At 39.7% G+C, this 220,678-nt stretch overlaps 1 protein-coding gene across 1 annotated transcript; it reads left to right on the top strand.

Annotated features, from left to right (window-relative positions):
* The first annotated feature begins 16,801 nt into the window (after positions 1-16,801).
* On the top strand, positions 16,802-205,600 carry VWA3B (von Willebrand factor A domain containing 3B). Its single transcript, XM_069494458.1, is given in 28 exon segments — positions 16,802-16,997; positions 25,493-25,587; positions 27,370-27,620; positions 29,212-29,371; positions 35,933-36,102; positions 40,450-40,565; positions 71,116-71,241; positions 96,456-96,652; positions 108,955-109,109; positions 112,801-112,939; positions 114,354-114,485; positions 130,161-130,259; positions 134,149-134,331; positions 136,894-137,024; positions 139,340-139,497; positions 144,568-144,687; positions 146,328-146,412; positions 146,498-146,654; positions 160,092-160,210; positions 165,043-165,093; positions 178,342-178,543; positions 186,199-186,310; positions 192,493-192,617; positions 193,892-194,029; positions 197,004-197,104; positions 205,069-205,302; positions 205,417-205,474; positions 205,476-205,600. Coding segments are annotated over 28 exon segments (3,915 nt in total). The 3' UTR covers positions 205,581-205,600.
* The last annotated feature ends 15,078 nt before the right edge of the window (positions 205,601-220,678 follow it).

Raw genomic sequence — 220,678 nt, 5'->3', positions numbered from 1 at the left:
GACTTGTGCATGTGAAAAGAAGTCTCCTGCAAATCTTTGACTTTGAATGCATTTATATAGAGAGAAGAAAAACAGTCAGGTTTCTTTCTTCACTGGAAAGTAGACTTTTGACTAGTATCTGTAGAAGGAAGCTCTTTCTTAGGTTTATCCTTCCCTGAATGTACAAAAAATACTTCTACTTGTTAGGAAGATTTTCCTTAAGATGCTAGTGGAGGAAGTTCCAATACCCTCAAAATGATACTTTCACCACTAACTTGGCCCACATTTGCTCCACGATGCATCAGACCTCACAATGGACCCAACATCGCAGAGAACTACATTTCTGCCTCTGTTAGGAATGAGATGCAATCAGCAAAAGTTCATCGTGTCAGGCCGGATATGGTGGCTCATGCCTGTAATCCTAGCACTTGGAGAGGCCAAGGCCAGCGGATGGTTTGAGCTCGGGAGTTCAAGACCAGCCTGAGCAAGAGCGAGACCCTGTCTCTACTAAAAATAGAAAGAAATGATCTGGACAGCTAAAAATATATATAGAAAAAAAATTAGTCGGGCATGGTGGCACATGCCTGTAATCCCAGCTACTCAGGAGGCTGAGGCAGGAGGATTGCTTGAGCCCCGGAGTTTGAGGTTGCTGTGAGCTAGGCTGATGCCACTGCACTCTAGCCCGGGTGACAGAGTGAGACTCTGTCTCAAAAAAAAAAAAAAAAAAAAAAAAGTTCATCGAGTTAGCTATATAAACTTTAAAACATATACCACTGTTCTTTTTTTGTTAACTTTTATTTTTAAATAAGCGTAGATGCAACTATTTACATTGGTGTGTATATGTTACAGAAATTCCCCTAAACTCTTTCCCCTGTTTCCAGTGGTTAACACCATATATAACTGTAGTACACTATCAAAGCCAGGAAATTGGCATGACGTTGGTGCTATTGCCACTGTTCTTTTTGACATCTGACAGTACAAAAACTGAAAATTGAAAGTCCTAAAATCTAAGAAGAGGAATGACTTCCATCTCCTGCTAAGGTCTGCTACCACCAGGTAGTAGTTCTCCGTGTTTCACCCTGCTCAGGCTGTTTTGGTTTTGTAACAGCCATGCCTTCTTTGGGCAGAAAAATGCTGTCTCCTATAAGATTTGCTAATCCTAGTCTTAAATACAGAGAGGAGCCTCCTTTGTCCCTTGCTCCCCATCCCAGACAACTTTCCATTTTTCTACGAGAAAGAGAAGGTAGCAGCTTTGGGGGGCTCTACTGGCGGTGTACTTTAATGCTCTTTTTTAAAAACAAGTTTTTATTTTTAAATAATTATAGATTCACAGGAAATTTCACAAAAATAATGCAGGGAAGTCCTGGGTACCCTTCACCCAGTTTCTCCCAAAGGTTGCATATTTAATACTCATTTTTTCAAATTACTGCATTTAGAAAAGATATCAATTCCTATGTTGTTTTGTTTTATTTTAAACTCAGAAACATCAGACCTTTTCTTTAACTACTCCTTTTGCCCAGTGAAAGAAAATATTTTACAGCTGAGACTCTCTTATTCAAGAGATTGGGGCTAATTATTAACCAGTTAATTGAAAATGTAGAAATCATACAAAATGATACACAGATATTATATACTTGATCTAACTTGGCTCATATAAATGTGTTCATTCTCCAATCTTCTGATACAGGGCTGTAGAAAAAAAATTGTACTTCAGTGGAAAACTATGCATTGGCTGTAGCATACCCTTCTGCCTTCTCAGATTAATTCTTGGGAGCTATTTCACAAATCTGTATATTGTAGGTAACTAATGGACATGCAATTTATGTCCCGTCTGCTAGAGATTGGTTTCCTTCTCCCCTGTGGGAAAGCCAGTCTGTGTCTATTTGCACCTTTAATTAAACATTACTCCTTACAAATTTGTTCTTTTTTGACTTTTCCTTTGAAGGATTATAACATTTGCCTTGTTCCTTCATCTGATGAGTTTAATAAAATCTAAAGCATGTGTTCATTTTTATATTTGCATGAGAGTCATGATTTTATCTTTTTCTGAAAATTATCTAACGGAGTCAAGATATTTTCTCTGAGTATTTGTTCATTGGTTAGAGTTTCTTCTTTCTTTCAAAAATTATAATACATCACAGACAATAGTGATTTCCAGTTCTACTCTCTATACAGTGGAGGTAGAGCTTAAAGATAGGTGCAAGACAATTGGAGAGCTGAATACTTCTGGATTTGTTGGACTCCTTTTTCCCTGCCCCGAGTCCTCTACTGGGGTCTCACCCACTCCTAACACAATAGCAGTTTTATTTAGCGATTCACCTCCATCTGATATTCCCAAAGCATCCATTCAACTTTAAGTATCACAGATGTAAGAACTTTTCCTCTTTTAATACTTATATTAACTAATTAATAACATTTAGTTAAATTACCTAAGAGTCTAATCAGCATAAATAGATTTGAGAACAAGCATATCTGACAAGATAAAAGTAAACTCAACTGGTAGGAGCTGCTAGTGCCTGCGCACGGCTGACTTGCTGGTGCTGGGTGCTGGGAGCTGTGGTCAGTCTGCGCGTTCCATGTCCCTTAACCATGGAGTGCACAGTGCATTGAGGGAGGCCAGTTAAGAGGGTGTGTGGCAGAGACTGGCTACTTGTTCACCACAGTTCTTTCTCTTCCTAGGCACACGGCTAGACCACGTAGCCCAGCTTCCCTTGCAGTTGGCATGGCTGTGGGACCAAATTCCAGCCAGTGGAATTTAAGTGAAAGTGAAAACTGACTGGACTAGGTCTGCCCCATACCAACGTCCCACCTGCCACTCTCCAGCTTTCTTTCCCCTTCTGCTGGCTTGATGGAAACATACACCTTAAAGTTATTGATGAAGATGGTGGAGCCAGAAGACACAAGGATCCTGGGTCCCTAGATCACTGCTTGGAGGGCTTGCTGATGAGAAATATCATTTTTGAATGTTATGTGAGCAAGAGATTAACTTCTATTGTGTTTGAGCCAGTGTTATTTCTGGATTTGCTTGTTACCACAGATAGCATCATTATCCCCTGTCTAGAGCTTCCATTGTATCCCCACAGTTGACCCTGTTTCTATCAAGAGGATTATCAGTCTTTCAACGTGCATTCTCTGACAAAAACAAATCAATTAGCATAACTCACATGAAGTGGTTACCCTGTTGAAACACCCTTTAAAAAGAAAGCAATTGGATTTAGGTTTCTCATATCTTTATTCACTCCACAAAAATGCATTGAGGACCTATTGTGTGCCAGGCACTGTTCCAGGCCCTGCAAATATACAATGAACAAAGTAGACAAAGATTCTTTGAACATGAGGGTGCAGATATCTTTATGAGGTAGTGATTTCATTTCCTTTGGGTATGTGCCCAGAAGAGAGATTGCTGGGCATATACTCAAAGGAAAGTCATTCTAATTTTAGTTTCTTTCAAAATCTCTATACTGTTTTACATACTTGTTGTATCAATCTACATTCCCATCACCAGTGTGCAAGAGTTCTCTTTTTTCTACAACCTCACCAATACTTGTTATTTTCTGATTTTTTGATAACAGCAATCCTAACAGGTGTGAGGTGGTATCTCATTGTGGTTTTTATTTGCATTTCCCTGATGATTAGTGACATTGAGCACCTTTTTATATACCTGTTGATGATTTTTATGTCTTTTTATGAGAAATGTCTACTCAGGTCTTTTGCCTATTTTAAATGAGGTTATTTGGTTTTTTACTATTAAGTTATATGAGTTCTTTGTATATTTTGGTGATTGACTTCTTATCAGATGTATGGTTTGCAAATATTTTTCCCCAATCCATAGGCCGCTATTTCATTTTGTTAATTATTTTCTTTGATGTGCAGAAACTTTTAGTTTTATGTAGTCCCATTTATTTACTTTTGCTTTTGTGGTTTGGGCTTTTCATGTGATATCCAAAAATATCACGGCCCAGGATTTTTCCCCCTACATTCTCTTCTAAGAGTTTTAAAGTTTCTAGTCTTACATTTAGGTATTTTATCCATCGTATTCACGTATTTGGGGTTGATATTTGTGTATGGTATAAGATAAGGGTCTAATTTCATTCATTAGCATGTGGAAATTCAGTTTTTCCAGTACCATATATTGAAGAGGCTATACTTTCCCCATTGTGTCCTTTTGACGCTCTTGCCAAAAATGTGTTGACCACATATGTTTGGACTTATTTCTAGGCTCTCTATTCTGTTCCACTGCACTGTGTCTGTTTTTATGCCAGTACCATGCTATTTTGATTACTATAGCTTTATAATATAATTTAAAATCAGGAAGTGTGATGCCTCCAGCTTTGCACTTTGCTTAAGATTGTTTTGGCTATTTGGGTTCTTTTATGCTTCCATATAAATTTCAGGATTCTTTTTTTTTTGTTTGTTTTGAGACAGAGTCTCACTTTGTTGCCTGGGCTAGAGTGAGTGCCATGGCGTCAGCCTAGCTCACAGCAACCTCAAACTCCTGGGCTCAAGCAATCCTACTGCCTCAGCCTCCCGAGTAGCTGGGACTACAGGCATGTGCCACCATGCCCGGCTAATTTTTTCTATATATATTTTTAGTTGTCCATATAATTTCTTTCTATTTTTTAGTAGAGACGGGGTCTCGCTCTTGCTCAGGCTGGTCTCAAACTCCTGACCTTGAGCGATCCACCCGCCTCGGCCTCCCAGAGTGCTAGGATTACAGGCGTGAGCCACCACGCCCAGCCAGGATTCTTTTTTTCTGTATCTGTGAAGAATGTCATTGGGATTTTGTTAGGAATTGTGTTTAATCTACATATTGCTTTGAGAAATATGGATATTTTAACAATATTAATTCTTCTGATCCATAAGCATGCATTAGCTTTCCATTTATTTGTGTTCAATTTCTTTCATTAATGCTTTATATTTTTAGTGTACAGATCTTTCATCTCCTTGGTTAGATTTATTCCTAGGTATTTTTTTTTAATGCTATCATAAATGGGATTGTGTTCTTGATTTCTTTTCCAGTTAGGTCTTTATTTGTGAATTAAAATGCTCCTGATTTTTGTATGTTGATTCTGTATACTGCAACTTCACCAAATTCATTTTTTCCTTCTAACAGTTTTTTTTGGTGGGATCTTTGGGGTCTTTTTGTATGTAGAATCCTGTCATTTGCAAATGGAGATAATTTTATTTCTTCCTTTCCTATTTGGATGCCTTTTCCATGTGTATTTAAATAGGTCAGTGAACAAAGAACAATATGCACTGTCTTAGTCAGTTTGGGCTGATATAACAAAGTACCATAAACTGGGTGGTCTATAAACAACAGAAATCTTCTTTTCACAGCTCTGGAGGCTAGAAGTCTGAGATCAGGGGCCAGCATAGTTAGGTTCCAGTGAGGGCTCACGTCCTGGTTGGATACTGCACCTTCTTATTGTGTCCTTACATGGCAGAAAGAGAGTGAGAGAGCTCTCTGGCCTCTTCTTATAAGGACACTAATCCCATCATGAAGGCTCTACTCTCATGGTCTAATTATCTCCCAAAGGCCCATCTTCAAATACCATGATATTGGGGATTAGATTTCAACATATGAATTTTCAGGGACACATTCAGTTCATAACATGCCTTGTATACTGAGCACTTAATTCTATACAGCCAATTAACAGATTCATTTTGGTAAATGGAGACACAGTTATTTTTGCTTCTCTTATTTAAATGAATTTATTCTTTCATGGCATGGCTCTATGGAACACCTTTTTCACATAATTTGCTCCTTATCCTGTTCTTTTAGGAAATGCAGTTGGGGTCTTAGAGGCTGAGGCTTGCAGCCTTGCAAGGGATTAGAGCTCAGTATTCATCAGGAAGCTGGAAAAGCTTTCCATGGAGGGAAGAGGACCACTACTTACATCATCTTTTGAAACCATCTTCTCAGTTAAAGAGGACTTCAAAAGACAAAAAAACAAAACAAAACAAAACAAAAACCAAGCAAACAAAAAGACATTTCAATAATGACTTAATGGAAATTTTGTTTAAACTTTTGCTACAGTTAAAAATCAATAATTTATCTTTCCATGATCTGGTAATGATGTAAGAACCTGGCTTATTCATTAATTGGGAAGGACAAATGTGAAGCTGGGCAAAATGACTGGACTCTGGGGCCAGGAGAGTGGAGGCCAATTCCTGCCAACTTAAGTGAGGAGATGGGGTCAGAGGCTCCCTCCCGTGGAGAGCTCTGAGTGAGTGGGGCCCAAGGGGGCTCAGCTTGCCCCGTGGTGGTCTCAGCCACTGTGAGACTTTTCACCAACCTCAAGGAGCCTTAAAAGAAGAAGAAAGCAGAGTCCTTTCTCCCCTGAATTACCATACTCTGAAACATGTGTGACCACTGGCCCATTCCTGGAGGTGGAATGGTCACTGCACACCCCCTTATCACCTAGTTCTTGCTCACCCCTCCCAATGACAGGGCAGGCTTTGGAGGACACTGTACAAAGATGCTTCTGATTTTCTGTTTGGGATTTTATTTATGCCTGTCTTCGTCTATTTCATGTTGCTATAACAGAATATATGAGGCTGGATAATTTATAAATAAAAGAGGTTTATTTAGCTCACAATTCTGGTGACAAACGTATGGCCCCCAACATCTGCTTGGCTTCTGGTGAGGGCTTGTGCTGTGTCAAGACATGGTGGAGAAGCAGAAAGGCCAGCAAGCGTGTGCAGAGGGACCAAACAGGAAGAGGAAACTTGCTGTACAGCACCCCGTTCTCACAGGAACTAATCTATTCCCTGGAGAGTGAGAACTCACACACTCCCTCGTGATGGCATTATTCTACCCATGAAGGATCTGCTATGGTGGCCCAAACACCACCCAATATGCCCCACCTCCCAACACTGCTGCCCTGGCAGTTAAACTTTAATGTGAGTTTTGTGGGAATAAACCACATCCAAGCCATAGCAATGCCCTACTCATTTCTTGCAAGGCACTGAGGTACAATTAAAGGCCCATGATGTACAAACCCACAGAAATGTTCAGACCGGAGTAGAATAATACTAATTGAGAGCTGAAAGAGTTCAGAGAGGCTAATGATACCAGAAAGTTATCAAAGGCATACAATCCATAACACTAAACTCCAAGAAATGTGAAGGGCATTTGCATCACGACTTATGACAACACAATGGTGTCTTGAATAGATGCTTTTAGAATGTGTAGAGATAATCTTCAAATGATCATTATTACATTCACGTTTTACGAAAGACTTTGGCATAAAATATTGTAAACCCTAACTCTGTGACAGCATTTCTAGTTGAGAAAGAGAATCTTAGTATTTGACTTTAAATGCAGCCCAACTCTGTGTGTGTGCATGTGTGTGTGTGCACACATGTGTATTTCTCACTCTGTGCATTCCACTTGCCCTTGCCACGGCATTCAGCCAGGAAGCCTGTTCTCTACTTCATTTCCTCAGGGCGTGTATGTAGCACAATGGAAAGCAGAGTGCGCCTACAACTCCTTCAGGCTGTTGTTTTCCAAAAGCCTACACATGGATTAATACAGCAGAGAAAAATTTTCACTGCCCAGGGACTAGCCCATGCTCCCCATATTTCCCATCTCCTAGTCATGAGGTGTGAGGCATGTGACTTGCTCTGGCCAATGGGCTATGAGTAGAAGCAAACATATGACTACATCCATATAATAATTGTGTGTGTGTTTTAATACAACACTGTACTGCATGTATGTTCTGCAACTTTGGTTTTTAAAAAAGTATCTTGGAGGTTTTTCTATATTATTATAAATAAATGTGCCTTATTCTTTTAAATTGTTATCAGATCACAATGCAAATATACCATAATTTCAACCATTTCCATATTGATGGACATTTAGATCATTTCCATTATGTTGTTCTTATAAAAATGGGAAACCTTAGAAGTGGAATTGCTTGGCAGAAAGGTATGTACTTTTACAAATTTTAAAGACCATTATTAAAAATTATTTTATTGAGTTCAACTTGCTGGCATTTTTACCTGAGATTTATGCAATTAGATTCATCAATGACAATGTTCTGATTCTTCTAATGTTATACTCTTTCTTTCCTCTCCTTCACTGCTCCAGAAGAGGAGATACTGATGTAATTGGACCAGATTCCAGGATGTTGATGGAGCCAAGTTTATGAGTTATGAACCCCAGAGTGGTTCTCCCTATGGTGCTTTGCTCTTTCTCAAGAGAAAAAAAGAGGACAAACCAGACCTTACCTCTTCTGGTGGGCAGCCCCTCTCGTCTCTCTCCCTCCCACATGGGCAGTGTAGCACATTCAGCCCTCAAGCCTCAGCTGGTGAAAAGATCTGAGTTTAGAAGGAAGAAAAGCTCTACCCCTGTACCCAAGTCCTGTGCCCACACAGGGTTGCCAGGTTACCTTGCACTAAGGTCAGAGGCACCTAAAATAAGGAAATGCTTTATTGCCCTCTGCCATTGTCCGTCATGTGTACCCATCTCCCAGGAACTGTAGGAACAGGGTGACCTGGCCAAGGCAAGATTCAGCCCATTCCCGAATATCATTTTCATATGATCAAAATCTCATCCCAAGAGTATTTTCTTTGCCAGGTTTTAGTATCAGCATCTGTTTCAAAGAATGGTTTGAAATATCCAAGTGTTTGGGATTTTTGCTTATATATATTAATAAAATATTGTTATTCAGTTCTTCTTAATGTGCTGTTGGGATGTGGATGCTATCGGGATGCTACACGGCATCCAGTTCATTTAAAAGGATGCCACATTGCAAAGGTGTTGGTTAACAAGAATGTGAGAGGGAAAGGTAATTTAAAAATACGGCTTTATGCCATTTAAAATTGAAATGTGTCCTGTTAAAAACCCATTCAAATCCAGTGAGGTTTTCACTGTTTCATTAAAATTCAACTCTGGGTGAACACAATAGTACTGGGATGACAGAAATTTTCTTTTGGAGAAAACTAAAGCCAACCATTGGTCAATATAGCATATATTAATAATTAACAGGGCAGGGTGTGGAGTCAGGTTGCCTGGGTTCAAATTCTGGAGCCACTAGCTGAGTGGCCTTGGAGTAGTTGCTTAATCTTATGTCTCAGTTTATGTATCTATTAAAATTGGGATCATTATGGTATCTTCCTCATGGAACTTTTCTAAATATTAAATGAGGTAATATATTTAACTTAGAATATTGTCTGACATTCAATCAACTCTAGCTATTATTTTAAAGTCTTAATTCAGTCTGGTAAAAGTACATATAGTAATTGCAGAGTGTGGTAGAACAAAAAGCTCTGTTCCTCATGAAAGATGTTAAATTGAGAGCCACAAGCCTGCATTCACTCCTCAAACAATGCACACTGAACTTAACAGTATATATAAATTTCTGTTTGTACTCTACCTTCTCCCACCCCCACCCACCTTTCCCAAGGCTGCCTCTGACAGCCAAATCTCCCTTCACCAGAAGTGCCAACCAAGGTTCCACAGGGAATGCTGCCTGATTTAGGCACTCCCCACATTCCTCCTTCCTCTTCTGAGGGAGTGCCTCTGTTTTAATTCCACCTCAGAGTCTTTCTCACACATATGTACTATTCCCTTGAATTGCCATTCTCCTTTCCCTCTGGTTCCAGTTTTTGTGGTGGGCTTAGGAAAATGGCTTTTCTTTCCTTCATTTCATTTATCACTCTCCCTCCCCAGTCAAAGATTCTAATCATGGTCATAAGCCCAAGCAGTGTTAGTGAGAGACTTGTATAAAGACAAAGAAAAACTATTCAACCCGAAAAGTAAACAGCACAAAGGTCAAATAACAATGAAAGTCTTGTCACGGGGCAGTACGGAGTTGCCAAGTGTATGGTACTCACAAGTGATGCTTTGAGGCTGGACAGGTGAAGAGAAATTGTTGGGGCTGGAGCACCTGTGGGAAGACTTTGGGAAGAGAGAAGAGCTTGGCCTGCCCCTGAAGGGGCGGTAGTTAGTCTCTCTGCTAGAGAGTTTGTGTTGGGGGCAGTGGGCAAAGAGGCTGAGAGTATAATCTGAGCCCTGAATGACAAGTCAGGAGGTTAGACATTAAGGACGTCAATTACTGAGGTTGAAGGTATGATACAAATTATCTGTAAAAATGTAAATTCAAAACAAATTTGTCACAAGTTCAGTACAATGGTGTATCACCACTGCACTAAAGGTATTTTTATTACAAATCACTGAATAAACAAAAAATAAGGCAAATCTACCTGTGGCTAGCTGAAGTCCATATCAATTGTGTAGTACTTCAAAATGAACTTAAACTTCAGCTCACTTATCTTTTTACAATTTAAGCAATGTTTAGCATTTTCATAAGAATGTATGCTTACAGGTATATAAACATAATATGCAGAAACAGAGTCATCTGTAGAGACTTACAAATATGTGGCAAGTGTCCCAGGGAAAGGAGCAGCATGGGGTGAAGGCGGGGACAGGAGTGCCTGGTGTGACCGCATGTGGCAGTGTGATGCTGTGTACTCTGTCTCACCTAAGTGACCCCAGAATATTAGTTTGGCAGGGTGTGGACAGGAGGAATTAATGTGTCTGGCACTGGTAACTGTGGGTGAGGCTGGTATACTGTTCTGCTTCTGAACAGAATCTTCAGTACTGTCAGGTTTTTGTTTGTTTTTGGTGGTGCAGATGGCAGGTGTCATTTGCAGGGCCAAAAGTATACAATCTAACAACTGTCAGGAATGTTTTGCGATAGAGGCTCAAACCTTTCAGTAGTTTTAAAATTATAAATGCATTAAAAGAGTGAAGGAAAAATAAACCCTTGTGGATGAAGTAGACTTTTCTGTTGGGGTGAGAATTATTCAGTTCTAATATTAACTATGTTTTATTAGATTTTCGACTCAAAAACCTACAAATCCATCTGCTAAGTTCTTCAATTTTAAAATCTAAAACACAATTTAATATCCCAATATTCTAAAAACAATACTTGCTGTGGGATCTTTTATTAAGAACTTAAAGATATTTTTTCATAAGCACAATTTTATTTCCTAATGACTGAAAAAACAGGAATATATTTTGAACCTTTTGCTTACTAGATAAGGTAAAACTAAAAACTAAATTAAGGGTTAAAAATAAAGCTGAATGGAGAAAATAATGCCTGTAAGAATATTCATATCTAATAGATAAGAATATTCTTGGTAACTGCAGCCCCCACCTCCAAAATTGCTAATTTGCAAAATTGCAGCTCACTGTCCCTCCTAGTTGTCTCAGCTCTATGTGCCATGGCTAAGCTTTTACAACTAACTGCCCCACCTCTTTAAGTTTCTTTCTCTCAACTGTACAACGAAGAGAACATTCCCTCATTGCGTTCAGGTGAAAATTAAACAAAATCACGCAGAGGTAAATGCTCTGCACTCTGGAAGGACGCACAGAAGTTCGTTTGTAACGTTTCCTGCAGTCCACTGCCCTCCCCGAAGCCACTGGCGGCTTTTTCCACAGTCTGCTGGCACCCTGGCTCCCTACCCAGGCGCATCTGTGTATTTATTTGTTTGTTAATCTAATTCATTAATATTTTCCATTGTTGTTCATTTTCCCGGTGACGGCAGGCGCAGGGAGGCGAGGCCCCCTGCTAGGACGGCCTGAGCGGAGGTCGACCCAACCCTGGTGGTCCTGGACACCCGCGGTCCGCGCCTAGCCCGGTAACAGGCCTCGCAGCCCCGCCCGCTGGACCCCGACCTTCCCAGCCCCCTTTGCGGGCGCGCGCCGTGGGCGGGGCCGGCGCGGAGAGCCGCGCCGCGATTGGCCGTGTCCGAGCAACCGCGGAGACTCCGTCGTCAACAGCCGCGTGGGCCGCCTCCCGAACCAGCGGCGGCTCGCGTCACAGAGAAATAGAACCGCTGGAGTCCTTCGCGCGGAGCCTGTGCCCACCTGTGGGATGCTTGTCTCGCCCGGCCTTTCGGGTCTGACGGCTCCCGGAGGGTGGGAGGGCGGCTGCTGAACTGGAGCCGCCTCGTCTTCCACCCGACAGTTTGCCTAGTAAGTGTGGGTTACGACCCCGGCCACGCCACAACCGCTGAGGTGCTGAGCTGCCTAGGGAAGGCTCGGAAGTGTCCAGTTTCCGAGCTGGACTACACTGCAACTTTACACATGTGGAAACAGTACCAGGAAAGCTTAGTGACTTGCCCACACCCATTTAACTATTTGGTACCAGCTCAACCTGAGCGACAAGGTACCGACCTCTCCTCCTCTGGAGGTCTTTCCGCCGAACCTCACTCCCAGCAAAAGCTCAGCCGCCGCTGGTGGACGACCAGCTTTCCTAGTTTGTGTCTATGCCGTAGGCCAACAGTAATAAGATGAGGAGGTCTACTTGGGCTTTCTTTGGAGGTAACACAGAACCAGAAGAAATTTATTCCCAATAAATAATGATAAATATGAATAGCCCAAAACCAAAAGAGATCTTCTAGCAATAAAACTTTGCACAACTTTCTATCCTGGAAAAGCCTCTGGCTCCCTCCCATTCCACATATACATGGTTTCACAATCACATCACCTTCTTATGTGGGCATAAAACCTAATAACTAGGTTTAGATTCTACTTGGTAGAGTTTTCCCTTTCATTTTCTTGGGAGCTATAGGTTTCTTTCATCTCAGCAATTCTCTTCCCCCTAAAGCACTCCAATTATTCTCAGATTTTCTTTTCTTGATCCTATTTTCTCAACTGTGGGACAGTCCATTGCAATCTCCTTGCCTCTGCCCACATTATTTGAGCGGATGATCACAGTCTAGCCTTGCCCCTCAAGGGCAGAAAAATATGGAGGGGTTAAGTGTTTCTGGGGAAGAATTCCAGCAAGATATATCATAGAGCTTCATCCCAGCTTCCTTTCTTCTTGGAACAATCATAGTTCAAAACTCACATAAATTACAAGTTATAGCCTTTTAGCCCAGACTTCTTTTTCAGAAACTGACAGGAATATAGGAAGTTTGGAGTGTTGATAAGAAAGCAGGTGGAATCTTACTGAATGTTTAAACTGAATTAATGGACGCTAACTCTTGCACTGTCCCTCAACCTCTGACCACCTCAGCCTCTCTCAGGACATGCCAACTTCCAGACTCTCACCCAGGGCAGCTGAGGAGCATCTCTCTGCTGCATAATGGAGTCCCTACTTTCTTTAGTTGGGGCCTTTGGATTTGTGCCAGCTTAACCTTTCTATTTGTCCCCAAAGCTTTGCTTGCCCATGCCTTCAGCTCAGACTTTCACTTCCTTTTTTTCCTCTTTACTCTTCCTCCTTCTACTAAGGAAATCCCTTCCTATTTCCCCAAATTCTGTGGCTGTTAGGAGCCACTCTTGTGGCTTTTAAAACTTAGGGAAATGTTCAACTGGGGTATGTTGTTGTTTCTGACTTCTGGGTTTCTCAGTCTCCCAATTTGTAGTAATCTCAGATGAGGAAACTCTAAGTAATAGTAAACAAACAAATAAATGAATAGCATTTTTATATCCAGAAAAAATGTCTCTTTTAAAAGAGAGAGTTTTTTTCCTGGTAGTAGCTTTGTTAGAACTTTGAAGTGAGTCTTTTGTCTTTTTGAAAAAAATCAAGGTTATCTCAGTAATTCTGAGTGATAAGTTTTATTCATCTCAATCCTCATATAAACTACCTGCTGTACATAAGGCACTGTGCTGAGAACCTTCATATAGTTTTGTCCCTGAAGCCACTGAACCTTCTTTAAGCCTAGAAAGGGCAAAACTGAATGCCGAAGGCCATAGTGATGAAATATCAAAGCAAAAGTTAGGGCTTTCCCAGGAGAGGCTGCAGAATGTTGTTGAGGGAATCTGGAGAGGCTTAATGGAGGAGGCAGCGTTTGATATGGGCCCTGCAGGCTGAGAGTCTACACAGGAGGAGTGCCTGAGGCCAGCCTGGAGATGGGAAGGCAGATAGGCTGTGTGTGTGTGTGTGTGTGTGTGTGTGTGTGGGCTGGGGAGCCTGGAGGGCAAAGGTGGTTACTTGGTTAGGTCCTTACCCCAAGCAGCCTTCCTTACTCTAACAGAGTAGTTCCCATTTCATTCGAATAGAAAGATTTCTTGTTAGGAGATGCCTTGTCTCCCTTTCCCTCCTTGTTTTCTGCAATTGCTTTCTTTCATTTCTGACAATACAGGTATTCTTGGACTATAAAACCCTAGAGTTAAAGTCTGAATCAGAATGAACTTACAGGTTCTCAGAATCAATATAGGCAGTCACAGTTTATTTTACATTAATTTTTTTTTAAGAAAAATCATGTAAGTGCAGAAGGGACTGGGACATGCACCTTAAATAGGTGGGAGAATTTTTGATTGACTTTTGTTTGGAATAAAAAATGTCCCTTTGGCTTAGAAACAAAACCTATGACTCTCTTTTGAACCCCTCTTTAAGGTTCTAAAATCTACTTTAGAAAATCTTACTAAGGCAGTTTATGGAAAAGTGCTCCCTTTTAAACCTAGGACTTGTAGCTCCCTCCAGCAAGAAGATTGTAGGAGGGGGGTGTGTTTCAGGGAAGACAAAGATTAACTGGAAATGATGAAATAGTCAAACTCATTCTTCTGAGCTTCCCTTTCTTGTTTCTATAGGAACAGTTGACCAAATTTAAAAGACCTCCAGCTTCTGTCTTTGTGGAAAGATACCCTAAAGAAAGTTGAAACATATTAGTCTGCCCTTGTTTTCATGTTCTGTGATTCATAGCTTCGTAGCTCAGTATGACTGGAGACTTAGGGATAAAAGAGTACGTGAAGTGAAAGTGAGTATCATGAAACAAAACACAATTACTAAAGGACACGGACTTTTAGCTTATTTATCTGTACATAGCTCTTTCCAATATATGAAGTGTGTATCCACACATAACTCATACATTGTCACGTTTGTCCTGTCCAGTAGCCCTGGGTGTTAGGGCAAGCAGGCGTTGGTTAAGGTAGAAAGATGGAAGCATTTGCCTAAAGTGGCAGAATGGGCTTATACTGAGGTTTGAGTCTAAACTTTTCTACTTCTGTATGATGCTTTCCAAATACTGTATTATTCTCATCAAATCGAGCCCCTTGTAGAAAGAAAGCAAGGTCTTCATCAATAATATGAATTTGTATGATTTTGGAATTTAACATATGTGAATAATGCAAATTCACATAAAACTTTGAAATGGAAATCATTATCTTTAAAAGCTTGAAAGTGACAAGCTAGGAAGTTTATGGAGTCTGAGCTCTGGGAATAAAGATTAGTGCTCTTTGTCTTCCATGAGGACCCGGGAGCCCTACTAGGATGCAGTGTTACTGGAACACAGCTGTAGGCTTGTCCCATAGGACCATGCTGGAGGAGGTTAGTTGTAAAGACAGCAGAGTGGTTCAGAAATGGCTTTGACTCCTGCTTCTCTCACTTACTGGCTGTGGCAGAACGTCTTTAAATTCTCAAAGCTTCCAATTCCTCAAATATAAGCAGAGTGTTAACAGTGAGTAACTGATATGGTTATGAAGAATCTGTGAGATAGTGCATATAAAAAGATAGTCCAGTTTGTGGCCAACAAGTGGAAGTTGCTGCAGTTGTTTCTATTACAATAAAGGCCACAGAACACAGACTTTGGAGCTGGATGACTGGGTTAGAATCTCAATTCCACCCCTTTCCCTCTGTGAGATTGTGGCCAAGTTAACCCTTCTTTGTGTTGGTTTCCTTATTTGTAAAATGGGAATAAAAGTAGTATGTACCTTATAAGGTTATTATAAGGATTAAATTTATATTACATATAACATAATGTTAAATTAGTGTTTGTTAATAATAATGCTTCGAACTTCTTTTCACAAAGCCTTCCTGGCTTGAGTACAACTGATTTTTGTGTTTGACTGAATTTCCATGTCATAACACTTAGACCTTCAGGAAATACAGTTAGAGTTTTTGAAATGGGTAAAGGGAGTATTTTCATTGTTAAAAAGTTTTACCATTCCGGGGATCAATTTACATGTATTGCACACTCTGGATACAGATGTAAGCAGAGCTTTCTACACTTCCCCCAAGTTACCAGGCCTTACCCAATTGTGGTGAGTGGGTTAGGATTGCATTACAATTTAGCCATTCCTTTCCTCTTGTGTACACTAGCTATATTTAGGAAGGTCTAGATAAGCCTGATATATTGCATATTGTGTTGAGTCCAGTAGATCCCAGAACAGCTGGCTACATGAACCAGAATGTTTAAGTCCAATATTAGAGCAAGGTCCCAGAAAGTAAAACGTTCAGAAAGTGGGTACATGTGTTTCAGCTGTGCTGAGCTGTGGTCTGGTTCTCACCCTGCCACCAGCTCCCAGTTAGCTACTGCAACTGTAGAACAAGTATATTTCCTCTCCAGTTTTATCCTCTTTATCCTCATTGGAAGCAAAATGTCAGGTGTGATTGTAATTGAAATACAGATATGTAGTGAAGGTTCTGAGGAGAGTGTTTATTTTTCCAAAATGGAAGAGTTTTGTATTTTTCTGACTATAGAAGTAAATCCTATTTTAGAAATGTTTAAATAATGCAAAAGTCTAAACTATAAAAAAGGCAAACACCACACTTCAACTACACAGAGAAAACTACAGTAAACCTGTTAGTGTACATCTTTCTAGATATTTTTCTGTGTATCTATGTGTATATGGATATTGAATTGTTTGGATACCTCTTAGCAATACATGTGGTTATCTCCTTTTCCAACAAATACACATCTGTATTATAATTTTAATGGATAAATAGAATTCCACTTCATGGGTTGTACCATAGTTTATATTTAGCCAATCCTCTGTTGATGTAAGATTATTTCTGAGTTTTCAGGAAGTCTGAGTTTGACAATTGTCCTTGCAGGGAGTCCCTGTGACTTAGATCCTGATTCTGAGATGGAGAAATCAGGCTCATCTTCTACCATCTCTGAGCAGCAGCTGCAGAGGCAGGAGGGTCTGAGCAGCACCAAAGCAGACTTGGCTGAACAGAGTCTCATTTCATCAGAGAAATGGCTTCAACTCTATGGGCTTAAGAGCAAAAAGTTGACCTTGAAACAGATTTTGTCACAGATTGGATTCCCACATTGTGAAGGTATAGTACTCACAAAACCCCAGCATGCTGCTGTTTAGCCTTTGAAGAAGCTGCATCAGCTCTGAAGGCCCCTCAAAAACCACAGGTCTCTGAGCTTGCTGTGATCTCATGTCCCTATCAGTAGAAAATGCCTGTGCATGCACCCCCAATATGTGTATATCATATACATGCATAATTGTCAAACCACATATTTAGTATTAATAATGCTTAATTTTATCCTTTATTTTTTAAATTGACAGATAAAATTGTACGTATTTATCCCCACAAAGATCTCCTTTGTGCTACCCCTCCTATTTTTTTTTTCTAAACGTTTTATAGTTTTACTTTTTACATTTAGCTTATAATCTGTTTTGAGTTAGTTTCTATATAAGGTTCATTTTTGACTATGGATGTTCAGTTACTCCAGCATTTTTTATTTGAAGGACTATCCTTCCTCCTTTGAATTGCTTATGCATCTTTGTCAAAAATTAGTTGGTTGTACTTATATTTCTGGGTTCTCTATTCTATTCATCTGTGACTATCTCTCCATCAATACCACACAGTCTTGATTACTATAATTAAATAATATCTTGAAATTGGGCAGACTGATTCTTCCTACTTCATTTTTCTTTGAAATTGTTTTAGCTACTGTAGTTCATTTGCTTTTCCAAATAAATTTTAGAATAACTGTGTCCATGTCTATGAAAATATTGCTGGGATTTTGATTGGGATTATATTAAATCTGTATATAAATTAAGGGATAATTGACATCTTTACTATGCCGAGTCTTCTAGTCCATTAACATGGACTATTTTTCATTTCATGTATTTATATCTTCTTTGATTTCTTTCATCACCTGTCTTATAATTTTCATTGTACAAGTCCTGTGCATGTTTGGTTAGATTTATACCTAGGTATTTAATTTTTTTGAGCAGTTGTAAATGGCATTTTATTTTAAATTTTGGTTTCCACATATTTATTGCTAGTATGTAGAAATATGATCATTTTTGCATGTTAATCTTCTATAATCATGCTGAACTCACTTATTAGTTCCAAGAGGGTTTTTTTTTTTTTTTTTTTTGGCGGGGGATAGACTCCAAGGAATTTCTAGGTAGACCATCATGTCATCTGCAAATAGAGGAAGTTTATTTTTTCCTTTCCAATCTATATGCCTAGTATTTCCTTTTCTTGCCTTGTGTTGGCTAGAACTTCTGGTAATATGTTGAATAGAAATGGTAAGAGTGGATGTCCTTGCACTTAGGGGAGAGCTTTCAGTCTTTCACCACTAAGTGTGATGTTAACTGTAGGTTTTCTATAGATTTTTTAAAAAATCAAATTGAGAGAGGTCCCCTATATTTTTATTAATCTGAGATATTTTATAATTATTGGGTGTTGAATTTTGTCAATTTTTTCTCCATCAATTGATAAGATCCTGTGATTTTTCTTTGTCTGTTAATTTGATGGATTACATTGATTGATTTTTGAATATTGATCCAGCCTTGCATCCCTGGAATAAACTGGGTCATTTTTCAAAATTCCTTTTTTATTAGATATTGCTGAATTCTATTTGCTAGTATCGTGTTAAGAATTTTTGCATCTGTATTCATGAGGGACATCGGTCTGTAGTTTTCTCTTTTTTTTGAATACTGGTTTTGTCTGGTTTTGGTATCAGAGGAATACTGGCTTCATAAACTGAGTTGGGAAGTGTTCTTTCCTCTTCTGTTTTCTAGAAGATGTTGTATAGAATTAATATTACTTATTCTTTAAATGTTTGGTAAAATTCTCCAGTGAACTCCTATAGGCCTAGAGATTTCTTTTTGAAGAATTTTTAAATTACAAATTCAATTTCCCTAGTAGATACAGGACTATCCAAATTACCTATTTTATATTGTGGTAGTTTGTATTTTCTGTGGATTTGATTCATTTCATCCAAGTTGTCCAATTTATGTGTGTAGAGTTTTTGTAGTATTCCCTTATTAGTCTTTTGATGTCTATAGGGTCTTTAGTAATATATCCTGTTCTTTCTTTTGGGGATTTTTTTTTTTTTTTTTGGTGGAGACAGGGTCTCACTCTGTCACCCAGGCCTAGAGTGCAGTGGTGCACTCATCATAGCTCACTGCAATCTCAAACTACTGGGCTTAAGTGATCCTTCTGCCACAGCCTCCTGAGTAGCTGGGGCTACAGGTGTGTGCCACCATGCTGGCTAATTTTTCTATTTTTGTAGAGACAGGGTCTCCCTCAGGCTAGTCTTGAACTCCTGGCCTCAAGCAATCCTCCTGCCTCAGCCTCCCAAAGTTCTAGGATTACAAGTGTGAGCCACCGTGCCTGGCCTTATTTTTGATGTTAGTAATTTATACCTTCTCTTTATATTTGTCAGTCTTGCTAGAAGTTTGTCAATTTTATTGATCTTTTAAAAATACTAGCTTTTTGATTAATTGATTTTCTTTATTGTTTTTCTGTTTTCAATGTCATTGATTTCTACCTTGATCTTTATTCTTTATTTCCTTCTGTTTGTTTTGGCATTATTTTCCTTTTCTAATTTCTTCAGGTGAGAGCTTAGATTATTGATCTGAGATTTCATCTCTTCTTATGTAAGCATTTAGGGTTATAAATTTCCCTCTAAGCATTGCTTTAGCTGTGTCCCACAAATTTTTATATGTTGTATTACCATTTCCATTTAGTTTAAAGTCATTTTTATTTTTGTTGAAACTTCCTCTTTGACTCATGGATTTTTTAGAAGCATATTATTTAGTTTCTAAGTATTCGGAGATTTTCATGTTATTTTATTATTGATTTCTAGTTTTTCTCCATTTTGGACAGAGGATATACTTTGGTTTCAGTTGTTTTAAAATTTTTTGAGGTTTGTTTTATAGCCAAGAATAATATTTGTCTTGGTATATGTTTCCTGGGTACTTGAAAAGAATGTGTACTCTGCTGTCATTGTATAGAACTTTCTATAAATGTCAATTATATCCTGTTCATTGATGGTGGTGTTGAATATCCTTGCTGATTTTCTGCCTGTTGCTCTATTAATTGTTGAGAAAGCAGTATTAAAGTTTCCAACTATAATTGTGGATTTGTCTATTTCTTCTTTCAGTTCTATTGGTTTGTGCTTCACATATTTTGCACTTCTATTGTTTGGTACCTACATATTTAGGATTACTGTCTCCTTCTAGTGGATCAACACTTTCATCATTGTGTAATGTCCTGCTCTGTCCCTAGTCATGTTCTGTGCTCTGAAGTTTACTTTTCTGATATAGTCAATTCTGATTTCTTTTATTATTAATGTTTATATGACATATCTTTTTCCATCCTTTTATTTTTAATATATGTATATATTTATATTTGAAGCAAATTTCGTGCAAGCACCATATTGTTGGGTCTTTAAAAAATCCTCTATGTCAACCTCTGCCTTTTATTTTGTATATTTAGACTATTTACATTTGATATAATTATTCATATATTAGGGCTTATCTGCTATTTTATTTTTTTCTGTCTTTTTCTCTGTTTTGGCTTATTTGTTTTTTCCTGCCTATCTTTGGGTTACTTAAACCTTTTTAGAATTCTATTTTTATTTATCTATAGTGTTTTCTAGTATATGTCTTCATATGGCTTTTTTAGTGGCTGTGCTAGGTATGACGGTATGAATACATAAATCATCAAAGTCTACTGATATCAACATTTTACCAGTTTGAGTTATGAGTGGAAACCTTATTTCCCTCTATGTCCCTTTACCCTTCCCATTTATAATAAAATGTATTATTTACTCTTTGTACATTGAGAGTCACATTAGACTGTGCTATAATTTTTGATTCAACCATCAAACATAATTTATAAAACTCAAGAAGAAAAGGAAAGCCTATTTTATTTGCCCAGGGTTTTGCTTATTGTGTTCTTTTGTCCTGATGTTCTAATGTTCCTTTTCTTGTCATTTTATTTCTGCTTACAGAACTTCTTTTATTCATTCTTTGAGAGTAACTCTGCTAGCAACAAATTCTTTCAGCTTCTTTGTCTGAGAATCTCTTTATTTCTTCTCTATTCCTCAAGAATAATTTTGCCAGATATGAGATTGGGGGTTGATAGTTTTTTCTTTTAGTACTTAAAAAGTATTGTGCCACTTCCTTCTGGCCTCCATGGTTTTTGATGAGAAAATTACTGTCATTAGAATAGATTTTTATTTTTTTCTGGCTGCTTTCAAGATTTTTTCTATGTCTTTAGTTTTCAGAGGTTTAGATCATGATGTGCCTTGGTGTGGATTTTTTTGGGTTTATTCTCTTCGAATTTTACTCAGCTTCTTGAATCTGTTACTTTATTTTTTTTCTCCCACCACATTTGAAGAATTTTCAGCCCTTATTTCTTTGAATACTTTTTTCAGCTGTGCCTTCTTTCTCTTCTCCTTCTGGCACCCCAATGACTTAAATAGTAGATCTTTTGAAAAATAATCTCACATGTCTCTGAGACTGTGTTCATATTTTTCAGCCTATTGTTTCTGTGTTGTTTAGATTGGGTAATTCCATTGTTCTGTCTTCAGGTTTACTCATTCTTTCTTCTTGCTTATTCACTTTGCTATTGCATTCATCTATTAATTTTTTTTTACTTTGGTTACTCTATTCTTTTTGTTCTAATATTTCCATTTGATTCTTCTTTATATCTTCTATTTCTTTGCTGAGACCGCCTATGTTTTTATTCACTTAAAGCATGTTTATAATTGCTTGTTAAAGTATTTTTATGATTGTTGCTTTAAAACCCTTATCAGCTCACTCTAGCATCTGTGTCATCTTGGTGTTGATACTGTTAGTTGTCTTTTTCCAGTAAGTTTGGGATCTTCCTGGGTTTTGGGATGAAAAGTGATTTTCTATTAAAACTGGGACATTTGGGGTATGATGTAATAAGACTCTGGATCTAATTTAACTCTGTATCCTAGCAGATATTCTCTGACACTACTCCAGTAGGGATAGAAGCCTAGTGTCTCCCCTCAGCCTCTATTGACATCCATAGGAAGAGGGGTTCCTTGTTAAGGATGGGCAATGGTGGTAGTTCAGTCTTCCCTCTAGGTCTTCATTGATACGACCCTGGCTGGAGGGGACAAATGTATTTTATTATTCTCCATGTGGCCTTCATTGATGATGTAGATGAGTGATTTTGTTACCTTTGTGTGGTGGTGAAAGTCCTGACTCTTTACTAGGCCTGCTCTGATATCACTCCAGTGGGGGGGGGGGGGCGGATTCCTCATTAATGCCAGATGGGGCAGGAGTCCAGGCCACCTATATGGTCCTCCCTGACACTCTGGTGTGGAGGCTTGTTAATGGCTGGCAAGAATGAAAGTCCTGGCTCCTCATTGTGCCTCTTTTGATACTTACCTAGCAGGGGTTTAGGGTACTTATTATACCCTGGCAAGGCTTTAATTCTAATTTCTAAAGTCAGCCTTTGCTAGTAGAAATGGAGGTGGTGCTGCAGATTTTTCTGTAGTATTTAGCTGGAGTAGAGTGCCTTTCTTTGGGTCCCAAGATCTCTAGCCAACCTGCCTCCTTCTTTCCATGTTTTAGACTATTATTATATATACTATTTTGTATATAATGTCTATGGTTTTTGGTTGTATTTAGTCAAGGAAGGAATAGGAAAAAGTACATTTTCTCATCTTCCCAGAGACAGAAGCCCTTACCTTCACTCTTGAAGAATGTTTTTGTTGGGTATAGAATTATTGGTTCAAATTTGTTTTCTTTTTGACCTTTAAACATGTCAGTCCTCTGGTTTTTACCTCAATTTATTCCTCTGAGAAATAAGCCATAATCTATTACATTTTCCCTCTGTATGATGTATGATGTATGATGTATATAATGTATCTTTTTTCCTGTGGCAGCTTTTAAGATTTTTCTCTTTATTCTTGGGTTTCAGCTATTGTACTATTCTTTGTAGTATGGTATGCCCTGGTTTGTTTTCCTCGTATTTACATTGGATGTGATTTGCTGAATTTCTTGGATCTATAGGCTTATTTTTAACCAAATCTTGAAATTTTTCATATATTGTTTCCTCTAATCTATTTTTATGTCCTATTTGTTCTCTCCATTTCTGCTGAGATTCCCAATTACAATTATGATAAACATCTTGATATTCTACCACAGGTCACTGAAACTCTGTTTATTTATGTGAAAAAATTTTATCTTTGTTCTTTATATTGAGTAATTTCTTTTGACAGATTTTCAAGGTTTCTGAAGCTTCATTCTGGTACCTCCAATCTGCTAAGTCCATACAGATACTGTACTTTTTGTTCTAAAATTTCCTTTTGTTTTTTTCAATTTCTTTGCTAAGATCCCCAGTTGTTCACTTATTATGACCATATTTTTCTTTCCCTTCAATATAAGTATGGTGTTTATAATATAAATATTTATTTATATATGTATAAAACATTTATAATATAAATATGTTAAGGCCCCTTTTTTGCTAATCTCATCTGGTCCATCTCAGGGTGTGTTTTATTGACTGCTTTTTCTTTTGACTGTTGGTCACATTTTCCTGTTCCTTTGTATATCTGATTGTTTTTTATTTTGTGCTGGACAATGTGGATGGTTGTAGAGACTTTGCATTGTAGTATCTTTTTGCAAGGAGAAATGATTTTTTTAATTCTTTAAAAAATTTAATATATTTCTATAATAGCTTTGTTGAGCTATAATTTGTATACCATACCATTCACCAATTTGAAGTATGTACAATTCAGTAGTTTTCAGTATATTCACAGATATGTGCAACCATCACCACAGTCAAATTTAGAACATTTTCATTACCTCAGAAATAAACCTTGTATTCCTAAGCTCTCCACTTTCCCATCCCATGTGCTATAAGCAATCTACTTTCTGCCTTTAGAGATTTGCTTGTTCTGGACATTTCATATTAATGGAATTTATAATATGTGATCTTTAGTGACTGGCTTTTTTCACTTAGAATAATGTTTTTAAGGCTTATCCATGTTGTAGCATGTACCAGTATTTTATTCCTTTTTATGATCATATAATATTCCATTGTAGGATATGCCACAGTTTTCTTATCCATTTCTCAGTTGATGGATGGACAGCTGATTTTTATTCTGGTAGTCAGTTAACTTGGCTGTACTCATACTCTAAACTCTCTTTCTATCCTGCTAAATAAATACAAATCTCACCAGTCAGTGTCTTCCTTTCGAGGATGAATGCCACTCCAGTTTCTGCCTCTTCTTGATTGCTCTCTAATGCCTTCAAATAGCTATTTTTATATTTTGTGAAGAATTTATCATTGTTTTCTGTATAAAAGTTAGCCAATAAAGTCTACTCCACCATCATTGGATGCAGAACTCACAATGCCTTGCATTTCAATTGGCAATACAGTTTATGGAGCCTTCTATAAACTTATTTCCCTCAAGCCTCAAAAAACAGCTCCCTCTCCTGTCTCTCGATAAATGTCTCAGATAAACAGAGAATGCTGCTGGGGAGTGGAAGTCACTCCATCAATGTCAGTTAAAAAGTTGAAATCTTAAAAATAAAGAGAAGATTATTGCTGATGGAATTTAAGTATCCATTCTTTACTGTTTACTGTTATGAAAGTTGCACCTCATAACTTACAAATTTTATTACCCCTTGTGATTTGGGGGACCAAGCCTGGCCAGGGAGGCTGTAAAATTCAGCCTTGCCCTTTTTGCCTTTCCAAAGTAAGCCTCCCTAGAAAAGCAGTGGTAATGTAGTATAAAAACCATGAGTGCCACCATTTTCTCTCCCACCTGTGAAGCTTAGTAATAATTATAATAATAACCACAATAAAATAGTCATGACAATAAAAACATTTCTGCAAAGTCTTAACTCGTCTCTGTCCTACTAAGTCCTACTTAATCCTAGAAGCTTCTCTGTAGCCTTCTACAGAGTAGTTCCATGAAAGAGTAGGAGTATGTTTTAGGCAACATTGTATTCCCATCTTATGAGCACTGTGCTAGCACATAGTGGGTACTCGATAAGGGTTTGTGCCATGGATGTTTGAATAGCTGAACATACAATCTGGTAAGAAGAAAATCTTGTGGTTTTGATATTCTGTATGACTATTCTGAATCTATTGCTTGCTTTATTTTAATGATTTATTTATTAACCTTCACTTGAGAGTACAGTAAATAATATCTAAGTTGAATTTTTAAAATTCTGAAAACTAGGTCTAAGTCCTGAATAAAAGTTTTCAGGAATTAAACACAAATTCTTTGTTGTCTTTTTTTTTTTTTTTTTCCACTTCTGCCTTAATCATTCTGGACAAAAGAACACGAAACCAAGAACAAACTCCGTTTTTCCTATTCATTCATGCATTAAAATTGCACTTTCCATAAACAATTACCTTTATTGTAGCACCTAGAAATACTTCATGATTCAGAACAGAATAGAAAGCATTACAAATTGTTGCTGTTGCTGGGCATATAATTTGGATGGCATCAGAGAAAAACATTTCGAAATATAAATAAGAAGCTTTGCTAATACACTTTTTGATTGTTTTTCTTTATAAAAATGCAGATTACGTGACTTCTCTGGGGAGACTTGTGGCTTCTCGGTATGCCAATGGCCTGTTTCCACAGTTCTACAGAGCAGAAGATGGCAGAGTGTACAATGTAAGTCAGAGTCCCCTCGATGCACAGGTCCGGTGACATGATGCTGAGCACATCAGGGAGTGGGCTATTGGGAGAGGCTCGTGCTGCTTGGCTGAACTGAGGCATTATTAGGCTGGGGTTTTCTTCTGGCAGTGGTAGAGTGATGAAAGTCATAGCCAAGGAGCTGGGGAAGGAAACCCTTGACCCATTAGGGATAAGCCCAGAAAGTTCTTGACCAGAGTTGAAAACCTTTGTATATCAACACTTTGTTTTGCCTTGAAGATAAGAGAAAAAGGAAATATGACAGAGATTAGCTGAAAGCCAAGAGCTAGCTACCATTATCTGAGAGAAGTACTGGGAACAGGGGGCAGCTTTTGCAGGGAGAAGAGGAGAGAGGATGAGCGGCACCTCGGACTGGAGTCCTTTGTTCCCAGCAATTCAGCACTTGACTCTCATGGCCACCCCCCTGTCCGGCCCTGTGCAGACCCTGGCCCACCACATGGAGCTCATAATCTGTTGGAGATACACATCCCATCATGTCCTTTTATGGATATTTGTTCATGTCAATGTACATCCATGTACCACCTGGACTGTTGTCTCTTAATGTTAAAAAAAAAAAATTACTTTTTAAACTAAGCCTGGTCCTAAGCAACAGTATCTGTGGAATCTTGAAGTTTGGTGTGTAGATATTTTTCATCTGAACCACATTAAAATCAGAACTATTAAAAATATTCGTCCCTTTACCAGCTAAGTCCATCTCCACATCCCCTGTGGTCTGGTCCCACCCTGGTTTCTGTGTTGACATAGTAGCTGTGAACACTGGAGAGGGAGTTAGGAATTCTGTCCTAAGGCCATGAGAAGTGATGCTGGAGCTTGAGGAATTGAGCTTGAAGAGATATACGTGAAGGGGAGGGAAAGAGTTTAAGGAGCCAGAGCACAAAAATGGACAATTTCACAGTGCTTCTGAAAGCACATTTTTCTTAACATTTTGAGTGTCTGGGTGTTAAAGTTTAACAAAAAAGTACCAGATCCTCTTTTAAAATCTGATCATCACAGAATAGTTCACAATATTTTCTTATCCCATTTTCTATGTCTTCTACCTCCCTTTCCCCAAAAGGCCTCGCATGGTTGTGCCTGATCTATATGTAGGATAGTTTATTTGTGCCCACAAGAAATTGCCTGCAAGTCCCTGTCACCTTTCAGGGGCAGCCCTTAGAGGTGCTGGTGGCAGCTATGGGTGATCAGGTGATCCAGGTACAGGGGAGCTTGGCCTGAGAGAGGAGGAGGACACAAGGACAAAGGTCATGAGCAGGAGGATGAGTAGCTGGGACAGCATCCCTGAGAAGAAGCCAGGCAGATGTGCTGGCATGCTTAGAAACATTTTCAGAAATGTTTTTGGCATGTTGTACTTAGGAAAACATTTTAGTGAGACTTACTTTTTCCATCTGCCTTTGATGGTCTCTCTTTTCTTATGCCTAATTTCTTAAAAGTGCCCCTGGGCATTTTTTTGATAAAGATAATCTGTAACTGGAAAGATAAAACACAATCTGGAAACTTTTTTTTTTTTTTAAAGAGTTCTATATTTTGAATAGATCACATCATCATCTTTTCTTCTGTTAGGGAATCATTCAACAGGTTTTTCATTTGAAAGACTGGAACACTTCCTCCTGGATTATACAGGGTTTAGGAGATCATTTACAAAATTGTTATTAATGCTTAGTTCTTTTTGACAGCACTATGGTTCAGATGACGTATTTTGGTGCTGTTTTATTGTTTTTGTTTTTTACTTTTATTTTCATTAAGCTGACAGCTAAATCAGAACTGATCTATCAGTTTGTGGAATATTTAACACAAGCTGTGGAAAGCTACAAGCAGCGGATGGACTGGCTCACCAGCAGAAGCCGGCAGATTTTTGGTGTCATCTTGGAGCAGTGCATCACCATAGTGTTAGATTTTGGTGGAATTCTGGAGGGAGAGCTTGATCTGTGTCGAGATGCTTTAATAATGATCCTCCAGGAGCAGGTGGCTCACATAACCAAGTTCAATATCATACGGTAAGTTCCCACAGGAAAGGGGCATTTCAGTGAAACTTCATAGTAATTTGCACATATTTGGAGTTAAGCAGCATAGCTAACATAGTTAGCTGTATGATGAGGGGAGGGGGTATTATTTTGTAATTTCCTAGAATGTGTAATTTTAGCAGAAATCCTATAATAAATAAATCCTAAGAAACTTTTATCTGCTTTGTACAGGGCATCTTAGTTTTCACATTAAAAGAGATTTAGAAACATACTTTTCTTCAATCCATGGGAAAGTTAAAATATAAGAATATGAATTATGTTGAATATATATTTAAAGCCATAAATTTCTTCACTTATTTTAGATTTTAGCTTGGGTAATGAATTCAAAGGTCACAAATTTAACAGACTGAATTTGTAACTCTAGTTGACTTCCCCTGTAAGTTGACCCCTTTAACCAGAACAACAGGTGGCTGGCTTTTTAGAATTTCCCATATTTCAGAGTTTTTACAATCAATTATTTATGGATTCTTGGATTCAAGAGGATTTGGACCTCAACACTGACTTCTCATCTGGAACAGTGGTTGCATGTCCCTGACAAGAAACATCTGAATGTGTGGGAAGGATTTACCTAATTGAGTTTTTCTTTAAAAAAAAAAAATTTTTTTTTCTTTGCTGTCCAGCCATCTTTGGGGAAAGTGTTTTTCTTTTTTAAATCAAATACTTTCAACTAAATAGAGGACATCTTTGGGGGCAATGCCTAATTGTATTCTATCCCACATTCCTATTTCTGCCACAGGTATATTATTGAAGGAATTTAAGTGCTTAAATCTGCAAAGCTTTTTGCTTTCTTAGAAATGTTTGCTATAATATATATCTCTTGGCCAGATCCCTACCCAGAGAAGCCACACAGAGGGACACAAGTATGAGCCAGCTTTACTTCTGGAGGTGGACTATGAGGGCAGACAAGCTGATTTATTTGCAATTGTCAACACAAGGATTAATTCAAATGGCTCTTCTTTTTTGAAATTGGGGGTTTCCATCATTCATTTCCAAGCCAAACTAAATAACCAGATTTTCTCAGGATTTAAATAATAATGCTCTGCTGAACTCAAAACAACGCCATCTTTGATCCAAAAAAAAAAAAAAAAAAAAAAGATAACTGGTGGGATTCTTTCAGGACAATGAAAACAATGTCATGAAAGCATTAGAAATAAAATTTTAGAGTAATCAAACTGCTGGTGATTTGCAAATCTTAATACTGTGAATTCTTATAAATTTGCTATTAATAGAAGGCAGTTACATATAAGCCTGCCTGTTTATGAAAATAACTTTCCTTAATATTTTTAAAGCACTTGTTTATATTTTTGAGATTTTTGTTTCTCATGTAAATATTATTTTTCCTAGTCAGTACAGCTTAAGGAAGATAATGGTGCTTTGGGAACCTGTCTTAAACAGCTCACCCATTTTGTTGGCAATTTCAGAGGGCTGGGAGCTGTTTCCTTTCTGTCTCGGTTCAGGAGATGGGCATTGGGCAGCTTGTTGCTTATGGCTGTGAGATCAAGGGCTGACAATCCCCAGTAGCATTGATCACCACCCAGTGACTGCTCCATGTGATTCCTTTCAGGGTTTCTCAGGAGCCTGTGAAATGGCAAGAAAATGCTACTCCTGTGACAGAACAATCCATAGCTGCTGCCATCAGCTGGGTTGAGAAACTGACTGCTAAGCTGACTTTGAGCAATGTTAGCCGCCTGGATGCTCTGCTGGAAGCTGGGAAGGACAAAACTGTAAGTGTGTGTCCATGCCTGCTCCAACGTCATGGAGGTGGCTTCAGGCTTAGCTCTTCACACTTGCTATCTTCATACTGCCTTTCCCCTGATCCCACAGGGATCCCATCATTGGCCTTGAAGACCCCATTTTAAGTCATAGTCCTGTTCACCTCTGAATTTGGAACCTCAAATTGAGAAATGGTTACAAGCCTCAGATGGGGATGAAAGTAGCAGCTTTGGTGATGGCAGAGCTGGACCAATGAAAATGAGACTCCCAAATACCTGTCCCCTGAGCCTGGCTAGGCTCCCTCTGTGGGGCGATGGGGATCACAGGGAAGACCCTCATTTAGCTTGTGCCAGGAGAGCCAAGTGCTACTCACACCCACTGAGCACGGAGAAAGGACAGGGAATGGGGCCATAGTTGTGCATCTCCGTCACATTCATTCCACTCTCACTCTCCTGCCAATTAGATAAATCCATCCTTCTCTTGTGGGGAGGAGAGAGAGGTTGGAAGATCCCTCATAGAATGTTAAGGATGAGGAAATAGGGTTCCCCAAGATCCATGTTCTGGATCTTTCCAAGTTCCTCTTCACAGATGGATCTATCATGTGCTTTCCAAGGTGAAGTATGTCCAAGCTGATGAGCCTGTCCATGTTGGAATGTTGATGTATTGACATATGCCTTTTGATAGGGACCTTTTGGAAATAAAGTTTTCTTGGAAGAAGCAATTAAATGGTGGTGTTTTATATCTCTTTCAGCCACAGGGTCTGTGTTTCTGTGTGTGGCTCTAGTGATGGGGCAGTGGCAAGCGAGTGGAGAAGTACTCTGGGCAGATGGGGTCATTTGGCCAGCCTCGCATCCCCAGGTGGGAGCAGATCTGTTTGCCTTTGGATACAGATACTTAGTACTTATTTGCTTCCTCCACTCTGGAAGCCTGAGGCTTTTCTAGGTTTCAAGCTTTACCTGGATGTATTTAGAAGTCTTTTCTTGGGGAAAGAGGCCATGTGCTGGCACCTTGAAAGACAGCCCCCAGTGGTCACCGGCCTGTGTTTATCAATACTGAGGGTCACAGTCTGAAATTGGAAACACACAGTTTTTCCTCCTGAAGCCAAAGGAACAAATGTTTTCCATCAAAGAAGAACCTAATACAAGCTACTCTGTTCTTTGGCCCTTCAAGTTTGTTTTAAAATCTGTAAAATTTCAAGTGTCTGGACACCTTAATAAGCACTCAAGAAATGGAACATTTCCCAGCCTCTTGAATGTGTGTGCATGTGCGTGTGACACGGCTGTTTTCTTTCTCTGTCTGTTAACCTGGCTATTGTGGTCATAACTGACTCTGGCCACCTGATGTGACTGCAAGATCTTCCTGTGACCTTGCTTTTCTATTTCCCTTCCCTTTGGTTTGGGCTTTTTCTTTCTCTGGGGTTCATCCTTTCATCCCTAGCCCGGGAAGTAAGGAACAATTCAGTGAGTCCCAGGGAAGTTCTATAGAAGAGGACAGACCAAGAAAGAAGTTCCCAGGTACTGATCATCAAATGCGACCTTGAGAAAAGACTGAAAAGCTTTTGAGAAGAGACCATGGGGTATACACAGAGACTGCAAAGCATGCACAGACCGCTGCGTCCCTCCCCCTACAGTCTGTATCTGGGGGTCTCCCAAGGAGAATTCCAGTAAATGCAATTGTCTCGTATACAAAAATACCATGCCCTGTGTTTTATGAGGAGTAAAAAAAGAGCACCCATGTGTGTGTGTGTGTGTGTGTGTGTGTATGTGTGTGTGTGTTGGTGTTCTGGGGTGGAGGGGTGAGGGCGGAGATGGGTTCCCATAAAGCCTGCTTCTCTGCTCTGTATCATCTTACTGGTGATAATCTGCCTTGGGTTAGCATCTCCCTCTATGAGTGGGTCCTGAGAGGAGCCAAGAAAGTGGGTATTGTCTTGTGTCCAAAAATTAACATTCAAGTCTGGTTTTGTACCAAGTCCACACAAGGAATAAGGGATGAATGCTGTGCTTGATTGTGGTGACAGAGGATGCCCAGAGGCCACTGGCCTCCTCCAAGACTGGGCTTTATCTCCGTGGTAGGCCAGGAAGGGATCCAGGACAAAGGTGAGCCTTTGAGTCTGAGAGGAGCCTGAGAAGAGTGTGATGTCTGTTTACACCCTGGCTCTACTCATAGCACTTGAAGAGCACTATTGATGGATGAACCATTGTTGTATTCTGTGAAAAAGGACCTGGCTCATGAAAGGACAGCATGGGGTGTACGAGGAAGTGTTTGGCGGCTGCGAGGGGTTGCCATCTGCAGAGCCCAGGCGTGTTGCAGCAGAGGGTTTCTGCTCTTCAGTGTTCTCTGGTCCCAGGCCATATGTCTTTTGGAAGTTAGTAGCTTCCTGGGCTTTACAAGGAGATGTGGTGTGCCAGGAGGCCCCAGGAGTCCTGCCGATGTGGATGACAGAGAAGACTGTTTATCCAAAGCCCTGGGTCTAAGCTGCCTGAGAAGACTACCTGAGGTGCTTCCCTCCCCGCCGCAGGACAAGGCCACCTGCCCAAAAGACACCTGCATTTCTGTTTTCATTCTCTCAGCCTCTCATCCATCCACTTGACAGGCATGCATCCATTTAGTTTCTTGTTTCTTTTAGTCATATTCACTGGGAGACCAAGTTGGTGAATTGAAGACAGACCCATATGATTTCATAAGGAGCCTTCACTGCTGGGCTGTAAAGCCTGGCATGTCAGTCCATGAAACTGGAAGCTCATTTATTTCCTTGTGATGGTTCAGACAGGCATCAGATATTTTTATTTTTATGTTTCTGATGCTTAACAAGGACTCTATAAATGTTTGTTGAACACTGAAGAAATGGAAAGAAAATAGTGTTGATATTCTTGAGTTTGGGGGCTAGATGTGGGTCCAATGGATTTCCATCCCCAAATTATTGCACAGATTTGACTGAAGGGAGGTGGCCTATGTGGGACCAGCAGGTGAGTTTGCAGAGGCGTGTTGGACTCTGGCAGGGATGGTGGATGGGGACGGGAACCCTGAAGCCTGGGAGGCCAGAAAGTCGGTGGTGGTCAAGAGTGTTAAGAAGTATTTGAGAAGTGAACTAGGTCGATACCATGGGGAACGATCACCACCAAGGAGGATATCTGAAAGTCAAATCAGGCTGCGCCAGGTGAGGGCTCCCACGGGCACAAGGAGGACCTGGAGATTAGATCCCAAGGTCTCGAGTTGGTAAAAAATGTTGCAATATTCAAAGTTGTATGAAGAAAAAGACAATTTTTTTCTAGAGCCTTTGCTACCATTCTGGGTGACTTTCATTTTTGCTCCTTGAAGAGTGGAGACTGTTATGTCTAGAAGCCTTGGGGATGAGAACACAGACTTCTGACAAGTGGGTGCAGAGGGCAGCCAGAGTAGAAACAGCCACTCCTGCTCTGTTTCTTTTTTTGCCCCCAGAGCAGCAGCTGGGAAGACGTCAAGGACTCCTTGGCTGGGCAGAATGCAGGTTACCATGTGAAGCTGCAGAATAAATGGCCCAGGTAGAATAAGATATTTTATGTGAAAACATAAAGGCTCCACCCTACTTTATGTAGTGTGAAGTGTCAAGATCTTTTGACTCACTCTAAAAAAGCTGAGTGGAACCCATGTGTTGTTCTATCAAAGTTAGTGCAAATCAGCATGTGGACAAATGCTGGTTGGTAAGGAAACTGCTTTTGGTCTGGATGCTGCTATTGACCCTCCACACTGGTCTGTGCCCCTATGCAGCTCCAAGGTACTGGCCAAGGGGTGAGGATTCCCATGAGGATATTCCCTTAAGCCGAGTAACCTCATGGACCCAACTTTTGGTCAGCAGTGCTGATATCAGGAGTAGAGGACAGAACCCTTGGGTGGCAGGGGAGCTACAGAAGTACAAACAGTGCCTGCCTGTGGCCACCTTCTCTGCCCCATGATCTTGCTTTTCCAGTTCTAGGACTTATGTTGTCTCCAGCAATGAATCAGCCCTGCCATGAGTCACACAGCGTAGCGGTGGAGAGAGCACGGGCAGTCTTGGGGTCAGGCAGCCTGGGCTTAGTAGCGCTAAGATGAAGTCAGTTATCCTTTCCAAGCCTCAGTTTCTTCATCTGTATACTGGGCATAATAACAATAATTCATATGCTACAGGATTGTTGTGAATATTGAATAAAATAATTCATTTTAGCTTATCCCAAATAGCTGAAAATCCTAAAGCCATTTTGTTTTAAGAAGCATTTTGCCAATTTGAGGGGAGATAGGAAGAGGTAGCATATTTATTCTTCCTCTCTGTTTTCCTAAGTGTCATTACGTGAGCAGACAGGAGAAGCAGAAATGCTGTGCGCGGGAGAGTGAGGGATATCTGTGCTCTCAATATGAAGCATGTCTCAGGAAATCTACAGCATGGATAACCTAGAATTGACTGGAAACATATGCAATTAAGAAGCTGAGTAATGAACTTAATGAATAGTGAGTAACACCACAGCCTTTGTAAAGGAAAGGAAATCCTGACTCACTGTTGGCTACAGCAATTTTCAGTTTGATGAAATCGTGAGGGAAAAACATTTCTTCACAAGGATTTCAGATTCTTGGGTTATTCCCAGAGCAAAGAAGCTGAGTTTACATGATGTCCAATGGAGATGTGGTGGTGTCAGGAGCTGCCAGCAACTACCTGGAGATGTGTGTCCTCACCTCCCTGTTGGTCTAACGAATTGCAAAAAATATGCCGTGTCCTCTGTCTTGGGCCATGTGTCATTTTAGATCCTTATAACAGGATGAACTTGTCCCCATGCTAAACTTGGGCACTGACACAACTGGAAAACTCTAGTAAATAACTGTGCAGCTAAGAAGGAATCTTTTTAATAAATCTTACACAAAGAATGTACAATACCAGGAAAAGAATGAAACATAATGCATTTGCTGGAAGAAAAATATTAGTTGCCCAATAAGTAATCCGGATTACACTGTTTCTCCTTTTTTTTTTTTTTTTCGGTGTTTCCTCATTCCCAGGTTACTGACTGAAAGACGTTTTCAACATTCCTCAGTCTTTACTTCCCAATAGGTACTTTTTACAATTATGGAGCTGGTGTCTAAAGATCTGAAAGAAAGAGACCTGGTGGTGTGTAGCGGGGTGGAGGGGGGTGCCTAGTTGGAGGAGGATGTTGCTGAAGAGGTCTGGTCTCAGCCCTCACTCTGGTCTTCTCCTAACACCCATCTTAGGCCCTCAGCCCGTGCCCCCACCTGCCCCCCTTGGCCACACAGCCTGCCCATGTGCTGGTCAGGCAGAGCCCCTTGACCAACTGGGAAGCACGCATGGGGCCACCTCTCTCAGACAGCTTAAGGCCCAGGTTTGGTGTTGAGATGAGGCCATTTATTGACTATATTTAGCTAGCACAGGTTTGGGATTAGAGCAGGGGAAGAGTCATGAATCCCAAATGGAGGGTGACATCTATATATCCCCTAAAACACAGTATGTTTGCTGGGGTTTCTTCCCCAGTTATCTGTGGAGACAATCCATCAGGACATTTTTAGGGGCAGGTTGAGAAAATATGTATTCCTGGCTCTCCTTGGGATTTTTACATTCCAAGATTTATATAAATACATGCACAAGTGTAAGTCATCTTGTTTAAACTCCGTTATGAAGAATAAACTGCATTATCTGCCATGAAGAAACTGCCGTTCCATCACTTGCCTGAGGTTACAGAGCTCATTAGTGGCAAGGAGACAGACTCCGTGGAAGCACAGTCCTGGGGAAGGGCCGGAGCAGTGGAGTCGAGGTTGGGGAGAGGCAGATAGTTGTCACAGGGCTCCCTTGGGTGGGTTTTACATCTCTCTAAATTAAGCAGGTAGCACTTCTTTGGGACTGTCTTCTACGTGGGTGAGGTATGCATCTCCCAGAATCAATCACTGGTTTAAGATTGGGGTATGTGTGTGTGTGTGTGTGTGTGTGTGTGTATCCTGACACAGGGGATGGTGTGGTTCTTCGGTTCATGGTTCTCCCATTCTTCTCGTGGCCTAACATGGCCGTGAGAGCCAGGCCCAGTAGGAGGCCTGGCTTCTGACCAGCTGTGTGAAGTCAGGACAGCCTCACCAACCTGGGCATGTGATTCCCTAGTGAGATGAGACCAGAGGATGAACCAGCTGAGAATATGCCCTCCTTTCCACATTCTGTCTCAGACTGAGGATGGATGAGTTTGCACTGTAGAATTCTGTCACTGTCACAGGAAATGGCTAATAAGCTTCCTGCCCACAGTGGCAGTGCCAATAGTTCCTTCATTTCTTGACTTGAAAATAACTGCTCCTAACCTGTGTAATGTATTTGTGGGCCCAGAGGAAGCTTCTCCAAATCTGCCAACCATATTCTTCTCATGTGGTATCTGAGACTACAGCCACTGCCAGGAGACCTTCTTGGCACCAGGCCCTGAATATCTCACTCTCTGACTTGGGTTCTGACTTCCTTACAAAATTCTGAGCTGGGCTGCTATTCCTTCTGCTCATTTTTTTTTTTTTTTTTTTTTAAAGAGGCAGTACAAGGTGAGGGCATGTCAGGGAGATAAACCATTGATCCCACTCTTTTGCAGATCGAATCCATTTACTACTTTGTGGTGGGGGACGTTCCTGAGGAATCCAAGGAGCTTCTCCTCCAAGGGGCTTTGGAGATCCCATATCCAGTCTACACAGTGTCCTTCAATGCCAGAGGAGAAGGCACTATAGCTTTCCTAAAGGAGCTGAGTGCCAAGACCCACAGCAGGTAGGCAGAAAATATGTTCTTGAGTGACAGCGAGTGAGTCACCTGCTTCTACAGGATCAACAGTGGGTCTTGGATTCTTTGTGGTCTTCTTAACCAATCTGTTGCTGGGTTCCTCCTCTCTTTCCAGTATAGTGTTTAGTCTTTATGGACCTTTTATTCTCTATCCTGTATTAGTCAGGCCTCTTTATTTTCTGTAATTCTGATGCTTTGCTGACCCAGGAGACACTGCCCCTCCCAGGGCTAGCTATTCCTAGAAATAGCAAATGACTCACCTGGGGTGCACTTTCATATGCAAACCAACCAATCCAGAGTCTACACTCCCAATCCAGGCTCTCATACTCAGAACCACTACCCTGGCCCTAATCACCCTGGAGCACTGACATTGTTCAAATTAGCCAATCCTAAACCTGTTTACCCCTGCCTCCCCTCTTCCTTCCCTTGGAAACCACCTTTTCCCCTCACTCCCTCTGCCTCCTGGCTGGCCCTGCATGGCATAACATGCCCCTCCTCTTGGAAACTTTCTTAGTCTGCTTGGGCTGCCCTTAACAAATCATCACAGGCTAGTTGGCTTAAACAACAGATATTTATTTCTTGCAGTTCTAGAGGCTGGGAAGCACAAGGTCAAAGCCAATTTGATTGCTGGTGAGGGTACTCTTCCTACCTTGTAGGCAGCTGTGTTCTCATTGTGTCCTCACTTGTTGAGGGGTGAGAAAGAAAGAGAGAGAGAGAGAGGGCGAGCTAGCATGTGTGAGTGTGCACATGTGAGACAGAGAGCTCTGGTGCTTCTTTCTCCTTCCTCTTCTTACAAGGTCACCACTAATCCTGTCAGATCAGAGCCCCACCCTATGATCTCATTTAATCTTTATTACCTCCCTATAGGCTCTATCTCCAAGTACAGTCACACAGGGAATTTGGGCTTCAATACAGAAATATTTCAGCAGGGTGTGTGCAATTCTTTCCATAGCAGGAACTGTGAATAATAAAATATCTTTTCAGTGGCAATAGTCACCTGATCTGTTGGCCTCACCATACCTGAATAATAATAAAACCTACATTTAAAACATACACTCCTCCCTTGGTTTGTGTGTGTGTAAGTTTATGTCCCTTATGGAGAGAGACCAGCTACTTCTGTGGTTACAAGGAGATTTATGAAGTCCTTTCTTAAGTTAGCCTGTGTGAAATGGGTACAATGCCTGCCCAGAGCACTTGTTCTTTTTTAAAAAAATGTTTTATTGATATATGATATTTGTACATGTGATATTTTGCTACATGCATAGTATGTATAATGATCAAGTCAGTCTATTTAGGGTATCCATCATCTTGAGCATTTATTGTTTCTATGTGCTGAGAACATTTTAAGTCCTCTCTTCTACCTATTTTGAAATATACAATACATTGTTAACTACATCAGTCACCCTATTCTGCTATTGAACATTAGAACTTATTCCTTCTATCTAACTGTATGTTTGTGCCCATCACCCAACTGCTCTTCATCCCTCATCATCCCCCACCCCCACACCCTTCCCAGCCTCTGGTATTTTTCATTCTACTCTCTCCCTCCATGAGGTCAACTTTTTTATTTCCTGCATATGAGTGAGAATATAAAATATTTATCTTTCTGTGCCTGGTTTATTTCACTTAACACAGTGACCTCCAGTTCCATTCATGTTGCTGCAAATGACAGGATTTCATTCTTTTTGTGGCTGAATAGTATTCCATTGTGTGTATATATACACCACATTTTCTTTATTCATCCATTGAGGGACACTTAGGTTGATTCCACATCTTCGCTATTGTGAATAGTGCTGCAATGAACGTAGGGGTACAAATGGGCCTTTGATGTACTGATTTCCTTTCCTTTGTATAGATACCCAGTAGTAGGATTACTAGATTGTATGGTAGTTCTATTTGTAGTTTTTTGAGAAATTTCCCTACTGTTTTCCATAATGGCTGTACTAATTTATGTTCTCACTAACAGTGTATGAATTCCCTTTCCTCTGCATCCTTGCCAGCATTTGTTGTTTTATGTCTTTTTGATAGTAACTGTGCTGACTGGGGTAAGATATTATCTTGGCCTTAAATGTAGGTGCCCATCACAATCACCTGGGGAACTTATTAATGATGCAGAGGCAGGGTTTCACCTGGAAGGCTGATTCCACATGATAGAGGGAGCCTGAGAATATGCATTTTTCCCCATCACTTTGCAAAACTGCTAGAGAGCTTGATTGACATGCAGATTCTAAGGCCACAGCCACAGAGATTCTGATTTTCAGGGTCTGAGTAGGGCCAGGAAGGTGGTGGTGTTTTTGAGACAGAGTTTCACTGTGTTGCAGTGGCATCATTGTAGCTCACTGCAACCTAGGAATTTTCATTGTTAAAAGGTGCTCAGGATTCTGAGGACCACTCCTCTGGTTTCTCTTAAAACACTTTGAAATCTTTTAACATCAGGTACTTGACTTCCATTCTGGGTTCCTGAGGCCCTCCAAAATATAGAAGGGGGCTCCCTGCCCAGCCTTCACTAGTGGAGAGAGAAAAGAGTAATTGGCTGGGTCACCTCTCTTGCTTGTTCTGTGCTGAGCTCATTTGGGGCATGCTAGAGCCCAGGGAATAACTTATAATGAGAGAAGCTACAGTTCAGCTACTGACTTTTATGCTGTGCCCTGCATGAAGGTGGGTTTTTCAGAAAAGGATGATGTGTAGATGTGCCCTCTTGTCCATGCTCTGGGCTCTGGCAGGTAAACCCAACCCATAACCAGTGGTGCTCCGGCCCCTCGACTCCTTGCCCAGACACTCCATGGCTCCTGGTTGGCCTCTTGGTGCCCCTTCAGCTGCGGACCCCTGCTAGAGGGCAGTTATTAACCACTGGAAGTGACGAGTCCTAAGTGTCTCAGTGGGCAGGAGGCTGCCTCAGCCTAGTGACCTTCCACTTGGAACCTGGCTTCCCCATGCTTGAGGCTGTGTCTAGGTGGATCCACCAGTCCAGACACAGTGGTATACTCTCAGGACTCTTCTAACAGCCTATCCTAATGGTGAGTTGCTTCTGCACAAGAGAGGCTGTATCAGCCAGAGGAAACTTCTGTCCTGCTCTCTTTTCTAATCTGGAGAACAAATCAGAGACTGGGAAGTCCTGGGCACTAAAGGCTTTGGCACTCAGGGCATGGTGCTTTCCAGAACAAACTTCAACCAACTCCCCTCCTTGCCCGGCAAGGAGGTTATGAGGGAAGGAAGCTGGCCATTTCTGCTCTGGCCTAAGCTCCTACAGGAGGCAGGCACAACCAAGCTAAGAGTCCATTGGCCTTAGAAGGAACTGCTGGAACGAGGCTGACTTGTCCATTGCCATCAAGTCATTATCACAGTCTTACCTGAAACCCTTTAGAAATAGGACTGAGGCTCTCCATAGCCCAGGTGAGGCCCCCAGACTTCTCCCACCATTTGTTTGTCCACCTTTCCATCCCAAGCAGTGCTTCAGGGTTTTCTTTGAATTGAGGGTGAGGCAACAGGCAGAAGTGGAACTCTTGCAGTGCTGGAGGAGCCTTACTTAAGACCTCTATCAATCTGAAAGAAACATCCTGCTATTACTGACCTTTCGGATTCCCGTTAAGGGGATTCCAGGGTGTGACTTAGCCCATCACCCTGTGCACTACACCAGTGCTTGTCAAACTTTCATGTGCCTGTGAGTCCCCTGGGAATCTCGTTAAAATGCATGCTCTGACTCCGCAGGTCTGGATGGGGGCTGGGAGTGTGTGTTCCTAACCTGCTCCCAGGTGCTGCCACTATTGCTCCTTGGACCCTACTTTGAGAAGGCAGGCCCCAGAAACTTGCCCACACAGGAATTCTTTTCATTAACACTTAAGCTTCGATCCTGGGGAAGTGTGTGTTTGCTGAGTTAAGGCTGACTGAAGCCCGTCAGCAACAGGCAGATGAGCCAAGCTGCCTGTGTCAGGGCTTGCAACACTGAGTCTGCAGAGCTGATGTCACTGTTGGGGCCCTTCGTTAAATGCCTGGCTTGTCAAAACTGCATTGACATGATGGAACACTGGGAACAAAAGAATGAATATAAGCCTAGAGTATCAGTTTCCCAGGTTCAAAAAATACCACTTGGTTGAGCTAATTAATCTCTAATGAAAAGACAAATTATCAGTTAAAATCCCAAACCATTCACAATTCTCGATCCTCTTCTGCCTCCCTATCGTTTGCTTGTGGGAACTGACACGGTACAGGGAAAACGATGAACATGTCTAAGATACTCTGCACTGCAGAAGAGTAAATTCACAATCTGAGGAGAACAAACAGAGCACACAATTCCCTCCGTACTAGCCTAATGTTGAATACATCTTCATGTTTCAGGTTCCATGCATTCGCTGAAAGAACAGAGTGTGTGTTATTTCCTGCATTCCCCACAAAGGATGGTGACAGTGTGATGACTTGGAATTCAAGGAAACTGAAAGGAAAACTCCCTCCAGGTACCTGGAATCCAAAAGAAGCAGTGTAGTTTTATCCTTAATAACCTCAGATGATCTGCCTTATTAGGAAAGAAAGTACTAGGTAGGGACTACTTGTGTCTTTTGTATTATTAATGTGGTACAAAGGCAGAGTTAATGGATATTAATGGTGAATCTCCCAACCTGAAAACAAGGCATAAGTTTATTACCCAGGGAAATGGCCTAAGTGATATGTGGTTACTACCTTGGGAACCTTCTGGAGATACGGCCTTGGGCATGTCAACGCTGAGTTAGTTCCTGGCAAGGCAGAGCTGCTCTGCTATACAGGTTAGCTACGAGGCTGCTGTGAGGGCACCTGTGGTTCTTGGCCAGGTTCTGCTGTCCTACCTGTGATGAAAGCATTACTTGTGGATGTGGTGTGTGGGACTGATCTGCCTCTTGTGAGGACTGGGGCTGCATAGGAACCTTTATGGAGGCTGAATGAACTTCCCCTTTCACTCAAGGAATGTGATCAGAGGGCTTAACAAGCACAGGGAATGAAATCACAAAACCAGCAAGAAATAAGGTTGTGATTCAGAAAATGGTAGAAGGTTACTCAGAAAGCCAAAGGATGGGAGTTTTTTCTGGGTTGATGAAATTGCAAAGTGCCAATGATGCTGAATAAACACCCCTGAGAAAAGGAGGGAAGGAAACTCCTGTTGGATCGTTGGATGACGTGGCTCAGTGGGTAGTTAGAAGTTTAAGAAAGCTCACCCCCACCTCCACCCTCTTTTGTAGTTATTAAACAGATTTCTAGCTTCATTGTAAGATAAGGACTACGCTTTGGGGATAGGGGAGAAGCCACAGCATACAGCTGCTTGAAAGATTCCTCTGTTTACATAATCGCATTGGAAAGGCTCCCAGGAGAGGGTGCTGGGACTTTAAGTAGCAGGCAGTTGCATTGCCAGGCTGGGGTGTCAGATGGAGATAAAGGCAGGGGATGGGTCACAAGCCTGTTCCTGACACAGACTTTTTAGATTCAAATTCTTAGTGCCTGGCTGGGCGCCGTGGTCACGCCTATAATCCTAGCACTCTGGGAGGCCAAGACGGGTGGATCGCTCGAGGTCAGGAGTTCGAGACCAGCCTGAGCAAGAGCGAGACCCTGTCTCTACTAAAAATAGAAAGAAATTATCTGGCCAACTAAAAATATATATAGAAAAAAATTAATCGGGCATGGTGGCACATGCCTGTAGTCCCAGCTACTTGGGCAGGCTGAGGCAGTAGGATTGCTTAAGCCCAGGAGTTTGAGGTTGCTGTGAGCTAAGCTGACGCCACGGCACTCACTCTAGCCCAGGCAACAGAGCAAGACTCTGTCTCAAAAAATAAATAAATAAATAAAAAAGAATTCTTAGTGCCCAAAGCAGCGCAGGGGAGAGATTCCATTAGAGCTCACTGAGGGCACTGCTTCAGGTCGCTGACACCTTTGTTGTGTTCATGAAGTGGATATCTGAGAGAATTTGGGAAAATACCAGTTGATAAGCAAGATTAATGCTGATCTAAGAAAAAAATTAATGCAGGATGTATGCCATGCCTAGTGAAAGTAGTGAAATTTACAAGATTTAGCTTAGTGGGCAATGATTTAATCAGGGTAAAGAATATGAGATGTCACCAGCTCCCCATGGTATGCCAATTATGGTAAATGGGATTTAATTTTGGCCTCTGTATTCCTTGGCAACTTAGTTATAAAGGGAAATATAAACTGCATAGCATACATTTTCAACAACTACCATCTTCCCAACCCTGTGATACATATAAATTAAATTATGGATAAAAACATTTTCTTAGAATAAAATGCTCAGTGTGGCTTTCCATTCTAAATCCATTTCAGTGATCACATATTCTGAATTTGAGGGGAGAGTCCCAAATCCTAAATATGTGATCTTATCTCTTTTATCCACCACAATGTCCCAGAAATGCCAACATTTCAAAGCCTACCTCTCCCACTCAAAAACTGCCCAGAAATCTTGACATGCTATTTTGGTTTGGAAAATGTGTGATTTCCAATGTCACCTGGGCCTCAGGGGCAGTTGTCTTACTTTTTCCTGATCAGTTCTCTCTCCTCATTACCACATCAACTGTTTACAGCACTTATTATTATCAGCTTCCTCAGGCTGCCCTCTAGTTTTGGGGGTGTACTTCCTTCTGAGATTATTTTGCCTCCTGTTGTATAGAAAACAGAGACACTCTGAGTAGGATTGGAAAAGCATAGCTGAGAGAACTTACCTGGCAACCTGAAAGGAATTTTCTACTATTATTGATTTTTCGGATTTCAGATAATTGGCTTTCAGAGTATGACTTAACATTACCCCATGCTCTGTACTGTTGCAAAAAAACTCTATAGTCAAGATAAAGAATAATTTTAAAAATTGCAGTAAATTATGTATACACAACCTAAAGTTTATCATCTTAACCATTTTTAAGTGTACAGTTTAGAAGTATTAATCATATTCACATCATTGTGCAACCATCACCACCATCCATCACCAGAACTCTTTTCATCTTCCCAAACTGCAACTCTGTACCAATTAAACAATAACTCCCCATTTCAGTCTGTTCATGCTGCTATAGCAAAATACCCACCACTGGGTAATTTGTAAAGACAAACATTTCTAACAGTTGTGGAGGTTGGGAAGTCCAAGAGCAAGGCACCAGCTGATTTGGTGTTTGGCGAAGGCTCACTTTCTGCTTCCAAGATGGCACCTTGTTGCCGCATTCTCTGAAGGGGAAAAATGGTGTGTGCTCACATGGCAGAAGGGATGGAAAGGCAAAAAAGGGCAAACTGAGCAACTTCTTTTATAAGAGCACTAACTAATCCATTCATGAAGGCAGAGCCCTCATGACTTACTTACTTCTCAAAAGGCCCAAGCTCTTACAAGACGAAAGATTTATATGATCTGAAGGGAAACCAGAGTACGAGGCCCAACCTCTTAAGTATTAGGTTCTAACATATGAATTTTGGGGGAGGCACATATGTTCAAATCATAGGACCCTATTTCCCTTTCCCCCAGCCTCTGGCAATCCCCATTATATTTTCTGTATCTTTGCATTTGACTACTCTAGGTACCTCATAAACAAGTGGAATTATACAGTATTTGTCCTTCTGTAACTGGCTTATTTCACTTAGCATAATGTCCTCCATGTTTACCCATGTTGTAGCTTGTATTAGAATTTCCTTCCTTTTTCAGGCTGAATAATATTCCATTGTATGAGTAGACCACATTTTGTTTATTCATTCATCCACTAGTGAACACTTGGGTTCCTTACACCTTTAGCTATTGTGAATAATGTTATGAACATGGGTGTGCAAATATCTCTTCAAGACCCTGCTTTCCATTCTTTTGGGTATAAACCCAGAGTAGAATCTGGATCATATTTGGTGATTCTATTTTTAATTTTTTTAAGGAACCTCCATACTGTTTTCCATAGTGGCTACACTGTTTTACATTTCTACAGACAGTGCACAATTGTTCCATAGCTAGGCCAAAACTTATTTTCTATATTTTTGATAGTAGCCATCCTAATGGGTATGAGGTGGTATATCATTGTGGTTTTAATTTGCATTTTCCTAAGATATGGAGCATCTTTTCATGTGCTTATTGAAATAATATTTTGATGCAATATTTTTATTTAAAAATGTTTTTAATATCATTTTTCAAAATTTCAGAATATTATGGGGGTACAAAGGTTTAGGTTACATTTATTGCCTTTGCACCGCCTGAGTCAGAGCTATAAGCGTGGCCATCCCCCAGAGAGTGTACACCACACCCATTAGGTGTGAATATACCCATCACCTCCTCCCCATTCTCACCTGCCCGATACCCAATAAATATTGCTTCCATATGTGCACATAGTGTTGATCCATTAGTACCAATTTGATGGTGAATATATGTGGTGCTTGTTGTTCCATTCTTGTGATACTTCACTTAGTAGAATGGATTACAGCTCCATCCAGGATAATACAAGAAGTGCTAGTTCACCATTGTTTTTTGTGGCTGAGTAGTACTCCATGGTATACATATACCACACTTTATTAATCCACTCATGGATTGATGGGCACTTGGGTTGTTTCCACATCTTTGCAATTGTGAATTGTGCTGCTATAAACATTCAAGTGCAGATGTCTTTATCATAGAATGCCTTTTTTCACTTTGGATAGATGCCCAGTAGTGGATTGCTGGATCAAATGGTAGTTCTACTTTTAGTTCTTTGAGGTATCTCCATGTTACTTTCCATAGAGGTTGTACTAGTTTGCAGTCCCACCAGCAGTGTATGAGTGTTCCTATCTCTCCACATCCCTGCCAACATTTGTTGTTTTGGGACTTTTTAATAAAAGCTATTCTCACTGGAGTTAAGTGATACCTCATTGTGGTTTTTATTTGCATTTCCCTGAGGATTAGAGATGTTGAGCATTTTTTCATGTTTCTTGACCATTAGTCTATCTTCTTTTTAAAAGTTTCTATTCATGTCCTTTGCCCACTTTTTAATGGAGTGGTTTGATTTTTTTCTTGCTGATTTTCCTGAGTTCTATATAGCTTCCGGTTATCAGCCCTTTATCAGATGTATAGCATGTAAATATTTTCTCCCATCTGTAAATTGTCTGTTCGCTCTAATGATAGTTTTGTTGGCTGTACAGAAGCTTTTTAATTTGATTAAGTCCCATTTATTTATTTTTGTCGTTGCTGTGATTGCTTTTGGGGTCTTCTTCATAAATTATTTGCCTAGGCCAATGTCTGTTAGAGTTTTTCCAACATTTTCTTCTCGAATTCTTATGGGTTCATGCCTTAGGTTTAAGCCTGTTATCCATCGTAAGTTCATTTTTGTGAGAGGTGAGAGGTATGGATCCTGTTTCAGTCTTCTACATGTGGCTATCCAATATTCCCAGCACCATTTATTGAATAGGGATTCTTTTCTCCAGTATATGTTTTTGTCTGCTTTGTCAAAGATCAGATGGCTGTATGAGGGTGGTTTTATATCTGGGTTCTCAGTCCTGTTCCACTGGTTTATGTCTCTGTTCTTGTGCCAGTACCATGCTGTTTTAGTTACTATAGCCTTGTAGTATAGCTTGAAGTCTGGTAAATTGATGCCTCTCAATTTGTTCTTTTTGCTTAAGGTTGCTTTAGCTATACAGGGTCTTCTCTGGTTCCGTATGAAGCATGGAATTATTTTTTATAGATCTGCAAAAAATGATGTAATATTTTAAAAATCAAAATGAATGTAAAAAATGCATGATGATCAAAATATCACAATTTTAAATGAAGACAGGCTCCAGCAGTGCTGTGTGAATCTATATCGTAACCTGAGGCAAGAGGAAAAATGTATGCCTCTATATACATGTTTTTATTTATTTTTAATAACTAACTTGTTTTTAAATAGCTAAAAATATTGAAAAATTAAAACAAAGTATATTAAAACACATTATTTTAAGTTTAAATATTTTGGGAGTATACTTGTATCTCTTGCTAAAGTTTTTAATTCATCAAACATACTTTCAAAGTGTCCTCTCATTTGTTATAACTTAAAATTCTCAATTGAAAATGAGATAGGAAAAGATTTTGAATATACTTTTTAATTGTTGAATTTGCTTTCATTAAATTGGGAAATTATGATTACAATAAATTCTGTTTTGGTATAAATACAATATTTAAACTTAAAACTAATGCTGTAAATTTTAATATTCCTAGTTTTCCATATTTTTCAACTATTTTAATATTCTGGAAAAAATTAACCATTAAAAGTACATGAAATTGTGTACATAGGAGTGTATATTTTTCCCTTTGCTCCAATATGGCTCTGCATGTCACTGCTCACGTGGTCCTTCCCCACCTTCCTGACCTCATCTGCATCACTTCACATTCACCTTACTTTCTAGCTCTGCCTAAATGTCTGCCATCTACTGAGGGCAACATTCCCTTGTTCTCATTTGAGCTCTTGAAGATACCGCTCCCTGTCCCTCTGCCTGCATGTCTCCCCCACTCTGTATAAACATCACCTTTCTGGTAAGCCCTCCCTGACCAACCTCTCCCCTTTGCTTTTCTAAACTGCTTGTTGAGGCATCTGCTGTAGCATATGAGCCACAGACAGGACAATATCTTTCAGTGGTAATTTGGAAAGGGTCCAGAGACCAGAGCAGACAAGAATCTCTATTCACAAACTCCAATATGCTAGACAGATCCACTAAAAGTTTCATAATTATATTAATATTTTCTCATGACCCCACCCCCATTTTCTTATACACTGGGGGGAAATGTACAGATTACCTTTGTTTTCCCCTCTGTGTATTTCCCCTGAGCCCAGAGTAAAGGGAAAGCGTGTGTATGTGTGGGACAGGGGGACATATCTCATATATCTCATGACATCGTCTCGGCCATCCACATCTCCTGAAACAAATCTATATGTTTCTAGAAAGGAATAATTTCTCACCTGCAAGAGGGTGGGGCTAGGTTGCTGGCCTGCACTGGGTTCCTTGGCACACCTGCCTGGCTGGGTGGGTCATGATCCCAGGGCCCCAGCAGTTGAGTGCCTGAAGCTGGGCACTTGGTGGTCTTCTTGCCTTTCACTTCCAAGAATGACTTCCTGCCTTAGAGATTCTGCTTCCTCCCAGCACAGGGCCATCCCATCTGGGAATGCTCCATCAGCCTGGGATGGGGCTCCATCAGCCTGGGGCTGGGGATCCTCCTCACTGGGGAGAGCAGGATCTCTGGTTTAGATTTAGAGAGTGAGGGAGGTTTAATCTGTGCTTCTCCTTCTCATAGCCATCCTTCCTTGGCTTTTAGCCTGCAGTTGGCTGGGGCTGTGCTCTTGTTCACTCTCCTGGGGCGTTAAGCAGAGGAGTCACTTCTCTATTGAGTGGCCAGCCCTTCCACTCCCATGCTTCTCTCCATGAGGGTGTCCCCGACTCTTTCTCTCTTTGTGATGGGCTTGGTTGTGTGCTGGAAATGGGAAGGGGCACCAGCAGAGCCTGGATTCCTAAAGGACCAGAGTGATGTTCCCTTCTGGTGCTCCTCCGAGACACTCAGCTCCCTGCAGCTTGTCTTCCCTTCCCTGTTAGTGAGTGTGGATTCTCTTCATGGCCTCTGTCTACCATGAAATAGTCACCTTAGCAATAGGCAAAATAAGATAGAGGCATGTTGAGCTTCCCTGAACTCTAGGCATTTTCCTCAGAAAAGATTCCTCTCCAATTCTGGGAAACACTTTCCGCAGTAAGTAATGGGGTCTCAGTTCCCCCATCCACAGTTTTTTGGCAGGTGCCCCATGCCCCCTCACTGATGGCAAGTTCAGAGGTGGACCTGATGGGCAGGTAGCAGGGTCTCCTTGCCTTGGCACCAGCCCTTAGGGAGTCCATGGACATCCTTCCTGCCTAGCTTCTGAAAGCCTTTAACGATGGCTGCCACGGCTCCACTGCAGTGATCGGGTGAGGGCCTTCGTCTGCCCTGGCTGGCAGGGCTTTTGCTGGTGCTGCTGAAATTGACCTTCTTTCTTCACAATCTGGAATAGAGGCCTGAAAAATCAGCTTCCACATTCCTCTATTTCTGGGCATTCTCAGGAAGTCAAAGAATCTCATCTTTTAAGGAAACTCCAAAGGTCTTTCTTCTGATCACTTTATACCTGACCCAGGACTTAAAAGTATTCTGTGGTGTTCTTTGAAACTCAGTCTCATCCCAGGCCACTGGTGTTCCCCAAGTCAGGCCACTGGTATGACCTGTTCTGAGAGGTCACACTATTCTCTGTCCACCAGTTCCCTTAGTTACAGCCATCTACTCCAGCAGAATTGGCTTCGGTGTATCAGTTGTATAGGGGACACTGCCTAAGGCAGTGCTGGCAGACTCAAGTGAGCCCCGCTAAGCGGCAGATGTGAATCTCTGGTCACCAAAATAGGGCCAATCACTTTCTTTGATTTCTAGGGTTCAGTTTCATTTTTGATTCCAGTCCTCTTCTATTCTACTGGAGAGGTGGGAAATTAACCTCAGTCATTGTCAGGGTCCCCCTCCTAAATTTTAACCACAGTTTGGAGATCCTAGGCAGTGCTTAGGCTTCAGGAGGGGGCTGTAGACATTGGACATCTATTCTGGCAGATCACCCCATAAGTACCCATTGTCCCTGTCTTACAGGCACTTCAGGACAAGCAGCTCTCTGCTGTTCCCATGCTGGGCTTTGGATGTGGAAGTCTTTTGTAGACTCTGCCCCACTTCCCTGGATTCACCACTTCATCCCAAAGTGCTGCAAAGAACTGGAGCCAGGTCCCGTCTCCTCCCTGACCTCTCTCCTCTCCTCCCCCAAGCCAAGGCCAATCTCTTTTTAATCTGGGGAAAAAAACCTCTCTCCCTCCTGCTCCTTCAAAGCTACCTGCTTTGTAAACCCTAACACCTCTTCTAGGGGTTTAGGCTTTAAAACAGCCAGAATGTCTTGCAGGCTACTTCATTTTCCTACTGTGTTATAGGCCTCCTTTGGGGCAAGTTTGCAATGAGCCTGGTATCTGCTTTAGTGTGGAGGATGGGACAGAGAAGGGAAGGCACAGGCAAAACATGGATTAATTACCATCACAAAATATGATCCAACCACATCTATAAATGTGACCTTCTGTAAATGCCAGGGGAATGTTGTTAAATCCTAACGCAGATGGCTCTTCCATGGAGGTGGAGACCTCTGAGCTAATATAATCGGTTACTTTGTTTTTTGATGTTCTAAAATAACACTTTGGGAATAGATACTGGAGAATGAAAAATGAAAGTTTGCATGCTATTACAATGAAGCATGCAGCTCTAGAGTACAGTTTGGAAGCCACTGGCCATATGTCCCTGTAGAACACTTGGAATGGAGCAAGCCCAAATTGAGATGTGCTGTGAGAATAAAACACACACTGGATTTCAAGGATGCAGTGTAAAGAAAGGTAAACCATTACGCTAGTAGTTTTAAATATAGATTCTATGTCAAAATCATATTACGTATATATTGGATTATATCAAGTATATTAATGAAATTAAGTTCATCTGTTTCTTTTTACTTTCTAAAATGTTGGTACTAGAAAATTTTAAATGATGTATATGGTTCACATCATATGTCTGTTGAATAGCACTCTCTAGAGGTAAACTGGCTGGCCCTATCACTTAAATAGCTGTGCAACCTTGGGCACAGTATTTAAGCTTTTTGCCTCCTTTTCCTCATCTATAAAATGGGAATAATAGATTGTCATATATTATATTATATTAGCTGTGTTACATGATGGGGAGGCAGAGAGGAGTAAGGCACTGTCCTGTGTTCAGAGAACTCAAATGTAGTAAAATCAAGATCCCAGGCTTTGTAGTCAGACCTGAATTTGGATTTGTCACTTATTAACTGTGTGATTTTGATCAAGCTGCCTAACTAACCTGAGCTTCTGCTTTCTTATTTATAAATGAGGTAATGATGTTTACCTTATGTGTTGTTAAAAACACATATGTATCTGCATATATGTGAATATATAGGTATGTATGTATATATATATACATGAAAAATGTCTTCTTTTTTATTTGTATGAATTTATGGGGTACAAGTGCAGTTTTCTTACATGCATAGATTGTGTAGTGGTGAAGTCAGGGCTTCTAGGGTATCCATCATTCAAATAACGTATATCGTACCCATTAAGTAATTTCTCATCTTCCACCCCCCCATCATTCCTCACCCTTCTGAGTCTCAACTATCTATCATTCCACTCTCTGTGTCTGTGTGTACACAGTATTTAGCTCTCACCTATGAGTAAGAACATGCAGTATTTGTCTTTCTGTGCCTGACCTGTTTCACTTAAGATAATGGTCTCCAGTTCCATCCATGTTGCTGCAAAAGACATGATTTCATTCTTTTTATGGTTGAATAGTATTATGTATATGAAAAATCTTTTCCATAGTACCTAGCACATAAACAGTCAATATGTTATAGCTGTTATTATTGCCACAGCCACCATGATTCTGTGGGTTACCTTGCTAATGTTATTACCGCTAGGTAAACGACTTAAAGATTGAGTCTCTCTTTACTTCTCTTCCACAGTCCTAATTCCCACATTTGTTTTAGTTCTATCATTAAATATACTGGACTCAATTCTTGCTTCCTGTCCATTTATTTTAGTTTCCCAACTTATTTCTTGGTTGGCTGCAGTTCATCTTCTGGTAGTTTCCTCAAGAAGGGCTCACAGGAACAATATTCTTGGAGTTTTCAAATGTTCTTTTCTGCAGTCTTTATATACGTAAAGGACAACTTGGCTGAAAATAATGTGCTTGGCTCACTTTTTTTTTTTTCACAATTTATTTTTATTTTTATTTCAGGATATTATGAGGGTACAATTGGCTCACTCTTTTCCCTTGAGTGTCTTGTGGATTGTGCCCCAGTGTTTTCTCAGGTTGCATGCTGCTCGGGAGAAATCTGAGGCTGGCTTGATTTTTTCTTTTTTCTTTTGTAAGTGATTTTATCTTTTTGCCTGGTTGCCCAAAGAATTTTTCTTTTTCTTTTTTTTTTTGTCTTTAAAGTCCATTAAGTTTTAGGATATATCTCAATTTGACTGCTGTGGTTGATTTTCCCTGGCATAAATGTGCCTTTTCCATGTGTATATTCGAAACTTCTATTTCAGGCAAATTTCCTTGGATTATATCTTTAAATATTTGTCCTGTTCCATTGTTTTACTATTATTTTAAAATGTAAAAAACACATTACATATTGCTTGGTATGTGCCAGGCACTGTTCCAGACTCTTATCAAAGTTTAGCTCACTTAATCTTCATAACAACCATATGGAGTAGGTACTATTATTAATATTATCTTCATTTTAGTAATGGGGAAACCAAAGCAGAAAATGGTTAAGAAACTTGTCCAAATTCACATAACTAGTATGGGGCAGAGTCAGGATTCAAACTCAAGACTGTTTGTTCTCAGAACCATTGCATTATGCTGGTTTTCTTCTTCAGAGACATGCTGTATGTGTCTGATGTATCTCCTTTAATAGTTTTCTATAGCTATTATTTTTCCTCAAATATTTTAAAATACTTTATTTCTGCTTCTGCTCACGTAGTATCTTTTCTTCATTGAGCTTCTGCCAATTTCACCTTCTGTGTTTTTTTTCTTCTTTCCTAAATTTTTTATATTTCTTTTCCTGTTGCCTTGCCATCTCATTCTTTTTTTTTATTTCAAAATATTATGGGGGTTAAAAACGTTTTGGTTATATAATTTGCTTTTGTACAGTTTGAATCAAAATTATAAGTGTATCCATCACCTGGATGGTGTATGCTGTGCCCATTAGGTGTGAATTTACACATCACCTCCTCCCCCCCCTGCTTGATTTCCAATGAATGTTATTTCCATCTGTGCACTTGTGTTGATCAATTATTTCCAATTTAGTAGTGAGTACATGTGGTGTTTGTTTTTTCATTCTTGTGATACTTCACTTAGAAGAATGGTCTCCAGTTCCATCCAGGTTGTTACAAAAGGTATTAGTTCACCGTATTTTTTTATGGCTGAGTAGTACTCCATGGTATCCATATACCACATTGTATTAATCCACTCATGTATTGATAGGCACTTGAGTTCTTTCCACATCTTTGCAATTGTGAATTGTGTTGCTATAAACATTCAAGTGGAAGTGTCTTTTTTTAATAAAATGTCTTTTTATCCTTTGGGTAAATACCCAGTAGTGGATCAAATGGGTATGTCTACTTTTAGTTCTTTGAGGTATCTTCATATTACTTTCCATAGAGGTTGTACTAGTTTGCAGGCCCACCAACAGTGCATGAGCGTTCCTTTTTCTCCACATCTATGCCAACATGTGTTGTTTTGGGGCTTTTTGATAAGAGCCATACTCACTGGAGTTTGGTGATATTTCATTGTGGTTTTGATTTTGCATTTCCCTGATGATTGAGCATTTTTTTCATATGTTTTTTGGCCCTTAGTCTATCTTCATTTGAAAGGTTTCTGTTCATGTCTTTTGCCCTCTTTTAATGGGGTTGTTTGATTTTTTCTTGCTGATTTGCTTTGGTTCTTTGTAGATTCTGGTTCTTAGCCCTTTATCGGATGAGTAGCATGCAAATATTTTCTCCCATTCTGTAGGTTTTCTATTCGCTCTATTGATTGTTTCCTTGGCTGTGCAGAAGCTTTTTAATTTAATCTGGTCCTATTTATTTATTTTTGTTGTTGGTGTGATTGCTCTTGGGGTCTTGTTCATAAATTCTTTCCACCGTCTCATTCTTGAGTTCTTAAAATTTCTGCTTTATGTTCTTCTATCATGGAGATGATGGCTTCAAATATATATATATATATATATATATATGAATGATAATTCACAGAGAAATAAGGGATCATTTTTCTTTATCCACTCATGAATTAATGGTCACACTTAGGTTGATTTCATATCTTTGTTATTATGAATTGTGCTACAATGAACATTCAGGTGCAGGTGTCTTTTTGATATAATGACTTCTTTTCCTTTGAACAGATACCCAATAATGAGATTGCTGGATCAAATGGTAGGTCTACTTTTAGTTCTTTGAGGAATCTCCATACTGTTTTCCACAGAAGTTGTACTATTTTATAGTCCCACCACCAGTATATAAACATTCCATATTCACCACATCCATGCCAACATATATTATTTTATGATTTTTTAATAATGGCCGTTCTGACAGGGCTAAGGTGGTATCTCATTGTGGTTTTAATTTGCATTTCCCTGATGATTAGTGATGTTGAGCATTTTTTCATGTTTGTTTCCATTGTGTATCTTCTTTTGAAAAAGCTCTTTCCTGTCTTTTGCCCACTTTTTTATGGGGCTATTTGGTTTTTTTCTTGCTGATTTGTTTGATTTCTCTGTAGATTCCGGATATAGTTCTTTGTCAGATATATAGTTTGCAAATATTTTCTCCCATTCTGTAGGTTGTCTGTTTACTCTGTTGATTATTTCCTTTGCTGTGCAGAAAATTTTAATTTCATTAAGTTCCATTTATTTATTTTTGTTGTTGTTGTATTTACTTTTGGGGTCTTAGTCATAAATTCTTTTCCTAGGCCAATGTCTAGAAGAGTTTTTCCTAAGTTTTCTTTTAGAATTTTTATGATTTCAGGTCTTACATTTGAAATATTTGTATATGGAGAGAGAGGGATCCAGTTTCATTTTTCTGCATGTGGCTCTCCAATTTTCCCTGCACCATTTATTGGATAGGGGTTCCTTTCCCCAGTGTTGGCTATTTAGGCTCTTTTTTGGTTCCATATGAAGTTTAGGATTATTTTTTTTCTGGATCTGTGAAATATGACATCAGTATTTTGATGGGAATTGTATTGAATCTATAATGTTGATTGTTCCAATCCATGAACATGGGATGTTTTTCCATTTGTGTCATCTATGATTTCTTTGAGCAGTGTTTTGTAGTTCTCCTTATAGAGATCTGTCACCTCCTTGGTTAAGTATACTCCTAGGTATTTTATTTTCTTTGCATCTTGTTGTATGTGGTATTGAGTTCTTGATTTGAGTCTCAGCTTGACTATTATAGAAATGCTACTGATTTGTGTACATTGATTTTGTAACCTGAGACTTTGTTGAATTTATTTATCAGTTCTTGGAGTCTTTTGGTGGAGTGTTTGGGGTTTTCTAGATACAAGATCATATCATTGATAAACAGGGATAGTTTGTCCTCCTCTTTCCCAATTTGGATGCCCTTTATTTCTTTCTCTTGCCTGTACTATGTTGAATAGAAGTGGTGACAGTGGAAACTCTTATATTGTTCCAGTTCTTAGGGGGCATGCTTTCAACTTTTCCTCATTCAATATGATGTTGGTTATGGGTTTGTCATATATGGCTTTTATTATTTTGAGGTATGTTCCTTCTATGTCCAGTTTATTGAGAGTTTTTATTATGAAGGGCTGCTGGATTTTATCAAATGCTTTTTCTGCATATGTTGAGATAATTATTTGGTCTTTGTTTTTTCTTCTGTTTATATAGTGAATCAAATTTATTGATTTCCATGTATTAAACCATCCCTGTATCCCTGGATGAAACTCACTTGATCATAGTGAATTATCTTCCTTATGTACTGTTGAATTCAGTTTGCTAGTATTTTGTTTAGGATTTTTGCATCTGTGTTTATAAGAGATATCAGTCTATAATTTCTTTTTTGTGTTGTGTCCTTTCCCTTTCTATGATACAAGATTCATAGAATGAGTTAGGGAGGATTCCATCCTTCTTGATGTTATGGAACATTTTTAATAGCATAGGTTCTCTGTAGGTTTGGTAGAATTTGTGAATCCATCTGGTCTGGGGCTTTTTTGTTGTTGTTGGGAATTTTTTTTATTACTTTTTAAAATCTTGCTACTGATTATTGGTCTATTCAGGATTTCTATTTCTTCCTGATTCAGTTTGGGAGGTAGTATGTTTCAAAAAATTTATCCATTTCCTCTAGGTTTTCTAGTTTGTGTACATAGAGGTTTTCATAGTAGTCACGGATGACATTTTGTGTTTCTGTGATATTAGTTGTAATGTCTCCTTCTTCATTTCTTCTCTTTTATTTCTGGTTAATCTAGCCAATGGTCTATCAATTTTCTTAATCTTTCAAAGAACCAACTTTTTGTTTCATTGTATTATTTTTTGGTTTCCATTTCATTTAGTTCTGCTCTGAGCTTTGCTATTTATTTTCTTCTGCTAGCTTTGGGTTTGGTTTGTTCTTCTTTTGCTAGTTCCTTGAGGTGTGACATTAGGTTGTTAATTTGTGATCTGTCTTTTTGATGTAGGCATTTAAGGCTATAAACTTCCCTCTTAGTACTGCTTTTTCTGTATTCCATAGATTTTTGGAAGTTTATGTCCTCTTTCATTGATTTCAAAAAAATCTTTTGATGTCTGTCTTAATTTTGTCATTGACCCAAGGATCATTCAATAGAAGGTTGTTTAATTTTCATGCATTTGTGTAGATTTAAGAGTTCTTCTTGGAATTGATTTCTAGTTTTATTCCATTGTGATCTGAGAATATACATGGCATTATTTGGATTTTTCTGAATTTTCTGAGACTTGTTTTGTGGCCTAACGTATGCACTATCTTGGAAGATGTGCCATGTGCTGATGAGAAGAATGTATATTCTATAGTTTTGGGGTAGAAATTTCTGTAAATGTCTTTTAGGTCAATTTGTTCTAAAGTCCTTGTTAATTCCAGTTTTCTTTGTTGATTTTCTGTGTCAATGATCTGTCCAGTCCTATCAGTGTTGAGTCCCCAGCTATTATTATGCTGTTGTTCATTTCTTTGTAAAGATATACCAGAATTCGTTTTGTGAATCTGGGAGCTCCTGTCTTAGGTGCATATATATTTAGGATTGTTATATCTTCTTGCTGAATTGCTCCCTTTATCATTATATAATAATCATCTTTGTCCTTTTTAACCATTGTTGATTTAAAGTCTATGTTATCTGATGTGAGAATAGCTACTCCTGCTCACTTTTTGTTTCCATTTGCATGGAATATTTTTTCCATCCCTTTACCTTGAGTCTGTGAGAGTCCTCCTGAGTTAGATGGGGTTTTTGGAGACAGCATATGCTTGGGTTGTGTTTTTTCATCTGTTCAGCCAATCTCTATTTTTTAAGTGGAGCGTTAAGACTATTTACATTCAATGTTAGTATTGATATGTGAGATACTATTCTATTCAAAATATTGTTCTTTCATTTCTCCCCTTATGCTACTGTTGTATAAGAGCTATGAGCTTTAATTTTTGGGTATTTTTATACTGGTGGGTATCAATTGTTCAGTTTCATATATAGGGTACTTTTGAGCATCTCCTGTAGGGCAGGTCTATTGGTGACAAATTCCTTTAGTGTTTGCTTGTGTGGAAAAGACTTTATTTCTCCTTCATTTATGAAACTTAGTTTTGCAGGCTATAAAATTCTTGGCTGGCAGGTATTCCTTTTAAGAAGACTAAAAATGGGACCCCAATCCCTTCTGGCTTGTAAGGTCTCTGCTGAGAAGTCTGTTGTTAGTCTGATGGGTTTTCCTTTGTAAGTTAGTTGTTGCTTTCATCTTGCAGCTCATAGGATTTTCTCCTTCACTTTGATTTTGGCCAAACTAATGATTGTGTGTCTTGGTGATGTCTTATTTGCTATGAATCTTCCAGGTGTTTGATGACCATCCTGCATCTGGATATCTAAATCTCTGGCAATACTAGGGAGGTTTTCCTCAATTATTCACTCAAATAGGTTTTCCATGCTTTCTGCTTTTTCTTCTTCTCCATCAGGGATGCCTATGATTCTTATGTTAGCTCATTATACATTATCCCATAATTATCTGGGTGATTGTTCATTCCTCTTTATTATTTTTTTCTAAATTTTTGACTGAGTGGGTTAATTTGACAGCCTTGTCTTCAAGCTCTGAAATTCTTTTTTCTGCCTGGTCTAGTGTGTTGTTAAAGCTTTCTGCCATATTTTGAAATTCCCTAAATGACTTTTTCATTTCTTAAAGTTCTCTTATATCTTGTGTTATCTATCTTTTTAGAGAATTTTTCATTCATGATCTGAATTTCTTTTTTTGGTTTCTTTGCATTGTTTTTCAACTTTCTCATCAATCCCATTCATTTTATTTGCCATCCATATTCTGAATTCCATATCTGACATTTTGACAATTTCCTTTTGGTTGGGGTCTATTGCTGAAGATCTATTTTGATCCTTTGGAGATGTCGAAACAGCTTGTTTTTTCATATTTCCAGAGTTCTTATGCTGGCTCCTTCTCATCTGAAACCTCTTCTGTTAGCCCAGGACAGATAAGGTTGCAATGCACCTGTTCTCCTCTGCTGGGAACTCTCCTACTTAGTGAAAAGGAGAGGTTCCTGGATGGTGTGCTTGTGTCATACTCTGGAAGACTGTCCCAGCAGGAGACAGGAAGATGCACTTAAAGCCTGTAACACAGCTGTTCTCTTGCATCATCCCATTCCCGTGTGGTTTTTACAGTCCATGCTGGTGCTGAGAGACATTCATGCAGAGTTGTGGGTTGGTCCCCAGGCCATTGTTGGAAACTCAGGTGGGTGGCTGGGCATGTTCCCTCCACAGAGGAGGGTGGCATGGGAGTTTGTTCTGTCTGGGTCTTCTTGCAGTGATGGCTGGGTAAGGCTATTTAGATGGTGGTTGTGGGTGCCAGGGCTGTTCAGCTCTAGGTGCAGCGGTGACTGAGTGGTGGGGGGTGAGCAGGGCCACAGCAGTGGGTGGGGCCATGGAGGCATGGGGTACCAAATATATTTTGTATGCTCTGAATATTGCTTTTCCTTCTTAATATTTTCTGATGTTACTATAGGTAGTTGACTAAATGTTAGCCTTCATAATGGTAGAAACACACACAATGCAGCTTTAATTGTTCTGGGAAAAATGCTTTGAAATAACAAGAGTTAAACATTTAGAGGGTTTATATACTTTGTCTCTCTTGTCCAATAATTAGAAATAATATCATAGTTTCTAGGAGATAACTGATGTGATACTAAGAGAACAAAACAAATGATAAAAATTATTTTCTAATATGTACAAATTATATAACATATTTTCCAAAGTTACTATAAAACTTTTATAGTTGACATTAAAAATGTCTAATACTTCATTAAAGTTATATAATATAGTTTTGTCAATTATTTCCTATTGGCTATGTGGGTAAGTTCTAATTTTTTTTTTTTTTGCTGGTAGAGTTTATATTGTTATACTACACTTATCTTTTGTGCGGTATATTTACTCCTATAGTTTAGTTTTCAAAAAGATTTCTAGTAGTGAAAATACTAGATCAAAGTGTTGGAACAGTTTGGGGGAATCTCTCACATTGAATTGCTCTCCAAAAAATGTTTTAAGACAATCCAATTTATACTAACAGTGTATGAGGTATATTCATTTCATGGAACCTGAATTAATATAAAAATAGTATCTCATAGTTTCCATCTGAATTTCTTTGATGAAGAAATTAATGTCAATTAGTAGTGAATAGTAGTGAAGTTGAACATGTCTGGATTTGTTAACTTCTTTTGTTACCCTTTTACCTGCTGGGGTCTTGTGTTTCTTATCATATTGTGTGAACTCTTTGTATATTAATGACATTAAGTCTTTGGTGTATTCCTTATGGATAATTTTTCCTAGTTATTATGTTCCTTTTCATTGCAGCTATTTTTTTTATAGGCAACCTTAAAATTTGCACAGCAAATCTAATCCATAAATCCTATAGCTCCTTTGTGATTGTATTTCTCTTCCTTTTGGTTCTTTATGGCCTAAGTTTAAAACAAAAGCAAAAATATTATTGGTTATTCTAGATTTACTTTGAAGTATGGTGTGATGTGATGGTGTGAATGGATTTTCCCCAAAATATGTAACAATTGTCTTCACAGTACTCACTTAACCTTTCTTCCTCCACTGACCTACATGGACATCCTCTGTAATATATTATTCTTGCTCCTGCACCATCTACTCTGCTTCATGGCTCTTTTCCATTCTAGTCTAATGGTGGTCTTGACCTTTTCATATTAATTTGTTTTCGTATGTGCCCTGTATATTTATTGCAGATGTGAAAAATGAGTTTGATGTTAATCTGAATAAACCTTCGTTTTGTATATTGTTGGACTGAATCTTCTAAGGTGAGAGTACATGTATGCTTGGTTTCTGTGCTGTCTTATTCAGTGCATGCTATTCTTCTTACAGGATCCATTGATCCTTTCTTTCTCATTTTTCTTCTATCTTCCCCAGTTTATTAACATAATTTGGGTAGCTCCGGTGGTACAATTTGTTTGGGGTTTTTTTTTTGTTTGTTTTCTTGTTTTGTTTTGTTTTGTTTTGTTGAGACAGGGACTTTCTCTGTTCCCCAGGCTAGAGTGCAATGGCATCGTTATATCTCACTGCTAAACTCCTGGGCTCAAGTGATCCTCCTGCTTCAGCCTCCAAGTAGGTGGGACTACAGGAACATGCCACCACACCTGGCTAATTTTTTACTTTTTTGTAGAGATAGAGTCTCCCTATTGCCCAGGCTGGTCTTGAACTCTTGACCTCAAGCAATCCTCCCACCAAAGCCTCCCAAAGTGCTAGGATTACAGGCATAAACCCCCATTCCCGGCCCAGTGGTACTTGAAAGGAAAACAAGAGATTGAGTTGTATCAGCAGTTTGCTTACTTTAGCTTTGTTGGTATATCAATGGCTTTAAAATTTTGAAACAGTAACATTGCATTTGTACCCATTATCAACTGGAGATTTAAAAAGCCACAAATACTCTCTAAGGTTTCCAAAGGACTTTGGACTGCTCCAACCTAAATTAGTAGGGCCTGGATAAATTAGATAAATGTGTTGCTGCAAATTCTGGTTTTATTTAATTTTGATGTTTAGTACTTGTTGGTAAGTAGATATTTGTGGGAATCTGCATTTTTTGGAATGGTTGTTATAAATTATAATAATATCTGAAAATAAAGTAATTATATATTAACTATTATCAACTTTTAGGCCTTGTATTTTGGGGTGATTCCTTGTATCAGCCATTTCCTCTGAATAGGACAAAAAGTAGTTGTAGGCTGAGAGCAATTTTGTCTTGTGTCCTGTTTCACTGCAAAGGCAAAAATAGATACATCATATAAAATCATTTATTCTGTGCTTGCTTTGGATTCTTCTAGGTACATTAATTCTTTAGGGAATTTCTGCCCAAATTTCATTTTTTTCTGTTTGTTTGTTTTTCCAGGATGCTCTTTTCAGTTGATGGAAAGCTTTTCCAGTGTTTTCACACAGACATATGTGCTGCTTAGGATGGTACCTTAAGTAGTACATTACATTTTAAGTTTTTCTTACATTACACCTCCCCCCACCCCCACTCCAAGACTTCATGATCAATCTTCTTTGACTGTCAAGAATATGAAGATAGAGGACAGGAAGGGTACTAAGGTTCATTGTACTTACTGAGTCAGGAGCCCTTCTAAGCACGGGTGCAGTTGCGACTCAGATGTGATGTTGGTGCCTGGCCCCCTCAGGGATCAAGAGAAATTGCCTCTAACCCTGCTTCTGAGGCATAATGTTGTCTACAGACCCTTTCTCCAATTTCTGAGAACTTCTAGGGGAGGAGGCACACCCTCCATTCCCATTACCCTCTGGAATCCTCCATTTGCCCATGCTGTGTCTGGTTCCCTCATGTTAGTCTGGAAGAAAATTCAGCTTCTCTGTTCCTCTTATCACCAACCTGTCACATTCATTAGAGGTGATTTTAAGAGTTGATACTGACTCTTTGGAGATTGAGGAAATACTGACATGCATCCTCCCTGGCTCCTCCCTTCTATTTCTGTCTTTGGCTTCTGTAGCTTCAAGAACAAAACATACCACTGAGTCTTCCCTACACCCCAATAACACGTATCTTGTACTTGAGTTTGTTGGACTTCTTGGACCTATTCATTTATAATTTTCATCAAATCTGGAAAATTTTCAGCCATTGTTTCTTGATCACAGGTCTCGAGGTTAACTGTAGTTTGATTAATCTAGAATGGACTTGCTCTCCTTTAATTAGTGCTATCCAGGATGTATTCTTATTGTGGTGAATAGTATAAGCACAAGAGCCAAGGCTAGCTATGTAGCCACGTTTAAGTGCCCTGTTCATGTCATATCCACTAACATCCTGTTGGCCACAGCAAATCATATGACTACATCCAGCTTCAGTGGTATGAGGAGGTCTACTCCATCTCACACTGAGATGGAGAGGGAAGTGAATATTTAATGAACAATAATGCAAGCTGTCACAATGTTTTGTTCGTGTGTGACTTTTTTTTCCACCTGCTCTGGGAGACAGTGTTTGCTGGAAAGTGAATTTGAAATCAGACCTGTATTCAAATCCTAGTTTTGCCACTAACTACTTGTGTGACCTTAGGCAAGTTGCCTAACCTTTCTGAACTATGTTTTCTCATTCTAAAAATGGTAATAATAACATCTATCTCATATGTTTATTGGGAGAATTAAAGCATATGACACACATTGAAATGGTTAGCACAAAACTGACATTCAATTAATGGTAGTTTCTTTTTTCTTTCTTGGGATTCTAAGTGGACTTTTATTGTAGAAATTAGTTCTAGGAAAGTGAAATAATCCAAAAGAATCTGGAAGCCTCTGTCATAAAGAGCATTTTTAGAATGGTCATGATACTAACCAGTTTATTTGCATGCATTATGATGGGTGAATTGGAATTTGGAAAAAGGAAGTGAATACTGTGCTGTTAAATTTTGTCCTTATGGGAAATGGGTCCATTTGTCAAGGTTGATACTAGGATTAGGCTGATGGGGCCTTTCTACTGGGAAATGGAATCCAGCTTAATGGTAAGTAGGATTATACTGTGGTGCCCTTTCTGGGCGTGACTTTTACTCCCTTCTCTGTTGTCAGACTAAGCTCGGTGAGAGGCTGAAATTGCAAGAATATTTATAAATTGGATGTGGTAATTTTCAATTCTCAGAAGCTTTCATGTAACGGTGGGTTGTCCTAGGTGGGCTTATTGCTATTTTAGGAAGGAACTTTAACTACTTGTGCTTTTCAACAGCTCAGAACACTCTCATGGTTCCAGCAGACCACGGCTGGACAACACAGCATATCTTTCACTGCTAGGCACCCTCGACCCAGGCAGGCATCATGAGTCAGTCCATCATCCCTCCTTCCACCGAGCCTGTGCTCACTCAGGTCCACTCAGCACAGCAGTCTGGCCAACCCCTGCTCGTTGATCAGAACTGGTTAATAGGATTTACTGTGCTCACCACCATATTTTGCTTATGGGGCAAGGGAAAGACTATGCATAAATAAATTAAAAGGAATAATAAGTACTAGGTAATTGCAAAATGCAATATTTTTTCGGGAATATTTTTGTTTGTGTCCAGTACTCTTGGCAATATGGTATTAGAAAAGCTACTATGCTCTACCAGTATTATTCTTAAGTCCAGAAATGTTGTAGCTGTAAAAATTTGGTTGATTCTACTTTTGGAAACCACATTTTTTGTGTTGAGGATGAAAATGCATGAACTAAGACTAAATATTATGAGACTAAATTTTATTTACTTGAGTATACATTCAGGTTGCTATGCTAAAAAAAAAAAAAAAACAACAAGTCTGGTCTTGGCATACACCTGTGACCTCTAATTAGATATTTAGAGTTTACTAGACTATCACTCAGGCTTGGCATTGCTTCTTGGTTTCTAATCTCCAGTTTAATTTAGAAGCACTGATTGGTGCCTGTTTATAGCTTACTGGTGGCAGGAGCTTTTCTCAGAAGTCTCCTTCCTTCTCCCTAGAACTTAGTTGAATTCAATGGATGGAGCCATAGCAGCTGCACTTCCAAAATTGTTGCCACATTGCAGTTTGCAAGGCTGAGAGACTTTAATTACTTCCACAGTCCTGCTCCTCCTAACAATGTGGTATCTTGGATTTCTTATTGGTGCAGAGACAGTCCTTTTGGTTGGTTTAAAAGCATTTATTGGCTGGGCACTGTGGCTCGCAATGTAATGCTAGCACTTTGGGAGGCCAAGGTGGAGGGATCACTTGAGGCCAGGAGTTTGAGATCAGCCTGGGCAACAGCAAGACCCCGTCTCTACAAAAAGTAAAAAATTAGCCAGATGCGGTGGCACATGCCTATAGTCCCAGCTACTTGGGAGGCTGAGGCAAGAGGATCGCTTGAGCGAGGAGTTTGAAGATGCAGTGAGATAGGATCAGGATGCCATTGGACTCCAGCCTGGGTGACAGAGCAAGACCCTGTTTCATTTAAAAAAAAAAATAAGCATTTATTAATCACCTTCTGTGTGCTTTAGAGTCTCACAAGGCGTAAGGAGGGGATTCAAAAGGAATAAAAGACAAAGATCACAGTGGGGGAACCCCAGACTCATAATGTCAATGTTGCTTCTACTTTGTGATTTAGGAATTGCTCCATCCCACCGTAACTGCAGGATCCTGGTTGCCTTACGAACTGCCCCCCGTACCTCACCCTCTTATTCCCTTAGTTTACACCTCCATTTGTTGTGTATGTAGATCTAGTTTTTCTACCTAAAGAAAGTAAGCTCCTAAGCACAGGAAGCCCTGTATTGCTGCCCCCATCTTGGGCTTGTGTCCTGGGTCCTTTGTTTTATTCTAAGCTCCCAGCTGCAGGATGGCTTGCTCACTGTAGCCTTCTCTGGATATGGGAAGGGGTGGGCTCAGCCCAGGTCGTGGGTCAGTCAGTGAAATCCACTCCTTAGAATTGTGCTGAATTCATCAAGTGGATCCAGGCATCCTGCATCACCTAGTAACACATGAGGCATAAAGAAACCCCTTAAAGATCCTACAAAAACTAAATTGAATTGCCAAAGAAAAAGAGAGCCAGTGTAGATTTCTGGTTGCCTTTGAGTAAACTTACTCTGATTTCAGGGTGATAGATCCACTCTACATTTGTTATTTGAAAGTCCTGTGCCATGCTGGGCTCTGGGGATTCAATGGTGAAAAAAGGGGGGCCCTCTCCTCAAGATGTTCATGTTCTAGAATAGCCAATTTGGAAGTCTTGACAAAGTGTTAGGGAGGTACCAGGGAGAGTGGTTATAAAAACAGATCAACATAGTTCTGTTCTCAAGGAGCTCACGGTTCAATGAGGAAGATGAAGATCGTGGAAGCCCAGCCCTTGAGAGCCCTGTAGATGATGCTGATCCCAGTGCAGGCAGATTACACACTGAGCCAGCAGATGCTTGTCACTGCTCTTCAGAATGCCATGTGAGGCCCTGGCCTTGGGGACACAACTCACGAAGCATCATCACCTATATCAGAATGACTCACTGGGTGGTTTCCTCCTAGGAAAAGATGAGTCAATAAAGCCCCTTTAGGGAAACTAAAAATGATCAGTACCTAACCAGATGGGTTTGATTACATAGATCTTGCATCGTGAGAATTTTCAAGGATATCCAAGGACAGTGTTCCAGTGTGAAAAGGTATGGGGGTCTTTGGAGACAGACCTGAGATTGCATCCTCACTTTACCACTTATTAGTTGTGTGGCCTTGGGCAAATGCCTTAATTTCTCTGAACCACAGTGTGCTCATCTGTGAAATGGGGATGATGATCTCGACTCATGCAATTGTTGTGAGTCGATGGGGTACTGTGTCTACGTGCCTGGCACTGTGGCTACATAGTACATTTCAGTTTTTCCCTCTTTCTGCTTCATCAGATGTCAGTGGGAAGCAACCATTATAAATTATATCTAAAATAAATGGCATTTAGAAACAGTAGGTTGTTATGAAGCATATTGATGAGAGGTGGCCTAGAATGGGTATGTCAGGGAGTCCCCAGTGCTTTACAGACTTCTTTTGCGAGTGCTCCTGTAGGGAAGAAATAGGGACATCAGGTCATGAAAATATTATTCCTGGAAATGACTCAACTTTTTTTTTTCTCCAAGAATATCTTGGATAGTAATAATTTGTTTACATGCCTATCTCATCTGTTAGACTAAAGCTCCATGAACTCTTGTTGCAAAAGAATCACTGGAATGTTCTTAATAGTATAGTTTCCTGGAGCCCCACCCTCAGAATGAGTCTGGGGCAGGGCCTAGGAATCTGCATTGACATTTCAGGGGCTTCTGGCACAGGTTCTGAGGACCACACTCTGGGAAGACCACACTGGAGTGAGAGCCTCTTCAGAGCCAGGACTGTTTCTAGTTCACTCTGTGTACCCAGGGCTGGATATAATAGGAACTGATGGAGTTTTGTTGAATCAGTAAACGGATGGTGATTCTCCAAGTAGATTGCCCTGTTGAGAATGTTGGCTTAAAATGTTGGCTTCCTGGCTTCTAAGTCAGTCTTCTGTGAATTTGAAGACAATAATTAGTCTCCCAGAATTTGCTCATTCCTGAACAACCTGGCAGAGCTGGGAAGAGACCTGTCTGTGTGAGTGAGACCACCCCCGGGTGGACCATCCACACAACCACCCCCAAGGACAGGCACTGATGAGGACAGAGGCCAAGTGACACCAGAGCCGGGTCGCTCCTCAGGAACAACAGTCCTGGCCAAGCTCTCTCTCTGTTGGTTCAGAGTTGGTTGATGAGAAACTGGGGAGCAAGTCTGTGACCATCTTTTGTTCTGTTTGTGCACTGTAGGTCCTCTATAACTTAAAGAAGTTCAGGCCTTTTTTCAGTAGAAAATCAGGAAAAAAATTTTTTTTGTAAATTTGCTCTACAGGAAACTCACAAAGTTTCCCTGAATTTACCATGTCATTAAAATACTTACCTCTTGAGTTGGTGTCTTATAAATGGTATCACCTATTCTAAATAAAATAGATTTATTAAACTATACTTATTGCACATTTTTTGCATTTGTTCTTTAGATGTTGCTTGTCTGTTTATTTGCCCTGATCTTTGTCAGCTGCTTGCCCAGGAGCACCCCAGAGTCTGGGGTCATGTTTTTACTGAGTTCAGGGAAACACCTACTCTTTACCATGGGGAGAAGAGTGATGATTTATTTCTAGGTTTTCTAAGTGAATTTTAGACAATTAGACTGCATCATATTTGCATTTTATAGTGTTCTACTTAGAAGAAGAGAAAGGGCCCAGAAGAGAATACCACACTCACATATTAGATTATACCTTGAGTTGCCCATACTTCATATTTGAAGTTGCTTCTGAGGTAACATAACGGCCCTTGTGAAACATTTTCATTGCCCCAAGAAAATATTAGACATTTATCCAGATGGCAAGGTGACTGTATTTGCTCTAAATTAATTAATGGCTAGTTTCCATAGGGTGGGACTGAGTGCAGCACCACACTGTGCCTCTGGTTAGAGCCATGGGGCCAGATCAAGCCAGCAGGTGTTTCATTACCTCTCGACAACAAAACATCTTAATATGTAATTTAACACAAGTAACTGGGAATTTTTTCATCACAACAAAAACTACTGATTTCACCACTCTCAATCCCTTTATGGATAGAATGCGCCCCGGTCACCAGATGCTCATGACAATGTTAGGTCTCTGGGAATTTTTAACACCTCACAGTTTATTATTTTTTAAATATCATATTGTTTTCTGAAAATAGAAGTAAGTGCTACTTTTTCCTGATAATATTGCCTTTTTATATTAATAGATATTAATATATTCAGGTCTTTCAGATCTGCACAACTGAACAGGAGTTGAGGGCTTGGGCAGGCAGCAAGCCCTCCACCTGATGGGGCCGGTTCTTCCCCTGGGAGCCCTGGGCGTGAGGAGGGGCCCCAAGCAAATGAGCCACAGTGGGACGGATGGGCTGGTCTAGGACTCAAGGGTCACCAAGGGGGTTTTGTTTCTGGGCTGCCCTCTTGTAGGGTGGCTTTAAATTATCCCTCAGACCAGTGCCACACCTGCCTTTCTAATTGCTTTTCTCCTCCTGCCCTGGGGATGGTAGTATTTTAGGTGCTTGTGGGGAGGCTTGCCTCACTGTGGCATGAGGACCTAGAAAGAAACGACATAGTGCTTTAGGACATGTCATTGTCAATGTCTGGAGTACCTTGGCATAGCTGTGTGCTCAAGTGACCTGAGCCTGTCACATACCCCTTAGAGGAGTGTCTTGCATTAATGGGGCTGCACATTACAAGGCAGGGCAGTTCCATGAGGAAAGAATACACTGGGTGCTCAATAACTGTTTCTTTGTAATAAGGGAAGATAAAAACAAGGAAGGATAGGAATTCTCCCAGAAAACACCGGATCCTGGGCTGAGTGCTGTGGAGGATACAAAGAGAGAAAAGATGTTGTTCCTATACTCAAGACATTTACCATTCTGTGGGGGCAGAGTCAGCCCGTGCAAACATAAACAGCAACCCCAGGCTGCATGTTCAGTGCCCGAGGAGGGCGGGTGGGCCATGCACACATTGCTGAGTGCTGAGCTGTGTTGTAGGCAGCTGCCTACTAAAAATAAGCATCGTGTTTGTGAAGGGCTGGATTCAAGGTCATGCATAGAATGATGTCACCATCACTGGCTCCTGCTTCTCTGTGTTCTTTTGACTGAGAGGCTGGAGTGACAGGCAGCCAGGAACTGCGGATACAGATAGCCTCACTGACTGCATGGCCTGGGGGTGTCCTGGCTGCAAGAGTATGGAGACCCGTGGTGACTGGTTCATTCCTCTGGAGTGGAGAGTGGGGAGCAAGAGGCAATTCTCCATTCCCTGGGTGGCCAGGCAAAGCTTGATGGTGGAGTTAGGATCATGCCTTGAGTGAAGGGTGGGATAGGTAAGTGCAGTGGACGGCTCAGTCTCCTAACAGGGGACTGGGAGGACAGAGCTCTGTGTTCATGGGGGCAGAGTGTTAGAGAAGTGTCATGGGGCCTTGAGCTCTAGACTCAGTGCCACCTCGGGGAGTAGGATCCTGGTCCCCACTGTAGTCCTAGCACTGACTGCACCCACCCACTGCATAGTAGATGCTCAACGCATATTTGCCAAATGAGTATACTAATGAACAGGATAGTGACACCTGGACTTTAGCCTGTAGGTGAGAGGCAGAAGATGTGACAGGAAGGTGGTGTTTGGTAGCAGATACTCAGTGGACTCTTCCCCTCCCACGCTGAAACTTACCTGTCCTGGGTCTCATTCCTTTTGTCAAACTAGCCAGTCTGAGCAGTTAATACCAGGTGCTAATGAAAAATCACAGTTTACTGTAGCATCTCTCCCAGGTGATGTTAGCATTTTAACATGAGTCTTCAAGTTGTTGCCCCAGGGCATAGGGGAAGGCAGTGGTCTGTTGGGAGCATTTTGGTTGGAGAATCCTTAGGTCTCCTGGATGTCTGCGTGAGGAGCCACATGCAGCTTCTGTGTAAGGCAGGCCTTTGCTGGCTTATACCTCGATGGTAAAGATACACAAGGCTCCATGTTTCCTTTCCCCTCTGGTTTAGCCTGGAGAATTTCAAATTCACCAAGCTCTCTGAACACTGCGGTTTCCTGGGCATCATCTTCCATCCTCTTCCATCTCCCTGGGGCTCCCTCCTTTGGCCGAGCTCTGATATCCCAGCAAAGTCCCTTGGAAGTGACTTTGATGAAACTGGCAGCCCTCCTTCCTGCCTGTGGAGTGATTTGAAACAGAACCTGTGTGTTCTAAGTGATGCTCTTACTGCCCTGTGTTTTTGCTTTTTCATTGTTTTTTTTTTTTTTTTAAGCAAAGCTAATCAAACAGATAGTTTTGATTTGTTTTGCTTTCTGATCACCAGTGTAGCAATCTGTAGCTGCCTCCTTACAGTTACAAAAGCAGCGTGGTGATAATCCTAGTTACTGCCTGCCCAGGGAGCATGTCCTGGTCACTGCCATCCCAGAGACATTTCCCTAGCCAGATCAAGAGACAGCTGGGTTTCCCTGGAACTTTCTTCTTTGCCGCTGACTGGTGGTATACTCCCTCTTAAGATATTATTGACAAGTCTAAAGGAAAGCCTTGACTCATTTGAAACTTTTTAAGAGAAAATCCTGCTACTTAACACCTCCACGCTGAAGCAAGCAGCTGGAAGTCAGTCTTGGTTTTACAGCAGTCAGGAGGCCTGTGGGCTTAAGGTTCACATTGGCAGCGGCATGCGATATTTTTGAAGTTCCAACATGGAGCTCAGTTCACATCATGTTTCACTCCTTGGGCTATTGGTGGCTGCAAAGCTGAGGTGGCCATCCATCTCTGTCAGGGCTTGTCACTTACATCTTTATGAGCACAGCTATTAATACTCTCTCACTTGATCACTTGATCTGGCCAACTTGGGGAGGCCAGAGCTCTGATGTCCCCTTTCTTCTGTGCTTTTTTTTTTTTTTTCCTGAGACAGGATCTCATCTCATCACCCCGGGTAGAGTGCAGTGGTGTTATCATAGCTCACTGCAACCTCAAACTTCTGGGCTCAAGCAATCCTCCTGCCTCCGCCTCCCGAGTAGCTGGAACTACTGGCTGGGGCCACTAGGCCTGGCTAATTTTTTTCTATTTTTTAGAGAGCTGGGGTCTTGCTCTTACTCAGGCTGGTCTAGAACACCTGACCTCAACTGATCCTCATGCCTCGGCCTCCCAGAGTGCTAGGATTACAGGCTTGAGCTGCCATGCCTGGCCCGCCCTGCCCTTCTTGACTACATTTTAAAATTGAGAAACATCGACTCTGGCCTGCCCCAGTCTGTTTTGGTGGTGGCTTAGGGTCAGTCCTTTGGCCCTCGGTGCGTGAATCTCCTAGGGTGGCCCCTGGAGCAGACGGTGGTCTCTCCCTCACTATGCTTGTGGGATCTTAGGCAGCTGTGAACTATCATGCAGACTTGGTAAGGGCGGGGAGGGGGTGCTGGGTGCATCTGGCAGGAGAACAGGTCTCTGCGATGAGGCAGGAACTGCCAGTTGCCACTGAGATCCACTCCCTCCTTAGGACATAGCCCTAATTTTACTGTTTAGTGCACCTTGCTTAAAAGCTATACTTCCCAGTTTCCCTTGCAGCCACGTGGGGCCTGTGAGGAAATTCTGGCTGTGGTTAAGTAAGGAAGCTGTTGTGTGGGGCTTCTGGGAAGGGTACTTAAAAGGGACTGACCCTACCAGGGGCTGTGCTTATTTGCCCTGCCAGCATCCTGCCTCTGCACCACAGCCTGGACGAATTGCTTGGCACTGCAGAAGCTGTCTTGAATCGTAAGGTGACTCTGAGGACAGAAGGATGTGCTGGGATGATGGAGCAACAAGATAGAAAGAGCCTGGATCTTTTTTTAAGTTTTTTGTTTGTTTGTTTTTTACTTTTTAAAATTAAACATTTTGAGATAATTGTAGATTCACATACAGTTGTAAGAAATGCTACAGAGATATCTGTGTACCCTCCACCCAGTTTCCCCTGTGGTAACATAGTACCACAGCACAGCCAGCAACCCCACTTCCATATAGTTAAGATATTACCACAAGAGCCCTTTTGTTGCGCGTTTATCATCATACTTGTTTCCCTTCTGCCCCTACGTCCTCCTTAACCTCTGGAAACAGCTATCTGTTAGAGCCTGGATCTCGATGAAGGCAGCACCTCTGTCCCAGCCCTGGACCACTTACCTGTGGACTGAAATTTGACTGATTGAATATCTAAATTAATGAAGCCAAATATTACTTTTTAAAAATGTCATACAGCCAAAATTAACCCTTAACTGAGACAGCTGAGGTCCAGAAAAGGAGGCCAGACTACCATTATTACATGAGGGGAAAGTACAGACTTGTGAAGGTGGTTTCAAAGAAGCAGGAAATTGCAGCTAAATCAAGAAAAGACTAGGGGCTGTTGCTTTCATGTACCAATGAATTTCCCTTTCTCACAGCGCTGACCCTGGCTTCTATAAGGTGCTTTTGAATGTTTTTATTCCTGTCTTATTTGAGTATCATAAATAATTGATCTTAAAATATCCTGGCTGCTACAAATATGTAGTTTACAAGGATTTATTGCATCCTAACATCTGCAGTTATGATTTCTTGAGGTGATAATGCTTCCTTGGGGATTTCAGTTATGATTCTCAGAAAGAGATTAGTGGAGAAAGTAGAATTTGATGTTAAGAAATGTTCTAGAAACTTGGCTGCAATGTTCCAGGCCTTGCTAGGACTGCCAGAGAGTTCTGGGGCCTGTCTCAGCTGGCCACTCACGCTGTGTCTCCCTTTCCAGGAGCCGGAGTCAGAGAGGACGTGTTTCTCATCTGGAAGGAGCTGAAGGAAGCCTGCAGCACCCTGGCCCAGATCCAGAGGCTGGTGGCTGAGCCGCCCGAGTCCAGCGTGGCCACAGTAGACTGCGGTTGGTGCTATTTATGGTCACTAGTGTAAAAGGGTCGTAAATGTGACTAGTAGGGGACCAGGGGCTGTTTCCATCTTCCTAATCAGGAGAGCTCCATAGCCCAGATGCGAGGAGGTGCTGAGGAGAACTTCCAGAACTGTGCTGTGGTGTGTGTGGGTGTAGATTGTCAAAGAAGAACCAGAGTTGGATAGTAGTTAAAGCAGTAGAAAAAGATTCTTCACAAACTATTGCAATAGGGGAAAGCAGACCTCAGTATAGAACTGGGCTCAAATATGAATACAACATGAACAAATGGGGATTCACAGCCAAGGAGCAAGGTGGGGTCAGTGGATGGAAAACTACTAAGAAGAGACAGCAGGGGTAAAGGTTAAACCAACTTGACAGGATTCTGGCTGAAGACAGGCCAGGGTGATCAGACATCACCTGGGGGATGGTGGAGGATGAGGAACCTCATCAGATATCAAGGTGATCAGATACTGAGGGTGAGGGATTCTGGCAAAACTGACTTAGCAGGATTTTTGCTAAAATCAGGCGATATAAAGGTGAATGTAAAAGTCCAAAGGTTGAGACCTACTTGAGGATTCAGAGGAGCCTGACAAAAGTTTGGTCAGGGGAAGACTTTGTCAGGATGCATGTGCTCTTGCAAGGAGAAAGAGCAGGAAGAGACCTCAGTGATGGGGTCAGCTGACCTTGGCCCTTTCCTGCAGACTAAATTACATCCAGACTATCTCTGGCGGGCAACGATCCTACTCACCCTCGGATACCTACAGGAAAGGCTTAATCACTTTCCTTTGAGCAGGGTCTGGGACCTTGCTGCAGAAAGGTGGCACAGGAGTATGGAATGTTTATCTAGAAGGGAGAGGGTGAATGTGGGTTTGAATTATATTTATATTAAAAAGAAATCATTAAAATACAGTTATATTTCTGGCCTTTAGCTTAGAGCTTCTTCATCTAAATTGCAATCTTAGAGTTTGGAAGACTCATTCGCTCTCTCTAAATGTAATGACAAGAATGATGACAACCATTTGGTGGGCACTTACTATGTGTTGAGTGCTACTGTAAGGGCTGGGCTTATATTTATCTCATTTAATCCTCCTAATTCTATGAGGCAGTGGGCATTATCCCCATTTGACAGGTGAGCAAACTGAGGCACAGAGGGATTAAGTAATTGGCCATGGTCACATGGCTAGCAAATGTGAGTCTGGTTTTGAACCCAAAATGCAGAGTGGAGGCTTTCTTGCCTAGTTAAACTTTTTAAAAAGTTAGCAGTGATGCTGTATTCATCTTAGCATTACTTTCCATTATTTAATTAGCACCTTTCCTGACCTGAAAAATGAAAACACTTCCCTGATGTTCAGTGGGCTCCAGCCCTCCCCACCATTGCACCATAGAAACAAAATCATTACATTTTGTTAGTGAAAGACACTGAGTCTACAGGAAGTATTTTTCCCCTTTTTTCTTTTCAGCCAAAACATTTTTCACAACAAAGGGCATGAGTTTTGAAGTGAGAAAGACCTGGTTATAGATATCAACTCCATCATTAGATTAACCTGAATTAATCTCTTTCAGCCTTAGTTTATTCTTTTGTAAAACGATTATAATAACATCAATGTTGATGAATTATTTAAAGATTAAATAAAATAATGCATGCTTTGCACCAAGCAGGAACTTGATAAATGTCAGCTCACTCTTTTTCCTTTCACATTTAGGGGAGTTGGTATACTGATTCTCCTACGTGAATTCTTGAGCTAGTAGAGGATTTTCCTCTATAAGGCACTGGTTTCCTTTAGGGCACACCTGGTAGTAATCGCAGTTACCACTGAAAGCACATACCTTACATGCCAGGCACTGTTCTAAGCTTTGTCACCAGTAAGTGATTCAAAACCTAGTCCTTCCGTAAAAATACTGATGTCTGCCTCCCACCCCTAGACATTGCGATTTAACCCCTATGGGATGACACTGGGGTTTTTGAAAGCTCCCAAGCTGATTCTAATGTGCAGCCAAATTTGGACCCACTGCCAGGCTGTGGTACCTCCTGGTATTGCCTATATTATAGAGGTGCAGTAGGGCAGAGAGTAAGGAGGACAGGCTAGAAACAGGGATGCACTTGAAGAAGAGAAATGAGGATGGGACCTGTGTGAAGAAGGGGAGAGGTTTAGGCATGGGCAAGCCTGCCCTGTGTGAGTTGATAAATTTCTGGTGACAGTGGCCTTTTCCTGTGACTGGGTGTCCTGACTTGGGCCTGGGGAACTAGCATCTGTGGTTGGGTTGCCAGGACCAGCTCCCTGGGGGTTCCTAAGGAAAAGCCCAATCAGGCTGTCTGGAGGAGCTGTCACTTGTAGTGACACCCTATTTGAGAACCCAGACAGTCCTGTCATCCCATGAGAATGAACATGAAACGGAAGACCCAGGCTAAAGCCAACATCTATGCCAGGCAAAGAGAATGGGGATCTTGCCACTAAGTTGTTTCTTTGGGGGAGTGTATGGACTGAATTGTGTCCCCCAAAATTCAAATGATGAAGCCCCAACCCCGCCATGTGATTGTATTTAGAGTAAGGCCTTTAAGGAGTTAAGGTTAAATGAGATCATAAGGTGGGGCCCTAATCTGATAGGATTGGTGTCTTTATAAGAAGAGGGAGAGACACCAGAGAGCTCTCTCTCTCGCCACAAGCACACAGAGGAAAGGCCGTGTGAGGACACTGGGAGAAGGCGGCCATCTGCAAGCCAGAATAGCCTCGCCAGAAACCAATGCTACTGGCACTTTCATCTTGGACTTCCACCTTCCAAAACTGTGAGAAAATAAATTTCTGTTATTTAAGCCGCCCAGCCTGTGTTATTTTGTTATGGCAGCCCAAGCAGACTAATATAGGGAGTATTTAAGTTTGCTGTAGTTACTCTTAAGAGTTAACAGAAGATTTCGATGTTATTCCTAAAGGAAACAGAAGAGCTACAGGCATCAGATATTAGACAGTGATCCGTCATTATCCCTTTATTTCAATCTAATATACACACACAGAGACACCTCAAAAGCTAAAAACCAAAATAACTCCAAGCAGAAATTTTCAAAAAATTCTTCGAAATATCATTTTTATTTAAAAAGGAAAATCTGGTCAGGACCTTTCCTCTGTTGGATAGCCATCTAAACTTTTAGAAACTTTATTGGCCCCAGAGGCCACATGTAGAGTATCTGACCTGCTCCTGTCCCCATCCACTGCCCAGTGATACTGAAGCAAAGCCTGTATCAGTCCAAGATGCTGCCTGGACTGCTTGGGGCAGAAGCAGTGACCATTCCCCCCAGCTGGCTACTCAGAGCCTACAGGCCAGAGGAGAGAGGGTGGCTGGCTAGAGAGAGGAAGGGGCAGATTGGAGGAAATCAGGTGGGCTACCATTCCATCTGGAACTTTCCAGTAAATTAGACAAAGACTGCCCTCCTTGAGGATAGCAGCTCCCACGTGCCCCCTGGGCTGGGCGCACCAGTCAGTGGCCAGCCAACACACACAACCATAGGTCCAGGTGGGCAGTTTCTGGAAGGGATGATTCATCAGCCTAATGCCTGGATGAGAAGATGGTGAGGCCAGACATTCTTGCCAGTGGTAATTTTGACCTCTTTAATTACCAAGAGCAGGACATCAGAATTCCCTGGAATGAAAAAACTGACAAAAATAAATGAATCAATAGTTTTTAAGACATAAATACTAAGCAATGAAGGCCAGTGATCCCTGAGATAGGGCAACTAAAAAAAAAAAAAAGTGAGCTCTAGATTTTCCCAGCTTACTGCCTTGACGGAGTTTCCAGCCAACAGTACATGGGAGGAGGAACCCAGGTGGAGCCCAGCAAACTTCCTGAGTTTGGGAAGCAGAACTGAGAGTCTGGAGAGACCAAGGCAACTAGAATTCACAGGACAAAGTGCCAGAGGGGAGAAAGGTACACAAAAAGAGAAGTCTAGAAATCTGCAGAGGGTCCCTCTCAGGAATTCATTTGAATACTGATCAGCTCCTTCACGTGAGAAAATTACCTGAGTCTGGGGATAGAGCCATTGGAAAGAATTAGAAGAAAAGAGCTTGGATTTCACACACAGCCAGGTACAGTGCCTGTTCTCACCAGCCTGAACACTTTACAATTCATGGGCCCCAGGTAGACTACTTGGGAAGGTCCTGCCTCAGTTATGAGAATGATTGGCTTTAAACTGAGTACTGCACTGGGCCCTCCTAAGAAATCATTAAAACAAGACATGAAAAGAACAAACTATTGCTAGGTAACATAACTGCATCTCAGAACAAAGCTCAAGAATATTTAAAAGAATACAAAAACAGTACCCAACAGGGTAAAATTCACAACGATTGGCATCCAATAAAGATTACTAGGCATGAAAATAAGCAGGAAAATGTGACCCTTAATAAAAGAAAAATCAATCAAAACAGAGAACTGACACAGACAGAATTGTCAGAAAAGGCACTCAAAGTTATAACTGTATTTCATATGTTCAAAAAGTTAAGTAGAGACAGGGAAGGTATAAAATAAGATACATATTGAGCTTTTAGAGATGAACCTTTTAGAGAAGAAAATATTTTAGATGAAAAACATACTGAATGGGATCAATGGCAGATTGGACATTGCAGGAAAAAAGATTAGTGACCTTGAAGACAGCAATGGAAACTATCCAAAAAAAAGAATAAAAAATTTAAAAAACATAAAAGAGCATCTGTGAGTTGTGGGACAACTTTAAGTGGCCAAATATACATGTAGGTGGAATTCCTAAGGCAAGGAAAGCAAAAAAGGTAGTTGAGAACAGAAAAGTATTTAAAGAAATAAATGTTGAAAAAAGTGTTCAAATTTGATTAAAACTACAAACCCAGAGATCCAAGAAGTTCAATAAACTCCAAGTACAAGAAAATGAAGAAAACTATACCATGGGACGTCTTAATTACTTTGCTTAAAACCAGTAACACAGAGGAAATCTTAAAAGCAATCAAAGAAAAAAAGATATGTTATACACAAAGGAAGAGACATAAGATTGATAACAGATTACTAGTTCAGATGAAAACATGGTGTAGCAGCATCTTTTCTTTCAGTACTTTAAACTTTCAACCTAGAATTCTATATTCAGATAAAATATCTTTCAAAAACAAAGGCAAAATAAAGACATTTCAAATAGACAAAAGCTGAATTTATCATTAACGTGTATTATATGGGAATTGATATAATATTACTTAAAATTAGACCATGATAAGTTGAAGATGTGTACTATAAACCTAAAACAGCCACAAAAATAACAAAACAAGCTAACAAAGGAGATAAAATGGAATTTAAAATGCTCAATCCAAAAGCTATCAGGAAAAAAAAAAGAGAACAAAGAATAGATGGGGCCAATAGAAAACACATAGCAAGGTGATGGACATAAACCTAAACATATATATGTCAAAACTTACCAGTTTGTACATTTTAAATGTGGGTGCGTTCTTGCATGTCAGTTATACCTTAATACAGCTGTTTATAAAGTAAAAGATGAGGACATGGGTCATTCTTAAGGCACTAAGCTGTTCATAGGCATTGGTGTTGATATATCTGAGCATTCTGTGTGTGTGCGTGTATGTGTGTGTGCGTGTCAGTGTGTGTGATCCAGTCATGACTCTCAAACAAGAAGATGGCTTTTCTTGAAAAATGTTAAAGAATTTGTCCAAAGAGAAACGTTACCCTTCTTTGGATGATGCTGCAGCTCTGAACATTTCAGGAACTCCTTATTTGGAATAACCTTCACAGCCATTTTGTAACCCGGTAGAGATAATTAGTCTAATCGTAATGAGTAGTCATGCTTTAATCATGAACACAGACAGTCTCAAAGATTCCATCTGAGACTCAAGAATTGACTCAGAATACTTAGTTATTTTAAAATATCAAAAGAAAAGGAAGTGGCTAGAGGTTCATTTAAGCTCTGCAGGCAGTTCCAACCAGTAGCACTACAGGAGTTTTGAGCACATGTTTTTTTTAAACAAATAAAGAGGGGGATGATACTCTTTTTTATTGGCATTGTATTAAATAACCAGCAAGATTTCTCTGTAGTCCTGGGTGGTGGTGAAGTACACAGATTCAGGGTTAGAAAAATATTAAACCTGGCTCTGCCCACTCCTGCTGCTTCTGCTGTGTGACTGTTGGAAAGACATTTATTATCCGTGCCTCAGTTTCCTTATTTTCGAAATGTGGGTGATAATATCTCCCCCAAAATGTGGATGGTAGTACCTACCCCCATGGAGCTGTCATGAAAATTAAATGAGAACATACATGTAAAACATTTAGAACTGTGCTGGCACAGAGTTAGACTGTAATGATGGCTCAAGAAAAGGTTAATCCATTTATTTGTTTTTTTATTTATTGAGTGCTTACTATATGTAGCTCTCTCTGTGCTAGATGATAAGCATAATGGTGAATAATACAGACATGGAACGGGCCCTCATAAATCAGGACCTACAAGGATCATTTGTTGCTCGGTGAAAGTAGAAAATCAGATGAATGTGAAAGTATAATTACCAACTTGGGTATTATGATCACAGAAAAGTGGGGGCTCTTGAGGTATTCTCTAGGATTAAGGAACAGTTTACTGAGGAAATAACTTTGGAACTGATATTTGAGGGTTGAGGAGGTAAGTTAATTAGGTGAAGGGACAGAAGAGAGGGGGAGGGGGAGTGTCTTCCAGGCAGAAGTACAGCATATGCAAAGGCCCTGAGGCAATGAAGAATATGGTACTTTAGAAGAACTGGAAAAGATGAGTGTGGCTGCAGCTCAGAGTTCAGTTATGAATCTGGGGAGATAGTCAGGGACCAGATGGTGCTGCCTCTAGAGAGGCCATGGTACAAGTGTCAGCCCTTAATTTTATACTAATAGTCAGCCACTAGAGGATTTTAAACAGGAGAATGTTAAGATTTGCATTTAGAAAAAAATCACTTTAGCCACTGGGTGGGAAACAGTTTGGAGAGGACGGATCACACAGGGGGTGAGGGAAGAAAGTAAAGGCATTAATACAGATAAGAGATGGTGGCATCTTGGACTAGGGTGGTAGTATGTGAAGAAGATGATAAATGGTCAGATATGAGGGAGAGTTCAATTGTTGCATTGACAGGACTTGGGGATGAGTGAGATAGAGGTATCAAAAATAAGCTTCTACCTAGATGTATATGGTGCCATCCACTAAGCATAGAGAATGCTGAAGGAGAACCAGGTTTGGGGGTAGGAGATGATGAATTTGGACCTGTTGAGACTGAAGTGTCCTTGAGAGACTCAGTAGAGAAGTAAACAAGGCAATTGTCTATGTAGGTCTGGAATTCAGGTAACTGTGAGTAACACATACTGTTGGGGTGAAGTGAACATTCTTGGTATAAAGATAAATATGGACATACTGAGTGGGAATTCCATGTTTCTGAATCTTTGACCCCATGTTCTTTGGATTCTGATATCCACAGAGAAGAACATATCATCTGAGTTTTCTGTTCTGCAAATGGTAGATGTGTCTAATCAGTGTACTATATGAAGACTATTTTAGCAACATGATGACTTGTAATTTGAGAGCAGAATAAATTAATTTAAAGAGCACTTGCACATGTTCTTCTTCTCAAGAATGTCTTCCCCTTTTGCTCAGATAGAGTTGCAGAAGAGATTTTAGGCATGACATGGCTGGTTTCTTATGCAACTAGAAGCAAATGGAATACTTGTTGAAGTGTTTACACTTCAGGCAAGGCAAGGGATAAAATATTTCTTCCCAGAACTCACATTTTCTCCAACATACCTTTATACCTTTAAAGCTCTCTGTAGAGTCAAATGAACCGGCTGATTGATAAGCAGCAAGTGAAAATGCTAGAAAGAACCAAAACTATGTTTACTCAAACATCTATTTTTTCTCATGGGTAGTGAGCTCTGTATTTTTCAAACAAAAACATACACAGCAAAACATCTGCATCAGAATACCGTGTAATGTTCCCACAACTCAGAATTAATGCTCAAAAATTTCCCCTAAAATGTGAGAGAAGAATGGTCAATTAGAATTCTGTAGATGTGATGTGTTTAATTTAGGAAAGATATTGAAATATGATACACGTATGATGAAATATCAAAGTTAAAATTATGTTTTTAAAAAGTGACTGTGGAAAGGCACAAGTCCATTAAGTAATTATATTCAGAATATTTGAACCCTTTAATTATGAAAAGACTAAAAATACCTGGGCAAAAATGGCAGAGTTAAGGACCTTCAAAAATTTTCTCGTGTATAAAAGCAATAAGGACACTGTCAGAATCAACTTTTTTCAGGACTCTAGAAATTAACCAAAGGTGTGCAGCAATCTGGGGAGCACTTATTCAAGAAAAGTGACCGAATCTCAGTAAGAACAGTGAGCTTGTGGCATTTTAACTTGCCCTGTTCACATTTCCCCTCTCCAGCTCCTCACTAACCTTGAAAACCAACACTCTTCAGTTACAATGGAAGCCAGCAGCCTGGCAGCCAGCCACTGGAGGGAGCAGAATGTGGTTAGAGTTCCTTCAAAGCCTCATGTCTAGAGAATTCTCCTTATTTGCCCTGTGTACTGGTTCTCTGGAAGACCTTACTTGCAAAGTTTTTTTTTTGCCCTATTTGAAAAGCCCTTTCTCTGGGGACAATTGTCAGAACAATGAGAGGTAATTAATTAACTTTGTGGCTGCCTGAGGTTGTGGATAACAGTCAGGACAGACAATAGGTATACCAAAAAGCTTAAGAGGAAATCTGGGGAATGAGATGTCCATTGGTATTTGAAAAGCTCTGATATATTCCTAGCAAACTAGAAGACCATGCACATGCATAGGGCTGTGAGCATGCCTAGGCTGTGCATATGCTCAGAAAAAGACTCAAGAAGCCCCTAAACTCTCATCTTGGGCTGACCTTGAGGCTCTGTATAGCAGGAAGTGAAGGCTGAGGCAGAGTTGTAAACTGTGACAGCATTGAAAGCATGGCCCAATACACACACACAGCTCCTCAGCAAAGGGTAGTCCAAAGCATGTAAGGAACTCTCTATTTAATTGTTAGCTAACCATTAAGTTCAATGAACAGAGACTCCAGTGGCTACATATGACAAAGAATACAGATTTTACAGAATTCAGAAGTCACCAAACAAACAGATTCACGACAAACCCTGGGGAGGTGGGAGAATCTGATTTCTGGAGTTGCTACATTTTATTTAAAATTTTCAGTGGTCAACAAAAATTATGAGACATGCAAAGAAACAAGAAATATGGCTCATACACAGAAAAAAAATGCAATTAATAGAAACTGTCCTTGAGGAAGCCTAGACATTGACTTTACTAGATAAAGATGTTAAATAAGCTATTGAAAGAACTAAAGTAGGCTGGGCGCAGTGGCTCACACCTGTAATCCTAGCACTCTGGGAGGCCGAGGTGGGCAGATCATCTGAGCTCAGGAGTTCGAGACCAGCCTGAGCAAGAGCGAGACCCCATCTCTACTAAAAAATAGGAAGAAATTAGCTGGACAATTAAAAATATATATATATAAAAAATTAGCCAGGCACGGTGGTACATGCCTGTAGTCCCAGCTACTTGGGAGGCTGAGGCAGTAGGACTGCTTCAGCCCAGGAGTTTGAAGTTGCTGTGAGCTAGGCTGATGCCATGGCACTCTAGCCTGGGCAACAGAGTGAGACTCTGTCTCAAAAAAAAAAAAAAAACCTAAAGTAAACTATGTCTAAAAGAACTAAAGGAGAAAGAATGATGTCTCACCAAATAGAGATTAATAAAGAGAGAGAAATGTTTATTTCTTTAAAAAAGAACCAGATAGAAATTTTGGAGTTGAAAAAATTCTGGAGTATAAAAATTGAAGAGCTCACTAGAGGGGTTCAACACCAGATTTGAGCAAGCAGAAGAACAAACCAATGAACTTTTAGATAGGTCAACTGAGATTACCCAGTCTGAAGAACAAAATGAATAAAGAGTGAACAAAAATAAATAGAGCCTCAGAGACCTGTAGGATACCATATACATACCAACATATGAACAATGGGGGTCCCAGAAGGATAGGGGAGAGAATAGCAGAAAGAATAGTTGAATAAATAATGGCTGGAAACTACCCACATTTGCTGAAAACATTAATTTACCCATCCAAGAAGCTCAATGGATTGTAAGTAGGATGGACTCAAAGAGATACACACCTAGTCAACCTATCATAAGCCAAAAACAAAAAGAGAATTTTGAAAACAACAAGAGAGAAGTGACTCATCACTTAAAAGGCATACTTGATAAGATTAACAACTGATTTTTGCACCAGAAACCAAGGGGACCAGAAAGCAGTGGGATGAAATTGTCAAAAGTGCTGAAAGACAAAGACGGTCAACTATGTCCACAAAAAGTATTCTTCAAAAAGGGAGGAATTAATATAAATAAAACTGAAGAGAATTGATTTCTAGCAAACTTGCCCTACAAGAAATACTAAATGATAAAATGAAAGGATATTAGAGAATAACTTGAATCCACATGAAGAAATAACGAACACCAGTAAAGAGAACTACATGAGCACATGGGTAAATACAAAAGATGGTATAAATGTATTCTTTTGTTTTCAACTCCTTTTTCTCCTATCTGATTTAAAAGACAAATTCATAATGCAATCATTTAAATCTGTGCTGATGCAATCATTTAAATCACATGTGTAAAGATATAATTTATATGAGAATAACAGTACAATGGAGAGGGGAGGGAATGGAGCTATATAGATTTAACACTTTTGTATATTATTGAAATTAATTGGTATTAATCTGAACTAGATTGTGATAAATTAAATGTGAGTTATAATCCCAAGGCAGCCACTAAGAAAAAGGAAAAGAAATGCCAAGGAAATTAAAATGGAACACTAGAAAATATCTATTTAACACAAAAGGTGGTAATACTGGAATAGAACAAAAAAGATATGACATGTAGAAAACAAATAACAAAATGACAGCTATAAATCCTATCATACCATTTATTATATTAAGTGTAAATGGATTAGTTGGGCACAGCTGCATGAACCTGTAGTACCAACTACTTGGAAGGCTGAGGTGTGAAAGGATTGCTTGAGTCAAGGAGGTCAAGGCTACAGTGTGCTATGATCACACCTGTGAATAGAATAGCAATTGCACTCCAGCCTATGCAACATATCGAGACCCCATCTCCAAAAAAAAAAAAAGTATAAATGGATTAAACACTTCACTTGAATGGCAAAGATAGGGCAAATGAGTAAAAAAAAACCAAAACCCCAAAAGGGTCAATTTACCAAGAAGATATAACAATTATAATATAGGCATCTAACAACAGACTCCTAAAATACAAGAAACAAAAACTGACAGACCTGAAAGATTTCCTATGGTTCACAATAGTAGTTAAAGACTTCATTATCCCACTTCCAACAATGGATGGAATAATTAGGCAGAAGATCAACAAGGAAATAGAAAACTGAACAACACTATAAACCAACTAAACCTAATAAACATCTATAGAACACTATGTGCAACAATAGTGCATGTTCTTAAGTTTACATGTATCATTCTCCAGGATAGGCCATGCTAGACCATAAAACAACTGCCAATAAACTTAAAAGGACTGAAATCATACAGTGTCTCCTCCGACCACAAAGGATGAAGTTAAAATCAATAAGAGAAGGAAATTTTGAATATTGACAAATATGTGAATATTAACATAGTCCTAAATAACCAGTGGGTAAAATACATCTAACAGGCAACTAGAGAATACTTTGAGATGAATGAAAACAAAAAATTCAACATTCCAAAACTTATAGAATGCAGCTAAAGCAGTGCTTAGCTATAAACACCTATATTAAAAAAGAAGAAAGATTACATATCAATAATCTAATCTTCTTCCTGAAGAAATTAGAAGAAGAGCAAAATAAAGTGGAAACAAGCAGAAGGAAGGAAATAATGAAGAATAGAGATGATAGAAATGAAATAGAAAATAGAAAAACAATAGATAAAATCAAAACATCGAATGTTGGTTCTTTTAAAAAATCAATAAAATTGACAAATCCTTGGCTAGCCTAACAAAGAAAGAAGAGAGGGATGGGGAGGAGAAAAGACTCATATTATTAAAATCAGCCTCTCAGAAATAAAAATGATTACAAGAGACTACTATGAACAATTGTATGTCAACCAGTAAGATAACCTAGATGAAATAGACAAATTCCTAGAAAGATACAAACTAGCGAAACTGACTCAAGAAGAAATGGAAATTCTGCATAAATCTCATATTTGGGACTGAGTTAGTAGTAATAACAATACTATTGCTACTACTGCTACTACTACTAATAATAAAACCTCTACATAAAGAGAAGCCTAGACCAGATGGCTTTGCTTATAACTTCTTTCAGTGCTTAAAGAAGCTTTTTAAAAATATATATTTTTAAACATTCAACAGATAGCATTGTATGTATTTATCATGTAAAACATGATGTTTTGAAGTATATGTACATTGTTGAATGCTTAAATATAGCTAAATAACAATTGCATTACCTCACATAGTTAACATTTTTGTGGTGAGAACACTTAACATCTGCTCTGTTTGCTTTTTTTAAAGAATAAATCGTCATTAACTAATCTTCACCTTGCTGTACAACAGATCTCTTGAATTTATTCTGCCTGTTATTATGTATTCCTTTGACCAGCTTCTCCCCATTACCCCTTCCCTCTCCCCTACCTAGCCACTGGTAACCACTATTCTATTCTCTACTTCTATGAGATAATTTTTTTTTTCAGGTCCCACATGAGTGAGATGATGTGGTATTTGTCTTTCCATGCTTGGCATATTTCATTTATCATAATGTATTCCAGGTTCATCCATGTGCAAATTTCAGGATTTTTTAATGGCTTTTTTCTTTTGTATGGCTGAATAGTATTCTATTGTGTATGTATACCAGATTTTCTTTATCAATTCATCCATTGATTGGAATTTAGGTTGATTTCATATCTTGGCTGTTGTGAATAGTGTTGCATAATTAACTCCAATTCTTCATAAGCTCTTTCAAGACATAGAAGAGAAGGGGACACTTTCTAAATCAATCTGTGAGACCTGTATTATCCTGATACCAAAGTCAGATGAAGACATTACAAGAAAAATACAGTATTTCCTATGAATATAGATGCAAAAATCCTCAACACAATTCTAGCAAACTATTAGTAAATCCAGCAACATATAAAAAAATTATACAACTTGACCAAGTAGAATTTATCCCAGGAACACCAGGTTGGTTCAATATATGAAAATCAATTAATATCATATACCATATTCATAGACTAAAGAACAGAAACCATACAATTGTCTCAACAGATGCAGAGAAATTATTTGACAAAATTCAACAGCCTATCATGATGAAAACACTCAACAAACTGGGAATATAAGGGAACCTCTTTAATCTAAAAAAGAACATCTATTAAATACCTAAAGCAAACATCATACTTACAATGAAAGACTGAAAGCTTTCCCCCTAATATCAGGAACAAGACAACAATGTCTGCTCTCACTATTTCTGTTAAACATTGTATTGGAGATTCTAGCTAGTGCAACTAGTCAAGAAAAAGAAGTAAAAGTGTCTAGATTGAAAAGTAAGAAGTAAAACTATCTTTATTTGCAGATAACATGATCACGTATGTAGAAACCCTAAGGAATTCACAAAGAAACTATTAGAGCTAATATATGAGTTCAGCATGGTTGCAGGGTAGAAGGTTAGAAGATCAATACACAGGGTTAATTGTATTTTTATATACTAGCAGTGAATAATTTGAAAAATGAAAGTAAAAAACAATTCCATTTATAGTAGCATCAAAAAGATTAAAATAAAAAATATTATGAGTAATTTAACAAAAGAAGTATAAGACTTGTACACTGAAAAAAACTTACAGAACATCAGTGAAAGAAATTAATAAGACCTAAATAAATTGAAAGACATCATGTTAGTAAATTGGAAGACCTGATATTGTTAAGATTGCCATACTTCCAAAATTGATCTACAGATTCAACACAATCCCTACAAAATCCTAGCTGGCTTTTTGGCAGAAATTGACAAGCTGATCCTAAATGCATATGGAAATGCAAGGGACACAGAATAACCAAAAACAGTCTTGAAAAAGAAAAACAAAGTTGGAAACTATACACTTCTCATTTTCAAAACCTACTACAAAGCTATAATAATGAGGACAGTGAAGTACTGGCATAAAGATAGACATATAGATCAATGAAATAGAATTGAGGGCTCAGAAGTAACCTCAATAAATGATTTATTGTCAATTGACAAAGGTGCTGAAACATTTCAATGGGGAAAGAATAATCTTTCAATGCATAGTGCTGGAAAAACTGGATATTCACATGCAAAAGAATGTAGTTGCACTCTGATTTCACACCATAGATAAAAATTTAACTCAAAATGGATTGAAACAAAATGGATCAATGTAAGAGCTAAAACTATAAAACTTTCAGAAGAAAAGAAAAAAATAGATAAATTGTACTTAAAAAAATTTACAAAGTTTTATGCTTTTAATGGGCAGACATTATCAAGAAAGTGAAAAGACAACCCACAGAATGGAAGTATTTGCAAATTATATGTGTGGTAAGGCTCTAGATCCAGGAAATATGAAAAACTCTGACAACAATAAAAAGACCAATGCCTAATAAAAAATAAACAAAGGATTTGAATAGTCATTTCTCCACAGAAGATATACAAATAGCCAATGAGTACATAAAAGATGTTCACCATTTCATTAGAGAAATGCAAATGAAAGCCACAAGATACTGTTTCACATATACTTGGATGGCTATAATTAAAAAGGCAGGCTGGATGTGGTGGTTCACGCCTATAATCCCAACACTTCGGTAGGTTGAGCTGGGAGGATTGCTTGAGGCCAGGAGTTTGAGACCAGCCTGGGCAACATAGTGAGACTTTACAAAAAATTTAAAAATTAGCTGGCTGTGGTGGCATGCATCTAAGTCCTAGCTATTTGGGAGGCTGAAATGGGAGGATCAATTGAGCCCAGGAGTTTGAGGCCACAGTGAGCTATGATCACACCACTGTACTCCAGCCTGAGCGACAGAGCAAGACCCTGTCTCTGGGAAAAAAAAAACAAAACAGACAATAAGAAGTGTTGGAAAGATATGGAGAAACTGGAACCATCACACATTGCTGGTGGGAATGTAAATGGTGTAGCTGTAGCTGCTTTGAAAATAGTCTGACAGTTCTTCAAAATGCTAAACACAGAAGTAGCGTATGACTCAGCAGTCCCATACCTAGGTATATATCCCAAAGAATTGAGAACATATGTTCACACAAAAACTTGTACACTAATGTTCATAGCAGCATTATTCATAAGAGCCAAAAAGTGGAAATAACCCAATGTCCATCAACTGATGATAAACAAAATGCAGTATGGCCCTAAAATGGAATATGATGTAGCCATAATAAGTAATTTGGTATTGATAACCTGCTACAACATGGATTAACTTCGAAAGCATTATGCTAAATGAAAGAAGCCAGATATAAAAGACCACATATTGTATGATTCCATTTACACAAAATGTCCAGAATAGGCAAATCCATAGAATAGAATAGTGGGATGAGAAGGGAAATGAGGAGAGACTTCTAAGAGGTATGGGATTTTTGGGGAGGTTGATGAAAATGTGCTAGAATTAAATAGTGGCCATGTTCCCACAACCTTGTGAATGTACCAAAAACCACTGAATTGTGTACTTTTAAAAGATTGAATTTTATGGTATGTGAATTATATTTTTTAAAAGTTTTAAAGGATACATGCAATAAATATGACTAAAGATTTTTCTTAAAAAAACCTTCACAACGATGATGCAAGATCAAAAAGGTGTCAAATATTTTAATTTTCCAAGGGAAACAGATGCAGCTTTCTGTCTTGGTTTGATTGCAGCATTCCTGTTCTGTTTCAGAGTTCTCATCCTCACTACTTACCACATGGATTTCAGGTCTCTCAGTCTAACATTCCCAAACTGTCAATCCTTTTCTCACTTCTTAATCCCAATTGTTCCATATTGCACAAAATATCTTGATCTGGTCTGTGTTTATCTTGTGATGCCACAGCTATTTTTAAAGAATTATTTGCCCAAGGTACAATTTCATGCCTGATCCTCAACTTTTTAATTTATTTTCAATGGGCATTTAGATGTAGACACATTAAAACATGGCTTTTGTAATTCGTCTCTTGCAGTCTGTGTTCCCTTTAGCTGTTTCTTCTCAGTCTTCATGCAGGTTTGTCACTAAATTGACTGCTACTCCTTATATCTTAGTAGCCAGCTGCAGGTGTTGTAGTTAAAAATTCTTCCTGCAGCTGCCTTATTCACAGCCTACATCTAAAGTAATTCTTTTTAAACTTCCTTCTTTCAGAATTATAAGGCAGAAGGGAATGTGAGAGAAAAGTAGAACCATGTCTTTGGGAGGGCGTTAGCACCTCTTCCATGTTCTTTCTATTATTGGTGCTTGTGCTCTTTATGTCTGCTTCTTTTTTGCCTCTTTGTTTTTTATTTCCTTCCTCTCCCTCCCACCTCCACCCCTGAAGGATTATAGGAATTAGGAGCACTCGGGGTTGGAGTCATTTATAAATCCACTGATTTATAAACAAGTTGGGTAAGCCATGGAGTTCATTTTACAACAGAGATTTTACTTTGATTTTACAAGTATTAAAAGAAGGAAGTAAAAATCATTTTATAACGTTCCAGGGGAGAAAGACCCTAAAGTTCATGAGGACTCTTTCCCCTGCTCCCATGAACTTAATATTATAATTACACACTCTAATAGACCTCCCCAAGGTTATATGTCAGTCTGCTCAAGAACAGACTCTAAAACTGCCCATTTGGACTCATATATTAGATATGTATGTGACATCAGTGCATCTCTTTGGGGCTCAGCCCTCATGTGTTTAGCCCTTGGTGCACTCCAAAGAACATTTACTGGGTCTCTGCAGTGAGTCAGTTTTGTGGAGTAGTGGTGGGTTACCATCCTCTGTCTCCTTTGTCCCTCCTCCCTCTCTCTTGGCTCCCCTGCAGTGCCAGGCAAGTGTGCTCAGTGCATGGTGCTTCAGCAAGTATAATTATCAGAAAATATTGGTTAGCAAGTACAGCAAAGGGTATAAACTGCCCAGAGATGGACTGCCCTCTGGTGCTGCACTATCACCACTTGCCTCCTGCTTCTCGGGCTGGGACAGGCTTCATCTCACCTTCAGAGAACCTGCAGCCCTTGAAGCTGTTGTCTGCTGAGCCAGCTCACCGGGCAGAAACCTCACCAATCTCACCAGCAGGCGGGACCCAGACTGGATTCCTTTTCCTGACAGTTGCTGCCTTTCTCCCTCCCTTCCTTCCTTCCATCCTTCCTTCCGCTTTCCTTTTCAACTAGTTCACAGCATTCTTTTCCTGTACCATTTTCCATGTGGTGGCCAAAGGTTTGTTCAGTGTCTTATGGCCCTTGTGATAACAGAGATATTGGATGGTATGTACCAAGCTGTGGTCTATCAAATACAAGTTCTCTAAAATGTTCTGTGCAGGAAAACTCTGGGGCTAAATATTAATAGCTTTGGATTCCCAAATAGCTTTGGGAAGTGGTGAGCCCCTTTTCCATAAGAAAGTCTTAGAGAAGTCCTAAGAACTTTGGACTTCTCTAAAGATTGAGAAACCCTTGAAACTTTCTTTGTTCAAGCTCCCCAAACTTTTCCCTAAGGAACCCTCTTTCTGAGTAGCAGCCCCTGGGTTTTTGTGGAACCCACTGTTGGAAACATCACACTTGACGCTCTCTGAGGCTGGTTGCAGATCTAGAGCTCTAGTTCATTCATTCACTGACAGTTCCCTTGAAAGGCACATGGACCTAGCATGGCCAGAATGAGGTGCCAGAAAAGCAACTTTCAGTGGAGGAGGATGGGGGATGGCACTAATGGTGGTGACAAATCCTTGATGGCTGCAAACCCCTGGGGAGCTAAGCCTTGAAGGCCAGTGGATGAGGGACAGGGGAGGGAGTGGGCATTGACAAACTATGCCCAATTGATCTTTTTGCCTGTGGCCCTGGCTCTAGTAGTGATGGCTTTCAAAAAGCATTATCCAGCAGGCCTTACTCATTGAAAAATGTATTCTGAGATTAATAAGCAGGATGGAGAGGACCAGGCAAGTTAATTCTGTGGCACAGACGTGCTCTGCCATTTGCTTTCCTCTCGCATAACTGAAAGAAAATCTTTAGCAATCTGTCCAGTGGAATAGGAAAGCCATGTAATCAGGATTAGCTTTGAGCTCACACCTGTATAATAAATGAAGGCTCTGTAGGTGAGAATTCATGTAACACTTTTAATTAAGATAGCTGCAGGGAAATGGAAAGGACCCCTTAGTAAGTGAGGTTAATGAGTGGATGACACCATTCTTCTTCCCTGCTGGGGAAAATGAGGCTCAGCTACTAATTGGTGTAATTAGCACTGAAAGTTAAAAGATATCCCCTTTTCTCTTTCTTCAGCTTTAGAACACCTGGGTTCTTTGTTTTTGATTAATTGGTGCCTCCTCTTTCTTTTATGAGTTGCTTTTGGGTCTTGCCTGAACCTCCTTTTCAGATGGAAATTGGGAGCCTAAGTCCTGCTCTCAAGGGCTGCACCACCTGGTCCTGGCTGAAGCTGCAAGTCAAGAATTATCTCTGGAAATAAATTTTCCTCTCAGGACTGCTTTAGCTGTGTCCCACAGATTTTGATAAGTTGTATCTCCTTTGTTATTTAATTCAAAGAATCTTTTGATTTCCGACTTGATTTCTTCGTTTATAAAATGATTGTTCAGGAGAAGGTTATTTAGCTTCCATGACTTTGAGTAGAAGTGAGGATTTCTGTTAGGGTTCATTGTTACTTTTATTCCACTGTGATCTGAGAAGATGCATGGTATAATTTCTATATTTTTAAATTTTTTAAGACATGCTTTATGTCCTAAGATATGGTCAATCTTGGAGAATGTCCCATGAGCTGATGAGAAGAAAGTATATTCAGTGGTTTTTGGGTAGAATGTCCTGTAGATGTCAGTAAGGCCCATTTGTTCTAGTATTCTATTTAAGTCCATTATGTCTTTGTTTATTTTCTGTTCAGAGGATCTGTCCTGTACTGTCAGTGGGGTGTTAAAGTCTCCAGCTATTACAGTGTTATTATCTATCATTTGGTTCAGATCAAGTAGGGTTTGCTTTATGAATCTGGGTGCACCTAGGTTGTGTGCATATATATTAAGTATAGTTATGTCTTCTTGTTGAATTGTACCCTTCACCAGTATATAGTGACCATCTTTGTCTTTCTTTACTTTTATTGATTTAAAAACTACGTTATCGGAGATTAGAACCGCCACGCCAGCTTTCTTTTGGGTTCCATTTGCTTGGAATATTGATTTCTACCCTTTTATTTTCAGTCTAAATGCATCCTTGCAGGTTAGATGAGTTTCCTGAAGACAGCAGATACTTGGCTTATATTTTTTTATCCATTGGGCCAGTCTATGTCTCTTGAATGGGGAATTCAATCCATTCACATTCAATGAGAGAACTGATAAGTGAGACAGATTGCTGTTCCACATGTTGGGTTGAATTTCATTGATCTGTTTTCTCTCTTGAGCCATTATGATATCTGGGTTTTTATATTTATCTCTTGATTAGTGTTACATTCGAGGAAAATTTATTTCCATAAATGCCTATACCAAAAAGACAGAAAACTTACAAATAGACAATCTAATGAATAGACTCAAAGAGCTGGAGAAGGAAGAACAGACCGATCCCAAACCCAGCAGAAAGAGAGAAATTATTAAGATTAAATCAGAACTAAATGAAAAGGACAACAATCAAACCATAAGGGAGATTGATAAAACCAAAAGTTGGTTCTTTGAAAAAATAAACAAAATTGACACACCTCTGGCTAGACTAACCAAGAGCAGAAAAGAAAAATCTCTTATAACCTCTATCAGGAACACGAAAGGAGTAATCACGACTGATGCCACAGAGATACATGATATCATCTATGAATTCTACAAAACTCTTTATGCACACAAATTAGAAAACCTGGAGGAAATGGACAAATTTTTAGAAACACACAGCCTTCCCAGGCTCAACCAGGAAGAAATAGAATTCCTGAATACACCGATATCTAGATCTGAAATCGAAACAGCAATAAAAAACCTTCCCAAAAAGAAAAGCCCTGGACCAGGTGGGTTCACACCTGAATTCTACCATACCTACAAAGAAGAACTGGTGCCCATCCTACATAAACTATTCTCCAATATACAGAAGGATGGGATTCTCCCCAACACTTTTTACCAAGCCAACATAATCCTGATACCAAAACCAGGAAAGTATGCAACTAAAACAGAGAACTATAGACCAATTTCTCTTATGAATATAGATGCAAAAATTCTCAATAAAATTCTAGAAAATCGAATCCAAGTGCTTATCAAAAAAATAATCCATCACGACCAAGTGGGCTTCATCCCAGAGATGCAGGGATGGTTTAACATACACAAATCTATAAATGTAATTCATCACATAAATAGAAGCAAAAATAAAGATCATATGATCCTCTCAATAGATGCAGAAAAAGCATTCGACAAAATTCAACACCCTTTTATGATAAGAACACTTAACAAAATAGGCATAGATGGGGCCTATCTAAAAATGATACAAGCCATATACGACAAACCCACAGCCAACATCATACTGAATGGGGAAAAACTGAAAGCATTCCCACTTCGAACTGGAACCAGACAAGGCTGCCCACTGTCCCCATTACTTTTCAACATAGTATTGGAAGTCCTTTCAAGAGCTATCAGGCAAGAGAGCAGAATCAAGGGAGTCCAAATGGGACAGAAGAGATCAAATTCTCACTCTTTGCTGATGATATGATATTATATCTAGAAAACCCCAAGGTTTCAACCAAGAGACTCCTGGAATTGATCAATGAATTCAGTAAAGTCTCAGGATACAAAATCAATACACACAAATCAGAGGCATTCATATACGCCAATAACAGTCAAATGGAGAACCAAATTAAGGACTCAATACCCTTCAAAATAGCAACAAAGAGAATAAAATACCTAGGAATATATTTAACTAAGGAGGTAAAGGACCTCTATAGGGAAAACTATGAAACACTGAGGAAGGAAATCGCAGAACATGTAAATAGGTGGAAAACCATACCATGCTCATGGATCAGTAAATTCAACATTGTTAAAATGTCTATACTGCCCAAAGTTATCTACAGATTCAATGGAATCCCTATTAAATTACCAACATCTTTTTTCACAGACATAGAAAAAATAATTTTATGCTTTGTATGGAACCAGAGAAGACCCCGTTTAGCAAAAGCAATCTTAAACAACAAAAACAAAATGGGGGGTATTAATTTGCCAGACTTCAAACTATACTACAAGGCTGTGGTTCTTAAAACAGCCTGGTACTGGCACAAGTGCAGGGACACAAACCAGTGGAATAGAACAGAAAATCCAAATATAAAACCATCCTCATATAGCCATCTAATCTTTGACAAAGCAGACAAAAACATACTCTGGGGAAAAGATTCCTTATTTAATAAATGGTGCTGGGAAAACTGGATATCCACATGTAGAATACTAAAACAGGACACACAGCTCTCACCCCTCACAAAAATCAAATCACAGTGGTTAACAGATTTAAACCTTAGGTCAGAAACTATTAGAATTCTAGAAGAAAACGTAGGAAAGACTCTTATAGACATTGGCCCAGGCAAAGAATTTATGAAGAAGACCCCTAAGGCAATTACAGCAACAACAAAAATAAATAAATGGGACCTGATCAAATTAAAAAGCTTCTGCACAGCCAAAGAAACAGTCACGAGAGTAAACAGACAACCTACAGAATGGGAAAAAATTTTCACATACTACACATCAGATAAAGGACTGATAACAAGAATCTATTTAGAACTCAGGAAAATCAGTAAGGAAAAATCGAACAACCCTATCAAAAAGTGGGCAAAGGACATGAATAGAAATTTTTCAAAAGAAGATATAAAAATGGCTAACAAACATATGAAAAAGTGTTCAACATCTCTAATCATCAGGGAAATGCAAATCAAAACCACAATGAGATATCACTTAACTCCAGTGAGAATGGCCTTTATCAAAAAGTCCCAAAACTATACATGTTGGCGTGGGTGTGAAGAGATAGGTACACTCATACACTGCTGGTGGGACTGTAAACTAGTACAGCCCTTGTGGAAAGCAATGTGGAGATACCTTAAACAGATTCAAGTAGACCTACCATTCGATCCAGCAATCCCATTATTGGGCATCTACCCAGAAGAACAAAAGTCATTCTATAAAAAAGACACCTGCACCCGAATGTTTATAGCAGCACAATTCACAATCGCAAAGATGTGGAAACAACCCAAATGCCCATCAATTCATGAATGGATTAGCAAAATGTGGTATATGTATACCATGGAATATTACTCAGCTATTAGAAATAATGGCGATATGGCATCTCTTTGGTTCTCCTGGAGAGAGCTGGAACCCATTCTATTAAGTGAAGTATCCCAAGAATGGAAAAATAAGCACCACATGTACTCACCAGCAAACTGGTTTCCCTGATGATCACCTAAGTGCACATTTGGGAATAACACCAATTGGGTATCGGACAGAGGTCGGGGCCGGGTGGAAGGGATGGGTGTATACCTACTTGTTGAGTGCGATGCGCACTGCCTGGGGAATGGACACGCTTGAAGTTCTGACTAGGGGGGATGGGGTGGGGGGAGGGGAGGGGTGCACACCTACATGATGAGTGTGATGTGCACTGTCTAGGGAATGGACACAACTGAAGCTCAGACTCGGGGGGATGGGGAGGCATGGGCAATGTATATAGCCTGATCTTTTGTACCCCCATAATGAGCTGAAAAACAAACAAACAACAAAAAAAAAGAATTATCTCTGGCTCTTTCAAATCGCTTGCTAGGATTGGTTTGAATGTGTTTTTAGGAAGTTCTCTCATCTTTTTAAAAGAAGGCAACTCAAAACAGAACAGACGGATAAGGAGTGTATCGCTATGGAAATAATTGAATGAAAATTTTATTTCCTATTATACTTACTGAGGGAGAAAAGCAAATATCCTCCCAAGTAGAAATAAAGATGAAACAAAGACTTAGAATGTAATTAAAAATAATTGAGGAAAAATAGTCACCCAGAGGGATTCTCCAAGAAGCTGATCTCCCTGACACAAATGGCTCCAAACTCTTCTTGCTGCTGCTTTGTGATGCAGGGAGAGTATGCAGGAAAACCACCTCAGAGGCTAGAAGCTTGGGGAAGCCTCTGGCTCAGCTCCCTGAGCAGCATGAGAAGATACTTTGTGATTCCTGTGGAAAGGTGCTCCAAGGGGCTTTACATGCCAGGTTGGTTTAAAGTTCAAAAGCTGAAACAAGCTTCTCTGAGAAGTTCCAACTCCATTAGATTTGAGAGTGAATTCTTTCAGAGGTGCTATATTAAAATTTGGGGACATGGATCACATGAAGCATTAATGGTCAGATCCTTTACATATTATTGAGAAGCAATTGGCTCCAGAGTTTTTTATTTCTTCAAATCTTATCCTAATTATATATCTCCTTAAATATGGTAATTGGTAAGTCTGGATAATATTTTTGTTTCCCTAATTTTGAGTGGTGCTTTTTAACTAATAGTATAATTTCACTTGCATCTGTGTCTGGTGGAAGCGTTAACTGATGGGGTTACGAAGTCATGATTGAGAAGGCTCTTTCCACCTTAAGCCAGCTGCAAACCTTGGCTGCATGATACAATCACCCGGGGAGCTTTGAAAAATTCCAATGTCTAGGCCACAATCCCAGGCCAGTTAAAACGGGACCCAGGCATCGGTATTTTTTAAAGCTCCTCAGGGGATTCCGGTGTGAAGGGTTGACAGACACTGACCTAAGTGGAAATAAACATACTCTGCAGGGCTGGTGGACCTCATATGTGATAATGTGCATTGTTAAAAAATCCTCTCTCTGCCCAACACCCTCTCCTGGTCCTCCTAGGGCTCCAATGGTCCCAAATGGGGCTAAAAGGTCAGGGTGCTTTCTGCCTTCCTCCCAGTGGTGTTTAGCGACCAGATGAATGTTTAGCGACCCACTTCCTGGAATTAAAAAAAGCCCTGGTTTGTAGCATATGCTGATTTCCAGACTCTGTAAAAATCCCACCCTGGTCAATTTCACCTACCGAGTTGCTATCACTGAGGTTGGAGTTGGGAGATGTGCACAGCCAGCTCCAGAGACCAGCGCCTCCTTCCCAGCTCCAGATTTTCTCACCTTTGCTCTGTGTCCACCCCCAAGTAGCTCATTCTCCCTTGGGGGGTGGTCTGGGTTTTGAGCCACCTAGAAAATACTTTTCTGCTTTTATGATACACTGGCTTATCCTGCTCAGGTAAGATCATACCTCCTCCTGGTTAAAGAGTATAGGTAACCTCTGGAAAACACCAGAGGAACGTGCCTAAGACTGGAGATACTTGGGCAATTGGAGTTCTGGGTTATACTTTAACCTGTGAACCTAAGGTGAGTTGTCCTAGATACAGCTCTGGGTGCCTGAGCTGGTATATGAGGTTTCTGAGCCTGCAGAGCTGAGGGCCAGGCTATGAATCAGGATAAATTCACTAAGGTAACACAGGGGGCTTCGTGGGAGGCCGCCTGCCAGCCTTACAGGCTGTGTGCCCCTATGTCTCTTTCCCCCTCATTACAAAGCACTTTCACTTGACTTTATATACGTAGGAAGACTGAGTGGTTACTATCTTCTGTGTGCCTAAGCTCAGAGAGGTCAATGGAGTGATTCACCCAAGTTTGAGCAACTCGCCCAAGCTAGTAGGTGAGGGAGCCAAGACTTGAACCCAGAGCTCTGACTTCAGCGTTACACATACAGCTCCCAACACACAGCCTTGGTCTATCAGCCAGCTGCACCCAGGTGTGGGACCAGTCAACTTGGAGGAAGTGAGATGAAAAGTAACAGATTTCCTGCTTTCCAGTCTTGTGAACTAGTTCCTTTCCAGTCTTGCTTTGGGAAGCATGTTTTCTGAAACAAACCATGGGTTCTGTGGTCTAACAAAGAACATATTCCAACTTGATAAATATGAAGTTGGATGAATATGAGTGGCTAATGCAATAAGAATGGCTGATGAGTTGTGATTCCAAAAACAGAGTCAGGAGCAACCTCTGTCAAGATCACATCAAATCCAGAAGACACCTGGGACTCTAAGAAGTGGCTGCAGAAATATGGCTTGAAGGCCCAGAAGCTGTCATGTTATGATGTCCTTGCAGACTGCTCCTTCCGCCACACCGATGGAGTCGTTGATATAAAAGCCAAACCAGAGAATGAGTCCGTGCAAACCAGTGCGGTAGGTGAAGTGAACTCCTGGAAAGGGCTGTGGCCTCCCCTTGAGCTCTGGTGGGTGAGGCCTCCCTCGGGTCAGAAGCCAAGGGCAGGACCACGATGGAGAAGCAGAAGGGAGGGAAACCAGCTTGAATTTCCGGGAAGAAAGGGGTCCCTTCTTCTTCCCATCTTTCCCTTCTCCAAAGGGCACATGTGGGAGTAGAGATCAAGGCTGGGAACGATTTCTAGATGTAAGTGAATTATACATGAGCCAGGGGCTGGGCTTTTAGAAATCAGGCATTTTGAGTTTTAGAATTATTCGACATTATGCAAACAGAGAAGCCTTTGTTCCCCAATAGTGAATGGAAGATATGCCCAAGGAGGCATTTCTGTGGTCCTCTTGTATTTACACAGCCTTAAAGATGCATTAGTCCAGTGACTACCAGTTAGTATATAGTGAATTCCCAGTAATTATAAAATCAGATTCTTTAATAGGGTTGTGGCACCAGGTGGTTGTCTATTGAAAACTTTGAAATCTGTATTTCCATTGTACCAAATGGGTTTCATGGGAATACAGCTTCTCATAGTGCCTGACTCTGGCCACTGATGGAAGGACAGTGCTCACTAGCAGTGGCTCCTAACCTCCAACCTCCAAACTCCTGCATAAGAGTGAGAAGGTCTGAGGTGCAGCACAAGAGTTTGCATCCATAACAATCCCCAGATGACGCTGAAGCTGCTGGTCTGGGGGCCACACTTTGAGAACCAGTGAGATGTAGAACAGGAACCAGAGGCTTGGTGTCAAAAGTTTAGAAGTGTAGAAAGACTAGGAAGTGTCACAATATGAAACAGAAAATTTGAATAAAATGAATATTGCAGATTTGTGAAAACAAAGGAAAGCTTTTTTAGGAGGTGGTAAGTCTCAGGTGCACTATGAAGTGAAAGCTAAAATGCAAGCCTCAGTCAGACAGGCAGGTAACCGAGGCCCAGTGGAGACACCTGTGAGAGGAATTCAAGGCCCTCCTCAAATACAAGGTCTCCTTATGTGTTCTTGAAGGCTCTGAGTCAATGACAAGATCATTATTGAGACATTTGTAGCTTCAGCAGTGGTGGGACTCCAGACCCTTTGACATTCGTCATTAGGCTGGTGACCAGTGAGCTCCACATGCCCTCCCCAGGAAGGGAGCTCCCCTTCGGGGCTGCGTTAGCCATGTTGTGTTGTTGCCCTCTTATTGCTGCATGTTTACGCTGAACTGCAAGGAGGAAAATATAAAAATTGAATTAGAACAATGCAGAATTGACGTAAGACTTGTTTCCGGGCTTATCCTAGGAAGCAGAGTAATTGCTACAGTGCAGGGAAAATCTCATTTGTGGGTTTCCTCCCCCACCACACTTCTCTGGTTGTGTAGACATTATTCGGTAATGTTCAGGAAATCATGCATAACTAAATTTTCATTTAAAAAAACATTAGACTCTGGATATTTAAAAATATGAATCCCTGTCAATTTGAACATAGCTTACCATAAGCTCATGACAATGTAATATGCTTAAGCTAGCTCTAATACTGATTTCTCCTTACTCTTTCTTGGAAATGTTATTAATAAATGAAATTTTACAGAGCCAGTTTGAAAAATTTGGCTTATAAAATGGGAATTTTACTTCAAATTTCTTGTGTTGACCAATAATAAAATGTTAAAGGTTGAGAATTATATAATATAGCTATCTTCTTTCACAAATATTGATGAAAAAGGGACAATTTTATTTTTAGTATTTGGGACTACATATCTGAAACTGGATTTACACCTAAAATTGTGATGTGTATAAAGTAGGGAGAAACTGAGGCTATAAAATAAGTAGATTATTTAGGGTTCTCTCAGCCTTCCACTGGGCAGGACCCCTAAGCATTTGACTATAAAAACCAGTTTATAGGTACAGATCCAGGAAACTCATTTACACTGAGAAATAAATGACAAAAAAGGCCTTGCTATATAGTGGTTCAAAGATAAATGAACAGGTGGGAGGAGACAAACATGTATTTCTAATTAGGGAATTTCAGTCAAAGTCCAGTAACTTGATATTTGAGGTACCTTTGAAGTCACATTGCATGCATGGTTGCTTGCTGCTTGTGCATTAAACCAGCCCTGATGTCCAAAAATCCATTTTGTCTCATCATTTATTCCTCTAACAAATACTTGTTGAGCTTATACTATGTACCAGGCAATGTGGTGTGGGAGAAGTTACACTGGATCTGGAGTGAGAAGACCTGGGTATATATGCTACTTCTACCAGTCACTAATTATGAGACATTGGACAAATAATGTCAACTCTTTGAGCCTCACTTTTCAGATCTGTAAAATGGGTGATATAAAGTGCAGATTTAAAAATGCATGTCTGAGTATTGTGCCTGCCACGTAGGGGATGCCCAATAGATGTTACCTTCCTTCTGTTCTGTGTTACAAACATTGTGAGTCAGAGACAACATTTATAGAATGTCTTTGTGCTTTATGTACAAGTTGAACATTTATGCTCTCATTTTACACAGAAGCAAACAGAGTCACAGGACCCTGGAGAGATTAGGTAACTCACTTGTGATTGATCTCATGGCAGGTGGAGATAGGGTTTGAATTCTGGTCCACCAGGCTCTCATTGCGCTTCTCCCATTGTAACACATTGCCACCTGACCCAAAGCCTGCCTTTATGTAGCTTGTGGTCTGGTGTTTTTCCATTTGGCTGTATGTAAGGTACCCACAGGAGATGCTGTGTGATGAGACTGAGAATAGGGAGAACCATTTTGGTGACAACCCTAGGAATGTGGTGAGAACGAGGGAGAAGACACCTTTCTCCTGTCCTTGCCCTGTGGAAGAGGTGTGCTTCCCTTCTCTGCCTGCCTTGGGAGCATAGGACTGATCTCATCCTGCCCTCTGACCCCATTCTCATTAGTCATCACCGGACTCCTGAATTCTCATCCCTGTGTGGCTCTGAGCATCCCTTCTCTGACCCTCATCCACTCCCCCCTGACTCCTAAAATCCCTCCATTCTGCCCTCTGGAGCTTGAAGTCATCGGCAAACCCCCTGATGGCTTTCAGTCCTCTAACGTCTTCCCTTTGCCTGCCCGTCTGGATTCCCTGTTTCCCTACAGCCCTCTGGAGTGGGGGGCTGGTTCTCCCCCTTTCCCCTTGTACCTCTGGGCCCAGGGTTGGGCAGTGGCCTCCTCTTTATTCCCAGGCCAGCAGACTGATCTCATTACACCTACTCATGGCTGTCACCTACCCAGCCCAGGATCTCCCCTGTCAGTCCTTGAAGATGACAGCTCTGCTCTTACAATCACTGGCTCCAACCTGTTTTAATTCTTAGATATTTGAATCTATGCAGATGACACTTCCAGTCCCTTGACCTTTCATTTCTTTGATCTCCTTTTTTCCTCCCCCACATCTCTGCCTCTCCTGCCTGAGGCATACCCTGACCTTGTCATTATAAATAACCATGTAATCATAAGCCACATCCTCAGTTCCCAATGTCCCCCTCTCCAACCACTTACTTGTAGGTCATTTCCTCTGCTGCCCTAACTCCACCAATCCATCCACCCCACTGGGATATGCACTTTACTGTTTCTACCACCTTTGCTCTGTCCTCTCCATCCATTTCTCCCTCCCATGCATCCTCAACCAATTTATACTATTGCATTCAGCTGGCAAAACTCCTGGTTTGCTGGATTTAACCCTGGTTAAATCCAACTTTCTGCCTTTCTGGCTTATACCTAAGCAGTTGACTGCACTGGTGGAAACTGAAGGAAGCACACAGCCCTGAGGCCTGGTTTCACTTTATTTTTTATATTTTTTTATTTCAGAATATTATGGGGGTACAAACATTTAGGTTATATATATTGCCTTTGCACTGCCTGAGTCAGAACTACAAGCATGCCATCCCCCAGACTGTGCACACCGCACTCAATAGGTGTGAATTTACCGATCCCATCCTCCCCCTCCCACTTGCCCAACACCCAATGAAAGTTACTACTATATGTGCACATAAGTGTTAATCAGTTAATACCAATTTGATGGTGAGTACATGTGGTGCTTGTTTTTCCATTCTTGTGATACTTCACTTAGTAGAATGGGCTCCAGCTCTATCCAGGATAATACAAGAGGTGCTGTATCACCATTTTTTTTTTTTTTTTGTGGCTGAGTAGAGCTCCATGGTATACATATACCACACTTTATTGATCCACTCATGTATTGATGGGCACTTGGGTTGTTTCCACATCTTTGCAATTGTGAATTGTGCTGCTATAAAAAACATTGGAGTGCAGATGTGTTTATTATATGATGTCTTTTTTCCTTTGGGTAGATGCCCAGTAGTGGGATTGCTTGATCAAATGGTAGGTAGTTCTACTTTTAGTTCTTTGAGGTGTCTCCATATTAGTTTCCACAGAGATTGTACTAGTTTGCATTCCCACCAGCAACATATGAGTGCTCCTATATCTCCACATCCATGCCAACATTTGTTGCTTTGGGACTTTTTGATAAAAGTGATTCTCACTAGAGTTAAATGTTATCTCATTGTAGTTTTGATTTGCATTTCCATGAGGATTAGAGATGTTGAGCATTTTTTTCATATATTTCTTGGCCGTTAGTCTATCTTCTTTTGAAAAGTTTCTGTTCATGTCTTTTGCCTACTTTTTAATGGGGTTGTTTGATTTTTTTCTTGCTGATTTTCCTGAGTTCTACATAGCTTACAGTTATCAGCCCTTTATCAGATGTATAGCATGTAAATATTTTCTCCCATCTGTAAATTGTCTGTTTGCTCTAATGATAGTTTTGTTGGCCGTACAGAAGCTTTTTAATTTGATCAAGTCCCATTATTTATTTTTGTTGTTGCTGTGATTGTTTTTGGGCTCTTCTTCATAAATTCTTTGCCTAGGCCAATGTCTGTTAGAGTTTTTCCAACATTTTCTTCTCGAATTCTTATGGTTTTATGCCTTAGGTTTAAGCCTGTTATCCATAATAAGTTCATTTTTGTGAAAGGTGAGAGGTATGGATCCTGTTTCAGTCTTTCTACATGTGGCTATCCTATTTTCCCAGCACCATTTATTGAATTTCCTCAATATATGTTTTTGTCTGCTTTGTCAAAGATCAGATGGCTACATGAGGATGGTTTTATATCTGGGTTCTCAGTGCTGTTCCATTAATCTATGTCTCTGTTCTTGTGCCAGTACCATGCTGTTTTGGTTACTATAGCCTTGTAGTATAGCTTGAAGTTTGGTAAATTGATGCCTCCCAATTTGTTTTTTTTTTTTTTTTTGCTTAAGGTTGCTTTGGCTATCTGGTTCCATACAAAGCATAGAATTATTTTTTCTAGATCTGTGAAAAATGATGTTGGTATTTTAATAGGGATTGCATTGAATCTGTGAATCACTTTGGGTGGTATAGACATTTTTAACAATCTTGATTCTGTCGATCCATGAACGTGGTATGGTTTTCCATCTGTTTGCTTACTCTGCTATTTCCTTCTTCAGTATTTCATAGTTCTCCCTGTGGAGGTCCTTCACCTCATTAGTTAAATATATTCCTAGGTATTTTATTTTCTTTGTTGTTATTGTGAGAGGTATTGAGTCTTTGATTTGGTTTTTAGTTTGACTGTTGTTGGCATAGATGAGTGTTACTGATTTGTACACATTGATTTTGTAACCTGAGACTTTACCAAATTTATTTATCAATTCCAGTAGTCTCTTGGAAGAATCTTTGGGGTAGTCTAGATATAAGATTATATAATCAGTAAAGAGTGATAGTTTAACCTCTTCTGCCCCCATTTGGATGCCCTTGATTTCCTTCTCTTATCTGATTGCTCTGGCTCGGACTTCCAGCACTATATTGAATAGAAGGATGATAGAGGGCAAACTTGTCTGGTACCAGTTTTAAGTGGGAATGCTTTCAGTTTTTCCCCATTCAGTATGATGTTGGCTGTGCATTTGTTATATATGGGTTTTATCATTTTGAGGTAAGCCCCATCTACGCCTATTTTGTTAAGCGTTCTTTCATAAAAGGGTGCTGAATTTTGTCAAATGCTTTTTCTGCATGTATTGAGAGGATCATATGGTCTTTGTTTTTACTTCTGTTTATGTGGTGAATCACATTTATGGATTTGTGTATGTTGAACCATCCCTGCATCTCTGGGATGAAGGCCACTTGGTTGTGTTGGATTATTTTTTTGATGAGCAGCTGAATTCAGTTTGCTAGGATTTTATTGAGAATTTTTACATCTATATTCATAAGGAATATTGTTCTGTAGTTTTCTGTTTTTGTTGGGTCTCTTCCTGGCTTTTGTATCAGGGTGATGTTGGCTTCATAAAACATGTTGGGGAGGATTCCTTCCTTCTTGATGTTGCGGAATAATTTCTGCAGGATAGGCATCAGTTCTTCTTTGTAGGTCTGGTAGAATTCAGGTGTGAAACCATATGGTCAGGTACTTTTATTTTTTTATGGAAGGTTTTTTTTAATTACTGCTTCAATTTTGGTACTTGACACTGGTCTGTTCAGGAATTCTGTATATTCCTGATTGAGCCTAGGGAGGCTGTGTGTTTCTATGAATTTGTCTATTTCCTCCATGTTTTCAAGTTTATATGCATAGAGATTTTTATAGTATTCAGAGGTGATATTTTGTATTTCTGTGGTATCAGTTGTAATTTATCCTTTTTCATTCTGAATTGAGCTTATTAGAGTCCTTTCTTTTCTGCTTTTGGTTAGTCTAGCAAGAGGCATGTCAATTTTGTTTATCTTTTCAAAGAAGCAACTTTTTGTTTTATTAATCTTTCGTTATACTTTTTTTATTATCAATTTCATTTAGTTCTGCTCTGATCTTGGTTATTTCTTTTCTTCTTGTGCACAGGTTGGGGATTGGTTTGCTCTTCTTTTTCCAGTTCTTTGAGTCTATTCATTAGATTGTTGATTTATGATCTTTCTGTCTTTTGGATGCAGGCATTTATGGCTATGAATTTTCCTCTCAGGACTGTTTTATCTGTATTCCACAAATTTTGATGACTTGTGTTTCCTTTATCATTAGTTCAAAGAATCTTTTGATTTCCATCTTAATTTCCTCCTTGACCTGACTATCATGCAGCAGTAGGTTGTTTAGTTTCTTTGATTTTGTGTAGAGATGAGTGTATCTGTTGGCGTTGCTTTCTAATTTTTTTCCACTGTGGTCTTGGAAAATGCATGATATAATTTCTATTTTTTTTAATTTTTTGAGACATTTTTTGTGGCCTAGGATATGGTCAATCTTAGAGAATGTCCCATGAGCTCATGAGAAGAATATATATTCAGTGGTTTTTGGATAGAATGTTCTGTAAATGTCTGTTAGGCCCATACATTCTAGAGTTCTATTTAAGTCCCTTGGTTTTTTGTTTATTTTCTGTTTGGAGGCTCTGTCAGTACTGTCAGCAGGGTGTTGAAGTCCCCATCTATCATAGTACTGCCATCTATCATTTTGTTTAGATCTAGTAGGATTTGCTTTATGAATCTGGGCACTCCTGTGTTAGGTGAGTAAATATTTAAGATTGTTATATCTTCTTGCTGAATTGTTCCCTTTACCATTGTATAATGACCATCTTTGTCTTTCATTACTTTTGTTGATTTGAAGACTAAGTTATCTGATAAGAGTATTGCCACACCAGCTTTCTTTTGGTTTCCATTAACATGGAATATTGTTTTCTATCCTTCACCTTGAGTCTTGATGCATCCTTTTGGGTTAGATGTGTTTCCTGAAGACAGTAGATATTTGGCTTTTGTATATTTATCCATTTGGCCAGCCTATGTCTCTTCAGTGGGCAGTTCAAGCCATGCTTATTTATTGAAAGAATTGATAAGTGGAGTGAATTTCTGTTGATCCTGATGGGTTGAACTTTGTTGCTTTATCTCTTGAGCCATTGTGGTATCTGGCCTTTGACCTTTAGCTTTTGGGTAGTTTTACATTGGTAAGTGTTTATTGTGCTGATCCATGAATAATGAAGTTCTGAGTACTTCCTGCAGGGCAAGTCTTGTCTTGACAAATTCCCTCAGTGTTTGCTTGGCTGAAAAAGACTTTATTTCCCCCTCATATATGAAAATTAGTTTTGCAGAATACAAAATTCTAGGCTGGGCATTATTTTGTTTGAGAAGACTGGGAATGGTGCCCCAATCCCTTCTGGCTTGTAGGGTCTCAATTGAGAAGTCTGCAGTTAGTCTGATGGATTTTCCTTTGTAAGTTACCTACTGTTTTTGCCTTACAGCTCGTAAGAGCACCTCTTTTGTGTTTATTTTGGCCAGTCTGATGACTATGTGTCATGGTGTCTTCCTCTTTGTAATGAATATCCCAGGAATTCTTTGAGCTTCTTGTACCTGGATATCTAGATTTCTAGCAAGGCCAGGAAAATTTCTCTCAAGTATTCCCTCAAATAAATTATCCAACCCTGTGTATTTTTTTCTTCACCCTCAGGGATGCTTATGATTCTTGTGTTAGACCACTTTACATAATCTGATATTTCTTGTGGGCTTTGCTCATTCCTCTTATTTCTCTGCTCCATCTCTGTGATTGACTTGTTTAATCGAAAGATGTTGTCTTCAAGCTCTGAGATTCTTTTTTGTCTGATCTAACCTGTTCTTAAGGCTTTTTACTGTGTTTTGTAATTCCTTGAATGCATTTTTCATTTCCAGAAGTTCTGTTTGATTTTTCTTTAATATTTTAATTTTCTTAGTGAATTTCTCATTCATTTCCTGCATTGTTTTTGTGGTTTCTTTGTGTTGGGTTTCTATTTTATCTTGTATTTCATTAAGCTTCCTTACTATCCATGTTCAAAATTCTTCATCTGTCATTTCAATATTCTGCTTTTGACTGGTATCCATTGCTAAGGAGCTGGTGTTTCCTTTTGAGGGTGATCTTTTGTTCTAATTCTTCATACTTCCAGAGTTCTTTCAGTGGTTCCTTCCCATCTGGAGCAGCTGTTGGTTCTTACTTTTGGATTTTCTTTTGTTTAGGTAATGACATGCCCAGACAGATATTAATCTCTGAGTCAAGAGGTGGTGCTTTGGATGAGAATCAACCACACCCTTTATGATTGAGTCGGTAAATGCTGTAACGGGTATGCAAATTGACCTCCCTGTCAGCAGATGGTGTTTGCTGGAGGGAACACACTGCACAGTTTGGATCCTGAGACCAGCTCTAGTTCCTCTGGAGAAGCCTTCTAATGCCTCTGGTGGTGGGTGGGTTGGTTTCACTTTAAAGTCATGCCCTCTGACATCAGTGGGTCCTTTGTGCTGCACAACAATCCACTCAGCCTCTTGCTTTCTGAGGTGTCTACCTTCTGCTTTCTCCTGCAACATCCAGCAGGTGAGTTTGCCTGCCATGTCATGGGACATGGACGTCAGTGTCGTGAATGTCGGCCTCCACACCGAGACCCAGTTTCTGCGTGGTGCATTCCACCTTTATTTCTCTGGTCCTCGGGCTGCTTTGTTCTTGCCCCTCTCTGAGGCCACTCCCTCCATGTGTACACCAGTCTCTCTCCCCTCATTCATCCATTCTCCCTTTCCTACTTCATATCTTCAATATTGCCCTTGTTTCTATATCTTTCTCATCAGCATACAAACATGCTGCTATTTCTCCCATCTTAAAAATAGCTTTTTGACTCTCACGCATGCCTCTGGCTCTGCCTCATTCCTCTGCTCCTCTTTGGAGTTTGATTCCTCAGAAGAGTTTTGTACATTCCCTTTCTCCAATTCCTCAATTTTCCTGCCCTGCTTTCTTGAACCCATTCCAGTGAGGAAAAGCACCCCCCGCCATGCCCTCCTCTCTACCAAGCCCACTCTTGCCAGGGTTACCTGAACTGCTAAATCCAGGGGTCATTTCTCAGTCTCTTTATTCCTTGCTCTATTATCGACATTTGCTGTAGCCAGTCACTTCCTTGAAATTCTTTGTTTGTAGAATGTACACTGTACTGGTTTTCCTCCTGCCTCACTGGCTGTTCTTTCCCAGTCATCTTTGTCACTCCTTTCACATGTCGCCAAACTTCATGTGCCACAGGGCCTTGAGGCGCAGTCCTTGGGCCTCTTCTCCTTCCACACTCATTTCCTGGTGACCTCATTTGGTCCTGTGGCTTTTAAACCTGAGTGCATGCGGGTGACTTCCAGACCTATATCTCCAGCCCCAAGTGCTGCCTTGATCTCCGCCTGAGATCTCCACCTTGATCTCCACCTTGATCTCCACTTACCATGTCATTTGGATGTCTAATAGTCATCTCAGACCTAACACATAAGACACTCAATCTTGATCATCCCCCCTCCAAACTGCTCTCCCACTGTCTTCCTCCTAGCAATTTATTGCAACTCCGTTCTTTCAACTCCCTGGGCTGAAAACCACAGAGTCATTCCCGACTCCTCTCTTTTCTCTCATATTCACATCTGACCTCTCCTTAAATCCTGTCAGTTCTGTCTTCAGAATGTACCTGTTATTCAGTACCTGCCCCCTTCTCACCCGGGCCGTGCATCTAATGGACCTCCTGATTCCCTGCTTCTGCCCATGGTCCTCAGCCATCTCTTCTTCACAGAGTACTCAGACCACCCTGTATACCATGCATTAGATATGTTGTGACTCTTGTTAAAGCCCTGAGAGGGTTCCTTTTTCACTCAGGGCAAAAGCCAGAGTCCTTCCCATCAGTGGTCAGGCATTATAGGTTCTGCTCCCGGCCCTCCCCCTCATATCACTCTCTCCTCTCTTACCCACTCTCTTTTGGCTGTGCTGACCTTTCCAAAATTTGACAACATGCCAGGAAAACTCTCAGCTCAGGGCTTCTGCACTTGCTGTGTCCTCTGACTTCCTTCAGGCCTCCGTATGGCCACACTCTTTGTTCCCTCAGGCCTTTGCTCATATTTCACCTCTGTGAGGCTTTTTCTGTTAGAGTTTAACTTGTCCCTATCCCCTCCCCTCTTCCTTAGCACTCTCTATTCTCCTTTCTTCCTTATTTTTCTCCATAACATTTGTCATTATCTGACCTACTATATCAAGATTTGTTTATTATCTGGATCTTTTGTAATTTGAGCTCCATGAAGGCAGGAATTTTGGACTTAAGGTTGTATTCTTGGTGCCTAGAAGAGATCCTGGCATGGAGGAGTAATGGATGAATACCGCTGGAGGAGTGATGGAGACAGAACTGAGCGCTCCCCTCTAAAGGGCCTTTGTCCTTGCACCAGTTCTGTATGTCCAGTAGAGGGCGCAAGATGTGGGCTGGGGCACTTGGCTACTTTGCTTCATTTGTAGCCAGAGTAGCAAGGAAAAGAGACCATTCCTTCAGAGTGGTCTCCCTGACCCTCCAGTCCACTGTGAGTTCTTTATTCTTTGCCAGGACTTGCCCAGTCCTTACTGTCTCAAACCAGCATCAGGTACTGAGTATCTAATTCTTTGCATTCCTAACGTTCTCTCTCTATTTGTGTGTGTGTGTGTGTGTGTGTGTGTGTATGTGTGTTCGGGGGGGGGGGGGGGGGAGGTGGGTAGAGGGGTCTCCCTGCTGGAATAATTAGCTTCTCTGGGGCACAAATGTGCTCACATATGTCTTCCTTTTTTTATTTCAAAATATTAAGGGCATACAAATGTTTTAGGTTACATGGATCATTTTTGTAATGCTTGAGTCCTGGCTAAAGGCGTGCCCATCACCCAAACAGTGTTCATAGTACCTGTTAGGTGTTAGGTAGGTCTATGCTCCTCCCCTTCTCCCCTCTTCCCCCTAGTTGATTTCCACTGAGTTTTACTTACCTCTATGCACAGGTGTGCTCATCGGTTAGTTCCACTTTAAAAGTGAGTACCTGTGGTGTTTGTTTTCCAATTCTTAAGACATTTCACTTAGGAGCATGGTCTCCAGTTCCATCCAGATTGTTGCAAAGGTATTAATCCATCTTTTTTATGGATGAGTAGTGTACATGTACCACATTTTATTAATCCACTCATGAATTGATAGGCACTTGGGTTGATTCTACATCTTTGCAATTGCGAATTGTGCTGCAATAAACATTTGAGTAAAAGTCTTCTTTTGCTTTGCGTAAATACCCAATAGTAGGATTGCTGGATTGAATGGTAGATATACTTTTAGTTCTTTGGGGAATCTCCATACCTACCACTGTTCATAACGTCTAGCACCGGGGCTCCACATGGAGCAAGCCCCAGAACACATTTGGCTGGACTAATGATCAAATGACTTTCAGTGGGGGTGACTACTAAGAGCTGTGTAATAAGGCAGAAGTGGAGGTGCCATCTGGAGACTTCTTCTTTGCATGGTATCCAAGTGGCTTCTGTCCTTTGTCCTTTCCTTAGGAGACCAACAAGAAGACAGTCCATGCCAAATATTGCAGCAAGTTTGTCCATGCTCTCTGGAAGGATGGGAGCTTGGTCCACGTCAACATCACCAAGGAGAAGTGCAAGTGGTACAGTGAGAGAATTCATGCAGTCCTGGCCCAGATCCAAAGGAGGTTGGTATATTTGCAGGGGGTAAAAGTGGTATGGTCTCCTTTGAAATTCAAATTTGCTTGATCTCTTTCTTTCCCTTCTTCATTTTTAGTTGACATGTAATAATCGTACCTATTTATGGGGTACAGAGTGATATTTTGACATGTGTATATAATATATAATGATCAAATCAGGGTAATCATTAATAGTATATCCATCACCACAAACATTTATCATTTCTTTGATAAAGATTGTTGATTTAAGTTCTTATAAATTTATTGAGACCTATTTTGTGGCCTAGAATAAGAAAAAACATCTGCTTTTGTTGGGTAGAGGGTACTATAAATGTCAATTAGCTCAAGTTGGTTGATAGCATTGTTCAAGTCTTCCATATTATTACTTATTATCTCTTTAATTGTTCTATAAATTATTGAGAAAAGAATATTTATATCTCCAACTGTAGTTATCCCAACTGTAGCCTTCAATTCCCCTTTCAGTTCTGTTTTTTCTTTGTATAAAATTTGGTACTCTATTAATAGGTGCTTGTATGTTTAGAATTGTTATATTCTCTTGATGAATGGACTCCTTTATAATTATGAAATGTCCCTTTTATCTTTGGTAATATCCCTTATTCTGAAATATACTGTGATATCAATTTAGCCACTCGAAGTTACTTTTTTTTTTTATTTCAGCTTATTATGGGGGTACAAAAGTTCAGGTTACATACGTTGCCCATGTACCGCCTATCCTCCCAAGTCAGAGCTCCAGGCGTGTCCATTCCCCAGACAGTGCGCATTGCACTCATCATGTAGGTATACACCCATCCCCTCCTTGCATCCCCCCCTCCCCGAGTCAGCACCTTCAAGTGTGACCATTCCCCAGATGGTGTGCAACACACTCATCATGTAGGCATACACCCATCCCCTCCCCCCACTCCCCACCTCAGTCTGATATCCGATTGGTATCATTCCCAAATGTGCATTTAGGTGATGATCAGGTTACTTTTGATTGTTGTCTACATGGTTTATATTTTTTCTATCTTTTTACCTCTGCCTGTCTGTGTCCTATGTTTAAATGGGTTTCTTGTAGACAAAATACGTGAGTATTGTTTTATTAATCTAACCAGAAAATCTTTGCCTTTTAATTGGAGTGTTAAGATCACTTACATTTAATGTGATTATTGAGTTGGTTGGATTTAAATCCAAGATCTTGCTATGTATTTTCATATTTGTGCTATCTGTTCTTTGTTCCCTTTTTGCTGTTTTTATTTTTGTCTTCTTTTGTTTGAGCATTTTTTGTGATTGCATTCTATCTCCACTATTATCTTGTTAACTCAACCTCTTTGGTTTGTTTTATTTTGATGTATATGTGACTATTTAGCATTTACAATATGCGTCTTTAACTTATCACGGTCTACCTTCAAATAATATCACTTCATGTATATTATAAGAGTCTTACAACTTCTATTCTCCCTTCTGTCCTTTCTATTGTTGTCCTACACTGTACTTCTACACATGCTGTAAACCCCAGAATACATTAAAAACAATCAATTTTCTTATAACTAGATTAAAAATTAGAATAAAGGTATTTTATATTTATTCACATACTTGATATTTCTGTTGCTCTTTACTCCTTTGTATGGATTCAGATTTCCATTTGGTATCATTTTCTTTGTATCTGAGAAAATTACATGAATATTTCTGGTAGTGCAGGCCTCTTGGTGATCTCAGCTGTTCTCATCTGAAAAACTCCTTAATTTACCTTTATTTTGGAAAGATATTTTTGCTAAATATAGCAAAAATTCTAGTTTTACAGTTTGATCGTTCAATACTTTAAAAATCCTTTTCCACTGTCTTCTAGCTTGTATGATTTATCATTAGAAGGCTCCTGTCACTTTTTTGTTTGTTACATGTTATGTCTCTGGCTGCTTTTAAGATTTTTCTGTTTATCACTGGATTTCATCAATTTTATTATGACATGCCTTGGTGTGGTTTTCTTCATTTTGCTTCTCTTTGGGTTCTTTGAGCTTCTTGGATCTGTAGATGTATTGTTTTAATCAAAATTAGAAACATTTTGGCCATCTTTTTTTCAAATACCTTTGTCTCCCCTTTCCTTTCCTTCTTAGACTTTAATTACACATATGTTAGATTTTTTGATATTATTTCATGGGTCACTTATTCTGTTATTTTTGTGTTTTCGTCTTTTTTCTCTCTGTGTTTCATTTTGAATTGTTTCCTATTGCTTTGTCTTTCGTTCCCTGATCTCTTCTTCTCCTAATGTCTAATACCATGTTAATACTATGGAGTGTATTTTTTTATTTCAGAAACTGTAAGTCTCTAGAAGTCCCATTTGGATCTTTTTTTATATATTCCATTTCTCTCTTCATTCTGTTCATTCTTTACCTTCTTGAACATGTGGATTGCATTTATAATAGCTGTGTAACATCCTTTCCAGCTAGTTCTAGCATCTATGTCAGCTGTGTAACATATTTTTCTGTTAGTTCTAGCATCTGTGTCATTTTTGAGTCTCTTTCTGTAGATCATTTTTTCTTCTGGTTATAGATCATACTTTCCTGCTTATTTTCATGCCTGGTATTTTTTAGTGGATGCCAGACATTTTGAATTTTACATTTTTGGGTACTGGATTTCATTGTATTTTTTTAAATATATGTTCAATGGTACAATTAAGTTACTTGAAATCAGTTTGATCTCTCTGGGACTTGCTTTTAAGTTATATTAGAATAGGTCCAGGATATCCTTTAGTCCAAAGCTGATTTGGTCCTACTACTAAGGAAATGTTCTTTTGAGGACTCTACTTGATGTATTAAAGGGGTTTTCCTACTCTGGCTGGTGGAAGGTGAACTATTCCCAGCTTTGTGTAATCTCTGATGGGTTGATCCCACCTAATCCTTTTTGGTGATTTGTTCCTTGGCTCAGTAGTTTCTTCATATGCATACCTTGATCATTATTTAGCCAAAATCTCATGGACACCCTTCTGAAGATCTCTGGAGCATGTTCTCTTTCTCTCTCTCTCTCTTTCTCTCTCTCTCTCTGTCTCACCTCCTTTTCAGTATTCTGCCCTACAAATTTTAGTTGCCTAGGCCTTGCTGAACTTTGAACTCAATTTCAAATATTTTTTCCACGGTCTTCCCTCACCTCTACCCAACAGACTTTGTCTGCAGCCATGAACTTCGTTTACATCCTGTGATGGGAACCTGAGCGTGGGCCACAGAAGCAGTCCTTCTCACACAGCCACCTTGTTTATTACAGGGCTCTGGGGTGGCTTGATACTGTGCATAAGCTTCACTGAAGCTTCAGGAATGTGCTGCTTTTACTAGCTTAACTGTAGTCAGTGAGATTAGAAGAACAAAGGGTCTAAAGTCATAGCTGGAGTCCTCAAAATATCAAATGACTAGAAGTAATTTATATTTGACGTTGGCAGCCACATGGATTTATTTTTCTGCCATATTGATTATCTGAGTTCTGTTTTACTTGGATTGATGATGGGCAGTGCAGGGGGTGATAAGGGAGCCAGCCTAAATGTAAGATTTTCTACAGAAAAATTCTCAAAGTGAATAATCCACTCACAGAAGACTGGGTTTAAACAACATAGCACAGCTCTGGCCTCTGTAGTTGCCAGTTCTTAGGAATTGAGGAACATGCGCTTGTTGCCCGCAGGCTCTAACCGTTCACTTTCAACCTATTTCCTACCTAGGATTAAATGGCTACAGGATAGCAGTCAAATCCTCTTTGGAAAAGTGCATAACGATTGCATCTACATCCTCATTGATACATCTCACTCAATGAAGAGCAAACTGGACTTGGTGAAGGACAAGATCATTCAGTTCATACAGGTTAATGGAAGGGTCGGGTTCATGCATTGGGGGTCCTGTGCATCATAAATGCATGTCCACTGATCATCATCTGTAGTCATTTATGAGCAGTGGGCAGGGGAGTTTTGCACTAAAAAGTCCCTAAGAAAGCCAATTCATAAAAAGCTCCTTTTTGCCAGTTAAAGAATCATCAGTTCTGCTTTGTAAGCAGACCCTTTCTGTGGTGGGTTTTTCTGTCACGCCTGGGTTGCTTATGGGAGTTTCTATGCTCGTTGTTTCAGGTTTTCTCTATCCTGAAATCTGTGATATATACATATTACTATATATTGTTTTCCACATTGTTTTCCAGATACTATTCCTCTTGGCATTTTTATTTTAATTCCAAATGTTTGTTAGGGATACTGTGTGCACTGGCCCATGGGAGGAGTGTAGGCCTATGTTTAGGAGCTTCCAGTTCTCGTTCTACCTGTGCTGCCTCTAAGTTATATGGCCGGAAGCAGGTTGCTTTAAGTTTCCTAACTCCTCGTTTCCATACCTATTAATACAAAAGGGTATCATAGTACTGTCATCAGTTCGTAGTATTAGCGTAAATATTAACCACAGAAATAATTGTGGGGAGTGTTTGAGAAATACAAAATACAGTATTTAATTTGAAAACCTCTTGGAGAAATATGGGCCGATGGAAAGCAAGTGAATAAATCTGCAGCCAAATGATGATAATGTTTTGGATTTCTTTTCTTTAAGCATATTGTATTTAGAGTGCTTATTTGGTATGCCATTAATGCTAGTATTAAAGTCAATATTTAATGACACGTTATATATATAAACTTATACACATATATGACAGATGTATTCATATATGTGTACATATATACACATTCGTAAAGGTCTTTTTTTTTTTTTTTTTTTTTTTTTTTTGAGACAGAGTTTCACTCTGTTGCCCAGTCTGGAGTACCGTGGTCAGCCTCACTCACAGCAACCTCAAACTCCTGGACTCAGGCAATACTTCTGCTTCAGCCTCCAAGTAGCTGGGACTATAGGCATGTACCACCATGCCCGGCTAATTTTTTCTATACATTTTTTTTAGTTGTCCAGCTAATTTATTTCTATTTTTAGTAGAGACGGGGTCTTGCTCTTACTCAGGCTGGTCTCGAACTCCTGAGCTCAAACGATCCTCCCGTCTCGGCCTCCCAGAGTGCTAGGATTACAGGCGTGACACTGTGCCTGGCCTGTAAAGGTCTTAACATACAAATTGTATAACTTTTATTTAAATGCCTTTTGTACTAGAAAAGATTTTCCCTATGGAATATAATTTTTCACTTCTTGAACTGAAAATAGATATCATAGTGATTAGAAATTTACCAAACTGTGAGCTGTCCTAACCTTTTCTTATATTTGAGTGGTTTTATGGTTAAATAATAACTGTCTCTTACAGGAACAGCTGAAATATAAAAGTAAATTCAATTTTGTGAAGTTTGATGGTCAAGCAGTTGCTTGGCGAGAAAAACTTGCTGAAGTCAATGAAGATAATTTGGAACAGGCTCAGTCCTGGATTAGAGACATTAAGGTAAAATGGACATTAAATGTGGGAGAAGATGTCTGAGTTTCTCACCTTCATATTAAATTTATTCACAGGATGGAAATTCTTGAGAAGTGTTTTGTGCTCCCAGGATGTCAGTGGCTTCATGTAGACACTCGTTTTGTTTACAGAGATCCCGTTAATTCAATCTCATTGTCACATCATCAAGTTTAGCCTCTATTCACAGGACTCTATTTCCAGATCTGCCTTTGGCTCAGGTCTTAGTGCCTTTATGAAAACGCATTTCCAAATACAATATTTTTTTGTACTCAGACATTCAGATTTGTTTCTTCTGAAACTTTGTTATTTTTACCAAAGATATGTTACCGCTATTCTTAGCAGTGGACTTTATTCAAGAGTAATGAACTCGTGGAAACATACAGCACAGTCTGAATGTTTGGGACTGAAAGCAAGAAGAGAGAGAGGGCAGGAGAGTATAGTAACAAGGTGAAACTATTTCCTCAGGCCTGCATTTTACTTGGAGACCTTTAAAGCTACTGTTCTTGGCATTTACACAGACTATGGGAAGGATTTTTCTTTCCCTGAATTTTTTCTTGTCTTGAACTTATCTTAATTTTATTAATAAAAGTTCTCCAGAACCATATAGCAGTCCCGATATTTGAGATGCACTAAAATTGAGACTAAAGGTTGTTCTTTAGAAGTCAAATATAGATCATAAACATCTTTAAAATAGTTCAGTGCCTGAGTTTAGAGCTTAGATTTGACAGGAAGCCACAAATGGACATTAGCACATCTCTCTGAATGTTAACCAGAACACGGCCTGTGCTGTCACTGATCTGCACCAGGGTTCCCTTGGGATTTATTTTTCAAAATGAAAGGAGGAAATCTGTTCTACAAGGAATAATAATGCCTGTAAGATTTTCACCTTACTGGCCATCTTATCCTGGGAAAGAGTATTAAATTCATACCTAGCTTGTTAAATTTCCAGGATTAACCAATGAAGTTATTTGTGACATATATTCTCTTCTTTTACAAACTTAGGTAATAGGAAATATCTTGTTAATAATTCAGAGCTCACTTATTAATAATTCAGCGTTCACCTAATTCAGGGCTTAGGGTTTGTAATAAGATATTATATATGTAATCTCACTGGATAAAAACATCAGTTGGTTCTACTTTACATAAAAATCACTATGAATAGAGTTAGCCATATATTTAGATTTTAGCCATTTGGCTAAAATAAAACATAAATCATTCTTGTGAAACATGATTCTGCTCTCTTTAAAAATCTTCACTGATGCTCCTTTGCCTGATGAATGTCCAAAATTCATTTTCAAGAAAACCAAGGATAAAGAAAACGTGGTATTATATATACAATGGAATACGCATAGCCTTTAAAAAAAAGGAAATCCTGTCATTTGCAACAACATGTATGAACCCGGAGGACAGTATGTTAAGTGAAATAAGCCAGGCACAGAAAGAAAAATACCACATGATCTCATTTATATGTGGAATCTAAAAAAAGAGTCAAACTCTTAGAAGCAGAGAATAGGATGGTGGTTACCGGGGTAGAGGGAAGAGGCGAGGTATGGTTGGGGAGATGTTGGTCAGAGGGAACAAAGTTTTAGTTGGACAGGAGAAATAAGTTCTGGAGATCTATTGCATAGCACGGTGACTGTAGTTAATAACCGTGTATTGTATACTTAAAAATTGCTAAGAGAGCAGATTTTAAATGTTTTCATCACATACACCAAGAAAGTGTGTGAAGTGATGGGCATGTTAATTAGCTTGATTCAGTCATTCCACAATGTATACATACATCAAAACATCACATTGTACCCATAAATATTAATATATACAATTGTTTTCAATTAAAAATTAATTAAAATAGGCCGGGCGCGGTGGCTCACGCCTGTAATCCTAGCACTCTGGGAGGCCGAGGCGGGTGGATCACTCAAGGTCAGGAGTTCGAGACCAGCCTGAGCGAGACCCCGTCTCTACTAAAAATAGAAAGACATTATATAGACAACTAAAAATCTATATAGAAAAAATTAGCCGGGCATGGTGGCGCATGCCTGTAGTCCCAGCTACTCGGGAGGCTGAGGCAGTAGGATCGCTTAAGCCGAGGAGTCTGAGGTTGCTGTGAGCTAAGCTGACGCCACGGCACTCACTCTAGCCTGGGCAACAAAGTGAGACTCTGTCTCAACAAAAAAAAAAAAAAAAAAAAAAAAAAAAAAAAAAAAATTAATTAAAATAATAACAATAAAGAAGGCCAAATTCTATTATTCTTTTACTGGTTTGGTCCAGTAATCAACCTGGCAGCACTCATGGTCTTTTGAGCCTGCTCTGCACTGGTATCACAACCAGGTGCCACCTCCTGACCACCTTTCCTAGAGTTCTGTCCATCTGGCATTCTCCCAGCTTTGCCACCACCCTCTTTTCAACAGTGGACGTGTCAACAAAAGACTACTAACATTGGGCTCAAAGGGAAAAGTTGCTCTGTTTACCATCTGAGCTACATTTCTGCTACCTGAATCCTGCAGGAGGGTTTTGCTTTGTTTTTAACTTTTAAATTTGAAATAAGTTTAGACTTACAAAAGAGTTGCAAAAATGGTACAGAGAGTTTCCATTTACCCTTCACCTAACTTCCTCTAACGTTCACATCTGACATAGCCATGATATAAGTATCAAAACTAAGAAATTCCCATTGATGTTATTAACTAAATTACAGACTTTATTCAGATTTCATCAGTTTTCCCATAATGTCCCTTTTATGTCCAAGATCTAATCCAGGATCTCACATGACATTTAGTTACAGCACCTCTTTAGTCTCCTCCAATGTGTGACAGCTTCTTGGTCTTTCCTTGTCTTCCATGGCCTTGACACTTTTGAAGGGTACTGGTCAGATATTTTGTAGAATGTCCTTCAGTTTGATTTTGTCTGATATTTTCTCACAGCTACATTGGGATTACGGATTGGGAGAAGAATACTACAGGGGTGATATGCTCTTCCCAGTGCATCATGTCTAGGCACATATCATGTGGATAAGCCCCATTATCAGTGATGTTAACTCTGACCATTTGGTTAGGGTGACATCTGTACTTTGTAAATAATAAATGTTTTGGAGGAGATACTTTGAGGCTATGCAAATATCCTTTGTTCCTTAAACTTTTACCCACTAATCTTAGCATTCAATGGTGGATCTTACCTGCAACAATTATGACTGATCTAATGGTGATATTCTATTTCCTTCATTCCTTTTACATTTATTTGTTGGAATTCCTCTGTAAAGAAGAGTTTCCCTTTTCTCTCCTTTTGGACTCAGGGCTATTTGTTTTACTGTTGAAGTTATAACCCAATACTATTGTTATTTATTTTGTTATTAAAATTACTCTCCCACTTTAGCTGTTGGGAACTCTTTCAGCTTGCCTCTCGTGTCCTTTAAACACGCATCCATCTTTTTTTTTTTTTTTTTTTTTTCCCTTTAGCACTTCCTGACTTCCTGGCAGTATAAGATGTTTCATCCTTTCTTTTCCCAGCCCAGCCCTGGAATCTACTACTTCTCCAGGGAACCTTGGTTTCTTTTATTAGAAATGGTATTTATAAACCAAGATCTGGGCACCTGGGTTTGCTTATTGCTGCTGAATTGTGTCACTGCTTCTAGGCCTTCTCAGTGGAGAGAGAAATATATATATATATATATATATATATATACACACACACACACACACACACACACAATAGCCCATGTATCCATAAACATCCATATTTCTATATCTATCTATCTGTATTTATGTTAAATAAACAAACAAGCCATGCATTCATACTGATACCTCTAGCTCCCAGCCAGAGCCACAAGGTTCATTTGTAATGAACCTATGTGCCTGTTTGTAACTTCGTCAACCACAAGAAACCTGATTCTTATTATCGATGATGTATTTACTTATATCTTCAACCTTAGTGTACATGTAAAGTAGTTTCAGAATTGCTAACTCATATTCTACGAGAAACAAATTTGTCAGCTATAGTGTTTATGTACAGTTCTGTTTCTCTTTAGCCTTACAGTATCCAGTCAAAAAACTGTTTTCCAAAGTTTTAAGTCAGGTACTTTCTTACCAACACCTTCATTCAACAAATGGTGGTGTCATTTGTTAGTGATACAGTTAGATTCATTGGACACAGTCTGCATTCCATCTTGGAATCACCCCTTATCCTAGTTGAATCTTATTTTAATTTGCACACAGTAAAAAGAACTCTTTTGGTGTATATTTCTGGATTTTGATAAATGCATGTATCTCCACCAAAGTACCAAAGAGAATAATTCTGTCACTCCCCAGATTTCCTCATATGCTCTTTTGCAGTCAACTCCTCCTTTCTTCTGGAAACCACTGATCTGTGTCTCTGTCCCTATGGTTTTTCATTTTCCAGAATGTCATATAAATGAATCATACGAAGAACCTTTTGGTTCTAGCTTCTTTCACTTACCAAAATGCACTTGAAATTCATGCAACTTGTTTCATGTGAATTAAGAGTTTTTTCCTTTTTATTGATGAGTACCATCTTATTGATGAGCATGGATGCAAAACTGTTTATCCATTTCCTGTTGAAGGACATCTGTGTTATTTCCCATTTGAGGCATTGTAAATAATGCCGCTGTAAACATTTGCATACAAGTTTTCATGTGACTATATGTCTTGTACTGTGAAGAGTCTGATATTTTATTTTATTTGCAAACTAATGTAGATGCTGACAGAACACCGGAGACTCCTGGGTCACAGACAAAGGACTTTATTACTCACAGCAATAGCAGTAGCCAGAGTATCAGTGTTTTCTTGCACCAGTTCCTGAACCCCGGTTCCTGCACAGTGAAACATTGAGGACCAGGTGGCACTTGCACATACATTAGGTTGTGTTAAAAGAGAGGGACCCTGAACTTAGGAAAACCAAATCTCGTGTAATGGACTATAAGCATGCTGGTCCTTTGCTGTGGAGTTAGATATTATCTTTATTCCAGACAATAAATATATGCTTGCTGTTTGCTCTGAAAAGGGACATTATTTCTATTTCCCAAGGCTGTTCCCTATATAAACATCTTGAAAACATAGACCAGAACAGATAATGCCTCTGCTTGCAATATATGTATTTAATAGAAATGCAAGAGACCCATGGAGAATGGTTTCCAACAATCATTTTTCATTTCACTGGGATGTAAATAAATACCTAAAAGTGAATTTGCCGGCTAGTATGCTAAGTATATGTTTAACTTTATAAAAGTCTGCCAAACTGTTTTCCAAAGTGCCTGTACCATTCTGCATTCCCATCAACAATGTATAAGAGTTGCAATGACTTTATATCTTCTTCAGCATTTTATATTGCCAGATTGTTTTATTTTAGCTATTCTAATATGGTTAAAATATATCTAGTGGTATCCTATTTGTGGTCTTAATTGTTTTTACTTAATATTAATGCATTTACTTAATACTAATCTTTTTATGCTTATTTTCCATCTGTATATCTTTGGAGAAGTATTTGTTCAGATCTTTTGCCCGTTTTTCCTTGGGTTGTTTGTTTTCTTAAGATTGAATTTTTTCATATATTCTGGACATAAGACCTTTATCAGATGTTCAAACTGCAAATGTTTTCTCCCACCATGTGGCCTGTCTTTTCATTCTCTTAATAAGGTTTTTCATAGAGCAAGAGTTTTTAATTTTGATAAAGTCTAAGTTACCAATTTTTCTTTATGGATTGTGCTTTTGGTGCCATATCAAAACACTCTGCTAAACCCAAAGTTGTGCAGATTTTCTCCTGTTTTCATCTCAAAATGTTATGGTTTTACATTCTATATTTAAGACTAGAGTCCATTTTGAGTTCATTTTTGTATAAAGTGTGAGGCATGGCCCAGCATCATTTGTTGAAATAACTATTCTCTCTCCTTTGAATTACCTTTGCTTCTTTGTCAAAAATAATTTGACTAAATATGTGTGAGTCTATTTCTGTTTCATTGAACTGGGTATCTATTCTTTTGCCAACATCACACTGTCTTCACTACTGTAACTTTATACTAAGTGTTGAAATCAGCTAACCTGAATCCTCTAATCTTCTAACTTTGTGCTTCTTTCCTTTTGTTTTTTGGCTATTATAGTTTCTTTGACCTACCTTATAAATTTTAGAGTCAGTTGCTGAAATCTCCAAAACGTGTGCTGGGATTCTGATTGAGATTGCATTAAGTCTAGTTTAGATTGAGGAGAATTGACATTTTAACATTGTATATCTCTCCATTTATTTAAGTCTTTTTGTTACTATTATAAATGGTACTTTTTAAATTATAAATTTTAATTATTTATTACAATTGATTTTTTTTATTGACCTTGCTTTATATATTGACCTTGTAAATATCTTTTGAGCTTGCTAATCTCACTTATTTGTTCTTGGAGCTTTGTTGTAGCTTACTTGTTATTTTCAATGATGTTTCCTGTGAATAGAGATGTTTTCATTTTTTCCTATCCAACCTATATAGCATTTATTTCTTTTCCTTGCTTTAATGCACTGACTAGGACTTTCATTACGATATTGAATAGAAGTGGTGAAAGAGGACTTAGTTTTTTCCTGATCTTAGAGGGGAAACATTAAATTTTTCACCATTAAATCTTTGCTAGGTTTAGGGAATTTTTTTTTTTTTTTGGTAGATGGTGCTTTATCTTAACAAAGTTCTCTTCAACTTTTGGTTTGCCAAGTATTGTCACCACAAATGCAAATGAATATTGAATTTTGTCACATGTGTTTTCTGTATCTATTGTGGTGATCTGTTCTCTGTTAATATGGTGAATTATATTGATTTATTTTTGAATATTGAATTGGACTCACATTCCTGGGATAATCTCTACTTGTTCATGATGCATTGTACATTTTATATACTCTGTATTAAATTTGCTAATATATCTTGTTGAGAATTTTTATGTCAATGTTTATGAGGAATATACGTCTGTAGATTGCTTTTCTTAGAAATTGTTGTCTAATTTTGGTATCAGGAAATACTGACATCATAATATGGATGAGGAAGTGTTCACTCTTCTTTTTTTTTTTTTTGAAAGAGATTGTGTAAAATTGATACTATTTTTCCTTAACTGTTTGATAGAACTTACCAGTGAAATCATCTAGGGCCTTGATTTTTCTTCATTAGAAGTTTTTAAACTATGAATTCAACAGCTTTAATAGATACAGGACTATTCACATTATCTGTATCTCTTTGAGTTAGTTTTGGTTATTTGTTTCTTAGAAAGAAGTGGTCCATTTCTTTGAATGTGTTGAATTTATAGGCACAGAAGTTTGCAATATTCCCTTATCACTCCTTTAATCTTTGTGGGGTCTGTAGTGATGTCTCTTTATTCATTTGTAATATTGGTAATTTTTGTCTACTTTTTTTTCTTGATTAATTTGAAGAGGTTCTCTTTCTTTCAATTTTATTGATTTTTCCATAGAACTGCTTTTGGTTTCATTGACTTTTTAATTTTTAAAATGTTTTTAATTTCATTGATTTCTGCACTTATCTTCATTATTTTCCTCCTTCTACTTGCTTTTTTTAAAAAAAAAATTAGACCTCTTTCTATTTTGATCTAACAATTTAATGATACAGATATCGCTCCATATACTTCTTCAGCTGTATCCTATAAATTTTGATATATTTTGTAATTATTTTTATTCATTTGAAGGTGTCAGTTCTAAGAACTCTGCCTAATCTTAGGTCCTAAAGATTTTTTTCTGTTTTTTTCCATAGAAGCTTTATAATTTTATGTTTTACATTTAAGTCTATAATCTGTTTTGAATTAATGTTTGTATAAGGTGTGAGATTTAGGTTTAGAGGTTTTTGGTGTGGTTTTGTTTTGTTTTGCCCATAGATGTTCATTTGTTCCAACACAATTTATTGAAAAGGCTATCCCTCCTCCACTGAATTGTTTTTTCTCCTTTGCCAACAATTGATTGGATATATCTGCAGGTCTCTGTCTGGGTTCTCTATTCTGTTCTATTATCATATGTGCTAATGTCTTTATTAGGACCACACTTTCTTGATAACTGTAGCTGTATAGTGAGCCTTAAAGCCAGGAAAAATTACTTTTCCCATCTTACATTTCTTTTTCAGAATTGTTTTGGCTATTCTAGGGCATTTATTTTCAATATAGAATTTTAAAACAAGCTTCTCTATGTCTATTAAAAACCTTGCTGACCAATTGTAGTGGCTGCTTGGAAGGATGCATAGAGCAGAATTATGTGGTTCTGTCCAAACTCACTGTGGAAAGAGTGCCATGATCAATTAATGATGTCTGCCTAGGCATAGGCATAGGGAGCAGTGGCATTCTTGTCAAGTGTTTTCCAAGCATGGATATATTAATATATTCATGGAATAGACTAGAGACAAAAAAAAAAAAAAAGAAGAAGAAGAAGGATATAAGAGAAAGTCACTTGGGTTCTCACATTGGAACTAAAATTTTTCTTCCTAATTTTAGGAGTCAGTAGGGTAAAGCAGACAAATCCTAGAATCAAAAGCAACAAATAATGGACAAAGTTACTTAACCTGCTTTAAAAAATTTTGTTCTTTTACTATTAGGTTTATTTCTCCAGGCCGTCATCATATAGCCTAGTCACCAAAATGTGGTAATTTAATAATTTTTAATTGTATATCTTAAATCTTCAGCTTCCATAAATATATGCAGAAACAACCCTATGTATACAATATCAATAAAAAAGTTAGAAATTCAAAAAAAAAAAACAAAACCTTGCTGGCATTTTGATAGGAATTACCTTAAACCTAATATCCAATTAGGAATAATTGACATATTTATTATGTTGATTCCTCCAATCCATGAATACAGTATGTCTCTCCAAGTATTTAGGTCTTCTTTGATTTCTTTCAACAGCATTTCATAAATTCAGTGCACAAATCCTGTACTTGTTTGATTAAGTCTATACTAAATATTTCATTTTCTTTGAAGTAATTGTAAATGGTATTTTTTTAAATTTTAGTTTCCACTTGTTAATTGTCAGTATATAGAAATGCAATTGATTTTTGTGTGTGGATTTTGTGGGGTGGTGTTTTTTTTTTTTTTACTTTACTAGGCTTATTCTAGAGTTTTGGTTTTTGTAAACAATTGGCCCTCTGTATTTGCAGGTGCTACATTTGTGGATTCAATACAGTGTAACAACTAATTATTAATACATAGCATTTATATTTTGTCAGATAGTATAAATAATCTGGAGATAATTTAAAGTGTACAGGAGGATGTATGTGGGTTATATGAAAACATTATATGATTTTATATAAGGGACTTGAGCATCCTCGGACTTGTTATCCACAGAGGGTCCTGGACCAATCTCCCATGCATACCAAGGGACAACTGTACTTCTTGGATTTTCTATGTAGATAGTTGAGTAGTCTGCAAATACAGACAGTTGTATTTATTGTTTTCCCAATTTCTATGATTTTTATTTCTTTGCCTCATTCCAGTGGCTAGAATTTCTAGTATTATGTTGGATAAGCATGATGAAAACAGACATACTTCCCTTTTTCCTAATCATAAAGGAAAAGAATTCAGTCTTTCACCATCAAGTATATGATGTTAGCTGCAGGATTTTTGTACATGCTCTTTAAGAGATTGAGAAAGTCCCATTATATTCCTAATGTATTGAGTTTTTATACTGAATGGGGGTTGAATTTTTTAAGTTCTTTTCTGTGTAAGTTGATATGCGTATATGACTTTCTTCATTAACCTGTTGATATTGTGGATTACATTGATTAATATTTTGAATTCTGAACCAGCTCTGCATGCATGGAATAAATCCCACTTGGTAATGGTGAATTATTCATTTTATGCATTGTTGAATTGAATTTGCTAAAATTTGGTTGAGAATTTTTGTGTTTAAGTTCATGAGAAATGTTGGTTTGTAATTTTTGTGTATGTGTGTTGTCTTTGTCTGTTTGGGGTATCAGGGTAATAGTAGCCTCATAAAGTGAGTTGGGAAGTGTTCCCTCCTCTTCTTTTTTCTGGAGTAGATTACGTAAAACTTGTGTTAATTCTTCTTTGAATGTTTGATAAAATTCTCCAGTACAACCGTATGGGCCCAGAGATTTCTTTTGAGGGGCTTTTTAATTACAAATTCAATTTCTTCAATAGGTATAGGAATATTCAGGTTATCTATTTTATCTTAGTAGAGTTGTGGTAGATTGTGGTTTTTGAAAGATTATTCCATTTCTTCTAAGCTGTTGAATTTATGAGCATAAAGGTTTTCATTATTTTCTCTTATTATCTTGTCAATGACTGCAAGAGATTTTGTGATATCCCTATTGATATTGGTAATTTGTATCTTTTTCCTTTAACTTGTAAATCTTGCTAGAGGTTTGTTGATTTTATTGATTTTTTTCTTAAACAACCAGCCTTTGTTTCATTAATTTTCTCTATTTGAATTTCTTTGATTTCTGCTCTTTATTATTTCCCTCTTTTTTCTTGCTTTGAGTTTATTTGCTCTTCTTTTGCTGGGTTCTTGAGGTAAGAATATAGATTATTGTTTTGAGATATTTCCTTTGTTCTTATGTAAGATTTTAGTGCCATAAATTTATCTTCTAGCACTATGTTAACTACATCTCACAAATTTAAATGTTTTGCTTAGTTTTCATTTAGTTCTATTTAATTTTTTGTTTTCTTTATGATTTCCTTTTTTGGGCCATGAATTATTTAAAGCATTTTTCAAAATTTGCAAGTGTTTCAAGATTTTCATGTTGTATTTCCATTATTGATTTCTGTTTTAATTCCACTATGGTCAAAGTACATACTCTGCACCATTTGAATTCTTTTAAATTTGTTAAAGGTTGTTCTATGACTCAAGATATGGTCTATTTATGTGAACATTCAATGTTTGTTTGAAAAGAATGTGTATTCTGTTGTTGGGTGGAGTGTTCTATAAATGTTAATTACATATGGTTAGTTGATAGTATGGTTCAGTTCTTCAGCATCATTGCTGATTGTTTAATTGTTCTGTCAGCCATTAAGATTGGAGTATTACATGTTCTCACTTATAAGTAGGAGCTAAACAATGAGTATATATAGTCATAAAGTGGTATAATAGACATTGGAAACTAAGCAGGGAATGAGAGGCAATTGAGGATAAAAAAATTACCTGTTGAGTACAATATATACTATTCTGCTGATGGATACACTGAAAGTCCTGACTTTAGCATTATACAATTCATGCATGTAAAAAAAACCACTGTACCCCTTAAATCTATTGAATAAAAAAGAATGAGATACTGAAGACCTTCATGATTGTTTATTAATTTGTTAATATTTTTCTCTTCAGCTCCATCAGATTTCATTTCATGTATTTTAAAGCTCTATTGTTTGGTACATACATATTTAGGATTGTTGTCTTCTTGGTGGATTGAGCCTTTCATCATCATATAATATCACTTTTTGTCCCTAATAATTTTCTTTGCTTTAAAGTCTACCTTATGTGATATTAATACAGTTATTCCTGCTTTTTAGAAATAAATGTTTGCATACTATATCTTTTCCATGCTTTTACTTTCAACCTATCTAAGTTGTTATGCCTAAAGTGAGTTTCCTGTAGACAGCATTTCCTCTGTCATGTAGTTGGTATATTTAGACAATTTACATACAAAGTAATTATTGATACTTAGGGCTTAAGTATCTCGTTCCATTATTTTTTTTCTGTGTATTTCCTCTGTTTCTCATTTCTCTCTTTTTTCCTGCCTTCCTATGGGTTCTTTGAACATTTATTAGTATTATGTTTTGATTTATTTGTATTGGCTTTTAGTTTATTGTTGTGTATAGTTTTTTTAATGGTGGTTCTAGGTATTTCCTTATCACAGCCTACTGGTATTGACGGTTTACTACTTCAAGTTAAGTGTACAAACCTTACTTCCATTTAGGTCCCTTTACTCTCACCATTTAAAAAGCATAATTGTCTGAAATATTTCCTTTACATACTTTATACAGCATATTAGATGTTGTTAAACTTTTGCTCCAGTCATAAAACACAATTAAAGAAACTCATGAAGTTAAGGATTGTGTTTTATACTTACTTCTATATTTACCACCATTCCATTGTTGTTATTTCCTTTCTAAAAGTTCAAGCTTTCTTCTATTATTGTTCTCTTGCTATTTTGAGAGCTTCCATTAGCCATTCTTTAAAGGTAGGTCTCCCAGCAATAAATTTTCATAGTTTTCCTTCTCTTCCAACCTGGAGGATATTTTCACCAGATATATGATTCATGACTGGCAGTTCTTTCCTTTCAGCACTTGAAAAATGTTGTGCCACTTCCCTCTGGTTTCTATGGTTTCAGATGAGAAACTGCTGTCATTTGAATTGATGTTCTTTTATAGGTAATGTGTTATTTCTCTTTGACTATTTTTGAGATTTTTCTTTTTTTTTTAGTTTTCAGAAATTTAAATGCAATGTGTCTTGGTGTAAATTTCTTTGTTTTCATCCAATTTGGGGTTTGCTCAGCTTCTTGAATTGTAGTTTTTGTATCTATCACCCAATTTGGGTTTTTTTGTTTTTTTTTTAGCCATTATTTCTTGAATACTTTTTAAGTCCCACACTCTTTCTCTGCTCTTTTCTGAAACTCTAATGCTGTGGTCCCCAACCCCTGGGCTGTGGACTGCTACAGATCCGTGGCCTGTTAGGAACTGGGCTGCACAGCAGGAGGTGAGCGGCAAGTGAGCGAGTGAAACCTCATCTGTATTTACAGCCACTCCCCATCACTCACATCGCCACATGAGCTCTGCCTCCTGTGAGATCAGTGGTGGCATTAGATTCTCATAGGAGCGCAAACCCTACTGTAAACTGCACAGGTGAGGGATCTAGGTTGTGTGTTCCTTATGAGAATCTAATGCCTGATAATCTGAGGTGGAGCTGAGGCAGTGATGCTAGTGCTGGGGAGCAGATGCAAATAGAGATTATCATTAGCAGAGAGGTTTGACTGCACAGTTAATGTCATGCACTTGAATTGTCCCGAAACCATCCCCCACCCCCCAGTCCTTGGAAAAATTGTCCTCCATGAAACCAGTCCCTGATGCCAAAAAGGCTGGGGACTGCTGCTCTAATAGTATGAATACTAAATCTTTTTTACTGTCCCAGAGATCTCTGAGGCTCTATTGATATTGGTATCAGTTGATTGCTTTTCTTATTCCAATGTGGCTATTTCTTACTCTTCGTACAATGAGTGACTTTTTAATTATATCCTGGACAGTTGGTTATTACGTTAAGAGACTATTCCCATTTAAGTCTTCTCATTTAGCAGGCAGTCACTGTGTTTAGGTTTAGCATGTTTGTTCTAGCTTACTTTTGTGGGCTTTAGTTCCAGTGACAATTTAGTTTTCTGAACCATCTCATGCTGCTTGAGCTCCCACTCAATGCCTGTTTGGTGCTGTCTGCAGGGGTAGAAGCATGTCTCTGAGCTGCCTGTTGTTGCTGGGTGGCCTTCTGGGGTGGGGCTGGGGGTGCAGAAGTTGCTGGGCCTGAGTTTCCTTATGCCACAGAGTAAGAATGCAGGAAAAGTAAGTACTTAAGCCTATAAGTACTCAGTAGATGTTGTTTTTATAGTTATTGTTACCACCATCATTTTTCTGGCCTCTTTTGTCAAATGGGCTTTACAAGTATGGAATTACTTGCCAAATTCTGAGCAAAAAAGGAATCTGGAGCACCCACCATCCTTTCTGTGTTTGACTACCTACCCTACTCATTCTTGAATAGTGTTCCCTGCTGCCTTCACCATAAGATGTCTTTAGCAACACACCCAGCTAGAGTAAGAGATCGCTTATGCTGGGCCTGATCCGTTACCGGTTTCAGCACAGTGTTTGGTAGTGGTTTTCTAGGCCTCTAGCACCATTCTGTGAACCCCTCTCAGGAAACAGAATTTGGTCTGGTTTCATAAGTTATGTCCCAGTCCTAGTAAAATGCCTGGCATGTGATACTTAGGTGCTTACTCAATCTGTGCTTAAATGTAAGGGAGTAAAGCCAAATGAAGGAGCTCTAGGTGAGAGCAACTGAATGGGTCAGGGCATAGAACTCCACATTTGTGTCTGAGTCTGAGAAACACTTAATAGAGAGGGCATCTATGGCATATGGTGAGGCTTTGAGAAGACTTGGTGGAGGGGAGTGGTATGTGCTAGATATTTGTCATTCCTTTGGCTATCAGTCTCTTTTCTCTTATTATCCTGATTCTTGGTATGGGGGCAGAGCCTTTTCACCCTATGGAAGTAGAAAGTTCTGGCCTCCCCTCAGCTAGGGTATGAGTAATGTGACCCAGGCACCACCACTCAGAATAACTCCTAGGTTTTGAATTGAGAGGTAGTGACTCCAGATGGTTGGCTTAACAAGGAGAACCATGGCAGTGGTGGCAGATGTAGATGGTGGCTCCTGGGCTGGCAGTGGCGGTGGGCTGCTGGTCCATCTCATATCTGATACTCACAGTGTCCATGAGGCAAGTTACAGCATCTGTTGCTTAGCAGCAGGTCTGCAGTGAGGCCCCCACCAGGCAGGTCTGCAGCAGAATTTGGGACTTGCTTCTGGTGACAAGTCCCAAGCCAGGTTCTTCTGCCCGTTTGGTGATGCTGTGAGCCATCCCAATGTTCTTTTCATAAATTTCCTCCTGTTTGAATCAACCACAGTTGGTTTTCTTGCTTACAACTAAAGCTGGACTAGTATACTTGGAGAGATGAAGGCTATTGGTCCACTCAGAGTCCTGTATATCTACTGATGATCTGTTGGTAAGGATCATTTCTGCATATTAAGGAGAGTACATTCCAGTGAATTTACATTTATCTAAAAATCCATTCCTTTTTATATTGATGATGCATTCAAGGGATTTTCTAATTTGTAATTGTTTGATATGATTTAAGAGATTGCTAAAAATCTTTGTCATTAATTTTTCTTGAAACACAATGTGCATATTCTTATCTGTTCTTTTTTTTAACATGAAGAGTTGTGGATGGTGTTATGATTGACGTGTGTAGGAGAGAGAATGGGCCATAACTTATTCCTTTTTATTGATTCTAGTTTTGTCTGATATTTGTTTATTCCCGTGATACGTAAAGCAGAACATTTAGAGTCCCTCATTCACTACCATGCATCCATGGAAGTCCTAGAAGTGTTTCCATGTATTTGAAAGTGTGTATTTCACCAGAACCTGTATGGAATCAAGTTATGTTAGATATGTCCATGTGTCTGTTGTTAGATTGCTATTCATACCACACTTATGTTTGCCAAATACTGGGTGTCATGAATAAATACTGATTTGAAATACACATGATCCCCACCAGGGTATATTCAGGCTGAATATTCAAAGTCTGTTGACAGATGAGTGAGCAGTAACTAAGTTAGTATCTCACACAGAAACATGAAAAGATACAATTACATTAAGATCTCTGTTATCAAGACAGGAAATCCGCAGTCCTGCTTTTAGCTGTCCTTGGACTGCCTGGATAGAAACTTTTATGGCACACCCAGGGATTGGGTTTCTTGGAATCACTGGGCTTAAATTACTATCTCAATATAATTTTAACTTATCTTTTATTTCACAAATACTTTTTCTTCTTTTTTTTTTTTTTTGGCAAGCAGAAAATAAATGTTTCTTTATGAGATCTTTTTTGAGATTCAAGTATATTCTTGGTATCTCTCTTTGTTCCACAGATTGGAAGTTCCACAAACACCTTGAATGCTCTGCAAATTGCTTTTGCTGATAAAGAAACACAAGTAATCTACCTTATGACAGATGGAAGACCTGATCAGGTACGTATCAAAGTTGGAAACAAAGAGAGACTCACCAATACTGGAAAGGGAATGCTGACGATGGGTTTGGGGCACATTCTGAACTGCCATCAAAAAGCTGTTGAGGTACATTTCCTTGGCTTAGGGACTTAGAACTGAGGCGAGAAAATACACTAAGGAATTCCTTTGTCTCCTGCAACTCTGAGGATAATTTATGTAACAGTGAATGCTGACTATTAATGTGAAACACACTAAGAGCTTGGAGCCCAACTCCATGAAAGGAGGCGTCTGCCTTCCATTGAAGACTAGTTTACATTTTATTACAAACTAAGAGTGAGGAGATTCTTTTTAATTCTTTTCCTTTGGGGTTTCTGAATCTAAACATGTCACTGCACAATGTCCTGGGTTTTACCCTTAATTTCAACTTAGTACTCATTTAAACAAAAACATGCCTTTCTAGTGAAATGTTCTTTGTTTTGTTTAGCCTGACTGGAAAGTATTTGCAAAGTTTTAGGGGAGTTTATTCATCTTCTTTTGAGCTTTGTGAATGAAAGACAAGTGTTCCAGGCAATAAATAAATATAAGGATTTTCAGGCCAGCATGGTGTAAGTTAACTACTACAGTGAATTAGTATCAATTTGTATCCTTCCTTGTAAGATGTTTGTATGTGCAGACTGCTAGACAAATATTTTAAAATCTCCTTTGTCAAATAGTTCAGGGCTTGAATAGTAAAGCAACTGGATTTTACTACAGTTTTAGATTTATGGCAGAAATGTGGTGTGTAAAGTGAAATATTTTTTGAATTTTTTTTATCAACTTCACTGTGTTTTCTGTTCAGAAGTAAATTATTGTGTCCCTCTTATATTCCACGTGTGGTGCCAAGGTAGGAGGCAACAAAGATGAATAATATCTCATCCCTGCCTTAGGGAAGCTTGTGCCCTGGGGAATGAGCTAGATGTACACAGTTAACTCTAATACAATACTGGGAACAGGGTTGCCTGTGCTTTGTTCGGGAGCACACTATGATGAATTGTGCTCTGTAAGATGGAGAGAAAACCAGAGAAGTTTCCACCGAGGAGGGAACATTTGAGCTGTGTCTGGAAAGAGAAGAAATTTTTGGAACAGAGGGGATTACTGTTTCCAGGGCAGAAGGGACGCAGAGATATGGAAATACATGGGATGCTCAGAGATACAAGCTGAGGGGAGGGGCAATGATGGAAGAGTGGCGGGGCTGAGGCAAGACAGTTGGATTGGGGGAGGTTGTGAAGGTCTTTGAATGCCACATTGAAGGGGTAGACGTCAGTGCACTGTGAAACTCTCAGAGGAGTGGATCATTTCATCCATTTATACTTTAGAAACATCCCTCAGTAGTACCAGGGAAAGGCTTGCACTGCCACAGCCTTCTGCCAGGACCTTGATGAAAGCTAGTAAGGGCCCAGCCTCAGGCGGGAGCAGCAGGACTGGGGAGAAGATGAGCATCTATTAGACATGGTGGCCAGTTTGGGAACAAGGGGTTGGGGATGAGGGGAAGTTAGGAGCAAGGCAGAAAGGAGTTAAGATGCCTGATTTCTGGGTTTACAGTGATTATGTTATTAACTGATTGAAATTTAATTTTCAAGAAGTAGCAAGCAGGCTTTTGTTTTTGAATTTTCCCTGCCTTTGTAGGAACTCAGTGTGTGAGGTCAATGTTGTTATTTCAAATATTGAGCAGAATTTTTTACTTGGAGGAACACACAGAAATGCTGTTCTGGATTTAGTTACATGGACACCAGCTTCCTGCTTGCTTATTAAATGTCCAGGACAGCATTATAAAGTGATATAGGCCGGGCGCGGTGGCTCGCGCCTGTAATCCTAGCACTCTGGGAGGCCGAGGTGGGCGGATCGTTTGAGCTCAGGAGTTCGAGACCAGCCTGAGCAAGAGCGAGACCCCCATCTCTACTAAAAATAGAAAGAAATTATATGGACAGCTAAAAATATATATAGAAAAAATTAGCCGGGCATGGTGGTGCATGCCTGTAGTCCCAGCTACTCGGGAGGCTGAGACAGGAGGATCGCTTGAGCTCAGGAGTTTGAGGTTGCTGTGAGCTAGGCTGACGCCACGGCACTCACTCTAGCCTGGGCAACAGAGTGAGACTCTGTCTCAAAAAAAAAATAAATAAATAAATAAAGTGATATAGCCTTTAAAATTAATCAGGTCAAGGGGATTTTAGAAATATTAGTTTTCATTAAAATGGAATCAGATCCACATTGGGGAGGTATCCTTTGGTGGGCATCTGTAGATGCAAACTGACAGGGAAAGGCCTCTGTTGGAACGTCCAGGGCGCTTTGGCTGTGGTCATTCTGGGGCTTCTTTGAAGTTAGGGGCTCACAATGGCTGGAATAAAAAAAAGGACATGATGAAGGCATCTACACCATTCTAGATAAAAGCTAATGGACAAAGCCTAGCATGGGGTATGCGAGGGCTGGGGGATAGGGGAGGCACGGGGTGATCAACCTGCTAAACAGACCTTCCTCAGGCAGGTAGGAGACCTGCCTTTTGTTCCACTCCAAGTGAATGTTTGCGGTGGAAGGGAACTCTGGCTGCACATCTGTTCAGACTTGGAGAAGAGGGAACTGGGGAGCTCCTCAGGAGTGCCGCTTGGCCGCATCTTAGGCTGACAGCAGCACCTGGCACATGAAAGGTGCTCAATAAGTATTTGTGGGATGGTTTCATGAGAACATCATCTCATTTATTGCTCATAGCAACCCTGATAGGAGGCAGTATTAGCTCTAAGCCACAGACAAGGAAACACATTTGAGAGGAACCTTGCCCAAGGTCCTGGACAGTGCTGGGGATGAGCTTGCAGCCCAGGTCTCCATCTCTAGAGCTATTTCCATCACTCCGTACAGCTAAAGAGACCAAAAGCACATGAGAGACTGTTATGTGTGTCCTTATGAGCCCCCCACCTTCACACAGCCCCAGGTAGTGCCATGGTGCTAAACTGGCATGACATTCGAGTGTCATGGTGTGGTGCTACAGAGCTGGACAGAGGGTAGGCAGAGGCAGAGCTCCATCCTTGCAGTGCGAATGAGCCATTCCTGTCCTCCTGCCCACACGCCTTGAGGATTCCTTCCATTGGTTTATGTCCTCAGAGCTCTGAAGAGGAGACTCAGGAAGTTGGACCAAACCTCTCAACCACTGCAGCCTGGCTAACCCTGACCCTTTCCAGCCACTCTCTCCAGTACGTCTCCTGAGCTATGCAGTGGAGGGCCCACACCCTGTCCTGCTCTACGGAGGGTGTGGAAGCCTGTCTCAACCCCGGGGCTCCTTAGTATGTTCCTCACAGAGGCTGCCAGCATTCTTCACTCGCTACGATGAATGCTCAGCACGTGGAAGGACCTTACGTCTCTTCCTTCATTCCCTGTGGGAAGCAAGTTAACCACAGTATGTTGGAAACTGGAAATTTCTCTTTTGGTGGAGATGCTTTGGAAAATAAACCAAGGGCTCTGCTCTGAGGAATCCCCATAGTCAGGATGTTCTACCCATGGCTTCAGACTTCAGTACTTTAAGTGATCTAAACATAGCCCAGCACTTTAAAGGCATGGGCTCTAAGCTCTAAGCTTAGTGCACCTAAGGTTGGGAGACTTGGCTAGCCAAGTGTTTCTCCTGGCTTCTTTTTTACACCAAATTGAAAGACCTCAGAGGGCAAGGACCATGTCTTATTGTTCTTTGTATTCTCACCATCTGGTGGTGTTTTGTTTATTAGGTTGAACTGATACGTATATTGAAGTTACTCACCACTGTATAAGGAATTACTATTTGTGAATTTCACTATCTATAGCAAATACTAAGAGTTTTCATGTCTTTTCTTTTTCCTTCTTCTCTCTTTCCATCTCCCTTCCCCTCCCCACTCAAAACTTATCATTTCAGCCACCTGAAATAGTTATAGACCAAGTCAAGGATTTTCAGAAAATTCCTATTTATACCATCTCCTTCAATTACAATGATGAGATTGCAAATGGATTTTTGAGAGAGCTTGCTTCTTTGACTGGAGGAGAGTTCCATTTTTATGATTTTGGTTACAAGGACCTTGTTCCTCCAGAGGCTGTTCAGGTAAGAGCTTGATGGGCTGAGAAGGGAGTGTTCATTTATTTGAGGATTATAGGCTGGAAATAATATCTTAGTTGGGAAAATAGCAACCACAAAGATAACTAAGTTGAGCAAATGAATCATTTAACACTTAGTGTACCAGTGTTTCTCAAAATGTAGTCCAAGGACCACACCTGAGCGAGGGCACTTGAGCAGATTCCTGGCTCCTACTTCAGAGCTGCTATATCAGAATATAGCAAAGGCCCAGGAATCTTAATTCATAAATTTTATTTTTCTCTCAACTTTTTATTATGGAAAGTTTCAAACACACACAAAAAGGGAAGAATATATGGACCCCCATGTACCCATAATTAAAATTCAACAATTATCAACATTGTGCCAAACTTTAGGAATCTGCATTTTTAACAAGGATCCCAGGGGATCCATATGTGAATTAGACCATGTTGATTGATGGTGGTGTTCATGTCTTCTCTGTCCTTGTTGATTTTGTGTCTAGTAGTTCTATAAGTTCTATAAGTTGCAGTGGAGAAAGGATAGGGGTTTTCCACCCAACAAATAGTGTTGGAACAATTGAACATCCGTATACCAAAAAAACTTTGATCTATAACTCACACCGTATTCAAAAATTAACTCAAAATGGTTCATGTACCTAAATGTAAAACCTAGGTTTTCCTCCTTTTACAGAAGAATATATGAAGAACCTTTTGTGATCTTGTGTTAGACAAAGGACTTTTTTAGATAGTATATCAAAAGCACCATCCATATAAGAATAAATCGGCCGGGCGCGGTGGCTTACGCCTGTAATCCTAGCACTCTGGGAGGCCGAGGCGGGTGGATCGCTGGAGGTCAGGAGTTCGAGACCAGCCTGAGCAAGAGCGAGACCCCGTCTCTACTAAAAATAGAAAGAAATTATATGGACATCTAAAAATATATATAGAAAAAATGAGCCGGGCGTGGTGGCACATGCCTGTAGTCCCAGCTACTTGGGAGGCTGAGGCGGTAGGATTGCTTAAGCCCAGGAGTTTGAGGTTGCTGTGAGCTAGGCTGATGCCACGGCACTCTAGCCAGGGCAACAGAGCGAGACTCTGTCTCAAAAAAAAAAAAAAAAAAAGAATAAATTGATGAATTGGAATTGATCAAAATTAAAAGCTGCTTTTGAAAAGATGATGCTAAGATAATGAAAACATAAATTACACACTGGAAGAAAAAAATTTCAAATTGTGTATCTAATAAAGGACTTGTATCCAGAATATATAAAGGTCACTCAAAACCTAATAATAACAAAACTCAAAAAATGGGCAAAAAATTTAAATAGACACTTTACCAAAAAAAAAAATTCATGGCAGATAAGAACATGAAAAGTTTCTCAGTATTGTTAGTCATTAAGAAAATACAAATTAAAACCACAATTAGATACCATTACATAACTATTACAATGGCTAAATTTAAAAAGACTGACAATACCAAGTGTTTGCAAGGATGTGGAGGAACTGGAACTCTTATATGCTGCTGGTGAGATTGTAAACTGATAAAACAGTTTGGAAAACAGTTTGTTTTTTTCCTTTTTCTTTTCCTTCTCTCTCTCTCTCTCTTTTTTTTTTTTTTTTTTTTGAGATAGGGTCTCGCTCTGTTGCCCCAGCTAGAGTACAGTGGCATCATCATAGCTCACTACAACTTCAAACTTCTGGGCTCAAGGGATCCTCTGCCTCAGCCTCCCAAGTAGCTGGTGCTACAGGTGAATGCCATCATGCCTGGCTAATGATTCTATTTTTTGTAAAGATCGGGTCTCACTCCTGCACAGGCTGGCCTCAAACTCCTGACCTCAAGCAATCCTCCCACCTTGGCCTCCCAGAGTGCTAGGACTACAAGTGTGAGCCACTGTGCCTGGCCTGGTTTTTTCTTTAAAAATTTAACATCACAAATTATATGATTCAACCATTCTACTCCTGGATATTTAGTCAAGAGAAATGAAAGCAGATGTCCATACAAAGACTTGTACATAAATGTTCAGAGCTTTATTTACAATAGCCCAAACCTGGAAACAGATCAACTGTCCATGCACAAGTGAATGAATAAATAAATTTTGGTATTGATTCATGCTGCAACATGGGTGAATCTCAAAATAATAATGAGCAAAGGAAGCCAGACAAAAAAAGTATTTCCTGTATGATCCCATTTATATAAAATTCTAGAAAATTGCAACTAATGTATAATGACAGAAAGCTAATAAGTAGTTCTTTGAGACTTAGGGAGAAGAGTTGCAGGAGGGAAGGCAAATTTACAGTGGGGCACAAGGGAACTTTTGGGGCAATAGACATGTTCATTGTCTTGATTGTAATGATTTCACTGATGTGAATGTCAAACTTTTCAAATGGTACATTTAACATGTGTTCAGTTTATTATATGTGAATTATACATCAATAAAGCTGGCTAAAAGTAGAATAAGAACAACATGACATTCTTTAGATTCTTCTTTTCCTGATACAGTTGGCTTTCTGTTAGAAATGTTTGAAATTTGAAATCTTTTATACAGTCTCATAATGTATTCACTTCTCATTTTGGCAGAATGAAGATCTGACTCTTTTAGTTAAGGAAATGGAGCAAGGGCAGAGTGACCTGGAAAAGGTGCAAGACCTTTATTCTGAGTCCGTGATCATGGACTGGTGGTACAATGGGGAAAAGGAAGGTGACAGCAAGTGAGTGCCAAACTGCCCTGTCTTCCCCATGGCTAGGGGCCTCTCGGACACTCTGCTTGCTCTCTGAGACACTTTTCCTTTCTGAAATGCTTCATGAGATTTCTTTTAGTGAAAAAAATCACATAGTATGATTAAGTTAGGATTTTTTTAAGCAAAGAGAATTAATATTATTAATTTAATAACAATGGACTTGAGAAGGCCACATATTCACCTTTCTATTTTCCACCAGTGCAGACAGTCCCACCCCCCAACCCAAGTCGTGACAGGGCAGAGAGGAGCTCCGGGTGGGGAAGGAGACTAGACTCAGGGATCATGATGCCTGAGGTCTGGACTTTACCTTGTAAAGTATGACGTGTGACCTTGGCGAGTCCCGTAACGTTCCTCCTTACCTCCCCATTGCTATAGGGCTCAGTTTCCTCATCTTTAAAATGGTGGCTATGGTGGTGGGGTTTGGTATAGATGATTTCTCAGGTCTGTCTGCACCCTATTTTCCAATATGTTTCTAATTAGTAGTTTTTAAACAAAATCAAAACTACTTCCAACATTCAGGAAATTTGTCAAATCTTATTTAAATTATTTAACGTTGTTCAGATATTCAAGTTGTCACAGCTACCCTGCCAGGAGAGTGGCTTTTTATTTAAAAGAATGGTGGCAAAAAGGAAAAATATTAAAAATACATTTATTAATCAGAATTTCTTGTTTAGCAAAATTTACTATCTTCCTATTAGCAAAGTAAGCATTTATATGGGTTGAGGGCAGGCCATGGGCATGGAATCAGTAAAAAGAGGTAAATGTTATAATGGTCATCTTACAATGAGATTTTGCAGCATTATTTTTTAAGTATTTGAGAAAGTACAGATACATCTTCTAAACTCAAAATATCTGAAAAATAAACTAAGAACAAATAAATGAGCAACACTTAAGTGTAAATTATTTTCTCTGTACCTCAGCCAGTACCTTAACTATCTTTTTCTCCTCATTGAATCAAACTAAAAATCTCAGGACAAAATGACCAGCTGTTGCTTGGAAGTTGGATGGGTCAGTTGACTGTGTCTGCTATTGGCTTGAGTAGTGGCTACAGTGTTGGTTTTTATATTTCTTTATTGGGGGCTTGAAGGGAGCAGATTCTGGAATCAGAGAAGCATTTTAATATTCCATACATTACATGTTAGGTGACTTTGGGCAAATTACTTAACCCTGTGGAGCCTCAGTTCCTTCATCTATAACATAGAAATAATGGTAGTCGTAGGATTGTTGGGTGGATTAAATGAGGGTATGCTGGCATGTAATAAGAGCTCTGAATTAATATAAAGGAAAGAGTAAAAGGCAGTACCTCATCCTACAGATATCATGCTTCCTTATAACTTAACAGTAGGAAAAGTTGATTCTCCCACTTTAGCTATGGTCCACAACAAACTGCCCTTTTCTAGTTTTCCACCAGCTGAAAAAATGTTACGGCCCCCAAATCTTTTTTCAAACCTCTGTTGAGTCAAAATCATGTGACAGAAGAACTGGGATGCACACAAATGGATGTAAACCTGGTCCTGTGTGCTGTGGGATACATGGTGTGGACACAGTTACATAAAGGATTATGGAACAGGGTGGGTGCTCCGTGGAGATATGGGGGTAGGGTGGCTGGTGAAGGACAGAGGGCACACTTTACAGTGTTGCAGCAGGAGATTGTTCTGGAAACATTCCTTTCTGTGGTTGCTGGGTTTAGAGCTTCAGAGAAGGTAATGTCTGAGAAAATACTTAAGCATTTCTGGGATCCCTCTTGGTCCCACATCTTCTCCAGAATGGTTTGCCCCAATCTGGTCCAAGGCAGGAGTTTCCTTTCTCTGGCTTTTATAAAAGCTTGCTGGTTGACACTTTGGTTAGAGAAATGGCTTTCTGTAATGCTTACATGTTTACAACCAGCTCTCCCTCATATTAATCCTCACATCAGCCCTACATCAGCCCTCACACAGGTGAGGTTTCCTGCAGTTTATAGATGAGAAAAGTGAAGAAGTTTAGAGAGGAATGAGCAACTTCAACAAAGTCACACAGCCAGGAGGGACCAGACTCATGATGTGAGCCATATGTCTTGACTCCAGGGCTGGGCCCCTGTCCACTCTTCTGCATGGAACAGGATAAATGACTATTTTTATATTAATCCAAATGAGGGAAGGCTCACTTCTTTAGGTTTGACGTGTTCAACATGAATGTATTGATTTAACTCTGCCTTCTTCATGGAAATTTTCTTTTTCCCCCTCTTTTTTTCTACGTGGTTTTTTTTTTTTTTTTTTTTGGTCTACTTTTTATCTGTATCAAAGCAGGCATCAAAAGGAAATATGTTCTATGGTTTCAACCCCAGAAAAATGTGCAAAACTTCAGTCTGATATTGAATCAATGCAAACCTCAACCCTGAATATGTTGAAAGGACCATGGGGCCTTTTGGATCAAAAGATTCAGAAAAAGAAAGTCCTCCATGCAGGTATCAGTGAACCAAATGGCTTGACTCTTTACTGGTTTTCCTTCAATGCAAGAAGATAGAATAAAATTAAACCCACATAGTATTTTTTAAAAGTCCTAAACATGTGGGGGCTTTTTAACTAAAAATTTTATTTAGATAATTATACATTCACATGCTCTTATATATCTGGCCTTTATCCAGTTTTTCCCAATGGTAACCTCTTGCAAAATAATAGCACAATATTGAAACCAGGATACTGATATTGATCTAATCCACGGGTCTTATTCATATTGTCCCAGTTTTACTTGTACTCGTTTGCCCTTTTTTTTTTTTTTTTTTGAGACAGAGTCTCACTCTGTTGCCCAGGCTAGAGTGAGTGCCATGGCGTTAGCCTAGCTCACAGCAACCTCAAACTCCTGGGCTCAAGTAATCCTACTGCCTCAGCCTCCCGAGTAGCTGAGACTACAGGCATGCACCACCATGCCCGGCTAATTTTTTTCTATATATATATTTAGCTGTCTATATAATTTCTTTCTATTTTTAGTAGAGATGGGGTCTCGCTCTTGCTCAGGCTGGTCTCGAACTCCTGAGCTCAAACGATCCGCCCACCTCGGCCTCCCAGAGTGCTAGGATTACAGGCGTGAGCCACCGCGCCCGGCCTCGTTTGCCCTTTTTATAACCACACTCACCTCCCTTTCACCGCCTTCCCTACAGCTAAAATCATACTAAATGGTGAAAGACTGAATTATTTCCCCCTAAGACTGGGAAAAAGGTAAGGATACCCACTCTCACCACCCTTATTCAGCATAGTACTGGAAGTTCTAGCCACTGCAACAAGGCAAGAAGAAGAAATAAAGCCAGAAAGATGGGGAGGGATAAAATAAAACGGTCTCTCTTTGTAGATAGCATATTGTCTATGTAGAAACAGCAAGGGATCTACCCCAAATAGAAATTCCTAGAACTATTGAGTTCAGCAACATTGCCAGTTATAGGCTCAACACACAAAATTAATTGCATTTTGACATACTAACAATGAACATATAGCAACTATATTAAAAACCATTTATAATTACTCCAAATAAAATAATCAGGTATAACACTTAACATTTACAGGATCTGTGTGTTGAAAATTACAAAATTCTGCTTTAAGACATCAAAGACCTAAATAAATGGAGAAACATACCATGTTCATGGGGTGGATGAATTGGCATCATAGATGTCAGTTCTCACAAAATTGATCTACAGGTTTAATGTAATTCGTAATAAAATCCCAGAAACATTTTTTATAAACATAGATAAGCATATTCTAAAATGTATACAGAAACTTCTGGTCCTAGGATAGCTAAAATAATTTTGAAAAAAAGAATAAAGTTGGAGGAATCAGTGTACCTGATATTAAGGCTTACCATGTAAATATATTAACAAAGACAGTGTAGTATTGGCAGAGGGATCGCCAGAATAGAGGAACTAGATTTAACTCACATAAATATGCCCAACTGATTTTGACAAAGGTGCAAAATTAGTTCAACAGAGTTAAGTACAGCCTTTCAACAAATGGTTCTGGAACAATATCTGTAGGAAAAAAAAAAAAAGAAAGAAAGAAAAAGAAGGAAAAAGAAAAAAGAAACTTGACCTAAACCTCACACCTTATACAAAAATGAACACAAATGGATCATGTAGTTCAATGTAAAACATAAAACTATAAAAGTCCTAGAAAAAAATAGAAGAAAATCTTTATCAAGCTGAGGAAATTCCTCACATTCCAAGCTTTTTGAGAATTTTTATCATGAATGGGTACTGAGTTTTGCCAAATGCCTTTTCTGTGAGAATTGATAAGTGATTTTTCTTCTTTGGTCTATTGACTAATATTACATTGACTGATACTCAAATGTTGAAGCGGCCCTGTGTATCTTGGAATATTTCCCACTTGGTTTCAGTGTATAATTCTTTTCATACATTGCTGGATTCAGTTTACTAATACTTTGTTGAGGATTTTTGTATCAAAGTTCATGACCGCTATTGGTCTGTAGTTTTTTATTTTTCTTTTTTAATAGTCCCTGTCCAGCTTTAGTATCAAACTGATATTGTCCTCATCAAATGAGTTGGGAAGTTGTCCTTCCTCTTCTATTCCTGGAAGAAATTAATGTAATTCTCCTTTGAATATTTGATAAAGTTGTCATGAAACCATTTGGGCCTAGGGATTTCTTTTTCGGGAGATTTTTTCATAATTAGTTCAATTTCTATAATGGTTTTAAGGTGATTCATATCATCCATTTCATCTTGGTTGAGTTTCAGCAGTTTGTGGTTTTTGAGGAATTAATTGGTCCATTTTTTCTAATTTGTCAAATTTATGAGAGCAAAGTTGTTTCTTGTATTCCTCTATTACCTTTCTAATGGCTGCAAGATCTTTAATGATGTTTCCAGTTTCATTCTTTTTTTTTTTTTTTGAGACAGAGTGTCGCTTTGTTACCCTGGCTAGAGTGAGTGCCGTGGCATCAGCCTAGCTCACAGCAACCTCAAACTCCTGGGCTTAAGCGAGCCTACTGCCTCAGCCTCCCGAGTAGCTGGGACTACAGGCATGCGCCACCATGCCCAGCTAATTTTTTCTATATATATTTTAGTTGGCCAGATAATTTCTTTCTATTTTTAGTAGAGACGGGGTCTCGCTCTTGCTCAGGCTGGTCTTGAACTTCTGACCTCGAGCGATCCACCCACCTCGGCCTCCCAGAGTGCTAGGATTACAGGCGTGAGCCACCATGCCTGGCCCTTGTTTCATTCTTGATATTAGTGCTTTGTGTCTGTCTTCTCTCTTTTCATCTTTTTCAGTCTTGCTAGAGGTTTTATCAGTTTTATTTTCTATTTTTTGGTTGTTTCAGGAGAATTTGTAATTAATTGTTGAAGCATTTTTATAGTCAGCTACCTTAAAATCCTTATCAGATAACTCTGACTTCTAATACATCTTGGTGTTGGCATCATTTATTTTTTCTCGTAAAAGATGCAATTTTCTTGGTTCTTGATATGATGGGTGATTTTTGGTAGTGTCCTGGATATTTTGTTTATTGTGTTAGGGACTCTGGAACCTATTTAAATCTTTTATTTTAGGAACTAGTCACCCTGCTTAAATTTAGCATATAGGCCTTGACCTACTTTTGTGGGCTGTGGTTCCAATGGCAATTTAATTTTTATAGCCTTTATGGTATTATTTTGGTGCTTGTTTTCCTGGTGTGCCTGGGACTCCTACTGGTGCCTGCTGGTACTACCTGAGCTGGCAGCAGGGGTCTCCTCAGACCAGGATGTTAGGTGTTTTGTGAGGGTGCAGTCGTTGTGGTGACCTATCCCACTGCTGTCTGTGGGTCTCTGGCATCTTTCCATGTCTCTGGGGGTGGGGAGAGGAGAAACTTGAAACCACAGGAACCAAGAGACTTCCTGGAATGGGCCACTTTTTAAAGTTTCTTCCCTCTTGCATGCTCTGTCTGCTTGCTCCTGGTATCTCTGTACGAGGAGCAGTATCTTGGACGCGTAGGGACGAACAGGCTTCCCATACTGGCTATTTGTATGGTGGCATTCCTTTGGCCAGTCCTGCCTGCCCACCCCAGTGAACCTGAGTCTTGTTAGAGTTGCTGCTTGTCTTAAGCATTTTAATGTTGTCGTTTTACCATTTCACTTAAATTTGGGATCTTTGGTATTGAGAGGCAATCATATGCTGATTTTTTATTTTGTTTCCATTTTTTATGTAAAAAAGCAAAGAAATGTGATGAATGAACATTCATACAGAGTCTGGGGAGGAATTAAATGCTTGAATCCATTGCCAAACACGTTTTCATTCAGTATTTGCAGCATTTGAGAATAGTGCAGTTTTTTTGTTTGGGGACTTTGGGAGCTAAGTTTCAGTTTCATTTGGCACACACAAAATCTGGTAATTTCATCTAGCAATTGTGGTCAAGGTGGCCTGCCAGTGTGCCAGTGGCAGGAGCTCAGCTCTCCTATTTGGATCATTTATCCCTTTTTTCACATAGTTCCAAAGAAAGTATATCTTTCTTAACTCCTGGTCACAGACACAACCAAGACAGGCCTCACCCTTTTATTGCCTAGAAAAGCAGTGAATACCACATAGCACACTCTTATCTCCTTGCATGGAGACCACTAGTATTACTTTTCTGTGCAAAATATAGATCATTTGCAGATTATTAGCTAATCTTTAATTATCTAATTTCTTATAGGAGAGGTTGAGGCCCCCTCAATGAAAACACACATTTCATTCATGAATGCTTATGTAAAGCCTGGGACTTGTGCCTCTAAATTGTAAAGTAGAAAATACAATTAGTGTGGTTTATATTATCAAATATGGAAAGTAATCAAGTTGACTTGGCACAGGTTCATTGTCCTCTAATGCATACAGATTAAGGGTCAATATTTGATAAGTATCACTTGCTAGGAGAAGGGATGCAACAGAAGGTAGAAAATAATACAGATAAAGGTCTGAACAACATTTGTGGTAGGTAGAATTTCTGAAAGGTCTTACCAAAGGTGTCCTGACCTAAGCCCTACAACCTCTGAATGTGATGAGACATCACTCTCATGATTATGTTATATTGACCTAAAGACAGGGTTGGCTAGGTGGGTCCAGTGTAATCACATGAGCCCTTACAAGTAGGAGCTTTTCTAGTTGATGGAAGAAGAGAAAGAGAGATTTGAACTATGAGAGGAATTCAATACTCCAGTGCTGGCTTGAAGATGGAGGAGTCACATGAGAAGAAATGTGGTTGCCTTAAGGAGCTGAGAGAAGCCCCTGGGCTACCTCCAGCAAGGAAATGGGGACTCAGTCCTACGACTGCAAGGACCTGAATTCTGCCAACAACCTGAATGAGCTTGGAAGCAGACTTCTCTCCAAAAGGGGCACAGCTTGAATTCAGATAAAGGGGGAAATCTACTGTGGCAGCATGCAGTTTGTGGCAGGACTATCCTGTGAGGGTTAGGAACCAAAGTTGCATTCTTCTTTTAAGGATCCAATGAAATAGTTGTATATAGTGAAGTATTAATATCTCCTTCCACTCCAAATTCCTTTAACTCCTCTCCCTGTGATACCAACAGAATCAACCAAAACCAGCCTGCTCAGAAGCCAGATGTCCACCCTCAAGAGCTCAGCCTGCAGTGAAAGGAAGGATGGCCTCTCCAATTACTGTGGCTGGAACACTGCTCCAAGTGACAAAGGCAAGCCAGAGAGGGTCTCTATCCCAGGAAGCTCAGCCAGCCTCCCTTCGCCCAGTGCATTCCTGAAAGGGCTAGGTGTGGATATGTTTGGGAAAAACAAATTGTATTTTAATTGAGTCCCAATTGTTTCCTATTCAAAGGAATCCCTTGTAAGTCAAGTCCACCTGCTTTATGAACTGGATTTTCTTAGGGTTAGACTTATACTTAGGGTGCTTGGGTGTTTAATACACATAGGCTCACATAACTATGGTGCTAGTGGTGATGCTTGCTGCCACTCCATGATTTGAATTTGAAACATTAATACTTGACAGTTGGTTTACTTCCTTCCCTCATTCATGGGGTACCATCCAATGAGCCCCTCTCTGGCCCAAATTGTCATCCTTTTGGGGGCTAGCTATGAGGAAAATATGATTTTTCCACTAAATTTTTATTACTATTGATAAATTTACTATTTCTTAAATAGTAAATTTTTAAAGTTTAATTCCTATTGTACTTTTCCCTATATTTCAAATAGTTGATAAATAATAAATCCCACATACTCACAGTCCTCTGGGTAGTAGGAAGCACCTGAGTGACAAATGTACACTTGTTGTTAGTCATAATTTAATCAAACTCTATTTTTGTTAATGCTGATCTGTGTGATGCCTTTTCTTCAGTTTCAATTATCCTGTCACATTTCCAAGTCTGCTATGTGCACAGTGCTTGAAGGGCTTATCAAATGATGATTAGAACATGATTTCTTAGTTATTTCACTAGCTTATGTACCTCTCCTTCTCAATGCTGCTCATTCAACAAAGTAATATTCCTTCCCGTTTACAAATACACGTTTATGTAAGGATGTAAATTTAAACCCCCATATATTAATTTGAAAATTTAAACTTACAACTGAATAAGACCTAACAAGGTTTTTGGTTTTCTGCATAGAGCTGGAGAACCATAATATGAACTATCAGAAACTAAAATGTTGATCAAGCCTCTCCTGCATAATCTGGGGGAGTCTAAGAGGTCAACATTGAACAATCATGGGTTCATGGTATTCTTATTGAACATTTTAGGCTGGGCATGGTGGCTCACACCCGTAATCCCAACACTTTGGGAGGCCGAGATAGGAGGTTTGCTTGAGACCAGGAGTTCAAGACCAGCAACATACTGAGACCGAATCTCTGCAAAGAATAATAAAAATATTAGCTGCTTGAGAGGCTGAGGCAGGAAGAACATTTGAGCTCGGGAGGTCAAGTTGCGGTGAGCTACGTTAGTGCCACTGCACACCAGCCTAGATGACTGAGGGAGACGCTGTCTTTTAAAAATAAATAGATAGATAAGTAAATGTTAAAGGTGTGTTATCTGGTGAATAAGAGAATGAGTATGTCTCATTCTTCCATTATGAGAGATCTCAATGGATGTGGGGTGACGTAGATAAGCAAAACAATAGTAGTGCCATATTTATCTATGCATTTAGTGTAAATTGCAAAGGAATCTTGCTGAGAACCCACTCTGACAGATCAAGATATATTTTCTGAAATATGGTCCATTTATTAGCCCTTAGTCACAGCTGAACTGAGACAAGTGTGATCCTTTTGCATTTTGATATAAACACCATATATGAGGAAAATATACAACTGGCATTTCCCCTTCCACAGAAGTAAGCATCCTGCTGACAAATGAGTACCTGGATGACAAATCACCAGAAAGATTGACCCGAAAAGGAAGCCAAGTTTATGATGAGTGAGTGCTTTAATTTTATGAGAAGAGTTTTGTCTGTTACCCACCAAGTTGTAAGTTTTAAAACACCACAGTCCTGTGTTCTTAGTTTTTCAGATATATCTTCAGAAAACTGGCTCAAGACCTATGGCTTGGTCGCCAAGAAACTGACCATCATGGATGCCTTGTCAGTGACTGCGGTCCCCCACAGCCCGACCTACATCCCCGTTCTGGACAAGCATGTTGTTTCCAAGGTCTTTGATGAGGTAAACTATGTGTCCTTGATTGACGTATCTTTCAATTTCTGCCCAAATAAAAAGTAGCCCACTGCAATTTCTTGTATGGATATAATAGAAATGTATTTTAGCCATTGGGAAAAAAAGTATTTGTAGAGGCAGTAAAAAGGAGAGAGAAAGAATAGCTCTTAGGAATTTTTTTTAAGGTGAGAGGAAACTGACCTTTGTTGCATTGTCAGTTCACGGCTTAGTGCTGATGGGTAGAAGTATGGAGCTGCAGAAATGTTCAGGAACTCTCTAGGTCAGAGTCACAAATGAACATCATCCAATATGAAAGGATAGGGAGACCTTGTGAGAGATTATGTCCTTCCTTTGCTTACCTTCTCTTCCTAAACTGAGTGGATTCCTATCTTTTCCATCATAAAAGCCTCCAAAGGAAAGAGAGAGAGAGATAGAGAGAGAGAAGAGACAGAGAGAGAGAGAGACAAGAGACAGAGGTAGAGAGAGGAAAGAGACCGCATCAGCAAGAGAACCACCAGAGGCTACTAGTCAGGTCCCACGTGGAGAAAAAGAGCTTCCAGTATGAAGGCACAGTGGGGTTAAAAGTGGAGGAAGGCCAAGTAAGTACTGAACAGTTTCCATTGAATTTGGCCACTAGGAGGTCCTTGTCTTTACAAGAACAAATCCAGTGGAGCAGTCAGATTGCATTGGGATAAGGAAGAAATGAGAACACGAACATTGAACCCCAGAGCTTCCTGGCAAATATAACAGCAACTAATAATTCAAATAGCAACATATCAGGCTTTATAGTCACTAAGTGGAAACAATATCCTTAAAAGTCCTTTCTCATGCTAAAATATTTACAAAGAAAATAATGCAATGTTTGGGATTTGCTTCAACATAATCTGGATGGTGGGAGTAGTAGGGGGAGGAAAGGAGTAGCCGAAACAGATTGGCCATGAGTTGACAATTACTGAATTTGGAAAATAAGAATGTTGTAGGGGGAGGCTCATTCTATTATTTTTTCTGCTTTCTAATATATTTTAAATTTCCCATAATAAGAAGTTGGGGGAAAAAAGCAGGATAACTTTAAAAAAGAAAGAAAGAGAGAGAGAGAGAGAAAGAAAAGAAAGAAAGAAAGACAGACAGACAAGACCCTATCTAACTGGCCTTGAAATAGCTGAGATTTGATTTATTTGGACAAAGCAGATAAATTAATGAGATTTTTTTCTATTAGTCACATTTTAAGAATTATAACCGACGGAGGTCAACATGCATCCTGGTTTGACGTGACCAGTGACTCTTACTCTGAAGGTTGTATGTGTGTTATCCTTTAGGCTGGTTCCTGGCTACTTTGCCTCAAGATAAGCAGTCCTGTCCCTGGCCATGACTCTTGTGATTGGCAGATTCAATTTAGACCTCCAGTGAACTCTAACCTGATTAGTCAGATATCAACTTATCACTTGAACCTGACTTCTTCCAGAAGCAACAGAGAGAAACTAAACACTCATTTATTTCTTCTAGGAAGTTTGGTGACAGCTTATTCATATTCTGCACATTTATTATATTAATATTCTTCAGTTTTATTTGAAACAAAATATATTTAGTGAGCTCTCCCTGGAAATAGAATTTTCTTGGGCTTATCATGCTTTTTTTCTAAACCTCCTAACAACTTGAGATACATAGAAAAGTAAATTTCTCAAAAAAAGTATAGTAGGGTAGGAGAACATAAGCATAAAATCCAAGGAAGAAACCATAAAGGAAATATTTATAGACTGAATACATAAAAATGTTATTTTGCATAAAAACATATAAATAAAATGAAGGCAGATCTCAGAAAAATATCTGTAATATATACGACAGACAAAAAGGATCATAGGATATGTGTGTGTATCAGTATAAATCAGTGTTCAGTATATAAACACACATGCATACACATTCATACCATAACAGATAAAGGAATAAGAAAGTGTGATAAATACCTCAGTGGAAAATCTAGGGGAAAAAAGAGAAAAAGTCAAAACCACATACAAAAACATTTACCTTTATTGGTAACTATATATATTTTGAAAAAATACAAATTGAAAATCAATTTGACACCTCCTCCATCAAACTGGTAATGTTGAAAAATATTGATAAACAATGATAGGGTGAAATGGGAACTGTTACATCCTGCTGGTGGGAGAATAAATTGGTATGACCTTGGTGTAATATGTTCAGAGGCCTTAAGAGCTTGCATTTACCCCACTAAATCCATGGAAATAATCAAAGATACTGACAAATATATGCAGAGAATAATTACTGCTGCCTTGTATCTGAGAATGAGAAAACTGAAACAACCTAAATATCTAGTAGATACACTCATATAATGAAACATCATACATTCATTAGATATCACATTTCTGAAGAATAAGTAATAACATGAGGAAAAGCTCTCAATATCATGCTAAATGAAGAAATCAGAGTACAAAACTCCGTATGTATATGTTAGCAATTTGGCTATATGTATGTATTATATAGACGTAGTATGTTCTCCCTCCCTCCTTTTTTCTGTTACCAAAATGTTAAGTTTAACTCAATGCTGAGTTGTTAGAGAAGTTTATTTTTCATTTATATACTTTTTAGTTTGTATTGTAGCACTTTTAACTCTTAACATATATTAATTATATACAGAGAAAAAAGTTAACAAAAACAGACCTAAAAGCAAATGATAAAATGATATAAAGGAAACTGAAGTTTTAATTAATTAATTATTTTATTTTTATTTGGTAAGTAATGAATACATTCTCAGCACATGAGATTTAAACCATCCTGAAGTCTTTGGAGGAAGTTGTGGAAGCTTCTCTCACAATCACTCCTCTCCATGGAGGAAACATTCTGAATAGTTTGATAAATTTCCTTCCAATCCTTTTTCTACATGCATATATGTATATAGGCGTATATATAACATATAGTTATACATATATACATAGTGCTTCAATAAACATAAATAAAGCAATACCATATGGACTTTCTATTTTATCTTTTAAAAAAAATTATGTCTTAAGGCAGGCGTGGTGGCTCACTCCTGTAATCCCAGCACTTTGGAGGATTGCTTGAGCCCAGGAGTTTGAGGCTACAGTAAGCTATGATCATGCCATTGCACTCCAGCATGGATGGCAGAGCAAGACCCCGCCTCAAAAAGAAAAAAAAAGAAAAAACAACAAATATTATGTCTTGGAGAACTTTCCACGCAAATAGATATTGGTCTATCTCATTCTCATTAGCTGTAAAGTTCTTCCCCATTATTAAAGGACATTTATATTTTATCCTTCCTAACGCTATTAAAAACAATCCTGTAACATACTTCCTTATACATAGATTTTTGGGCACATGTACAAGTCTGTCTTTGGGATAGATTCCTTCAAGTGTGATTGCTGTACCCGAAAGATATGTACATATCAAATTTTGATAGATAAATTCAGTTCATCCTCCAAATACATTTTACATTTCCACTAGTTTATATTCCCACAGTGTACAATGATGCCCTTTTCCTAAGAGGAACTCTGTATAATACTTGATAATCATTAGTCCTATGAGTGTAGAAATGCTTTGAAAACCCTGAAAGTAGTATGCAGACATAAAATCCTGATTCAACTTCTCCTTTCCTCTCTGGTTCATATGCTGAAGAGGTAAACTTAGTAACTCAGTCCAACATTCTGGAATTTGTTTTCTGGGATGTATGCAATGTATATGTCCTTTGGTAAAAATAATATTCCCACTCTGAGGTTGTTATAGCATTGAAAGAAATAATGTACATAATGGATAGTACTTAGCAGGCACTTAATAAATGTTGGCTTTCATTATAAAAATATTCAACAAATATATACCTACTGTAGGACTGTGCTGGGCTCGAGATGACAGTGCCAAATAGGACGGCCAACATTCCTAGCTCAGCACAGCTTACAGTCTCATGAAGGAAATAGCAATGAAAATAAGAGAATTTCTTATTAAATGTGACAAGTGGAAAGTGCTGCGTGAGGATGCAGGAGAGATCCCCTAACTGGATTTCAGTTGTGGGAGGTGTGCCTTAGCCAGCCACATCCCAGTTCAGACCCAGGGAAGAGGAGGAGTTATGAAGGGGAAGCAATGGGGGAGAGGGTCCCAGCAGTGGAGGAGCTGTGGGGAAGCCTAAGGGACTGAGGAAGTTTTCATTGCAGAGGAAGTTTACTGTGACTGGAGAAGGCCATAAAGCTGGTGAAGGAAGGGCCTCGGTTGAGTTAAGGATTTTGCACTTCATCCTGAGGGGAATGGAAGGGTTTTTAGCAGAGGACAGAGAAGATTAATTTTGGGCTTTGGCTGCCATGCAGGGAATAGTTGGAGAGGTGCAAGGCTGGGAAGACTGGGATAGTCGGGAGGCAAGGTCTGGTGGCGGGGCACAGTGGCAACAGGGAAATAGCTCCAAGGCTATTTGTAAAGTCAAATCATCAGGACTTAATGATGTGGGGCTCAGAGACAGAAAACTGTCAAGAGTGATTCTCCAGAGTCCAGCCAGGATTATGAAGAAGGAAAAAACTGAGAGGACAAGTAGTGAGGGTCCTGTTCTTCACAACATTCTAGTCTCCTGCCTCTAGAAAGCAAAGCCAAGGGAAGGGGATGAACAGTTCTCAAGTGCATTTCATAGGCACTTGTACTTGGTGCCTTTCATGGCATTGTGAATTCTCATCACGAACCTGCAGGCAGGTAGTGCACTGCCCAGCAAACCTACCCTCCTTTGTTAATAGTAAGAGCAAGAATCATGATGATAGACATATACTGCTATAAATTCCAATTTCACCTTCAAAGCACATTTGTATCTTTTATTCCCTAGTATTTTCTCTGACTGCAAGAGACCCTCAGCTATAAATGGAAAGAATAGCAAAACAATAATCGTATCTCCCACTTCATGGAGTAAATAGCTTTTTGAGATTTGAACCTAACATTTTGTGAAAAAATAGACAAAAGTAGAATGGAGCTGCAAAGAAAACATGCTTGATTCTTAACCCATTTCACCAAGAATTTTTAATGAACTCTTTCTCCTGTGTTCTCTACATGGCCACATCTGTCTGGGTAGAATCGTAAAGCAGTATTTAGCTTTGTCCCTAGCTCTTTGTTTTATTCATGACTTATGTATGGGCTCTTTCTTCCTCTGGAACATAATGCTGTTTTGGTTTTCAGTGTTTCCTGGACCAGCATCAAATCTGTCACCTTGGAAATGAAGTATTGAGCAGGGAGGTTGCCCTGGCAACTCTTCATTACAAGATGCGAAATGGACCAGATCATTTCATCTTAGCTCTTTCAAAAAGATTAATTCATCACCAAGTCACATACAGAATAAAACTGCTTTAGCTCTTTGATGAATCTAGAATTTAAAGCTCTTTATTGCCAATTGCTTTGAAAAAAATTGGAATAATTTGGGAAGATTAGTCTGCATCATTGGAGAGTCTACCTCATCATTCCTCATCACCATTGTTATCATAATGTCTTTTACAGCATTCCATCAAGGCTTCCTGCTTTGTCCTTCTCTGGACTCTGCACATAGCTTTGTGGTCAGATGTCCTGGATTTGTACCCCAGTTCTGTCATTTACTCCTGAAAGGCCATGGCAAGGTCCCTAATCTTGTATGCAATGAACCATTATCACATACTAGATTCTAAATGAAGCATCTGATATCATCAAAGTATCTCATCTAAAACTTAAAGCAACCTGTGAGGTGACTGTTCATTTCCTTATTTAACTGGCAAGGAATGCTAGGTGCCAAGAGGTTAGGGACGCTGTTAAAGTCATTGTTCATTGTTTTTGTTTTTACCAAAATGAAGTCAAACTGAACACATGGTTTTATACCTGCATTTTTACTCAACCACTTACCATGAACATAATTCCGTGCCGGCATGTTCTCATCCACTTAAATCAAGAATAATCTTTTATTTTCTAGATGTTTAGACTGAGAAATGTGATATGTAGTCTACACTGTAGTAACATATTTTCATGAGTTTATGAGTGATTTTATTGACAAGCCACTTGGCCGGTTAATTTTGTGGTCCTCCCTCCATTTTGTTCTGGGGAGTCTGCAGATGTTTCTGTTTGAAAAGCATGTGTTTAAGCCCCAGCACTCAGCAACTGGCACAACTGCAAAATCTGTAAAGCTGTTGCATCTATGTTTAAAGATTCATCCATGTGAGATTTGCACAGCATTTTCATTACTCATGTCCAGTCAGAACGTCTCCTTAGCCAATCTGTTATTAGCTCTGGGATATTTATTACAAGAGCTGATTTAGTTTAAAAACATTTAGGTTAGTGAATTCAGTCTGGGTCAAACAACAAATATATAATCACCAGTTTCACACTATTTTCTCAATTTCAAAATATTTGAGGATTGGTTTTAGACACAGCTGAAATGTTGTCAGGTAGTATTCTACCTGTTCTACTTTAAGAATTAATAGCTGTGTGTCCAGTTCTATATTCCACTTTCTTCATTTAGCATATATTATGAACATTTTTCCTTATAATGACCACTTTTGGGTGAATTTTAATAGTTACACTAATATTCAGTAATATGAATTCCTATAATCAATTTAACATGCATCAATTACCAAGAATTCAAATTTGGTGGAATCCAAACAATTATATTTTACAATAAGGTAAACTTTAACAATTTTTTGAATCTCAATTATTTTAATTTATATATAGTTTTAGTCTTTCATATACTTAATAAATGGTTACTTTATACATACATTGTGCTAGAAACTAGTATTTTCTTTTTTTTGTTTGTTTGTTTGTGTTTGTTTTTGTTTTTATTCTCCCCCCAACTCAGAAACTAGTATTTTCCAAAGGGAATAAGGAACGACAGAGTCTGGTGGAAAGGAAAGCCATATAGCAAAAACTGCAGTTAAATGTATTTGTTTACAGAGGCATTGAATGAGAAAATATGTAGAGAGTGCCTAGTGCCTGGCAGAGAATAAGGATAGATAACTGTCATCATTATTGATAAAGCTTTTCTTGAGTACAGTGGTTGCTTATGGGATATTTAGTCTAACAGTGGGAAACATTCTAACAGAATTAACCTAAATTGGCCTATCCATGAATTCCAGCAATTTCTTTGCTGGCCTTTATGGTCAGTAACTGTTTCTCTTTCTCTCTCTCTCTCTCTCTCTTCCACCCCCTCCCATTTCTCTCACAGTGAAAATCTTGGCACAGAGTGTGATTATTAATATCAATTTGGTAAGGCTTCTAGGTTAACCTCAAAAGAATTGAAGTAGGTAATACCTTAAAGCTTCCTTTTGTAGTCAAATATTGTCCAGAAGAGCCCGTTAGTCAGTTATGCTTGATTTGCATTATAAAAGTAATAAGTAAACCCCTTTCAAAGGTGCTGTGATCAGGTAGTTTTATTCCCTCTCAAACACAGCACTCAGTCTCTTCACTAACCTCTCTCCCTTCCCCACTTGCTTCCTTACAGAAGCTGGGCAGCCATGACTCTGCCCCCCAAGTCCTTATGAGAATGCCCCCATGACCTCATAGTCACACTAAATTTGACATCATAAAGAGAATCTCATGTGACCTCCACTGACCACCGTGTTATAAAAACTAAGACTGCAGACTGAAGGTGTGGAGTATGACTTTGTCTTTCCCTAAGTCTGCATGCAGAAAGGAATGAGAGTGCACAAAAGCCAAAGTTGAGCTTCTGCCACACTGAAGCACATGATGGCCATGCGAGGCAAGCGATCTAAATCCAAGAAAGAGGGAAGTAAAACACTAAATAATGGCTTTTCCTTAAGTATATTAAGTCGGGAGTCAAGCTGATCATGGTGAAATGTTACAATGTTGTTAAATGTTTTGTGGTATTGATTTTCAATTGAGCCATAAGTTGGTAAACCTGGAGAGCTATTTATAGACTTCTAAAGGAATATTTTTCCCGGGGAGGAAAAAAAACATAAGGGCCGTTGATTTTGTTGAGACTGATTTTTTTTCCTCTGAAAATTTATGTGACATATAACTCTATTTTGAGAGATGATTTTTTTTTTCACTTCTACAAGCTTCAATCAGTTTTCAAAGTCCAGTCATCCGACCTTTTAACCCACTGTTCCAGCTCCTTCCCTTTGAGGAGGATTGTTTAGAAGCCACCTGCTGAATTCATATGATTGATAAGTAGCGAGGTTGGACTATACAGCACCTTCACTTGCTATTCTCTTCAGTTTTCTAAATCTCTTGCCATTGTTTTGTTTGTCTTAGTCTTGATGGTTTAATTACAAAATGAATATATGTAGCTTTTAAAAAATATGAAACAATACAGTAAAAAGTTCTACCTACCCCCTTTACTTGTCCTGAAATCCCAATTTTTAGAAATTAACACTGTTGATAGTTTTAAGCCTAATTTTTTAATGTTTCAGGCATTTTAAAATTAAATAAAGCATTTCAGATAAATTTGAGGCCCCCTGTGCAACCCTTTTTGATCACATTCCCCTCCTTACTCCAGAGATAAACACCAGCCTGAGTTTCCATGTATGTTTTAATATTCTTAATACAAAAATATTAAACATTGTTCCATATTTTTAAAACTTTATACAAATGGTATCATATTGTAAACTCCATTCTGAAACTATTTGGTTTACTTTTATATTTTTTGAGATTTTATCTAGATTCATTTTATCCTGCTGTGTTTTTCTGTTGAGTACATGTCCATTTCTTGTAAATACTGATAAATTTGCACTTATTTCTAACCTCTTATTTTCTGTTGAAAATCATTTTCCTTTGCTTCTTTATGTTCTTCTTTCTTGACTTTTGTTAGACTCAAAAAGTTTTCTATATTCCCTCTTTTTCCCCACCTATGCTTGTTTGGGAGCAATAGATAGTATTTCTATTCCTTTAGTAATTATTTAAAAGTTTTGGCCGGGCGCGGTGGCTCACGCCTGTAATCCTAGCACTCTGGGAGGCCGAGGTGGGCGGATTGTTTGAGCTCAGGAGTTCGAGACCAGCCTGAGCAAGAGCGAGACCCCACGTCTACTAAAAATAGAAAGAAATTATATGGACAGCTAAATATATATATAGAAAAAATTAGCCGGGCATGGTGGCGCATGCCTGTAGTCCCAGCTACTCGGGAGGCTGAGACAGGAGGATCGGTTGAGCTCAGGAGTTTGAGGTTGCTGTGAGCTAGGCTGACGCCACGGCACTCACTCTAGCCTGGGCAACAGAGTGAGACTCTGTCTCAAAAAAAAAAAAAAAAAAAAAAAAAAGTTTTAATATACATGACAAAATTTTCTAAGTCTTAAGTTATTTTATATTTTTATTCTCCTCCTAAACAAAATCAGGAACCTTAGTACCTTTTAACTAGTCATTAAAAACCCTTCCCCAAAAAAATCTTATTATTGTGCTTTAGAGTTCACTTTTGCTTTTAGAACATACATAGTAATCTTTTTGTAACTTTCAAAAGTTAATTAAATTTTTTAACAGTTTCAATTGTGGATCTTTGTATATCTAAAATGTTTTCCTATTGAAAGAGAGTTTAGCTGCGTATAAAGGTCTTTGTTGACAGTAAATTTCACTTAGCACTTTGAAGATATCTTTCTTCTTTTTATTTGTTTATTTCTATAGATTTAGGAGGTACAAGTGTTTTTTTTTATTACATGGATGAATTGTATAATGCTGAAGTCAGGGCTTTTAGTGTACCCATCACCAGAATAGTATACATGGTACCAGATAGGTAATTGTTTATCCCTTACTCCCGTCCATCTATTCCCCCCTTCTTAGTTTCCAATGTCCATTACATCACTTTATGACTGTATATACCCATCATTTAGCTCCCATGTATAAGTGAGAACATGTGGCATTTGTTTTTCCATTCTTGAGATACTTCATTTAGAATAATGGTCTCCAGTTCCATCCAAGTTGCTGTAAAAGACATTATTTCATTCCTTTTTATTGGCTGAGTAGTACTCCATAGTGAATATATACCACATTTTTTTTTATCTACTTATCAGTTCATGGGCGCTTAGATTTATTTCATATCTTTCCAATAGTGAATTATACTGTGATAAATATTTGGGTACAGGTGTCTTTTTGATATAATGACTTTTCTGAATTTATCCATCCTAGAAAAATTTTGGAGGAGTCTTTAGGATTTTCTGGGTATAGATCATATCATCAACAAACAGTGATACTTTGACCTCCTCTTTCCTAATTTGGATGCCCTTTATTTCCTTCTCTAACCTGATTACTCATAGACTTCCAGTGCTGTGTTGAATAAAAGTGGTGACAGTGGGCATCCTTGTCTCGTTCCACTTCTTAGGGTGAATGCTTTCAACTTTTTCCCATTCTGTGTGATGGTGAAATGGGTTTGTCATATATGGCTTTTATTATTTTGAGGTTTGTTCCTTATATGCCTAGTTTTTTTAAGGTTTTTATCATAAAAGGGTGCTGGATTTTATCAAATGCTTTATATTGAGATAATCATATGGTCTTTGTTTTTACTTTTGTTTATGTGGTGAATTGCATTTATTGATCTGAGTTTGTTGAAGTAGCCATTATCTGTTATATATGTTACTGCTTTATATGTTTGTTTGTTTTTTTTTTTTTTTGCATGGATTGCTTTTAAGATTTTCCTTTAAATTTGATATGTTGCAGTTTTACTACAGTATGGCTATGTGTGGATTTTTTTTTTTTTTAGTCTATTTTGCTGTGGGCTGACTTTCGATCTGAGGACTTGTTTTTTTCAAATTGTAGAAAACTCAACTATTATAGCTTCAAATGTTGCTTCTCTAACAATCTTTCTATTCTATTCTTTTGAAATTTCTATCAACTTATTGAAGTTTCTCAATCTCTTTATCTATCTATCTCCCATCAGCATCATCATCATTGTGATCTGTTTATCCACATTCTTTGTATCTCTCTGTGCTGTATTCTGGGAAAAGTCTTCCATACAATCACCCAGTTTGCCAGTTTTGTTTTTTTTTTATTGTGTCAGTCTAGAATTTATTCTCTCTATTAAGATTTTTTTTGTTTCTATTACAATTTTTTCCAAGATAGATTTTTTTATTGTTTTTTTAATCCCATCCATTTCTTCTTATGGCACTTCAGTAAGTTTTTATACTTTTATATAGCTGTTACATCTTTGAGCAACCTGATCATAAGCAATTTTAATCATAATTAATTTAAAGTCATTGTGAGATGGCTCATAAAATTAATTTATTCTCAAATGAGTTGACATTCTGATTGTTGATTTGCTCAGTTATTATTTTTGGCATTGTACTTTTGTGTGTACTTGGAAATTTTAGTATTTTAGCTCATTTTAACAAGATTTTTTTTTAAATCTGCCTTTTCTTATTCTCCTTTTGTTTTGCATTTGCCTAAATCCATGCTTCTGAACTACCATCCCATCCCTCCCCATGTGCATTTACAGCTCTTGTTCCATGGTAATATTGTGGGTATTACAGATTCAAAGAATGGCTTGGTTTAGTTCTTGGTTGTGAGGCTGTAACAGTGTCCACTCTCCTTAGGCATGTCCTTCTTTGAGGAGTAAGAGACCATCATACCAGTGGTGATGTCAGGCACTGAGCCTGATTTGGGCTGTTGTTTTACAGAGCACTCATAGTACCACCTGCTTTCCAGGAGTTGAGTTCCCACTGCCCTCCTATCTTTGGGCCCAGAATCAGCAAGCCCACAGCTTCAGCCCTACTCACTTTTTCACATTTCTCCTCAGCTTTTTATCTCTAGAAACCTATTTATCAATCATGCATCCTTCTTTCTTTCTTTCCATGCATTATATTCTTAATAACAACACTAAAATGTCTGTATGATTTTGGAGGCATGGGGAAACATAAAATCATGAACTATGTCATCTTGATTGAAAGCAAAAATTTACTTCTTAAAAGTAATTCTCCACATTTCCAAAATACTTATATGCTCCTAGGGTCAGAATCATATACAATTTTGAGACAATGATAGTATAGCTTAACATTTTCCTTTTAGATGCTTTTCTTTTTTTGTTTAAATATTAAGATATGTGGCCGGGCGCGGTGGCTCACGCCTGTAATCCTAGCACTCTGGGAGGCCGAGGCGGGTGGATCGCTCGAGGTCAGGAGTTCGAGACCAGCCTGAGCAAGAGCGAGACCCCGTCTCTACTAAAAATAGAAACAAATTATATGGACAACTAAAATATATATATACAAAAAAAAATTAGCCGAGCATGGTGGCGCATGCCTGTAGTCCCAGCTACTCGGGAGGCTGAGGCAGTAGGATCGCTTAAGCCCAGGAGTTTGAGGTTGCTGTGAGCTAGACTGACGCCACGGCACTCACTCTAGCCCGGGCAACAAAGCGAGACTCTGTCTCAAAAAAATAAATAAATAAATAAATAAATATTAAGATATGAGATATATCTTTTGTGAACATTCATTTATTCTTTTATCAACAAATATTTGTTGAGGGCACACTATGTGTCAGGTACTGTTCTAAGTGATAGGAATGCAGTAGTGAATAAAACAGTTTCTGCCCTTATGGCACTGACATTCTACTAGAGAGAGATAGGTAATATGCAAATAGATAAACATAAAATAACAGGTACTATTAAGATGAAAGGAGAGTTGGGAAGAAAAGAATGAAGGTGGGTTTTGATTACAAGGGAGGATGGAGTAAGCATACCTCTCCCTGTTTCTCCCGTTAAATACAACTATAAATCTTAGACTAAATAATATGGTGGAGCTATCAGTGAACTTGGAAATCGAAATGGTCCCAAAAGAATTGGGGAGGGAGACCAGAATTCAAAGTTCCACCAGCAATAAGTTTGCCATTTTCCTCCCTGGAATTGCCTGGAGTGGAATCGGAGGTATCCAAAACCCCAGAAGTAAGCACCAGGTAGGAACAGAAAGAACATCAGAAAGAAGCCTTTCTTTCTGGTGCTCTGCTACTCTTGTAGAAAGTGGTTTTATTGATCACTAAGCCTTGTTTGTTTGACATGTTATAATAATATCTTATAAATTAATAAGAAAATGGTCAAAAGATACTAATAAATATTCTCAAAAAATAAAATGTAAAATAAGTATATAAAAATGATGGTTAACCCAACTACTAAGTTGTAGAGAAGCAAAAATGAGATACTGTTTCTTATTGCTTGCTCTTACAAATTTGACAGAGGCTTCTGAAGATAACACACAATTCTGATTAGAGTTTTATTAAACAATTTTGGTTTTTATTGTTGTTTTCTGGCCTCTGTGTGTGTGTGTGTGCGGTCATGGTTATTTTAAAAATATATAGTTTTAAAACGTGGAAAGAAAAGGTTAGTAATGATATCTCTGATTCTTATTTTTTCTCTGTGATTTACTGTATTTTCTAATTTTTCTACATTTATAATATATTGATTTTATAGTCTGAAAAAAATTATACAGCTATGCAGATACATTTTCAAAGGCACCTGTTAACCTATCAAATGACACTTTCCTTTCCTTTGGTATTGACATGTAGGTGTTCCCTCTGGCACATGTGTGCAGTGACACAAATAAGATGACATTAATTAACCCACATGGAGTCAAGCTCAATATCTACAAGCAAAAAGTGGAACAGGCAATTAAGTCCTACGAAAAGTGAGTATTACTCCTGGCTGCTCTTTAATGAATGTGGAACATGTTTGTTTGTTTTGGCTTTTTCTCTTGTTTCAGCTTAGATTTTTTTTTTATCTGAATCAGCTATTCAAAAATTGTTCATAAGGAATATCATGAGCAGTAGCAGCAGCTAACCCAGGGCTTCCTATGTGCCAGACACTGCATTAAGTACTTTACCTGAATATTTTTGGCAGAGCTTTAAAGAAACCAGCTTCCCTTTCCAAAATCTATAGACATTTCATGTTTCCATGAGATCTTTAAAGTTTTCCTTTTAACAGACTGAATTTGATCATTTCAGTATCTCACATTATGTAAAGTGACTAATAAAACTCCATAGTAATGAGATAATGGAGATAATATAAGTTTATATTATTATTTGAAAATTTTTCGTATCAAGTTCACGATGATGATAAAGTTGACTACAGTGAAATCCATGCTCTGAAATAGTCCCTGTGTCTGTGCTGAGACTGGAGCCTCTCCTCACAGGGGCGGATGACTCAGTCTTCATCCTTGTCTATGCTGTGATCACCTCCCCACCCTGCCCCCATCACTTAATTAATCCTTGGTGCACAGCACTTGCTTAAACTTTGAGCACACCCAGCTTCTTCAAGCAAGCCTGTTCTTGGTTCTGGAAGTTGGGTTTTCATTTATCATGTGGATGGGAGAAATGAAACAAAGTCCACAAAAGTTAATGATAAGGCCCAGGCCAGCATTTATTGGCCACTTGTCATTTTGCCCTGTGTCTAGTGTGTGTTCAAAACAAATACAAGGTCTGACTCCTGCCCACAGGGTGCACACAGTCCTGTCCCATGGCATGTCTTTCCCTACCATGCCATCACAGGCCTCTCCCAACCCCCCTGCACCTGAACCTATTCCACTGCCCTCACCTGAGAATTGAGGCTGTCTTACCTGGCCTCCTCTGTGTATCTCTGAGTCTTTACCTGCCCTGCATCTTTCTTTTAAAGGCAGGTTGAGCCAGTCAAGGCTCACTTTTGCCCATGGGTCTGAGACTTCCAGGCAGGCCTCTCCTTCCTTCTGAGCTTTACCCTTCCTCCTCCTGTTACGCTGCTGTCCCCAGCAGGGTCTTTCATCCCTTCTTGCCTCAGCGCCAATGGCCCTCCTCAGAGAGGCCTTTCTGTAGTTCCCCTCCACTGCCCACCCTCTGTGTGGCCCTCAGAGCACTCGGGACTTCTGCACAGGCCTGTGGCCTGCTGACCATCTTTGCCTCTCTAGGATGTCAGCTCTTGAGGCCAGAGGCTTGGCCAGCCTTGTTGCCTCCTTCATCCCCGATTCCTAGCAGGTGTCTGTGTGTGTGTGTGTGTGTGTGTGTGTGTGTGTGTTTATTTGACTATTCAAATTTGATATAATTCAAGTTTAGTTATTAAAATTCTTCAAATTCAGTTATTCAAAATGCAATATAATAATACCATTCAAATTCAAATGTGATTTGCTTGAATAATTTAAATATTTGAGTTCTGTAATTACCTGGTCTGTGAAAGCCTGGTGCAAGGCCACAAACTAGAGCTTTGAGGTCAGAAAGTTCTTAGGGGTTTCATTCTTGGTTCTGATAATACTCTGGGCAAGTGTGTGACAATCATAAGCCTCAGATTCCTTATTCACAGAACCTATCTCACAGGGCTGTTGTGAGGATTATGTAAATCACATATAAAGAGCAATTAATGTTAATTACTTACCCCTTTCATTTCCTGAATCTGCTAATCCTAAAATGACTATAAATATATGGACTGTGGCAGTCATACAGCTCTTCCCACTGGGCTGACCTTATCCCAGGAGTTTCAAGGACAGGGACCCCCATTCCCAAGCAGAAGAGAGGCCTTCTTCCTTAGCAGCAAAACCAAAACACAGACATAGTAAGTGGTTTTTCCCACTTCTTACTTCCAGTGAGTGAATCTGGAAAAGCCTTTTAGTACCCTCTAGAGAAATATTGTCACTATATTATTAGTATTAAAAAAATGTTGTTTTAATATTATTAATAGCATTAATTTTAACATGACTGATATCATTCAATAATATTTAAGATTATTGATTGAATTATTTGGTGTTATTAATTTAATGTTTGTATTAAATAATTTATTTAACACAGTGACTTAATAATATCAAGATTATCATGAATATTATACAGAACAAAACTTCCTAATCTTTTGCATTCAATAGTGTTTAAGACTTTTGTTGGTATAAATGTCAATTCCTTTTTCCATTTTGCTCCACTTTTCTCAAGGATATGTAGAATACGAAAAGTTTGAAATGATGAAATGTTTATCCCTACACCATCCCTAAATAACATTTCTAAGGAGTTTCCCTCCAAAAGTAAGCCAAATGTATCCTTAAATATAACCTTCATATAACCTAAATCCATACTGTTAGGGCTAGGCAAATGGGAAGCTCACAGTCCTTTGGCCAAAATAATGACATAGTTATTTTGGTCACACTTAGTGCCCATGTGTGGGAGTTCTTCTGTTTCAATATTTTAAGAACTGAGGCCGTAATTTGGGCTTTGTGTGTCTGTGCATAAGCTTTGAGTGAATATTGCCAGGGCTGGGTAGATTCTGGGTGATTTTTCTGCAGCTTACTTTGATTGCAAATCTAAAGTCAAGGTCACAGCTCTCATACCCACAGGAGAAGCATCTGTTCTAACCTGGGACTGGGACCCTGCTTAGAACCCTCTACTTATGGTCTCCAATTTGCTGGGCTGTGTGCTTATCAGACTTGCGAAGTGTCACTAGTTACAAGCTGCTTTGCAAATGAGTCAATTCTTGGCACAAGTAGATTTGAAAATTAAAGATACAGTAAGCTAGTGAATACAACCCTTCAACCAAATTTCACTCTCCTACAATAAAGAGGAAAACTGTCATTAGTAAAATACCCAAATTAAGGGGCTGGGCCAGCTTCAGAGAGGCCCTCATACCCAGTTCCCTTACCGCATCCCACGGGGATCATAACACACGCTAAACACAGTGGTTTTCCTATGATTGCCTCCCAGCATTGAAGAGCCAATGGCTTCAGTAGAGCCATTGAAATATTTCAGTGAAGATGGAAAAATAGAAGAATAACAGAGGTTTTGAAAATGTGCTATTGGAAAAGTCTATTCTAAAGGATTAAATTAAAGTTAGAGGCATGTGCTAGCTAACTGGATCCACATTCACCAGTGATTTCTCAGAATTTCTAAGCCTTGTTCTTCAGAACTTGGAGAGAGTAAATGTTGAGTTATTCCTGGTCACTTTATTTATACATCTCACTTAATCCTCTCAAGCATGCCAAGGGCGGGTGGTGTTATCCTTGTCTTATCACTGAGAAAACAGATTTCAAAAAGCTGTGTAAAACAGGATCACACAGCAGGAAAGTGGGGACATGGAGATTTGGACCCAGACCCATGTCGTTCCAAAGCTCTTATCTACACTCCCAGTCTCTCTCCCTACCACACTGCCTCCACTTTCAAAGTTTAGATTTAAGAGGATTGTGAATAGGTGTTCTTTTTTAAGAAAAGCATACACACACACACACACACACACACACACACACACAAAATGCATACTATGAATCCTTTTAACAAGTCTTAGCGTTCTTGATCATTGTTACATGAACCATATGATTAAAGAAAACCAATTTCCAGCTAGGCCCCAAAGAACCAAAAATTTCAAGTGAGACAGAAGAACTTAGCTGGCTTATTTCCCTCTTCCTGACTCTTTTTCTGTCACTTACAGAACATTTACCTGTGTCAGACACAATTCTGTGTGTTGGACACATACTAGTTCATTGAGTCCTCACAGTGATACTAGGAAAGGGGAGGTACTATTATTACTATTATTCACATTTTACAGAAGAATTTGGGTACTGGCCCAAAGCCTCATGGCTGGAAGAGGAGAAGCTTTAGGCCCAGGCATTGTGGCTCCAGAGTCCATCCTCTTACCCCGCACACCAGACTCCCTGTCCATGTCTCACCAAGCTCATGGTGGGAGAGCGGGCAGGATAACACCTCCGCCAGAAGTGTGTTCTCAGAGCCGCATCCCACTGGTGCTGGGTCCAGGGGTTAGAATAATGCCTTCTGAGTGGGGGAGTGTCCTCACACCTCATTTTATTGAAGCAATTTTTTTTAATGGAACATCAGCTCACAAGGTGGGAGCCCATGTTCTGAGCTCTGCAGTCCAGGAAGCCTGCTTTGGGGTAGTGAACTCCCCTGGAGGACCCCTGGCTCCAATTCCTTTCTCTGCTCTTGGGTTGACAGCTTCTCTCTGAAAACACACTCAGTGATGAGCTGTAGTCTCAGTGCCGCCAAGTAGCAGTGGTAGGTGAGCAAAGTGCCTCATCTGTCTGCCCCTCAGCAGCCTCGTGTAGAAAACAAGGCAGTCAGGCTGGTTGATCTCTAAACTACGTCCCAATCCTGTTATTTATGACCTTGTTAACCTCTTTTCTCTGAGAATCCAGGCAGAAGACTATCTACAGAAAGCAAGCCAGGTAGGGGCACAGTTATGTTTTCCTTAGGAAGAAAACTGATGGGAGGTTAGAAACGTCTTCATACAAAGGAATAGTTTGTCTACTGCCTTTGATCAGATTGGGTTTTACCTGACTGAGCTGAGAGCTGAGCCCTCCTTTAATATTTGACACAATTGCCACAAAGCCACGAGACTTCTGCGGTGATGCTGAGGAGACACTCCAATCTAGTCTCTCTAAGCAGATAACTGTGGCGTGGTCCAGTGGTAATGGCACTTGGCTTGGGCTCCCCTGCAGTGCCTGGGGTCAGCCTTTTGCCATGAAATGAAGTATTCCTACTAAATTATTGTTGTTTTTTTAAACAGACGCTTGAATAAAATTGTTTGGCGAGCATTATCTCCAGAGGAAAAAGAAAGGTAAGCCATTCTGTTCTCTCTTCACTTTTTTTTAGTTTCAGTGAAATTCATGTGACCAAAAATTAACCATTTTAAAGTGTACAATTCAGTGGTATTTAAGATATTCAAAATGTTTTGCAAACCACCACCATTTTCTAGTTTCAAAACTTTTTCATTGTGGTTTTGATTTGCATTTCTCTGATGATTAGGGATGTTGAGCATTTTTTCATATGTTTGTTACCCATTCTTATATCTTCTTTTGAAAAATTTCTATTCATGCTGTTTGCCCACTTCTTGATCGGGTTGTTTGATTTTTTCTTGCTGATTATCCTGAGTTCTAAATAGATTCTTGTTATCAGTCCTTTATCTGATGTGTAGTATGTGAAAATTTTTTCCCATTTTGTTGGTGGTGTGTTTATTCTCGTGACTGTTTCTTTGGCTGTGCAGAAGCTCTTAACCCCAGTGAGAATGGCTTTTATCAAAAAGTCCCAAAACAACACATGTTGGCGTGGATGCAGAGAAAAAGGAATACTCATACACTGCTGGTGGGACTGCAAACTAGTGCAACCCCTATGGAAAGCATTATGGAGATACCTTAAACAAATTCAAATAGACCTACCATTCGATCCAGCAATCCCATTATTGGGCATCTACCCAAAAGAACATAAGTCATTCTATGACAAAAACACCTGTACCCAAATGTTTATAGCAGCACAATTCACAATCGCAAAGATGTGGAAACAACTCAAATGCCCATCAATTCATGATTGGATTAGTAAATTATGGTATATGTATACCATGGAGTATTACTCAGCTATAAGAAATAACAGTGATACGACATCTCTTTGGTTCTTCTGGAGAGAGTTGGAGCCCATTATATTAAGTGAAGTATCCCAAGAATGGAAAAACAAGCATCACATGTACTCACCAGAAAATTGGTTTCCCTGATCATCACCTAAATTCACATCTGGGAATGATACCAATCGGATATCAGACTGAGGTGGGGGGAGGCAGGAGGGGGGAGGGGAAGGGTGTGTGCCTACATGATGAGTGCGTTGCGCACCATCTGGGGAATGGTCACGCTTGAAGGTGCTGACTCAGGGGGGGGGGGTGCGAGGAGGAGATGGGTACATACCTACATGACGAGTGCAATGTGCACTGTCTAGGGAATGGACACGCCTGGAGCTCTGACTTGGGGGGATAGGCGGTACGTGGGCAACGTATGTAACCTGAACTTTTGTACCCCGCATAATAAGCTGATATAAAAAAAAATGTCAAAAAGAATTTCCCTATCACTGAATATTATACATCATCATTTTTAAAATGATACAGATTTCATTGTATAGATGTACTAAAATTACTTAATGATTCCTCTTGATGGATAATTAGATTCTTCTCAGCTTTCCTTATCATAAAGTCTACTGTGATGAATTTTCTTGGGCCTATGTTTTTCTACCTATCTTTGTGCATGATTGATTGTTCCTTTGGAATAAATACGTAGAAAAGAAATCACTGGGCCAAAAGATATGCACACTTTTAATGTATATTGACAAATTGCCTACTATTAGGTTTAATAAATAACATTCCTACCAAAAAAAAAAAAACCAACTTTTTCATCACCCCAGAAAAACACCACAAAGTAACCACTCCCCATTGCCTTCTCCCCCAACCCCTGGTGACTACTAGTCTGCTTTCTGTCTATGAATTTGCCTATTCTGAGTATGTTATATGAAGGAAATCACACAACATGTGACCTTTTTGTGTCTGGCTTATTTTAGTTACTTCATGTAAAAACTTAATGTTTTCAAGGTTCATGCAAGTTATAGCATGTATCAGTACTACGTGTGTGTATACATATATACACCCCACCATTTATCTGGTCTTCCATTGATAGACATTTGGGTTGTTTCTGATTTTTGGTTATTATGAAAAATGTTGCTGTATCCATCTGTGTACAAGTTTCTGTGTGGACACTTGTTTTCATTTCTCTTGGGTATACATGTAGGATTGGATTTGCTTATCACATGGTAATTCTGTGTTTGACTTTTTGAGAAACCACCATACTGTTTTCCCATAGCAGCTACAACATTTTAAAAAACTATTTATTTACTTATTTTTATTGACACATACTAAGTCTACATATTTATGGGATATGCTTGATATTTTAATGCATGCATACAATGTATAATGATCAAATCAGGATATTTAGGATTTTCATCACCTCAAACATTTATCATTTCTTTGTGCTGGGAACATTTCAGATCCTCTCTTCTAGCTAGTTTAAAATGTACAATAAATTATGATTAACTATAGTCAACTACTGTGCTATTGAACACTAGAATTTATTCCTTCTACCTAACTGTATGTTGTTTGTACCTGTTAACGAATCTCTTTTCATCTCCCCCTGCATACTCACACCTCCTTTCCAGCCTCTGGTAATTCTCATTCTATCCTCTACTTCCATGAGATCAACTTTTTTTTTAACTCCTACCTATGAGTGAGAACATGCGATATTTGTCTTTCCATGCCTGGCTTATTTCACTTAACATAATGACCTCCAGTTCCATCCATGTTGCTGCAAATGACAGGATTTCATTCTTTTTATGGCAGAATAGTATTCCACTGTGTACATATACATTTTCTTTATCAATTCTTCCACTGATGGACACTTAGGTTGATTCCATAGCTTGGCTATTGTGAATAATGCTGCAATAAACATGGAAGTGCAGGTATCCCTTTGATGTATTGATTTCCTTTCCGTTGGATAAATACCCAGTAGTGGTATTGTTGGATTGTATGGTAGACTCTTATTGTTCCACATCTTCACTAGCACTTGCTATTTTTCTTTTTTTAAAAAATTAAAGTCATCCTAGTAAATGTGAAGGGATATCTTATTGTAGTTTTGATGTGCATTTTCTTAATGACTAATGATGCTTGAACATCTTTTCATGTGCTTGTTGTCCGTTTGTATATCTTCTTTGGAGAAACATCTATTTAAGTCCTATTTCCATTTTTAAATTGGGTTGTGTTTTTGTCATTGAGCTGTTCTGATTTGTCCTGTTCTCCTATGATTGCCGCGGTTCAAGCCTTTGCTTGATGATCTTTGTGCTGGGTGTTGGGTTGCTCCCCAGGCCATTGTAGGAAGTTCAGGCTGGGGGCTGGGTGAGACCCTCTCCATGGAGGCTGGGATTGTGGGGATTGCTTTTCCTGGGGTTTCCTTACACAGGTCACAGTGACAGCTGGGTGAAGCTATCTAACCAGTATGGGTTTCTGGGCTGTGGGCATTTGCTTGAATCAGGTCCAGGTGTAATAGCAGCTCAAGGCTGGGGGATCCCTGGCAGGGCGTTGGGCCTTGGGGCAGTTCCACTGGCCCTGCAGCAGTGGTGGAGAGTCAGGGGTGAGGTCTTGGTGTCCAGGTGCAACTCTGGAATCATGGGGGCAGTGTCCTGTGCCTGGCAGGAGCTCTGGGGCCACAGGGGTGGAGCCTTAGGCTCCAGTGCAAGAGCCTCAGAGCTGGGACTGGGAAAAAGCCAAAAGCAGGGCCTCAGAGCCAGAAGCAGTGCTGTGTGGGCAAGGCCACACAGGCAGCTGGCTGTTTCCACCTGGGGCATGGAGACAGGGCTACAGAGGTGGTGGGCTGTTCCAACCTGGGGCACAGAGACAGGTCCTCATAAGGTGGCAGGCTCTTCTGCAGGCTTGGAAACTGCAGATGCCAAGCCACACGGGTGGAGGTCAGTTCCAGTAGCCCCGGGACTGCGGAGTTCTCCCCACCCTGCTAAGTCCCACTGAAGCAGCTCCAAAAGTTTCCAGGTCGGGGCCTGAAGCATCTGAGGCAACTCCTCTGCTCAGATCCTGCAGCATTGGAGAGAAGGGGAACATGGCTTCCAGTCACAGGGTACGGCTCAGAGGAGCCTCCACTCCATCCACTCCCTCCCCTTCCCCCAACCAGTGGGGGTGATGTGAGGGCTGCTCCTTCAAAGCTGAATCCAGTGCAGACCTGGCACCATGAACCTGAGAGCACAGGATAGTGTCAGCTGCAGAAACCCAGGATCAGCTGCCACCAGATCCTTACTGTGCCTGTTATCTTGTGCAATGGCTCTGCACAGACTCTAGGCAGCTCCCAGCCTGTCCAGACAGAGGCCTGTGGTGGTGGAGGGAGCCCTCTCACAACTCAGCCACAGTGCCTGTGGGGTAAGCGCAACACCCCAGCACTCTATCCTCTTAATCTTCCCTGCGTGTAGATGCCTCCCCACAGATCCCTTGGATCTTGTCCCATGTGTCACCCAGTCACCTTTCCTTCACTCTGAGTGTCCCATGTTGTTTCTCTGTGATTTCACAAGGTTCCTTCTAAGAAAAGCTATCTGTAGGTAGGCCTCTGCCTGCAGTTTACGCTCCTTTCCTTGAGAACAGCGTGCTTGTGGGCTGCTTCTAGTCTGCCATCTTCCCTTCTATTTTCTTTCTATTTTTTGTGTATCTGTTGTAGGTTTTTTGATTTGAGGTTGAGTTTTCATAGGTTTCTTGAGTTGAAGTTATTTGCAAATAACATCTTATAACTAATTATTTTAAACTGATGAAAACTTAACTCTGATTACAAAAAACAACAAACAAGCAAAGAGAAAGCTAAAACTACAACCTCTACACTTTAACTCCATTCCCCCTACTTTTTGAATTTTTTGTTTATATATATATATATATATATATATATATGTATCTTTTTATGCTATCTCTTAAGAAGTTGTTGTAGTTATAATTTTACTAAGTTTGTGTTTTAGTCTTCCTATTCAAGATATGAGTGTTTTACGCATTGCTACTGCAGTGTTGAGTATTCTGTATTTGTCTGTGTACTTACTGTTACTAGTGAGCTTTAAATGGTTTCTTATTGTTCGTTAATATACTTTTCTTTCAGATTAAAGAACTCTCATTAGCATTTCTTATAGGGCATGTCTGCTGTTGACACAATCCTTCACTTTTCATTTGTCTGGAAAAGTCTTTATTTCTCCTTCATGTTTGAAGGATATTCAAGGTCTAAGAGCTCCTTAGTCATCAGGTGGTAAATCCTGCCAGGACTGGGTCCTTCCCTTCAGGGCAGCAGGTTCCCTTCTGTCCCAAGGTGGGTGTGGAAATGTCATCCAGGATCTAAGGCCTGGAACTGAGGGCTTCAGGAATTTTCTTGGTACTTTATTTTACTGTGCCTGAGCTGGTGAGTACCTAAGTTGCAAGACAAAGTCCTCTGTACTCTTCCCTTTCCTTTCCACAAATGTAAGGAGTCTCTCCCTGAGCTGCACGGCCTGAAGTTGGGGCAGGGGCAATGCAGGCACTCCCTTAACCACCACAGCTGGTGTTTCACAAGGTGATGTGCACTCTAACCAAGTCCGCTGGCTGCAAGTCCAGTGAAGCACCAGACTTGCCCAAGGACTGCCATCTTCGTGGCCTGGCTGCTTCTCAGATTTATTCCAGCCCCCAGGCCACTTTCATCAGCGAGTGGTGGAGCTAGCTGGAGTTCAGGTTTCCACTGCCAAGGCAGAGGATTCCCCTCTGGCCAGGGATGGTCTAAATACTCCCTCCAAGGGTGCCAGCAGTGCCAACACTGCCTTGTGTTGTGTTCCACTGTGACAGCGCAGCACTGAGTTCCAAAGCAAAGTCCCAGAATCATTTCACTCTCCCTCCCCCAAGTACACAGATTCTCTCTCATTGTGACCCTGCTGGGGGCTGGGGTGAGGGGTGGTATAGGCAGTGTAAAGCTGTCTTTCTTACTCTCTTCGGTGCGTCTTTCTTGATATGTTGTTAAAACCAGGTACTGTGATCACTCACCTTATTTTTGGTTCTTATGAGGGTGCTTTCTTGTGTGGATAGTTGTTCAATGTGGTGTTCTTGTGGGGAGATAATCACTGAGAGGTTCTGCTTGGCTATCTTGTTCCCCAAAAGCTTTTAATTTTTAGGTAAGTCAATTTATCTTTTTTCCTTTGTTGGTTGTGCTTTTGGTATCAAATCTAAGAATCCGTTGCCAAATACAAGGACATAAAGATTTATCCCTTTGTTTTCTTCTAATGTGGTTATGGTCTTAGCTTTTACATTTATGTTATTCATCCATTTTAAGTGAATTTTTGTGTAGAAAGTAAAGGAAAGGCCCAACTTCATCCTTTGCATGTGAATATCTAATTTTCCCAGCCCCTTTTGTTTAAGAAACTATTCTTTCCCCATCAAATGGCCTTGGCACTCTTGTTGAAAATCAATTAACCATAAATGTTTGGGCTTATTTTTAAACTCTTTATTCTATTCCATTGGTCTATATGTCTACTTTTATGCCAGTTGACACTTTTTATTGTTGTAGATTTGTAGCAAGTTGTGAAATTGGGAAGCGTGAGTCCTTCAACTTTCTTCTTCTATTTCAAGATTGTTTTGGCTAATTGGGGTCCCTTGAAGTTCTGTATGAATTTGAGGATTGGTTTCTCCATTCTGGAAAAAAAAGCCATTGGAATTTCGATTGGGATTACACTGAATCTGTAGATCACTTTGGAGAGTATTGCCATCTTAACAATATTAAGTCTTCCAACCCATGAGCACATAATGTCTTTCCACTTATTTTGGGCTTTAGTTTCTTCAGCAATTTTTTATAGTTTTCAGTGTACAAGACTTTCATGTTCTCTCTTGTTTTGTTCTTTTGGATGCTATTGTAAATGGGATTGTTTTCTTAATTTCATTTTCAGATTGTTCATTACAGGCACATAGAAACACAACTGATTTTTGTATTTTGACCTTGTACCTTTCAACTTTGCTGAATCTATTAGCTCTAGTGGCTTTGGGGGGGGGCGGGGAATCTATGGGATTTTCTGCATATAGAAACTTTTCATCTGAAAATAGAGATAATTTTACTTCTTCCTTTCCAATTTGAATGCCCTTCATTTCTTTCTATTTATCTAGCTAGAACTTCCAGTACAACATTGAACAGGAGTGGTGAAAAGGGACTTTGTTGTCTTGTTCCTGATCAGAGGGAGAAAGCTTTCAGTCTTTCACCATTGATTATGATATTAACTATGGGTTTTTCATAAATGCACTTTATTGTGTTAAGGAAGTTCCTTTGTGTTCCTAGTTTGCTGATTGTTTTTTTTTTTTTTTTTTTTTTTTGAGACAGAGTCTCACTCTGTTGCCCAGGCTAGAGTGAGTGCCGTGGCGTCAGCCTCGCTCACAGCAACCTCAAACTCCTGAGCTCAAGCAATCCTCCTGTCTCAGCCTCCCGAGTAGCTGGGACTACAGGCATGCGCCACCATGCCCGGCTAATTTTTTCTATATATATTTTTAGCTGTCCATATAATTTCTTTCTATTTTTAGTAGAGATGGGGTCTCGCTCTTGCTCAGGCTGGTCTCGAACTCCTGAGCTCAAACGATCCGCCCACCTTGGCCTCCCAGAGTGCTAGGATTACAGGCGTGAGCCACCGCGCCCGGCCTGCTGATTGTTTTTAATCATGAAAGATGTGTGCTGAATATCATCAAATACTTTTTCTGTACCTATTGAGATGATCATGTGATTTTTTTTCCCTTTGCTCTACTGATGTGGTATATTAAATCATTTTATTTTCTTAGGTTGAACCACTGTTGCATTCCTGGGATAAATCCCACTTGGTCATGGTGTATAATCCTTTAAGTGTTCTGTTGGATTTGATTTGCTAATATTTTATTAAGGATTTTTATGCCCATATTCATAAAGGAAAATGGTCTGTAGTTTTCTTTGGTATCTTTGTCTTGCTTTGGTATCAGGGTAATTCTGGCCTTGTTGACTATGTTAAGAAGGCATCCCTCTCTTCTATGTTTTGAAAGAGTTTGAGAAGGATTATTGTTAATTCTTTATATGTTTGGTAGAATTCACCAGTCAAGCCATCTGCTTCTTCTTTGTTGGGGGTGGGGAAGTTGAATCCTTATTCAATGCCTTTAATTTTTGTAGGCTGTTGAGATTATCTATTTCTTCATATGGCTTAGAATTACTTTCTAGTATCCTTTCATTTTAGCATGAAGATCTTTTTTCAGCATTCCTTGTAGGGCAAGCCTACCAGTAACAGACTCCGTAGCTTTTGTTGATCCGGGAATGTCTTAATTTTTCCTTTATTTTTGAAGGATAATTTTGTCAGATAGAGAATTCTTAGTTGATAGTGTTTTTCTTTCAGTACATTGCATATATCATCCTACTGCTTTCTGGTCTCCATCGTTGATGATGAGAAATCAATTGTTAATCTTATTGAGGACTCTTTGTTATGGTAAGTCACTTTTGTCTTGCTCTTTTCAAGATTCTCTCTATCTTTCAACTCTCTTTGAGTTTATCCTGCTTGAAGTTTGCTGAGCTTCTCGGATGTGTAGGTTTATATCTTCCATCAAATTTGGGAAGTTTTTGGCCATTATTTCTTCAAATATTCCACCCTCCCATTGTCACTTTTTAGGACTCCCATAATGTGTATGGGAGTCCTTGATGGTGTTCCATAGGTTCCCTAGACTCTCTTCCTCTCTCTTCAGTCTTTTATTCTTTCTGCTCCTTAGACTTGATAATCCCAATTGACCTATTTGTAAGTTCACTGATTCTTTCTTCTGGCTGCTTAAATCTGCTGTTGAAACCCTCTAATGAAATTTTTATTTCAGCTATTGTACTTTTCAGCTCCAGTATTTCTGTTTGGTTCCTTTTTATCATTTATATCTCTTTATTGATATTCTCTAATCATTCATACATCATTCCCTTGATTTCCGTTAGTTGTTTATCCATAGTTTCCTTCACTTCTTTGAGCATATTTAAGATGGCTAATTTAAAGTCTTTGTCTAATAAATCTAATGCCTTTGGGAATTCGATAGGGATTTCATTGAATCTGCATATCACTTTGGGTAGTATAAACATTTTAACAATACTAAGTCTTCCAATCCATGAACACAGGCTATCTTTTCATTTATTTGTGTCTTCTGTAATTTTTCAGCAACATTTGTAGTTTTCAGGGTATAAATCTTTCACCTCCTTAGTTAACTTTATTCCTAATTTATTCTTATTGATACTATTGTAGATTAGATTAGATTGTTTTCTTAATTTCTTTTTCTGATTGCTCTTTTTAAGGCATAGAAATGCAACTGATTTTTGTGTGTTGATTATGTATCCTGCAACTTTTGGTGAATTCATGTATTCATTATAACTATTTTGGTGGGATCTTCAGGGTTTAATACATATAAAATTATGTCCTCTGCAAACAGAGATAATTTTACTTCTTGTTTCCTAATTTGTATATCTTTTATTTCTTTTTGTTGACTAATTTCTCTAAGACTTCTAGTACTATGATGAATAAAAGGGCAAGAGTGAACATCCTTGCTTTGTTCTTGGCCTTAAGCAAAGGCTTTCAGTCTTTCATCATTGAGTACAATGTTAGCTGTGGGCTTTATTTTGTTAAGGTAGTTTCTTTCTATTCCTAGTTTGTTGAGTGTTTTTATCATGAAAAGATGCTAAATTTTGTCACACGTTTTTCTGCATCAATTGAGATAATCATGTTCTGTTCTTCATTCTGTTAATGTGGTGTATTACATTGATTTTGATATGTTGAACCACCCTTGAATTCCAGGAATAAATCCCATGTTTCATAGTTTATTATTCTTTTAATGTGCTGTTGAATTCAGTTTGGTATAATAGGATTTTTTGAGGATTTTTACATCACTATTCATCAGGAATATTGGTCTGTAGTTTTATTTTCTTGTGGTATCTTTGTCTAACTTTGGTATCAGAGTCATGCCAGTTTCATAGGATGAGTTTGGAAGTATTCCCCCCTCTGATTTTTTTGGAAAAGGTTTGAGGAGGATTGGTGTTAATTCCTTCACTTTTTGGCAGAATTCTCTAGTGAAGCCATGTGGTACTGGGCCTTTCTTTGTTGGGAAGTTTTTGATGATTGATTCAATCTCCTTACTAGTTGTGATCTGCTTGGTTTTTTTATTTATTCATAAGCTAGTATTAATAGGCAGAGTGTTTCTAGGAATTTATCCGTTTCTTCTAGGTTATCCAATTTGTTGGTACAATGTTGTTTATAGTAGTCTGTTATTATATAATCCTGTGGCATCAGTTGTAGTGTTGCCACTTTATGATTTTAGTTTTTCAAATCTTCTATTTTTCTTAGTTAATCTAGGTAAGCATTTGTTACTTTTATTGATCTTTAAAAAAATCAACTCTTAGTTTCATTGATTTTTTTGTGTGTTGTTTTTCTACACTCTATTTCATTTATTTCTACTTTAATCTTTATTATTTCCTTCCTTCTCCTAACCTTAGGTTTCATTTGTTCTTTTTCTAGTCCCTTAAGATGTAAAATTAGATTGTTGATTTGTGATCTTTCTTCACATTAAAGTGTTTACCACTGTAAACTTCCCTCTTAGTACTGCTTTTACTGAATCTTATACAGTTTGATATATTGTGTTTTTGTTTTTATCTCAAGATATTTTCCAATTTTCCTTGTGATTTCTTCTTTGACACATTTTTCATTTGTGTGTGGTTTAATTTCTACATACTTGTGGATTTTCCAGCTTTCCATTTGTTATTATTTTTAGCTTCATTCCATTTTGGTAAGAAAAGATACTTTGTATGCTCTGAATCTTGTTAAAGTTTTAAATACTTGTTTTGTGACCTAACATATGATCTATCCTGCAGAATAGTCTATGTGTACCTGAGAAGAAGGTGTATTCTGCCATTGTTCGGTAGAGTGTCCCATATATGTCAGTTAGGTCCAACTGGTCTGTGTTGTTCAAGTTCTCTGTTTCCTTATTGATCTTCTGTGTAATTTTTCTATCCATTATTGAAAGTGGAGTGTTGAAGTCTCCTATTAGTGAGCTGCTGTCTATTTTTCCCTTCAATTCTGTCAAAGTTTGTTTTACATATTTGAGAACCCTGATGTTAGATGCATATATATGTACAATTATCATATCTTCCTAGATTTTTACCATTATATAATATACTTTTTGTCTGTTATGACAGTTTATGTCTTAAACTCTATTTTCAAGTTTACTGATTTTTTTCTTCTGCTTGATTAAATCTGCTGTTTAATTCCTCTAGTGAATTTTTAAATTCAGTTACTGTATCTTCAGCTCCAGGATTTCTGTTGGTTCTTTTTATAGTTTCTCTCTTTGCTGATATTCTCTCTCATTTTGTTCATGCATCACTTTCCTGATTTCCTGTAGTTGTCTATGTTGTCCTTTAGCTCACTGAGCGTCATTAAGATGATTGTTTTGAATTCTTTGTCAAGTAATTAATATATCTCCATTTCTTTAGTATCAGTTTTTGGACATTTATTTTATTCCTTTGATTGGGCTGTTTCCCCATATCTTTCTATGCCTTTTCCCATATCTTTGCATGCCTTTAGTTGAGATTAGGGCATTTGAAAAAACAGCCACTTCTCCCAGTTTTTACAGATGGACTTTTTACAGGGGAAGACCTTCACCAGTCATGCCATTTAGAGATTCTATGAATCTCTTAAACCTTTTCTGGGGATTTGTCTTCTCTGAGCTGTGTATGTAATTTCCCAGTTCTTTAGATTTGCCCCTGATTTTCTCAGGAGTCTGTAATCTCTTGCACCCCCTAGTGTCTCTCTGCAGTATTGCAAAATCTCTGATGCTATAACAAGCTGTGGCACTCTTTTATTGTGTGGCCACCGATCTAGCACCCAAAATATATCACTGTTCCCATCAGCACTCTGAGTCAGCCAAGACAGAGACCAGTTTGGGGGGCAGCCCCTCAAAAAAACAAGAATTGTGGGTGTACATTTCACTCTCCTCTCCAAGGGAGAAGCCAGGATTTGGGAGTTTTCTTCCAATTGTATTGTGCTATTCCAGGGAGAAAGGGGAGGAACTAGGGCAAGCAAAATGCAACAAACTTTCTTACCCTCTTTGGCACAACTCTTCCTCATGTTGCACTTGTCTGAGGTGCTGCAACTTCTTAATTGGTTTCTCAAAGTCTCACAAAGGCAACTTGGTCCCTATATTGCTGTTAAGTCTGTGTTTGTGGGGGAGTAAGGGCTGCGGCTTCTTATTACATCATCTTGCCGATATCATTCCAATTTAGATTTTTAGTAAGAATTTTTTTTTATTTCAGCATATTTATGGGGGTACAAATGTTTAGATTATGTATATTGCCCTTGTCCCCCCCCCCAAATCAGAGCTTCAAGTGTGTCCATCCCCCAGACGGTACTCATTATGTATGTATATACCCATCCCCTCCCCCTCGACCTGCTGACGCCCAATGAATGTTATTCCTATATGTGCACTTAGGTGTTGATCAGTTAAAACCAATTTGATGGTGAGTACATGTGGTGCTTATTTTTTCCATTCTTGGGATACTTCACTTAGTAGAATGGATTCCAGCTCTATCCAGGATAATACAAGAGGTGCTATATCACCATTGTTTCTTATAGCTGAATAGTACTCCATGGTTGCTGTTCTGAAGACAGGTTTTGTTTGTGGATTGAGTCCTGTGGCTATGCTGAGTTTAGACTGTACTCTTCTAACATCTGACATCTAAAGGATTAAGTGATGCTTTCAGCAATGAGAGAATGATAATTATGAAATGCTTTCTTTTCTCCTTGCCTCTCCTCTTCTAGGACTATCTGACTCAGAAGCAGCTTGGACTGGAAATAGAATCTAGGACCTGGGCCATCACACCACACTAGATTCCTCTGGAGTCCCTCTGCTCATCAGCCATAGAAAGTTTAGCTTCTGTGCCTTGTGGATCAAAACAGCAGAGCCAGAAGCTTTAGGCCTATTTAAGCCTCCAAGGAGGAAAGGAGATCAAAATAGCTAAAATGAGCTAGTATAAGAATTACTACACTGAGGCAAACATTTGGGTTTTGTTTTGCTTTGCTTTACTTTGCTTTGTTTTTCAGAGTCACTGCTAGGCATACTTATATGAAATCTCTTTGAAGCTCATGTTTGTTTCTGCTGGAGGTTAGCCCTAAGGAGAAGGGAATAGACTCCAAATTTGCAGAAAAAAATTGCTGAAAAAATTTTTGTGTATCAAACTTATTTAAAATCAAATAATCAAATATAATGGGGAGAAGTGCCTACCAAAATTCACAGAAATGGTTCTTTTTAACCTTTGCAAGCTACCAAAGTACTGATGGATCAAAGGACATGGCTATGACTCTGTCATCTGGTATCTGACACCTGCTTCCACAAATGTTTCTCAGGGGAGGATTTACTGAGAAACCATCCTATCATACTGTTTCTATTATGGTCATTCTTTTCACCTTTTATTTCTTCTCTGTTGTTATTTTTTAGGTTAGACGCGAACAAACCAATGCAGTACTTGGAAAACAAGACAGTTTTAAACCAGGCATTAGAACGGTTGAATTGGCCCATTTCATTGAAAGAGTTGTCGATGCTAGAAAATGAAATCCTAACTGGGAAAATGTACATCCATCAGGCCATGGAACTCCAGGAGGCTGCCAAGAAGAATTATTTGAACAAGGCACTGGAAGAGGTGAGTGCCATGAGGGTCTCCGTATTTCCTCCCTCCCGACGTGTTCCAAGTCATTGTCATCCCTACGTTGGCCTCCCTTGTCTCTCACTCTGCACCACACTGATTTCTAAAAGAGAGCCAATCCAGTTAAGATTTCAGTACTTTTTCATCAGAAAGGAAATGCCATTTGATTTTAGTATGGCCTTATTTTTAAAATAATATTACCTTTTAATTGAAAAACAAAAGTAAATAGAAATATAATATAGTGATTAAAAGCCTTGACTTTGATAGGAGCCAGATCATGGACTATCCCTAGATATACCATCTAACCTGTGTGTAATTTTAGCTAGTTACTCATTCTCTTTAAATGTAGATTTTCTTATAAAATAGCAGTATTAATAGTATATGTCTCATAGGGTTGTTATGAAGATAAAATGAGCATGTGAAGTATTAAAAGTCCCCAATAACTGTTAGCAATTATCATTATTATTATTAATAATTTTTTCTTCTGAAAAGAAAAAGTAATTTATCATCTGCCTCATTGCTATCATTTGAGAGCATTTCCTTTTAGTTTTATTTTTACTCCTCAAATAAATGTGTTATTTTTGCATTATACAAAGTGTCCATAATTAGTTGATATTCTGCTTTTTAATTTAGCATTATTGCATAAACTTTTTCTGTGTTTTTACTAAATCTTCAGATTGATATGGTTGGTGGTTATATAATATTTCATGATGGGAGTATACCTTGGTTCATTACATTCTTCACTGAATGTTGAATATTTGGCTTATTTTCCAGCTTTCTGCTCTTTCACATAATGTTTTCATGACTTCTGTGGTGCATATAGTAGAATTATTCTGTTAAGATGTGGTGCTGGAAGTAGGATTTCTGGATCAAAGGGTATGAATACATGGAGGCTCTAAATGTATATATCTCCAGTGTAAAACTCCTCTTTCTAACTGCATGTGGTTGTGTATGGACATGGCAATGGTTTGAACTTGTCCCACAAAGTTCATGTGGTGGAAATTTCATCCCCAATCAGTGGTGTTGGGAAGTGGGACCTTTAAGAGATGGTTAGGCCGTAAAGGCTCTGCACTCATAAATGGATTAATGCCATCATCGTGGGAGTGGATTCCTTATAAAAAGAATGAGTTTAGACCTCTCCTGCACTCTCTCTCTCCCATATGGTGCCTTCTGCCAAGTCATGATGCAGCGAGAAGGTCCTCAGCAGAGGCTGGCCCCTGATCTTGTACTTCCCAGCCTCCATAGTTGTGAGCCAATAAATTTCTGTTTATTAAAAATTACCCAGTCTGTGATATTCTGTTTTACCAGCACAAAACTAAGACAGATGTGGAATAGTTCGTCTAAAATCTTACTGAATCCTAGATAATTTTGGGGTATTCACCATATGATAGTCTGAAAATCATCTTCAAAAATCTGACCTTTGGGGTTCATCATTTTGGATTCAGTCTTTGCCAAGTGATAACTGGTTTTGCCTTGTTTTAAATTCTGATTTTGATGCTCTAGATTCTTGTGTTCATTTTGTTTATTTGTTTTTCTTTCATTTTATTTTTTGCCCTATAATCACATTTTTTTACTTCTGTGTAAAAAGCTATGTCTTTTGTGCAAAATGCAAAAAAATTATCACATAACATCATATTTCTACTAATGTTATTCAAACAAAATGACTTCTTCAAAGAATCGTTCAGTGTTTCTTTGGGAGGCAGCATCTGATACCTCCAAATATTTTGCTATCTATTGGCCTTCTTCCCCCTGATGCTCTGTGGGCACTGAAGAATCAAAAGCACCAAAAGTGAATTGCCCACCTCTCCTTGAAAATATGTGTTCCTCTCATTGTGCTTCTTCCTGTTTGCTTGTTCTTTCACTTATCCATTGAAATATTTATGAGTGCCTGTGAGATGCCAAACACTATTCTAGACACTGGGAGTACCCAGAACATAGCAGACCGAGTCCTGCCCTTATTCTAATGGGGGAGACAGACCATTACTGGTCCCAAAATGATGGCCTTTTCCTGTGTTGAACCACCACTGCCTAACAGCAGAATTTGCTAGCATTATTCTTTTATCTATACTTTACATTAAATTTACAAATAGGAAGTATTGCTAATGGAGTGAAAACAAGCCTCCTGTGATTCAGAATAAAGATAGTGTATCCTACAGAATTTGAATGGAATTCTGGCAATCAAAAGTTCATTGTTCATAGGACATGGATTAATTAAATTAATTGTTCTATTAATTGACACTATATATTGGATACACAATGGGGATTTGTTCACTGCATTGAAGACATGGCACCAGCCTAGTGGAGGAGACAGTGGAACAAAACATAACCTCTGTGAGATCTGAGACCTGGTCTGGCCTTATTTGTAGCTGTATCCATGGTACCAAGAGTGGATGGATCCTGGTACACAGTGGGCACTCAGTAAATGCACATTGAATGAATGAAACCCAGATTTTTACAGTAGAGCATTATAAATACCACAGCAGAGGCATACCCACAGAACAACTGGAAGATGGGCAAACATGAGCTGTTCTGACTGGGGAGGCTGCAAGCAACACAAGTCTGAAAACTTGGTAATATTCCATAATTCCCTTAAGAGACATTAACCTCTTAGCATATTAATTCTTCACTTCTGAAGACCTGGCTCTAAGTTTTCATCTCTGAGGATATAAACCATACTCCTGTTTCTTTTAATGAACCTGAAAGAATCCCAAAACAGATCCAAATGATAGATGGCTGCAACAGAACCCAGTCACATCAGGGCATCATGGAAATGAGCCCACTTATTTCCAGAACCCAAACTGTATTGGACATGAATAATGACCCAAGAGTAAATGGTGTTCAGACTGCCTGAAGTTATTCAAATTTTTATAGTCAATTGCCTCATAAATTAGAGAATTTCTTAAGTGGAGCCCTGTAGATGAACTCATAAAGTATGCATTGAATACTTTATTTATGATATAACTATAGCACTGCAAACATACAGCTGTAGCTATACAGCTATAGCACTGCAGAAGGTGGCATCCAAATGCCTGTGAAAACATTTGTAGTGGGCTTTGTGTCATGAACAAGAGAAGCATTTGATGGGCTGTGAAGAGGAAACACTAGAGGATGATTTCACTGGGCACTCTAATTGGCATGGAGGACTCATTTCTTTTAAGAAACCCAAGAATTAATAAGTTAATGGTCAAGAAATTTAAAAAATGAGGAAAATGCAGGATAAAAAAAATCTCCAGTTTCTGCAATGTAACAATTTGGAGGAAAAAGGCCTATTTGGCTTATCTTTTTATTTAAAAGGAGATTCAGAAGCTTCTGTGCTCATTCACTCATTCAGCCCATTACAGTATATGCAAAACACTGAGCGGTTACAGAGAGCAAACAAAAATAATGACCACCTATTTTTACCTTAAAAAAAAAAAGATTTGTAGAAGTATAATTTTCCCATCATGAAATTTACTTATTTCAATTCAATGATCTTTAGTAAAACTGAGAAAGTTGTCAACCAACATCACAGTCCAGTTTTAGAACATATCATCATCCCAGTGAGATCCCTCATGCCCATTTGCAATCAATCTCTGTTCACATCCTCAGCTCCAGGTAACCGCTAATTAATTTCTGTCTCTATAAATTTGCCTTTTCTGTATATTTTTTATATATTAATAAATGGCTGGATAATATTCCATTGTATAGATATACCACCTTTTGTTTATCCATTCCCCAGTTAATGGACATGTGAATTATTTCCACCTTTTCATTGTGAATAATGCTGATTTGAACACTTGCATGCAAGTTTTTGTATTATTATAAGTTTTCATTTATCTTGTCTAGATACATAATACTATAGTGGTATTTCCAGGTCATATGGTAAGTTTAATTTTTTAAGAAACTGCCAAATTTTTTTCAAAGTGTCCAAAATCAATGGACTATAAATATAAGGATTTATCTCTGGACACTCAATACTGTTTCATTGATTTGTATGACTGTCCTTATGTTAGTGTCACACTTTCTTAATGACTGTAGCTTTATAGTAATTTTTGAAATCAAAAAGTATAAGTCCTCCAAATTTGTTCTTTTTCAAAATTGTTTTGGCTTGTCTAGGTTCTCTGTCTTTACATGTAAATTTTAGGGTCAGCTTCTCAATTTCCGCAAAAAACTCACAAAAATGAACAAAAAAAAAACTTGCTGGGATTTTGATATAAATTATATTAAGTCTAACAGATCAGTTTGGGAAAAATGGCTATCTTAATAATATAAAATGCTCTAATCCATGAACATGGTATATCATTCCACTTACTAGATTGTTGATATCTCTCAGTGATGTTTTATAGTTTTCAGTGTATAGGTCTTTCATTTATTTTGATCAATTTGTTCCTATTATGTTCTTTTTGATGCTATTATAAGTGGAATTTTTCTTAATTTTGTTTTCAAAGTGTTCATTGCTAGTACATAGAAATACAATTTTTTTTGTTTATGTATCTTGTAACATGACACCTTGCTGAACTTGTTAATTCTAGCTTGAGTGAATTCCCTAGGGTTTTTCACATATAGGATCATATCATTTATGAATAAAGACAGTTTTACTTTTTCCAATCTGGAGGCCTTTATTTTTTCTTTCCTGACTGTACTGGCTAGAACCTCAAAAACAATGTTGAATAGAAGTGACAAGACTGATTTTCCTTGTTGCTGATCTTAAGAGGAAACCATCTAGTCTTTCAACATTAAGTATCATGTGTTCTGTAGGCTTTTCATAGGTGCCTTTTATCAAGTTGAGGAAGTTCCCTTCTATTCCTGGTTTATTGAGAGTTTTATCATGAAAAGGTGTTGGATTTTGTCAAATGCTTTTTCTCCATGCATTGAAATAATTGTATGTTTTTTATCTCTTATTGTATTCACATAGTGCGTTACATTAATTGTTGTCCTTTATTCTGTTAATATTAGCATTAAACTAGCTTTGTATTCCTACAATAAATCCTACTTGGCCATTGTGTATAATCCTTCTTATATGTTGCTGGATTTATTTGACATTTTCTTGCAGATCCCGCATCTATATCCATGAGGAATATAGGTCCATAGTTTCCTTTTCTTGTGATATCTTTGTCTGGTTTGCTATTAGGTTATACTTGGCCTTCTCTTTTCTATATAAATGATCTTCCCAGTAATTTCTGGTTCCCTAGGGATCTTCCTTCCAGTTCTCCAGCCAGAAATCTAGAGTTCTACTTAGCTAGCTTAGTTGCCTGCTTCTACTTAATGTGCTTGTGTCTGGAGCCAAACAGAGGGTGGAGAGAGAGAGGGATGGAGAGAGAGAAAGAACAATGGGAGTTCACACCACCTTCTTGAAATCACAATGCCACTAATCATATAGGAAAATCACCCTCCTTCAGAGTTTTGGTTCTTCTGGGCTCACCACATTGCTGCCACTACCACAGGATTGCCTGGGGACTGAGGTATGAAAATGGAGGTAAAAAAGGTAGAATTTTTGCATTCTCTCTGAACTTTTCCTTTTCCCATTCCTCAATCTAGAACTACAAGGCTTCTCCTACAACTCTTTCTAACTGTACTCTGGTGCCCACTTCTGGGTTTTAAACCAGCTTGAGATCAGGACAGGAGACACTAGAGGGAAAAATGGTAAACTCACCACTAGTTTGGTGATACTTTGAATTCTTGTTTTCTTTGCAAACCCATTTACTACTACATACTTGCTTTTCAGAATCCTTAAATAGATTTTACCTTGAATTCAAACCCTCTGTATGTCTATTTTTCATTTTTCTAGTAATTCATTTTTAATATATTTTATAAGACCATTGGTTCTCAAATTTATTGGGAATTAAAAATCATTACTTTCAGGCTGCACATGGTGGCTCACACCTATGATCCCAGAACTCTGGGAGGCTGAGGTGAGAGGATCACTTGACCAAGAGTTCAAGACCAGCCTGGGCAACATATTGAGACCCCATCTCTACAAAAATTTTTTTAAATTAGCCAGGCATGGTAGTGTGTGCCTGTAGTCTCAGCTACTGAGGAGGCTGAGGCAGGAGGTTCACTTGAGCACAGGCATTTGAGGTTGCAGTGAGCTATGATCATGCCACTGCACTCCAGCCCAGGCCACAGAGTGAGACCCTGTCTCTAAAAATGATAATAATAATAATGACTTACAGATGATGGAATAAAGGCTTTGGAGGATTTTAAGTTAGTAGGAATTGGGTCTTTCTATTAATGATCAGTCACCAAGCATAAAAAAATAGAACTTAAGAGTTGTACTTTACAAATCAAAATGATGCTATTAGTTTCTTCATGTAGTAGACATAGTCATGATATTCACTCCAACTTTGATTCATTTAGCTCCATTTGGAAATATGAAAGCAGTCTTTTCTTTTGCTTTTTTTGAAATTTCCTGAGAGTGATGTCTTCCCAGAAAGGTTATAACTGAGCTGGGCTTTGAAGAGGTTATCTGGAACAGGAAAAAGACCCTGTACATTTTTTTAAATCTTTTTTCTCTGTGTTCTTCAAATTGGATACTTTCTGTTGTTTTGTGTTCAAGTACACTGTCTCTTTCTTCTGTTATATCAATTCTACTATTGAGTTCCTCCAGATATTATATATCTTACTTCTAAAACTTCCATTTTTCTTTAATAGTTTCTATTTCTCTGCTGAAAAAAAAACTACCTTGCCATTCATTTCAAGAGTATTTACCTTTATCTCATGGACTATGGTTGTAATTGCTAATTTAAGATCTTTATATGATCATTCTAACCTCTGAGTCATCTCAATTTTGGGATCTATTGATTGCCTTTTACCTTGAGAATTGGTCATATTTGTTTGCTTTTTTGTATGTTGCATTTTTTTGATTATATAATGGACATTTTGAATATGATATCTTAAGATTCTGGATTCTCTGGAGAAGGTTGAACTTTTTTAGTTGTCAGCAAATTTGGTTAGATTTAGACTGTAAGTTCTGTCTCAGTTTCTGTTGACAGTGGTTCCCATGTCAGTTCAGTTTTAAAATGCTGTGCTATTTCTTTTGAGTCTCCCTTATGCCTGTATCACTCAGAGTTTATTCTGGTAGTCTGAGATTTGGACAGTGGTTTATATTATAGTTCAATTCTCAAACTGGTGGAGTTTTCAAGATGGCTGATGAGAGACATCAGCTGCCAGATTGTCTCAGAAAAAAGGAAAAATTTTAGATGAAAAGCAAACAAACAAACATAAATCAGGTATAATTCCAAGAGAAAAGTGTCAGAACCTACCAGAGATTGCATGGGGAGAAGTTGTGGAGCAGAATAAGAAGGAGCAAGATGTTGGCAGAGATCAACCCCTGAGAGGTTTGGAGTTCAACAAAAAGGGTAGGTGGGGTGGTTTGTTTCTCCCCCCATCACATCTCTGGCAGTCAGTAGGCTCCTTATTTCTCTTTTCTTCAATATACCTTGAGCTAAAGTATGAAAATTTTGGAGGGAAGAAATTCCTTACCAAAAGGGTAGTTTTTAATTAACATAGAACAGAAAGTACTCCAAAGTGAGTATATAGTGTAAGTATGTTCTGTAATTCTTCGATAGTGTAATTCTCAGTAGAAATTTCTCAGTAGAAATTTCACAACTTATGAGTTTCACTATCTGCTTTGACTTCTTCCTCATCAATTATTACTGTTTTGTCTTTTTCAGCAACAGAAATTGGAAGGAAACCCAACAAAGAAAATCAAATCAAAAAAACCAGATCCCCTCAGAGGCCAGAAGGTTATTGCAAGATGTGATGAAAATGGCTTTTATTTTCCAGGTATATTTTTTAAAATTTATTTTGTGGGACTCTTTTGTTAAATAATTTGATATTGGGGACCAGAGGTTTCAACCTGTTCTTTCCCTAGACACTGACATTTCATGAGCCAGACTAAGGTATTACACTTCTCAAATGAAATGATGATGAGGTGTCTTTCCATATTTGGAAGTAAAGAAAAGGTAGCCAGAAAAATATATTTATTTTAATCTCTCATATTTTTTTAGTAAAGAAATTTTTATTATACACCTACTATGTTCCATGTATGTAATATTCTGAAAGTGCTGGTCTAATATAGTGAGCAAACAGGAGAAAATTCTTGTCTTTGTGGAGATTACATTTTAGTAAGGGAGACAGACAAGCAAACAAATAAACAAGTAAAAATATGTAGGATATTGGATACAGTGCTATAGAGGAAAATCAAGCCCCAAAGGGGGCTGAGAATGTCAGGGTGAATGTTATAATTCTAAATACAGTGGATAATGAAGAGGTCCTGGGGAAGGTGACATATGAATAAGGATTTACGGTAGGCAGCGAAGGCCGTGAGATTGGGGGAAGAGAGTTCTAAGCAAGCAAACAGCAGCACAAAGTTCTGGGGGTGTGTTGGAGGCAGAGCAAGATGGCTGGCATTGCTGGGCCTCAGAGATTTGCCCAGGGCTTCCTGTAGAAGGCATGATTCCTGAAGGAATCATCCAGGTCCTGTGGGTGCAGCTATGAAGGGAGCTTCCTGGATAGTGACAATAATATGTGTGAAGATCTAGAATTGAAGAAAAACGTTTTATGTCTGGGGAAATAAAGTTGATTGTGGTTGGAACCATGAATGCAAAGGAAGGGTGGAAAATAATAAAGCTCTTCTGCAAGTACAGGGCCATTCTTAAGGTATGGGGTTAAGGAATTTGCACTTTATTCTGAGAGCACTGGGGAGCCACATTTAAACAGGGAGAAACATAATCACACTTGAAGTTTAAAAAAGATCCCTCCCATTACCGGGTGAAGAGAGGATTTGAAGTGGGTTAGGCTGTCACTCCAGTCCCTGGCTTGGGGCAGTAGGTAGATAGTGGTACCTACAGGAGGTGATGGTGTGGACGGGAAGACGATGAGATGTGTTTGTGACATGATGAATTGCGGGTGCCTATGGGATGCACAACTGAAGATGGCAGAGAAGCAATGGAAGATCTGGAGTCTGGAGAGGAAATCTGTGTGGAGACAGAGATTTGGGAGTCAACACAAAAGTTGTCATTGAAATCACGGGAAGGGTCTGTAGGGAAAAGAGAACTGGAGAAAACCTTGCGGAAGCTCTGTCGGGGGCAAAAAGATTACACTGCAGAAACATAACTGGCGTTGTGTGGGCATGATCTATTGATCACCAGTTAAAAAAATAATTATTAACATTATTTAAATTTAATTAGATGGACTTTTTAGGTGGGGAAAAAAGCACTTCAGTGGGATTTTTGCTTTCCAGCAGGCATATAAGTAGAACTGATAACTGGAACATCTTATTTGAAATTTGAAAAATGTGCTCTGGAGTTTCTTGGACAAGAGTAAATACAGATCTGAGCATTTGAGATGAGCGCAGAGGCCGAGGCATGAGACTCTTCTTCACAAGAACAGGGGCTGAAAGCTCCGGTTTCTCTGGGGCTCAGACTTGCTGAGAGATGATTATAGGAGGCCACCCCTGCTTGAGAAAGTTTTGATTTTTTGAATGTGAGCCTTGGAGAGGTTCATGGCTAATTTGTAGTCAAATGGAAATGCCGAAAAGGGCTGAGTTCCAAATGGTTGGCTTAGGGCTGTGATTAGTTTGCTGGCCAGGGCCCTGGAGAAAAGTAGAGTGGCTTGAACTTTTACCTAGCACCATCCCTGTGTCACGAGAAAATTCTGAAGACCTACTGGAGAAGTAGAGACAGGGCTAATGCCTGTGGCTACATCAGCATTTGTGTTTAATGTGCAATTAGAGACAGAGAGCACATACTGTCCTCCTAACAGCTGCGTGGGATCTGACTAACTGGGGATTTTAAATTTGTAACTGTGATTAAATTCAAATAAGTCTGTTTGGAGGAAATAAACATTTGAATTTAGTCATTTAATTGGCAATTTTGACTAGTGTCTAGATAATAAACTTTGACTCAGCCAAATTAAATGACAGCGTGTGGGTTATCTGGATGTACTTAGGTTTTGTGTCTTCTCCCCACAGTCAACTAATCTTTTCTTTAATTGAGAATTTCAACTTTACATTCATAGAGTTGTTTTAATTAAAAAAATTTTCAAATGTACCCAAAAGGAATAATACAGAGAACTCCTGTATACTCTTTACCTCAGATTTGCCAATTTTTAACATTTTGTCACATACCACATACATTATTTTATTCATTTTTTTCTCTCTCCTCTTCCCGCTTTACACATACCTACACACACACTATTTTTTTATGAACTATCAGAGATTAGGTAACATTTATCATGCCCTTTACTTTTTAATATATCAGTGTGTATTCCTGAAAAACAAGAACGATATTTTAATATAACCATAATGAAGTTATAAAACTCAGAAAATTTAACATTATTATAGTACTTTTATCTAATCCATATATTTTAACTGTCCCAATAATGGCCTTTATAGTATTTATTTTTCTCCCGTACAAGTCCCAATCCAGAATCATGTATTGCATTTAATTAGCATGTCTCTTTAGTCTTCTTTAATCTAGAATGATTCTTTACCCTTTCTATCATCTTTCATGATTTGACATTAAGAGTAAGGCCAGTTATTTTATAGAATGTGCCACGGTTTGGGTTAGATTAGATTCAGGTTATCATTCTCAGCCAGACTATTACCTATGTGATGTCACGTCTCCCTCGGGGGCAGCCCATCTAGAGGCACATGATGTCCATCTGCCCTCATTGGTGATGTTAATTTAGATCATCTGGTCACTGTGAGTTGCTGTTTTCCCTCTGGAAAAAAAAGAAGGCCAAACAGAGTTTTGTAGAGCGCCGGCATGCCATTCATTGATGACTCTTTCTGTGGTAACTGTTGTTCAAAACCTCCTAAGTGCACTTCAGTCAAACGCAGGATTGGAGTAGCTGGATCAAGTGTCCATTGCTTGAGGCCAGGTCCACACTGGAGCAGAGCTGGCCAGACTGGCTGTTGCCACCCGCTTGGGACCATGGCAGGGATTTCCATATGACCGACACTATTCCCATGGTTAGTGTGGATTATCTAGTTGAGGAAATGACTACATTGCACAAAATAGAAGCGAAAAGCCGATAGCCTGGCTTACCCGGATGCTCTAAGGCAAGGAGAGAGACACATTTTGAAACCTTATTTTAAATCATTATTTGTGGAAATTGGGTCATCCTTCCTGCTGTTCAGTGAGAAGAAGCATTTTTCTTCAGGAAATTCAGTGATTTCGTACTATGCCATAAGAACAGGTGATAATGAAGAAAAGTGGGTTGAAACAGTATGTTCTGGGGTGCAATGATTTAAGGTCAGAAAGCCAATGTTTTCATTCATTTGAATTCTGCCTCTTTCCTCTACTAGCCACATGACTGGAGTCACTTAATTTACCTGCGCCTTCATGTCCCAGTCTTTCCAAATGGAATTTAAAATGATTAAAAGCCTCATAAGATTGTTGTATAGATTAATGGGATGATGTATAGCACTTGCTAACTACACATAAAGAGTTGTTGTATCATCCTGTGTGAGCGCTCCTCTCAGGAGATACATACCACCAACGCCCGCCCTCTCGTGGGGGTGCAGGGGGCTGCTTTCCCTGGCACAGCGGTTTAGAGCCTTTCACAGCAAGTCAGAGGCGAAGTCAGCACAGAGGGCTAGAAAGGGAGCCTCGGAGATGAAGGGAGAAGAGAACATGATGACCAGAGTGTGGGACAACTCTGCAATGGTGGTGGGGTGGGCGGAAGGCTGCTGCGGCTAGAGCAAGGCGAGAGCCTTTTTGAGGAGGTGGAATTTAAGCCAGGCTTTGGATATTGGTAGGTTCTTAGAGCCAAATGTTAAAAAGAAAAAAGAAAAAAAAAATCCAGTCTTCAGCCTAAAAAAATCTGTTTGGAGCAAAAAGATCCAGAACCATTCATGTATCTTTCCCCAAATGAACTGACTTACGCTGTCTACTCAGACTTTCATCAGACCTCTGCCCACTGAGCACTTGGCAACATTTTGCTGAGGGTCTCCACAGGAGTGTGTGCCCCTTTCCCCAGCTGCATATAGGAGAGCCCTCTGGCTGAGGTATGGAGCCCACTCATCCCCAGGAAGGGGCCTGGGCTCGCCAGCCTCCACCAGGAGAAAGACAGAAAGCAGTGGAGGCCCTTCTGCTTGTCCACTCTCCAGAGCTCAGGTCCCAAAACAATTGCCAGAGAGATTTCAGTGCCAGGAGACACAGCCTGGCCTCTTTGGAACTGAGGGCAGTCAGAAACTGCAGTGTGAGGGATGCCAAAAATTGGACCTGATCTTGAATCAGGACATAAGAAGTGGTAATATTGCCTTAATTAGATGAGAAGGAGCAAGTAGAGAGGCTTAGCAGTACCTGAACTTTCCAGCTGTGGGTCCTCCATCTCCCGAGTACCAGCTTCAGGGAGACCCAAGCTGGGTGTGTAGACTGTAAGAAACGATACTACTTTCTGGAGAGGAACAAAGACCCACATCCACAGAGACTGTACAAAGAAGGGAACAGAATTGAAGGAACTAAAAAGAAGTTGTCATAACATACCAGAAAGTCTTGGCCCAGTGATTTAGTGCAGGGATTGGCAGGTTTTTTTCTGTAAAAGAAAGTAAATGGTTTAGGCTTTGTGGGCCACCCAGTCTCTGTCACGATTTCCCAACTTAGGCAAACACTGAAAGACAATCTAGCAGGTCTAACACCGGGTGCAGCTAAGTCCTGAAGGCTAAGAATCTGAGGAAAGTCACCTGGGCAGTGTGGCCATGGTGACAGCCCAGACCCTTCCCCCGGAGCCACGGGAGAGGGTGGGGCACGCAGGTGCGTGGGATGTGCTACGTCCCCTCATTCTCAATTAGGGTTGGCTCTTAATTGTTTTCATAATAGAAATTCTTTCTAAAAACTGTTGTTTTCTGATTAAAGGCTAAAGTCAGCTTATGGCAGAAAGTGTATGAATAATGTGTAAAGAATATGTCAAAAACCAAATTAAACATTTTAGTCCAATAAGAAAACACACAATGGAAAATTGGCTTTTGTGTGTGTGTATGTGCGTTTAAAAAAAAAGATTTTCATTTCTTTGGCCATTTAAAACAAGAGACATGGATCACGATGAAAATCAACAGCTGTTTCTTGCCACATATTTGCCAAAGCTGGCATGTGAGCCAGGGCAGGCGTGCCAGACACACGGGCGGTAGAGCCCAGTGGGGACACATGCACACGTTTCTGTCTCCGAGTGGGAGTCTGTGAGCAGCTGTTACTGCCAGGGGAGGTGTCCAATGTCGGAATTTCCCCGTTAATGTTTAGAATCCCTTTTTAATGGGAAAATAAATTTCAAGTCAATAAATGACCAAGAAAAATGAATCTGAACACAGGTATTTTCTTTTCCTATAATAATTATATAGACTTATAATATAGGATTATATTATAATATGCTATAGAATATATACATATCATATACTCAAGTATAACTAAAAGACTAAGAAACTTCTCTTTTCTTTCCTTCTTTTTCGCTGTACATTTTAAGGAAGTTGTAGGGTGTGCTCAACCTAGTTACTTTTTCATTTAGCTAACATTAGATGAAAAGCTGATTTGGATGGGAGTTCATATTTCCTTTTTGCTTTCACAATTTAACACCATCTATTTTCTATCTTTAAGTGTTATGGAAGGAAATAGAGCCAAAATAAATAAGGAAATCAGATGGTAGGAGGTGTCCAGGAAGAAGACCTTTGTTTCTAGGAACAGTGTTCCCATCAGGACGGATGCTGGCGATGCTGGATGAATAAGCTGCTTTTGGCTTCCTGTCTCAGCAGGTGCTCCAGACCAGGGCACTGTGCTTCACCACTTTGAGTTGTTCAGCACAGGAGGCATCATACTATGTCCAGCATTATCTGCTGGAGAAATCAAGAGGCACACTGATCTAAATAGGCAAAGTGTTAGAACTCAGTGTGGCTGACGCTGTGGGGCAAGCCTAAGGAAGCAGACAATATTTGTCTTTATATTTTGTTTTTTCTTTTGTGTTCCCTCCAGGGGTTGTGAAGAAGTGTGTGAGCTCCACTCAAGCACTGGTGGGCTTCAGGTATGGAGACACCAAGGTCGTGTCCACCTCATTCATCATGCCTGTGGGGGGCGCCATGCCCTGCCCACTGCTCCAGGTACCTGTTCCATGATCTGTTCCAGGGCCCCTTTTCACAATCCACAGAGTTCTAGATGACAGAGGATGATGGCAAGGCCACTGCTTGGCCATTTGCTGAACCAGGCCAGGTCCCACAGGGAGCTTATATTTGGGCAGGAAGAATAGTGGCCCCTGTTCCTGGAACCCATCACCTGGCAGTTTCCTCACTCATGGCCCCAATCTGCCAAATCCCTATTATGTAGCTCACAGCTGCACAGACTTCCTGACGTTGCACCTTGAGGCCCTTGTCCTGCTACAAGACAATAGATGATTGGGGGAAGGATGTTGCTATAGCTGCTAGTGCTCTTTACACTTTAACTGCAAAAGATATATTATATTGTATTGTATTATATTATATTACATTATTATATTATATTTAATAACAAGGACAGACAGAGGTAGTACTTCCCTTGATATTGTAGTCAGTTGATGTTAGATTGTGATGCCGTAAGGCAGTTACCCCAAACATGCAGATAAGGTGGATTAATGTGTTTTCATCTGCTCATAAATTCATAAAAGCTGTGCTGCCTCTGGCCCATCCTCCTGTCCCCATCCTAATGCTGGCACCAAGGCCAGGGAGCAGAGAAAAGCCTCCCAAGGTGCCACTGCTGCTGTTGCTTGCACAGAGGGAGCCAAGAGGAGAAGCAACAGAGGAGGAATCAGAGGATCGAGCCTTGGTCATCCGTTGCTGCTTCCTGGCCACACCCATGGTGCACAGCAGTGCACTTGTCCCCTGATGATCCACAAAGGCCCAGCAGCCTTTGTGTGCCCCTTCACAAGGTTCTCCTTCTGCTGCAAGTTATCTCTTTGCAACTTTTACCCACAGATTCCGGCTATGTGTTTTGGAGCAGCATTAAACAAATCTGCTCCTTTCCTATGTCTGGTGGCAGCCCTTCCGAAAGATGAGAACACTGTTCATATCTTTTCATGCCAACACCCCAGGTTCCTTCACCCAGTCTGTGTAGGATTTAGTTTCCAGAACCCTTGCCATCTTGTTGGCTGTCCCTGGACCTTCGGCAGTTGTTAAAGTCCTACTAAATTGGGCTTCCCCACTCTGATCACAAAATTCCAGACTTGGCCCAATGAGCCCAGAGAATTTTGGAACTATTTCTTAACCAAGAAAAAAATATGTATTTGAATTTTAGCATCAGCATTTGCCAATTGTCTTGGGGTATTTTAAAACAAATTTATGATAACATCATCCATGTGATCCATAAGCAAAACATTTGCTGTGAAATGTGCTGTCCTCTACAGGTTGGAGACTATGTGTTTGCCAAAGTTGTGACACCCACAGGATTTGACTTCTATGTCCCTGCCATTGTCATAGCACTTCCGAATCACAGTGTGGCTGAAGAAAAACTCTACACAGTTTTGAAGTGTAACAACCGGAGAGTAAGTAGACTTTCATTGAGGAAAGCACTTTCCCCTGCTGTATGCTGTATCTACCCCACCCCCCCGCATCCCTCCCTGCTCCTCCACTGCCTGTGGTTTGGGTTTTGCCTACTGGGCCACACAGACTCGGCCCTCACTGAGGTCATCATGGCCTCCTAACTCCAGTATTGCACGGTCTTTGGCTCTCCTTGCAGGTCTGTGCTTTACCTTCGACAGTAGGGCAGGCTCACTCTGGGATCTTGCAGCTCTGTTCTTTCCCGCTGCCCCTCCTCCTCTTCCTCCTCCTCCTGACTCGTGTTCCTCTGCCGGCCCTGCAGATGTGGGTGTCCCCTGGGCCTCTCCCAACCCTGTCTTCCTCTGCCTCCTCACAGATCTGTCTCTCAGGGTGAGCCTCCATCTTTGGATACCTCCTCTGTGTCAGGGGAGGCAGCCTCTGCCCCTGCCCTGAGCTCCAACCCTAAGTTTCTAGCTGGGTCCTCCTGGAGAGCTCCTCTGGGTGAGCACAGGCATCTCAAACTCAACTGTGTCAAAGTCAGCGCATCACCTTTCCCCAAGTGCCCTCCTCCTCCTGCATTCCCTATAGTAGGGGGTGCCATCACCTGGCTCCTCATCTCACACCTGTCTAGAACCACCTCTAGAGTTGGCAGGAGTTGAGGAAGAGGAGGGGGCAAAGGTGTGAAGTGGAGCAGAGTGGAAAGAACATGGGCTTGACCGTTAAAAAGACCTGCATTTGGATTCATGAACATTCATTGTGCTGTGTACTGGTTGTCTGACCTGGACAGGTTGCTCACCTTTCTGAGCCTCAGTTTTATCACATATGAAATGGGTATTTTATATATCTATATCTATATATTTATATCTTTTAGGGTGATTGTAAGGCTATGAGAATATATATGTAAAACATGATGTGACTGCAATAGTTAGTAGCGTCACTCCTGGATTGAATCTTTTCCTTCTACACTCCCCGCGGCCAGTGGGTGAGAGCAATCCAGTTAACTCTATCACCTCTAGATTGATTCAGTCATTGGACAGACGTTTCTCAAGCATCTATATTTTCTATTGGGTCGTTTATCTTTTTTATTGATATGAAGTCTTCTATGTCTTCTGGATAGTAATTCTTGGTAATATATGCAGCCAATATTCCTTTCCTGGTCTGTTGCTTATCTTCTAATTTTGGAATCTTTGTTGACACAGAAGCTTTAAATTTTAATATGGTCAAATTTACCTATCTTCTCCTTTATGAATTGCCCTTTCTGTGTTTTGTTTAAGAAATCCTTCCTCAATTACATATTTCTCTGCATATTTTTTCTAAAAGTTTTAGAAAAATTCTTTATCAGTTTACAAATCCAATTATGTCATTTGCCTGCTTGATGTCCCGCCCCCCGGCCTGACACACACGCATACACATGCACATACCTTTTGTCACCCTCCGGGAGAATCCCAGCATGGCCCAGGTGTGGCCCCAGCCTGCTCCATGAGGGTGGCTTCCAGCCGAGTGCAAGGCTCGCTGCTTCCCAAACACAGTGGGCTTTTCCCTCTTGCTGGACTTCCCTCCCCTTCACCTTTCCACTGGAAGTTCCTGTCACCCTGAAGACTCTGCCTGACTGACTTCCCACTGGGCCTTCAGTTCTCCCACCGGCTACACTGCTCACTCCCTCACCAGTCTCCCAATCCTTCGAGACAGGGCCCACCCCCAACCCCAGCACAGCCTGATGAAGAGAAGGGTCTCACAATTGTTTTTTAAATTACCTGAATGAATGACATTGTCTTGATGGACCTCTTAACATGCCTGGGAAACAGACTGGCAAGCAGAATAGATTGGTAAGCAAAAAGAAAAGTCACAGTGACTAACTTTATTAAGCCTTTATCGTGTACCATTTACACATAGTGAACAGTTGACTCTTTAGAACGCTGTGAGTCAGGGACTGTTATTATCTTCATATCCATACAAGGAAATTGAAGCAGAGAGGTGAAGTCACACCCCCAGTAAGCAGCTGAGCAGGCGTTTGAACCCAGATAATCTGGATCCATGGCCTGCACTCTAAACCACTGTGCCCTTCTGCCTAGTATACAGAATAAAAATATGCAGTAAATCCTTGACTGTGGCATGAGGTAGTTCCACTGAGGAGAGCAGCATGATAAAAGAAATTTAGAGTTAAGGGCAAAAGGGAAAGACCGTCAGAGCCAGTGGCCACAGGAGCATCAAGTCCAACCTGACAGAACACAAGGAGAAAGGGGTGTCTTCTCATCAACCCAGGAGAAGCCCCTTAGAGAAGATGGAGTTTCCTGCAGCTGTCCTGATGATGGTAGAGAAGCAGTCTGAAGGGCAGAACTTGGGGAAGCGCTCCTGGCATGTGGCATTTCTCTGGGGATATCTACTATGCAAGGGAGGAGGGAGTAAACCAAGGGGTATGTTGAGATGTTCCCTGCTCCACATGCCCCAAGGTGCAGGAAGAGATAAAATAGTTGGCCCAGGATCCCAAAGGAAAGCCTCAAAGCCCAGGGAAGGACCTGGGAATTTACCCACAGGGCAGGCAGCGCTAGGGGGTAGAGTGGTGTGGCCAGCAGGAAGGACTTTGGAGGCTGTTCTGATGGAGATTCAGGAGATCTGATGAGGCTGAAGGTGGGGCATTCAGCAAAAGGGTGGTATGCAGGAAAGAGACAGTCAAGGCTGAAATAAAGATAGAAAGGGAGGTGGTTATATAAAGGGATATGTGCGTGTTTGTGCATCTTATGTGAGTAGACTTGGCAATTGACCCAGAATATGGGGAAACGACAGAGAGGACTCAACAATGACTTTTATTCAGCAAATAACTATCAAGTGAGGCTTTGAATTTAAACTGCTCTCTGAAGTGTCACCCTGAATGGGATAGTGACTAGAAGCTATTATAAATGGTTGAGCTAGAATAAAATTATATCTGAATTGTGGACATTTCTGATTTAAATTGAGCGAGCTCTTTTGGTATTATTACAGGAATTTTGCCTTCGGAGTGCACTTATTAAGATCAGCCAAAACAAGTATACTCTCTCTTGCTCTCATATAAAGTCACTCCCAGTTCAAGAGGATCCAAATGTGTAAGTGTACTCAACTTTTACCCTTTGAAATATTAATTATATCTTTGTACCTTTGATCTGTTTCTGAGTTAAGATCCATGACCTCTAACTCCTAGGGGAGAAAAGCAGAAATGGAGGACTTCCTCCTCAAAATGTAGCTCTGTGATTATTATCCCTTCTGCATCAAGCCTGGTTCCTGCTGTTTATTCATCCGTTTCTAATCTCAAATCCAACATTGTTTGACTCTTCAGAAAAACATTCATGAAAATGTCATGAGTATGAAGGAATTGTTCCCCTTTTATTTGTAAGGATTCAAGGCCTTCTAATTTAGTCTCAGTTGGGGCCAATCACCTACCTGCCCCTCCCCTTGTTCAGAGATGGGAGTGAGGTGCTGATCCTGGCTTGCCTGTGGCCAGTGAGCGAGTGGGTGGCTGGCTGGCTGGGTGGTGGTTTCCAGCGGCTGCAGTGGGGTGAGCAAATTTTCCTCTGAGGCAGTAGTATTGCTAAGAGCTATAAATGTGGATTAAAGCTAAGTCAATAGGAAAGAGTTGAGGCCTAAAGAGGAAACAAAAGCCCAAGTCCGTGGGGCCAAAAAGGGGCATCAAGTTTGGAGTCGCAGAGCCATGACCTTGGAGTCAAGGGCACACAAGAAGAGATGAAGGTGGATTTTGAGCAAGGTTTGGGAAAAGGGGCCCAGGAAGCCTCCTCCAATTTCAGTTAGTTTGCTGGCTGTCTTCAGGTGCTAACCTGCATTCTCCCAATGGTCTTACCTTCTAGTTCAAAACAGAAACCATCAGTTATTCTCTCCCTCAACTTCTTATCCTCCACCTCTGGGCTTACAGAACTCTGTGTCTTCCCCCTGATGTCAAAGAGTGAGTGTCTCTCCTTCCATCCAAAGCTGATTTGTCCACTACCTGTCCCCCACTACCTCAGGTCCTTGCACCGTCAATTATCCCTGTGTTCTTCTCTCCTCTCTCCTTAGCTCCTCTTCATTGAGTCCTTCACCTCAGCAAAAACCCAGGTTTGCCTGCCCTATTGACGCCCATGCACACACATGCAAGCACATGCACACACTCATAAGCACACAAACCTCCCTTGCTTCTGCAGCATGACCCAGCACACTCCCTTCCCTTCACTGCCAATCTCCACGTGCAGTCAGATAGACTTGATGTCTCCACTCTCCTGCTGCCTGTGCACTCCCCCAGCCTTGGGTATTGGCTTCCACCACAACCTTCTGCTTAGACTCTTGCCACAGAAGCCACTCAGGACCCCACACGTGCCTGAACCAACGAGCCGTGTCGACACTGACTGGGCTTGCTCTCACAGTCGTACTGGACACCATCAGCCACCACCACAGACTGACTCTGAGAGTGGGACCTGCGGTGGGTCTTTTGAAAGCCCCCAGCTGGTTGATTGTGCAGCCATAGTTGATAATGATGGAAGGGGCACTGGAAACTAAGGCTTGGGTTCACATCCCTCCCTTCGTTTTGTGCCTCTGGGCAGGTTGCTCGTCTCTGAGCTTGTCCTCTCATCTGAAAGATTAGGGTGGTGTAAAGATCAGGAATGGTCATTGCCTGGCACAAAGCATGTGTTCCGTGCATGGCAGGAATAGCATTATTTCCAGCCATCCACTGGATTTTTCTACCTGAGTGTACAGAATCTCAAATTTGACACATTTAAAACTGAAATCAGTTTCCCACAAATCTCCCATCTCAGCCTTCCCCATCTCAGTTCACCCTTCCAACCCCCAGTCACAGAGTCGTCCAATCAGAAATCTGGTAGTCATCTTGTATGCCCCTTGTCCTTCACCCACCACAGCCCATGTGTCTCCATGTTATGGTGACCCTAACTTGCAAGGACTCACATTTCCTCCAGCCTCCTCCTGCCATAGTCCTAGCCATTCTCCATAAGAGCTGAGCAGAGTAAGTTTCCTCAACTGCAAATCTGCTCTTGCTCCTCCCCCACTTAAAATTCCTTCAGTATCACCCCAGCCCCTTCTTATCCCAGCTAGGCTTCCTGTTGGTCTGAGCTAGGGCTGCCTCACTTGTCCCTCACCACCCCCAACCAACATGCCAATGCCCTCTGCACACTGACCACACAAAAAGGCTTGTAGGCTTTTCCCCACACCATGCTGTTTCAGGTCTCTGTGCCTTTGCACAGATGAAGTATTCCCTCCCTGGAATGCTGTTCCTTGTCCTTGGTCACCTGGGGAACTCCAAGATTGAACTCAAGCATCATCACCACTAGCCGATGTCCCAGAGGTCGCCCTGCAACCTGTAGAGGTTTTTATTAAAGAAAATGTCCTTTGCAGTTGGACTGTGTAGGCACAAGTCCTTAAAGGTAGAGACCAAGTTCCATCTGCCTCTGCATCCCAGTGGCCAGGGTCCAGCTCACAGGATGTGCCCAATGACTGCTTGAAGAATGAACCAATGAACAAACACACACATGCCCAGTGTTTGCCCAGTGATGCTCCTTGAGGGGTACATAGCTCCATAGAGAATCTTTCCTTAGACATAGTTATTGAAATGCATGCTACAATCCTTCATTCTTTATCCAGATGACTGTGATATTTCATTTAAAATAAAATTACATTAATCTCTTTCAAAATTAATCTCAAAATTCTCAAAAAATGGTCCCTGCAGGTTCTTCTCTTGGTTCCTATTATATCCAAATTACAGTACATTATAAAAAAATATGAGTAGATATGTCTAGGTATTGCCCATTTTCACTATGTTCAACAGTTATCAATCACTATTCTAGAATTAAAATGCAATTCTTTCTATGTTGAGAAAAACCTTTAATTGTTCCACAACTTCCCCAGGCCACTTAAAGCTCTTAGCTGCTAATTATCTACTCTTGCTTCTAGGGCTTTACATGGTGGAAGTATTCATTGACTCCCTAGTCTGCCATTGTAATTTCTACTGTGCTTTGCTCTGGCTTCCTCTCTGGGAGCAAGAGACTGAGTAGAATCCTCCCAAGCAGAGGTCACATTCAACCCACTAAGTTCAGACCTTAACCTGTCTCTGTTTCTAAAATCAGAGCTAGCAGAACTGAGCACAAAAATAAAGGTGTAGGTCTTATTTTGTACCTGCACTGGGATTTCGTTCTGGTAGGTCCTTTCCTCAGGGACACTTTCTCACTCACTGTCTAGACAGACTTGCCTCCCTTTGGTTGCTCCTTAGTATCCTTGCACCATTATATCAAATGAAGCTATTAAAAAAAATTCCTAGCGCTTTCTTCATGGATTATTAAAGAAATGTACTGTAGGTTACATCTCCAACAGGACATTATTTGACTAAATTTAATTTTCAAATATTGAATCCACTATAACCATCTGTTTGGGGGTAAGACAAGGGATACCTGGTCCAAGCAGCTGGGTGTACCAGGATGCCGCAGCCAGCTCCATCCTCGGCCCTCCTCCTCATCTTCCTTCCTGGGCCTCCGGTTGTGGGTGACTGAGAGAATTTCCTGCAGGTCCCTCTCCTGGCTCCTAACTGAGGGTGGTGCACAGTGAAAGACAGGAAGGAAACAGTTTGAAAGGCGAAGGGTTCAAAATTGATCAAACATAGCTAAAGTCAAGGCCAATTTTCATTTTCAACTCAAAATTTGACACCTAAATGATTCTTGAAGACTTTTCTTTAACAGGGTTGGCTTCCAAAATATGTTATCCATATTGCTAAATTCCAAATGACTGGTTCCTAAAGGAGACAATTTTGGTATCACCATACTTGCAATGTGAAACGGGTATGGCTGGTACCAATTTTCTCTTTCCTTTGCAGCACGACGATTTCATGCTCTGACCCCATAGCTGAGAGGTGTGTCCTCTGAGTGTGTGTCCAATAGAGGCAAACGATTGCTCTTCCCTTCCATTCCCTACAGCAGTGTCCCTGAGCTTGCTTTCTACATTCCGTGGCATCGGGAATATCTTTTCTGAGTGAGACTGTTCCTTAACCTGCCTCTGTGTTTCTCCATTTAGAGAACACAAATGTGGTTTCTCCCTTGTGATCTTCTCAATAACTCCAAGGAGCAAGTGAAACTGGGAATCTTCCCTCGTTTGGCATCCTCTCTCCTCACCAGGCCGGGGGACTCACAGACCAAATTCTTCCCTGGCTGCCTCCCTGTGGTCCTGTTCCCATCAGAGGGCTGTGGCCTCTGGCCGCTGCAGGCAAGGCACCTGGTGGGTGGATGCTCTGGCTTCTGGTTTTCTCCAGTGGAGCAAGTGCCTCTCCCAGGTGTTGCTCAGCCACCCATAGGCTGGGGCCTCTGGCAGGCCTGACCTGAACTCATACATCTAGTGCCTCACAGCTGGCTAGAAATCCCTCCCAGCAGGGGTGGAATCCTCCCTCCCTTCATTCCTGACAGAACAAGGCTTGGGCGAGTTACCGTCAAGGCTCCTCCTTAACAAGACTCTTTACAGGGAATGTGATTTCTTAAAAAAAAATGAATAACATTCCAAATGTGATCTCAGGAAAGCCAAATAGGACTAATCATGTTCTCTGTGCTCCAGAGAAATCACCAGGCACCTGAAGGAAGTTGTTGGGTACCAAGACCCTGGAGGCAAGGAATGTTCTTCTCTTGCTGCCCCATCGTCATTGTGTGGTCTTGGGGATGTGCTGTGCGGGAGGGCTCAGGTGTGGTTTATCTGGGTCTGTGGTCAGCTCCCCAATTTCTATTACAATAAAAATTAGCCTCTCATTATCTCTCTTTTGAGCAGTTTGGTAACTTTCCATGAAGCCATTTGGAGTTAGGAGTCTGTCCCAAGGACAGTGATAATGTCCATGTTGGTTAAACACTCCTCCCTCTACTTCATGCAGTGTTGTGCCCTGACATTGTCCTCCCGACAGCAGTGAAATTAAGTCATTGATGGAAGCTTCAAGATTCAGCGCTGCCTCTGACATGACGTTAGATGAATCACTTCCCTTAATCTCGCCTGGTCACTCCTGGCAACTGTTCCCTTAGAGGGAGCTGTGCCTGTGCAATCATTAAGCCCCTGTGTGTCATCAGCCCCCTCCGGTCAGATCAGGAGCCCCATTTCCTATGCTGGAGCACAGCCCTGAAAAACGAGCAGTTCAGCAATAAACCCCGTCCGTGAGTGTCCTATATTAGCCAGAAGGACAAATGCCGTTGCCTACTTTCAAAAGCTGCTGTGGTGCCCTGAGCTTGGGACAAGGAAACACAAGGAGTCATAGAGATTCACCAATGCTTGGGGCCAGTGGTAGCAATTCGAGTGGCAACAGCTTTTTCTCATTGGTCTCTTTAGTTTTTGCCCCTTCAATTAGTTAAACTCAGAGGCCTCCTGGTCCTCACCAGACATCTGTTTGGTGCCTGCCCCATAGGTCCTTCTGTTCTTTGTGTTCTAAGGCAGGCTTGCTGGCAGACAGACCCTTGGGTCAGAATAGAAATGAGGCCTCGCGGAAGCAGCAGGAATACTGGCGAGCTGCCAGTGCTTGATTGTGTGAACAAGGTGGGTTTTGACCCCAGGGAGAGCGTGGAGTGGGTGCTCAGTACTTTCTTCCCAGAAGTGGAACATGCCTCTTCTAAAAAGTCAGTGAAGCCACAGTACTTGCCCCCACCCAAACACACACATGTAATTATCATAGGTGCATCAAATTATTCAACCAAATCTGTAGCCTAAAATAATTAATAGGACATCTAGTTTAAATCTGTTTTGGTATGAAGTTGGGCAAAAGAAAGCCATTTAGTGGGTCCCTTCCAGGCATGCTGGTAGAGAACGTGGCTGACATGTCAGGGCCATGGCGCCTTCTCCTGGAGGAGGGAGCTCTCCCATCGGGTGTACCCCTACCCTGCTCCTCCCTCACCCCCCAATACAGGGACATTCCCTTGTGAAATATGGTGAACCTGGTCAACACTGGTCATTCCAGAGAGTGAAATACAGTAGCTGAGCAATATCTGCTTGCTTCATGTAAAGGTTTGTCCTTAATCAAAACCCCTGCCTGCTTTTTGTTCTAATCATGAAAACTCACATTGTTCTATTCTTCATCCACAAGCAATGTGTAGTTAACATAATTTATAAATGAAAAGCCAAAAAATACAAAAACCATTCATAGTCCCACATTTCAAAAGGAATCATTATTTATATTTTGGTATATACCCTTCTAGAGTGGTTTCTCTGCTGTGTTGATTCTTATTTTCCCTCAAAATAAAAAGCTTTATTGTTTCTCCTTATTACATATAACAGTTGCAAAAAAACATTTTTTTAGCGTGACAGTTCACCTGGAATTCATTTCCCAGGGGTGACTGTGAACAGTGTGACACAAAAGTTTCCACAACCTTCATAACAAAAATGAAAATATAATATGCATTCTGTTTTGTAATGTTTTTTTTTCACTTAATATATTGTTTGTGACTTTCAGTGACAACAACACCTCTTGTTTCATTATTGTCAGCCTAGAATTCCATTATTCAGGTGGTCCATAGCTATGTGACCAATACCCTACTGAGGGCTGGCCACACATTGCTTCGTGGTCTTTCTTGCTCTTCTTCTTTCCTGTTCCTTCCAGGGTCTTCCTCCCACAGGTAGGAAGGCTCCTCTTCCGCCCACTCTCTGGTTCTTGTAATATACCTGAAAACTCTCTACTTCCCGCTGTCCCTTCCTGTTCTTCTTCTTTCTGAGAGCTTATAGGCTAGAGACTGGACTTCGATCAATCCTACTGCATGGGAAATAGAGAAAACCTGTGAAAAGGAATAGGGTGTGTCAACTAAGTCTGCTCTGAAGGGAGGCAGCAATTTCAGGGATAGCTGAGGGTAATGTGATGGATAAGGCTTTATTTAGATTTCACAGAGCAGGGGTGGAGACTACAACCTTGAAGTGCAATTTCAGAATGTCTCTAAGAACCTGGTGTCACAGAACTGACACAGCCACACAAACACTGGCCGCATAGTTAAAGATAATGTTGTCTATGGCTTCCCAGAAAACCTTTCTCTAATGTTACTGCTATTACTTGGGCCAATTTTTTAATCTTTCTTGGGAATTCTCTCCTGAGTCTTGGAGCCGTGAAAATGATCACGTGTGGTGAATCTTGATCTTTTGACGAGGGATTTGAATGATGGCATTTTTCTATTTGGAAATAACTAAAAATCTTTTTCCAGTTTATTGTTTGCTTCCTGACAATTTCTAGAAGGATTTGAAGCAGCAGTGGTGAGAAGGATGAGAAGTTATTCAGAGTAAAAACAAAACAAAACAAAACAAAGTTATTCATAGCAAAGGCAGGGTGATCAAAGTAGTCAATACTGATTATGGGAACAAAATGAGGTTTAACACCAGGCAGTTGGTGTCCTTAACTTCAACTGAAGGCACAGAAAAAGTGTGTTCCCAAAACAGGGAGCCATGATTCCCTGACTGGAATGAGGTCATATGTTCCCAAGATGCCTTCTTTGAAGGACAACACTTCTGATAAATAAGCTTTGTGCAGTGCATTTTCTACTTAGTAATCCAGTTCTATGACTTCATAGTCATACCTAAGTTTTTTCAATTAAATGTAAATACAAATCATAACATTGTTGGCATATGGGAAAACGTTTCTGATAGCACACCTGGAAGTCATTAAAGAAACCCGGGGATGTGGATGAATGTCTCCAAAGTATTTATACAAACTCTGGTTCAGGGATGAATTGGACTGTGAGGGGGCCAAGCTGAAGCCCTTGGGGTGGGCAGGGGTCCATGCTGGATATTACCAGGGGCTTCTGGATTGGAAGTTGTCCCTTTACTGACTTGGTCAGGACACGGTCCAAACAGTTAGGTTCTCCATGCCATGTGAGGCTCCAGACACCAAAGGCCTGTGGGGATGACCTGAGTGGGATTAAACCCAGCCTAGAGCATTGGGCCCACGGGACTCCCGAGCCTCCTTTCCACGGGAAGAAGGGTGTGGATAGAGAGCTGTGAAACACACATGGGGCTGGCTCGTAGACACAGCAACAGTCAAGACCAGGGTGACCCTGATCTCTCTCTCTCTCTCTTTCTCTAGAGAGAATGTGGGGATGAGGAACTCTACTCTCCTGCCCGGGCTACTGAAGGAAGTTGACACTGGGGATTCAAGAGAGTGGAGACAGGAGAATCCCAGAAGGAAGAAAAAGAGACGTGCCAAGAAGCCACCTCTCCAGGAGATAGCATCCTCGGATTCAGACAGCTCTTCCCATGTCACCAGGTCCCAGAAGTCCTACCCCAAGACACACCCCAAGCCCAAAGGGGGGGCGGCATCGTTTATCTCTGGGACACCCTGAAATCTCTTTCAGAAATAGTGCATATGAGATCATCCCCCAGTTTAGGGGGCCAGTTTAGGTCCCAGTACAGCAAAAACCCTAACACCCTTAAGTAATGCTAACCTCCACTTCCCCAGAAAACTGCCCTCGGCCGGGGGCCTGGGCCTCAGCCCACCATGCCATCGCTGCTGCACCTCCTCCTCAAGCAGCCTCTCCCTGTCCTCGTCAAGCCTCCCACGGCAGCAAAGTGCTGAGGACCGTCACTGAGAAGCCTTAGTCTAGTGGCAGCTATGTTTGAGAGAGCCAGCATTCCTCCAGGGCTGCCAGACCTCAGCCCTTGACACTGTGGAACTAGCTCCCCTGCTGAGGTAAGGCCATCCTTCATGCCACCTGAGTCTGCCCTGTTTGTAGCAAAGGTTCATCTCCCCTGTCATCCCCACCTGGCTCTCCTACCTGTTTGAGCATACTGGTTCTGGCGTTTCCTGACTGTTGTTTATCCTATTTTTGCCCCTATCCTCACAAAACTGTATTCAATCTTCTGGTAGACTCTTCACACCCAGAAGTTTTAGTCTGACAGATTACTGTCTTATAATTGTCAAAGTTCTTAGAAGTCAGCATAGTCAGGATCCAAGCCTGCAGTCTTGTTTTAAATTGCTCATCCCATCTGAATTAGGGATTCTGACACTCAATATTAGGACTGAAATTAAGACTTGATAATTTGTCTGAGGTCTACAAGACTAAACATTCCCTATTTTATTGTTTTCTGGACATTTTTATTGAGCCCTTCCTAATTATTTTTGTCTATAGTCTGTTGTAGGTACCTCTAATTGGGCAGGAAACCAGAATAAAAAGTCTTACATTGGGAAACATTTCAGAACTACTGGGTTATTTATTTGTTACTATTTTCTTTGAACACATTTTAGCAATGTCATATAAAAGTATTTGATTCTGTTCATTAATTTCAAAAATGACATAGCTCTACCAAATTCCCTTTGTCTAGTCAGTAACAGCCCTGGGGCTAGATAATAATAGAGTACAGATTATCATTAAGAGAAATATTGGATGCTTTTTGCAAATAGAAAAGATAGGGCAGGGTTCTGATACTCTAAAAAATCACATGCTAATTAAAGTGGTGTTCACATCCTGAAATCTAGGGGTCACCAAGGCTAAGGTGAAGAAATTAAAAGAGCAATCCACTTCCAAAAATATGAAAGAATGAGGGACATCAGCTGAGCATCAGGGTAAAAATAGCAATGCAGTGAGGAAGGAATTGAGGAGTGAGGAAACGATCCGAAACAAGGCTGCGGACGGCGTGCTGCCTCCCAGAAGGCAGAAACTTTCCTTGCAGGAAGACCCTGGAGCAGTCCTCCACTAATGAGAGCTGTGTCCCAGGAGGGGGGTCTGAAGGATGTGGGGTGTCTAGTCTTCATAATGGAGAACTAGCAGAGGAGGAAAGAAACCACCCAGCCATAGGCATTCGTTCATTTATTTATGCACGCAAGCATGTGGGTAAGCGTGCGTGCATTCATGCAACTATTCGACAAACAGTTGAGTGCTGACAATGTGCCAGGCTTGGGAAGAGACGCCATGAGACATTTGGAAGGTGGTATCTTCTCTCTGTATCCAGCTCTCTTTCTTCATCTCCACTTCCTTGTTGGACCAATCCCTGTTGTCCGTTGGTGGGGAATGTTCAGGGACAATGGACCACAGGACAAATATACACAGTAATACAGTATCGGCATTACGTTACAATGCGTTATGTGTTCAATGATAATGCCTAAGTCAGTGTAATGGGGCAACTTGCAAGTATAACAGTGTCCTTCCACTCGCAACCAGTATGCAACATCAGGTACTAGACTTACACGCCCACAAAAACAACAAAATCACCTGATACAATGTATGTTACAACAATTTCCAAAACACTGGCCACTGCCTCTAGAAGCTAGAAAAGGTAAAGAAACAGATTCTCCCCTGAAGCTTCCAGAAGGCTGCCAATAGCTTGAATTTTAGAATTCTAACCTCCAGACATGCAAGAGAATAAATTTGTGTTGTTTTGAGCCACTTGAAAAAAAAAGAAAAGAAAATAGGGGAGGAGATACTTCTCAACTTGTTTTATGGCCCAGCGTGACTCTAATGACAACAACGATTACAATAAAAGCAAATTAGCATATTAGTAAATCAAAGCCAGTAATGCATAAAAACGAATGCTACCTCATGAACAAGTTGAGCTTATCCAAAAATGAAAGATTGTTTTAATAATCAAAACTCAATCAGTGTAATTCAATTCATTCCATTCCAATTTAAGGGATCATCTCAATAGGTGCAGAAAAACATTTGACATAATTCAAGATCCATTCACGACACAAACTCTCAGGAAACAGGAAAAGAGAAGAACGTTCTCAAACTGATAAAGGGCACTGTTACTATAAATGAGCCAAAGGTGGCCTCTGTGCATGGGTCTCTAGATTGTTTATTTCTTCAATGCAAGCTGAGATCTGTTAGCTCAAAAGTCTGCTGGCATCAAACTGAAATTTTTACAGATCCAATTATTTTTAAATGCCCAAACAAGCATATTTTTAGCCATTTAGACCCTGCTGCTTTACATACTCCATGAAACCTCACCCAGCAGCTGTTACCCATAGCTAAAAATAGAGCCTTGAAGTTATAAGCTTTAAGCCACTGCTGCCCTTTGGCGATCTCTAACAGAGACTCCCTGCTATACTGCTGAGCGACATCACCAAGACACCTCACTCCGATTCCCCTCTCTCCCAGGAGTTCTGCCCTCCTTCTGGAGGTGACCCCCTCACCATAAGCCTCTGGTAGGTCTCATGCTGTAAGTGATGTCCTCTCTCATTCAACTCTGTCCAAGTGCCACCCAATAAAGCTTGGTATGTGTTACTGCCTCTCGTGGTGATATCATTTTTTTGATCAGTCCCCAAATCCCCTGAACCCCCTGTAAGCATCTACAAAAAAATAAATCTACAGCTATCATCATACTTAATGGTGAAACAATGAATGCTTTTCTGTTATGATTGGGAACAAGGCAGGGATGCCCACTCGGACCACTTCTATCAAACATTGTGCCGAAGGACCTAGCCAGTGCAATAAGACAATTATAAATTAAGAAATATCAGAAAATGTAAAAATATCTCAACTTGCAGAATTCATAATTACTTACATAGAAAATCATAAGGCATATTCAGCTCTACTATTAGAATTTATAAGTGAGTATAACAGTCACAGGCTATAAAGTCAATATACAAAACTGAATTGTATTTCTGTATACTAGCAATAAATTGAAAGTAAAATTTTTAAAGTTTCCCTTAATATAATGTCAAAATTCGCAAAGTAGTTAGTAATAAATTTAACCAAAGAAGTAACAACCTCTACATTGAAAAACCATAAAGTATTCTTCAGAGAGATTAAAGATGACCAAAACAAGTAGATATACCATGTTCACAGATTGGAAGTAAAATCAATATTGTTCAGTTGTCAGTTCTCCCCAAATTCATCTATAGATTCAGTGTTATTCCACACATAATTCCAGGAGGCTTTTTGAAACTAGGAGTCTTATTCTAAAATATATAGAGAAATATAAAGGAACTAAAATTTCTGAAGCATTCTTGATAAAGCACAACAAAGTTGGGGGGTTTAACCTACCTGATCTCAAGGCCTACTTTAAAGCCATATTAATCAATGAAACGTGGTATTGGTGAAATGATGGCTGTATAGCTCAATGGAATGGAAAAGAGTCCAGAAATGGACCCCCATGTATTTGGTTAACTGATTTTCAACAGAAGTCCCAAGGCAATTTGATGGGGGAAAGAAATTCTTTTCAACAGATGATAACTGGAAAAACTGAATATCCGTATGGGGAAAATGAAGATAAAAAAATAAATCATCATGCCATAAATAAAAATTAACTTGAAATAGATCCTAGACCTGAATGTAAAAGCTAAATCTACAAAAATTCTAAAACTTAAGGTAAAATCTTTGTGACCATGGAGGTAGGCCAATGTTTCTTTGTCATGTTTCAAAAAGCAACAAACACAAATGAAAAAATTGATGTTTGTCTTCATCAAAATTTAAAACTTCTGCTCAAAAAAACATACTTAGCAAGGATATGAATGAGCAAACCACAGACTGGGAGAAAAAATTGCTAAACGTGTTATCTGATAAAGGATGGGCATACAGGATATCAAAATAACTCCTACAACTCAGTAATAAAAAGGCAAATAATCCATTTTTCAAATGGGCCATATTTAAAAAGAAGATCTATGATTGGCTATAAGTGCACGAAGGACTACTCCACATCATTAGTCATCAGGGAAATTGTGGTTGTCATCACAAAAAATTTTATATGTCAACTTGGCCAGGCTACAGTGCCAAGTTATTCAAATGCTAATCTAGGTGTTTCTGTGAAGGTATCTTGTAGATGTGCAGTCCATAATCAGTTGACTATAAGTAAAGGAGATTATCCTAGATAATCTGGGTGGGCCTGGTTCCATCAGTTGAAAGGCCTTAGGAACAAAGCTGAGGCTTCCCTAATGAAGAAGAAATGCCCCCTGTGGACAGCAGCTCCTGTCCATGCCCAGGAGTCCTGGTCTGCCCTTCCTGACAGTCTGCCCTACACGTTTAAGGCTGGCTCAGCTGTAGAGTGCAAAGGTGAGGGGTGGGAAGGATGTTGTCTGGCAGCCTTCAGGACACCCCACAGGAGACAGCTGACTCCGTCTGAAGAATGCTGTACTGCTGCTCTCATGTGGCTCTCCTGGCATATTAGGGTCACTGTCTTCCAAAGGAGGGACTACATGGGGCCATTCAAGGAGCAGGAAATATTCTGAGGCCAGATGGCCAATGTCAGATGTTTGCCTACATTCCATGTTTAGCCCCCCACCTAAATGAGAGGCTGTTTTCTTTTACTTTCCCATGGGCTAGGATTTATCTGGAGGATGGTGGTTCAGGGACTTAGAATCCTGGGGCTGCTCTGGGAGGTTAATTGAATAATGCTCTCCCTCTCCGTTCTTTTCCACATCTCTTCTCTTTGTTAACATTTTTATCCTACACCTCGTGCCCCTTAGAGAAACACCTTGTTTGCTGTTTTGCTGTGATGGAGATCCTGAAAAACATGTCAAGTTCCACCAACAGGCCGGGCGCGGTGGCTCACGCCTGTAATCCTAGCACTCTGGGAGGCCGAGGTGGGCGGATCGTTTGAGCTCAGGAGTTCGAGACCAGCCTGAGCAAGAGCGAGACCCCATCTCTACTAAAAATAGAAAGAAATTATATCGACAGCTAAAAATATATATAGAAAAAATTAGCCGGGCATGGTGGTGCATGCCTGTAGTCCCAGCTACTCGGGAGGCTGAGACAGGAGGATCGCTTGAGCTCAGGAGTTTGAGGTTGCTGTGAGCTAGGCTGACGCCACGGCACTCACTCTAGCCTGGGCAACAGAGTAAGACTCTGTCTCAAAAAAAAAAAAAAAAGTTCCACCAACATTCAATTCCTAAGGCACATCTCATGTCTCTGCTCCCTGGGCACTGATCTGCCTTCAGTCTACTTTCTGTATGAATTACCTGTGTTCACGTTTGAATTGTTCCAGACAACTCTGGAGAGGCCTCTGCAGTTTCTGCTCACTCCCTGTCAAAGCTTGGAAGCCCGGGCAAGGCAGCATTTAATCAGGAGTCTGCTTTAGGTGAGCCTTCTCTGAACTTTGCAAGAGTGTGTTACTGCAAAAGCTTTGTTTTTGATGCAAAGGCTGGGTGCCTCGTGCTCTTGAGTTGCCCTTTTTCACTTTTTTTCTAATTGTGGTAAAAAAACGCACAACAAAATTTACCATTTTTAAGTGTACATTTCAATAGTGGTAAGTATATTCACATTGTTGTGCATTTTCACTTTTGTTTTGAAAGCAACTCTACCATCATGTGGATTTACACATGGTCTGCTGGGGAGTGTCATGAGGTCTTACATCTCTCTCTGGGGCTTTTTGGAGGTACAATCTAATGAACTTACCCACAGTATCAGAAGCCTCCACGTATGTCTCTTTGCTCTCAGGATATACTTGAATATAAATGATTCACCTCCTGCTGGGAATCTAAATATTTCTTACATGTGAGTCTTCCCAATACTCCATCCTTACCTGTAAAACAAAATAGAAACTGTCCCAGGTGGCAATTACTCCCCACAATGCAGGTTTGCAACTCCAATGTGCCTGTACCTTGCCCTGTTGACAGTGCAGAATCCCAGGCCCCGTTCCCAGAGATTTGAATTTAGTGGGTCTGGTGTGGCACCTGGAAGTCTGTATTTTTCACAAGCTCCTGATCAGGATGTCAGCAAACCATATTTGGGGAACCTGAACCTAAGCAGGTGGTCAGAGAGGAGATGCACCTGCCCACTCTGCTTCTTCCCTCTCAGATCTGAGCCTCGAGCATCCTCCAAGTGAGCTCCTGGGTCCCAGCAGAGTTCAAGGGCCTCCAAGACCCAGAATCTGTTTTATTAATATTTCTTGATTTACAGGCTTGTGATCTGACAGAAGGTCCTCTAGGCACCTCAGTGAGAACTGTGCCTGCCTCACAGGACTGTCATGAGGATAAAATGGATAGAGGGCTTAGAACAGGGCGTGGCACACAATAAGAAATCAATAAACGTTAGCTGCTGCTCTACACATGATCACTGTCATTGTGTGTGCCATCACTAACACTCCTGCAGAGAGCTGGCAGGGGAAGCCTCCTAAATGCCTCCTCCACCCTCGTACCACATGACGAAGAGGGCACCACTCTGAGCAGCAGGAGCCGAGCAGAACAGTTTCCAGTCATGGGTCCAGCATCAGCACCACGCCCCTTCCTCCTGATCCCCCTCACACTGGGAGACCTTCCCAGGGCTCTTGCCTCTGCAGGGGCAGACCAGGCATCCCCACCCAGCAGGGAACCATCCTCCATCGAGAGGATAGTATCTCCTTGTCACCACCTCCAAGACTGTTTTCTTCCTATGTGCCACTGCAATCCTAAATCCCCTTTGTCATCCCACACACACACAATGACCTCACCCTGATCCAATTCCCTCCATCATCGAGTGGAGGCCCCCACCAAGCCCCCTTTTGGAGTCAAAGTGCCCCAAGACATAAATGACTGTGTTGAGCTTTACCCACTTCCTGGTGTTCCCAAAGCCGTCCTTCGCTCCAGGGGACACATGGCTGTGTGGTGCATGATATTCAGGCTCCCCTAGTCTGTGCACAGAGTATGAAATCTTTCTCCGAATGTGATGAAGTGGACATACTGTACAGAGAGCCAAGCACATAGTAGGTGGCAATATATATTTGTGGAATTTTAAGCAACCTTGCTTGTGGGCTTCAGAATTCTTCGACAGCAGTATGTGTACTTCAGAGAAGTAACTCACTCTGGGCACCAGCAATGGCCAGCCTGCCCCGTCAGTGCCTCCGAGGAATGGGGGGTTGAGAAGAAAATCTACATGGAGCCTGCAGGAAGACCCTACCCTGTTAATTCTGATTTGGCCTTGGGTAAAGAGTCACATGTACCATGGCCTGGCCATACATGTCCCATTACAAGATCTGTAGTCACAAGCTGCTTGGCCCCTAATGGATGGCATTTTGCATATTATGCCCAATATCCTCTGGCTAATATGACAAGTACAGAAGGGCAAAATGCTACAATCAGAAATAAAATAGGGGACCCCATTCTTGGAGGGTGTGGCCAGGGAACACTGTAAATGTGCCCACCAAAAACGAAGACATCCAATCAAGTCCTAAGCAATTCGCAGCCAATTGCTGTTTGGGAGCAACCAATGGGATAAGGCAGGACATCTCGACTTCATTCACAGTGGGGAGATGAGCATCGGCGATTCCTTAGTAGTTAACCCATCTGAAAGCTGGTCATTCCAGATAAGGTCAAACTGATCACAGGCCCTTATTTCTCCCGGCCTGTTAACCTTTTCAGGCCAGACTGTGTCTGACCTTGCAAGCAGGTTTGGATGCACTAAGAACTTCACAGCCACATCAACATCCTTTTCTGTGGCTGAGAGCTCACACTCTGCTGGGTGTCTGGTGGAGGAGTCCGAGTCCTAGAAGGGCTTGGAGGCCCAGCTTCCTGGTGAGAGAGACTGCAAGGACATAGTTTAAATGTGTGGCTAAGAACCAACTCTATGATGGTGGGCACCTCAACTGTGCCTCAGTTTCCCCTTATGCTGTTGTGAAAATTATTATAAATGAATTAACTTAAAAGTGTTTTGCACGATGTGTGGCACAGAGTGTAAGTGCTATGGATGTGTGACTATTATCACCACCAACGCTCGTGTTTTCTCAGCATCTGTCTAAATTAACAAACAGCTTTCATCTCTGTAGGATTGTTATGAGCCATTTTCTACAAAACAGTCAATGCCTTAGCTCTCCAAAAATCACCAAGCTGTCAGTCCATTTAATTGTCCTGCAAAAATCTGTGCTTGCCCTTTAATAAGCTGGAGGCATAATCCAAACCTACTGTGCTCACCATCTCCTGTCACAACATCAGGGGACATGTAGGGCAGGAGATCCAGCTAGAGAGAGAGTCAGGACCTGCTTACAAAAGGCAGCCATTGGTGAATAGCAAATCAAATTCATCACTTAACCTTGAGCTGGTCAATTCCCACTCAGAGTCTCTGCTTTCCCATCCTACAGTGGGCAGGTTTGAGAAATGGGTCAGGTGCGTGCAAGGAGACCTATTGCAGCCAGTGACCCCTAAAGAACCTCCAGGTCTACCTCCTATGAGCCCTCCCCCCATTCTTCTTTGACAACCTAAACAAGCATCAGCAGCAACCATGGAGCCCATGCAATACACAGGAATGTGAGCTCATACAAGGCAGGAGGAGATGGTGGTGACGTCCTCCTCCCAAGGGTAGGTGGAAGCCTTGGAAGGGCAGGGTGGTGTGTTGTGGGGGGAGCAGAGAGGGAGGACAAATGAAAAGGAGTGAGAGAAAGGAGGAAGAAAGAATAAATATTGAAAGAAGAAAAGGTGGAAGGAATGGAAGAAGGAAGGAGAGAGAAGCAGAAGAAAAAAAAACAAATTCTTTTATGTATCCACTTGGTAAGAAATAAGAATTCAAATAGAGAAGGAAAATTCAAAGGCTGCACTTCACAAAGAGTCAAATGGAAATGTAAATAAAACACCTTTGTCTCCTCTAAAGTATATTATTCATTGCTGTGTGTCACTGCAAATGTGTGTGCTGTGTCCACTCACAGATAAGCAGAATACATTTGCATGATTTAAATGTCACCTAGATCGAGTGAATAATGAACTATGTGAGCCATTCCACAGAGTCTGAATCTTGTTCCCTGATACCCTCAATCAGCTAAGCCCCCATGCTGGAGTTTGAAGTTCTGAGTGCCTATGACTTCGTGTTGTGTTGTCTCATTATTCTTGAAGGCAGCAGGGTCAAAACAAACTATGTCCCCTTTACCAGCAGCTTTCAAACACCCCCTGCACATGGAGCCACCTCATGATAATATCAAATAAGTTAGACATATTCCCTGTTCCCCAGGGAATTTTACTATCCAGCGTTGAAAGAGGCATGACAATAAAGATCTGCAGGATGAGAAATAAGCAAGGTGGTTATGCACGGGTAGGGAAAACAATGATCTTTTTCCAGAGTAGCATTCACTGAAATTTGATTACTGTTTTATGATTTTCAAGGCATTTGGACATATATCATCTCCATTATCCATGTAGTGGGGAAAAACTTCTCCCTCCACTTGCTTTCCCGGAGCTTGGTATCCAGAGCTGGAATTCACACATTTAGCAAGTATTTATGGAGTTGCTACTACCTGCCTGACTTTATTCCAGGCACTGGGAGGTGTAACAATAAACAAAGGAAACAAAATCTCTGTCCTGGTTGTGCTTACAGCCTAGTCAGGGGGAGAGAGAAAATAAACAAATGAAATGTAGAACATCAGATGGAGGTAAGTGCTATGGAGAAAAATAAATCAGGAAAGGGAGCTGGAGAGAGCGGGCGGGGATGGGAGAGGGGCCTTGACCTTTTAAGCAGGGTATGCAGGAAATGCCTTTGTGAGAAAATGATACATGAGCAAAGGTGAAGGAAGGGAGGAGAGGGAGCCACAGGGATGGCGGTCCAGGCAGAAGGAAAAGCAGGTGAGGTGCAAAGGCCTTGAGGCAGAGGTGCACCTGGGGTTGGAGGCAGCTAGTGAAAGGGGGAGGGGTGGAAGCAAGTAGTGGGACCACTTAGGAGGAGATTGCAGTGATCCAGGCCAGACATGAGGACGACTTCGACAAAAACAGTAACAATGGAGGCAGCAAGAAATGATCTGAGTCTAGATTTATTTTGAAGGTGGAACAAGTGAGACATGCCACTGGGGTGGATATGGGTTATAAAAGAAATAGAGGAGTCAGAGATGACTCTAAGGTTTTAGGCCTGAGCTGTCTGAAGGTTGGCACTGCCATAACAGGAAGGTCATCAGGGATACAGTTTAAATCGGAGCAGGCCACGACTCTTGCAGCATGGTAACACTTCCGGGAAGTGAGCTGTGGGAGAGGGAAAGGTTGAGACCTAACTCTGGGGATGAATTTCCACCCTTCTTCAGCCATAGGCACCAAAGAAACCCCATTCTCATCCCACCTCTTTCCCCTTTTCAGTGGACACTGATTTTTTAAAATATTTAATACAATTTTTAAATGAAGTATATATAATTTACAATCAATATAAGGCATGACTCTTTTAAGTGCTCAGTTCAATGAGTTTTGACAGTCATATACACCTGTGACACCACCAGCCCATACCAGATACAGAATATTGCCTTCACCCAGAAAGGTCTTTCCTACGCTGTTGCAGTCAGCCCCCATCCTGACCCCCAGGCAACCACTGTTCTGATTTTTCCCACCCTAGATTAGTTTAGCCTATTCTAGAAAGTCATATAAATGGAATCATACTATGTGCACTCTTCTCTGTCTGGCTTATTCGACTCAACATAATATTTTAGAGAATGATCCCGGTTGCTGCCTATATCCATAGTCCATCCTTCTCGGGGCTGAGTGGTGTTCCATGTTTGAATAAGTCACCATCTGCTTATCCATTCATCTCTCAATGGTCATTTGGGTTATTTCCAGTTTGGGGCAGTTATAAGTAAAGCTGCTATGAACATTTGTGTACAGACCATTTTGATGACATATGTTTTAATTTCTCTTAGGAAAATACCTAGCAGTGGAAATGCTGATTCATGCGGTAAGTGTACATCTAACTTCGTGAGAAAGTTCCAAATAGTTTTCCAAACCGGTTGTCCCTTTTTACATTCCCGTCAGCAACATATGTGTTGCTCCACATCCTCTCCAAGGTTTAGTGCTGTCGATCTTTTCAACATTAGTCATCCTTGTGGATGTGTAGCAGGATCTCATTGTGGTTTTAATTTTCATTTCTAATTCGTAGTCAGAATTTTGACTACTAATGACATTGAGTACTGTTCATGTGTACATTTTTCATCCATATATCTTTGGTGAAATGTCTGTTCAAATATTTTCCCATTTGTAAATTGGGTTTTCTTTTTATTATTCATATAATCCATTTTTATATACTTTGAAATGAGTTCCTTGTCAGATATATGTATTATGAGTATTTTCTCTCTGTCTGGGGATTATCTATATATTTCTTTTTTAAAACATTCATTTCTAAGTAATTGAAGACTTTCAGAAAAGTTGCAAAAAATAGCCCAAAGAATTTCCATATACCCTTCCCCAAAACCCATAAATGTTAACATTTTACCATGTTGATATTGTCAGTCTCTCTCTCACATACACACAAACACACACCATTTTTTTCTGAGCTATTTGAGACTAAGTGATAGAGATGATGTTCCTTTATCTCTAATACTTCCATGAGTATTTTCTAAAGCCAAAGACATTTACTTAGCCACAGTACAATTATCAAAATCAATACATTAACTCTGACACAGTATTATTATCTAAGCTACAGACCTTGTTCAAAATTCACCAATTGTCCCACGATGTCCTTTATAGGAAAAGAAAAACAACACTAGAGTCAAGGATCCAAACCAAGATCATATGTTGCATTTATTATAGTTTTCGTTTATCTTTAGTCTCCTTTCATCTGAAACAGTTTGTCAGTCTATGCATTATTTATTTATTGTCTTTCATAACTTTGACATTTTTGAAGAATACATATCACTTATTTTACGAACTGTCATCTTCATTTTCTTCATGACATATTTTAATGAGAAGAAATTTTTGTTTTGATTAAGTGCAGTTCATTGGGAGTTTCTTATGGTTAGTGCTTTTTTGTGTCCTATATAAGAAAAATTTGCCTACTTTACAGTCATGAAAATATTCTGGGTTTTTTTCTAGAAGAATTAGGGTCCTAGCTTTTGTATGTAGGTCTATATATGACCCATCTCAAATCAATTTTCCTATGTGGTGTGAGATAAGGGTTGAGATTCATTTTAATTTGCCATATCCAGTTGTTCCAGCACCACTTCTTTTGGGACTACAGGCATGAGCCACCATGCCTGGCTCCCCTTTTATTCTTCATTTGCTGAGATTTTTTTTTAACATGAATGGGTGTTGAACATGTGACAGAAACTATATGGCCTGGAAGTCTAAAATATTTAACACTATATGTCCCTTTAAGAAAAGGTTTCTGACCCCCTTCTCCATATAAAAATATAAAGGGTATTTTGGTTCATAGCACATATATCAGTTTTAGTCTAATCAAGAGACAGAAACTGCATAATGATTTAGGTGAATATAAAGAAGAAGGTTAATATAAATATTATTAAACTATGATAAAAAGGGTATCTATAAGATGTAAGAACTCTTCATGGCAGCCTAAAGCTGAAGGAGAGTACCCAAGGAAGGACAAACTTGGAATGGGGACTCTCTCCCCAAGGCTAGCATTCAGACCTTGTTGGAGCAGATATAGTTGCAGCCCAATGGATGGCAGAGAAGTTTGCTGGTTTGCACAGGCCAGTCTACAGTCAATGGGCAAGCAGGAAGCAGCTCACCTGGATTGCAGGTAGTTTCAAGTAAGCCACAACCAGTGGCCAGCCACACAGCTGTGCAGAGAAAGTGGAAGCACTCATGTGAATAAGAGACCTTGTTAGAGTAGGAGACTAGGAAATAGGGCTGAGACCAGATGCAGGGGTTTGCAGAGTGGGTGCAGGTGTTAAAGTCTAACTACAGGGGGTTGATAACCACAGACAAGCACTGGCTTTGACCAGTTTGTCAGCTATCAACACAAACTTTGGCTAATCACAACATCATTTGCATTGTGGTTTTAAAATTTCTCCACCCTAGAAATCACCATGATAGTTCTGAAACAACTATATAAAGAATTAAAATGGGAGGGAACCTGCAAAAGATGACCGCCAGGCTGGGCTGGGACTAAGAAGGCATCCAGGGACCACATATTCCAGGTAAGTGGCCAGGGCAGAGCATCACCAGGCATTCCCACACCTGCACTGTGCACCAACAGTGCAGCGACCAGAAATAGCGGGAGAACCTCTTCCTGCTTCAGTGTCACTCCAGCATCCTCTACAGAGAACGTTTAACATAATGGTCACTGTAATACGCAAAGAAATCCTGTCCATTCCTGTAGAGCAGGTATTGAAAGGTACTTTTAGAGCTGGGAGACAATGAATTGATAGCTGACATAGCATGGCTGAGGAATGGGGTTTCCTAAGCAAGCAAGTATTTGACCTACCCAACATTCTGTTGGAGATTCTAAAATAAAAGTGGATTCATTTTTTAATAAGTGAGGAACTTGATTTCCACATTAAATTTAATTTTTCTCACAGTTAAAGAGATTTCAAGTAAAATTGTCTAGACCTTATGTCAAAATAGGCTCAACTGTATTAAAGAGCATTACTTTGTATTAAAAATAAAAACATATACAACTGCTAAAAAAGAGTAAACATCATATATGTAGGAGAATTATGCATTTCTAGGCTCTCAGTGAATTGAATGAACCTTAGAGGGAAATGTTTACAAGCTTCTAGAATAAATATTATCAGAACTCAAAAAGCAAGCAGAATGGGGAAAATATTTTCATAAAATATTAATAGATCAGGAAAAAGTTTCTGTCAGTATTGCATAAAAATCTTATGAAAATTGAAAGGAAAAATACCGAAACTGTAATGTAAATGGGCAGAGGACATGAATAGATGACTCACAAAGAGGACACACAAGTAATAAATAGACATAAGAAAATGTTCAACTTTACTACCTCTTATTGAGATGCAAATTAAAACTGTAATGGGGCACAGTTTATGCATTAAATTTGAAAAAACAAAATAGGATGCTGGTAAAAATAAAACATGGTGGAACTTGTAAATGATTGATGGCAGTAGAAATTACTAAAACTTCTCTTGAATTCAGATGTTCATATCCCTGGAGTAATCCTACTTCTGAGACTATAACCTAATGAAATAATAACAAAAAATAGGAAAAGATTTTATGCATGTGTGTAATGACAGTCATTTAAAAGAGTGAAAGAATGGGAAGTAATTGAAATGTACATAAAAAGGTCAACAACTGTGTAAATCATTGTCCTAATTATGAAACTATGATCATGGCCAGGTAAATGATTTGGCCATGACCAAAAATCATTGGAAACTAATGCAGCACAATAGGCTATGTCTCAAGCTATAATGCCTAATTAAAGCAGAATAACAAAGTTATATTTACATCACTTTTATTATCACTGTGAAAGAGAATATGTGTATGTGAAGAAAAGCTAGAAAGTAACAAAAAATGTACAACTGATTTATTAGATTGATTTTTAAAGTTGTTATTACTAATATAAGGTTGCTTGTGCAACTCTTTTTTAATGTGGCAACTACAATGAAAATAATCCAGGTACATTGACATGAGCAGAGCTGAGCAAGGCTCACCTCTTTTCTATGTGATACACTTCTATTAAGTCAGCCTTATTTCTCATTGGCTTTTTGCCAATTTTTGTGGAGACATGTCATCCCGAGTCTTTGCATCATACTGAGTGAGCTCTCCTAAGCCACAGCTCCTCTTCCTGTACTTGGGTGGCTGATCTTTGGACCCTGGTGTAGAACTTTTCATTTGTTCCTGTTAATGTCTTTTCTTGGTCTATATATTCAGCCCATCATTGAAGGCTCCCAAGATTTTTCTGCATCCTGATTTACATCTGTTACTCACTATATTCCCTGAGTGCATGTTAGTCATACATTCTATCCCTATTAAAATGTACAGGAAACGCCATATGTTTACCCCAGGCCCTGATGACAGTGTTGAACTGAGCAGGACGGAACCCCTGAGCACATCACATCTAGTAACCAGCTCTTTGATGACATTCACATTATAATCTACTAAAATAGCCTGGCATCCCGTACACTTGTGCCAA

Source organism: Eulemur rufifrons, chromosome 19, assembly GCF_041146395.1.
Source record: "Eulemur rufifrons isolate Redbay chromosome 19, OSU_ERuf_1, whole genome shotgun sequence".
Classification (NCBI taxonomy): Eukaryota; Metazoa; Chordata; class Mammalia; order Primates; family Lemuridae; genus Eulemur; species Eulemur rufifrons.
This window is presented reverse-complemented; position numbering and strand designations above follow the sequence as displayed.